Below are 288,358 nucleotides of genomic sequence, written 5' to 3'. Positions count from 1 at the left end.
ACATATACAGCAGTAATCAAGGGGAGCGTGACTATTACCAATAATATTTCCTCTTCACCTCCACTCAGGATAAACCCTGCATTAAAGTTTGAATTAAATGGAAACATCTTTATCTAACATTTTACTGAATTTGGTTCACCTGTTCTGTTCAAAGGGCAGTGAGAGTATCAAAGATGGGGGAAGAGGGAGATGATCTAATATTTAAAATGCTGAGATAAAGAAACTTGACTTGTGAGGAAAGTGAAGCCAGAAGGTAACTCAAAGTCATCCTTCTCTGAGATCCTGTCTAAACTCTGTTTTCTCATTTGTGGAATATGGAGGAGCGTATTTATCTAGGTGTCCCTAAGATTCCTTCTAATTCAAAAGTTCTATAACTAGCCACAGAATTCAACCATAGCATATGTGTAAGAACTCTGGTCAAACTCATCTGGATTAAAAAGCAAACTCTGAGACTTCCCAAGTGTTCAGATAACTACATCTGTGTCAGTGGCTGGAAATTTTGATCTAAGAGCTCATCCTCTGCACGGACTCTTTTATCTAAATAGGTACAGCTGGGGGAAATTCAATGCAGCACGCTTGCCAGGCCTACATTCTGTAACACCAACAAGTAATCAACGTATGTGGTTAATTCTGAATTGTTTCAGCCACTACGTAAACAGAAACAATCACAAAAAGTTCTCTCTGAAATCCTCTGGTCCCTTCAGGACTATGAATTGGAAGTGGTCGATTTCTCCCAAATATTATGATGTTTTTTTAATGGTGTGGGGAGTTAGCAAGGAATTTTTCAGGCCAAAGTGATACATTCCTTCTGCCCCTTGATAAATTTAGACAACTTGAAGCATTCAGAATAGGAGAAGGACTTTGGGACAATGAAGGAATGCAAACTGGCTCCCTAAGCTCTGGAACTGGGAAGCAAAATTCCGAGGACTGGAAACCCAAAGATGTGGTGGTCCACTGGGAAAGTGTAGCTCTGAAATGGAGGTGGCCAGATGAGAAACAATAATAAAAAACCTAATGAGTTTCCCAGGAATCAGAAATGCTAAGCAGTGAGTAGAATGTCAATAATTAAAAACTGGGTTGTATAGAAAATATATTTTATCTCTCTCTTTAAAAAATTACCTTTTGAAAGATCCAGGCTATCTGGGCCAAATGCTCAAATGATTATACCCTAGTGTTAGAAGTTCACTCATTCATTCTTAGTCCCAGATGAACTCGTCTCTGCCTTTACCCCATAAGCAATGAACCAAATGAGTCATGAAATGGGCTGGGTCCACTCAAACTGGCTGAGATAGTTTACCTTCCCCTTAGATTTTAGTTGGCTTTTAGGAGGAGACACATAAAAATTAGACTTCCTTCTCCAATCCATAAATTCAATTTTACTTCAATGTAAATAGGCCATGACATCAACTTCGGGTGCATTTCAACTGTGTTCCAGCTAGACTTGTAAAGTCATGGTAAGTGGGAGAGCAAAGGGCCCCGTTTCATGCTTACTAAATCAATTTCAGCTGACATAAAAAGGACATGTGTAAGGAAAGTATGGAAGACAGAAAATCGCACTATACCAATTATGTATGGATTTGGAAAGGAACATAGTGGTGGGGGTGGGCAGGAAAAATCTATTTGCCAGTTGTTTGAACAAGATGTCAAACTTTTTTCAAGACTTCAAAAATGGTCTTTGAGAACATTTGCCTGAAATGAGGGTAAACTCTTGTTTTCGATTTATAAGAGACTACTGTGACTAGTTCAAGCAATCTATAATCTACATATAAGGCAATCAATTATAGGGAGGCCCACCAACAACTCGTTTCTTACAAAAGCATGGAGAAGCCTCAGTCTGAGCTTCTAGAACTTCTGCAAAGAGGACTCAGTTCAGAATTTTTTTTCAAATGGAAGTATGAATTCCTTGGAAGCCAAGTTAGTACACTGTCCTGCATGCCTTGTATGAGGGCCACTATGTTCTACCATTACATTTCTCCTGCTTGACTGAAATTATATGTAGTGAGAAGAATTTATGGCAAAGACACTACAAAGGAATCCAATGAATTTACAAAAGGAAATTATGAAACGGTATAAAGAAAAATGGAAAACTCAGATTCAAAGTGAAACTCCATATTTCTGTCTACAAAGTTTCCAATAAAATGTGTGCCCTGAAAAACACCAAGAGGAAGTCTCCTAAGATCATAGGAAAAAGACAAAGTCCCTGCGGTACTCTAAGAAAACAGGAACTTTGTGAGGTCCTACTAAGCGTCAGCTACCTGACATATATTATAGGTAAGGTCTTCTTTGGTTCACTGTCCTCCCTATATATAACATTAAGACGTGTCATGCCCCATGGCACAGGTGAGGACATCAATGCTCAGAGAGGCCGAGCACTTGGTCCAAGGTCAATTCCCGCTGGGAAACCGAGCCAGAGTTGGAACACAAATTGGTCTGGCTCCAGAGTCTATGCTATTAAATCATGCTCCATGAGATAGCCTCTGTTTTTACAAACTAGAAAAAAATAATAATAACAATTAGCTCAGCAGTCTTCCTTTCCTTTCTATTTTTTCTCTAAGGAACCATCTCACCCTGAGCATAGAAACAATCCAAGTACAGATGTATTTAAATGAATTCCCATCTCCACAGACTAACATAAATTCTGCATCATTCACACATTGTTATAAGAAATCTAGTACATGGAAAGAAGCAGATATGCTCCAGATAATGCTAGATCTCCATTTGACTTAATACAGCCAATGGTATTCACGAAAGGGAGAAGGCATGTGACTCCTCGTGCTTCAGTTCTTACAAAAAATGCAGCTTCATTAACAATAACAGTTAACTATGCTTTTTAAAGCTTGCACACATGCCCCCACCAGAAGCTTTTCTTGCTTATTTTTTTATAAGGCTCCATGAGGTAGAACAGGTACTCATCCAAGGTATTTGAAGTATACTTAACATTTTATTAATTGCTATTAAATTATGAGTGTCACTGGGAAAATATTAACACTTAATTGGCACATTACCTGTTTGAATACAAGTGGATTATATGAAATACTTAAAATGGAATATTTTACATACAAGAGACTCTTGATTCACCATTTCCACTATGGGATAGCCACAGAGCCCAAGTGCATTGTTCTCTAAAAAATAACCCTCTTTTTTTGTTTTTCTCTCTTAAATTCATTTAAGGCTTTTTTTTCTTGAAAGTGCACTGAGTACAAGAAACAGTGCTAGACATCATAAATGCAACAAAAACAAAAAGATCCCCATGGATCAACAGTTTAACAAAGAAATAAATGCAGTACTTCTAAAATCATCTACCAAAATGTCACATTCATAGACATAAATCCTTAGATGCATGTAGAATCACTTGGTGAGGTTTAAAAAAGTCTGGGTCACAGCCACAGAGATTTTGATTTAATTGGCCCAGAAAGCAGCCTGGGTGTGGGAACCTTTAAGAGCTCCCCAGATGATTCCTTGTGTTCAGAGGCTGAGAAGCACAGCTGTGGGAGCACTGGGGAGGGAACACAGAGGCACAAGAACGACTCTGTGTGTTAGGTCTGTAGCTGATGGTACGTTGTAGGGATCACCTCCCTCCCTTCCCTTAAAGTAGATGAAGCATATATATTGGAACATGAAAAGTGGGGGGTTTTGAAGGCTTGGAGATGGAGGGAAAAGAAGGGGTGTCAGAGAAGAAGAAAATGCTATAAATCAAGGCAAGAATGTGAAAGGGACCAAGGAACATTTCAGGATTTTAAGTGTGAATGGAGCAGCCCTGTGGGAAATCTAGAGGAAGAATAGACTAGACACGTGGGCAGAGCCCAAGAGCAGAGGGACCCGAGGCGGTTAAGCTTGGAGCTAGTTTCTGAAGCAATGAGAAACCACTGAGCCAGAAAGTAATGTGAACAATGTAACTATAACTCTGCCACGGAGACTGAGGAAGATTCATCAAGAGAAACTGGATTGCAGGGGACAGCCTGGAGAGTGGAAGGCCAGCTGAGCCACTTAGGAAGTGATGGAGATGAGGGAGCCAAAGGTCAAAGGTGCTGAGTCTGGGCCATGGCAGTGGGAGGGCAAAGGACAGATTCCAGGCACACCATGATGGAGGAGGTGACAGGGCTTAATTGGATGACAGGAGACAAGGAGGGAAAGGGATCAAAGACGGCCGTAGGATTTTGCACTTGGTGACATCATTAAGAGACATGGGAATCAGGAGGAAGAAGCAGGTTTCAGAGGGCTGATGACAAAATCCATCTTATGTACTTTGGCCTCAGCTGTCATCGTGTCATCCACTAGGAAATGTCCAGTGACAAGCAGGAAACTAGGAATCAGAGCATAGTAGAGAATTAAGGCAGAATTCGAGATTTGGGTGCCATATTGTCATATCTGTGGGTCATGAGAGGTGACAAGTGAGTTTTCCGAGAGACACAAAGAAGGTGAGGGAGCACCTTTGGATATGTCTGAAGGGGCTTGTGAAGAACACAGCAAGCAGAGAAAGGGACAAAGTCACAAGACTCGTCGAGAAAAGGAGATTCTAAGAGCATGGGACAACCTATACTGTTAAATGTTACAGGAAAAAAATGACAAACAAAGCCAGAAAGAAATGTTTTAATTGGGTATGGCCAAGTACAGATCATGCTGACAAAAAGTTGCTGAAGTAGACACAGCATCCGTAGCATGCAGGGTAGGAGAGAGTTGGAAGGAGGACAAGAGTCAAGGAAGTGGGGACAGTAGGTAGAGTCCACTGATTCAAAGAGTTTGCAGCTGGAGGAAAGAGGGACCCACGCAGACAGCTGGCACATCAGCACTCGGGAATCAGGGCAGGAGCACCGAGAATGTGCGCATATGTAAGCACCAGAGTCAATGGGGAGATTTTAGATGCCAGAGAGCATGCAGTACTGGGGAGAGCGAGGGAGGGCATTAAGAAGCCAGAGGGGAAAAGGCGGGGGGGGGGGGGGGGGCCTAGGGGGAGGTGGGAAAAGTGGGAAGAATGGGGGCGGAAAGAGACTTTGCTTAGGGTGATGGACTCACAGCACAGTGTGCAGATGATGTTTTATTGAGTTGTACACCTGAGACTTGTATGGTTTTGTGAACCAATGTCACCCCAATAAATTCAATTAAAAAATAAAATCTAATAAATATTTTTATCAAAAAAAAAAAAAAAGAAAAGAAGAAGAAAAAGATAGGTCAAAATTCAGTCAATGGGGAGGATGGGGAGACCGCCCCAGAAGAGAAGGCTGGATCATCTGAGAAACAAAAGGCAGGGAAGGAGGAGATTCACAAAAGGACAGCTCAGCAGAGGTGAAAAGGAAACGAATGAGGGAGCCTACAAGCCTGATGACCGAGGTGGTTTTAGTGAAGCAGAAAACAAGGGCACCTTCCAAAGGTGGGGGAAGGAAGACAGCAGAAGGAGAGGAAGAAATGTTTGCAACAGGTGGGGACATGTCTGGAGTTCAAGTTATGTGCTCCCGACTCTATTACGGACTCATCATTGACTAGATAGACCCCCTGAAATAATCAAGGCACCCAGACAGCACCTGCCTCTAAATAATGTCTCTATAAAATGCTACCACCCAGAACTAATCTGAGTTTACAAGCTTCTCTCTGTGGCTTGACTTTCCCTTGAGGTCTTAAACCAGTAAGTCTTCCATTTAGGGTGTCAGGATTTCTTCAAAAGGCTGCAAGCCTCATCCTACCCCGGGGTGACCCACTCCTCCCAGTTCACCTTCACTGCTATTGTCTTCATTTGCAAATCTCCTATGGCCCAAGCAGGCAGATTCTTAGCTCAATGTGCGTCCTTGAACAAGCCGCGTATTGTCTGCCTTCTCAACTGGAAAATGAAGGGCGATGGGGGCCCTGCCTCCAGCACAAAGGGCTTGTGAAAATGAAATGACTGAGCAATTTGCAGTTAGGAAGCTATAGAAAAGCTTCGTGATCATCTCTGCCTGGCTAGGCACAGTGCAGGTCACCAGACACAAAGGCCACATTCAGACCTTCCCAGGTGCCAAAGGCCCACAGACGGCTGGCCAATGAAGCAGAAGCAGAAGACAAAAGAAAATCCCCCAACAAAACAAGGCAAGAGGAAAGAGGATATACAGAGGAAAGGGACTGGGAGGTTAGAGGGTCATGGGGTATGCCACCACTGAAATTCCTCTGGACAAAGAAATCATTTCACATTTCTCTTTGGGGCACAATATACGAGAGCATATATCGAAGACTACACATGGACCCCGGAGCCAGCTAGGAAATCTATCTGATGAGAAGAGAGAGCTCGCTGCTCTGCACCGGTTCCACTTCTTTCCCATAAAACAGGCTGTTGTACCATTTCCAGTCTTCTCCAGTGAATTCCACTTGGGGAGTACTTTCCTCCAGAAAAGAGGCAATACTCATAGCATTTAGGGTGGACTTCTTTTCTCTTTCCCACTCAGCCACGGACTTGCTCCATATTAACTTCTTCATGAATTTTAGAGATCTTAGTCTTGGATAATAGTCTGGCCAAAACTCTTTAAAAGCCTACTCAATGCAAAAAGGCACTAAACTTGTCCATTCTTATCAATATTCGATAGGGCTAACTAATGAGTATCCCAGTGGCATTCCAAAGAAATATCCTCCTTGGAGTGGGTCACGTTTGAATTTGTTGTGTAGCCCAGGGGTCACCAAGGCCCAGTCCAGCCTGGAGGCCCCAGAAAGGCAGAAAGGATGATAATCTAAGTACCTTCTGAGTGGAGCCACTGTGTTTGACTAGCCTGGCCCTGTGCTCCAGCTGCTTTCTCCATCACGCCATTCCGGGATTCCTGGGCTCCAGTGCTATCACTGTCTGCTTACGGAGGCCACTACTTCCTGTGCCAACCTGCTCTTGACCATGACTGTCCCAGACTTCCGCCTTCTCTCTCCTGCCAGCATCCGGCCTTCCTCCTGGTCTTTACCTTACCATTGCCACTGCTGGCTCTCTCCAAGGAAACAGCTCTCTTAACGTCCTCCTTGTTCAGAAGAGGGAAGGACACCCAGCTGCAGGGTCAGGGGATCGTGTAGCATGAGAATGTCGCTCCCTGTTCACAGGCAGCACTGTCTCTCACAGAACATGCAGGTTTGGAAGAAAGGACTACTGTGGTCCTTGGTCCCCTCTGCCCTCCTGACATCAGGCCTGACCCCCACCCCCCTTTCAAACTCCTTGTTCTGCCCTGGTGATTTTCTTCTAGGACCCTGCTTCTCATCTTCCCTGAACCAGGTGTCCAAAAGGCAAGGATGGGGGAACTGTTACAGAGATAGTCAGATATAACATTGTCAGGAGAGGCCTGAGCATCGGTGGTGAATGAGATTAAACTCTTAAGGAGTTTCTGGACCTCAGGCCTGAAGCTCATCCCCTTAGGAAGGTCCAAAAAAATGGCCCCTGGGAAATGGTGTTCTAGTCACTGTTTCCAGGGGTCACACAGGCCCCACTGCTGTCATCCCTTCCCCTTAGCCAGGAAGCTTCAAGAAAGCTCTCCCAGGGACCCACTCCAGTGCACCAAGCTGGGCCCAGGAATTTCCATGGTCCAGCAATCATCCAGATAGGAAGTGAAATGACAGACTCTCCTCCCTTAAAGGGTATTCCCAACCTCTGTGAGAAGTTTTCTTGAATTGCTACCACCCACCTCCTCCCTCCAAATATGTACATATATGCACACACACAAACACACATGCACAGAGATACTCTACCTCGTGGGCTGACACACTCTTTATCTTATTTTTAACTCCTTACTCTTTACCTTAATGGCTCTCTTCAACCCACCCTCCAAAGGTCTGATAGGCTGGAGTGAGGGTGACAGGTTACTAAGTTTCATGCCCGGCTCTGCTAGCCTCCTACGGAGTCCAGCAGGAATGTGTCTAGCTCCCTCTTTGAAAAGTGGGAGGTATTTATCGTTTTGTTCACATCTTTGGGGCAACAACTGACAATAAAACAACAGAATATCATCTCTTTACATGTGTGATTAGGTTATTGAGTACAAATTATTGATAGGAGTAACAGTTGTTGAAAGGCAAATGTTTCCTAACAGATTTTAATATAAATTATCCAGTATCATATCTGCTTCATGATGAAATACTTTCCAAAGTATACCTACAATTTCATGCAAGAAAACAGATATTATAAGATTGGCCTTAGCTTCAAAAGAATAAGAAAGAAATCCAACATGGCAGCATTTAATATTGATGATTTCACTTATTTGAGATCTAGTAACTCACTTTTGTTTGCCAGGCCTATTCTAGGCAGTAATATCTCTGGTTGCTCTAAGAGATCTAAAGCAATTGGAAATCTGGAAATTAGTTTTTAGAAGTATTTTTTGTTCTTCCATATTAAAGAAAAAATAAATTCACCCTGTATAAAGTCTAGTTATTAAGTTGAATTATCAAATTTTAATGGAATCCTCAATACCTGAGTTTACCCCACAAGTAAAAAAATCCAAATAAGTTAATATGCTTCCAAACCAAAGACAGTGTGTTCTTTCGCATCATCCAGAAATGGTCACACAAGATACAGCTGGCTTGACATTTAATCCCTGCTGTCATATTTTTGGCTTTCTCTGTATCATTGACCAATATATAAGCTTCTACTCTAAAGCTAGACACAGTAAATCAACTGTATCTTTTGTTTGGGATCTTTTTTGCAGAGTTGGCAAGTTCTGACACGGAAGGAATTAGGAGCTGAGGCGTCCCTGACAATCCCACAGTGGATGTATCCCTGCAGCTTTCCCCTCTAAAATGCAGAATGTTCACAGATGTTGCTGAATTACTGTTGACCAAAGAAGCAACCCAGGCAGCCTGTTCCACCTGCCATGGTTTTCATATACACACCTGCATCCCGCCCCAGAAACCACTGGTTCTCTCCAGCCGTGGCGTGTTCACCAACACTGCCCCAGGGAACAGCCTGCACATATAACCTGTCCTTCACATTCTCCCCTTTCCTGCTGCCCCCAATCCGTCATCCTGAGTGCATCACCCCCTAACAAAATAGGGAAAATCTGTCTTTGAATCACCCACCTCTTCCTTTCTGTCTTTCTTTGCCGTGTCATCTCCTGGTTGCCAGACCCCAAAGACATTAAAGTTTGTTTCCTCCTCCCACCAAAATACATTCTCAGGAAGAATTGGCCGACTCATTTCCACATTAAGATTGCATTTTTCCTTAATGATTTTCACAATCAACAAGTCCCTTGTTTGGCTTTGGCTGAAGCTCTGACTGTGGTAGACACTGGCCAGCCCCCCTCTGCAATAGACTCTCATTGTCATGCCTTTATAATACCTTCCCAATCTCAAGGTCTGACCCCAACACAGTGCCCCCCCATCCCATTTGCTTCTGAATGTCTAATAAGATTTACCTTTTATTCAACACCAGCTACTCTACTTGCCCCCTATACACACACACACACATGTGCACACACACACACACGCGCACACACATCGTCTCTCAACCCTAAGATTTTGCCTTACCTTCTCCCAGTAAATCAGACTCTCCACTCATTCCTTCAGCTTTAAAGCAAAATTGTTAAACTTTCTAGGAAATCTCTTGTCTATAACCCCTTACAAGAGAAAAGAGAAACTGTAGGTTCCCCAAAGTGAGTTTTCATTCCTCCATTACTAAAAAAAAAAAACAGTAAAGGAAAGAAGATAAAGTACCCGTCAATTATTGGTAAATTGAACTCAGGCAGTGTGTTTTCACAGGAGCCTTGAGCATAGGATAAAATTAGTTGGCCAAAGAATACCAGGTAGGATATATGAAGAGCTTTTAAAACTTGGTGATTTCCAGCAAAATGAAAGTTATATAAACAATATTTTAAAAGGAAATGCAATTGTTTACAAAAAGAGGGAAATCTCTCCCTCCCACATAAAACTTCAAAGAAATTCATGTAGAAATAAACATACACATTTTGAAAGCGAGACGGCTACAGGAGGCAATTTGATTGGAGAACCAGAGTAAAGACAGCTACAGCCCAAATATGGGCAGGATAAGACTGCATTGAGGGGAAAAAGGATCTTCCCAAAAGAAACCTAAAAACGATATCAAGGAGTATGAAAGACAGAGAAATGGAGCTGCAAACAAAGAATTGGATGGATATCTGTCAACAGAAAATCATACCCTGCTCACAGAGTAATATATCAGCCAGTGTTTACCTTCCAAGAGGAAAAAAATTGTTTCTGAAAACAGAAAAAAAAAGAAAAAGAAAAACAATAAGGCCCTAGGGGGTATGATCCAATGGAATGTCCTAAAATAGAGAAAATAAGAGAGTAGGAAATTATTAGAGAAATAATGATCAAATGTTCCCTGGCTGGAAGAAAGGGAGTCTCCTGACTGCAGGGCCCATGGAGCATGTTGTACAGAAAACGTGCGTGGACCTGCACAGGCCTGGTATCATAAAATTTCAGCGTGACACAGAGCAAAAGATGACCAATTCAGAGACAATGGAATTACCAAGGTGGCCGCCCACAGAGCCGAAAACCAAAAGGGACTGTTGTTGGAAGGGATGAGTTGGGTCTTTCTTTGTATTATAACTCATTCTACTTTGTGTTTTGTGTTTTCATGTATCACCCTGGTGTATTTTTTATTTCCGTATTTTGTATACAATATTATATTAGTTTAAGGTGTACAGCATGGTGATTCAACATTTATATACCTTTTACTGTAATAATCACACTAAGTCTAGTAATCATCTGTCATTGTGTGAACTTATCACATTATTGACTATATCCCTCTTCATCTTTTTCACCCATCCCCCCACTTACATGCATTTATATTTTAATCTGAAAACAAAATTAATGCCACCTACCGTATCTCTAATCAAACCCATATCTGCGAATTATGAAAAAAATGAGAAAAAATATCACCCTACCTTTACAAAAACTAGTTGCATAAGCAAATTGTGTCAGTTAACTTCAGAATAGGCACTTTCCCAAATTTCCATCATTGACCTTGGCCTCTGGTTCTCACTCTAGTGCACAGCAGTCATTGGCAGGAACAAGGATAAAATGCATATTTGTGTGGTCTGGCCACAGCGACACTCAGAGTCCAAATGGAAGTGATTTAAGTCAGCCATCATTTAAACCATCATCTTATTTTCCCTCTATTAATTAACTACTATTAATTGAGAGTTCAATATAATGTATTCATACTCTGCCACTTTTCAGGAGGGAAAGGCATTGGGAGTAACTTCTAGAACAATATCATAAAATTAAGCAAAATATGATTGAAAAGAAGGCAACACAATGGTAGAAAGAGGAAATCTAACAGGCCGGTCATAATACACGTGGCAACAGGACAGAGCGTAAACCGGCACCATGTTTCCTGACAACTGAGGCAAAATCCTCATCTCACAGAAGACAACACACCAGTTTCCTAGACAAAAACAAAGGTCTTTCTTAAACCAACTTGGAGAGAAATATACTGGCTGGAGCCTTGAGAACATTAAGAAACATTAGGGCAATGTTCTTCCAGCAGCTTCTCCGCAAACACAGCTAAAATGGCCCCTTTGACAATGTTATTTATCATCCACCTTCCTACCCGACACAAGACACCCCCTCACAAAATCCACCCCTTTTTAAAAGCTCATCCTGATTATACGAAGTGAGTGATTCCCAGACTTGCCTGTTCATAGCAATCAGTGGGTCGGCTGGTGAGAAATTGCAGTTCCTAGGCCCCTGCACTGGAGACTCTGACGTGATAAGTCTGCAGGAATCTCCATGGTTCCCACACTCCCCAGGTGAGCAGGCAAATCTGGGAAACAAGGTGATAGGTGATCGTCTACAGCTGCAAATGAGCTAGGTCTTTTTGCTTGTGATGCCCCTGCTCTTCGACCTCCCCGCTACCCTCTGGATGACAGCCTGCTCTGACATGCCTTTGCGGGAAAGCATTTGAGAAAGATAAGGAATGTAACATTTGTTCCTTGATGGTAATAACTCATAGCTCCTCCCTCCCTTCCTCCACAACACTCATTTCATCAGTCTGACCATGAGAATTCACCAGAGGCTCCACGTGAGATACATCATGCACACGATTTGATACAAACACATCTGCGCTGATGCGCACATCTTTTTATCATTACAGATGATATGTCAGCCTCTGCAGAACGTTTTGAAAGTCTTAAGATTGCATCTATTATTTCTGAAATGAGGGAAGAAAAAAATCTCCCTGGGAAAAGAGCTACGTACACTGGGGCACGAGACTCCCCTGCTGAATTAATTGCACTTCCAAAACATTCTTGCCTGAACCACGTTTCAAGAAGGCTCTCAGCTGCAGAGAACAAAACCTCCCTTCCATGCACATCAAAATCAGGAAATCAGAAGAGGCACCAGATCTCCCCCCACAGTGTCTTATTTCTTTCCTGGCATTCACGAGAAACCTGGTTCAAGATGTTGCATTGCAGGGAAATTGGAGATGAGACGGCCACAAAAGTAGAGAGATGTTTAGCCTAAGGACAGTTATATGTGTTCCAGAACAAAGTAAAAAAGGTCAAACCTAAGTCAAGGGAATGGCTCAGCTTTCTCTAAAACAAAGACAGAGAACTTTTCTCAGCTCAAAACCTAAGAGCACGAGAGGAAAGAGGTGCAAGCTTGATAGCATTCCTGACCGTCTTGACCAAATGTTCATTTGGATTGTGAAAATTTATGGTTAATCAAACTGGGTGTGAAGTTTAAAGGTGAAGTATGAGCTATAGATAAATAGAAAGATCCTTAATTGTGGGTTAGAAGCCAAGGGGCACCCAAAAATGCATTTCCCATGAACCCTGGAGTTTTAGGATACACTGAAAGTCACAGGTTCGTAAAGGCCTACTGGAGAGGTCAGACCTGCTACATGCATTCCAGACCAGCCTCGGCAGCCAAACCCTGGCCTTCTAAAGAAGGATTAAGGGTTCATTATCATTTCCATCCTCTGAAAGAAGATCTATATTTCTCTCTTAGACACAAAAGTCTCTGGAGAATGGTGCTTGCCAACACTCTGAAAAAATAATCTCTCAAAATTCTTGCAACCCACTGTGTTATGATTTCATCTCATGAAATACAACACCTTTACATTAAACCTCATAAAACTAAATCCCACTGGGGCTCTTCCAGACTCAGAGAATAAGCAGCTCTGTTGGTGATGCTTAGAAAAGTAAAACAGCCTCTTCTCACTGGGCTCGTTCCCACCACTGGGTCCATTTTGCAGGGAATAAATTTGCTTCACTTCTACCAAATATTTACATGTGATTAATCTCACACATAATAGATCTTGCAAATGCTTTGTGAATGAAATAATGCTTTCCAACATCACAGCATTAATGCCCCTAAAAAAGGTCATTTAAAATGAAATGTGCACAGATTAGTTCTGGTCTCTTTCAGTCTATGGACATTGTCTCTGGTTCTCCTGGATTTGCTTGTGGGTGGTCATAGTATGAATTATAAAGGTCAGGAAGGACAAAATAAAGGCTCTCTGGCCAAAGAGAAATTCTTTTAAATTTCCATTATATATTTTTTAATTGATTGATTTTATAGAGAAAGAGAGGGATGGAGAAGAAGGAAGAAACATCAATTTGTTGTTCCATTTATTTATGCATCATTTGGTTGCTTCTTGCTTGTGCACTTACTATGGATCAAACCTGCAACTTTCATGTATCAGGACAATGCTCTAACCAACTGAACTACCTGCCAGGGCTCTATTTTGTTCTTGACTCAAGAACAAGAAACAACTGCCTTGCTAAATAGAATGACAATATTCCCATGTAACATACACACACATTCACACAAAGCAAATCTTCCTATACTCTCATCAGTAGCTATATGTCTTCCTAATACTGTTAATTTTCAGCAACAAGGTTATCTCTTGATGATCAGTAACTCAAAGATTGATACCTCATGCATTCACATTATTATAATTAGAATCACTTCCCTCCAATCACTTTTATCTTCAGTCTTTCCATTTGTCTCAAAGGTGGGTCAAACATTATTGAGCAGTTCTCTCTATCAGCCCCATCAAGAATGTTCCAATGCACTTCCATGTGTCTCCTCACATGCCTTTTGATAGTATCCTCTTTTCTATCAGATGTAAAATTATAGGGTATAGACTATCCTCTGGTGTCATCATAGAAAATTTTCCAAGATCCCAACTACTTTTTTTGTCAGGAAACGTTTCACTAGGTGGACACTCATATGATAGAATGGAGTTACCTTTTTATTAAAAAAAAAAAAAAAAGTATTGAATGCCTTCACTGGTGATCCAAATAGCATCACTTGTTGGTAATAATTGTCCATCCCATGAAGAATCCATTCTCATAGCTAATGCATCTTCTAAAGAATATTAGTACAAATTTGACATCCATTTTTATATTGTCTTTGTAGATATATGTGTATTTTCAGGATTTAACTCATCAGCATTCTTGAGTGAAAATATAGGGTGAATTAGTCAGTGACATTTAACTGTGGCCTGGGAACCCCAATGTTCTGCAAGAGTTCCAGCTGGTCTCCTATAGCATCCAAGTTCATAATACACTCAAGTCTCTACTTAACTTCAGAAATATATTAATAATTTACCCACAGTAGGCTCTCAGACATATAAATTCCCTCTTTCCACCACCTCCAGATTAGTGAGGGTAAAGGTTTCTAGTTGTAAGAAAAGATGGGATTGAAGGGTCTATATTAATCTTTGTCCCATCAAATGGTTCTATAACCACAAAGCTAGAGAATCACTGGCCTAGGCTTCCTTTATTTCACTTGGATTGTCAATCATTTATACTATAAGTTAATACAGAGGAAGTATTTTATTCTTCAAAATACCACAATTCTTCTTCCATTTGATATATTTATCCACTAGACCTATAAAACTCCCTGCATTGATCCTCTCAGGCTGCCCCCTGGAATTCAAATTCAAGACAGTGCTAGTGTTACTAGAGGGCTGATAATGGGGTTATGAGCCATTATTGTAAATTCTAGTGAACTTTTCTCATTTAGGTATAAAAATGCTTATTCTCTGAACCAATAAAATACAAAGTAATCACATGGTTATTTATTCACTTAATATGCCATTAAAAATTTAATGATTTCCCCAAATCTGATGTATGAGCAAGAAATAACACAGGGCCCAAATTCTGTAATACAATGATCATGGGGCATGAGACCTTGGGATATTTAATTTCTTGGAGCTTCTTTGGTTTTCTTATCTACAAGATAGAAACAGTACCTTTTTACCAGTGTTTCTGTGGTTATTAAATGAGAGTAATGCCTATGAAAACCCTTTTAAACCAACATTAGTATTGTTATTATTAATAAGCCCAGATTGAACCTCCCAAAGCCACTCTTTCCTGAAACTGTTTATTTATTCTACAAATATGTGCTGAGCACCTATTAAGTTCAAAGCACTGCATAATTCAGTAATGCCCAAAACCAGCTACAGCTTCTGCCTCCACAGAGCTTAATGTGATCTGTCTAGTGAAAGAGAAAAACATGAATAATCACACTGAAGCACATAAAAAATTGTAACTGTAATAAATTCTTTGAAGGAACTGTACATAGTGTTATGAGACTTTATTGTGGAGGATTTTGACCACAAGGGGTAATTATGGTTCATTTATTTAACAGTATTAATTGGGCCTTCATTGTCTCACACCGTGAAGGTGTTAGAGAGTCAAAGACTGAAGCATGATGCCAACCCTCAATCAGCCCACCACGCAGAAAGTCACATGTATAAATAAGCAAGCACGGGATCATCATAAAAGGACGGCAAGGCACAAAGGAAGAGGTAACTCTATAAAGAAAGAAGGGAGGAGGCCATGGGAAAAGACTTCGTAAGAGGTGAGCCAAGTCTTAAAGGGTAACTAGAACCTTGTCAGGTGTTCACCCTGAGAAAGGACAATTCAGGAAGAAGCAGAGATGTGAAAAGGACACAGTAGTGAAAAGCATATTATGCTGGAGCAGTTCTCAAGGAGGGTCATTTCCCTACCGCAGGCCAGGGAACATCGGGCAATGTCTGAAGATATTTTTGATGGTCACAACCTGGGAGGAATGGGGAGGTCCTGCTGGCACCTAGTGAGTAGAGGCCACAGCTGCTGCTGAGCATCCTACAAAGCACAGACAGCCCCTGCCACAAAGAATTATAAAAACATCAGTAATGCTGAGGAGGGGAAACGCTGCAATAGAGGAAATAGGGTAGAAGAGCCTCCCCAGTTGTATATGTGCGTCAGGAAAGCAGAAACACTTTCAGTTCCATATGAGAATCAGACACCCTTCTTCGGCCGGGTGTTGCCCATGTCTCCCTGTAGGACACATCCAAAAGGTAAGGCGACACCTCAGCCTGGGGTTCAAGGGAAAGGTCTGCAATGGAAGTAGAGGTTTGGGGTGCATCGGTGAGGCGACCACTGAAGTCCTAGAAGAGACCACCCGGAAAGAAAGTGTGAAATGCTGAAAATATAAAAATGCCCAACCCAGAACCCTGGGAAATACCACCATTCTGAGGCTGGCGTCAGCACAGGGAAACATGAAGAGACAATCAAAGAGTTAGAGGGGAACCAGAGGAGAAGAGCCATGAGCATCAAGGAACAATCGACTATCAAAAGTAAGTGATAATTACCCAGAGGAGTTGAAAATGCATGTTTGCACACAAATGTTGGCAGCTGCTGTCTTCAGGACTGCCAACACGTGGAAGCAAAGCAACCACAGTGTCCTTCAACAGGCGAACAGATACACAAACTGTGGTACGTCCATACAGTGGAATATTACTCAGTGACAACAATAAGTGGGCTAGCATGCTACAAAAAAGACACAGAGGAATCTTAAGTGCACATTGCTAAATTAAAGAAACTAATCTGAAAGTGCTACATGCAAACAACAGAGATAGTAAAAAAACATTAGTGTTTGCCATAGTCTCAGGGGCAGGAAAGGAGGAATCAGTAGGGGGAGTATAGGAGATTTTCAGGGCAGTGAAACTATGCTGTATGAGGCTGTAACGGTAGATACCTGACATTATGCATTTATCAAAATCCATTTAATGGTACAACACAAGAGTGAACCCTAATGTAAACTATGGACTTCAGTTAAAAATGTTTATATCAGTATTGGTTCATCAACTGTAACAAATGTACTACACTGAAGCAAGACGTAAAAACAATAAGAGAGGAAAGAAGAGATACGGGAACTCCCTGCACTTTTGCTCAATTTTTCTGTAAGCCAAAAACTGCTCTAAAAAAATAAAATCTATTAATTAGTTTTTTTAAAGATTGGGTTCAGTAACATGTTCAATTAATAATCATGTTAATGAATAAAGGTTAATGTAGAAAAAGAAGCTAAACTTTACCCTAACAATTATAACATATAATTTAACTTCAAGAACCAACCCCCCTCAAAAAATTGAGTGATAAATTTTTAAATGCCATAGAGAAATCAAATAGGAAGGATCAAAACTGAATCTACTCAGCTTGGCAACTGGGACATCAAGGTGGCCTTTGACAAAAACAGTTAAGTGAAATGATCAAGGCAAGAACTGCAGTGGACTCATCGTGAGTCAGCGGTGAAGTCATGAAAAAATGAAGTGTAGAAGCTAATGCTAAATGGCAATCACGTTGCAATACATAAACATAACAAATCAACATGTACACCTTAACCTACATGATGTCATATGTCTAATATATTTCAAATTTTTAAACGCAAAAAAAAAAAAATATGTAGACAACTTCTTCAAGAAGCTAGGCTGTGAAAGAGTAAAAGGATAGTGAGAGATACAAAATAGAGATTTTTTTTCTTAATATAGGAGGGACTTGGATATTTTTTCAACAGCAGGGAATACCGGGCAGATCAAAAATACAGCAAAAAAAGATTGCTAAAAAACAAAGTCAAAAAAGAAGCTACAGCAGAAAATTGACTCGAGTCTTGGAGTGGGGAAAAAGTGGACATTTTTCTTTAGTATTTTAATAAAGAGATTTTTGAAAGACAAGGGTACTAAACAATTACCAAACAGAGGGGAGAATAGCAAGACCAGCTTTGTCTCCCTTACCATCCAGCCTGGTCCTTAGTCTCAAGTTCCTATAGAACAGCATAAGGAGCACTTGATGAGCTGACGTAGGCCAGCTTTGTAATATAAATTTGTGGACTTGAACCAGAAGTCAGAAATCCTAGGACTTGCTCTCATACCCCTACCTGACACCCGCAGCATCTCCGCACCACCATCAGCTTCATGCCCTAGTGATCTGGCTAAGTTGCCTGGTCCTCATGGGGCCACAGGTATATCACCTATAAAACAGTAGAAACACTCTCTTCCTAGCCTAGAACTGGTGCTGGATGAACTGCTCTTGAGATCCTTTCTCTGTACAGCCAGTGATACTGTAGATGGACCACCTCTTTCAGTAAAAAGTGAGCCATCCAGTCAGGGAGATTTTTCTTCTAACATCATGGAGAAGAAAAACAAGTCAACCAAGCAGTATTCTCCATGGAAAGTTCCAATATCTATTCTCCCCAAAGTCAAAGCAACCTCAAAAGATAAACTTGTGCTCTGAGGTCGATATGAACTTCAGCGGGAGCCAATTCTAATGTTAACCAACATTGGGATTCATTGAATTTTTTAAAATCTTTCTGTTTTTTATCAAGGAAAGCCACACTGAGGTAAGCACAGATGGACTAAGCAATCCCTGAAACAAACAAAAACACTTTAAATGACTTTACATGGTATAAGAATCTTTATCACAAACTTTTGATCTTGTAGGCATGGCATTTTTTAATCAAGAAGGGTAATGTTCAGCCCTGGCTGGTGCAGCTCAATGGATTGAGGGCCGGCCTGCTAACCAAAGGGTCGCTGGTTTGATTCCCAGTCAGGGTATACGCCTGGGGTGCGGGCCAGGTTCCCATTTGGGAGTGCACAAGCGGCAACCACACATTAATGTTTTTCTCCCTCTCTTTCTCCCTCCCTTCCCCTCTCACTAAAAATAAATGAAGAAAATCTATTTTTTAAAAAAGAAGGATAATGTTCAAAAAAAAGATAGGGAAAGACAAATAGATTAAAACCACGTCATCCCACATCGCGTTTCTATGAGCTAGAAATTAAAGCCTAAAGACTCAAAGCATCCTATTCCCATAGCTGAGCCAACCCAATCTAAGAGGTTCAGCAGAGTATCGAATGGAAATCTTAGCTGGAGGGTTTTCCAAGGGAAGACATTTCAATACCATGCTAATGAGTTGGAGAGCCTCCCCTAACCTTAATCCTGCACCCTGACACTTTCAATTGCTTCTTCTACAGTCTCAGCTCATGTCTGGTCAGAGTGAAAAAAAAAAAACTACATGCAATCAAAAAGATCAAACATTTCTGAGCCTCTGAAATGTGCAAACAAGAATTAGTTATCATGAGGAATACCAGGATGAGAAACAACAAGATCCCAGGAGTTTATACCCTAACTCTGACCCTTGGCTGTACATGTGCTTTTCTCTGCCTTCCACCTCTTGTGCACTGCCTGCCTGCACAGGACTGTGAAACGAAATGGCAGCAGGCTGCTCATATCTTTCAGGCACATCAATAAAATAAGAGACCATCCCGTGGCTATAACAGCGGGATTGGAATGCTTGTGTCTCTTGAATCAAATGCCTTAATGCTCCAAAGGAACTTTCTACGGATTGTTCTGTAGTAGGAAATATACCATTGGACATTTCACACTGCAAAAGAGCCCTGATGTCCTGATGTGACTTTAGGAGCACATGACATGCACCCTGACGGCCAAATGTTTGGTGCCCAAAGATGTCCATGTAGTGTCTGAGAGGCCACAATGAATTCCAGATGCTTGTAGATCACCTGATGAAAACTTAGGGCCAAATGTTAATGCGTGAGGTAGTTATTATAAACTGCCTCATAATTGTGGTCATATCTTATTGCTTGCTCCTATTATAAATTAAACTCCAGATACACAAGGAACATGTGCCATTTTCTCCCTTCCCTTCCTCTATTCAATCTTCTGTAACTTCACTAACATACACCCAACACTGTAAATGTTTTCAGTGATAAGCAATACTAAATGAATGAATGAATGAATGAGGAAGCAAAGCTGTGTCAGGTAGGCACGTGTTCAGCTATAAATGAATTTAAAAAATAAAATCTTTCACCTCAAGAGTTTACACAGAAATGGGTTTATTTTACCACTAACTACATGAAGTCTACAGGTAACAACACCCCAATGGCCGACAAGAGTAGCTCAGAATGTCACAGCCTCTGTCCTTAGGATCACAGATAGCTGCAGCACTTCCAGATCCCACATCCAAGTGCCAGGAAGGAAGAAAGTAAGTGGACTAAAGGTCTTATCCCCAGACAGCTTTGTCTTCTTGCATGGGAAGGAATGTACAATGATACATTTGCATCACTGGCCAGAGCTGAGCCACATGGACACCCCAGGCAGAAAGCATCTAAGAAAAGTGAGTATTTAGCATTTCAGACTCTTTAAAAGAGGAAGGCAAGGGAAAGGTCACATGGAAATGGCGCTGGGTAATTCAAGGTTTGTTGCTATCTAGACACAGTTCTTTTCCTAAGAATAAATGGTTTTCACATACCTTACTCCTCACTGATACTATTTTGTTCAATTTCTTTAGTCCAGGTTCTTGGGTTTGGTGTTATTAAGGGTCCTCTTTATTTTGTTCTAATATTTCCAGAATCCAGGGGAGAGCCTTATAAGCCAGCCCTTCCAACCATTTGAAATCGAACAGTTCACATTTCTATCCCAAATTTCTGTTCAACTAAATTCATTTCAATACCAGCTTCTTCAAATTGATTTATTTTCTTAATATTCTTTTTACCCTGTTTTGTTTATACATGAGAGTTGGAATTCAAACTCAGTCAGACCTGTATTCACCATCTTTAAGCTGCTCTGGAGTACCTGAGACTACAGGAAAACATGCACACACTTTGCCATTGAGAGGACATCCACAGCTTTTGCTCACTAATGTCTGTATAAATCTGCCTGGTATGTGATAACTACATAAAAAGAAAATAGAAAAATAATCATTTTTGGACTTGGAGAGTTGGCTGTCCTTTGGGAAAAAAATATTACAACCCTATCTCAGACCATGCATAAAAATCAATTCCAGGCCAATTAAATACTTAAATATGAAAAGCAAAATAGCTGGAAAAAATTGAGGATACTCTCTTTATGACATACGTTAAGAAAAGATGTATTAAATAAGTCATAAAAAACATAAACCATAAACAAAATAATCTATAATTTTGCCTAAATTAAAATTACTTCTGAATGAAATGAGACTATAATAAAAGTTTAAAAATAAGACCTGAAAGAAGTGAAATATTTGCAGTTTATTTCATTGACTTTTTAAAAACATGACAATTATAACATGGAATGAAAGTCTATAGTTCAGTAAGGAAATAGAAAAAAACAAAAAACAGAAAATAGGGAAAAACAGGCAATTTACTCAAGAGGAAATCTGAATGGCCTGTAAACATACCAAAAAAAAAAAAAAAAAAAATTTGAACATCACCCATAATCAGGGAACTAAAAAAATTATTGTGATGCTCATTCATACCATTCAAATTGGTAAAAATGTATGCCTGTGAATATTAAGTGTAAGGACATGGGAAAATAAGAGTCCTTCACATTGCTACTGAGAATTTCAGTCAGCACAGACATTTCGATAGCCATTTCAACTATCTAATGCATATCTCGTAACTCAGAAATATTATTCCCCAGGATATATCCTGAGAAAATTCTCTCAAATGTGCACAAGAAAACATACGCACAGATGATCACAGTAGCTTTGCTTGTGACAACCAAAAATTTGGAAGCAATCTAATCAACTATCACTAGGAGAATGGGTAAATATATATTCATCCAATGAAATACTATAAAAACATTCAAATGTCCAGGACAGAGCTCATGTGCCAGGATGGCTAAATCTCCAAAACATGGTGGAGTGGAAAGCTACCACCTTTAATCGTGCAGTGTGGGCCTGCCTTCCCTTCCCACCCTCCCTCTGTTTAAATTGCACCCCTCCTCCAAGGGCTTGCTCAAGTGCTAATCCTTCCAAAAACTTTCCCTGCTGCCTCCAACCTTGATCCTTCCCTCAGGGCCTTTGCTTTAGCTCTCTCTCAGGACACTCACTCCTACAGCAGAACAAGAAAATACCCTAGCATCAGAGCCTCATTAACACTCTTTTTTAAAATCTTGGATCATGTCATAGGGAAAATAAATCTCATTTTAATGTGCACTTATTGATTTCTCCTGAGGTTAAAATTTTTCATATGCTACTTCTTTATTTGTATTACTTCTATCTTTTTCACTTACAGCATCCTTGGCAGCCTTTTAACGTGGTTCCTAGCACTCATCAAAAACAGAAAACCACCTTTAAACTAAACTGAATTAAAAGCTAGAAATTCAAAGTGAATCAATAAAAACACTCAGACTGAAAAAAATTACTCTAACATAAATTATGTACTAAAACACAAAAGCATACCACTAATATTACAAACTAGCTTGCTGGGGCCCTTTCTTAATTAGGTAAATAGAACACATACCTTAATTGCTGACATGATGCCAGGTGTAGGGAACATCCATCCCTTACGGCTTAAATAGATTCTGCTGGTTTGAAGAACAAGCAGTGTTTGGTGCAGACAGAAAGAGCACAGGAGCCAAGAAGGTATGTGCCAGCAGCCAGTGTTCCTTACACAGACTCTAACTTGAGACAGATACCCCTCCCAATAAACCCTGAATTCTGCAAATATATGACCCTATTCCCTATGTTTAACGTATGTGTCTTTGGAAAGGTTTCTATTAACATTATGACTTCTGAGATTTATAGCTAATAAGCAGAATCATAATTGAAGTGATTACATAAATACAGAGAGTCACCTTTTCCCCCAGAAAACGCAAGCTATTTTTTCCCCAGCAGTTCACATGGCATTTAGAGGTCCCTGGTTTTTCTATTACATCTTTGTAGGATTCGAGAGATCCCAAAGATCATTTCCAGACAGCATAATTTTTGCTAACAGCTTTTAGTAACTTATTCTGTGATTCAAATTTAGAGGTTCAAATTTGGAATTGAATATCCAATATAGAAACGATCTATAGCTAAAAGTACAGTGATAGAACTGGAACTACCAAGATTATAACCAGTGTCCATCTCTGCAATAGTTTCTTCTCTCTTCGTTTATAAGTAATTTATCACTCCATCTGGACTTGGACATGTAACATCAGCTAACCCAGATTTTAAAGAAGGGCTTGGCTCCCATCATGCTGGTCAGCCAGAATCTCTTCCTTTGGGGGTAGGTTAGGACGTCAGGGTAGAGCTCCTTAGAAGATTTACTCCAGAATACCACTTACTCAGGATTTAATCTGTACTGAACTCAACTGAATCAGTATTATGTTTTATGGTTGTCAGGGGACACAAGAACAAGCAGAGAAAACAAATTTGTCATATTTCCATTACTTTATTCCCTTAGGGGTATATACTATAAAAAGGTAAAAACATTATTCAGTTAAAAAGGAAAACCAAGCAAAAGAGTTGTGGTTGCATTGCCCCAAAATATTATGCTTCCTCTGAATATTCCATCAGCTGATACACTATATTTTCATAAATATATATTTATATAGAATTTGATCTGTGTTATAAGCTATTGAAGAGATGTTTCTTCTTTTTTATTCATTTGGGTTGGTTTGTTTCTTTTTTTTTTGTATTGTTTTTCTTGTTAGTGTCATGTAAAATAAATAAGACTTTGTACTAAATCTGTAACTATTATGAGTAAATTCATTTCACAAAGTTAAAACAAAAAAATCAGCCCAAACCAGACTTTGGTTTATATTAAAAGGTTCCCTAGGGAACTGGGTTTTACATTTGAGCCCTGATTTAGCTAAAAGATTTATAAGGGCACATATAGAAATACAGGTCCCTTTTGGGTGATGAACCAGAGCTGAGACATAATTATGATTCTCTCTGCCCTCCATACCATTGGAAATGGCTCCCAGGAGCCCAGAGGTGAGTTGGTCGTCAAAGAAGAACATACACATTCTATGTACTGTGGCCACCTGAGTTACCTTTCCAGTCTCCAACACCAATCTAATGGACATTAGAAGATTATATTATACACAAATATTTTCAGATAGTAAGTTAATGGGAATATTTACTTCCCTTAGAAAGTTAGTGCCATTGATACGTTCTGTAGACCTTGAAGCCAAATTCGCTTGGATCCCTTTGTGCATTCTGCTCCAGGCTGTTGCTCAGTTCAGCCTGTCAGAGCGCAGTGGCAGCACTCATGAGCCTAAGTGAAAAATGATGTCGCCGAGTACCAAGTGGAAAACGGTCCAGGAATGGAAAGTTGAAATTTTCCTTGTAAAAATATTAAATTGCTTAATAACTTGCTGGAATTTCTCAGGAGTGAGGTCATGCACTGGGAGACCTGATCTTGGCAGCCTCCTCCTTTGAAAATGTCCCCAAATCATCACCTTATGGGACAGAATGGGGGGATCTATTCATCAGTTCACTGGGAGGGGGGAGGGGTGTCAGCGACATAAGTGTCTTACAAGCCTCAGGGGGCAGCAGTGTTGTCGCAGGTGTTTCGGTGGCCATTCTTGTTGCTGTTATTTAACTATCACAGCGAAGACCTGGCCCACCCAGAAAACTTCTCCCAGGAGCCTGGTAATCAACAGCCACTCTCGAGAGCACAAGGGCTGAATGTTTGTATTCAGTTATATAACAAAAACAGATGTAACAAGGAGACGACAAGAAGAGGCATCTGTTCTGTCTTTTTAATGACACCCACCATCCCACGCCAACCACATATCCCCAGGTCTGCTCACGGCTAAATGCAACAGGGTCCCAATCTTGCAAAACTGTGATAACCACCCTTCTTATATGAAAACCGTCATGTTATCAGTTCTCACTAACAAAAATATACACATTTGTACACAATATTTTTTGTGCACTAGAGTGGGTAAAGGTGCAAAACGTCAAAAACGTATAAATCTGAAAAAAAAAGATTAACAAGGTATTGTTCAGAGGGCTTTCTGGGAGTCTGACAGCCCAGGAAGTTTCATATAAAGAAGCAGTTTTAAAGTATTTTAACCCTATTTAGTTCTGTTGAATAAAACATTGGCCATTGTTAATTGTTTATTTCCTAAAGCAAGAGGACTTACATACTTTTCAAATATGTCTGTTGAGGATTTCCTATCCCTTTGACAAGAGGATTTCACTGTTGTAGGTTTACTAGCTTGCCACTATTTTTTCACAACTATTTCAGTTTCATAGTCAATGTGAGGTTTGTCTCACTTTTTTAATCTCATAAACTGTTTATGAAAATTAATGTTATTTTTTGAATAATCACCAACATCAAGCTTTCTTGGTATTAGAAGAAGTTTCACCTGCTAATTTGTGTAAGAATATGCCCATCAACCAAGGGCCTATGGGCCTTTAGCTTAGGTACTAAGCTAAACTATTCCCATGGCTACAGGTAATATTAAAGTGTGTCAATTTATTCATGCCTTATTTTCAGTCCTAAAGAATTACTTTCCTAGTGTTGGGTATGTGTTATTTGAAGGCCAAGGAGGATAACCATTATCCTTCGTATTCATTTAACTAGGTCCAAATGAAAAAAATTGGTAGTGAACATGAAAATAGTATATGCATTGGAATATTTATTTTATGGTGCTAGATGTATTTTTAACAATGGACCTTTCAAAATTAATAGCAACATGAAAAAGTAGAAGGGAACATCAGAACAAAAAAAAGAAGCAAATGGAGGAAATAGAAGTGTCCACCACATAAGAACATTTGTAACATTAGAAAGAAGTGTCCATAAGGAGAAACAGGGAAGCCAGATGCAAGCTCCACGCATTGAGCAATCAATGATGGATGAACCTGAATGATACATGGTTACTCAAGCAGGCTGAACCTTCTGCTGCTAACTAAGGATCTATTATAGCCAAGAGTTTGTAAATATCATTAAATGAAAAGGGAAAAGAGATAGTAATAATAAAAGGGCATGCTCCCTTGAATATAAGTCATCTAGAATATAATAACCTGCCCCCAAATCATAAATAAACAAAGGTAATATTTGTCTACACAGAATAGAAAGAGCAATTCATTGAACCATTTAAAGCAAACCTCTTGGTTTTATCAAATATCTGCAATTATCTGCCCCTGGCTGTTTGGAAGTGAGAAATCATCACATTTGCATTGCCACCTGTTTCCAGTATGAATGCCGTTCAATTACAATGAAAACTCATTGCTGGTAAGTATGAAATCTCAAAAGACAGTCACACACTTTAGACCTACCTGATATGTCCAGGCACTCTCCCAGGCTGTTCTCTCTCATTTTCCCAACCATTTTCATCCAATCCTGCCTTGGTTTCCAAGATGACAGTCCAAGGAATGAAGAGATGCATTTCAGTTCATTGGAGTACTGGGTGCTTACTGTGTGCTAAGTACCATGCTAGCCTCTGGGAGCCCAAGGTGGAGAAGGCAGGATTTCTGTTCTTCAGGGGTTCCTAGTCAAATGTGGCCTTTAAAGAAGTGATTAAATAAATGAAGATGTTAAGTGTAGTTTGATGAAATTGAAAAAGAACTCACGCAGTAGTTCCCCACCCCTGTGTGTGTCCAAGTAGAAATGGGAAGAATCCTTGTCAGGGACAGCACACTGGGTGCAAGAACAGACCGGCTGGTCTCCAGCATTTTTCCCAACACTTAGATTCTATCACATTTTCCCACAAACTTCAGTTTCTCTATGGAAGAGAATTATCACTTCCATTATCAAAATTTCATTCTCCTATCTAGAAATTAAAACAACAAGAAACACCTTTAAATTCTTTCATTTGACTGCCTCCGGGCCCTCCTTCATTTGGCTCCTTAATTTCTCAAACATGTGGTCTCTTAATGCTGCTGTCGTTTTTCCCCATTTGTTGAAGATGAGTATTTGAAATGGAACTTGAAGCATAAAAAAAATCTTACCAAGTGGAGAAAAAGATCTGGGCGTTGTCTTGCCAGATGAAGATTAAGAAGGTGATGTTCCCTTGTCTCTCTACCTCATGGTCACAAAGAGGTCAGGTGATTTCTGAATAGCTGCAGTTACCACAAGAAAGCAGTATTCCTGAATTTTCCACCAAACTCAAGAGTCAGCAGGTCTGCATCTACTCTTGCTGGTTGTAAAGTCAACTAAGCTTAAGGAATTGTGATCTGCATTAAGTTATAAGTCAGTGTGACCAATTCTGTTGAGAAAAAAGAATAGCAAGAATAATGGCTGTTTCTAACAGTGCAACATTTTTATTTTGGTCAATAAATCCTATTTCCTATGCCACCAAATCATTTTGCAAAGCTGTTGCTGAGAAAACGCACTAAATAATAAGGGTGTCCCTGCTTTTCTGTCCCCCCTTGGGTAAAAACGCTAATGAAAAGTGCACCCTCTAAAATGTGAATAGCACTTTGATTAAGGAGTTAACACGTGTACTTAATGCTACTGAACTATATGCTTTGAAGTGGTAAAAATAGTAAAATTTATGTCATATATGTTTTACCACAATTTTTAGAAAGTGACACAAAGTTTTAATCACATAATAAAGTAACACCTCTCAGCATATTAGCCTTCTAAGAAAGTAGGAAGGAAACCCATTAATAAAACCATGTTGGTCAGCACGGTGGGTGGGGCTAGGAGGAGAGTTGAGAACGACCTCATGTACACAGAGAGCCAAATGTGTTTATGCTGGGGGTAACACCCACTATGAACTTCTCTGCAAAACACAAGTCAGACTGTCCTAGTGGATTTTGCAAGGTTCTACTTTTACGCTGTTTAAATTTTCCAACAAGCACTATCTGCCTACTGTTTTTGATGGAGAAGGTCAAGGCCCAGGGTGGAGGGCCAGACTCCAGATGCTGTGGCTCACCCTGCCAGTACCAAATTCACTCTTCGCACTTGGATTGGCTCTCAACAATGGCATGTGACTAGAAACGAGAATGGCTCCATTCCAGGAAATCCTTCAGTTCTGTTTGCCTTAAGTGTATGATTTCATACTCAGCTCTCACTACAGAGTAGTAACAAACTACATCAATTATACACTTGCTGTATGTAAAACATACCACTTAGTCTCGGGGCTGTGGGAGTACAAAAAACATATATACTCATGCCATCATCAAGCTTAGAATCTGGATGGGTTGACAGAACATGTTTCTAATTAGTAATGGTTACCCCGAGGAGATTACCAGTGAAGATTAATTACAAGGGTTTTTCTTAGAATGCCAAGCCTGTTTCCCTCAGTTAATATTTCAACTACTTGTCAGCTATTTTGTAATACAATTTTTGACTTAAAATTCAAATTCCAACAACAGTAACAACATTTTTTAAATAATTAGATCTCTTTTCAGTTTAGTGAGCCTGATTTTCATTTTAATGTGCATAAAGTGTAAGTCAGATTTGTTTTCTCTTTCCTGGGATGACGGTGTGGAGTTCACAGCTGAGTGGCATTCCAACTCTCTGAGGGACTCGGGGCTTTATTTTCGACCTGGGTGAGTCGCTTAACACTTCATTACGTCCACGTGACAAGTTCCCAGAGGAAGCCTCTGTCAGTGGAGTTGGCTGACATGATGATGCACTAAGGACTGCTTGGTGGAAAAATAATAATAAATAGTAGTTACATAAAGTATTTACTCCATACTTCTAAGTACCATACCCCTTTAGTGCTCGCTAAGTACATTAGGATCCCATTTGACTGATGAAGAAACTGAGGCATGGAGAGTTTCAGTAACTTGCCCAGGGTCTCACAACTAGAAAGCAGTGACATCAGCTCTGAACCCAGTCTGAGCCTTACCATCAATCTGCCCCAGATATAAGCCTAGGAGAAGCTGATATTTCCCGGTACCAAATATACATCTCAAATTAAACCACAGGACTTGCTTTCTTGGGTTACAGCTATGCTGAAGAAGAGAATCTAAGAAAACGAAAACATCTGTAATCCTCATTTCTGACCTCGGGGACAAAAAGATTCTGACTCTCTCCCCTGAGGAATCTAGGCTTGTTCTTCTTCTTTTTGGCATTTCTTGTTCCATGGAAAACAAGAGAATCCAAATAGCTTGGAGGGTTCCTTTATCTTCCTTCCCTCAATCTACTGTCTTTATCTATTTCCTGGCAATTTACATTTCGTTGAACATATTTTCATAGCTGGATCACCTCAAAATGCCAAAAAAGGAAAAAAAAAAAATCTAATCCATGAAGACCAGTAAAGCATGTTATACAAAATAAATCATAAATATGTATTCCTAGCTATAGCCCCAACACATTTCAGTTTGCTCAAGGATTTTCTTTTGTTCAGAAACTCGTTTTCTTTCTTTAAGAGTTCTGCTCTCCCAGGTTACATTCTTGTAAATATTCTCTTTCTCTACCTCAATGCAAACACATTTTAAAGGCGTATTTCCTTTGGTATGTTCTCACAGTGATGCTCTTACTTCCTGTAGATGTTCCTATGGAAAACAGCTATAGAAGTTCATTGAAAGTGCCAATTAAAAATGTAAAACTTTAGTAGGACCCATCAGCTGACCTCTCAATTTCAGGGAGCAGCTCTATATTTCTCCAGCCCTCCTAACAGTGGTCTGTTTTTCTTTCTTCATGTTAGTCGACAGTGCCAGTTACAAATACAATGGAATCAGATCATAACTTTGTTTGCTATCATCTAGATTCTGCTCTGATACCAATCTAAGCATAACCTCAGACAAAGAAAGTTTCAGGCAATATTTCCCAGTTGTCAATTTTTTCACTAACCCCAACTTTACAGCATATCAGTCTATAAACCTTACCAGTGTTTACTCATCACGTGATCATTTTTGATCAGTAATAGTAGCTTAAGCTTAATACAAACCATAGAATTAGATAGGAAATAGGTACATAGATGTGGTAGGTGTTACTGCTACTCCCTAATATCCAACTCTTCTCCACAGGGCAGGACTGCATATCCCACCCCTCTAAAGTGAGGGGTGGGCTTCTTACTGATTTTGGCCAATGGAATGTGAGTGAAAGTGACATGCATCCCTTCCCAGTGGAAGTATTTCACTTCTAGTAATGGGTTGACCAGCTCTCTCTTTTCCTGTTAAGTGATTATGGGAGCATCTCTTGAGATGGAAGTGCCACAAAATAAAGCAGCTGGGAATGCTGAGCTGTGAAAATAGCTTCGCTGAAAGCCCCCCTGACTCACAACAAAGTTTTCATTAGTGAGAGACAAATTTTTATCCTTTGGTGATGACTGTTACAACAGTATAACCTAAACCCATCCTGACGAGTACAGTATTATATGCATGATTTGCATATGTGTAATTTCTGAATAAACTAGTTGCTCTGTCAATGACCAAACATCATTTTAACCCCTATCATCTTGAAAATGAGTACAAGAACCGGGAAAGGTAATTTGTGTAAATGAGTACACATAGTTTTTAATTCTTTAAAAGTAAGTGATGGCACACATCCTAATGATGAATATTCATTTCCAGTTATCTCATGCCAGTGTGAAAATTCTTATTAGACATCTTGTGGGTACAGACTATATAAAAAGGAAGACCACTCAGACGGGGGTGTCAGATGTTTTCTGACACTGTCCCCTTCCAAAACCATATCCGCCTGAGAATGAACACACTTTTCTCTCAGACAACGTAAACTCGTGAAGCAATAACCCTCAACTATGACTCAACCTTCCCCAACCTTCTCTGTCAAGCACCCTCGTGGTAGGTAGAATTGAGCCTTCCAAGTACGTTCTCCAAGAACCAGAAAGTTCTGTTTCCCAACGTACATTCTTCTGTACACAGAGGGATACTTGAAATACATGAACGGTAAAAATGGCTCAGAAAAATGGCTCAGCTAACCCTTCTCAAATGTTAACCATGCCATTTTTTAAGTTAACAGAAAAGTTCAATTGGCTTTTTTCCACTGAAAATCTAAAATCCCTCTTTTCAACCAAAATTGATATGGGAAATATCATGTAAAAAAAAAAAAAAAAAAAAAAAAAAAAACCCACTTCTGAGTTGTGGCCAATCTATCCAAGGGACTGAGATATTATAGTCAAACTTCTATACCAGGAGAAATCTGAACAATGAGGTGCTTACCCAGACCCATCTTAATCATGATATAGAAAAGCAGGGCCACTTATGAGCTGCTAAGAGACTGGAGAAGAAGCATCAATACATGGAATCCACTCATGAAATTGAATGTGGTTCGAATACTATATTCAAAGGTAATTTATCATGGCATAGCTGTCCATCTGTTGACTTATGAAAAGTTGTTATGAATATAAAATGCATCATTTGACTGCATTTTTATAAAGCTTTGTGAATAGTAATTTTCTCTTAAGTTAGAAGAATATAACTATTTTTTCACTTTTTTTGTAGATCCCCACAGTGGAATTAAAGAAATTTCCACTTTCCTCTTTATAATTTGTGTTGCCAAATTTTTTTACATGTATTACTTTTATAAACAACAAAAAGCATTTGGGGGGAAAGCAATTCATGAGTGAAAAATGAAAGTTTCATATTAACTTGATTTAATTTTCAGTTCATTTCCTTTAGTCTTCTGTCTAATTGTCTGCTGTTGATTTCAACACTGTAGGATAAATAATTTATATGGAGGTTAATGAGAATTCCCTATGTGCCTATTACATTTTAGAGTTATTAAACATTGAATATTCTTCTCTGAAAGTTAATTTATAAACTGGACAAATGGAATCTCCCTTTGTTAAAGTTGGTCTTCTGTGAGGGCAAGAAACAGATCTTTCAAGATTTTTACAGAAGGTTTTTCTGATCGTGTGGGTTCTAATAAGGCTTATGAATGTAAAAGACTATGTTCTATCCCAATTCGAAAAAATAACTAAAGTTCTCAGACATGACCTGCACATGGGTCGTTAGCCTCGGCCTTCTTATTCCTTTCTTCAGCATTGAATTTTCGCTCTATGAGGATTTCCATAGCCTTCCTAGCTCTTCATCCAAGTGCAATGGGAAAACGTCTTTATCCTCAGCAATAAGTGCCATCTTCACCTTTCAGCTAAATGCAGAGAAGTGGGAACTCTACTTTTACCTACAAATACTAAACCATAAACACTAAACATGGGGACCTTTGATTACCCTCATAGTACATATAGAGGCCAAAATAATCTTTTATTTTAAAGATTTTATTTATTTATTTATTTAGAGAGAGAGAGAGAGAAAGGGAGGGAGAAAGAGTGGGAGAGAAACATGGATCAGATGCCTCTTGCACGCCCCCAACCAGGACCAGGGCCGCAACCCAGGCATGAGCCCGGACCAGAATCGAGCCAGGGACCTCTTGCTTTGCCAGATGACGCCCAACCCATTGAGCCACACCAGCCATGTGGAGGCCCGATAATCTTTTGATTGGATGGATGGAACTAAACCCCAAGGAATTCACTCTTTAAGGTATTAGGATGCTAATTACATCACCTGTGGTTAAAGAGAAGAGCAGGACAGAATATGGGTCCTACCTGTGGTGACATGGAAAACATCCCAGGGGTTACCTGCCCAAGTCTTCCAGGTACCATGAGAATATCCTAGGGAAAAACACACTGTCACACACACATACAAATACAAAATGAAAGAAGTTTGGTGTTGAAGCCAGGTACAAGCAAGATTGACCCCTCTTTCCACCCCACCAAACCTAACTCCTCTGAATGGCACTATAACTAGCATAACAAGTAAAAGGTTTCAACTTGATGATACCAAAAAGAAGGGAGTTAAAGACACATTTTCAGTATTTATTCCAGGGAAGAAACTGATAATAGAAAACCTCAGATAATCTTCCTCATTTTGAAGCTCGAATCCAGACAAACTTGGACATGGGAAAGCATTTCTGAACCAGTACAAATAATAATAAATTAACTGTACTCATAAAAGCATTCTTTTTGTCGTTTTTTTTTCTTCCAAAGCAAAACTTCTTATGAATTTCTTTAATTAACTAAGATTTCAAGGAAACTAAGGAAAAACAGCAAAGCTTTGGACAAGATGACCACTAGACATTTCCCAGACTGGACATTACCAGAAATCCAATTAAACATTTGGAAAGTCATGTCTATGTAATAATTCACTTCCCATTGTACTACTGGAGATGTACAAACTATTAAGAATATTAGGCTTACTAATAAAATTTTGCTAATCTTTAGTGCTAATAAATTCAATCAGAGTGCTGAGTCTGAGTATCCTGGATACTATAGTTTGAAATTACAGGTCACACTATTAGCCCTAAATCAACCAAAAACAAAGTCTTTTTTTTCTAATTTACGGATTTATTTGTTGCTCTAAATACCTGTGACTTACTGAAGCTGAGTATGTCACAAAAGGATGAATCACTTTAATGAATATGACAAATTTCTTAGCTTGGGCAGCATAAAACTCCACCATTATGAAGAAAGACAGACACGTAGAATGGAATAGTGTCCCTAAAAATCAGTTCAGTAAGAATGATAAAGGGCTTTTTACTCCGGGATTTGTCTCTGAAAAGATTGTCCATGTGTGCAGAAACTTAGATTCTATCTGTTGCTTTAGAGCCAGCAGGCTTTACTGCATTGACTTTGTGCTCTTATCTGGTGGCAATAAATTCCCACGAGAGTGAAACACCAGCTTAGCCAGTGACCCCTGCTGTTCACATCAGACAATGGAGCAGGTCTTTCTTCCCAGGGACACTCTGTGGCTTCTGGACCGCCCTCTATGAATGGCTTTGGGATTCTGCTGTTTCCATTCAGGATTTCCTAATGTGAGCAATTAGGAGATGCTTCATTTCAAGAGTCTCATCAACAGTTGCAACACATTAGTGAGCAATAAACTACTGGAACCGAAGAGACAGGAAATTGGGAAGGGGCAGGGGAGAGAGGGGAAAAAAAGATATTCTGCAGAGCTCCTTGCATATAAGAGGCGCTCTGTAAATATTACTTTACTAGAGGGCAAAATAGATGAGGTGTATACAGATGACATGAATTTCAAAATTTTGAACCCAAAGACCAAGGAATGACAGCTGGTCCAGCAGATATGAAGCCCTGTGCCATGAACAAAAAGGTGGCTGGGGATGGTATGTGCAATCAACAGTATGAGCTTCCTTCCCTGAGGGGTCCATACCACTGAGCTGCCTTCCCCCCCCCCACACACACACCGGTGCTCTTGTTTGGTTGGGTTTTTTGGTTTGTTTTATTTTGTTTTAAGATTTATTTATTTATTTATTTATTTTTAGACAGAGGGGAAAGAAGAGAGAAAGAGAGGGAGAGAAATATCAGTGTGTGGTTGCATCCTGCACCCCCCCCCCCCCAATGGAGGACCTGGCCTGCAACTCAGGCATATGTCCTGACTGGGAGTCGAACCAGTGACACCACTGAATCCACTGAGCCACACCAGCCAGGGCTGTTTGTCTTTTGGAAGCAGAATCAGCCAGGGATGCAAGTGGGACAATGCCATACCCTAACCTCATTCTTTCTCCCAAAATGTCTAGGGCCAACAGACATCTTCAGGGAACAATAAAAGATACGGAACTGAGTCTCCTCGAAGGCACCAACCACAGACAGCCTTTGTGCTGCTCCCCTAGCCGGCCCTGAGAGTAACACAGTACTATGAAACAGCTTTGTCAGTCCATCCCAAGTCAGCTGTTGAGTAAAACACTCAGGCAGATAGGGAAGAGTGAAAATAATAATAATAATAATAATAATAATAATAATAATAATAATAATAATATGTTGCAGTATATTATCATTGTAGGTGTAATTTCTGTTTTTAGTCGTTCTACTGAGCTCCAAAAGTATCCATCCATTCATTGCCTTCAGGCCTTTCTTATAGAGCAAGTTCTGCACTTGGTACAAAGCCGTCTTGGCAGCTCACACAGCCCCTCACAGTTTCTTCTCTGCCCGCCAGGTGCCCGGGATGGCTCCTGCTTCGCCCCCAGGGAACCATTGTCCTGGGCCCTGCGCGGAGTGCCCAGGAGAATGCCGACCGCAGTCTCTCTCTCCGCAGCCCATCCCGCGAACTTCCTTGGCCAGCTTCCCCATCCTGAGGAAAAGGGGGCGCTGAGCCCCGCGTCGGCCTCAGCGAGGGCTGGAACTGGGGCACAGGTTCCAGGTCTCCCTCGGGGCTCCCGCCCCCTCCGAGTCAGAGCCTCCGTGGACCTTCCGTTTGCTTTCCCAACTTCGATCGGGGGCCCGCTGCCCCCCTGAAATCTTAAAGGAGATACGGGTTACAGCTCGGGTAGGCAGTTGGTAAACTGCTCGCCCTTAGACAAGGATCTTCTTTTCTTAAAATGCGAGGCAAAGGCTCTCCGATCGCAGGCCCGGACCTCGGTATCGCAAATCAGCGTCTGACCCCTCCGGGTCCGGGGCCCAGAGCGCACGACCAGGGAGCTGCGGACACCCGCGCCGCGTGCGTTTCCCCGGCAAGCTGCCCCTCCACAGTGACAGGCGTCCTCGCCGCGGGACGCGGGTGCAAGGAGGGCCAAAGGCGAAAGGATGAGGTAACCCACCCACCCCCGAAAAAAGGCCTGCGTCACGCCCAAAACGTAAAATGTAGTATCTCAGAGGCTCAACCGGGTAAAGGAAGCCGACTTGCAACCCTAGTAGGACCATCACTTCGGGAAATGGCGCCACCAGATGGCTGCAGAGAATCCCGCAGAGATACGCTCGCGCTGGCAGGCTACGCCGCCCCACAGGAGCAGGGAAGGCCGAAGACCACACTGTCCCGGGAGGTGAAGGGGACATCACCCACCCGGCCAGCCTGCCTGTGGATGAAAGCCAAGCAAAACACCCAATAGGTTAAGATGCGTACCTAAAGCCAGAACGTGTAACACCAGCAGCTGGACCACTCATGGTGTGACGCTGTTCCAGTAACTTAACCCCTCAGTGCCTCAGTTTCCTCGCGTCTACTTACGAATTTGCAAACTGACAATAGTCACACCCATCTGCCGAGTAGCAGTGAGGATTTCAGGAGACAGGGGGCCCACAGTCAGTCTTTTGGTGCATCCTCTTGGTGTGGGCTGGGGGGTTGCTGTTCACCAGGCTGCCCAGGCCATTCAGGGCCTGCCCTAGCTGACTGCATCCTTTTCCACTCAGGAGGTGCTTAAAGCCTCCGAGGGGGCTCTGCCCTTTAACAAGGAGCCGGTGTTAGCGAACTCAAGGGGTTTGCTGCGTGGGGTGTTCTGCTCCAGCAGAAGTGGTTGTCCATGGGTAGTTTTATTTACTTGCAGCAAGTAAAGGAGACAGGGGATTCCCATCTAAAGCTGCCTTCCCCACGAGCCATTGCTTATATACTCTATTGGGCTAATTACATGTTGATTTCTTCTCTGCAACTGGCTGAATTTACCCAGCTGAGTCTGTGTCAAGCTCATTTACAAAATACTATGCTACATTTTAACATGCAGCAAGAATAGCATTTAGTAAGGGGCCAGACCTTGAGATCCCTGTGCTGCCTAACAGGGAAACAAAGCTTTGTAACCGAAAGGGAGGGCAGGTCGGGGAGCAGCTATTTGGGGGCTGAGAAACTTGTTTCCAATTCGAGGTTGTCCCTCGGAAGCCAGTGCTGGATTTTGAGAATTAAGAAACCTGAATGTTACACTTGTTCTCCCCCTTCTTGCTTGCACTCCCTCTCAGGAGGTGTCTGTATGCCTTAACCTGACTTTTCGCGAGTGGAAGCGGGAGGCTGCGTTTCCCAGGCTCTCCGTGAGTGCAAAGCAGATGCAGGGGTCAGGGACCCCTCCAGCGCAGCAGAGTCTCCGAAAATGAGAGCCAGGATCCTGCCATCCCAGAAACTCTTGCACCTACCATAGCCGAATTGCTTTGTCAAGATGAGCGAGAAGTTTCTTTGTGCCTCGAGATTCTCCTGTGCCTGGACATCCGGATACACTAAAGCAAAGCAGCAGGGCCAAATCCGAAACACGGGATTGTCAAGCTCTTCTTCGGGCCTGCATCGTCTGGGTGGGATGTTGTTGCGTGATGAGACCAGGGTGGGAGGAAGAGTTCCCATCCCATCAACGGGGACCAATGCGCAGGCAGCCCCCTTTAAGTAGGCTGCCCGGAGAAGTGGACACCCACAACCACTTACCCTGGGTTTGGGTAAATAGTTTCCGGCCCTAAAACGGTCAAGTACTAAATGGACCAGGGGGTTAGAGATGGTAAGCATAGACTGTAGTAGCAAAAGCTGTCGGCAGTTTTCGATAAGTGGCAAGGATCTGCGAAGATCGGTAGGCCCCAGGGCCAACCTGGAGTGCAGCGGAGTCAGTGTGAATGAAGGCGCCCCGGCGCGGCTGCACCACGTGTGCGCGTCTCTTTGCGGTTGCACAGCGACCCCGGCTGGGGAGGCGTGCCGCGACAGTCACCAAGCCCTCGCTTTCGTGCGCTTTTCACAAGGTCCGCGCTCGTATCCCATCTTCAGTAGGAGGTTATTCTACCGTCTTCAATCAGCTTGTCCGGTAGGCGCGCCTGTCACGTGGGCTTGCGCTGGCCCGGGCGCGACCCAGCGGGGAAGGAAAGGGAGTGGGACATCACGCAGAGTGGGGAAAACGACACTGCCTATGCAGGGTGAAGTCAAGGCTGGATGGCGCGGGTGCGAGGAGGGCGGGGGCCCCGGAGCCAGGCAGGTCAGAGAGCGACAGGCGCGGCGGCCATGGAGACTCCTATGCGGCTCCCGACTCCCCCTGGCGGCTAGCGGGGCTGCGCGGGCTCCCCAAACAATGCCTTCGGCCGCGCGGACTCGCGTCGCTCCCGGGGATGCCCAGCCTCAAACAAGGCCAATGGGCTCGGGGCTTCCAGAGCCTCCCTCTAGGGGGAGTGAGGGGCCGAGGCGACCCCAAGAGAAGGCGTTGGGACTGGGATGGTGGAGGCGAGAGGGCCCTTATCCCACCTCCTGGCCCACGTCCCAGCCTCTCTCCCACTTCAGGCTTTAACTGTTTGATTAGGAATGTTTTCATTTTATTTGGGGTTTATTTTCAAAATAGTGTGTCTTGGGGAGCAGGGCTTTACGGCCTCTTGGGGCTTTAGTTGGAAATGAAAAGGCCCACGACCAATTCGGCAGAAGAGCGGCCTTTTGCTGCCCGACCCCACACCCCACCCGGGCTTTCCCCGATAGAGAACCCGTGTCAAAGGAGGAAAAAAATGGAAGCTTGGCTTTCAGGGACTCGGATGATTCTTGTTGTCCAGAAGATGCTCTCCCTCCAGATGGCGACTTTCCCGAGTAGATAACAGAATGGGCTTTCGCCACCCACACAGCAACTCCCTCCTCTAAGCAGTGGGACCACCGAGAGAGCAGAGCGACTTGGACATGGGAGGCTGCCCAGGTCAACACATCTTTCCTGGAGGAGCGAAACGGGGAAGCTGAGGACACAGCCTGTGGATGGCTCTGAGGGGCTGGGAAGTAATAATGCGCCCACCTTACACGTGGAAGAATTATGGCAGCTCATTCTTGACATGTCATCTCTTTAGATCTGCACCACCACCCTGCTTGGGAGGTTTCGAGACGACCTGCCCCTGGGGAAGACTTGGGGCGACTAGTGGAAAGAAGCCCCCCACCTAACACACCTTCCCTCTGCTGGCACCCCAGCCCCAGATTACAGCTGTGAACTTAGGGTTTGCACTAGACCCCCGGCTCCACGAAGGGAGAGGCCAGCCTGGTTGTTCACCTCTGCACCAGAGGCGCCCAGCACAGTGCCCGTTGGCATAGGTAGGATGACTGAACCAACTCTGCCAAGGCCACGACTAGCACTTGTGAATCTCTAGACACAGCTCCTTCCTCTGCCCATCATTCCTTCCCAGCCTGCCGCCTGGCTCATGTTCTGCCAGTCCCTTGGGCCACGCACTAGCCCTTCCGTGCCCTGAGGCCCATTACCCCGGCACTCCTGAGTGCCCAGCTGCAAGGCCTGTGTGTGTTGGGGCCGGTGATGCCTTTGAGCTTGAGGCAACCCATTCATTGAAGGAAGGAGGGCAGGTCTCCTCCCAAACCGGGAGATGGTGGGCAGCCGCGTATGATTCAGAGGAAACTGCAGAGGCGTTTCCACAACAGCAAAACCTAGACTTACCCCAACAAAATAACAACCCCAACGTGTTCTTTTCCATGTCAAAGTTTTGTTCCTACGACTTTATTGATAGTTCTGGTTTTTACAAGGATAGGGGGAAGCACACCGTACGAGGTGGGCCATGTTGGTAACTGTGGCTGGAAATTTGAGAGGAAACCTATCTGGCCGAGTCGGCCTGGGGCAGGCAGGTCCCAGGTGCAAGGCGAAAGCACAAAGACCCTGATGACCGCCGGCTGGCGCCGGGTGATGCAGTTCCACCGCGCAGCCCGGGGCCAGCAGAAACTGCAGGATGGGGTCAAACAAATCCTGGCCCGGGCCTCGCTGTGGGTACAGTGCGTTCCTGCCGGGACGTGGCGGCAAGGACGCCCTTCACGTCCCCGGGGTCCCCCGATCTCTCGCACTATCACTTGTAAGGGCGCAGCTGCCGAACTGATCTATTTGTTTGTTGTTTAGAGCAATTCCAGGGCGCGCGCTCGGCAGCATCTGAAAGCGGTTGTGGGGGACAGCCAGAATTTCTTCCAGGGAGCTCATGAGGGGCATTCTCAGAGGAAAGCCAGACCAAGTGAGTAGTGACCAACCCTGCTCAGATTACTTTCCACTGGCTCCTCCCTTGCTCCCCCCACCTCTAGATTTGCATTAAAAAGGCCAAGAAAACTCTGGCAGGGCCCCAGCAACCACTCACACTGCTCCCCCGGGTCGGAGACCCCCGGAGCTACGCGCAGGCTTGCAGCAAGAAGCAGAGCAGAGAGCTCCTCGCCCGCGCAGTCCTGCCCGTGCCAGGCCTCTCGGCGCTCCCGCCGCCCCGCCGCCCACTTTCCAGGCCCCCGAGCCAGCGCCAAGAGAGCGAGCGGGCCCCGGACGAGCTCCGGCCCCGGCCGCCTCGCGCTTCCCCGGCTCGGCTCCTTCCGCCCCCCAGGGGTCGCGCGCCCACCATGCCGCAGGGCCCCGGCTCGCTGCTGCTACTGGTCCTGGCCTCGCACTGCTGCTTGGGCTCCGCGCGCGGGCTGTTCTTCGGCCAGCCCGACTTCTCCTACAAGCGCAGCAATTGCAAGCCCATCCCGGCCAACCTGCAGCTATGCCACGGCATAGAGTACCAGAACATGCGGCTGCCCAACCTGCTGGGCCACGAGACCATGAAGGAGGTGCTGGAGCAGGCGGGCGCCTGGATCCCACTGGTCATGAAGCAGTGCCACCCGGACACCAAGAAGTTCCTGTGCTCGCTCTTCGCCCCGGTGTGCCTCGATGATCTGGACGAAATCATCCAGCCGTGCCACTCGCTCTGCGTACAGGTGAAGGACCGCTGCGCTCCAGTCATGTCCGCCTTCGGCTTTCCTTGGCCCGACATGCTCGAGTGCGACCGTTTCCCCCAGGACAACGACCTTTGCATCCCCCTCGCCAGCAGCGACCACCTCCTGCCAGCTACTGAAGAAGGTAAGCCTTCCCTTTTATTTGCCCCCTCCGAGCTCCGCTAGGACTTTCCAGGAGGGATCCCGAGGCCCCCGCTCTACATCCCGATGCGTCCCCTCCTGAGATGCCATTCCTGGTGGATCAGGCGCTCTCCTTGCCCTGACGTGTCTTCGTGACAAATTTGAGATATAGCTCACACACACACAAAACACACATACCCAAGCCTCTCAGTCCCTTCCCAGGTTATACCAGTTATACCTTTCTTAGAGACAGTTAAAAAGAAAACGAATGACCAAGAGGCATCTTTCCTTACATATATACAATTACTTATATACAATTTTGCTGCTACTACGGGGGCCTAAATTTTGAGAGCGTTGGAAGTGGCCCTGTGTGGAGGAGTCCGTGAGCATCTGGCCAGAGGCTTTTTGCTCAGCCTCATACGGCACGTTCTCACTGCTGGGTACGATTATAGCCACAGGAACACTCAGGTACAGACAGGCTAGCCAAAATCCACACACAACAGATAGTCTTTTAAGGTACTTGCTGTTCTTTGCCAACTTAGGTTTGGGGAATAAAAGCAGGACTGGCTCAGAGCGTGTTGAAAATTGAGCATTGGTTGTAACTGCTCAGGTGTCTAAGGACGAGGACATAAAGGGAATCTCCAGGAATCATTTTCCATCACAAGTCAGCTTTTATCTTAGGAGTGGTTTTAATTAACTGGAGAAAACCATGCAAAAAAGAGTTTCCCAGGTTTTTAGAAAACAGAGGGGGAGTTCCTGTGCAAAAACCATCAAAGCAATGAAAACCTCATGGGCTCTTGATACTCTTCCTGAAAGCAAAACATATACAATGTGTCTGAGCTGATTTAGGTCCCCCCTGGGATGGAAAGGGGGCTTCCTAATCCCTTTCAGGGCTCCAGCAGCATCTCCCTTTCAATCTCTAATTGTTTTCCTACAGCCATCATTAGTTAAAGAAAATGCAGAGTTGCTTAGCAATCTTTCCTGGCAGGCACCATGAGTATGCAATCATCTTATTGGTTAGATTTCTAATTTATTGCAAATGTTTGGCATATTTTAAACATTTGTCCAACATACACCACAGACCAACCAATACAGGTTAGTAACATTTTATATACATTCCTAGAGCTCCTAATTGGAAATGTTTCATTTTGTTTGAGTGAGGGGAGTTAAAGGCAGTTTTATGTATGTTGCTTTTGTTTTTATTTCTTTCCACTATCGGCACCAACATTATACATTACCTTTCTCCCAAAAGCCACTTTCTCCCTTCAAAATAAAAGTTCATGGTCTTCAAAATATGCTCTGCCATTTTTCTAATGTGATAAATAACTCTTCTATCATAAGTCACAAAGTTTTTTCTGTGAAAATTAAATTTCATATTAATGAAAATCAAATTTCACCCAAATTTTAAAGACAGAACATTTATAAATGTTCTGAAACATTTCTTTTCCCAAGCAATGTTTTAGAAGATTGGGTCAGACCCCAGAGACAGTTGGCTTCAAATTTGGTAAGCCTCAGAAAAAGCTTTGTTTGTTTGTTTTTGGTTGGTTGGCTGGTTTTGTTTTGTTTGTTTTTGAGAATTTGAAACAAACAAATAGGAGCATGAAGAACCTTCACGGGGGACAAAAATAAAAATGAAATAAATGCTGGTTAACTCAAGCACAAGGTGACTCGGGGCCGGTTAGAGCAGCCTGTTGCGCTTACTGGGGTGTTTCCAAAATAAGTGACCCTGAACACCACAGCCACCTTTCCCTGTGCAGATTTGAAAGTACCTTGAAATGACTGTCCTGAGACAGTACTCTGCTAAGGATCCCAGCAGAGACGCAGCTGCCCTGGTGTCTCGCAGCAGAGAAAGACAATCTTTTGGTTACATTTTCCAAAATCTCTCATGAGACTTCTGGTGCTTTATCCCCAGAGAAGTTTTGGGAACAACCTTTTCAGAGACAATTTGTCCCAGAGGTGGGGAGGAGGAGCTGAAAAGCCAAAACCTGTCCCAGTTAACTATAATTCCACCCACAGGCAGTGCACCAAATGCCCCTTTTCTTTGGGACTCATCCTTTACTAAACACTTCATATGAGCATTTTCGTCCATCAAAAAATGGGAGGCATAGAATACTTATTTAGGAATGACCAATCCTTCTTTTACAAAGGAGGCAGAAGCTGGGGTCTTCTGGGACAATTGCTACTCCTGCCTGCATAAGCCCCTCTGAGTTGTTTACAAATGCCACCTGCTGTTCTCTTTTAAGCAAACTTACTAATTTTTCACCTTCCTAGCTCCAAAGGTCTGTGAAGCCTGCAAAAATAAAAACGAGGATGACAACGACATAATGGAAACTCTTTGTAAAAATGATTTTGGTAAGTAATACACCACCACCAACAAAATATTTCACATTCAGAAGTTTTATTCACCAGGAAAACTGAAAGGTGCACATCGTGAAGATGTCACTAGATAAAGCTTAGGTAAAACACCGCCACCATTCACCTTTTCTAAAATCACCCAACGTGATCTATCCCAGTCCCCTCCCTGTGTAACTTTTTTATGTTGACTTGTATTTTCTTTAGGTGAGATGCATTTGTTCTGTTAAGCAATAATCAAATAATGAGAATTATTCAAATTATTAATTTTCAATGGCATTTCTTCATTTTACTTTGGCTTTTTCTTGCCAACAAGCCTCATCCTGGGCCACATTCTCTTTCTGAACCTGGACTGTAGGTTTACAAGCGGTATTCCATATTGCCTCTGTACTTTGGGGGAGTAATGGAAGGGTAGAAGGAACAAGGGTAGAAATTTGATATATTTAACACCACACTCTATTGACATGTGCACCAGGGATGGAAACATGTAAATATTAGCCCCAGCAAACATACTGAATGCATTAAGTTGGCTACAAATAGAAATTTAGTCCAGTGCCAATCTGAAATATTCTTACTTTATTCATAACCATTAGTGACTATATCCAAGATACTGGTCAATAATCGGAGGAGGGATTCCTTAAATTTCAAAAGAAGGAATAAAGCTTAGGAACTTACTTTGGCAAGTCACGTGAAAGACCCATGATAACATGGTGCTTGGGGACAATAAATAATGTGTGATATGTTACCCAAGTGCCATAGAGTGTAAGTCATTGCCCTTAAGAGAATATTATAAGGGGAAAGAGGGTTGGAGACCGTCCACACAGGACTCTTATCAGCACCTTATCTGCTGTCCTCAGGTCTCCAAGCTGAGGGAGGAGCCCAGCTAGACATAGGGTCAATGCCAAATTCAAAGTTGGGACTAGCCAAGAACTTCGTCCAGACTCTTGAGCTTTCTGGCTTTCATCCCATTCCCAAAGCAAGGACCTTTTGATGTGTTTAAGTGGTTGGTACCTCTAAGAAACTTTCATTCAGGCAGAAGGCTGAACTTACTGGTAAACAGATATGATCCCTGCTCAGTCAAACAATAGTAGACTCTAACAGATCTATGCCATGATCTCTACATCTTCAACAAAGTCCTTGAGACTGAGAGAAACCACTCCAACTCCCATTGCTGAGGAATGCCCTTCCAGAAATCCCAGGTCTGCTCAGGTCCCTGACACTCTGCAAATAATCCTAACACTGCTGACCCCAGATCTCTTCCAGAAGTGTCCTGGGTTTACCCTTAGCTGGTCCCAGAACAGCCAGAGCCACAGCTTTAGGAAAAGCTTCACACTGCCAAGGAAGGGGGGAAAAAGAGGAGGCAACTCTGTCCCAACCATTCCTGCCCCTCAGCAAGAGCCACAAATGGGACGAAGCATTTCATATGTCTATATAAAATATATACAACTCTCACGACCAAGCGTGTTAGCGACAGCAATCCCAGGGCCTTACCAAAGCACAGTTCCTAGCTTCCATGCTACCAGATGTGATGAAGGGCAAGAGAGAAAAATATAATTTTAACAAAATGTATATTAAAATTTACATAAAGTATCTTCTGACAGTTTATATCCATTGCACTAGATTTAATCCAGCTCTCTCTCCTGTCTTCCATGAAAAAGTTGGTTATATTATGGGGCTCCAAACAGTTGATTTAAGAGAGATGTGCACACACACATACACACATGTATTAACTGCTTGCTTTGTGGCTTACCTTACAGAAGACCTTCCTAAGGATGCTCTGTCAAGACTGGGCCAAAAAATGTGTGTGTGTGTGTGTGTGTGTGTGTGTGCGCGCGCGCGTGCGCGCGTTAGTGTTCTCTCTTCTTAGAGAAGAAAGCCTTTCAAAACAACATGGAGGTCATTGCAATCTACATATCACACATGTAGATTCCTCACAAGCTTTGTTTTTTATTGCCCCACATTCATTTTTGTCCCCAAAGGGCTAATGAATCTGGATTGTAGGTTTACAGCAGTATTCCATATTGCCTCTGTATTTTGGGGGAGTAATGGGATGGTAGAAGGAACAAGGGTAGAAATCTGATTATTTAACATCACACTCTTTTGCCATTGCACACCTGAAGCATGGGGAAAATGCAGACCAACTCTTTATTTCAGTGGTTTAAGTTCTGAAGAAATAAAAAGGCCCAAACCACTTGCTTATGTATTCAGTACAATCTATCGTTGGATCGGATGGTGTCATTACCTCTGATTACGCCATCCTGCATTCCCATTCACATCTTCCAGGGTAGAAAAAGCTATTCTGGGGCCTTCATTGCCTATATGTGGTCCCAGCTGAAAATCCAGGAAAGTAGTGCCTGGTGTTTTCCCACGGTAATCTTTTGCAATGCTGGTGAATTTAAAGCTAGAGAAATATGAGTAATAAATCTTTACCCCCCAGGTAAAAGTGATGATTTTTTAATGTTTGGAGTTTAAGAATGTTTAATTTGAACAAGTGAAATCTCATGTACATGCTCTATCTGTACCATAGACAAGGCTCCCAAGCAACATATAATCACTTCTCTCACTATATATTAGACCCACCCCAACATCTTACACCTTAAAGTCCATGACTGAGAACTCAGTAGCATGGTTCAGATGTGTATCAGACAAAATAATGGTTGGCTAGGTCACAGCATCCCTGACTTACCTGGTTGAGCTTTGGTCATTTCCCAGTTGACTAGAAAAGCCATTCTTCATCAAATTCTCTGAGAAAGAAAGAAACCATCAAAGCAGCTATACTCACACAAAATTCTTCCTCTATTACCATTACTAATCTAAGCAATGAGTTAAACACCCTCAAAGTCAGGAAGTTAGTCTTGTACCTATCTATGCAGAACAATTGTCAATAGCACCGAGAGTCTTGCAACACATTACAGTCAGGTGAGTTAATGCTCCAACCAGGACAAAACATTGGAATTGCCTATGAGACAATGTTGGTGCTATAGGAGGTGTAGGAACCGGTGTTCTGAGAAGTAGACTCAACCAGGACACTGCCTAACTGGGTGACCTTGTATAAGTCACTATAGTTTTCTGGGTTTCAGATTCCTCATGTGCCAACAAGAGATGTTTAACTGGATTATTTCTTCCAACCTTAAAATTCTATCCTTTCTCTGCCTTCATGGATTCTTGAAATGTAATTCCAGCATGTATGTTTGCAGGGTTTTCTTTCCTAAAGCATAATGTTTATGACTATAAGATGTGTCTTTTATATAAACCACTTACTTTTGGTCTTAGCATTCTAATGAGTCTAATATCCATTTTGGAAACAGTACATATATGATCTGTAAATGCCCAGGCCTTGGACAGGCAAATGTAGCACACGAAGATGAGATCTTCAGAAAAACATTGTTACAGCTAAACATGTGCTCTTAAAAAGAGTCTTGGATATTTTTCTCCTAGTTACTTTACCAAATCAAATGCAGCTGTAAGATCAATTCTCCTTCCCTATAGTTTGTTCTTTAGAAAACAATGATTGTGTGATATAATTTCCTTGCAGTTTTGTCCAAAAACCTATCAGACGTAATTAATTGAGTTTAAAGTTTACAGCCACAGAAGGATCATGTTTCACCTAAGAATCAGGCATTTCTTTTCATGCTGACGTTTCCAATAGGGGAAGTCATTTGTCGAGGAGACCAGAGCACAAACCACATGCGACCTACACACAAACACTAGGGCGGGCCGAAAGTTAATTGAGTCCTACAAAGGGAGTTTTGAAAGGATAGCTGATCTGAAACAAAGTGCCTGGCAAACCCTTTGAGGCTTTAGAAATGGAGCCACCTGCTGCCCCCAGTTCCCAACCCCCTTCGTGCAGCCCCTGAGGGTCCCTTAGCTCTACGCTCTTCTTCTGTCCCTGTCCCATCCCCGCAAGCCAGGCCACCCCAATATGCAATAGAATGGGATGAGGGGAGCTCCCAATCTGTACTGTCTTCTCTTCTTGTAACTGGAGTGATTCCATCCCCTCTTGGTAGCACTGAAAATAAAAGTGAAGGAGATAACCTACATCAACAGAGATACGAAAATCATCCTGGAGACCAAGAGCAAGACCATTTACAAACTGAACGGGGTGTCCGAAAGGGACCTGAAGAAGTCGGTGCTGTGGCTCAAAGACAGCTTGCAGTGCACCTGCGAGGAGATGAATGACATCAACGCGCCCTACCTGGTCATGGGACAGAAACTGGGTGGGGAGCTGGTGATCACCTCGGTGAAGCGGTGGCAGAAGGGGCAGAGAGAGTTCAAGCGCATCTCCCGCAGCATCCGCAAGCTGCAGTGCTAGTTCTGGTGGCCAGGCTGCTCCGACAGGCCGGCCCCAGGGCCTGGCTGACCACATCCGCCTGAGGCAGAGGCCTCCGCTCTCTCGTGTCCCAAGCACAGTCCCTGCAGCTCCGGCTCCAGCCTGGAGCAGCATCCCCTGCCTTTTGCACATTTGCACCCCCAGCATTTCCTGAGTTATAAGGCCTCAGGAATGGATACCTGTTTTCACATAAAGGAAAAACCCAGCCAAGTCTTGTAGAAATATTCAAACTAATAAAATCATGCATATTTTTATGAAATTTTCAAATAGCTCACTTTAAAGTTAGTTTTGAATAAGGTACAACCGTGACTTGGGTCTGATTTTTTTTTTCCTGTTTGGTTTGGGTCACCTGGTTTTCACTTTCTTCCAAGGATGCCATGACATCCAAATAGCTTCACTTTTGTATGTGGCCCAAACTACTGTGGGTCACAAACCTGGTTGAGATAAAGCTGGCTGTTATCTCAACATCTCTCAGCTCCAGCCTGAGACTCAGCACCTAAGTGTTATAACAATTACTTGTCATTTTACACCCTCGTTGGGACTTCACAACTGTAGCATGTATTGCATTTCCAGGTAGAGTACTTCCATTTATAAAAAGCACATTAACCATCATAGCATGACTTCATTAAATAAAGGACACAACAAATTTTGTAACTGACCTGAGTCCTTTAAGCTTTGTTTAAAACATTTTTTTCTTATTTTTGCAAATTAAACCATTGTAGCTTACCTGTAATATACATAGTAGTTGACCTTAAAAAGTTGTAAAAATATTGCTTTAACCAACATTGTAAATATTTCAGATAAACGTTATATTCTTGTATATAAACTTTACATCCTGTTTTACCTACTTGTCTTCTGTCTTTTCAGTAGAAGGAATCGGGAAGGGAACTGTGTAAAAGCTGTCACCTCCTTTTTCCTGAGGTCTGGCCCTCCAACAGTTTGAAGTGTCTGTTTCCTAAGTGACTCATAAAGTGTCCCCCCTCTATGCCACCAGGCTCCGGCCTTGTGCCTCACATCTCAGATTTTTACCTGGGGATCCTGCAGGGGGGCAGAGATTGGCAGGCCCTGAAAAGGACCTTCCTTCTTTTGTCCCTTCTCAGCGATTCAGTTGCAGCCATGTGGCAACCCTACTCTAACCCTGAAGTTCATGGCTTCTATGTTGTCCTTTTCATTTCCAGAAGTTTTCTCAATGAAAAGGAATAATCATTGAAAAATGTTAGTACCTTCCCCACTTAGACTCTAACCCACGATTTGAAGAGTGTACATTGGAAGGCAGGGAGTAAGAAGGGGATGGTGAAAAAACAACATTAAGAGAAAGACGGGTAGACAGACATCCATAAAATGTCCATGTAAATGCTTCATTATTTGGGAATAGAGAAATTCTATTAAACACATGTGGAGAAAGGCTCAGAGGAATTAGCATGGCTCAGAAAAGGCAGATCCAGAGCTGAGTCAGACCTTTCAAAGGACAAATTATATCTTCTATTCAACCTAGGAGTGGATTTTAGGAACATGGTGTAACTCACCTATTCAACAATTTATTGGGCATGTCCTATGGGCCTGGCCCTGTTCTAAATGCTGGGGAGACATACATTAGTCCTTGTTCTTATGGAGCTTTCATAAGGGAGTGAAAGAAAGTAAATAACCACAATTACAACTATATATTTGTAATTGGCAAGTTATGGAAGTATAAGTATAGATAATGCATGAGATCAAGAGTTATCTCCATCAAATCTAAAATTTTTGGTGGTGTTCATGGGAAGCCTTATCTGATGGCATTTTATTGATTTTCTTTAAAGCTTCCTGAACATACACATCCATAACCTCTCCACAGTACTTCAAGTTCTTTTGGCACCAAAAATCAGTGCTATAGTCCACAGCCTGGGCTCCATGATTTTATCATTCCCTTCCTTTTTTATCTGGGTTGCCACTTGACTCTTGGCTCTGAGTCTCATCTGAATCCACAAACTCAAGATACAACCCTCTTCCTACAAGGTACATATGGACCAGACTAGAAAGGGGGCATTCATGGATCAAGGCCGACTCTCATTTTCAACATTTGGAATGGGAAACTAGGTATCCTGGAAAAGGCAAAAAAGAGAAAGAGAATAAATTACAAAAATAAAAAATAAACAGTAAACCAAGGATTTGGAGATTAGAAGGAGAAAACGTGTTCAATGAATCAAAAACTAATGGAAAGATACAATTAGAGAGAAATGACCTATCTGAATGTTCATGTTCTAATCAAGCCAAAGTGACTGGCCCATATAACAGGATGCAAAACCTGCAGCTGTGGAGAGCAAGTTAATGCCAGACATAGCCTCCTTCCATCATAGTTTGAGGAGTTAGCAGCTGAGGAATCACTCCAATGTCTGCCTCCTGCCGTATGCGCCTTCCTATGGACTTTGCAGTCCATCTTTGACAAGGCTGTGGGACACTAAGACAAGCTTGGACAAGGCCACTAGGTTTTTAATTTTTCATTTTGTTTTATTGTTTTGTTTTGCATGATAATTCAATATAAAAGGCTCATTTATTCTTGAATTAATCATGATTTCATTCTTAATTATGTTTGCAAATCAGATTTCTTTTTGTAGGCAAATAAAAACCTGAATGTCATTCATTCCTGGAGAAAGAAAGCAAGTAATCAGGGACATTGGGTTTCTGAGTTTCCTAACATGAATCCTGACCTGTTCATAACTGCTAAAGTGCCCCCTATAGGGGTTCAACCTAAAAAAAAAAGTTAAAAGATATGAAAACTACAAATGCTCCAAAGGAAATAAAATAAAACACTTTGGTATACTATAAATCTAACAAAGCATGGATAGGTTCTATATGCTGAAAATTACAAAATGCTAATGAAGGACATCAGAGAATACCTAAATAATTGGAGAGAAATACCATGTTCATAGATTAAAAGATTCAACATAGTAAGGATGTTAAGTTTCTTCAAACTGATCTATAGTTTTATACAAGTCCTATCAAAATATCAGCAAGCTTTTTTGTAAGCATGTACAACCCTATTCTGAAATTTATATTGAAAAAGAAAGGCCTTAGAATAGCCAGAATAATTTTGAAATATAATGGGAGAAATAATTCTTACCAATGTTAAGACTTTCCATTTAATTACAGTAATCAAGACAGTGTGGTACTGGTGGAGGAACAGACACACAGATCAATGTCCACCGTAAATGCTTTACCATTTTATTTGTTAATTCTACCTCAATAAACCTCAAAAACAAAGACTGTGTTAGGAGAATGAAAAGACAAGTTATAGATTAAAGAAAATACTTGCAAAGCACATATTTGAAAAAGGACTTGAATCTAGAATATATAAATAACTCTTAAAACTCAACAGTAAAAATCCAAGCAATGCACTTAGATAAAGCTTGATGCAGATTTGTTGCTCTATTCACTCTGTCATTTTGAATGTGACGGCCACACAGTACACACGCTCACTCAACACATCTACCGCCCCCACTGACTAGTACAGTGAAGTCATCATTGTTCATGCATGTGCATTCCAGTCCACTCTCCTTAGCTGCCAGGTTACACTGATGTTGCACAAACCGTTCTCTTTATATTAACAATGGCTAGACTTCTTCCTGGCATACCCATATATAAATGTAAAACCTTGGTTCTTCAAGGCATAACATCAAAGAATGGGAGATAATATTTGCAAATCATGTATCTAACAAAAAACTGGTATCCAGAACATATTTAAGAAACTCTTAAAACGCAACAGTGAAAAGAACAATGACCCAGTTAAAAAAAATGGGCAAAGAATCTAGACATTTCTCCAAAGAATATGCACAAATGGTCAATAATCACATGAAAAGATGTTTGACATTACTAGTCATTAGGAAAATACAAATCCAAGTCACAATGAGATACCACTTCACACCCACTAGAATGGCTCGAATAAAAAAATCAGACAATGACAACTGTTCAGTGAGGGTGAGGAAATATCACAACCCTCACACACCGCTAGTGGGATTGCAAAATGATTCAGCTAATTTGAAAAACAGTTTGGCAGTTCCTCAAAATCTTTAGCATAGAGTTACCACATAACCAATCAATGTACTACTGGATATATACTTCAGAGAATTGAGAATATATATCCACAAAACACTTGTATATGAATTTTCATAGCAGCATTATTTGTAATAGCCAAAGAGTGGAAGCAACCCAGAAGTGCATCAACCGATGAGTAGATAGACAAAATGTGGTATAACCATATAATGAAATTTTACTTGGCCATAAAAAGAAATGAAATACTGATAAATGCTACAACATGGATGAACCTTAGAAACGTTATGCTAAGTGAAAGAAGCCAGACACAAAGGCCACATAGCATATGATTTCATTTATATGAAACATCCAGAAAATCTATACAGACAGAAAGTAGATTAGTGGTTGCTAGGGGATAGAGAAGGGAGGAAAGGAGGAGTGAGTACTAATGAACTGAGGTTTCTTTTGGGGATGATGAAAATGTTCTGAAACCAAACAGTGGTGATGGTTGCATGGTTCTGTGAATATACTAAAAGCCACTGAATCATACACTTTTAAAGGGTGAATTGTATGGTATGCAATGTATCTCAAGTCTGTTATCAGGGGGAAAAAATTCAGATTTCCAAGGTATAAGATCACACAGCAAGTGAGTGTGTTATAACTGAGATTTGCAGCCAAATTTGCTTGATTCTAAATCCTGTTGTCTGGTCTATCAACCAGATGCTGGACTTCCTCTTTTTCTGTCATATTACAGACTTTCTGGACAATGTTCTTCACTCCTAGAGTTCACTGCTATCAAACACCTAATCTCTACCTCTATCTCTAATTTTTCTCCTGAGCTTGGGTTCAGCTCTAACTGTGCACATCTCTGTCTCAAAATCAAACGTGCATTAACACAAATCTAACTTCACCTTCCACAACCTTGTCTTTCGTTTATGAATAGCTCTTATTGGTAGTTGTTGGCTGGTGTACTTTCCATTTCTCAGGCCATTCAGAAAGCAAAGGCAATTAACCCAATCCAAGTCCAATACATTTTGCATGTTCAGGTTACCAGCTCTGACCATTTTCTTGGGTGATTCTTCACCCAGATGACATATTACCAAGAGGTTTTTCATTCTCATTTCACTATTAATAATACCTTAAATATATATATATTTAGAATATGGACACAATAGCAACTATGGGTTAAAAATAGAGACCCTCTCAAAAAGCTCTAGAGAGTCCATAATAGAGGCAGGACGCAATTCGAGTGTTGCCATTCCCTTCTGCACATTTATAACAGGATAAAACTTCCTTTGAGTTCTTCATTTAAAGATGTCCCCAAAACTATGGCCCCTCTGACAGGTATTCAAAAGATCATCAGGAAAATCTTAAACTAGTAGTGTATAACTATTCCCTAAATTACCCACTGTCTTATCCAGGATGACTCCTAAAATTGCCCTTCCTTGGAGACACAGCAAAATGTGTTTACTATAAAAATTAAACACACATAAGTAGTTTTATGTCAAGATATTAACATTTTAAAAATAGTCATAATTTGATATACTTAGCACAAGTTTTTTGCTTATAACCATTTAGTAACTTAGAATAATTTAAATCATATCCTAAGAAAAGGTGAAATCAATAACAACCCAGAATGCTGATACTCCATTTCTCTGATCATCTAAAATAATATCAATATCTGTTTTACTATCCTCTGTGCACTATTCCAACTATTATATGATGTGCTAGGATCACTGCATTTATAGAGTAAATTACAAAAGCAACTGTATCTCCAGCACTCATGTGAACCACATATTTTCAGAATTATGTGGCTAAACACCAAAGTTGATGTTCATCCAATACAAGAATTAGGAGAACCGGTAGAATGGAACAGACTTAGGCCTTACTCTTTACACCGATTTCTTCTCCCGGCTCCATCTCAGCATCTCTAAGTGACAACAAAAATATGTCCCTGTGCTGATGAAAATTGCCATGTTGTAAAACAACAAGTAGTACATGCACATTCTGAACTGCATGAAAAAAATGTTAAGGGCACAATTTAGACCTCTTATTTTAAGTCCTGATGGATGTGCAGAGTTCTCAATGGTCCTGTAATGGGCAGTGGCCACAGAGACAAGAGCCCCCTCTCCATCCTGGGGGAACATCTGCAGGCCATGGGCTACGTAAGGCGAAGCAGCCATCTTCGCTCCCCCAGTGAGGCAGCACGAGGTCTGCAGAAGAAGCCCAATGACCTGAAAATGTGACCACACCATTGTTTCAAGTTGGCTCCAGGCCTGGCATTGCGCTACAGGCAGTGGTGGGACAGAGATGGCTAGAACAGGGTCTCTGATCTCCAAGCATTTGCAGTTGGTGGCTGACAGAAGTATCTCCACCGCACCTTGAACAGAAAGCTGTCTGGATTGGAGGCAAATGCAAAAGGGTTGAGAGAAATGCATTCCTACCGGGGATCTGGGAAAGCCTGGTGAGAGAACAGGGACTTGTGCAGATTAAAACGAGGAAAGGAGAGGATGCCATAAGCAGAGGAAATGGCCCAGAGTCCTTATTTGTCCTCAATTGGAAATGAGGATAATGACAGTACACCTCATGCATCAGGTGAGGATCACGTATATGTGAAGTGCCTGGCATTAGTAGGCATGATAACGAGTTTCAGCTATGACCATAGGTGGGGAGCACAGCAAGTGAGGCCAGAAGTATACACTAGAAGGCTTTGAAATTCAGGAAAAACTAACTATGTCCTCTTGTTGTTACTTCTACAACTGGTCTTGTTTCAAGCCCCCAAGTAGGACAAATATCTAAAGGCAAGAGAAAACAGAAACATTAGTATTTTTCTTTCATGAGATTGTGACTTCTGAGGAACAGAGGTGTAATGTGGTCTTCGCAATGAACCTGAGCTGTAGGGATGACAGTGGCCAGTCCTTGGTCTTACCAGGAAATGACAAATACAACTTCTGCAGCTGGACGGGGTTTCCGGGAGCCCGAGTGAAGCAGTGGGCCTCCCACACTACCCAGGGCTCAGGGAGCCATAGAGCTGCCATGCTTTCTTAGATTGAACTGGTTAACCTTTTCTAACGTAAACATTCTGTAAAATGTTGGATGGTGATACCTGTCACTGGGCGTCGTTTTGAGGATTAAATGATATCAGACACAAAAAGTGCTTAGCCTGGTGCCTGGCGCTATAGGAATTTAATAAATACTAACCCTCTGTATAGCTAGGACAGTAAAGATTGGCTTGCCTGGGACCGGCTGCCTAGCATAGTAGATGAGACTTCTTAGAGAAGGCACAGGGAAAGGAAAACAAGGAGAGGAGGGGAGGGGAAGGGGCCCCATGGAGGATTTAAATGTGGTTTTCCCTCCTGCTGAGAGGGCCTCTGCACTCAATAAACTAGAATGACCCTGGCTGAACTTCCAAGCTTGAAAGTATGTATAGTTGGTTTTTAAAAGCAGTTCTTCTCTTTCAAGATCAATTGTTCAACAGAACTGAAAAGCTTGCCCTCAGAAGAGACTCAGTCCTAAAAACTGCAGGGTGGCCCATGAAAGGTGGGAACCAGCCCTCTCTCTATGGGGAGCAGGGACCCCCATCCATGCTGTCCTCTGACGGCTGGGCTCTGCTGCTGCCTCCTCTATTCTCAAGTCACCGGAAACCTGAGAACCTGAAAGCTGAGCTCCAGCTCGCAAATTTAAATGAACTGGCTGTTACAGGAACCTTAAACCACATGTCCTTGGGTTGCGGGGCTGCCCTGGGCCAAGAGACATTAATACAGAGTTCCCAACTCACAAACGGATGGTGTTCTGAACGTGCATTTGGCAGGCTGTGGTTTGAAAGGCAGAATTCACTTTCCCAAAGAGGCAATGTTATAAACGGTCATTAGGGCCACACGCCAGCTCACAAAGCTCCAAGTAAACCATAAGAGAGCTAAACACTGCCCATTGTAGCCCCCCCCCAAAAAAAGAGTAGTAGTCAATAACCTTACAATACTAATAATTAAAGAACAAGATAAATAATAAAGTCAAGTAGCTTTAATTTGTCTTGAGAACTAGTACTTAAGCAAAGGCAGATTTAATTAAAGGACGATGGAAAGGTCTAGCCAGGGAAGCTGAGGGGCCAGGGGAAACCAGTCAAGAACTTTGGCAGCTGGAAATCAGACCAGCTTGCACAATCTGTCGATACTAAGAGGCTAGTGCCTGCACCTGAAAATCCAACCTCACCTCAAGAAAGGACTGAGGGGGTGGGGGTGGAGGATGTCTCAGAGGGAGCTAGCCTAATGATGTCTATGCAGCCATTTCATCAACCAAGGTAGAACCTGGCTTCAGGGCCGCTCTCCTTTCAAGAATGACTACCCATTAATCAGTCTGTCCCTGACCTCCAGCATCACTGATGTACAGAACTTTTGGTACCTCTCTCATACTGATCTCTGAGATCAGACAAGCTCTTGGATACACACATTGCCTGGATGGTTTGAATTTAACAGGCTCCCCACGACCCCCATTTAGATTGAATCTGTTACTGCCACCCCTTTGACAGAGCGAAGTCCCCACCAGTTGTCTGGACTCTCCCTCCACCACCCTACTCCACATGCCCGGCACTGCACCTGGTTGAAGATGTACTTAATCACCCATTTTAGTTGTAATGCTAAGGAGCAAAAGCAAATACACTTTTTATTTGTAAATATTAAAAAGATGTGAGAAAAGAGGAAAGGAGTAAATTGAAAAAAGAAAAGTTCTTGAAAAAGATCACGTGTAAAGCAATGAAGAGGACTGCTGCAAGATCTAACCATTAGGTGGCACCATCAGCCCAAGGCAGTTCAGTTGTCCTCAGAAGGGCAGTGAAGAAAGGGAGAAAATTAAAAGAGTGACAAGCAGGGAGTGGACAGGAAGTCTGCAGGGAGCCCCTCAGCAATAAATAATTTCACATATACAAGGCATTCTTGTGACAAGAGAATACAGAAGAATTCTGGGACATCCTGGGCTAGAGTACCCCATGAAGACAGACCAGAAGCCAGGCAGGGAGGCAGCCTATCCAAACGAACTCATCTTTGTTTCCCCAAATCAGCTGCTCTTTCAATATTCCCATTCTCAGGGATGGCAGCACCATGTGCCCAAATGCCCAGCTGCTCAAGCCATGTGCCTGGGCACCACCTCTGAGGATCAGTTAATTCTTGTAGATTTTTATCACCTACAACACTTGGCTCCATCCACATCTCTCCCTTTCCCCTCCACCCCATCCCTGCACATACTGACATATAGCAGCCACCAAGGTCACTGCCATTTTTCACTGGAACTACATCAATAGCTTTCTAACTGATCTTCCCGTCTTGGGCCATAGTTGAGCACCCTTCCCCACTCAGGAAATCAAAAGGCAAGTCTAGTTATGTCATTTCTTGCTGATCACTCTGTAATGACTTCCTATTCTCTTTAGGCCACAGTCCAGACTGTTTTAAAGTATTTGTACAGCCCTTCTTGAACTGGCCTCTGATGGGTTTTGCAGCCCCTTCCCTGAGTAGTTAAGAGCCCTGACCATGGAGTCAGTCTTGTCTGGGTTCAAATTCCTACTGCACCACCTACTAGCTTTGAAACTTGGACAAACTTCTGCACCTCTCTGTGCTTCGGTGTTCTCCTGGATACAATGGAGGTAATAACACCATCTACCTCGTGGGATTGTTATGGGGAAATGAACGAGTTAACACAGGTAAGGTACTTGGAGTAGGAAGCAGTTACCACAGTAAACTGTACTGACATTTGTCACTACACCCTGCTAGAATGGAAGTTCCAAATGGCAGGGAGTGTCCAATCTCCACCGGTAGCCACTGGAATGAAGTTAGCCGCATCTCGCTAAGTCAGGCTACCTAATTGTGTGTTCCCTCTTGGTCTACTGCCCTAAATCAAGATCCAAGTATTACTAAAGGCTTACCCAAGTGTTTCAGCTTGTTCCCAGCCATGAGTCCAGGCTTGGGCCTGAGGCCATGGGCAAGAATGTGGGTCATTTCCCAGGGTCAAGTGCATGGGACACAGTTCTCTGCCGACAGTGGAGGTTTGCTCCTTTGTCACCTTCGGAAAGGTCAAGTTTGCCTTAGCTGTTCCACTGGATTAAAACTGCAGACAATGAAGGGAAGAAGGGCAGTAGGCCCAGGGGAAGGAATGCGACCATGGATGCACAGAGGTTCCACCTCCCCGCGTTGGGACAACCGTCTGAATGCTTGTCTTCTGGGGAAAAGAGCTGAGAAGAAAATGATCTCTCTCTTCCTCGCTCCCTCTCTCTTCCTCGCTCCCTCTCTCATCTCCTTTTCTGTCCCCGAACTCCCCACATCTCTACCCACCGACCGCTGAGCCGTCCTTCAGTCCCTCAGCCCTGTCACCTGGTCACAACGCCGCTGGTTCCTGGGGGCCTGTGACGTTTCATTAGCGATGATGGCTGACAGCTGCTTCACTACAGAGGGCCCCTTGACCCTAACGGTCTCATCGGTCCTGCTGGTGGTGACGACCTTCAGCTCCCCTCCCCTGGAGGAAGCCAGAGTGCGAGCGGAGGGCGAAGGGGCAGGAGCGCGGAGAGGCTCGGCGCAGGGTACCGCACTGCCCGGGGTGGGGTCACCGGCTCGGCCGCCGCAGGCTCAGCTCCCACCGTGGCTCCTGCGTCCCAAGGGCGTCCCTCTGCGTACTCGCGGAGACCCTCCGAGCCGGCGCTGCAGGCAGAGGCATGGCCGCGGGGGCAGCGCGCAGGGCGGAGGCGCGGCTGGAGGAGTCGCTCCAGCATGAGCAGGTACCTGGCGCCGGGCACAGGCCAAGGGGACACCTAGTCAGGGTTCCCAGGATCACGCAGGGACCCAGCGGCCACACTGTCCTCCAAGCCCCCATCCCCACCTGAAAGATGCTGGTGGCTTTGCCTGACCCCGCCCCACCTCGGGGAAGACGAACTCCAATTCTCTCTTCCTCCCCTCTCTCTTCTTCCTCCTCCCCTCCCCGCCTTTCTTCCTTGGTCCTCCCCTCCCTCTCTCACCACCCAGGCCTTAACCCGCTCATCCCTACCCATTCCCTGCACCCCATACCTGTGCCCCTCTCTCTTCTCTCCCAGGGCACAAGCCCCAGAGCCCAGGTGAAGGCCAAGGGCATTGGAGGACATCTTGAGGATCGGCGGGGTGTGCATCAGGTTTGACTCTATGGTTCTCAAACTGGAGCGAGCACCAGAGTCCCTGGGAGAGCTAGTTGAAAGGCAGGCCACTGGGCTCTGCCCCCAGGCTTTCTAGTATCTCACCGGTTGGACAGGGCCTGATCCTTCCCAAGTCCAGTTCCCAGGAGGTGCCGATGCTAGGCTTTGAGAACCACTGGGCTAGTGGGTGGTGATTTCAAACCCAATCCTTATTTTTGCTTCCCAGGACAATTCTTAGGCCTTGACCAGGTGCCAGGAGCTGTGCTACATGTGGGGTTAAAGGGATGCAATTAGAGGTGGCCTTTCCTCTACGGGCTCGCATCTTGGAAGGAAAGTAAAACAAGGGCAAAAATAACTCAGGGTAGGAAGAGATGGCTGCCTCTAAAACAGGTTCAAAGAAGAAAGGGATTGCTCCTGGCAAGGGGGTAGGCCAAGCTGGGTGGGGGGAGCGTGACCTTTGAGCTGGGCCGTGGAGGATGGGTGGAATCTGGCCACCTGGTGATGAGGAGGAAGGAGAATTCTCGATGGAGGGGACAGCAGACCAGATTGCTTGGAAGTTAAAAAAAAAAAAAAAGTTGCGAAGAGATCATGAGGAAAGGCAGGGGCCGGTGATAGTCACTAAGGCCCTGGCAGACATCCAGGGTTTACAAGGATTTGTAGTGAAAGATAAGGGAGAGCTAGGTCACAGAAGGCCTTGTGGACCACACTTCACACTTGGGATTTAGTCTCTACAATGTAGAAGCCATGAGGAAACCCCATGGCTTTCTCACTGGTTTCAAACCCAGACCATCCAAAGGAGGTTACAGATGGAAAACTGTGCAACAGGAGTGGCAGGAAACTGGTAGTCGCTTTTGCAGCTGATGTTTGCTCTCCCTTGAGGCCCATAGGGATGCCTTGCCCTCTGCCCTCAGGACCCATGGCCCCCATGTTAACTCAGCCCCAGGAAGGACTCACAGCTTTTCCCTTAATCCCTGATAGCAAAGCTGTGTGACCCAGGGACCAACAGTCAACTGTCACCTGGGAGCCAATTAGAAATGCTGGGTCTCAGTCCCCACCCTAGACCTACTGAATTAAAATGTGCATTTTAACCACACCTCTGGGTGACTGCACAACAATTGGTTTTTAGCTTCCAAATGACCAAATAGAGCACCTTAGCAATGACCAAAGGCGGGCAGCAGGTGGGCACACTGCAAGTCGTCCACAAGCACTTCCGGCGGGGGGGGGGGGTGGTCTGGGTGCTCTCTGCTCCAGCTCAGTCTGCAAGGGCATGGCCAGGAACCCCTTTCCTGGGGCCTGGCTTTAGATGAAATTAGTGACAGGACATAAAAATGCTCCAAACAAATAGAGCCTCTGGTCAGATCTGTCTCTAAAACCTTGAATTTAGAGATGATATTTACTCATTGGCATTATTTGAGACACCAGCAAAACACGTATTTGGGGGCTTCTTGGATTTATACATCCTATCCCAGATGCCAAGTGGCACTGCCTAATGATGGGCCACTCTCTACAACCCTGACTGAATGGTGCCTCATCTGGTTCTCAGATATTTATTAGCAGTGACCTGATTACTGCTTTGTTTGGGGTGTGCACAGAAGTGTGTGTGTATGTGTGTTTTAATTCTATAAGCAAACATTTTATTAGGGCTTTCATCCTAAATTATTCTGGCTCTATTTATGTTTTTCAGATCTCTCACACAAAGTTTTCTGTGGACGATGAGTGGAAGTAAGTGACTTGTAAATTTTTTTATTGCCATTATACTAAAAATTAGATTTCCATCTTAACCGTTTGAAAAATTAAAGGAAGCCATCTTTTTATTTGTCTGTTTCCCGGGACAGGGAAGGTGAGTTAGCACAGCCACAGGTGCACAAAGGCAGTATAGACCAAAACCACGGTGTGCTCTGTGCGAGCCCCAGAGCTGGCTTTGGATGTCCTTCAAAATAAGACAGTGTCAACTTAGTGTTTATTTTAGGGACCAGATACATCTGGTTTATTTTATATGCTGTTTCCTCTGTGTTCTGGTACCTATCATGGCTCCCTGTGGGCAACTTACAAAATGAAATATCCCTCCTTTTTTTGCTTTATGGTAAATCAATCATGAATGTATTCCTAATTGAAATAGGAAATACTTATTACATTTGTATACCACATTATGCTTTCTGTCCTGCTTCCACATAGGTGAACTATTTGAGATGCATGTCCATTATATACACACAAAATAGATTAATGTCACAAAGCATATTTTGTTTTATATCTATGCAAGTGCTATTTACACTTATGAGAGATTGACTTTTCTAGGTATAGGGCCTAAATTGAAACTATATTCATTACACAGAATATTAAATAGTTATTTTGATTTGGGGCTGTGAAAACTTATAACTAAATTTTTATATGCTTTTATTTTTTTACACTTACCATCTCCTCAGAGAAATGAGTGTATCTTAATGAGCTTCTAGAAATCTTTCTTGTCTCCTAAACTCAGCTTCCAACACAGAAAGCCATATAAGTTTTCCTCAGGATGCTTACCTGAAATGGAGTTCAGCATCCATAAAGTGTTTCAGTACAACTTTGGTACCTTCCAGCACTAACATTCTAAGATTCCATTCCAAAGAAGCTGAACATAAGCAGGAATATTTACTAGGCTTTGGGGTTCATTTCTGCACATTCTCCAGCAGGGGTCACCCCTGGGATTTGGATGGGGCCCTTTTCTGAGACACTTCTTCAGTTCTTTTTAGTAGCTCTGTAGAAATGCTAGTAAAAGGAGAGAACCCCACCCACATATCCAGCAAGTGCCTTTAAAAGGTTGCTATCTTGTGGCTCAGAATATTTCCCTGCAGTATTTTCTGACTGGTACTCTAACTCAGAGCAACTGTAACCAGCAATAAGTGTTGGGGTGGGGGAACACAACTCAGCCAATAACCCCCAGAAATGGTGTTTTTAATTGCTATGGGCACTGGACTGATCATTTAATTCATTTCACTGATCTAGGTTATAGCTTGGGCACTGCAATTTTAAAAGCTCCCCATTGATTTTAACTTACGGTCAAGGTCAAGTGGCTTTGAAGAAAGCCACTTCTGCTATAGGAAGTTAAGCCACATGACACCATCTTAGTGGCTTTTTCTACCATTGTGCAAAACCAAGAGTCCAACTAAAAACGAACATTCAGCCATCGTCTAAATGTGTGTGCCTATCTAAGATAATATTTAGGCCTCTTCTTTCTCCTGATAATGAAAACAATTTATACAACTCACTGAGGAGTTTTCTGTAGCTCTATGGATAGCCTTCTCTCCACAGGTGCCATCAGCAGGATATCCCTTTACTTAAGAATATTAGAAATTACTTGAAATTACCAATATTTAAAATTTTATGACTTTCAAAAATGATTTCATATGATTCACTCTATTATTCCTCTAACTATTATTATTACTATTATGAACAAATAAAATAGCATAAGTGCTTCACAGAGGTACAGAGGGATCATTATTTTAAATTTTCAAATGAGGAAACTGAGGCATAGAGATTGTTAGTGACTTTTGAAAGGCCATATGGTGATAAACTGGCCAATCAAAGACCGGAACCCAAGTTTTTCCAGGACCCAGAAGTGATTTGGGGGCAGGAGGGGCATGGCGGCCCGTAAGTTGACTCAAAAGGACAAGGCTGAGGTCAAAACCACATGGGCTGGAAGGAGTTGGTTTTGCTGATAAACTCAGTCTCCTCCTCTCCACTGCCTCCTCCCCAAGCCTGGAAGAAAGGGAAGAAGAAAGAAAAACTTGGAAAACCTCACAGTCAAAGCCTAAAAACCCTTACATTTGAAATCCCCAATTGCTTCCTATGAGCCCAGCCTATATTTTTTTGCTAACTGCGCAAAGGTTGAGGCCTTTTGCAGATGACTTCCTTTGCCGGTTCCAGCCTGCAGGAGGAGCGGATGTACAGGATGCACTGGGGCCACGATTCCGTGCACGTGGAGATGATCTTGATCTTCCTCTCCACCCTGGTCATCGCCCAGGTTGTGCTGGTGCAGTGAAGACAGAGGCATGGCCGGTCCTACAACGTAAGTCTCCCTCGTGGCAGCTGGAAGCCCACTCCTCTTGCTGCCACCTCAGTCCTTCTTTTACCACTTCGAAGAAAGCGGTTTGAGTGATTCTCAACTGGGTGCACTTGTGGCCCCAGGAGACATTTGACCACATCTGGAAACATTTTTTTATCCTCCCGCCTTAGTGGGAGGAGCGGGGGGAAAGGAGTTGCTACTGGCATCTAGTGGGTAGAGGCCAGAGTGCTGCTGGGCATGCACGGGACAGCTCCTCATGACCAGGACTCCCGTGGTGCCAAGGCTGAGAGGCCCGGGCTTAAGCAAACCAGTTTTCCTTTTGTGCGCCAACACCTTCTGCCAATGACCCAGGAAAGGACTAGGAATGCCAGGAACAGAAGGTTGAGGCCATCTAGCTTCGTTGCCTTAGCAATGCACTGTGTTGGCACTGACGGTCCGCATATCCACGGAAGCCTGTGAATGCACACAGCGCACTGAACTCAGCCACTTTCTGCACCATCCCATTTTCACAGGCTAGCCCCACAAGCACGTCCGCTAGAACGCTGCCCTCTCTGGGCCTCAGGGACCCACTGGGCACTGCTGGGCCTGCAACCTTGCACTTGCAATGTTCAGAGCAGTGGTTCTCAAACCTTAGGATCTATCAGTATCACCTGGAGGGCTTGTTAAATCAGCTTCTCTGGTCCCTTCCCCAGGCTTTCCGAATCAATAGGTGCCTGATAATCTGTATGTCTAACAAGTTCCCAGACGGTCCTGGGACCATATTTAGATAATCAACGGTTTAGACTTGAGTATGGCCTAAATGGAGAAACATAACCCAGGAAGAGGCTCCTCAATTACTACTCCACATGGGCCAGGGGAGGGCACCAAAAAGAATCCTTCTCCTTCCCTTCAAATCATCAGAAGGTCTGATGACTACTTACACAGAACTGGGGTTTCAGACACCTTGTTAACTCGCCTCAACACACGGGCAGATCATTTACCATAGATTGAAACATTGTTCCACTTAAATCAAACTTCCTGCCCATTAATAGTTGTGAAACACTAGAACATAGTACAACCATACCAATAAAGTATTAAGTCTGTTCAACTCTTTAAAATGAGGCAAGGCACGAATTCATACATACTTACGTAACATTGCAGAATCTCCTTTAACAATTTAAATAGCAAAGTCAACAGCAGTCTGAACTGATTTGAAGATAGAAATCTGGACCAAGTGAATTCCTAAGAATCTTTCATATGCCACGATTCCATAATTATACCTGTTTGATTTATGTCCACACTTCCCTTCATTGCCTTTGTACCAATAGCACAATATTCCTTGGAGTCATTTACATACCTGAGGAGTTTCTGCTTCCCTCTAGCACACTCCCCTTCGCCCTCCTCCTCACCCACACAGATGCACACAGACACATGTACAAATGGTTGCAAACACACAGGAGTTTGGGATTTGCAGTGCAAAGGAAAGGAGTATCATGTATATACATAACTTCCCTCCCTCCCTTTCTTTCCTTCCTTTCTTCCTTCCTTCTCTATGGGTGACCCACTCATCATCTTGTACAAAAAGACAAGTGAAAAGATATCTCTGTTTTGTCTTAATTTGCAATTCTTTTCAGATTCCTTATGTACATGGTAAAAGAAAAAACATGGTACCATGGGCAGCATCTGATTTGTCAGGACATTGGTCCTGCCATGACATGTGGGCGGGGAGAATATGGGTGATGGGATCCAGATGCAGGGCTGCCCTTCCCCAGGCATGCAGATGTGTTTTGTACGTACATGCCCAGATGGTGACCCCTCTGGCATTATTAATGTGTCCCAGCTGCCAGGCTTCGTCTGTGCATGCGTGCACCTCAATTTCACATAGTTCATGTGTTTATTTATGAGGCACAACACTCCTACATTTCATATGTGGCAGTTACTTTTAAAAATGAAAAGCTTTAACTGCTCTAGAAATTGATAAAGCATCTTTTAAATTGCTATGAAATGTAGCCCTCATTTCAAAAGTACGTCTCTGTACAATTATTGAATTTATAATGCAAATTTCTGACCTTTCTCCTTGCATGTTGAGAAAATGTGCTGCCGAGTTTACACTTTAAAGATAGTTAAGAAATTAAATATTTGCATACAGAATACATTATAATGATTTCTTTTTTGTTGTTGTTTTTTTGCTTTCCTTTTATTTCTGATTTCCAAGGCCTATTTTTAAAAAGTTGCATATCTATAAGTTTGAACATTGTTATTCTCCGTTAATTAAATCCAGGCATCAATTAAGAGAAACTTGGGATCTTCTAGAAAATGGGTCGTATTTATAAATCCTCAGGGAGAGAACTAGCTTTATAAATATATAGTCCAATCATCACTTCAAACTATCATAGATTGGAACTCCACCGAATTAAGGAAGTGGATTAGTCTCATAAACTTTGGCTTATAACCAAAAGTATAAAATATAAGAGCATGGTAGTTGCACTGAATTAAAATGAACTTACTCTTAACTTTTTATTTAAAAACAAAAAACTTCAGCATGTTTATGGAGGAAATAAAAAGATGAATCAAATTCTTAAAACAGAAAGATGAGAAACATAATTGACAGGTGGAATTCATGTCCATTTCGTTCTTTGATATCAAAAGTAATGAACTAAAAAAAAAAAAAAATTCAAAACCTATAATATATCATGGATAACTATCTCCATTATAAGCAAAAAGGAAATGAATGACCAGAATACTGATGAGCTTTTTTAAGGAGCTGCACACTTTTATCTTTAACAGTAGATGGTCAGAGTTGCTCATGCTGAATACTAAAGGGAGCAAATCTTATCTGGGTTTGCTCGCATGTGCTTTCTGGACCTCATGAAAACTATTCTACTTCCTTAAGGAAACCCTGTTTTTCCTATTGGGATATCTGTATCTATCTAGTTATATCTATATCTATATATCTCAATTTCATAAATAAAGGTGCAAACCCATTCATTAGCTTTGACCATACCCACAAAGTAGGGTGGAAAATGAAAGCAATTATATGATTAATTCAGACACAAGCAAAGAATACGTACCCTGAAAGTACTGCCTGGGAGTCAAAATAAAAAAATAGGTTATAGCACATTTTTTTTCTGAACTCTTTAGATAGTTACCTCCATGTATATTTTTATTTGAATATATATGTATAATAACAACTGGGTACTGTTCCCTGAAAGATTTAGAGCGATTCTAAGATGTCAGATCCAGGTTGTTTGTACGGATGAAGCAATAAAAAGAGAATGAAAAGCCTAGGATATGTCTTCTTCTTTGACATTGAGAGAAGAATGGCTGTGACCTTGTCTTTTTCATTTACATCTTGAAGTCCTATCAAATAATTGTGGTTATTGACTTCTAGACTATTACAACCAAGATCTTATTAAAGCATTCAAAAATACATCCATAGACTCTTTTAAAAGCCACCTTCTTTTATCACAAATATGAAGAGAGTAAAGAAAACAAATAAATGACACCAGTCTTTTTTATACTCAGATGGCAAGAATACCCCAACAACTACGTCAACATCACTGGCAGATGTAATTAATCAATCATGATACTCTTTACCACAAAAGAACGATGCAGGCCCTTAGAATCCTCCTCAACAGAGCATTGCCAGGTGCAAATACCAACGAAAGTCTGCACCTGAGACCAAACCTTGCTGCCATTCCCCTTCACACTGGTGCTGAGAAAATAATAGGCAGTTAGTCTAGATGTGAAAAAACATGAAAGACCAAAGAGTATTGCTATTGTTTAAACCTATACGCTTTTTGCTAGAGAGGTGAATAGCTGGTATTAGGCCTGATCTAAAGAGTAGGAGTATCAGTCGCTGCGGTAACCGTATCAAGTCATTGACCCACAGTCCATCCGTGCAGCCCTACCTTCTGCCATGTGGGATTGAGGCCAGCCAACTTACAGAACCATCTAAAGTCTACTTGGATTCAGGTCATCAGTACAGACCACAGAGGGGTTACACACAGAGGAAAGGAAATGGTCTGACCCACATCTCAGGGTGGCCTGGAAAAGGCACCAGAAACCAAAGGGGAAAGAGAAGAAGCAAACGGTGGGCTGCAACTCTAATAGTCAGGGGTGAGGTACCCCTGAGTTAGGATGCCAGGGTTAATGCTGCAGAGTGTACCGTTACCGACAGCAGGCAGACGTGGTCCAGAAGCAGCTCTGACACCGCTTCCTCCTTTGAGATCACTGCATTTGCACATGAGCCCGCCTGTGACAGTAGCAGTAGCCCCTGAGCACCACACAGCACTGTCTGTAGAGCGCTTTCCTGGCCTCAGCCCAGCAAGCAGGGCAGGCATTGATATCTCCAATTTTACAACCAAAAGAGGGCTCGTTTGTCCAAAGTCATAGCTGTGGGTGCCTAAAGTTGCTTTCATCTGAAATAGCCAAAAGGAAGGAGGTGACAGAAGCTGGATAGTTTGGGTTATTTTCCATTCAGATCTTCAGACAACTGCACCCATCCGCTCCATAAATGCATGTTCAGAACAGTTTGTAGTTGGGTGGTGAGCCGGCTGAGTGCTACAGACAGGCTGGGCAAGGGGATTCCCCCACAGTAGCTCCTGCATCATTTAGTAACGGGCATGCCATTCTGGGCCTTCAGTCATTGAGATTTTCTGTTCATTTCTCTAACAGCTGGTGACCCTGTTGCAGATGTGGCTTGTCCCTTTGTATTTCACAATAAAACTTTATTGGTGGCGATTTTTGTCTATGTGGGGAATGTTCTCTGTTATTACCAGTTACATCCTCTTCAGAGCTACCCGAAAACCCCTCTCCAGGAGAACACAACGGTAGGTCGTCCATTCCTTTCTGCTCTGCCATCCCCTTTATTGTAAACACTAAAAAGAACAGTTAATTTCCATTTTCCTGGATGGGGGAGGGGGCTGCCTTGAGTAACAGAATTATTTGGAGATTAGCTATGAGGCTGTTAGTTCACATTCATTATTTAACGGTGATTCAGACATGCCTGTAAAATGTATTACTTTAGATATTCATGAAGTCTGCGAGAAAGAGAAGTGAAAGTACTGTTTAAGTTCTCTGGAGCACTATTTGCATGTTTATTTTTAATGTAGCATTTTGTTTTATTCTATTAGAAGTTGTCATGCACATTTTATAGTAGAGCAAGAGTTATTAGTCTGTATTTCTAACAACTGTGCATGAGGTTTACATATGATAAATCATAGGAAATGGACAACTTATTACTCTCATAACAAGTGAGGCTTTAATATTCCATTGATCGTTTTAATGACCATGTCAGCCTCTTAATATTTATATAATTCCATTATATTATTCACAAATCCTTCCAAAGTGTTCATAACATGCCCACAATTGCTCTCATGCTACCTGTTTTTTAGATAAGGTCTGAATCCAAATACAGATAAAACTGAAATGGGATAAAGAAGAAAATGCATAGTGTTTAAATGGTAGTAAGACAATGTCAAATTTTGGCATTTAAGTGCCTGTGAAATATTTTATGATTATTTAGCCATTCAGATGTTTGTTTTTATCTAAAAAAAGTGGCAATAACAAATTCAACTTGTTCTTCTAATATGGAGAAGGAAAAAATATACAGTGAAAGAAATCAGACGGATAAATGTAATGATAAAGATTGAAATTCAAATAAGTGAATTCAGGCTTATGGGTATTTTAATTTAGTCCCACATTGGGAAGCATTTAGGGCGGTGTTAGAGGACCTTCTAAACTGGCCAGTTTGAGGTCTTAGTCTTTGTAGGGCCTGGTTTCCCCATCAGCAGGCACCCCTCCTCCTCACAAAATGTTGTAAGTTATGTAAGACTTGTGAAGTGATCTAAGTTTTGGATGAATTGAAATTTACTTCTTTCCATCCTCTGGATATAATCTATATTATATTTCCATGAAAATGGATCTCTCTTCCTCTGTACAATGTATTACCCTAGCCGAACACAGGCTTTCAGTGCATAGCAGCTCATTCAATGCAGAGGAACTTCACTACAGGAAATACCCAAAATGCAGCCTCGTTACACCCATGGCCCATCTGTCCCAGATGGCTGGGATTCCCGAGCCCTCTGCTTCTCATGCCCACAGTGCCTCCATTTCGGCTTCTTCCTGCCTGCAAAGCTCTGAGCCCTGCAATAGTCTGAGAGCCAAGACACTACTCACATTATAAGCAGCCCCAGCTGCCATTTGAAGAGAGACAGCCGGAGAGGCTAATTAGGGCCCCTTTCCTTCTAGAAAAGCACTAAGGATAAAGCACTCTTATTGATGAGAGGCAGTGGCCCTAAGGATCTTTATGGATCTTTGCTTAATCATCATATTTTAGGTAAGTCACATCTCAGCAACTTTACATTTGGAAGCAGAGGACTTCATTACAGGCTAAGAACACTGGTCCAGTACATAAGCATGGCAGAAGGCAAGCCCACGAGGAATGGTCTCTGGCCCCAACTCGTATAAAAACCGGCTGTTTCTGCCCCAGAGCACACCAAGCCCTGGCTGAGGGACAGAGCAGCAGTTGAGGAGAAGTGGGTTTCCTCTCTATTCCAATCGGGTTGTCCATCAAGCGATGTTCAGGCTCAAAAACAGGCCACATGCAGCCACAAAGAGCTGGGCCTGATCACATCAGTTCCACCCAAGGCCAACGTTTCCTGTGTGGACACTGCTCTGAATCATGACCACAGTTTTCTTTCTGGCTTAGCTGTAATCAGATTAGCAAGGGGGTTCTGGACTCTGGGAACCTCTACTCCCCTGCCACCCCAGAAAGGAAGATTTGGAGGCAATATTTGGAACACCTAACACATCCATAACAATAATATGACATATTGAGCATTTAATGCACCAAGTCTTTTAAACATCAATGCTTTATCACAGACAATCTTCAGAACTATTTCAGGAGCTGGAGTTCTCATCCTCCCATTATAAGTGAGCACTCATAGGAAGAAATGCCGAGTAGGCTGGCCAGGGTCTCACAGGTAGTAAGTGGCGGAACCCAGGATCAAGCCAAGGACTACAGGAATGCCAAGCCCTGCTCCTGATAGCATGCTGTGGCCTAATTACACCAACAAACCACTCTGCACAGAGAAACCCCGCAATTAAACAAGCTGTTAGTCAGGACACCTCTAATGCTGGCACCACCTGCAGAGGGACCCTTTGCGTAGAGAGGGGGTACATGGAGCATGTGTGGCCCTCAAGGAATCCCACTCTGGTGCTGGCTGGTGCTTTGGGGTGAAGAGGGGGTCCTCTCAGAGTTGGCCACTCTCCCATCCCCACCCTTCTTAGCAACACAAACTTCCACCTTGATCTGGCTGTGCTGAGCAAAGATTCAAACTGTTTGGCCCTGGCCAATCAAAAGGACCAAGCCAATGGCCCACGGAGCCCTCTGCCTCCAAAGCCAGCTCTGGCCCCTGTAGAGATGACGCAGCCTCACAGTGATTTGAGCCACCTCCTGCGAGCTTCCGGCTCCATGTAACTCATTGCTGACACCTCCCCTGGGCGGGATTACACCCGGAGGCAGAGGTGCCCCCTCCCCACCCCCGCACCAGACAACCCTTGTATGTGTTGTTTGAAGCAGGGAAGGCACTTCCCCATAGAAATGATGTAAATGACAACTCATCTGTCCCGGTAGCCCACAACCCGCAGTTAAACCACGATGTTTCAGAAAGTCCCTTCTAACTGAAACTCAGTGAAGCGGGCATCTTTTCAAATAACATCAAAACATTATATCAGAAATATAGAACTTAAGCGTTTGGTGCAATGGCTCCACCAGGGAGGAAGCTGGGGAAGGTGAGAGGGTGGGGTCAGGTCTCTGCGGTGGGTCTCTCAGTGAAGTTCAGGGCAGAAGGCAGGGGGAGGGGTTTCGGGAGGATGGGGAAAGAAAGGACTGAGGGGCAGACTGGGTCTCCTGCCACTGGTTGCCCTTGAGAGCAATGGTCCAGCCACCCCCTTACTGTCTCTGGGCACCTAGGGTAGCTTCTCCTTCCACCACCTCCTCCTGTTCCCTGTTGTAGAAGGGGGTCTGTACTGTGGCCCCCCAAGAATGGACCTAGACTCCAGCCTCTTCCTCTATCCTCCCAGACATGAAGCAGCACATGGCCCTTCGCATAGCTTTTTCCAAAGGCTTTTACTGACAGGGATGAGGGAAGCGAACAAGGTACAGGGTTCCCTTCTAGAGCATCTCCACTCTCCCCTCCATCCCCATCCTTTCACTTGCCCACTGAGACCTGTGGGAAGAAGGGAAGGCCCTAAGGGGGTCATGGTCGGTGCATCCAAACAGCAGAAAACAACAAGGCTGAGTGAAGCCCTCATGCAAGTTCATCCTGGGGCTAGGTGAGGCATACTTTGATGGAGCGGGGAGAGGAGGAGGGCTGTGGTTATCTGCTCTGGGTCTGGGGGGGCGGGGGCAGCAGGAGCAGGAGAAAGAGAATCTTTGGCTTTGCTTGCCTCCAAGGTACTCCTGCCAAAACCACTCTTCTAAGCTAACCCTGGAGCCAAATGAGAAAAGGGCAGGAGGCAGGGAGGGTCCCAGGTACAGTAACCATCCCTGAAGGCCATCATTACATGAGGAACTTAGATAAATTACAATGAATATATATATAGATATATATATACACACACACACACAGAAACACACGCACATGATAGTACCATTTATACATTGCTTGTTGATAGTATATTAAAACTCTAAATGACTATTGAGTTTAGCTGATACAATATACTTATGTTTTTTATATTACATAATAAATAGAATTTTAGAAACTAAAAACTGACTTATGACAATGTTTGAAAAAGATAAAATACTTTATAATATATTATACTCTGTGTCTCTCCTCATTTTTCACTCCACAGTTTGGTCTACAAATGGTTTCTTCTAATCTACAAACTCAGCTATGCATTTGATGTTGTGGGTTATTTGGCTATCATGTTTACAATGAGTGGACTCCATTTATTTTTCAAGTAAGTATTTCCAGTGGAGACATTAATATCTCCAAGCACTTGCTTGTAACATTCACCTGGTCAAGTTCTCTGTATCTGGAAGCCGCATTTGGCCCTATAGTTTCCCATGCACCCATTGTTTATAGTACTCACTGCTATAGATGTCATTGGGGGAAACCAAAAGAAAAGTAAGAGAGAAAGAAGCCTACAGAATAAAAAATTTTTTAAGAAACTGAGCTTTAATGCAACAATGACTTTTTGGCAACATTTTTGAAAAATAGATTTTCCAATATATTTTTAGATTTGGGGGAAATTTTTCATTCCAGACTATATCTGCTCCGAATAAGAAATGTACATCATTTTAAACTCAGCTACAATGAATTCCAAAGTAAAGGTTCATTATCATCAATTACTTTGTCATTTGTTTATCATTTTCTCAAAAAACTAAGTTGGCAAATATGGTTATTAAATATGCTTTGAAAATGTAAACTAATTTCAAACAACTAATAGCAACTTTTCCCTTTTTTCCTAATTAAATATCAAAGACCTTAATAAATTCAATCAATTTCTTTCCTTTTGTTCAAAAAAGTGATTAATGTGTGTTAGTAAAATGACAGTCAAGCAAAAGAATAATTTCAGGGTAGTTACGGAGTTCCTCACATTTAAGGTTACTACAATAAGATGTTTCTTGTTTATTTGCTTTTTAACACCCCTCTTTACACTTGATCTGCAAATTTAAAAGATCTCCATTAAAAATAGGCCTGCATTTCCTTCCCACAGAAATCTGAAGCATCATTTTCTTCTATATATCTTCTTCCTTAAAACTTCTAGAACTGTGCTATCCAAGACAGTAGCTGCTGGCACATCTGACTATTGAGCACTTAAAATATGAAATAAGACATGCTGTAGTGTAAAATACACACTGGATTTCAAAGACAGCATGAAAAATAATTTTTGTATTAACTACATGTTAAAATGATAGCATTTTCATTTTATTGCTGAAATCATTTCATCCATTTCTTTTTACCTTTTTAATGGGGCTACTAGAAAGTTTTCAATGTTCTATGTATGCCCAATCTATATTTTCATTGGATAGTACTGCTCTAGAATTTTGTTTCTAGGACCCATGAAATCCCTTTTGCTGGGGACAGTTGGAAAAGGAGGAAACTACGTGCTTAGAAATTGAAAGAGATGTAAAGAGATAACAGAAAATCTTGAGAGGAAATCTTGGCCAAGGTGTGCTGTGGATGAGACCCTTGCAGTAGAGCTGAGGCTGAGTAATCAACCTGTGTTCTGGAAAGGGAATTTCAGATGTAACACGTAGCTATGGAAAGCAGCTCAAATGAAATGTCCCCAGAATACCTCTCATATCGAAGTTACTTTGAGACAATAATAGAAATAGAAAGGCAGAGATCAGCAACCCTCAACTCATAAAACAAAGAAGGCAATGGGAGACAGGGCCAGCCCTGGTAGAAAGGATTCTTCCTATGGCAAGAGAGCAGTTCAATTTATAAAGCATTTCATGAGCACCTACCATGCTTAGCAGGAAAGGAACAGAAAATAACTGCACAGAGCTATCATTGCTAGTTTAAGACATAGAAAGACACTGATTTTCTTTTTTTTCAGCACACTGTCCATATCACTTTCTTTTAGTCGAATGCAAGAATATTTGTAAGGACTTTCATTAAATAATTTGAAACTACAGTTGTCCCAACACTATTATCTCATGAGATTTTAAGATCCTTACCCATGACTTCCCCTACAATGAAGCATACCAACCCTTCAGATTGGGAAGGAATTATTTCTCCCTACTCAGTGCCATTGATCACCATTGCATGAAGATTCTCTTCTGTGGAGCCACGAGTTTGTTATTATACTTTTTATCAATATCTGCTCGCCGGGACTAGAAGAGAAGATAAGCTTCACACCCACCCCCTCAACCGCCCCCAGACACACACACACACTGCTTTAGTTCTCAAATATACCCAGGAAAACCTTGAAAGAATGAAGCTACCACCTGTGTTGGAATTCCCAGTTCACATCAATGAGGGATCTGTACCCTCTAAATCTACAAAGCTCTCTGCCTTCCCATTTCCTTCCCAAGTTAACAGAGCCTCAAAACACCTAGAAGAAGGTTCCAGAAACAGACTATCCAACTTCTCTCTACTCTCCACTCCCTTCCTGATTCAGTCAGACCCACCCATGCCCACTGCTAATATTTGAGACTATTGACAGATATAACAAAGCAAATATGCAATGATTAAGATTTAGAAATTAAATTAGAAGCTAATCATTCACTTTTTAAAGAGATCTTGGAGAGGTCATCTATAACAGTGTCAACAATTTTAAAGAAAAGAAAAAAGAGGGGACTATAATAAAGAATTCTATTATATTTGAAATATAATCCAACTTGCAAAAAAAAATATTTTTGCCTAATATATGACAACTATGGCATAGTAGCAAAAGACCTCAAAATTTGAGGATGATTCTTAGATCTATCTCAACTACTCTGGGGTAAGATAAGAAATATCAAATCATTCCATAAAATTTAAGGTCTAAAGAAGGGATTCCCAACCTGAGCCGTGTTATAGGGCCACCTAAGTAGCTCCTAAAAAGCACTGTTGTGCAGACCCCACCCCGGGCCAGTTAAATTAAGGCCCTTGAACATATCAGTTTAGTTTTAAATCTCCCCAGGTGATTCTACTCTCTATTTAGGGCTGAGAACTATTGCTCCTTTAAAGAGGTTTGGAATGTCACCTGCCTATTGGGATACCTGGGGTCTAGAGAGCTTCCAAAAATATTGCTACATGGGCCCCATGCCCAGAGAGTTTGATATCATTGGCCTTGGGTATGGCTGGAGGATGGAGACTTTTACGAGCTGTCCAGGTCTTCCTACCCAGCTTGACAACCATTGATTTGAATCAGCGTGTCTAAGGACTGAAGTCCCAAGAAGCATTTAAAGATTTTCTCAAGAATTACTTTGTCCACTTAGCACTGAGTGGAAAAATTTGAGGGAAATTTAGAGAATTTAAAATTCTTTCATGAACAAAAAGGAAAACTAAACAACTCAATGAAAAATTACCCCCAAGTTTCTATTAGACACTGTGGAAGGCAATATTCCCCTAGCTACAACCCTTCCTTGCCCCTCAAATGCCCCATTCTTATCTCCTTGCCCTGTTGTTTTCCATAGAATCAAGGCTAGAGACTCCATGGATTTTGGTGTTGTGTCTCTGTTCTATGGCCTCGACTATGGCATAATGGGGAGAGATTTTGCAGAGATCTGCTCGGAATACATGGCTTCTACTCTAGGAGTAAGTGTTGCTTTTCTTTTTTGTGCCCATTTATTCTTTGTGCATGGAGACATGGTTTCTCATCTTACACCATATTTACATCCATTTTCAGAAATCTAGAAATCTTTTTCAGTTCTCTCAGCCCAATTGCTCCTTGGATTCTCCTTGCACCAAAAAAATTGTCTGTGCTAATTAATTAAAAAATACATTTCTTATTGATATAAAGTGGTTAGGAAATAAGGCATTTTAAAAAAATAAAATGGACTATTTGGAAGTAACCACATCTAGCATGCTCCAGTCACCAACTTTTATAGAATTAGTAAAACTTCAATATTAACAAAACCCTTTATCTCTGCCTAATGAAAATAAATGTCATATTTGATGTACCCAAAACACTTTAGAATCAACCAGTGCCTCAGCATACTACTCGTCACAAGGATCCATTATGTTATGTAGCATTTGAAGAAGTAGAAGATATAAAATGTGTGCTAAATATATTCTGACTGCATATTGTTCCCTGAAATTTAAAAAAAAAAAAAAAGCCTAATAAATTTTTTTAAACTCCCTTAAAAATAAAACTCAGAATGGGCATCCTTTTTGGTTCTACAGATTTCAGATTCAGATACAAGGAGCGTTTATCTGTGTCTGATTCATGCACATCTCATCAACACAAACCAGAGCCTCCAGGGATGGCCGCTGGTCTCAGGAATTCTGCAGCTCCGTCCTCTATCGGTGCCTTGGTACAAAGCCAGATCTGAAGCGGCAAATCTAGTGTGAGAGGCAAGAGTGAACTTCTGGACTATTCTCCTCTCTCTCCATTTATGGGGCAGGACTGGGAGGACATTCCCTTGATTTCACCCTCACCCCATCTGCCCTTTCCCATCTCCACAAGCTCTATCTTGCCCTTTCCCTGGAGACTGGGATCCAACTTCTGTGGTGAAATGCCGGAACAAGATACCTATTGGAATTCCTCTGCCATGGGTCACCTCTGGGCCAGCAGCCTGTCTCATGAGGTGGAAGTGTTACAGAACCCCTGGGCTGTTCCACTTGAAAACAAACCCACGGGCTCTTTAGTTAGGGGTCCGATTGCCTGCCGCAGAATTACAACTCTGAATATTATAGTTGAGAGAAAAGAAAATTGTTTATTTAACAGTTACACATATCCTTGCCTCCCCCCTACCAAACCTAGCCAGTTCTAGGAAGGTCAGAAACACCGTTTCCCCACTTCCCACAGTTCAGCTTTACCAGCAGCTGCCAATCACTCAATCTCATTGGGGAGGTCCTTTCTGTGCTGTGGTGCCCTTCAGCTCTCAATGCAGGACCACCTGGATTCTCAGCCTCCTTGCAAACTGTCTTCTTTCTGTAAACCTCATGGATCTCCGCTCCTTCTCCAGAGCACCCCTGCGAACAGCCACCAGCGAGGGAGACAGCCCCAGAGCGTGCCCCCCCCTAAAGTGTTCGCAGCTGCCTATATATCCCTGACTGCGTCCTCTGACGCAGTGGGTGTTGCCAACAGTTCTGCCCATTCACAGACCCCCACGTAGGCTCTGTGTGCTTTCCTTACCATCACCTGGTTCAAGACTCCTCCCATCCACCTGAGGTCTTGGAAGCATCCAAGCAATTTTACATAATGAAAGACACCAGCCACCAGCCTCAGGCGTGTGGAGGCATTCTGAAAGCTGCCTCCTTCTCCCCATACCCCAGCCGCAAACTCCAGGGATTTTTGGACTCCTCTGTTTCTGTAACAGAAGGACAACAAAAGAGGGAGCGTTTTCACTCCCAGTTCCTCCAACAAAAACCAGAAACCATACTCCTTAAAAAATACCCAGGGCCTCTTGTGCTTGTTTATGGACAAGAGAGGAAGAGAAGATTGTATGTTCCCTCTTCTTCAGTGGGCCAGGAAGAAGAGATTTAACCTGGCAAGACATCCCAGTCTTTCAGCATCAACTTTCTGGAGATGTCTCATCTGATCCCACACATCTTCTGTCATGTTCATTCAACTACCAAATATATAAACACATTGCCTCAAGCCATTGGCACAGCCACCAGCAACTTAAATTGATGGTGTGTGTGTGTGTGCATACACTATAATCACACGGGAATTAAAAATATATAGATGCCTGGGCTTACTCCAGAGCTGTGAATCAGAATCTCCAGGAAATTAAAGAGAAGGGCCAGTCTCTGGCTGAGTAAGCTTAAACAGCTTCCTGTGAGATTCTGAGCTACGTCCCTGGGTAAAAACTGTTCCACCTGAAGGATTGCTTAGTCAGAAGATGAGATTTGAGGTTATATTTAGCCATGTAATTTTGGGTCCACCTGGGGGTGAGTGGGTTTTTGCCTGGAAACCTCACCCCTACTATAGCATCGATCTTATGGGAAAAACTGTTCCAAGTTCTAAACCAACTAAAAAGCAATAAGGACTCCATGCCCCGCAGCCGGCAGCGTCTTGCCTGGGTTGAAAGAAGGGTCTGTGCGCTCCTTTTCAGTGCTGCCCTGTGCATGTCCCCCAACAGTTCCACAGCGCCAGTGGGATGCCCACGCAGAGCTTGTCTGACAGTATCTGCGCCGTCTGTGGACAGAAGATCATCGTGGAGCTCAGTAAAGAAGGGCTCATTGAAGACACCTACCAGCTTTCCTGCAGTCACGTGTATCCTTTTCATGGGAGGCCATCTGGTCTTTAGGAAGCAATATCGGGGGTGGGGGGGGAGCAGATTTCAAATACCCTGTGTTGGGTACAGGCGATGGCAAGTCAGGGAAGACTGTCTCATGATGTTCCCTCCTTCCGATCCTCTTCCTCTTCCCTCCCCCTCTGCCTGGCTTAGTTCCCTGACCTTTGTCCCGCTGCCCATCCTTCTTTCTGAGACTTTCTGATCATCGCTGCTGCGTAATGAACTGCTAATTTAAGGTGAATCTCCTCCTCCAGTGGTTTCCTTCTAAAAAAGGAATCTTAATGCCACGAGGACTGGAAGCTGCAGCATCTGTACAGGTTGCTGGTTGGGAGAGCTGGTGAAGCCATAAGTGAACAGGCAGCCAAGAAGGACTAGGGAGCAGAAGGGGGTGAGAAAAGAGTAACAGTTCAGGTGCAAGGAGGAGCTCAGGACTATCTGGGTGGAGCCCCAGGTCTGAGTCGCCCAGGACCAAGCACAACAAAGTCTGTTTTGTCTGCAGATAATCCTGGGAACCTGCTTGTGACACCAGCGGTAATGGGGACAGACAGGATAATGCCACAGGAACCAAAATGTGGGCACCTGGTTCTTGGACCGTTTGGCTCCTCTGCCTATGAGCTCTGCTCCGAATACCCATCAGCTGGCTGAAGGATCTTTAGGTGTTAGGGGCCAGACAAGCCAAGCCTGGGAACCAGCACTCTGTGGGACCCCAATAACCACTGAGGAGAACCTCAGTATGTGGAAAGGCGCTGGGATCAAGAGCCCCGAGCAAGGCAGCATGTAACTCTGGATACCAAAGCTGGGTTTGGGCTGGCCAACAATTCTTTTTTGAATATAAGATACTTTATTTTATAGTGTAATATCAATTTTACAATATTACTCTACACTCAGTTCAAAGCTCTGGCATTATGAGGTGCTTAAACATTTGTCTCTTACCTCGAAGCCCACCTATTTCAGCCAGTAATACCCTAGATGTGTGGTGCTCATGATTCAATTCTGTTTATGATTCAATTCTATTAGTGAACAGATTCCACTTACTCAGTCCTGAGAGTAAAAAACTGGACCGAATGCACTTGAAATGTAACAGGAACCTTTACTCCAACTAGCCTTTACATGTTATGGTAAGAAGCAAAGATATCCCCTATGGAATTCTCTGGTGGTTTTTCAGTGTGATACCTTTCCCAGAAAACTATCATTCATAGTAGAAATTTTCCAGGTCTGGTCCTAGTTTTCACTATGACTTACTTTTCATGTGTTGGAACACAGCCCCTGCTGCCTTTTGCAAATGGAAATATTTCCTCTCTCCACCTTTAAAAGACCTTAGGGATGGTTGTACATGTGTGCTTATGTAATCCAAAATGTAGTTACCTCTAAATTTGCTTTGCAGGGAGTATTATTAATGGCCCATTTTAGTATGAGTCATATTAGCAAGAGGCAGGCAAACGTGAGTCACATTAACAAGGCAGGGCCAGAGATCTGAGTATTGCTCTGTAGCAAATCAGCATGGAGATTCTGAAGATGAAAGAGAATATTAAAGAGGAGGGGGATGATTCACTGCTGGCTCCAGCCCTTTTGAATGATGGGCCAAATGAGTTTTGGTTCAAAATCTTTGTTACAATACAACACTTTATGTCAACCTAAGCATATTACAAAAGCAGCCCCAATTCCAAGAACATAAAATAGTGGAAACTCTTAGTTGCACACTTATCAAATATTGAGGAATTATTCACATGGCCTTGACATGTCTACACCTCCACAATTCCTGCATGGGTTAAGGAGGGAGGGGCCTTCTACATCATGGCTGTTCACATGGGTTTATGACAGGCCAGTCAGAAAATCATGACATCTTGGTCCAGAAAGCCACATTAGGATTGATGACTATAGAAATAAATAGATGAATAGGACAGATCTCATTATAGTTCATCATTTTTCCCAAATCTACAATGTTGTGGCACCTGGGAGAATATATTTGCAAAAGTAATTGGCTTTGAGTAATTCATCCAAATATTCATTCAATGCATAGGCACTCAGGCACTGCCTAAGGTGCCGAGGACAGGGATGAATGAGACACAGCATGTGGTACAGGAGTGACACAGAATGGACAGAAAGTCATGATACAGTGTGGTACATGCTCTAATAAGCGTAAGTCCCCGGTGCTGTGGGAAACATAGAATTCACTCTCAACTTTGGAGGCGAAGGGCCAGACTCTCTAGATAAGGGGATGCATCCAAATGAACCTAGGCATGTGCCTAGGTTTATATTCTATTAAAAACAACTGGCTCCTTATCAGTAATAATAAAAAAAAGTTGAGGAAAAAACATAAGCTAATAGAAATATTTGTAAGTTTATGACCACAAATAATTTAAATTCATCTAAGAGCCTAAGACAAGTCTGATTACATAGTAGACACTGGTAATGCACAAAAGTAGAAAAGTGAGATGCTATGGGAAATGCATGAGAAATGCCCTATAAGCAAGGCAGAGAAATAAAACGATGTATTTATATAAGATATTACTGCAAAAAAGCACTTTCACATTCTTTATCTAACGTAATTTTTGCAAGAATAGTGAGGCAAGAACACCAAGTGAGGCCAAGAAGCTTGGTAAACTCCTCCGGGTGATGAGCTATTGCAGCTCTAACTCCAAGCTCATAGACCTTGGGGGCAGGGGGCCACTGTCCTCCAGAATCTCCCTAAAAAAGTGTTGCGCCCCATCAAGTCATGACTGCCAGCCATTCTCTCACCCTCCACTACCCCGCCCTACAGATGGGATCATTTCCATTGTGTCCTCCTGAAGCAAACCTTGCCTTTCACATCCAGAACCTTCCCTAACAAGATGCCAAAGCTTTCATGAATTCTGCATCCGAGGTTGGTGTATTGTTGGTAAAAAGCAGATTTGCCCTTACTGCAAAGAGAAGGTTGACCTGAAGAGGATGATTAGTAACCCGTATCCTTTTTAAAAAACAAGCTATAAAATATTATCTTAAATGTTTCTGGTGAAGAATTCTTGAGTCTAAACTTTCATTATCTTCATTGTAGTTACAGCAGGGAACTTTCTTGTTTCTCTAATTGCCTATTTCATCGAAACGACTTTTTGCTCCCCTGTGCCTGTTACTGTTGTGAGTAGGAACTTAAGTGCCAAAAAAGACATGTTCTACTCTTTATATTCCAAGTGTGAACTAAAGTATAGGAAGGTATTTTTAAGGTGCACCAAATTTTATTATTTCCATTCATGAGTAGACCTTCCCCACCCCTACCCTTTCATTTTGACTTTTTAAATTCCTTGCTCTGCCCTCACCTACTCTTAGACCAAAGCCTAGTGATAATAATATTGAAAGGAAGTAAAGACCCTACAGGCTTGGTCAGTTTATGGCAACAACTAGGATTTTTATAGACACCAGGATCCCTATCTGAATAGACCCAAATCTCATTAAGGCACAGGAAGGTACTGACCCCATTCAGAGTTGACTACAAAGACTGTCCTCAGCTCCACTGGCTCTAGACCATAATACATATATCTCTTCCAGAGTGGAAGGTAAGTGGGACTAAAATATATCCGAGAAGGGCATTGAGAGGTTGGCCTCAAGCTGCCAAGTATCCTCTCTTCTCCTGAGACAGCCTTTCTGTACTTTCCGAGTGTCAGTCCCCTGAAGGAGACGCCTCCCTTGGTTCCCCGCTCCTCACCAACCCTAAATGCAGTTTTAACAATGCCTCTTGGCATTGCCCTCCCCCCATCGCTGAGGTTTGCAAATGAAAGACAGACTTTCAAGTCGGGTGGCAGAGGAGGCATGTTAATAGGTCCTCGGGTCTTAGAGCCACGCTATAGCTAGAGAACAGCATCGCAGACACCAGCTTCATCTACAGGCCCTGCCTTTCCCAGGGAGTTCCCGCGACCGGGCACAACGAAGGCTAAAGGTGTATGACAGTCCTTCCTCCTTCTTTCTCATGCCCCCACCTTTGAATTTCCATTCTCTTATGAGGAGATAGAGCCCAGAACCATTTTTGGTGAATAACTTATAAAACCACAGTCCATAAATCTTTGTTATAAAGTTGGTCATAATGTGATCATAAATGTCACCTTTAATGATCATTTAAATAACAAAGAGCAATTGGTTTCTTTATATAGCCTTAAGAAGAAAATAAGCTTTTGAATGTTCCATGGGCTCTTGAGTAGAAGGAAAAGCTACATGCGAAAAACTGCCTTTATGTGTGTAACATTGCTACCAGAGATCCTATGTATTAAGTCCCGTTAGCACAATTTATCAAAGACACCAGGTAAAAGTATATCTTAGCTGTGAAGACATTTTTCTTTTTAATACACAATGAGTTTCCTCTGATGAGCTGAGTACAGGAAACCCAGAGCTGTTTTGCTCAGTTATGGCAGCTCCATTATTCTTGGCTTTCCAATATAGTCATTTCCCTCTTCCCCTTTCTCTTAGTATATGACCCTTCCTTGCTTTTTATTCTTGTTTTATAGCTTGGGATTTTAGTATAAACTTTTGTTTTTAGGAATTAGGTGCAGTATGAAGAAATATGATACCTAAATGCTATAAAAATCATGTAAGGGGCTTTTAATTGAGCACAGAGAATTAACAAGAAAGGAAATGCCCACTTATGACATTGCCAATTACATTTGCAAATGATATTTAGGATTATTTCCGCCCCTTGGCCGGATATAGGGCAACGTCCTTAACTGAGATGTAGCTGGGAACGCACACACATTTTATATGGACAAATCCTGGATTGGCTTCGTTATTTGGTGGCCTGGCAACCCATGGTAATAGGAATCGTTCAAGGCATTAACTATTCACTAGGCCTGGAATAATACAGCAGACTTACTCTGGAAGCAACGTTTTGCATGTTGAAATATTTTCAAATCCTTGATCCTACATTAACTATTGATATTCATTTTTTAATTTTAGAGATGATTCCAAGAGTTTAGAGAACTGAATAAAATTTGGTGGTCTACATAAGGCAATGTGGGAAGAATGTAAAGAACTGAACAACAGGATAAACAAATGAAACGTGCTTTGCATCTTTCTCGTTACACTTGTTTTCTAATCCATGCATGTGACACATTTATTACAAACCACCATGGATGGACACCTTGCTTCTAATTTGGCTGATATTGATGACATCTGTAAAGTGTTTCAGAAAGAGACTTTCAAAGTACTTCTCACATAGCACGCTTAGTGATAACTAATACCTTCTGATTAGTTCGTCTTCAAAGCACTTGGCAGAGTCGTTAAGTCATCTGTGTTTTAAGAATCTGGCAATTTTCTACTCTTTGTGCTTGGGGCCACGTGGCCACTTTGGCAACACAAAGCCCTTCCACAGAGACAGTATTCCTCCTGAAACCTCCAGCACTAGGTGCCATGGCCCACTTGGGGCCAGAGCCATGCCAGGTTTCCTGGGCTGCGAAATGCACCCGGCCCATCTAGGGGCGACACTGAGGTGGAGAAGGAAATCACTCCTTTCTCTTGTGCCACTCTGCACACACACACACACACACACACACACTCACTCACTCTATTGCTGTATGCTGCTTTTATTTTCTTCATAACACTCATCAATACCTGCAATCATATCAGAGGTGTATTTATTATTTATTGCTTATCTTTCCCGCCATGAAGACAGAGAATTTTATCTGTGTTTTTCCTCCTACTTCATCTGCAGCCCTTGGAGCAGTGACTGGTATAGGACACTCAATAAATATTTTTTGAAAGATGAAAAATAATCCTTTTGCAGAAGGGAAGAAAATTAACAGAATAGGAAAGACCAGTCAGAAAGACTTAACCTATGATTGATAAGTCAGACTCCCCCAGATTAATTCAGTTTAAAGCGCTGGTCATTTGTTAAACAGCCAACATGGTATACATAACATCAGACATCTATTCTGCAGCACAGCATTTAAAGGTATTACACACCCACTGCCAAAAGCACTGGCAACATACTTAATGCTATTCAAAGTTCCATCATGGTTTTCCTTCTTGAAACTGCCCAGTGCTTCAGTGTCGTGATTAGTTCACCACCCAGATCACTAGGAGATTTAACTCTGCTTTATTTTTCTACTCAGCAAACACACCAACAATTCAATACTCATCATGTACCAGGCATGTGCAAGGGTTAAGAAGATAAAACAAGATTCTTGATCTTGTGGTCTATTGACAAATGAAAGACCTCACAGCTGGATAAATATTAACTAAAAATTAGTTTTTCTTCTGGAAAAGAATGAGCCCTGAAACTTGTCTCTGATGTGTTTGCGTCTTATCTTCAGTGGACAGCTGGGCGAGGGTCGCTTTCACTATAAAACCTATTATTTATCTTATTTTTATTTTATTTTTAAGAGTGTAGCTATCTGACTTATTTTCTTTAAAAAAAATTTTAATGTACTGATTTCAGAGAAAGAGAGGAAGGGGACAGAGAGAGAGAGAGAGAGAGAGATGGAGAGAAATATTGATCTGTTATTCCACCCATCCACACACTCACTAGTTGATTCTTGTATGTGCCCTGACCAGGGATTGAACCTGCAACTTTGGCATATCGGGCATATTGGGACAACACTCTCTCTAATCAACTGAGCTACCTCGCCAGGGTGCTTTTAGAACCCTTTAGAACCCTGGGCAAGTAAGCCAGTATGAATTTGCTTGAAATTCTGAAGGACCCTTAGAGTTCAGAAATATGTTAGATAATAATAGCTAAACAATCCCAGAAAAAATAAAGGTACTATTTTTTTATGTGGTTTGAGTATGTAAAATTAAATCCCAGTTTTTTGAAGTAACATATATATCAAATGTTGGAGACCTACACAATATGCAGTTATCAGTGATTATCTGAAGGTGAAAGGATAAGAGCTGGTTCTTATTTTCTTTTTTGTAATCTTATCTCTTTTACAAAATTTCTACAGTGAACATGCTACACATTTGCAGTGAGAAACATAACGATTATTTTTAAAATATTACTTTAAATCTATCGATCAACTATGAAGTTATTTCTGTTGCTGTGTAAATGGTTGCAATTGAATCTAACAGATCAAGTCCATATTAAATGTGCCTAGTCCTCAGCACAATTAGCACTGCGCTTAATGTCAGAAATACAGAAGTAAAGCAAAAAGTCCATGATTGTGCTTGGTTTGTGCGGCACCCCCTCCAGTTGCCTCCTCCTGAACTCTTCCATGTCTTTTCTCAGGCTGGCTACTGTTTCCTCCCTAACCCTCTCCCAGGTGTTTGCATGAGCAAGAAGAAACATGATGAGAGTGTCCCAAGGACTAAAGCCTGTTATGCACATAATGAACTTATTTCTTTGGGATGTTTTTCTGCTAACGACAGGATCCCTTATATCCCTGCCAGTACCCATTACAGAAAAACACCCATTGGCAAATGATAATACATAAAGAGACTAATCACTTCTTGGTAACAGCTCACCTCTACCACAGGTAACCCTGTGCAAGCACCCCATGGTTCCCACCCTCACAGGCTTGGCCCCTTGCCCTCCTCCCCGCTCCAAAGGGAACAGTAAGTAGGGGCCATGTGCTTGGTAGTTTAGTTACATTACTGCACATTAGTATCTACATCATACCCTATGACCTCGATATCATTATCCCTATTTTAAGGGCAGGAAAATATTTTGGGTCAGGTTAAGTAATTCACCCAAAGATACGTCTCTACTAACCCAGGACTTTCTGACTCCAGAGCCCAGTTACACACACAGACCCAGTTCTGGCTGAGAACTGAGCAGGGTCGGAGGAAGTTCACTTCCTTTCACATGTGGTGCCCAGCTCAAGAAGAAAATCACACCAAGTCAGTAAATAGCATTAAATTTAACATATTATTAAATCTAGATTATAAAAATTAACATATGGAAGTCCAGTCTATATTTTATTGTGTATCAAATATTTTTTATCATTGTGAGGGGTCTCTAGGTTGATACTTGTTTAAAATTTTATTTAGCTCACAGGTACTATTTTTCAGAAGAAAAAAAAAAAAAGAGGAAGGCCTCTTTAGAATCAGAAGTAACACTTTTCAAAGAAGAAGAAAGCACCATGATGCAGGGCGACAGACTAGAAAACAGGGGCTGAGAGAGTAATTGATACAAATCAAAACTTCACATGTGGTTAAGGGCTGGAGGACGATGACTCAGGACTATCAACGGCTTCTTTCAAATTCTTCAAAACTCAGTGTTTTATTTACTTTATTAGTTTGATTTTCATTGAAAAACGTAATTTACTGTACTTTGTGTTATGTACCCTCACTCAAGTCATTCTGGTCCTTAAATACCCAGGCAGACAGACAGACCCAGTTCACAGAAAAACACACCCTTTTCTAGGCATTTTGTATCCTGTGAAGTTTGATGGGGACACACAACACTGTTTTCTAGGAATAGCAATACTGGGGCCGAGCGACCCAAATACTTGGCCTTTTTGATCACAAGAGCAGTCCCACAGACAGCAGACTGCTGGGTGGGACAGCCACGCCCTCTACGGACATGCACAAGTCTGCTAGCAGAGAGAGGATGACACCTGCCTCTGAAAGCTTCTGTTCATCTGTGCATTTCCTAATGAACTAAACCACTGGCTAAAGATAATGCACATATTCATAATGGACTTAGATCATGATTGTCTCCAGGATAAAGAAAAACCAGAAACCATTTTTTTTTTCCAGTCTGGTAGCACTTCGTATAAAACAGCACTCTAGATAAAACTTGTACAGTTTCAGTAGCTTTAGTAAGCAAGTCCTCGCGCAATTTACATATACTTGTGTCAGAATGGACTTGGTTATAACTAGTGATATGAAGACCGCCCCAAGACCAAGACTGGCCTTTCATGAAGGCTCCTAGGACTTGATTGCAGCCCTTAAATTTAACCAAAACCCTTCCTGCTGAGTTTCATCCGTGGGCCACTCCAGGTAGGTCCTGGTGTTCATTATCTTCCGCAGCTTACAGAAGCGCTGGGGGATGGCCTTCTTCTCGATGGGCTCCAGCAGAATCAGAATGGCAGCATCATTGTTCTCATCAAAGAGACGAAAATGGGAGAAGTCCAGCTCGTACTTGCACCACTCACTCTTCACGAAGTTTTCAGAAAGCACAAAGATGGTTTTGTGGCTCTTTTCAATGGAGTCAATGATATTGTCAATGATCCATTTGCCAGGAACAAAGTCCCGCTTATGAAGACACAACTTGAAGGGAGGGTTGAAGTGCTCCAGCTCCTGGACCAGTAGGTTCTCCACCCAGTGGGAATCCTGCTCACTGTAAGACACAAAGGCGTCGTAGCAGACGTCCCTCTGGGGGGCTCTCCGGGGCTTCCTTTTGGCCTGGAGCCAGGCCCACATCATCTTCATGTACCACAGTCCATGGAAATGGTGGCACACAGCCCCAGTGAGCAGGATCAGAAGGAAAAGGACACAGCACACGGCCGACACCAGAGCCACCCTGTGGCACTCGGAAACTGAGAGGGGCGCGTCCTGAACTCGCTGGCCCCGCACGTGGGATGGAGAATCACACAGGTAATTTTCTGGCCAGTCAGTCAGGATCTGGGCCAGTGCTTGATGCTCCTGAATGAAAGACAGGAATTCACAGGAACAAATGAAATTGTTGCCACCAGCTTCCAAAGTCTTCAGTTTTTGAAAAGAATCCAGTTGTTCCTTGGAGAAAGTATTTATCGCATTTCTGCTGATTCTCATGACGAGTATCATGGGTAAGAAGGAGGCATCTGGAAGAGCCTTCAACTTATTTCCAGAAGTATAAAGTTCTTTGAGTTGTGGCATAGTCAAAGAAAATGAGTTGAGATTGTTATTGCTAATATCTAAAATTTCCAGTGTCTGAGGAATGCATTCAGTTACGCTGTCTATTCTTGTGCCAGACAAGTTCAAATATTTCATCTTTGCTGGCCACTGACAAGTTTTAGATATAGGATGGAAATTATTCTTACTGATGTCAAGGTTAGTCAGATTTTTCAGAGTAAGCAAAGTTTCTCCAGTTTCTTCTAATGATATCAAATGATTTTGCCTTAAAATTAAGGTTTGCAGGGAGGGCCAGGCACCCTCACAGGCTGAGTTTTTCAATAAGTTTTCAACCATTAAATTCTCAGTAAGATCCAAATATTCTAATGATTTTAAATGTTGCGAAAGTGAACAAGGAACTAGAAAAACCTTACTATTTTCTATTGTGATTCTTTTAACCTTTTCTGTAAATGCATACACACTACTCAGATCATGAAATAGGTAAAACTGTGGAATATGCAGCCTCCGTATTATCAATGTCTCTACGTTACTTAGACCTTTAACTGTGCGCAGAACAGCTGTGTCAAATGCACCAACTCCTTTAAGGGTACAGTTATCAAACTCCACGTCTAACTTTCCAGAAACATAATACAACAGTTTCACCACTTCATGAAAACTTTTATCAGTGATTTCCACATTTCTAAGTGTAAACTGTTTCATTAATGACTTGGTTTCCTTGATGGACACATCTGAAAAACGGAAAGCGTTCAAATGAGTATCTATCAGTTCCAAATGTTCCAAGGAACTTAAAAGGTCCTCAAAAATCTCCAGCAGGAAATCAGGCTGCTTCGTATGAAAAACCAGATGACTGACGTTCTTCAAACTTTTTGGCGCGTATCTCTGGAGACTGGAAGTGCTGATCTCAAGTTCCTCAAGAAAAGGGAGCCCAGCAAAATCCTTCTCCTGAATTTCCATGAAGTTGTAAGTATTTCCTACTTTCAGGATTTGCAAACTGGTGAGATGAGAAAAAAGGGACGTTTTCCCAAGTGTTTTATAAGGATTTCCCAGTAAGTTTAAAAATTTCAAGGAAGCGAGGGGCCTGAACCAGGAGGGTGATAGCGCAGATAGGTGATTGCTGGATAAGTCCAAATGCTCGAGATTCCCCAGGGAGAAAAAGGCATCTTCCTCTATTGTGTTAATTTTATTGAATTGCAGTCTCAGAGCCTTGAGGTTCACACACAGCCGCAGGTCGCTGTTGCTGACCCAGGCAATCTTGTTGTTGGACAGGTCAAGGCTTTTCACAGTGGCAGTGAGCCCTGCGGGAATGGAGTTTAAAGATCTGGAGTGGCCATCACAGACACCAGTGGGGTCACAAGTCAGAGAAGAAGCCTGGTCAGGGGCCCCTTCTTGGAACAGGCTGATGATGGCCCCCAAGATCCCCACAGTCCACAAAGCACACGGCATCATCCCGTGATTCAACCTACAAAGAAAAGAAGCTCAAGTGAGTGAGTGTCTTTGACAGAATATTGTAATTCCAGTTCTCGAGAAATGTTCTGTAAGGTGTTAACACACACACGCACACGCATGTGCACACACAAGACAGAGCCATCGGGAAATAACCAAGAGGCAAATGGAATGAATAAAAACAATTTTAATAATTAATTAATTAATGCAAAGATGAAAAATGAATTCCCTGACAGATTCAGCAGCACTCACAGAAATATACCGCAACCCTGCAATGACTTAAAAGCGCAGTGCCCTCTGGGAGTACAGAGCAGGACTCCATCAACACAGATTGAAAGAATGAGTAAATGACTGAATGGAAGAATGAACAAGCAAGCAGCTTTGAAAAAGGGTCCAACTTGACCAGACCACTTTACAATCACCTGTTCCTGCACTTCAAACCTTCTTATACTTAAGTAAGCCTCTTCCCTGCCTGAGGTTCCCTATGAGTTCGAGACCTCAGAGCCAAACCACAGCTCCTACTGAACAACTATTCGCTGAATGCAGCTCTAGGAATACATGCTCTTTGACCAAAAGAAGAAAGGTCCCATTCTTTGGCAACCCTGTCTGGCAGCTACTCCAAGCAGGCAGGAGGGATGCTGGGAACACCAGTCAGAACGAAGTGGTTTGCTGCGCTGAGGAACAATCAGACGATTGGGACTTTCTCTTCCCACAGAGAATTAAGACAGAAAGCAGCGCTTGCATCTGGGTGGGCACTTGGGATGAATGTAGGGGAAACAAAGCTGCCTGCCCACTTTCCACCCGTGAAGCCGACACTTGCTCTCTGCTCACCTTCTGGGTCCTGTGTCCTCCTTAAGCTCTATTCAGCTCTCTCATTCCTTGCATCTATGCTCATTTGTCTGTGTTTGATCACTGAATTAACTGTACAAAAAATTTTTTTAACTCCAAGAACAAAACTTTGTATGGGTAAAATCAATTTCCCACCTTCCCAGGTTCCCAAAGGTCTAGGCTATATAACTTATGGGCACAGAGGATTAAAACACGAATAACGTTGATACAAACTTGATTTGGGAATGTAATTGCTGTTGCAGCCAGATTTTTTTATAGCCGTACCAGTGTCTCTGTTTTGCATCCCCTCCTACCTTTTTTAGGTAACTGGGGTCATACCATGCATATTTATTCTGGATTTTCATTTCTCATCTAAAAATAGAGCTTGATAACTATGTCAGTATATAAATGCATTTCTGATTTTTTTTCCAACGAATCACAACATTTTAAAGGATAAATAAACGATAATTTCATGATCGTCACTAGGCAATTCTGTCATTGTGCGAACATCACAGAGTGCACCTCGCAATCCTAGATGGTACAGCCTACTACACACCCTGGCTACATGGTACAGCCTGTTGCTCCTAGGCTACCAGTCTGTATAGCACGTCACTGTACAAAACAACACAAGATGAAATCATGCACCAGAGAAAATGGTGCAAGCCAGAGAGGAGGTAAACCTGAACTGTATGGGGCTGCTGCTGGCAGCAAACTTTTAAAATATAAATAGAAATCATCCACTCCAAAATAACAATAAAAAGTATAGTATAGTAAATACCAATACATAAACCAGGAACTTAGTCGTTTATGATTATCAAGTACTATGCATTATACATAATTCTACGTGCTATGTTTTTACGTGACTGGCAGCACAGTAGGTTGGTTTACACTGGCATCTCCACAAACACGTGGGTAATGTGTTGCACTGTGACATTACAACAGTTACGACATCACTAGGTGATAGGAATTTTTCAGCTCCCTTATTACTTTATGGGACCTCCATCGTATGTGGTCCATCATTGACTAAAATGTTATACGGCACAGGACTGTTATCGTTATTACAATTATTAAGTTATAGGGGCTCTGGAAGTGGAAGATAGATGTGTTTAAAATATCCTCTTCCACTCTGTGGTTTGCCTTTTCTCTTTCTTAGTGGAATCTTTTGATAAACATATGTTCTTAAATGTTCTATTCTGATTTTTAGTAGTGATTTTTGTGGTCTGTTTTAAAAACTTTCTTTTTCTTTCTTTAAAGATTTTATTTATTTATTTTTAGAGAGAGGGGAAGGGAGGGAGGAAGAGAGGGAGAGAAACATCAAGGTGTAGTTGCCTCTCGCGTGCCCCCAACTGGGGACCTGGCCCACAACCCAGGCATGTGCCCTGACTGGGAATTGAATCGGCAATGCTTTGGGTCGCAGGCCGGTGCTCAATCCACTGAGCCACACCAGCCTGGGCTAAAAATCTTTCTTACATTATCACAAAGATATTCATTGTTTTCTAAACTCTTTATTGCTTTGCCTTTCACTTTAAGGCCTATCATCTACCTGGAATTCATATTTGAGGAAAAAGACAGGATTAATTTATTTTTCCAATTGAGCCAGCACCATTTTTAAAAAGATCATTCCGGGAAAACAATCAACAATATCACCTCTGCCAACAGCCACATGTCCTTATAGGAGTGGGTCTGTTTCAGTCCTCTCTATTCTGATCCCATGCCTATTTGTCCTTGTACTGGTAACACACTATATTAAATATATCTTACTGTATAGGAGAGTAAGTCTTTCCTCCTTATCTTCTTCAAGTGAGTCCTGGTTAGTCTGGGCCCTTTGCATATTCTTCTAAATTGCAGAATCAGTTTATCAGTTTCAAAAGCAAAACCTACTTATTTCAATTGACAATGCCATGAATCTGTAGATCAATTTAGGAACTGTTGACATCATTACAATATTAAAGCTCCAAGTCCTCAAACATGATATATCTTTCCACTTATTTAAGACTTCCTTAATTTATCACAATAATATTTTATGGTTTTCTGCATAGAGGTCTTGGACATATTTTGTGAGATATATTCCTAAGCATTTGATACTGTTGAGATTTGAAAATAGTATTATGTATTTAAATGTGACATATACATCTATATGTATCAATTTCGTTAAATTTTATATATTTACCTTGCATTGAGAAACCTTGCTGAAATAACTTAGTAATTTCATAGTTTGTAGATTTTAAAAAAAATTTCTATGTATACAATCATATCACCCAGATGTAATGGTTCTATTTCTTTTTTCCAATCTTTGTATTTTTATTTCATTTTCTTGATTACTGAATGTTGCATTTATCAATTTCTTTTTTCCTTCCTGAATCTATTGAGATAATAACATGAATTTCCTCCTTTACCCTGTTAGTAAACACTGATGATTACATTAATCAGTTTTAATGTTAACACAATTTTATATTTTTATAATAAACTCCAATTAGTCTGTATACATTATCCTTTTTATGTACTGCTGGATTTTACTTACTAATAGTTTGTTTAGAATTTCTGCACCTATATTCAGAAGTTAATTTGCCCTATAAATCTTCTTTCCTTTGGTAGAATTCACAAATGCCACATTGTGAGCCTGCAGTTTTTGTTGTTATTGTTCTTTTCTTGTGAAACACATTAAATTTACCTATAAACAGCTATGCAATCATTCAAACTTTCTTTTTCTTGGCTAGTTTTTGTAAACTGTGTTTTTTCAAAAATTTATCGGGTTTTTAAAATTTTTTCAAAGTTACTGACACTGTTACTTATAATATCCTCTTATCACTTTAATGTCTGCAGGACCTATAGTAAATTGCCCTATATTATTCCTTAGATGAGTTATTTGTGCTTGCTATTTTGAATTATGTTGCAAGAGGTTTCCCACTTTACTTTCATTTTCAAAAAACAAAAACAAAAAACAACTTCTCACTTAATAGATCCTCTGTTTTTTCATTTCATTAATTTCTTTTTTATTTATTTTTATTTTTATAGAGAGCATTTTTCTCCTGCAACATCTCACTTAAACTTTTTTTTACAAGGTTACTTTATTGTATTTTTATTTTATTTTATTTATCTGTTTTTAGAGAGAGGGGAAAGGAGAAAGAAAGGGAGAGAAACATCACTGTGTGGTTGCCTCTCACCCGCCCCCAACAGGGGACCTGGCATGCAAACTAGTCATATGCCCTGACTGGGAATCAAACCAGCGACTCTTTGGTTCGCAGGCCGACGCTCAATCCACTTAGCCACAGCAGCCAGGGCTTCATTAATTTCTATTCTCATATTACTGTTTCTTTCCTTCTGCTTTTTCTAGATTTTACTCTTCTTATTCTAGTTTCTTGGGGTACATATTTGCTCATTAATTTTCAGCCATACTTTATTTCTAATATACCCATTTAAGGTAACAAATTTTCATCTATGCGCTAGTTTAGCTATATCCTCCAGGTCTCTTTTCTGTTCTTTCCATATTTTAATCTTTTTCAGGTTTTGGTCTAGGTATTTTCTTCTGAGATGCTTTATAGTTTATTGTTCCTTCTTCAACTGTGTTTAACTACTGTTAAATCCGTCCACCGCTTTTAACTTTTTTAGTTATTGCAATTATCACCTTTATCATTTGTATTTGGTCCTTTTTCACAACTGCTATGTTATTTTTTATAGTTTCTGATTCTCTGCCAAAATTTTCAATCTTGTCTTGTAACACCTTGAACACAGTAAGCATAGTCGGAAAGGCTGCAACACATTTGACAGCCATGAAGGACCGGAAATTATAGATTAAGGTCTGGGACAGTCATGGATGAGACAGGTAAAGCTGACCTAGAGAAAACAAATCCTGACGGAATTGCAGCACAGCTTTGATTTATCTGGATGGTTCAGACAGTCTTACTCTCTGAAAATGGATTAATATGGTTTCTGGAATGCTAGTGCTCATGGGTACCTGCAGAAGCAAAGGAAATTTTCCTCTAGAAGAAGATAACATTATCCTGGGCCTCAAATGTCTCTCTACAATTTTTCAAATAGAATGTTCAGTACAGAATAAAAAACAACCAGGTAATAAAGGGAGAAAGATAGTAAGTATGAGGAGAGTAGAAACAGGAGGTGATGGAAACTAACCCATAAAGACTATTGACGTAGTATTGTAGCTACCTCTAAAACCAACAGGATTAAGATGAGATGGTCATTACTGTTTGGTACTATATTTATTACATTGTCATTCTGGTTAATCAGTTATTGGGGAAAAAGCCCTCTGAGTATAACTGTACTGAGCAACCAAAATTATTTGATTTGTTTCCACTTTGTAATGCATAGCACAGATCTCAAGAAATATATACTAGTTTTTGGCTAAGATTTAAGGTCAAATACATCTCTCTTTTGCTAGACTTTTCTCTTTAAAATTAAATTTGTAAGAACATAGATTTTCAGATATTTCATACAAGTACTATATGGTACCTATAGCAAGTTTTCAACAATAATTATGGATGATACTAAAACGATAGTAAACAACTTGGCACTTCAGATCAGAATGAGTTCCCCTCTACAGTACAGCACTGGGACGGGAATTCCTCAATGGAAGACGCTGAGGAAGGGAACTGCATGGAATTGTATCTATTATAAGTGAGGGATGGGGTCTGCTTGAAGAATTCAGAAAGCAGACAGTGTAGCAAAGAATAATTTATCCAAGACTCAGGAAAGGATGGAAGTCTGAGAAGTAAGCCTGGTCTTGGAGGTGAATTATGCTGCAGACATCTGCTGATCCAGAACAGGAAGGAAGTTGGAACAATGTGTCCCACAGTGAAACCACAACCAGATAGCCACGTTAGGGCAAGGGCTGTAATGTCTGGGGGAAGCCGGAGTGGAGAAGAAACTCATGGCCCAGGGCATAGCGGGGAACTGAAAGTGGTATGTGCAGAAAAAAGGCTACATCTTGTGTGAACAGGGACCTAAAAACCGTCTGCACTCTGACTCAAGAGTCTCAACCTGGCTGGAAGCCAGCCTGCTAGAAATCTCCCGTAGGAAATCAGAACCCCATGCCTGCCATATATGCAGGTGTGGATCCACACATTAAGAGATATAATAACTAAAAATGTTTCAGAATTGAAGAAAAATCTCAGATTACAAATGTATATTGAATCCCAAGCACAAAAAAAGAAAGAGAATAGAAATTTCTCACCTGGACTGTAAATGATAAAAGAATACCTTCAAAGGGCTAAGAAAACATACCTGTGAATCTATTCCAGCGATTTTCAACCTTTTTCATTTCATAGCACACACAAACTAATCACTAACATTCTGTAGCACACTGAAAAAATTTTTTTGCTAATCTGACCAAAAAAAATTAGGTATAATTTTGATTCATTCGCATTGGACAGCTGTTGTTGTCTCTCTCTTTTTTTTTTTTTTTTTTGACAATCTAAGGGAAAGAGGTCAATGACCCTGACTAAGTAGTCATGTATTGCACGTCTTAAAAATTCTTGTGCACGGCCCTGGCTGCTGTGGCTCAGTGGACTGAGTGTTGGATTGTGAGCCAAGTGTCGCTGGTCCGATTCCCAGTCAGGGCACATGACTAGGTTGCACGTCAGGTCCCCAGTTGGGGTCACAAGTGAGAGGCAACCACACAGTGATGTTTCTCTCCCTCTCTTTCTCCTTTCCCCTCTCTCTAAAAACAAACAAACAAATTAATTAATTAATTTTTAAAAAATTCCTGTCCACACCAGTTGAAAATTGCTGATCTAAATGTCTACACCCATTAAAATAATCATTCAAGAGCAAAGGTAAGATACATATTTTCAGACATTCAAAAATTAAAAGCGAATTTTTATCCAGAGACTCTCATTGAAAGAAATGCCCCTAAACACATGTTCTTTAGCAATATGAAAAATTAACTTGGTAAGAAGAGGCCGCAAGAAGAAAACTTGAATTTTTAAAAAATGTACTCAGAAACTCAGATGTGGCTTTTCAGTATAAGGAAAAAGTAATTAAATTTTAAGTGATATTGTAGAAAAAAAATTTTTTTTTACAAATAAGCTTACTATTTGGAAGGAGTAATTTATATTTCTGAAAAGATCTTTATGAGGAGATCCTACCCAAGATGCCATATACAATAAATCATGCTCAATCATGCTAATCAAAACAAGATATTTAACCAGCCAAGACAAATTCTTTAAAAGAATGCAAAAATTAACCGACAGTTTAGAAACGTCTAAAACATGCTGTCAACTTTTGACATTATAACAAGTTTAAAGGTGCAAATGTTCTGTGCTTAAAACCGGAAGAAACTTAAAATATTAGTAAATATGTCATTTTCAAATAGTCACCGTGTTTGCCATTTCCCTTTTAGTGGCCTCAACTTTCCAGTCAGGGCACCCTACCTACCAGCTGCTTTCTGATAAAGATCTGAGTTAGTACGGTGCAGAAAAGACCTTCTGCAAGATTTGTATTATCTCTAATTTGAATCATGTCAGATTTGAATGCTCGCTCGCTCTCGCTCTCTCTTTCTCTTTCTCTCTCCCCCAGGAAAAACACTATCCTGGCTTGCACCCAAGTTCCAAACACAAGTTCTTATTTGCAGAAGTTGAAGATGTTAAAAGGAGAACGTCTAAACATTCTTATCGTAAAAACACATCTCTGTTTAATGCTCTCTGATATGTTCTAATCATAACTGATCAGAAATAATCATATCTGACATAACTCAGACATTCCAAGGATTGAAGGAACGGGGACGCGGGACCGGGGGGTGGGGTGAGGGGTGGGTCCCGAACTCGAAGACCACCCTGAAGCAGAGGCCAGGCTCAGGTTAAGGAGCAAGAATCCTGAGCCTTTCCTCCTTCTGAGCCCCCGTGACCAAAATCCAACCTTACGAAGTTTGGTCCTAGCGGTAACCAGTGAGCGCAGACACACACCCCAGCAGGACGCACAGGTGCAACCTCGAAAGCTTTTACCTGGTTGGCGTCACCCACTCGCCTGGAGTGAAGGGGGACGCGACCGCCCGCTGCCTGGAGCCAGAGGGAGCTCCCCTCAGCGACCCCCAGGTACCTCCACGACTGGAAGGGAGCTCGGCCAGAATCTCTCCCGTGCCCGGTCCCTTTCCGGGCGGCCTCTGCTTCTCCCGAGGGCCTCCCTTCGCCCGCCCTTCGCGAGTTCGCTGGCCCGCGCGGGACCGAGCAAACTGGGGCCGAGGAACGTCGAGGACCTCGGGGGCCAGGTGCGCTCCCCACCCGCCCCTTCCTGGACATGAGCCACCCGGCTGGGGTCCCGGGTGCGGCCGAGTGAGAAGCAGGGGACCCGCTCCCCTGGGCCTGTTTGGGGGCCGCGTCTCCCCTCCGCCCCTGCCCAGCGCCGCGAGAACCTCCCGACATACCTGGGAGACGCGGAGCCGCCTCCAGGGGCCTCCCGGCCCGGCCCGCCGGACCCAGGAAGAGACTGCGGAGAAAGCGCGCGCGGTGGGGCGTCCCCTGCTCCGGGGGCCACGGAACCGCTCGTCCCGCCCTGCGCGGAGGCGTGCCAACCTTGGCACCGGCGCCCGGAGGCTGTGCCCGGGGCCCGCCGCGCCCTTCCTTCCCCCCAGGCTCCGTCGGGTTGACCGTGACCGCAGTCCGCACCAGCCACAGGCGGGCCCGGGTCCACGCACGTGGGTCCTGTCCCGACCTCCAACCGGTGCGGAGCCGGGTCAGAGGAGGGCGCCGGGCGCTGGCTGGGGGTTGCGGAGAAGGAAAAACAACCGAGATGCTAGAAGCCCCTCGTGGGATTCCCCGAAGCACAGGGGCAGATTTCGCAACCCCAGAGAAGGCTGATTACCCAACCAGTCTTTATTTGAAACTTCGGTCATCCAAGCCTCCCATTACCCTGAAACACACCCCGCTTAAACGCCACTTCTCCATTCTTTTCCTCCCTTGGAAGCTGGAATTCAGGCTCCTGAATCCTATTTCTCCTTCTTTCCCAACTTTTCAACACTTATGTGGTCTCCAGGGCCCACTGTCACCTGCAAGTCTGTGCTCTGGAGATCAATACAGCGAGACTTTGCCTGAGGAGCAGGTAAGGACAGTCCCAGGTTTGGTTTTTTGTTTTTACTTTTTTTTTTTCCCTCCAGTCCTCTGGCAGTCCCTGGAGCTGCACTATGTCCAGCACCCGCATCCCATCCATAGTCTCCCCATAAGGAGACGAGGGGAGCCGCCGGCAGCCGAGATTTTGAACCTGGGCCCTGCTCTCCTTCCCGTGCTCCATTCCATCGCTGTTTCTCAAGGTAGTTGCAAGAACAGCCCTAGATTGGCTGTCTTGGCTGCCACAGAAACTTTGTCTCAGGCAGTGAGGAGTGCTCTTATAAGGGAAACAAACCAGTACCGTAAAACAAACAAACAAACAAAAAAAAATTAAACTGCCTTGATATGAATAAAGTACATTTGATTTTCATCATTACGTTTGATTTTCACAAATAGGGATCAGAGGCTGAGGAAGCATTCTGGCTCCTCTTTTACACACGGGGAACTAGATGTGAAACCAGAATGTTACCCCAAATCCAGGTTCTTCCTCTTTCCCTATTCCACATCCCTCTAATTCTCATTAAAGGTTCAAACCTCAGGCAAACAATCAATAGGCATGAATGTGAACTTGAGAGGGAGGAGTGATTTTCCACACAGTTTACTGATTAGGTGGATATTTCTCTCTATCCTTGACCCTCCAGGCTTTCAGCTGCCTGAAAAGACTGTGTTCTTATTAATTCAAAACCTCCACCTCTCTTCCTCATATGTACTTAAGAAAACTTCCTTCCAGCTCTCCCCCCTGAAACTAAAAACCTCTGTTCTTTCTCTCTCTCTATTTTCTCTAGTTGAACTGTATAGATTGACTTCAGTGTTATTGTAATTGTCACTGCTTTGTAATCCCAAAGTCAATTAGAATATTCTGGCAAAGTCAGGTTGAAATAATTTATCTACCTACAGGTGTCATCCAAATACAGTGAAGGTTATTCTACACTCTCAGCAAAATTATAAGCACATTCTCATGTTCTACTCGGGGACAGTCCTTCTTCAGTTCTTGATGTTTTCCAAGCACTTTCACATATATTTTTAAACACGTGAAATAGTTTTGACATAATAACATCTTCAGTTCATATGAAGAGCAGTGTTTTCTCACTTATAAACATTTTGGAAACTTGAAAGATCAACCAAACCTCTCAGAGCCAAATTGACTGCTTCATATATGGCCAAAAGTTACAAAACTTCCAATTATAAACAATTCTGGGAATGTAATGGAAAGCATGGAGACATAGTGAACAACGCTATATTGGATATTTGAAATCTGCTAAGGAAGTAGATCTTAAAAGTTCTCATCTAAAAAAAATTGTAACTATGTGAGGTGATAGATGTTAAATTATTGGGCTATTTCATAATATATACATATGTTAAACCATTATGTTATATAGCCTAAGTTAATATAGTGCTATATGTCAATTAAATCTTAATAAAACTGAGATGGCCCTACTCTAAGATATTTCTTGATGGCAAGAAAATTTTCTTAATTCAGGAAATCCAAACTATGTGAGTTTGAACCATAATGTCATAAAACCTTCTGATATTGTATTCGGATGGTTTGATCCCCTCTGGAAAACTCATTTACAACTTGCCATCTTCCCAATATCATTCCATGGCACTTGAGAGCAATTCACCACCCAATTTCCACAAAGTCCAGTTGAGGACTACACTCTAAATTCATCATACTATAATGATGTCAGAAATGAAGATGTTCTGGCAGAATGATGATCTCAATATTTATTCTGGGAGAGAGAGAGAGAGAGAGAGAGAGAGAAAGAGATTAACCAAAGCCTCTCAGAGTAAAATGGACTGTTTCATGTGTCAGCCCAAGTGATTTATCTTCTACATCAGTTTCAGGCATCTTGGGGATTTGAAGCATCAGTCAATCTTAATTCAGAAGAGAAATCCATAAAGTCTATTTTTAAAAAATGTATAGAATTTGTAAATACTTCAGGAATCTAAAATTTGGGAAAGTGGGAAAAGAAAAAAGAGACTTTTCCTCAAGTGCTTTGCTGGACTGTCTCAGAAGCAAAGGGCCAAACCATGAGGATGGTGTATGAGGTAAGTTCCGAATTCACAAGACTGTTATGGACAAGGCGATATTTTCCATCTGTTGCAAGAATTCTACTAGAAAATAGAAAGGGAACTTCCACATTTACACACACCTGCTGAATGTGGCTAGATGTAAATTTCACAAGGCCATGGGCTTTGTTCTCCATTTTGCAGGAATGTATCTCCGTTCTCTGAAACACTGTTGGCACCAACCAATGAATGCTTGCTGAGGGGTGAATTGACACATCTTTTTGGAATGTCAGTGAGGTCTGTGGGAACAAAGTATAAACATCTGACACGGCCATTGCAGACACACAGTGGGGCAGCAAGGGGGAGAAGTCTGACCAGTGGCCCCTTACCCTGACTTCCTGCCCTTGCCACACAATAGCTGACCTCAGTTAAACATGGGAATGAAGAAATAATTGTGCATGATTTCCAATCACGTAGTCAGACAAAACCATGAATGAACAAGTGGTATCATTTTAATATCCATAAGGATTGTGTGGCCTCATCAGGCAGAAGGAATAATGAAAAGAAGGCAGAATTTTATCAAGTTCAACATTCTTTGGAGCTCCTAGGAAAGTATATTGAAATATCTGAAGACTCAAATAACTGCTAAATCCAATTGTGCTGCATGGCAATGTGAATAGGGGTTGCCAACTTCTGTGTGGGTGGAAAAACTGAGGTCATAATATGACTCAAACCCAGGGACATGAGCTATGTGACCAGTGCCTTCTTTAGGTTCAGTTCCTGTTATAAAGTGTAACTAAGGTTCAGTGTGTACCATCTGGGGTCACAGAGAAGAATACTGCCACCTTCCTGACCTGTATTATTGGTCAACTAAGAAGGAGTTACCCTAATTTGTATGACGATGTAATAATGGTTTCCTATGTGTGAGTATCTTTTAAAGGCTGGAGGTGATGTCTTTTGGCAATTGTATGGACAAAAGTTTCTCGAACACTTAAAATTTAGTGTCTGTATTAATATTTTGTGTTAAGGAATCTGTGAATATTTGGTTTTTAAAGACCTGTCACATTTAAAAGAATTTTGCCTACTAGAGTCAAGGTCAGGTTTGTAATTTTGATTTAAAATGTATACTTTATACTTAGGATTTTAAATTGAAAGTTTCCTCTGTTTGTAGAAACATGTATTGAAATATTTGTTACATATTGAAACATTTAAGACAGCTTGAAGTTCACCATATTTATATGTGCATTAGTTATAAAAAGTTATGTAAGAACCCAGGAAAGTTTTGTTACATCAAATAACTGAGACACTTTAAGAGGATATCAAATACATTACATTTATAAGTGTAGCTTAAACTGTTTTAAAGTTTCATTAGCTATGTTTGTAAATAGGATCAAACATAAGCCAAAGTCCCCTTGAAAATGATGTTTAAATTTGATAGATTTATAAATAGCTGGTGGACCCTAAAAGCTTAAAAAAGACAAGGTTTTTAACTTTGCAAATTTTAGCAGTTTAGATATTAAGTTATAAAGCCAAAGCAAATCCTGCAGACATTTTTGAGAACATTAAAAAAAAAGCCAACATTGACAAAATAAAATCTGGGTTACCTAAGAAAGAAATTTCCAACTCCTCCCTTCCTCTCCATGTTAACTGCTGCTCTTCCTCTTCGGCTGCCCCTCAACCCCCTTCCTCCAGCCTCAGTCAGTCACAGCATGTCTCCTAGTCTGCTCCCGTGTGTCCTGCCAGCGGCCCCCACTTCCTTCAGCTAGGGCTCCCTTGAGCTTTCAGTCACTGGTAGAGACCCGACTGTGCATACACTGTTGACCAGGCAACAGTCCCGGCCCACTTTGATCACTAAGAGATGATTTGTGCTAAATCGCAGTTGCTATATCACGGGATGAATTCTCTTGTTCCATGTTGCTCCACAAAGGGCATCATCACCAGAGCCCGGAACCCCGCTGCCTGATCCAGTGTGAGAATCACTGACTGCTGCTTTCCTAATCTGCTGTAGAAAACCAGTTGCTCTGAGGCTCTGGGCTCACATCACGGCATTCGACCTCAGACCCTCCTATGTTTGTCACCATCCACTGACCTTCCTAGTCCCTTCCCCATATACTTAGTTTTCCTTTCCAACTCTTCTTTTCAAATGTATCCATCCCTACCCCGTTTCCCTAGGTCCTAGGCCACTCTTCCCTACTTTTTTCTTAAGGAATCTTGTTAATAACCATATATATGCCAATCAATACCTTTCACACTTAAGTCTCCTGCCCAGACATTTATTTTGAGCTCCACACCTACGTTGGCAACTTCCTACTTGAGACACATTTCCACTTGGGTGTCTCAGAGCATGTCCACGCAACACGTCCAAATCTTAGGTCATGGTTTTTCTTGCCAGTGCTGGTCCTCCGCTGGTGTTCTTTATTTCAACACGTGGCTCCACCACCCGCCCTCTGCTACAGCACTTAGTCCTGCTCATGCCACCTCTAACCCACCCAAGTCTTTTTGTTCTTACTACCATCATCCTAGTTCAGGCTCCCTTCACCTCTTGCCCAGACTACAAAAACAGTCTCCTGATTGATCTCATCTACTTTGCCTTCTGTGCAACTCCTTCTTCTTACTGCATCTAGAGCAGCCCCATCTAAGAAAAAAAGACAAAGGAAACCGCAAATGCAAGCTACTTGCATCATTTTAAATATCGTAGGAGCCACACTTAAAAAGGTTAGCAAGAAACAGGTCAAATGGATTTTAATTACATTTTATTGAACCCAAAATGTTATGATTTCAATATGTAATCAATACTTTAAAAATGAGAGTGTATATTTTTTCTTATTATTTGAAATCTAGTGTGTATTTCAGCCTTATAGCACATCTCAACTAAAACCAGCAGCACTGCAAGTGTTCAGTAGCCATTGATAGCTAGTAGCTGCCGTTATTGGACAGTGGGGATATGAATGAACTTTTTATAATGCACATCAGATCATCTGACCTCACCCCAAGTTTAAAATTCTTTTGTGGTTTCCACATTGTTCTTAGGATTAGGATCTAATTATTTAACAGTGTACAAGGCCCTGCAGGGTCAGTGGTGTGTGGCCGCTTGAACTTCTGGCCTCTCCTCTTTGCAACCTCACCATCTATGTGCCAGCCACATTAGACTTTCAGACACAGAGTTTCCACCCACCACAGGTCCTTTGCACATGCTGTTCCCCCTGTTGTCCATACCATCCTCTACAACCGTTCCCTCCATCATCACCAGGACCTTCTCCACCAACATCGCAGCCGGTATTATCACCACCACGAACCCCCACTTCACCATCACCTCTGTCAATACTCTCTCACCACCCCCATCACCACTACCTCCACCACTATCATCCCCTACTGTGGACACTCTCACTTCTCCTTCAAGTCTCTACTTACCTTCACTCCCCTTACTCTTTAGCCTATATATGCATTCTCTGCCTTCATAGCATTGAGTTCAGGTTGTAACTACAATCATCCCACTTGTTTGATTAATGCATGTCTCTCTCACTAGGCCATGAAGAGGATTGGTTGGTTTAGCTCACCATTGTATCCTCAGTGCTACCCAGTAATTTGTACATAGTAGATTTCAATATAAACTTTTGAATAAATAAATGAATAAATCAAGGTATGAGGAAAGAAAGAACTATAAAATGTGGCACATAATAGAGCTTGAAGGAGGAAGTCAAGGAACACTGTCAGGTTCAGCAAAGTGGGGAATGAGGTGTGGCAGGTGATATCTGTTGAGACAGTACTTTGTGCTAAGGTCTCTGTCTGTTGTTTTATGTATGTTTGTTTAATCCTGTAACAAGTGTTTGAGTCAGGTTTTATTTGAGTTTTAAATTCAAAGAGGCTCAGAAAGGTTCAGGAACTTGCCAGGTGACATACTTGGCATTAGAACTTCAATTTGTCTAATTTCAAAGCCTATGCACCATGCATTCCACTAGATCCTCACAGATAACTTCCCAAGCTTCATAGTCTTGCTAGATCTGTATTCAATGAGAATGAGGCTGAACACTCAAATAACAGAAAAGCTGAGTTGTTTAATGGTATGTACATGTATCTATGCATATGTGTACCCATTTTGTTGCTAGGTTTTTTTTAACACAAATATTGCCCAAAATGAATTGCACAATTCATAGGAGAATCTTAAGCAAAAACAACCTTGCCTGAAATCATGTCATTTCCTATAAGTATAAGAAGGAAGTAAAATGGTGATTGAATCAAAGCTGGAGGACAGGATACTCTCAAATACAGTTACTTTCCCTTCTTGTTTCCGTGAGGTTTTGCATATCCTGTGCCTAACAGAACACTTGGCATACAGGAGGAGCTCAATAATTGTAAGTTATTATTACCATTATCATTTTCATTCTTGGCTCACTGTAGCTTTTTATTTATTTCTTACAGACACACTAAAATATAGGTTCTTAAACATATACTATGCTGGCTCTACAGGCCACACTGAATCCCTGCCACAACTCAGCTCTGGATTGACACAGGGCAGCCATCAAGTGTGACCCGTGTACCACAGATTCAGAACTGAGATGACTGATTTCCAGGGCTCAGCACGACCCAGCAGTGCCCATCCGCCACATCATGATGGGAGCTGCAGAGCATGATTCATAAGAACAAGTGCTTTGCAGTCAGAGCGACGTGGTTCAAATCTTGCCTCTTCCACATGCTAGCTTTATGTCTGAGCAGATCATGAGACTTGGTTTTGACATCTCTTACATGGGGATGATAAGTCTTATCCAGAGTATAGCCCACAACCTGGTAACTGCTCGGTGTTTGCTATTATTTTTAAGAAAAACCTTATAATTGAAACTAGGGGACCTTAGTTCCATCTCTAGTTCGCTGTGGGACAAGCCAAGCTAATCAAATTGTCGATGGATGAGGGTGCAAATAATGAGAACATTGGTCCTGGGGAAAAGGAATATCACACAATCACTTGTTCTGTTCACAGTTGCCCTCTATTTCCTGATTCAAGCAGCCATGACCCCCTAAGCTCCAGAATCTGTTAAGATTAACAATGACATCCTCAGTAACTAGGGAACAGCAGAAATATCACCTTGGTAGCTAGGGAACAGCAGGAATATCACCTTGCCAACCATGAGTGTGCTATGGGTATGACGGGGTCTAGCCTTACCTTAACTGTTCATTTTTTCAGATGTCCAAACTGGCTTTTAGAGAGTTAGGATGCTATAACTTGTTCATTATGAGAAGTGATATCTTAAAAAGTGATTCAAAAGCATTTCTGACAACACGAAGCTAAATAGACAGGCAGTGTGTTACAGTGGTTACGAAGAGAGATTCTGGGCCCTCTTGCTAACTGGATGATCCTGACCAAGTTATCCTCATTGTAAAATGAACTTCACAGAGTAGCTGTGAAAATCAAGCAAGGTACCATGTGCAGTGCGCAAAGAATGCCTGGCATTTGTGAGTGCTAGGTATGAGTTAGCTTGTAAGTAGAGTCAACTGAAGAAATGTATTTACTTTAGAAAACCAAGTGGAGAAAGAGAGCTGCTTGTCCATGCGTGGGCCAAACCATAGGCACGTGAATAATAATAGTAGGTTGACAAAAATGTGTAAGAATGGGGTGAATGAGAATAGAAAGGGGAATTGCAGATCAGTGGACAGAGGAACTTTTAGACACATAAATTGCAGAGCTTCTTAGATTTTTACCCCAACTTTTTCCTAAAAAGCATTTGTTTCTCATCCTAAACCAGAAAAATGACCAGATTACAATCGGCACTTATACGATCAGCTCCCAAACCTGTCTTGTCTCTGGGCCACTGACAGTGCAACACCCAGTGGGTAAAGAGATGCAAACGGAATACAAAACCGCCAACCCTTCCCGTCGTTTTACTCTGGGAGAGGCAGACATCATGAAGAAAGAATTATTCCTTGAGGGACCTGGAAAGAACTAACTGGCCAAACATTCTCTATGGAAATTGTGCCACAGAAAATGTTCAACTGGATTAATAAACCCCTTCGATAAGACAAAAGTATAGTAAGTCCTCACTTAATGTCTTCGATAGATTCTTTAAAACTGCAACTTTAAGCAAAATGACATGTAACAAAAGCAATTTTACCACAGGCTGATTTAAGTTCCTATGGCATATTTCTGGTCACAAAAACATCCTCAAACTTCTAAAAAAAGACCCAAAACACTTCTATTATAAACCATTGAAATAAATATGAGCTAGACATACATTTTAAAAAGATGAATAAAAACAAGTAGAGAGCCCTGGCTGGATACTCAGTTGGTCAGAGCATCGTCCCGCTATGCCAAGGTTGTGGGTTCGATCCTGGTCAAGGCACATACAAGAATCAACCAATGAATGCATCAATAAGTGGAACAACAAATTGATGTTTCTCTCTCTTTCTCTTCCTTCTTGTCTCTCTAAAAGTAATAAATAAAGTTTTAAAAAGACAAGAGAATTATTTTCTAACCACTTATTCCAGTTCGGGGTTGCAGGTGGCTGGAGGCCCTCCTGGCAGCCCGGGGCACAAGGCAGAAACCGTTCACGATCTACTGCAGGGCACATCACACACACCCAGACCCAGACCCACATGGGGACAACGCAGACAGGCAATTCACCCCACGTGCACATCTTTGGGGTGTGGGGAAAAAACTGAATCCCTAGAGAATCCATGCAGACGTAGAGAGAACATATGCTCTGCACAGAATGGTCCCAGCTGGGAATCCACGTTTTTTCCTCATCAACATCCTAATAGAACAACGTTGAACAAAACAACGTTGTCTGAGCACCTGCTGTACCCCAAGGAATGTAAATATCATTGGGCTTCCCCTATTGGTATGAGTATTGTTTCTTTCTTACCAACCCGATGAGCTCAGTTTCTCTCAGAAAACGAGTGTTGATGGTATTGCTGCAGGTGCAGTTTCGGAGCAGAGGGGATTGCCTCATGCAGGTTCAGAGGCAGTGAAGGAAAAGGGTTTGGAAGAAGGGGGTCCCCTCTGAAGTAGGGAATAGAGTCCAGGTAAGTGGGAGTGGGGAGGAACCCTCTTAATGAAAATTTTATCTTTGGAAGCGTTTCTGCCTCTTTGTCAGGGGAGGGCCCCAGGCCTAATCTGCAGGCCCAACAACAACTTATTCAGAACTCTCCTGGAGGCCAGAGAGGCATGGTACTTGGCCTTGGGAAGGAAAGGAACCTTGCTGTCTATTGCAAGAATGAGGGACACAATTCTACTGCAAACAAGAATGAGGGACAATTCTACTACATTTCCCCTAGCTTTCACAGAAACACAAGAGCGCTTCTGTTTCTCAGCCTCAGGAACTTGCGTAACTGGGCAACACCAGCTATGCCAGGAACTGCTCAGGACGACACTGTCACACCCCGGGCCCTCCAGGGAGTGACCACATTAAGATTCCACTTTCACATGTGGTTTCAAGGAAATTCCAATGTTAAGAAACGAAAGTGACCTGTGGTATTGAAACTGCCCCGTGTCATCTGTCCAGAAGGCCAGTCAGCAAGGAGGGCGCTGACGAAGGAGGATGGGAAAAGAACAGTAACTGTCAAGCACCTACTAGGTACGAGGCTCAAGTTTTCAGTCAACAAATGTTTAATCAGCAGTTCCTTTGTCAGGCACGGTGCTAGTTGCCGGGGTGAAGAGCGCAAAAGTCATGGTCTCTGTCCTCAGGAAGCTCGCAGTCTTTTAAGGAAGAGATAAACTGAGCAAATAATTCCAAGAGGGACAATTATAAACAACATGACTCAGAAGTCTCTTAGCATCCTTATGGAAAACAATTATGACCCCATTTTGCAGATTGGCAACCTGAGGCTCAGAGAAATTAGAGAAGCTTGTAAGAAACATAGTCAGAATTTGAACTCCAGGCATCAAAATCCTTAGCCCATGCTCTTCTTCCTTTCTTTTTTTTTAATGTATTTATTTTATTTTTATGTTCAATATTATTTTGTATTAGTCTGGATAGCAGACGGGTTAGGCGATCATATACCTTACAAAGTGTTCCCTCCCCCCCAGTATTTCCAGTAGCCACGTGGCACCACACAGAGTTACCACAATATTGCTGACTGTATTCCCTGTGGGGTACTTTACATCCCCATGACTGTTCTGTAACTGCCAATCTGTACTTCTCCATCCCTTCACCATGTTCTTCTGGTCAGCTGGATTTCGTATCAACTATTTGCATGTTACCAGGGTGACAGCTTGAATAACAAATTTACTCTTTTCAAATTTATTCTTTGCCAAGAGTTCCATACTTTCAGACGGCGAAGAGCTGCATGAACACATTTTTCCCAAGTGAAATAGACTGAAAAGCCACAGGAAATCATGCCCACCCCACCCCCACCACTTGGTAGGGTGGTCTTGACTGTGTCATTCAATGTTTCTGGGCCTCAGTTTCTTGGGAATGTTACTTTTTTAAGGGGCTGTTAAGATTAAATTAGATGGTAGCGGTAAAAGGTAGTTTGCGAACTAAAACGACTCTATCCTTATGCTGACTGTTATTACTACTTTTCAGCATTGTAAGGCGACTCATGGCGGTTGGCTCAGCCTAGATTTAGTATCACATCAAAGAGCACAGTGGTCATGTTTCCACTTTAGGGTGGTGACCAACTACCCTGGTTTTCCAGGACTATCCTGGTGTCAGCTCTGAAAATCTTGTGGTCAAGGCAACGCCTCCATCCTGAGCCACTGGGGTGTCTGAGGACCCAATATCACCCCCTTCTACTGGATTCTGCAATGAACTACAAGGTACTGGTGTGGCAAAAACATGGGTTTTAGCATCACGTAGACTCAAGTTCAAGTGCTTGTATGTACTATGTCACTTCTAAGCTGTGTGATCTTAGCGAAGTTACTCATTATTTCAAAACATAGGTAATATTTGTGCCATATGACTTACTCTGAGGTTCTCACCTCAACACACACCCACTCCCCTCTCATTCACTGTGTTCCATGTTATGGGCCTCTGTTCTCCTCCTCAAACATGCGAAGCTCACTCCGCCACTTGGCACTTCCTTTTCCTTCTGTCTGGAAGGCCTGGATATTCCCAGAGGAGCTCTTCCTTGTCATTTAGGTCTCTGCTTACCTGTTACCTTCTCATGAGGTCTTCCCTGGCTATTCAGGAGCACCACCCCCAATACTCCCAGGTGCTCCTTGTTTTATTCCTATTTTATTTCCTTCCTAAAGCTAAATACAATCCAAAACTATCTTATTTATTGATGACTGGAGTAGGCAGCCTTCTATCCTGGCCCCCCCCCCCCACCAATCCCCACTTTCTCATATTCTAGGGATCTGCCACACAAAATATGGCAAAGTGATGCAATGTCACCCCTGAGACTATATTCTAAGAAACTGACTTCATCTCTCTCTCTGTCTCTTTTTCCCTCCCTCCCTCTCTCTCCTTGCCTCCTCTGTTGAAGTGAGCGCCCATGCTGTGAGACGCCCTAGTGGAGAGTTAGTTGCATGCGGCCAGGAAATGAGGGCAGCCAACAAAAAACTGGACCCCGCTAACACATGAATAAACTTGGAAGCAGATTCTGCCTCTGTGCAGCCTCGAACTGACTTCAGCCCCAGCTCGATGTGTGTGAAATATGGAGGCAGGAAGCCCATGCTAGGTCATGCCCTGATTCCGGACCCACAAACACTGTGACATAAGAAATGTTGTAATCTGTTATGTAGCAATCGATACACTGATGTCTTATCTCCTTCCTCTAGAATGTGAGAACTGTGGCAGAAGGGACCGTGCCTATCTTGTCCACTTTCAGATGCCCAGAGCAAAGCCTAAAGTCTGGCACATAATAGATGCTCAGTTTTATTGAGTGAGCAAACAGTGAGGGTACAGGCTACATGCAGGGCAGGTAAGGGCAGACAAAATAAATATCTGTTGAATGAACAAGTGATTCAGTGACCAGTTAAGTGTGAGGAGGGTTAGAAAGAGAGAGAGAGAGCACTGACTTATTAACTACCAAGTGCAGAGGCCCCTACTGTGGGCTCTGAAGATGTTGAATGAATAAGTGGTAAGTGAACAAATACAGGCACAGGTCTGAGTTAGAGTTTGATCTGATAAGCTTGGTGTTGACCCACTGAGTGTGAAATGCCAGTAAAGTGTCTAATGGGTACTCAGAAATAAGTCTAGCTTTTTGCAGAATTTTAAGTGAGAAAAGCAACTCCAGACTAACGTGTATAATCCCATTTTTGTGAATTCACAGCACAGACACACACGTCTGGAAGTAAACGTACCAAAATGGTAAGTGCTTCTTGTGGGTGGCAGGATTACATACATGGTTTCCTTTTTTTCTTTTGCCTATATATACGCTCTACAGCAGGTGGAACCAACAATAAAGGTATTTTCCCTTAAAAAGCAGAGACAGAGCCCACGATAGGTATGAGTCAGTCTCATAGTAGACACCGAAGATACAGGAGAGGAAGGAGGAGATAACCCAGGGAGAGGGAGGAGAGAGGACAGTGGTTGCCATGGGCACCATCCAGTGTCCTTCGTAAGCAACATTTCTGATTGGACAGGAGAAAAAGCCTCTGGGGTGGACTGTGAGGGCCATGGCCAAGCTCATTCTGCCTCGTCCTGATAGCTCCCTTTCCCTGAAACATTTCTCAACCTGCCTTTCAAGTCCGTTTCCTGCACCGCGCTGGCCTAGCCTTGATGTCTCTCACACCTGGGTGTCTATTTGCGTCCAGCCTTCCCGGCCCCTGGAGGCTGGTTCGATTAGAAGAATATTCCACTGTTGTTTTCAACATCTTTCCCATCTCAGCCAGTGTGTGAAATCATGAGTTTCAAGACTGCTTCGGCCTTTACTTCAACCCCCAACAGAAGTTGATTAGACTTTCACTTCCCATCAGCAAGCCAACATTTCACCTCCAGGGTAACCACTACCTATTTTCCAAAGTTCTGCTTCCGAAGCAATCCCACAGTGACCCCGAAAAGCCATGTCAGTTTCAGGCATACTAGTTACTCTACCAAACTGTTCTTTGCATAGCTGTTCAGCAGTTGACATGCATTTGTGCCTATGATCTTAAATTTTATTTTTCTGAAATAAGGCCACACAGGGAGCGCATACCATACTTGCTGAGCCAGGGTGGGACATAAACCCCAGCAGCTACTGTGTTCATCTAGTTCCCCCAGTAGATGGAAGCTGGAGGGCTGGGTTCCACAGGGAATCAGCCTTTGACTTTGAGGAACTCCCAGGGCACAGCCCAACTGGTGGAGTTTCACATCACCCTTCTGCAGGCATGCTAGGGCCTTTTCCCCAGATGGAGGCCCAAGTCCGACAGGCTGCCCTGGGGGTTAGGCACTAACCTCTTTCCAACTGGAGGAGAAATTAACTCTCCAATAATGTATATGTGTGGTTAAATATTAGTTGTGCTCAGCAATATCCTGCTCTCTTCTCCGTTTCCCCTTAAGTGGGACCACGTGGCTAGGTCCCGCCAAAGGGCTATGAGCAGAACTGATGTACATACCTCACTGCTGGCGTGAAGCATGGGGCAGCGGGCTGAGTCCTCCAAGCACCTTCTTCTGTAGTGGCAAAGAGGAGACCTCGTGTGGAGATGCCCAAGTCACAAGAGCAAAGTTGCCTGGATGGCTGAGTCACATCACAGGACAGCTGGAGGGGCATCTGGGCCTGTTTGGGGATCGATTTGTTACTGCAGCATAAACTAACCTATCCCAACTAATACAAAACCAATTCTGGATTTTGACATATCATTCTGATTTAATGAAAAAATAATAATTAAAGAAGGAAAGCAAATGAGTGGTTGATTTCTCTTCAGTAGCACTGTGGATCTAGAATACATGATGGATTAGGAACCTGGACTAACTCAGCACTGCTTGCTCCTTTTGTTGTAGGAATCGTTTTTAATGAGGAATTTGAACTAAGTGGTCATTTTCCACCCCAGTGTGGTAGCTTATCCAATCCCAGTGTCACAGTGCTTGGTCTGTTCCTTCAATTTTTAAAGGATTTTAAATCATTTCTACATCCACTGTGAATGAATAAACACTTCAGCCTGACAAAATGATAATGAAATAATACTGGGTAAACTTTTCTTTTTTAGTTTCTAAAGTAAGTTTTATAAACACTACATGCATTCTCCATACATAAACACTAAATACATTATCATTTACTGACATCTTATCTGGACTCCAGTAGGAGCACTAAATTGTTCACATGTCTGGGTCACACCAAAATAATTATTTTAAAATGTTCATTTAAGTTCGCATAAATATTGCAGTATATGTATTTTAACAAAGTTGTACTTTAAAGGTGACTTTTATACTACTTGTCCAGGATTCTGATTAATTGTAATCAGACCGCCTTGCATTTTGTCTGGTGGTTATGTGAGCATTTAAAGGCATTCTTATGTGTGTTTAATCCTAACCCAAGTAATTACTACATACCTCATTTTACAGGATTTTTATTAGGGAATGCTTAGTGAAAGTTTCACTTTGCCTTTGCCTTTAAATTAGGTCCTTTTATAGCATGATGAAAATTTTATGAGGACTTTAGCATTTGTTTTTAACATACTTACCTTTCCCCATTGTTAAATAAAATATACTTTCCCTTAAGATTTAATTAAAAGTCTTTGGGGGGAGGTGGAGTGATAGTAACGCATGCTTGTAATTGACAATACGAAAAGATACAAAAAATGAAAATCACTCTCAATCCCACCCACCAGACGGTGCATCAACCTCCCCACCCCCCCCATACTCAGTATGGGATCATTCTGTATATAACCATGTCCTGCTGTGTCATTGTCTATGCCACTTACAATGGGTTTTAGAGGTTGCCTGGTGCTCCAACATCTATCTGCAGGTACTGTAACTGGAACGTATTGCTACTGCAGAACAGGCATTTCCAACCCGTCACTGTTCTGAAGATTGTAATGAAGGTACTCGCATGTCATTTGTTCTAGGCAGAATAATGACCTTGCCGTTCACCTCCTAGACTTTTGTTGGCTCACTCCAGCTGAAATGGTTTGAGGACTCTAGTGACAGTCTTGGCAGACCCAGTGTCCACGCTCTCTCCTGGTCAGACTGGTCCCACAGCGTCTTACGCATCCACCACTCCACTTCTTGGCTTCCTCCGACCTTGTCCGCGGTTCTTCTGTCTGCTCTGCTGCCTCCTCTTCTGCTCCACTCCTAAACACGGGGGTCTCCAGGCTCAGTCCTCAAGATCCTTCTCCCCAAAAGGCCTTTTTCACTCCTGTTGACTTAATAAAATCAATAGGCTGGAGATAACCCTGTGGATCTCCAGCCCTAAACTTCACTCGGCTCCAAATTTGTAGACGCGACTGCTGTGTGACTTCTCCGCTTGGACATGACATGTCATTCACACTGTCCAACTCGGAACGCTTGATCTTGCCTCACTCAGACCCTCCCCAAATGCTCTTCATCTCATCAGCAGCCTCACCTTGACCAGCTCCCAAGGCCCAATCAGGGAGGGGTGTTCACCTTCCTACACCCCCTCAACCCCACCTCACCATCCAGCATGTTTGCATGTAACTGACCAATTCTCTGTCATCTCCACGGTAGCCACGGACTTCTAGCTGGTGTTACTGTTACTCCTATACTCGCTGTATCTGTTCTCCACTTAGCTGTCAGTGGTTTCTTTGAAACTCAAATCAGGTAACGTCCTTCCCTCTTAAAATGCTCCAATGGCTTCCCCTGCACTGAGTCAAACGCATCCTCTTTTTGGTGGCCTTTAAGGCCCTGTGGAGGTGGCCTCTGCCCACCTCTATGGCCTCACCGCTTTCCCCTGTGGTCCTTGCTCCCCAGGCCCCAGCCACTCTGGCCTCCTGCCCCAGAGCCTTTGCACCTGCCCTTTCCGCTGCGGCAGCGCGTTGCCCACTGATCTTGGCACAGCTGGCTCTTTGTTGTTGTTCATGTTTGACCTCTTCAGAGAGGCTTTCCCTGACCACCTGCTGCCACCTCCCCCTGGGTTGTCACATTACCATTTAATTGCCCTCACAGCATGCAGCAGTATCCAAAATTCTTTGAATCTTCTGCCTATTTCTTGCCTGTCCCTCTTTCTGGAATGTGCCAGAATAGCAGGACCTAGTCTGTCCTGTTCTCTGCTGTAGGGGCCCTGGGACAGGTCCTCATCCTAGAAGGTACTCAGTAAATATTTTATACAAATAAAAACTTACTTTGGTTTCTCATGCTTTCCTGATGAGGAATTGAGGGATCGGTGAAAGTAGGAAAGTAAATTAGATCAACCATGAAACTGAGCAGAACACCATCAAAGGTCTGACATGTTTACCAGTGGGAAAGTTTTGAATTTGACACTGAAAATGCTTTGGGGCTTTTCCATCACATAAATTACATTTTTGTGTGTGGTCAAACATACATCACACAAAGCTTACTGTTTTAACCATTATATGTACAACTTAGTGACATAAAGTATATTCACACTGTTGTGCGACAATCACCACCATCGATCCATGTCCGGAAGCTTTTTCAAATCTTCTCCAACTAAAACTATACCCGTTAAAGAATAACTCCCCGTTTCTCCCTGGGAACCACCATTCTACTTTTTGTCTCTTATGAAGCTGACCATACGAGGTATCTCATAGAAGTAGAATTATATGGCATTTGTCTTTTGACTGGCTTATTTCACTTGGCAGAATGTTTTCATGGTGTACACATGCTGTGGCACATATTAGATTTTCCTTCCTTTTTGAGGCTGCATAATACCCTCATTGTGTTTACCATGTTTCCTATATCCATCCCTCCATCAGTGCACCTTTAGGTTGCTTCCACCTTTTGGCGATTGTGCAGAATGCTGTTATGAACGGAGGCATACAAACTTTTGCTCACGTCCCTGTTTTCAATGCTTTGGGGTATATACCTGGAACCTAAATTATTTTTAACATTGTTCAGTATCGGGGAGTAGGCATATAATTCATCCAAATCGGGATTCTAACTAGGTAACCTAAGAAGTTTCTGGTAGCCCAGGCATGCTTGGTGGGGCTCCTTACAGAAGGGCAGTTGCGGGTTTGTAGTACGCTTGCCTCCCCTCACCCAGGACCCCCACGCAAGGCAAAGCAAAATAAACACAAAACAAGCAAACCTGGCATTCCTCTCAAAATCTCTCCTATTAGATTTCTAATAAAGATAAAACAAAGTGTAAAAATAAGACTTTTTTTTTTATTAAAAGTTAAAAATGTTTTCAAAGTCTATACAGGCCAGTAGAGAATTCCACCACCGAGTCACTGACAAGCAGAACACACCTGTCTGGCAAACGGACCTCAGCTACCCAACCGCCAAGTACTTGTATTGGGAGTAAGGCTGCTCACTCAGAGGGAAACCAGACACTAGACTGTCCCTGTGGCTGTTGCCCCCCGTGACTGGCTTGTTGGAGAGAACATTCATGCCAAAAACCGGCTAGGCTCCAGGCTTCACACCAGTGACCGCGACCACAAGGACCAGAGAGCACCGTCCATCCAGCGACTGCTGCTCAGCTGGGCTCTCCCAGACAGCCGCGCTCAGCGCCTGGCTGCGCATTACAATCAATGGAGAACTTGGAGAGAAAGATTCTGATGGCCCAAGCCGCTGGTCCAGGAAACCAGCATCTCTGGGAATGTCACCTGATGGACACTCCATTTAGTGCAAGCTCCCTGGGGATTCTGATGTGTCACTTCCTACCTCCCTAGAAGTCTCCCTTGCTCTAATTTAAAACAGTTGGCATGTCTGACATATGTCTTGAGTAATAAAGTTATGATGTATGAATGCTTAGTTTCTACCACTGATTTATGAACAGTTAAAAAAAAGTAACACTGGAAACAAGGAACAGACTGACAGTGACCAGAGGGGAGAAGGCGGGAAAGAAGAGGAAGGGTCTAGTCAAGGAACTAGTATAAATGACCCCTGGATATGGGCAACAGGGTGGGGATTGACTGTGGGGGTGGCGGGGGGTGGGGTGGGGAGCATTGCAGAGCAATGGGGGAAAAATTGGGACAACTGTAACTGCACAACAATAAAAAAAGAAATTAAAAAAAATAACAATGCACTGAGATTTCACTTAAAAAGTTTATTTTCATATAAAAGTGCCAAAATACTCACCAATGTTCATAACCTATCTCAAGAACCAGTTTACACTAGTCATCAAAACACAAGCTTCTTTATTCACATTGTTTAAAAAACCAAACTCCTCTCACACGTTGCCACAGTAACTCGAGTCCCTAGACAGTGGGAAATTTGCATTCCTGTTGGCTGTGCTAGTCCATATGTCCAGGTTCATATAGGCACGAAACGGGTTGAACCCTGGGTAGTACTCCTTGCACATGACCGCTGGGTTTTCCAGGTGAGCCGGGTGTTCCGTGGTGGGGCTGATGGGGCAGCAATTTTCATACACGTCGCTTTGTGGGGCCCAGATGGAACCAAAAAGTCCAGACATTGGAGATAAGCTTCGGGTGCTTGTGAGGTAGGGCTGAAGGGTAAATGAAGAGGGAAGAGAAAAAGATATGATCTTTCAAAAAAACAGAAGTCTTAGAAAGGCAATGTCAAGGTTAATGTAGATACCACAATGGTATCCATCCAAGTTGCTTCGATGTTATTGAGCTATTCTCAACCATCTGGGCTCTTCTAACTCCGTTTCCTCAAACAGAGGGTTGCGGGACCCTCAGCGCAAGGAAGCACCCACAGTTCACATGTCCCCTCTGCAAGAAACTGCTGAGTGGCTCTGAAGGGGGAAGGTGCTGGGCTTTTGAGCAAGGAGCTGCTCACGGGCAGGAAGCTCTCAGGGCCCAGCAGTCCCGAACATGGAGGGACCTTCCTGCAACTTTCACCTCATTTCTTATCACAGATGAAAAGGTCGGGGGTGGGGGTGGGGTGCTGCATAAACACAGCTGCATCACAGAGGGCTTCCAGGCAAGAGTCAATCTTGCCTACAAACTCTCACTGCTCAGTGTACTTTGGAAGTAGCTAGAATGCCAAGGTCAGCAAGCCCCCAACCATCTGATGTTGTGATAGGCTCCTTCAGAGGGTGGGCTTCAGCTGATCCAAACCCAACTCTAAGGCTGAGTGAGGCCACGATTGAAACCCCACCAGAAAGAAATCAGAGCTGCCCCAGGGTCCCAGCACAGGCTGAGCAGCACTGACCGGATTGCTGAGGAGACCGGCGTGGCCCCAGGCGGTTGGCACGTTGGGGGCAGTGTTCCAGGTCGACTGTGAGGGGTGATCCGTGAAGTCGGTCTGAATTTCAGCAGGACACGGGAAGCCGTTGGGGTAGTTCATGTTTTCTAAAGGAACGGGAGACGTCAACACAGGTAAATCTTTTTATGGCACGAACTGAATTCTCACCCTCAGCAAAAGAAACTTTCCCAATCTTCCTTCCTATTGCATTAACGGGCTAAAGATAGATGCGAAATACTTACTCGGTGGGAACCAGGACTCTCACTATCACTCTCAAGTTTAAAACTGTTTATGAGACACGTCACCTGGGACGCCCTCAGGGAGAAAGGTCTTCTTCTGGGTTTGTTGCTCTATACTCGATAATTTGATGGGTATCTTTCTAGTACACAGAATACACTATAAGGCAACTATAGATTTGAATAGAGTCAAAATTCTCCCCAGCCCTTAACATGGTCTTTTATTACCTGTCATGCCAATCTCAGCGGCCTGTATATATACCATATGGGCTGATAAAAGCAATACTAAATCAAGCACTTAGCTAAGAAGACAGTACACACAAGCCTCCTAAGCAGAGGAAGAAAGTTACCATAGCACCCCCTTGTGGTTAGCATGGAGCAATGCATGTATCCAAATCACATGAGTATAATATCTAATATATCGCTTATTCTGTCTCTGAAAAAGCTCTAGTATGAGAAATTAAGATCATACTGTACAACAAAAGCATTTTCCAGTTCATCAGGGAACTCTCATATCTCTTACTGTGTATTATGACAGGTGCTTGACCTAAGCATCAGTAATTTTCCGCAATTTCCCCTCCAAGCCCCTTCCCTTCCTCTGCAGCACCACGCAGGGGGCAGAAGAGTCAGGAGGTGCTGAGAAACAGCAGGTAGAGGTTTCTAGTTCACACGGACTCGCCTGCCTAAAAAGAACAGCCAACAACAAAAGCCCCAGCCTCCCTATGGATAATCCACCATGTTAGGTCCACGTAGATCCGAACGACCTAGTTCTCTTTGAAGGACTAAATAGATTAGGGTTATTTGGAGAAGCCCCCAGACACCCAGGTTTAACGGCTGTTCGAGGCCATCCAAAATTATATATGGCAGGTATGCATACCTAGACCCACACAAAGGCACTCAGCAGCCTCCTTCCTGTAAGGTCATTCTCAAAGGTCACTCACTGGTGAAGGCACATTCTTAACAACAATAAAACAAATAACCACACACACACACACACATATAAAATAAGCTCATGACTGTAATAACAGATTGGTGGGGGGTGGGGGGTAGGGCGTTGGGGAGTAGAATAAATGGGTGAAAGGGGCTAAAAAGTACAAATTTCCAGTTACAAAATAAGTCCTGGGGATGTCATGTACAGCACGGTGACTGTAGTTGCTAATATTGTATATTAAACATTGCTGAGCGTAAACCTTGGAAGTCCTTATCACAAGAACAAAAACTTAACTCTGCGCGGTGACGGATGTTACCTAGACTTACTGCGTGGTGATCATTTCTCAAAATACACAAATATCGAATCATGATGTTTCACACCCGAAACTAATATAACATGACATCATCTCTATCTAATTTCTTTTAAGGCACCATCTCCTGCAGTTAGTGCCCCAAAGCCCCACACTCCAGCCTTGACTTCCTGAGAACTGCAGAACGGCGCTGGGACGGTTCACACTGCTTTTACCTTCTGGAAAGGCGCTGTAATCGTTCACTTCCAGGGGACAGTACACACTGGGGAACTGGCCTTCGCAGGTGGCACTCCAGTCAATGAAACCGCTGCGAAAACAAGAGGTCTTGTTTCAGAAACAGGGTGTCCACAGAGCAGGCAGAGGAGGAGGAAAGCAGTTTTATTGCCCAGTATCCTAATCACTGCTAAATCCTCCATCTTGGATTAGTATCATGGAAAAATGGAAATCTATGCCCCTGTTGGGAGGTAGGAATTAGGAGTGATTGCTTTTTCAGTTTTGCCTCTAATATATTAATAGCTCATCTTTTCACTTTAAAAAAGGAAAGCAATGTCGTGGTTACCAACTATGTTATTTTTTACTTTTATTTTCTTTCAGGTTCCTCTCTCAATGCCCAATTTATTATTTTCTCAGACATCACAATGAAACTGCAAAAGGCAGACGGTCATGCCCGGCTAAGGGAGCTGGGGAGGGAAGCCTGGCCCTCAGTTCTGTGGGGACAACCTAACTGGTGGGTTTCAAGTTCCCACCACCAGCCCTCAGGCTAAGCAAGGCAACCCTCAGCCAAGAGGCCGGTACCTGTTATGAACCGGGGCCGGCCCCGGCATCACACCGGGCACGGTGCTCTCCAGAGCACAGTTGAAGCCGCTGGTCACACACATGGGCTGCGTGGGCCACAGGTCTCCAGGTGGATAAAGGCCTAAGGAAGAGAGCAAGGCCTCTCAGTCCCCCTTCTTCCCTCCGGAAAACACCCCTTACATCACCCCCAACACACTGACCACATCTGCTTTCCCGACTCCTTTTGGGACAGCCTTCCAGAATACAGTGGAATCAGAGCATACGGCTTTGCCCTTCCCTGCAGACAGGGTACGACTGTCTGCTGACCTGGATTACAAGCTACTTCTAATGGCTCTACAAGGACACGTGGGCCTGCTTCCTGCATGGCCCCGTTACAGACACCAACACGGCAGTACACGGGCTTACATGCCAGCGCGCAGACAGTAGAGCGTGGCCGAGGGTCTAAGGGCTACGATGACGGACACGGGCATTTTAAACAGAGCAGCTGAAGGCCTCACAGGGAAAGTATCTGATCCCTCCAAGATGTGCATGAGGTGAGACGCGAGCCAAGGAAGTGTGGGGGAGGCGGGCTCCAGGCACAGGGCATGGTGCTAACTGTGCTCAAGTGCGCCTTCCGAGTCCCAAACAGCAAGGATACCGAGTGGCCAGCAAGGACGGGGTGGGAGGTGAGCAGTGCGGGATGAGTCAGAGAGCTGACTGGGAGCCTGAGAGTGCAGAGCCTGGTGGGCCCCCTGAAGGACCTGGGCATTGACTCTGATCAGATGGGAAGCCACTGGAAGGTGCCGAGCAGGGGGGCTGCTGGGGATACATCTCCACAGACTTCTCACATTTCTGTACACTCTGCAAGCAGAGGCCCTGAACGCCTTTGTTCTGGACTGTTTCAGGATGTTTGCTAAACAAAAGCCTTGCAACATACACTGACTCCCTCTAGGGCAGAGGGAGTCATGCTTACTGCCTATTATAAAAGATACAGCCCTGGCTGCTGTGGCTCAGTGGACTGAGCGTCGGCCTGCAAGCCAAGTGTCGTTGGTTCGATTCCCAGTCAGGGCACATGACTAGGTTGCACGTCAGGTCCCCAGTTGGGGGCGCAAGTGAGAGGCAACCACACAGTGATGTTTCTCTCCCTCTCTTTCTCCTTTCCCCTCTCTCTAAAAATAAATAAATAAACAAAACAACAAACAAATAAATAATTAAAAAAAAAAAAGATACGGGTTCCCTAAGCTCCAGGTTCCTTCTGTAAGGCAACCCACACTGTATGTGAGCACCTGCGCCTGCTCAAGTCACCCCCACGTCACCTGGGACGAAGAGGGATTAATGCAAACGTGATGATGCTTGTGCGCTGGCTTGGCCCCAGCCATATCTCAGTTTTATCTTGCCGGAAAAAAAAGTTTCATATTTCCATTGCCAATTTGACAGCAAGTCCAAAACGTATCCAAAGAACAGCATAGAACCCTTCTACCTTCAAAGTAAAACTGCTCCCTGTGTAGAAATTTTTAAAATCAGTATAACTTGGATAAGCAGGAGCAAGTATGCACATGCGGGTGAGGGTCATTGCATTGGGCTTATCCTGCTGCGACCCCTGACCCTCACTGGGCAGGAAGGAGGCACCAGAAGGAAACCAGAGACAAGGGCAAAGGGAGGTCAAGAAGAAGAGAAAAGGAGAAAGAAAAAAAACAAAGGGGGACTGGAGTTAGTCCCCCACAGAGAGGCCCAGGTGGGAGTGGGGTTTCCTTCTGACCCACGCCCCTTTCCCAGCCCCCAGGCGCCGTCGTCCCCCAGCTAGAAGAGGCCTCAGGCCTGGTGCGGGAGCCAGGCTGGTCACCAAGGCTGCCGAGGCTGGTTAATGCCGCGTATAGCATGGGGAGGTGGGGAAGGAGGAGGAGGAGGGAGCAGAAAGGGCAGAAGAAGGCTAAGAGGCTTGAAGCTCACCCTGGGTATGCCCTCCAACCGGCCTCAGCCCTGGGAAAGGTGAACTACACACAGTGCTGGTCCCGCCCCATAACAGGGCCATGGGGCCCGGTTCTTTGGCTACAAGGAGGGAGCTCAGTGTCAACACAGAGCGGGCAGACAACGTCAGAGGTTCCTGACGATGCCGGTGCAGAAGGCAGGAGTCTTCCCAGTGACCCGCTGAGAGAAGAGGACACCCTGCCCCACCCAGCCGGCTAGTCTTCTCAAGCCCCTCAGCCCACAACAGAGCACCCAGCTGGCGTCTGGCGCAAGAGACAGGAGCCTCACCTTTATCTTCTTCGACGCCTGCAGGCCCGGCAGGAAAGCTGGGACAGGGAGGTTCCGCATATTGTGGGAGACTGTTCACGTCTCTGTGGGGAAAGCAAGACCAGGAAGATCACTGACTGGTTCTGTACAAGGAAATGCTGAATTTGTGTAACTAAGTCTTCCCCTCAGAAAAACAGATACTAGAGACATAACAGTACACAGCCAGAAAAGGGCTGAGGAATACTAAATGCCCAAGATCCAGCCAAGTCTTCCTTTAATAAACAATGAGACAACCTGACCTTAGGCCACTGCAGTCACCTACGGACACCTCTCTGCCTGCCAGCCGCTGGCAGCAAGCCGGGACCCCTAGCTCGCTCTCTTCCCTTTAAGAAAACTGTTCTTGCAGAGCCTTCCTTGTACCCGAGCTGAGCTTTTCCTTTTCTTTCACCAACTCACCAATTTAATTGTAATGGCATCCGATCCTCTCACAATGTGGCTGATGCCTTAAGAAAACCAATTCTGTTTCTCACTCTGGACCCCTCTGCTCCTGCACCCACCCCCTCAACGGAAGGTGCTTGTTGATTTTGTCCGATGCTCCCATGACCATCATTCGGAGGGACTGTAAACATGTCGTATCTACCAGGTTCCTGTAAAACTTCTGAAATCACTGACAACACTCTGTTTTATTTTAAGTCCCAGCAAAGGGGAGAGAGTGTCCATCCTTCCAATAACTGCAGTTTCTTGTTCGCACTTCCTGTCCCAGGAGAGGAAACTTTCTCACGTGGTCACATCACAGAAAGGACCAGCGATGCCACAGACACCCTGGCGTGAGCCGTGGGCACCTGGAAGGATCCTGCTTTTTCCTGAATTACGTGTACAATTGGATTTTACTCCCTCACATCCTTAAACCTCTTTCATACTTTAACCTGCAGAACCAAGTACAAGGAAGACACACGCTGACGGCAAGGCCGTACATGAACGTGCTGTGAAAACCAAAGGGGAAGACTTACGTGGGACTGCAGATGTTATGACAAAGATTCAAGGAGATGGGCGTTTCCGAAGGAAAGTCATTCTGCGAAACCCGGTCTCCTGCAGAAAAACAAAACAATCATCACGAGTTTTTACAACCACAATTCAACGGCATGATGTATTATAATGCAAATGGTTAATGTCATTAACCCCAAACGAGTGACTTATTTTTCACGTGAAACTGATATTCACACATTCAGTAACATAATTTTTTAAATGTTTTCTATAATTCATCTTTTCATTGAAAATGTAATAAACACTAACATTTACATTTATGGATTTTGGCTTAATAATGTTGTAGTTATGGAGAAAAAGCTGAAACCATTAATATTACGGAACTTTTTAATGGTGATTTTTTTTTTCTGAGAAAAGAAATTTTGCTACATAAATAGGCCCCTCCGGTTTATAAAAGCAACATGTTCATTGTAGGAAATCTATAAAAATAAAAGTATTTTTACAAAAGAAAAACATAAGACACGTATAATTATGTATCATTATCAACAGTTAGGGAGAGTTCTTACAACCTAATCATGTGTATGTATATGTATAAAACCAGGATCATAACTCACACATACTTGCCTTGTTGGTCTTTTATACCATTAATTATATTGGGGACATTTTCCTAGTATTACATAACCCTCAAATTTTTATCATCCTTCCGTCAGCCTCCCCTCCTAACAAAAGCTACACGTCTATTTTTTGTTACTGTTAAGCACTGAATTTTTAAAAAAACCTCGCATTGGTGTCATGAGGCAAATGTTGTCGTCAGCAGCGGATGGAGCTGTGCTGGGTGCCAGCTGCGAAAATCAAGCTTCCTCTGGCCAAGAAAACCCGCTGTGCCAGCGACAAAATGCAGAGCCACCCTCAGCCACGCCCCTGTGCTCCCCACACAGGTCCCCCACATGGCAAGGCTGGTGTGTTTCTTGGGGGCTGAGAAGACCTTATCCATCTGTGCACAGTACACAGTAATAGATTACAGTGAACCTGAGCAGCATTAACATTTTATGGAGATTATTAGGACAACAATAACTCCTAAGGCTCCTAGGGAAGGGAGGAACCCAGTAATTTTCTCTAAAGGCTGAGAAACATGGGCTGAAATCACACGTGGTGCCGTGTCTAAGTTGACATGGCTGGCGCCCTGGTCGCAGTGCCGGTAGGAGAGGCCGCGGCAGGCTGATCGTCAGGACTCACCGGCTGGCAGGAAGTGCTGAGGACCCGCCGCGGGCTTCTTGTCCCCGTCGGAGCTGCTGCTGCTGCTGCTCCAGCTGCCCCAGCTGCCCCGACTGGCACGCACGCTGCCCGAGGAGCTGCCGCAGTCCGAGCTGGAATCGGAGCACAACTTCTCCACACACTTCTTCCCAGGCTTCTGGAAGTAACCCTCTGTGGAAGGGAGGGAGGAGGAGAGCTGACCCCAGGTTTCCCTTAATTTTCAACCTGACGTCATTTCTGATCAAAGGGGAGAGATGAAATTATGGCGACAGCAAGTTCAACTGCAGGGCCAGCTCACACTGTTCCTTTAACGAGAAGGAAGACGAGAACCGAAACCAACGGTGGGACTTTGACAAACAGTGGGGCGAGCTATGCCTCCTCCGCCTGTGAGACGGGCAATTAAACTTGTTTGGGGCTTATTTGATCCATACCAGTGATGACCTTGATCTAAAAATGGTTCTGGGAATAACAAACACTTCCATCAACCATACTGAGGCCAGCCCTGGCCGGATAGCTCCGTTCGTTAAGAGCGTCATCCCCATACGCCAAGATTGCGGGTCTGATCCCCGGTCAGGGCACAGACAGGAAGCAACCGATGTGTGCATCAGTAAGTGGGACAGCAAATCTACGTTCTCCCTCTCATCAGTCAAATAAAAATATTTTTTAAAAAAGGAAAACCAAGAGTAGTCTATTGAATTGGTGATATATTTGTAGGTAATTTTCCCCTCCTTTTTTATTAAAAGATCTACTAAGAGCTTCAGAGCATTATTTATGCATGAATTGGAAGAACCTCCAATAAGACCAAAAAGCAACACACACGTCCAGGGAGTGAGTAAAAAACAAAGATAGAAACCCATTAACTCTGCCAGCCCGTGTGCACTGACATGTGTCTGGGAACGTGGGTGTTGGCTGATTACACCTTGCCGCACCCTGTACTCCACCTGTCCTGCCTACTCCAGTGGCTCTTTAGCCTCCAGCTCTGCCCTAACCTGGACCTAGCACTGGGGACCCCCTGCCTCCCACTCCCAGGGAAGCACCCAGCAGTCCTGGGGAGGCACAGTGGCCCGACTGCCAGAACCACCCGGCTCAGGTTTGTGAGAACAGCTCCTGTTCTAACCCGGCTGTTCCCCAGACAGACCACCACTGCTCCTTCAGCAGTCTGCATGACGACAGCTGAGAAGAGCCAGACTGCGGGCAGTGGGCAACACTACAGAGGCCTGTCCAGGCTCTAAAGAATCTTAGCTTTCCTAGTCTCACCCTGATGGGTTTCCATGCAGGCTTCAGGGAGCTCAGTTGCCTGGGAAGTGACAATCTCAGCAAGAGGCCATTTCGCTCACATTGGATACTTCCACGAGGACACAAAAATGCCACCCAAAGCAACACTGGTAGCTCAGCAGGGTTCCATACCTGCGTCCCTCTGTGCAGCAGGTGAGCTTCTTCCAATGCCAGCATCTGTTTTACACACTTCCCCAGGGCCTTCCTGTGGACACCAGTTTCTTACATCGATGGCACGGCTCAGCTCAGACCTTTCAAATTCACTGCACACAAGTTTCAGTTCACTCTGCTCAGAAGGCCTGGAAGAACTGCAAACAATCACATTCGTGTGTTATCATACATACATGCATACTGCTTTCCAGGAGAATTATTACAGGTGAAAAGATGAATCAGAACACCTTGAGACCGCTTTCCTTTGGGTCTGACGGGAGATGATGATGATAAAGAAAAGACAGCCGAAAGAAACAGGTTTTGCCACTTCAGAACTAGCATTAATCTGGAGGTCATTTAGTCTACTTTTGCATTTTACAGTAAGAAGAATGAAACTCCACAAGTACATGAGTCACTCAGGGCCAACTAGTAAGTGGCCAAGTCCAGGACCAGCATCCAAGACTTGGCTTGTCTTCCTTGGTTTTAGGGGAAAACATGATTCTTAATAAGAGGAATCTACTCCCTGGTGTCTGGGGGAGGCTGAGCATTTGTTTAACTTTTTTCTTAATCATTCATGTAGCAAACATCGGCTGACAACCATGTTGCCACGTTATTGTTAGAAAACACGTGGTGTCTGCAGAGGACCCGGTTCCTCCCCCAAGGAGTTCATGGTCCACTAATAACCTCTCTCCTACTACACCACGAACTCCTTGAGGGAAGGGCTGTCATGCAACTTTGTAAATGGCTACATGGAAACGTGCAGGGAACGCTACAGGACACCTAGGTAATCACTTCAACCGGTCCAATTTCAGTCCTCATGTTAGGTTTGAAGGATGCCGGGTAAGAAGAGCCAATGCATGAGATGTAGCACACAATTTCACTGCTTTCTCGCAGCTCAAGGTAAAGAGGATACAGAGAGAAGCAGGAGCCAAGGAAAGCAACAAGCCAACCACCCACGTCTTAAGTATCCTGTTCTTGAAACATCCTGATTAGCTACAAGCTACTTGAAAGCTCTATTTTTAAGAAGTTGTTTCTTCTGCATGTCAGAAATCTGCTTTCGAATATGTATCATAACATTTCATTGGTGAAATTCCACTCTACTTCCATATCTTTATCTGGGTTCATATCAGGAAAATATAAAACTTTAGTATAGCCATATTAGTCAACCAAAATTTTATAAAGACACACACAAAAGAATACAGGGTACAACTTTCCTTTCTATAGGATACTGCATTGCAGCTTTCAATTAATGTAGCCTAAACAGTTTCAGACTCTATCAGGATAATTAGCCATCAACAATTTAGTATTCAGTATTAACAGCAAACTGACAAAGAGTGTACTTCTTTTTTTCACATTTGCACTTTGCTGATTGCTTGATGTGAGCTGGGGCAGCGCGGAACTAGAGCTTGAAGACCCTTGGAGGTGCCTGATCTTTCTCAGCAGGATGCATCTGGGACTTGCTGGGGAGGGAGCATGTCACATGCTGGATCACAGATCTGAGCTCCAGATGCAACCTCCTGGGGACCCAGGGACAGACACCGGAACCGGCCCACTGCTTCCCATCGGCGGTTCTTGCCACAGTGCGGGTTGTCTGACCATAGTTCCCTTCCAGGAACAAGAGGAAACGCACCGAGGTGGAACCCCGACCCCATGCAAATCTAGAGCCACTAGAGAACAACTGGACAGAAACACATTCGAGGACCTAGCTGTGCTCACCACAGAGAGAAATCCCCAGATGGCAGGGCTCAGGAGGAGAAAGCCAGGGGTGAAGATGGAGGGATTATTTGGGAGGAAACAGGCTTAATGCCTAGGGCTAGGGTTCTAACACCCAGACAGTAGCATACAGGAGTCGGGGGGCTGGGGCTAAGTCTCCTAAATGGGGGCCCTGGGCCGGGACCCTGTCAGTGCCAGGCACATCTGAAAAATGGAGAGCCCCTCCACGACCCAGGGAGGGAGAGGCTGGGCAATGTCTCTGCTGGAGGCTCTCAACTCCTGCACGTGTTGAGAGTGAGAAATCAAAATGCAGAGACTAGCCCATGGAGTCAAGTGTACAAACTACTGACCTGCCAGGGGGGCGGGGGCGGGGAGGGGAGGAAACCTGAAGCTGGGAATGTACATAAAATTAGATTGAGAGAGAGATTGCCGGAAACACAGAAATCCAGGATTCCCAGGTAAACAGGTGCTTCATGCTACTGATAAGAAAAGAAAAGCTCAGGGAGATTAAGTGTCCAGAGGAAGCCCGGCTGCCACAGGACAGTGCCCAAGGGCCTGGCCCCGACACTGGCTCTGCCCCTACCAGCTCCGGGGCTTTCAGGGACCACGTACCCTGTCACTTCCCGCAGCTCCTGCAGGAGGGACCTGCGGCTGCCATGACCCCTGGCCATTCCCTTTCATGAGGAAGGTCCTACATGGAGCATGTCTTATGTTTCTTTTTTTTTCTCTCTAAAACCTCCCACAGCTTTTAGATTTTTTATAAAGTAAAAATCTGAAAAATCTGTTCACCTTGGAAGCACTCTGAACAAAATAAATGAAAACACAACCAGAAAATATTCATACATTAATTTTAAGAACATTTATCTCAAACATACATAAACATTCTTAAAATTAACTTGGATGAAAGAAGGTAAAATACACAGGCACCCATGACAGCGTGGTGACCGCTGGGGGGCAGGGGGTGAGGAGGTGGAAGAGGGCAAAGCGGGGAAAGCGGGGAAGGAAAGAGACTTTGCTTGGGAGGCGGGCACACCGATGTGTGCGGCTGATGTTTTGTCGGGTTGTGCACTTGAACCCTGCATGGTTCTGTGAACCCGTGTCACCCCCATGAACTTAATAAAGAAAAAGAACATTTATCTCGAAATGCAAACATCTACACTCTCACTATCTGTAGCCAACATAATGAAAATAAGCTTAAAAGATAATAGCTAAATGTAAAATCACACAGTGAAAAATAGATCAAAATCTTCAAGGAATTATAATAAAGTACAAACCTCGAGACCTGGGCAGCACCCCTTTTCTTATTTTTTCTACAAGTTCGATTTTTATTCCAATTTAAATTTTGTAAATTGCCTTCTTTTTTCTCCTGAAGCTTCTTCTTCCTATAAGGATCTTCTTGCTAAAGAGAAAATAAAAACTTTAGTTGAGGCTTAAACTGACTAAATATATTAATACATTTTTAAAAACTATGATTTTTTTTTGCCCTGGCCCGGTAGCTCAGTTGGTTGGAGCATTGTCCTGATGTGCTGGGGTTGCGGGTTCGGTCCCCAGTCAAGGCACATGCAGGAGTCAACCAATGAATGCCTAAATAAGTGGAAGAGCAAATTGATATTCTTCCCTCCCTCCCTTCCCCTCTCTCTAAAATCAATAAATTAAAAAAAAAAAATTTTTTTTTAAATATAAAATAAAAGAACTATGATTTTTAAAAGGATTTTTGCACAGAAAAATTTGGTCTGGTTAATCTGGAAAAGTAAGGGGGTCTATGATTTTTTTAAATAAACTTTTGAAGACCACTTCTATCAGAATTTCAGAATGTTCAAACACTGTGAAAACTGAGACACACATTTCCCAAACTCGAGTTTGTTTTCATTTTCCTTCTTTCTCTACCTCCCTCAACCTCCGCAAGAAGAAAAAAAAAATGTTGCTTATAAAATTCCTAAGGAGTGAAAAAGGAAAAACATCTGTTAGCAATTTATGGTCAGCCTGCCATTAACTTCAGCAGCAATAAACCCCCCAGCCCTCACCTGTTAATTTGGTATGTGCAGTTCACATGAATCCCCACTGAAGAGAAATCATGTAAAAGCCCAACTTCGGAGTAATATGTGTACTCACATTTTTATGTGTTTACAGATGCACTTTAGGAGAATAGCCAAATCGCCATAGAATGCTCCAAACTTGTTAAAGCTCTTTAAGTAAATAAGGCAAGAATAGGCTTGATGCTTTTTAAATGTGGTACTGAAAAACTTAATTTAGCATGAGATACACTACAGTAGACCCCTGAACAATGCAGGAGTTAGGGGTGCCAACTCACCACCCCCCCCGTGTAGCTGAAAATCCACATATAACTTTTTTTTAAGTATTCAGTATATTTATTTTACCTGGGTTTACAAAAAAGTAAGTTTATGTTATCTCTTGCAAAATTTGTTACACTAAAATAGCTTGGGATGATGACTGAATTAGATGTCTCATGCATATTTCATGGCTAATCTAAACATAATTGTTAAAACTTTTAACTCCCCCAAACTTAATTACTAATAGCCTGCTGTTGACTGGAAGCCTTACCAATAACATAAAGAGTTGATTGACACATTATTTTGTGTGTTATAGGCATTCTTACCAAAAAAAAAAAAAAAAAAAAAAAAAGAGCTAGAGAAAAGAAAATGTTATGAAGAAAAATCATAAGGAAAATAACATTTACAATGTTTATTGAAAGAAATCCATATATAAGTGGACCTGTGTAGTTCAAACCCAAGCTGTCAAGGATCAACTGTATATTATATATATATATATATATATATATATATATATATATATGCATGCAAAAGTTATATATATTGAATATATATATTTTTTTCATTTGGGCTTTTACCTCTTTTAAATGTTAGGCATAGTCTATTCATAGGCCCAGAGAAAGGGGGACTCCCTTGTCCTTTAAAACTTTAAAGTAACTCATGTCTTTACTGTCTTCTAACACTTAACTCTCTCTTCCTTCCATCACACTGTTCCCTGAAGCAAAGGCACAGCGGGGAGGGGCAGAGAGGGGCAGCTGGAGCTCACATATCGAGACCTTAGGGCTCTTAAGGAGGAAAGGGCCTTCTCACGGACCTCAGAGGCAAATGCCCTAGCTCAGAGAACCCTCTTCCTACTGACCCTCAGGATTCACATTTCACAAAGAGTGACAACTGGCTCGTTTTACCTTCTTTTTTCCGGAGATTGGTCCAGAAATCAGAGTGGGAATCCACGAGGTTCTAACATACACCTGGCTAACAGGCAAACGACTTGGAAGAAAAATAAAAGGTCGCCGATGCCTGCATGTTACATCTGGGCCTTCGAAAGCCGCATGTATCTATTAAAGCAATATGCCTACTACAATAAACTCTACAAATAAATGAGGTTGTAACTGTATATGTGGTGGGATTATGGGTTTTTTTTCTTCTTTACACTCCTTTATTTTCCCCCCAATAAATATGCATTTATTTTTTGTGATTCTGAAGGTATTTTTAAAATATGACAAGTTAAACACACGAAGCTCTCTTCTACAAGACCTTAGGCCAATAGCTTAAATTTAACGCTAAACAGACACATTGGAGACATCTCAGCATAGACAATCCAGAGCTCAGCATCCCAGATCTGCGCATCCATTGCTCCCTGTGCATTTCTAACTTTGGGGGTAGGCGGGGTTCTCCCCTGCCCTATGCTGTCCACTTAAAAGACCAAGAAAGGCTTCTCAAGCACTTGAGCTAGCCTCTCTGTCCCTCCAGTGTCATGAACAAATAAAGGATCAGATCAGTCTAAGTGGGGTCAGAGACAGTAGTCGCTCCTATACTCGGCTGCCATGTGCAAACCGGAGGGCATGTATTTTAGGACTATGAGGAGGAGGGGCTTGCGGTCAGAAGCATCATCGCCGTCTCTGAATATCGTGAAGTGGGACCATGAAGACAGTGCCGCACTGGCGGCTGCACACAGAAAGGAATGGAATGACCAGGAAGCAGCGTCCAGGAGCAAGCACAGGGCGGGCCAGGAAAAGCGTATGGATGAGAGTAACAAGAGAGAAGACATGTAGAGGCATGAAAAAATGAATGGCCTTTTTCTTTGGCCGTGTGTATGTAGGGGGTGGGAGTGGTGGGAGATGGGGGGAGAGAAAGGAACAGGCCTAGAAAGGAAGCAACAAACAGAACAGTTTGGGGAAAGCAAAGCAGAGAATCCAAGCAACAGACTTGTCAAGAAATGAGGGAAGAATAAAGACAATCTGGTGGTGGTGCTTTCAGGAGGTCACGCATGGGGGGGGCGGGACTAACCAGGAAAATAAACGAGGCCATGCAGGAGAGCAATTTAGATCAGGGTCTCGAGGCCCCACTGCCAGGCTTGAATGTCACTAGTGCTCTCCAGCTATGTGGTTGTGGGCAAGTTACTGAGCCACCCTTTGCCTCATTTCCTGAGTCTTCCTCAAAAGGCTGTTTTGAAGATTAAATTACCTGACACACAGTAAGCAGTTTATATAAGACTTAGCTATGACCATCATTATTATCGAGTTACATACTTGGTCTAGCTAAGTTCTCTGATCTCCCCAATAGAAGGGACAACTGAACTGATTGCTGGGCAGGGAAGTAAAGCTTCTTAAGTTTTAATAAAAGCAAAGGAAGAAATCAAAATGAAAAATCACATACTGACTGCACAAAGGGATTCTTAAAGCCACTGACTATAAATAAAAGCAAATAAAGAGGGAAAGGGCAAACTAAGAAAAAAGTGGAACACACTATCTGACAGACAAAGAATTAATAGCTTTACATATGTTCTTACAGAAAACAAGAAAAAAAATGCACATTCAATGAAAAAGTGGGCAAAGAACATGAAATGCAAATTCACGAAATAGAAAAAAGCAAAAAATGAAGCATTCATCAAAATATTTAATGATAAAGTATGCTTTTAGGAAAGGCAAATTTAGACCAGCTTACAGCTCACCTTTCCATTGTGGTTTCTAAATATCTCAAGTGTGTCTGCGCTACATGTTTACGCCTGCAAACGCCAGGCAAGGGCTGGGGTGGGGGCGGGGAGTCGGGCAGGATAGTGTTAATAGCATCTGTCTCTGAGCAGTGAACGTGGAACCAGGTTAGTTAGACATTTACTTCTTAGTTTATAAAAAAATATTTTAAAAATTTCACTGGCAGGACTCAGGAGGATTTTTTACACTCACCTATCACGCAAACCAAGATTTTGCCAAAAAACAAAAAGAAACAAACAGCACTGCTGAGAGCAGAATGGAGTGGCCACTCAGTGACCTCACGCGTCGTCCTGCACAGGAATGTAAATCACTACCACCTTCCCGGACAGCGACCTGTCTGCACACCAGGAGCTGTCATTGATACTTTTTCTTTCTAATGCTAGAAACTACCAGAAAGAGGTACCTGGTAATATAGGCAAGACTTAAGAACAAAATAGTTCATGATAGTGTTATTTATGAAAATAAAAAGTTGTGAACAACTTTAAGTCCCAAGGGCAGGGGAATGGTTTAGATTATAGCGTAGTAAAATGATGGAATGTTACGTAACCATGGAAAACAAAGCTCCCCATTCATTTCTAACATGAGAGTTTTTAGAATTACAACATTATAACAAAGCTATGTAAACACAATAATGATCCTGAGTTTTTACAAGTTTGCAAAGAAAAGGAGAATACAGAAAAATGTCAAAAGTGGTTCCTTTTGGATAGATCTTCTACTCCCGTCTTTATGTTTCTAGAATAATCATGAATTCCTTTACTAAGAAAAAAAAAATATGCTTAAAAGAAAATAAACAGCCAAGCGTAAAGTCAACATTTAGTCTGTGGCTCCCAAATCTGGGCTTCAACCTTCTTTGCCAATAAATCCAGAGGAATGTTCCCCATGTACTATACAGATTTATATAACTTTCTAAGCTGCAAAATTAGGCCCCAAGAATGTTCTAGAAAAACAAACATTGAGCAATGCGCTTGGGACTGTGTTTATTGAGAATGGTTTTCTCCAAACCAGCAATGAAATGGAAAGTACACTCAAGCACAGGGTTTTAAAGGTGAGTTCTATAAAGTGGGAGTGAGTCACAGGGCCAGCAAAGAAATGACAGGCGACGGCCCCATACTGCACCAGAAAATCCACCTTGGTTGGCTATGTGGACAGCCTTGAACCACAAAGCACAGCTCGAGTCCCCCAGATCCCAGACTTGCTGCATCCTGACTATCAAGCTGGCTGCCACCATTCATTCGGCGCAGGTGTCTGTCCTACACAGGCCCGTGGCCAGAAAAGAAAGGAGGAACACAGACAATGACTGGGACCCAGGGAGGGAGATAAAATGACAAAAGATAACTAACTTGAATAAATTAAGAAAATTGTAATAACCAAGGGCACAGTGCAGGGAGCTAGCCAGGCCCAGGAGCTGAGAGCTGAGTTTGGGGGGGTGGGGCGAGGGTGGGGAAGATGATGCCCACACAGGTGGCAGATGGGTGCCAGCAATAGCACCTCATGGCACTGTTCCTCTGGGCCATCCCTCCTTATGGCCCTCAAACTGCCGGGACCTGGAATGACTAGTTCCAACTGCTCCTCCAGCACATTGATTTCTTTCTCATTGCCGGGCAGCATCCAGGCTGCCAAAGCCCATTCCTAACGCCACGCACCCCTCCCATCCCCAAGCCCATGGCTGTCTCTGCTCCGGCAGGCATGCCCTGTCTCCGTTGCTTGGCCTCGCTCTGCCTGCAGCACCTGCCATACCTGCACCCTGAGGCTGGCCGCAACTGTGACACCGGCCCAGGCTCAGACTCGGGCCCTAGGTCTTCTCTCCGCACGCACCTCAGAGAACTCAGGGTCGTCCTTTGAGTCTAACCCTCACAGGGACAGCTCCCAAATCGTAAGCTCCAGGCCTGACAGCCACGAGAGCTCCAGGTCTCTATCTCCCTCTGTCTCCCACACTTTCTCACATCCAGGTCCAGCCGCCTGCATGTCAGTAACTATCAGTCACACCTCGTCAGTACTTGGTCACTACCTGCTGCTACGCTGAGCACTTAACACAGCCACTCATTTAATCCTCGCAACCCCATGAAGAAGGTATACTATTTAATATTATTATTATCATATTATTATTTTTCAAATAAGGAAAATGGGATGTTTAACTTGTTTCAATGTTATCAAGCAAATAAGTCACAAGCTGGATTCAAACCCAGGAAGTCCAGTTGCAAAGCCCATGCCCTTAACCACGAGGCATAAAAATTAACTCATTACATCAAAATTTCTCGTGTTCCAGTCGCCCAGACTTACAAACCTTGGAGTCATTTTTCCACATGGCTAGGTAAGAAAAGACGGCCCTGCTCCTGGATGGAATCAGGTGCTAAGAAGTCCTGTTGGTTTTTCTGCTACCTACTCTTCCTGTCCACTAACATCGGTCTTGATTACAACACACCTCCTAACAGAGTAACAGCCTCTAGTTGGTTAAAATGAAAGTGATAAAAAAAATTCATGTCTATTATAAAGTTTAAGCAAAAAAAAAAGGAGTATATAAAAGAAAAAAAGGAATCACCTCAAATCCCACTACTCGGAAATAATCAGGGCCTCCCACTGATTATCTGGCAAACCTATTTTTTACTATCTCTCTACAAATCTACGCACATGTAAGGATGGCAGGATAGATCATGGGAATCATTTATAACACTGGAACCATGTACTAGTTTTAAATAAAAATGTAAGGCTCAATTTTATTTGAATTTTACATAAGAAAGTGAAGTAGAACCAAAGGAACTTCCAACTTTGAAATATTTGTTTTTCCTCCACATGATATATTAATTCCTTAAGGACCTCCCTAAGGTTAAGAAAAAGTTTATAAAAGATAAGTTTCATAAATTTTCACCCTTTTAAACTACATGTTTCAGTTTTACACAGTTTTGACTCTATACCAAGAAAGATAAAATTAAAACTTATTTTTACCTACCTTCCTATTCCACCTCCCAATCTATTACTATTTCTGCTTGCTAACATTTTAATATTTGCAATCTGTTCTATAATTATAGCCAGCTGTTTAGTCTTCACTCTGGATATAAAATGGATAGAAACCTCAAACAACAGACTTTCAACATGGCTTCTTCAATCCTGGGTCTTTCTTTTTTTAGTTTTATCTTGTTTGGCTAAATGTCATTCACTCATTTATTTATATTCTTCAAGCATATGGTGCTTTACCTTTTACCGATCTTTCACATACATTCCATTTGACCCTCGCAACACCCTGTGAGGTAGGCAGCACAGATATTCTTCTTCTCACTTAACAAGTGAGGAAAGTGAATCTCAGAGCACTTAACTGATGTGCCCAAGGTTCTATCATTAGTAAACAGTTTGCATTAATATCAGTCTTTGACCTAAAAATTCGGCATCCCACCTCCCCTCATACTTGCCCTACCTACTTCACACGAATAATGAAGATAAAATGAATTCAAGGCTAGAAAAATACCTTTTTGAGAAAAAAAGCACTATATAATTATACCTGCAAACTATAATTTTTCATGATATGTGGCTCATTCCCCTTCTCCCAGCTTGTGCATGAACCCAGAATGCTTCTGTTCTGTGTTCAACTGAACAACTAAGAAGGCAGGGGAACAGTGTGATACTGTTGAAAGTTATACACGTATAACTTTAAAAATATTTAAAAAAAATTTCTTTTTCAAGGAAGGTTCATGAGTTCATTTGTGTCAAAGGATCTATTGGACCTTTCTGTTTCCCCCTAAAAGGTACAGGGCTGGGTTCTGCTTTCTAGACACCCTTCAGTAGCCTGCACTGGTCAGAAGGTAAAGAGCTAGCTGGACAGCGTGCAAACTTCGCTTTCTCTTCTGGCACGTGAACTAGAAAGGCATCCCTCCTCTGTGGATTCTGGCTTATGCTTCTAACTAAGTATGATGATGCCCTAAAAAGGGATGTTGGGTAGGTAACAAGTGGAGAGAAGGGATATGAGCTCTTGTGCTACTCTTCCATCTTTCCCCACAGTTAACCCATTTGCTTATGAACAGCTTTTCTTAAGAGTAAAAGCTATCTGACATCCCTACAATTATTTTAGTATCCTCTGTATGATTAGAAGAGAAATAAAACTTTCTGAATACATCCAACTCACTGATGACCAATGCTAACTATCTTCTTTCAAAAGTATGACACAGTTATTAACAGATATTTGTACTCTATGCACCCAAAATGGGTTTTGTTCTAATAGGCAAAAAAAAAGAAAGAAAAGGGAGTACACACCTCAACAGAAGGTACGTCCTGTTTCTCAGAACATATGTCTTCTTTAGCTGCTTTGTGAATCTTCTTTTCTGAAGAAGACTTTGTGTCAAGCTTTTTCAAAGTTTCACAATTGTCTACTTCATTCTTGACAGGCACTTGCTGGTTATTTCCTTGAATAAATAAAAATGATTCAATTTCTAGCTAATTATTTCCATGCATATTCCCCATAGTTAAGTCTCTTGCCTACACCAAACAGCCTCATTTAATGCGATTTAGACTTAAGGATTGGTTTTCAACTTCCACAATATTCTAGAAATGTATTTTGTTTACAAGTGAAAACACACTTATATTGAGCTCTACAGTTTTTAAAGGAGGTCAAAGGGAAAGAAGGGAGAGGCACACCATTACTCACAGTGGCAACATTCATAAAAGCCAAAAACTACAAACAACGCAAATGCCCATGGCCAGATAAATGGATGAACAAAATGTAGTGTATGTACAATGGAATACCATTCGGCCTTCAAAAGAAATGATTCCTTGCACAGCAATGGGAATATACTTAGCACTACTGAACTGCACACTCAAACATGGTTAAGGTGGAAGAGCGAAGGAATGAAATTCTGATACATGCCACACATGGATGAACCTTGAAGACATTATGCTAAGGGAGAAAAGCCTGGCATGAAGGACAAATATTGTATGATTCTCCTTGTTTGTGGGACCTAGCGTCAGCAAATCCACAGAGATAAACAGGAGAAAGCTGGCTACCAGGGGCTGCGGAGTAAAGTAAGGGCAATTTCTGTTTCATGGGTACAGAGTTTCTGTTTGGGACGATGAAAAAGTTCTGGCAACGGGTGAGGTGATGGTTGTACAAGATGAATGCTCTTAACCACACTGAGCATTAGCATTTAAAATGGTAAATTTTATGTTATGTGTATTTTACCACAGTTTTTTTTTAAAGCTGGGGGAAAAAAAGAGAGGGGTCAAGACTGGTTGAGTTCAGCCACTAATTAGTTTTATGATCAAGTCGCTCTCGTAAGCTGCCTGAGCTTCAGTTTCCTTATTAATAAAATGAAAATACCACCTTACCTGCCTACCCTAACTGACTGTTAAAAAGATAAAACCAGAGCAGATATAAATGGGCCACCATCAGAAGACACACGGGCTGTCCCAGGGCAGGTCCTTCCGCAGTGAATGCCTGCCTGCCCCGTGCGCAGCGGCCAGCTGCTGAGCTAAGAGCAGTAGATAAATCCTATGGCCAAGGATTGCTCTTGGTAGAAACCTCATCTGAAAACACGAGTTTTCCATTTTTCTTTCAAGTGACTTACGTAAATGCATTACCTCTCCTATTGCTTACTTCCAAAAAAAAAAAAAAAAAAAAAAGTCAAATCAACTTCAATTATACACTAACTGGCCTCAGTCTTGTAATATGAACCAAAGTATTTCAACACCTTCTTCTTTTTTCTTTCTCTGAGATTCTCTGATTCCTTTGCCACCTGAGACAGATTCTGATGTCCACAGTGCCAGTATGTCACAGCAAAGCAGGCTGCAGGCTCCGGGAGATGGACGCCTGACCAACATCACAGAGGCTGCCGTCTGGCCCTGCCGCAGGGCCTGGGCACAGCAAGGGTCTCTCCCACAACATGAAAGGGGCCGTCAATCCCCTCTGACTCTGAAATCCTTCTTTTTTTAACCTGATTCTGAAACTCTGAAGCTACAAGTTAAACTTGCTAAAAACAAGTTACATGCATTTATATAACACATTGAAGGTAAGCATACTTTTATTTTAACAAAAAGTTGTATAAATGTTACATAGCTATAAAAATGCTGGGAAGCATGAATTAATTCCTCCACAACACAACCTGGGTGTCAGACACCCACAGAGGAAAATAATGTATCCAGCTCAATGAAGGAGTAAAGGAAATAGCCAAGAGCAAAAGGGACAAGGTCCAGCACAGAAAAGAGTCATAAAGACATCATTTTGGATTCTGGGAGCCGTAAGTATGAGAGAGAATACAGATACTCTCTTCAAAGAAATGTGCCATGACTTTCCTTGAGTCTTAATTCATGAAAAAAGGATTTCCTTACATTTTCTTCAGGCCAAGAATAGCACTAAAATGTTAGTCATCAAAGTTTCTTAGGAAAGATCCAAATGTAATATTCAACACTAACCTACCCCCCGAAAGTGGTAAAGCAGAGACTTTTAGGAAATTAATGTGTTCCGTGGGGCCAAGACTCAGGACAATCAGATGAATTCTAAAGATGAGTTCTTCATTAATCCTCTGAAAAATTCTAACATGACAATACGCAAGAATTTAGAAATACCATGAGTGCACATTTCACTTGAAAAAATGGAGCCAGTCCACGTTATCCTATCCAGCATGCTTAATTAAAAAAAAAAGAAATTATTTGTTTGCTTGTTTATTTTTAGAGAGAGGGGAAAGGAGAAAGAGAGGGAGAGAAACATCACTCTGTGGTTGCCTCTCATGTGTGCCCCTAACTGGGGACCTGACATGCAACCTAGTCATCTGCCCTGACTGGCAATTGAACCAGCGACACTTGGCTCGAAGGCCGACGCTCAACAGCATGCTTACTTAAAGCATTACACGACTTTCTGACATTGATCTCACAGAGGAAGAGTGTTTGAGCCACAAAGATTTAAAAAAACAAACAAATAGAACAAAGAACAAGCAAACGCAACGAAATAACTGCTTAAAGCTTTCCTATATCAAATCTAAACATACAGTATATTTGGAGTAAATTGCTAGATTTTCATTTTAAGCTATTAGTATCTATAAGTAAATGAGACCTTTTTTTAAAAAAACCCACTACTGGTATTTCAGAAATTTTGAAGGCATCTATCTAATTCAGTGAAAATTTAATGTTAATTTCAAGGCTTAGGGCGTTATTGAATTTAAAAGTTTATTATACTTTACATTATTATAAGCAGAAAGAAATAAAATAACTTGCTAACTATTCCTCTTGCAGAATGCTGAGACCAGCAGCAGTTTATCCTTAATTCTAAGTCTGTGCTAGTTTGATCACACAATTAAAAAATAAAACTTATAAACATTTGAAAAGAGACTCAATTCAAAGATTATCTGCATTACACATAAAGCCCTACTATTATCAGATGGTCAAAAGATGCTGGAATAAGGAAGAAATGTTTGGAATATGTAACTGTTTCCCAGTTGTTTGACAAGTTGATGCCAAAAAAAAAGTGTGTGGAAACAGAGCTCTAGAGAATCTGTCAAGAGCCTTCATTTCTGTCAGGAATTTTATTTTCTGATTTACTGCAGGCCTCTCAGAAGGAAGCCAGAGAAAAAGCCGGAAAGGGATGACACACATTTTCTGTTATTCGGAAAAGATTTTTTCTCAACAACAAGCATGTAGCCAGAGCCATTAATACACACCTTGGAACACTTTGTTTTCCCACATAAGTTACTCATGGGAAAAAGAAAAAAGAAAAAGCCCATTAGGTGAAGTCACAATTTGTCAGGTGCCTCTGGGAGCTCTGATATGTTAAGAAAGGCACTTGAGGCCCTCTTAGGAGACATCACCGCCCCTTCTCCATTCCCAAAGGCAATCTACCTCTAGACCTGTTTCTAAGAATATGCCCACACTTAGGAGACATCACCGCCCCTTCTCCATTCCCAAAGGCAATCTACCTCTAGACCTGTTTCTAAGAATATGCCCACACTTTGGGAAAAATGGCTAGAACGCGGCAAACATACTAACTGGTTTCAAGTGACTGAAGGTCAGTTCCCAAAAGGATCCCCAACCATCAGGTAGGCTAAGCTCAGTGGGCAAGACTCAAGTAGTTTTCTCCAGATTCTAGAAAGGATGTTAATATGGAGACAGTAGTGCTGGCAGGTAGCTCAGTTGGTCAGAGCATTGTCCCTATACACCAAGGTTGTGGGTTCAGTCCGGTCAGGGCACATACACGAAGAGTCAACCAATGAATGCATAAATAAGTGGAACAACAAATAGATGTCTCTCTCTCTCTCTCTCTCTCTTTCTCTCTCTCATGAAAACAAATTGAAAATATTTTTTTAAATATTGGAAACAACTGCATGCTTTTCACACAGTAAAATACTTAAAAAAAAAACACAAAAAACTGATGTTCAATGTTGGAAGTGAAAACTTGGAAGGTTCTTAAATACATGGTTTCCTCATTTTCAAGCATTCTTTGCACATTATAGATAGATTCCCTCCTGATTATATGCCTGGTCACCATCTGCCACTTTATTACAATGTCTTCCTTTAAAAGTTGACAGAAGAACTCCAAACCTTTAATGTTACTAAAAATTTCTAAATCCTACCATCAAATGACAAGTTTTTTCCCCTAGATTTCTCAGTCCTTTCTTATTTTTAAAGTTTTCAATTCTTTAAAATGTTTACATTGTAAATCAATGACAGGCAATTTGTTTACTTTTCACCTGTTGGACATTTCCCTAGAATGGTGATGTGAACTGAAACAGAAGAAATGGATGGATTTCCCTGGGAGGAATCTCCTGCTCTCACATTAACTCTGGAGAGAAGCGCAGCACCCATGAATCTGTCGGTATGAATGTGGTGAGAAGCCAAACCTCTTTTCGTCAACTCTAATTTGACCTGATGAACAATCACCCTGATAACACTGAACACGCTGCTGATGCAGCACAAACACAGTTTAAAAAAACCTGTAGTGAGAGATATATTTTCATTTGAAACGTTATGAACATACCAGTTCTCTGCACAGGTAGGAAAGATTCTGGGCAGATTTGCCATCTGGAATAATAGGAGCAAACCTTTGTTGATAGACGGTCATATTAAATTTACTCTAACTGCTGAAGTGTTGTTACATTACCTGGTCGTCTAGGCTCAACCGTCAGCATTAACCATCAAGTTTTGGACGCACCAATTCAAATCCGCTGACCCACTCTGGCACTTCACTCTGGTCCACGCCTGTACATTTCGACCACCTCTAAGTACTGTGATGCAGCAGAAGGCCCCTCCCCATCTGTGTGTCCACAGTGCCACAGTGCATGCATTTCACAGGCACAGTCACCCAGACACCTGGTGGGCATGACAGACCACAGAAGAAGCACAATCCCTTCAAACTAGGATTTTGTAAAGTCAGAGCACCTCAAATAGGCTCAGGCCTAAATGACAGACAGAAAAGCCCAGCTGCACTCACCCCATATTTGTACCTTTCACAAGAGCCTTGTAGTCTGGGCCCCAGAGAATGTCTGGGACAGAAATGGGACCCTAGGCATCCCACCTGCCCCACTATAAAACACCGTCCAACAAGCTACACCATGACTTTGTTGAAAGATCTAGTGGTGTACGCTGTCCAGAGCTCACACGCCAGGTTGAGAGGATACAGGGGACAGTGCTGGCCCTACAACCAGAAGTCCACATCGAGCATGAGCACTGTTGCTGGGAAAATGGTACAAACAAGGATGGAACAAGGTGTACCCAGAACACAGGTGCCCAAACCACATCTCGCTTAGAGGACTCCAGTTTTCTTCTAAACGAGAGATGTCCATTTATGGAACACTTAAAATTCAGCTGGGTTTTTTTTTTTATGAAATGCATAAAGCTCATTAAAATTAGCCAACCCAGCCTTGACCAGAGTGGCTCAGTTGGTTGAGCATCATCCTGCAAAGCGAAAGGTTGCTGGTTCAATTCCCGGTCAGGGCACACGCCTGGGTTTGCAGGCCTGGTCCCAGCTGGGGTGCATGAGAGGCAACTGATCAATGCTTCTTCTCTCCGTGTCTCCCTCTCTTCCCCTCTCTCTAAAAATAAATAAAATCATTTTTTAAAAATGTAAAAAAAAAAAAAAAATTAGCCAATCCATAATACTTCTGTACCTTCTCCACAGTATGAAGGAGTGAAAAAGTTATTTATATGTAGATGTTTCAAATAAGATAAAAGGTAACTGATATTTCCAGATTAAAAAGTCAAAAATCTGACTGTCAAGAGATACAAAAACATGCATATTAAAATGGTCAGAATGGAGAAGAAAATAAGCACAGGCTTTCAGGCCAGAGGCCAAAGGAATCAGTGAAAGCTTAGTGACAATTTTATATGTAACTAGTCTTCCTAGTCTAGTTTTGCTTACATTTTCATTGACTATATTTGTTATGTGAGAACATCTGTCTTTTTTAAACCAAGGGACACAATGAGAGAGCCAGGGCCAAGGCCACGAGGTGGCAGCAGCTGTTAAATACAGAACGTTGGTAAGTTTTGTTCTCTCAGAAACATTTTATGGGATGATTGACTTCTGCAAACAGTCTGAAAAGCCAAGATAACAAATTAATTAGGAAAAGGTGTCCCTATCCTCCCAACAGTAAAGTATGATATTCACATCCCTCTAACTACATGTACTAACAAGTAAACTTCTTAGCCATGAGATTCTAAAAACTTGTGCCTTGTCCCACACTTTGCATCTAAGAAACTGTATTTTAACACTGATGCCTTTGCTAAAACTTTGCACATGAACTAAAAATTCAGCATTCACAAGTAAAACTCAAGTCACAGGTGAGAGAACAAATTCCATTTAACCCAGACCAGAGACAAATAGACAGGGAAATCATCAAAGAGGATGTAAAGTTTACCATGATTTTTTCTGGAAGTTTCTGGCAAGTCTGACTGGTACTGAGGTGAGTTTCTTGGCAAATGATTTTCAGGTAGTTTCTTAGAGGTCTTCAGAGGACCAAGCTCTCGCTCCTTGAGCTCTGCTATGTTTTCTGAAATTTTAATGTCCGTTTCCCTAGGAAACATACATGTCTGTATTCCCTCCTTCATATGACATTCCGAAGAAGTGTTATTGACTATAATTGTGTGTTTCAGTGTGTTTTCCCCTTTATTCAGTAAGTTTTTGGGAAAGGTTAAATTCTTTTGCAGGTTGACATTTATGCCACTTGTGTACTTGAGGTTTGTCCAGTTCTCAGCCATCGTATCGGTGCACACGCCCTCTTTAGGAGCAGACAGGGAGCTGGCCAGGGCCGAGGTCTGTTTGTCTTCAGAGGTCATGGTGGCACTGCTGGCGACCGCTGTGCTGGGTTTGTGTTTGCTGTAATAGACTGAGCACTTATGCTTCTTCTGAGAATGACCGTAGGTGGCTGGGCTCCTCTTGGCAGCATTTTGGATCCTGCTCGGTGGACTGTTCACCGCAAGGCAGCTTTTCCCTCTGCCTTTATCGGAGGGGCCATAGGTATCAAGAAAGTTCTTGCAATTGCTTCTGTATCAAAGAGAAAAAAAAAGAAGTTAACACAAAGCCACACTGAATAAAACTCAACCTCTCTGTTTTGAAATCCACGAGAAAGAGGGAGCAATCGGTACTGTGGGTATTGAGTTCTACCTTGCTTCTTCCAAAGTTCTGTGAGTTCAATAAACTAAGTCCTTACATGACGTCTACCTTATAATAAATGTTACAGCCGTCACACAATAAGGAAAATATTATGAAGCAAAGTTGGAAGCACATTTTATATTACCTTAAAATAAAATCAGAAATGAGTACTAGCAAAGGCTAGAGACACCCTCCCCCAACACACACAAGAATCCTTACTTGTGCGGGTGAGAGCTGATGACGTCCATCGAACCGTTGTTTTGCGGTGAGGAGGAGCTAGCGTTTTGCCTCTGTCTTGTTTTCATGAACTCCATAAGAATGTACTGTGCTTGCTGGAAGGCTATTAAAACCACACCTAACAGGGACAAACTGAGAAAAAAAGCAAGGAGGTTCATCACTGCATGGTTCTAACGAGCATTAAAAACACCAGCTTTATTATTAGAAGAGCAGTGACTGGTTAAAAGGCAATGTCTAAAGATATGGCATTAAAATTCCATAAGACATATGACATCATCATTTCTGAGGTTTCTTAAAGGTTTTTTAAAAACCCATTAAAAAAAAACTGCATATTTATAGGTCTGACATTTCAATCCAATATTTAATGATGCTTCCAGGATAAAATCGCTCTAAAAGGGTCGTTCTAGTCTTCTAATCTCAAACTTCTATTGCCACTGAGTTAATAAGAGTAACATTTATATTTTCCACCATGACTGCCAATGAACAAATATGGCGCACCACTGTCTTCTAGGTCCTATGAAACTCTTACAACTCATTTCCTATTATCTTAAAGCTTACCAGTTACTACTTTCTCTACTTCCTATGTCAGGGTTCTGAAAGGAATATAAATTCCTCTCAATTCATATGCTTTGATTGCCTCTAAGCAATGTCCACTTTCTTGCAATGTCTGGATGGCTTCTCCACTCAGTGAGAGGACAGTGAAGAAGGTTACCTGACAAAGAAGACCGTAAGCCTCCAAAATGAGTCCTCCCAGCTGGGTCCTGGGACGACATCTGCACACAAAGGCAACAGGTGATGAGGGAGGGTCACATTGAGGGTGAAGCGAAACTCTAGGTCAGCTGCAGTGACAAGGGTCAGCTCACGAATGACCCAGGAAGAGGTAAAGTCTGGCGTAAACCTGGCAACAAAAGAGTCATCTTCATGAACTTTAATTTTAGGCATGAGACATAATATTCATAACACCAAAATTTCTTACTTGTACAAGGTAAATACTTACATAAAAACAACTTAACATGTTTTACCAATGGAAAAAAGCTGCCCCCCACACAGTTAACATTAGAAACATCACAAAACTTAAACGAGGTTGAGGCTCTATGCTTACACGATGCTGATATCTCGCGATGTATTTGGGAGCAGGGAAAACTGGTGACAATCTAGCACCTCGAATCCATAACCTTGGCAGTTATACCCATTAATTTTCAGAGATGTGACAGTTATAGGAAGTGGTCCGATGTTCTCAACTTTAAAGTTCTTCGTAATAGACAAGATTTGCTTGCTGTCTTTCAGTTCTAGTGAGAATGAAAAAGGAAACTTAGTACCTATGAACTGCAAGATTAATTTTAAATAATTTATTGCATCAACAAACCATGTGCACACGATTAAAATGTTAAAAAAAAATTCAACTTAAGCTCAAAGCATATCTGTTTTCTGGAACAGTTACAGATTTTGTTATACTATCAGGACACAATAAAAGTAGTTAAGAGCTTTCTTAAGTTCAACAATCTACCTAGGTACCAAAAGTAATGAAAATCTCTTCTTTGTCCTTTTACTCATTAAAGGTTAGGGTTAAGTTTATTCTTCTCAGAAGCCAAATCACTGGATTCATCACTAGCCCCCTGCACCCTCTGTGCCAGAGATCCTCACTCACATTGAACAGGGACCAGTTAAGAGGGTGTGCACATGTGCTACTGACTAAGGCCATCACAGCTACTATAAACACAGTTCAAAGGCCCACTCCATTAAAAGGAAGTAATGAAATCCTTGCAAATCAATGAGAGCACATCTTATGTTTAAAAAAGGAAGCGTTATCTCAATTTAAAAAATATTCCTATAAATTTATAAACCACACACTAATTTTTATTTTTGGTCATATAAAGACTAATATTTTATCTGGTTCTATAGTTATTATATTACTCTAATTCTTTCTAGGTCAGCTCTAAAGGAATCAATACATGAATGAATGAACAGAAAAATGGTGAAGAATTTTTACTGCAAAATGGCGAATAATTTCTTTCAAAGTCAGTGTTCATTCAGCATAGTTTTCTAAATTAAAAAAAAATCCAATTAGGCATTAAAACAGTGCTACAAATTATCCAATAGTTTCACCAACCAGCTTGCTCCACAGAAAACACATTATTACACTAAAATGCTTTCAGTGTGTTCCTGAAATTAAAAATAATAGAAAAACAAGAATTTACCAGAAATACTTTACATCTCATCTGATTTTTATTTTAGTTCCTGAGAAAGTTCTTGAAACTAATATAAATAGTTTAAAAGCATTTAATTGAAATACATGCATAATTTAGACATTCATAATGGAACATTTAAGTACATTTGTAAATCTCACTGTCTGGTACAGTAGCCAATAAACACATATAGCTACTTAAATTTCAATTAAAGAACATTTTCACTATTGCAAAAAGTTCCATTGGGCTGCATGCCTTTAGTCTTCTCTCCACCATTTGTGATTTTCCAGATTAGGCAACTGAATGAAATTAACAGATTCATACTACTTATCTTATATATCTGACACTATGCCAGTAATTTAGCAATTACATTTTCCCCCCACTATATTTATTAAATATATTTACATTGGCTATTGTTCTAATGGAGTGATGACAGCCCATATAGGCTCAGAGGTTTGCCTGATTTAATTATTTGCATCAAAACAATAAATTTACTATAAACATCTTAAAAGACTTCTTATAGAACCCGTTTGCCCCTGGCTTTTAGCACCAAGCGGGCCTTGGCGGAGCACCACGCAGAGAACTCACGTCGACGGCAGTCCATCAGCGTGGACTCGGGCACCTTGAATCGGAGCGAACCTCCCGCGCCAGGAAGTCTCCCGCCCACTTTCAGTAACTCTCGGGCTCCAAATCCTTCCACGCCAATCATGTCCATAACGGTCAAGTTATTCCTTCAAGGAACGGAGGTATAAATAAAAAGGCATTACAAGAGAGTCCCAAGATACCATGCACTTGAATATAAATATTCCTAGTTACCAAGAACATTTTTAAAGTTTTGAAAAAGAAAATCAATTTAAATCGTGCGGCATCTCCAGCCATTTCCCAGGCAGTTGAGGCGGCCAAGCCCAGGAGAGTGAGAGCAAGCTGGATGCGCAAGGAGTGAACGGTTATGACCGCCCTTCAATCTCGACCCAAGAGTGGAAACCCATGTATTTCTAATAACCAACCGCCAGGGTGGCGATCCGACCTCCAAGAGGAAAAAACTGAAGGAATATATTGGGGACGGACCGACAGGGCAGCACAGAGAAACACTAACAAGTACAGACAGATTGATAAAAATTGTTACGGAGTTTTCGCAGTTAATTGTGACTGTAAGAAATTTTGCCTTAGGAATAATTCTAGAAGTACAATCTTACTATTTATTCTGAACTGAAGATTTAAAATATCATCCCACAAATAACATCTATCTACTCAAGTTCTTAATAGTCAGATAGTAATTCAGACGAGCTTTTGCCTTTTCATTAACTGAAGTCATGATTCCTGGGTTAAGAAAGCTAAGTGGAAATGTTTAAATGATTCAGACTGGACTGACAGCCAGTCATCATTAATGTAAACACTATAGAAGCAGAAAAAGAATGCATTTATAATTATGCAAAATGCTCAGATATGTTCACATCTTTATTAAATAACTAAAATCCTTTAAGTCATGTTAGATGATTGATATTGTTTACAGAAAAACGTTATGTAGCAAAACAGAAACCACCAAAAATAAATTAACTACTATAAAAAATTTAGGCCTTCTTTTTGAGTCTGGGATAGTTTAACCCGGGATAAAGCAAAGTGCACGCCTACATTTCCTACAACCTTAGTTCTTTAACAAAGAATGGGTTTAAAATGAAATATATCGTCATCAGAGCATTAGGCGTCTTAGTTAAAATGCTTCATAGAACTTTTAGTCCATTTTCTTTTTAGTGGCATTCACTCATACAATACACTAAAGGAAGTCCAGAATAAGAAAGCTGTTGCCAGCTGATCTAATAATACTAGAAAAGCTTAAAAAATAATTAAAATGTTACCTATTAAAAATTAAATGTGTTAAGACTTCTCACCAAGGCAGAGCTTCAACACAGATCTCTATTTACTGTAAAATTTGAAAGAAGACTTTCAACAAAGACTATTGAAAGAAAAAAAAAACTTAAGAATAAAAAAACCTTAACTGCTGAAATCAATTAGCAACATAACGCTCATTTAAAAGGAAGGAAAAGCAGCAAAGAGAGCCAATGGGCTCAACTGGGCACTTTTTCCATTGTCCTTGGGGGCTACAGAGAATTCCAGAAGCAAGACAGGCAGAAATGAGGGTGGTGTACATCCAATCACTGTGGACTGAAAAGTGTACAGCAGTGTTTTAATTATTTTTCTGAGCTAAGACAGGGAAGTAATGCATGTATCTGGGTGCATCTGGGTGTATTCGTGCGTGTGTTCTGCCCTCTGTGACAACAGCGGATGAGAGGCTGAGGGAAATGTACTGTGGCTCTTGGAAAGCTGGGCACACACTCCCTATTGTACGAGGGAGGAAACCGAGGCAGGGCTAAGTGCAGAGCGCCAGGCCACCTCTCTTCTCAGCCACTGCCTCTTGCCACCAAGCAACACAGCCTCATCTCTGAAGGCCTAAGCTGTAAATGTTCACTCTTGGCTAAAGAGATCATGGATTCTTGAGAGAAAAAACTTAAGACAGATGAGTCAGCGAGAAAGAAACAGACTCTGGGACGGGGCCACACCTACCGGATTAGTATGAGTGAGGTAACTTTCCCATAGTCAGCCGGCGTGAAAACTACACCGACCCTTTTCACTTCCAAAGGCTGCAAACGGAAGTGGAGGCTGCCAAACCTGGATTCCTCAGGACGCACACCCTGCAAAGTTAATAAGCGCAATTCAACAATTCCTGTAAAGCAAGCTTCTGTCTCCATTCCGTGTACTTTAGAGTATAAACATGATTGCTTTTCTTTTAATTTCCAGATGTGACCACCTTAATCAACCTGCTGAACTTGTTTATCCTGAGAGTTCACACCAATAAACAGTTCCCAAGCCACAGCTGAGAAGCACTGGGAGCGGCTGCTGGAAAGGGGATTTGTTTCCTGGCTTGGATGGGCGTTGGGGCTAGAAGCCTTCTATGCCAAGATGCTTGGAGTGGAAAACATCAATCAGACCCACCGGCCTCTACTTGAGCGCTGCAGGGATCTGACCAAACCACCTGTCTGCTACACAACCCCAAATTCTCTTTAATACTTAATTTAAGTTTATATAGAAACCATCTTTATTATACAATATTTAGTCTCACCACTCAGGAGAAAGATCTTCATTTATTCATATCCTCCTTTATTCTCTCTAAGATTTCTATCTTCCACTGAATAAATCTTGTGGTCTAAATTTAATATTCAAGATTTCGTTCTTTATCATTTTCCCTCTTTCCATGGGGTTTATTTTTAGTTCCTTCTCACTAAAAACAATTTATTGATTTCTTAGAGCAATAATCACATAATCTGCATGGTAATATTTCTCTTTTTAATCTTTTACATTTAAAAATTTTTCTTATCCTTCAATTGTTGCTAGGATTTCCCATGCTATCTAAAAGAAATAGTGATGGTATTTGATTCCTGAAGGGAGAAACCCTGCTTTATATGTACAATATGAATATCAAATAAAAAAACTGCTGAATTTTAGTGTTGAAACTATAACAACAGCACCATTTATTAAATGGCACTTAAATGACAGGCACTAAAATGTAATAAGCTATATAAAATGCTGAGCATTCCATAAACCTTACTGACTCTTCCAACATTATTAGGAGTGAGGAAGATGAGGCTTAGAGGTGAAGTAATTTGCCCAGGGTCACACAGCAGGAACATAGAAGATCTTACATTCAGAACTTTGAATATCCAATCCCACATGTTCTTAACCAAAGCAAACCAACACAATTAAAATATAGGGCCCTTTCTTTACATGACAAAGTGTTCTAATAAGAATTTTAACTTAAATTTTGAAGTGTCTCAAAGGCAATGGAAGTGTCCTGACTCTGCTTTTTGTCAATATAATAAATTCACAATGGCAATAATTTCCTTTATCACAAAAGGTATATATTTTGGGAGGAAATCTTGCATGAGAGATTTTAAAACTCTGCTCCAGTGAGTTACACCATTTGTTCAAATTCAAATAGAATATTTCTATGTAAAAGGAATTGGCATTATTTTTGGAATTTCAAAAGACTTATCATTCAATACTAGTGGGGCATAGCTGTCTCTTAGTATCTGTTCTGATGCACCTTGAAGAGACCTAGGAGACTGCTTGGGATAGAGCAGGGCAGGCTCACTAACCAAAACAAGACCACGCGGCCTGGACCACTTGCAAAGAGAAAAGAACGTTTGCTGTTAGTGTTTCCTCTTGTCAGTAAGTCTCTACCAAAAATCCACTTGAAAAACTCGCTTTGATTGGTTTCATTTTAACTTAGTTGGAGGTGATCTGCGGTCTCCCTCTTTCTGTTATTCAAGTTCATCTAGAGCTCACAGTATATCTTTGGAGGGTTATGTGAAGAGAAAGGAAAAAAATACCCAAGGCAGTTAAATATATGTGTGTATTAGAAATATAGGTATATACATACATGTGTTTACATGTGTATGTGTGTACTTTAACACAGGCTCCACTTTTGAATGGATGTACACACACGGAACACCCGTAAGAAAAAAACTCAGCTATCTGCAGAGAACCCCACAACTACGGAGTGAAACTAAAGAATGAGGCTGCCAAGTCCCCAGTCAAACCACATCCTCGCCACATGCCATGTTTATTCCTACTCCAAAGTATTTATGCGAGACCGCATGAGTGCCCGGAGGCTTGAGAATTTCAGAGAAATCCTTTTTCCTAGATGAGGTGACTATCACAGAAATTGGGTGACTTGCTAGAAACATGCAGCCAGTTCTGTAAGAGAAGATCTTTTTTTAATGTAGATTGTTTTTAATACCTTATCTTGCCCTAAAAAGAATTTGATGGGGGCCAAGGAATCTTAAGAGAATTATAAATCCCGGGGTTTCAAATTTTATGGTTTTCTACATAGCCCTGATTCAATTGTTATTTCTTCACTTACATGAATATAAATCATCAAATTAAAATGATTTGTAGGCGAACATGAACCATCGTTCCTGCTGCATTAGTTAACTGGAAAAATCTGCTCTCTCTCTCTCTCTATACACACACACACACACACACACACACACACACACACACACATATATAATGCCTGGAATATAAAAATAAGAGAGTCACATATATTACGTAAAGACCGTTGAAACATAAATCTGTGAGGCTCCTATGCTATGTGTCTAGTTTATAAGCCATTCTTTTTTCTGTTTAAAGACGACATCCTACCAGGTAAGGGCAAGCCTTGGTGAGCTGGAATTCACCAGTTGTGAAATTAATCATCTGCATATCGGTGCCAAACCTATAAAGAAAAAAAAAAAAGTTTAAAATAGCGTTCAAATCTCCAATCAAGAATAAAACATGCGTGTGCACATACATATTTTTATATGTGTTAGCCCACGTATTTGCACATAAACAACTGTCCCAGGCCTCGCGCTGTACCTGGCATATTGTAAGGGCTCAGTAAATGACTCTGGCAGCGCGAAGTGGGAATGTAAAGAAGCACACAGTGCCAGAAGCTCAGCACGTGAAGCAGTTTGTTTTCTCCAAATGGTTCATAGCTACGGAACCTACTAGGAAGTGACTCTCAACCAAGGGTAATTTCATCTCCCAGTTTAATGTCCAAAGGATCTTTGGCAAAAATCTAGAAAAATGTCTGGTTGTGACAGATGAGGAGGTTCTACTGGCATCTACTGGGGAGAAGTCAGAGAGGCTGCTAAACAGCTGAGGAAGCGCAGAGCAGCCCCTCCCCCTAACAGAGAATCATCTGGTCCAAAATGTCAATAGCGCTGAAGGCGAACAAGCCAAGGATAAGGGTAGATTCTGAGCCAAAAGGAGGAAACATTCTAAGCAAAACTGTGATGGTGCGAAAATAAGCTATGACATGAACTAATAGTATGATCGTCTTAGCTTGCCTAACAGCACTAGATTAAAATAGACTAAAACGTGGAACTCATTTCTTATGTGTGCTTAGAGATCACTGTGATCAGGGTTCCAAAATCTAAGAGTATTTGTGAAAAAGCATGACTGTAAAAGGATCCCTGAGCAAGAAAAGAATATTCTGGCAACTGGATGTGACACAGTGACCCTGAAAATGCCACATAACAAACAGAACTGGTAATTTCCAACAAGTTATATGTGCCAAGGAGCTGGGTGCCCAAGATGCACACAGGTTAATACCATGTGCATCCACACAGAGGGTCCTTTAAATAGTTGGAGTCTGAATGATGTTTCCCAGAACGCCCATCAGAAAGTCTCCACTGACTGGTGCTTTACCATTTGTTGAGCAGATGCATAGCAGCTTCAGGTTTCGGATACAGGGAGAGGGGAAGCAGCTGCACGGAGACTGGCAGAGAGGAAGGGTTCTTCACCACGAAGTACTGTACCTGGGAACGGGAAAGGAAAATCAATGCCCCAGGAAGGACACAGCGTCACCCCTGCAGTGTTCCTGCAAAACACCGTGTCACCTGAATAGAAACAGGAGGAGCCATCACACAGATCAAATTGAGGGACATTCTGGAAAATAAATGGCCTGCATGCTTTGAAAATGTCTACGTCGTGAAAGACAAAGGAAGATTAAGGACAAAAAAGACTCGACATCCTGAACCGGATCCTGCACCAAGAGTGGGTCTATCAGTGGGCTAATTGGAAAAATGTGCATAGAGACTGCAGATTAGACAATGTTACAATTAATGTTACATGTTCTCATTTTGATAAGTATACTCTGGTATATAAGACGCTCTTGTTCTTAGGACACTTACACTGAAGTGACCCGAGGTAAGGCATCATAATGTCTGACACACTCACTCACTGGCTCAAAAATATGTGAGTATGCGTGTGGACAGACAGAAGAAATGCTAAAGCAAGTGTGTCAAACATTAAAAATTGATTGAGTCTTTGTGAAAGGCAACTGGGCGTCATTGGTATTCTTCTTGAAACTTTTCTCTACATTAAAATTATTTCAACATGCAAAAAAAATTTTTAAGTAGTCTTAGAATGTCATTCCTAAGCAATCAATGAATGTCTAATGAAGTAAATCAGTACTCAGATCATATGTGAGATACGTTTTTGACAACGAGGCTTAGGAAACATAAACGGAAGTCCTCTGATATCATCGCTTTCCCTTTGCCCTTCTTGTCACCACCCTTGTCAAGGACAGAAGTCAACAGACTAAGGATGGAGCGTGGACAGAGGAAGCGCCTGGGTTTCCGATGGCATCACGGAGCCACTTCACCAGCTTTGGACTTCTCTCCCGCAAGCGTCTCACTGGGAAACAAGCTACCTCCTATTTAAGTCAGTGTTGGTCAAAACGTCCTGCTGTTTGCAGCTGAATAGTTTCTTAACTGAAAAATTTTGAGTTGGACACAAACTTCATAAAGTATACTTCTTCTATGCACTTTTGGTCTGTTTAGAGTTTTATTTCTTGTATTGTTCTTCCCATACCTCCCTACTAAGCACTGAATGGTGTATGTGTATCATTTAAAGTGAATTTAAATTAATTTTGGTTCTGCAACAATATTCTCAAGGTGGAAAGACTCCGGTAACGTAAAACCCAAGAGGTGGGGTGTCACTGACAAAGAAGTTAAAGGACGCAGGATCCTCACCACGCTGTTCCTAAGGGCAGTCGCGCTGAAGTTTAACACAAGGCCCGGCTCTGTGACCAAACGAGGCAGAAAGGAAGCAAACGATTCTGACTCCTTATATTTCTTCAAGTGGGCAAACCGAGTCATTCCCAAAACATTCCTCCTGTGTAATTCATAAAGAAAGAGATTATTATGAAAACTAATTTTGACACACACAAAGAGGAAATCACTAAGTATATCATTCCCACTCAAAGGACCAAAGAGTCTTGGAAAAGATGGCTTATTCTGGATCTGGGGAGGAGAAAGTACAAGATAATTTCGGAACATCCTGTGTTTTTAGAAAGCAAGGAAGTGCTCAGGAAATGATGGCAACGTGTCAAAGGGACCCACCCATAAGTTAGCCTGCAGGGGCTCCCATCAGCCAAATCTGGGTCAAATTAGCATCAAAAATAATAATGATAGTAATGGTGGTAATGACCAAAGAATCCATAGTGATGCTCAAAAAAAATGTAAAAGTAAAGAAAATAATTAGAAACATTACCATTTTGTAGCCATCAATCTAACAACTGATCAGGACAAGGATTATTAGTGGATTCTAAAATTATGGGTGAAATGTTCTTAAAAGAACAGGGAATTTATGTGATCTCAAATTATTATAGCTCTATTTATTCACTGCAAAAGCAAAAATGTATCTATAATGGAGAAAGAGCTGTCACACATACAATGGAGAGTCAAATGACTCAGCAATGTCAATATGGGACAAGATGACATTCATGTCCCTCCTGAGGTGATGCAATGATAAGGACACAAGACCAACCAAGTACTTTAGTACTCTTCCCTAAAATGTCTAACATGAATGTAAATTCAAGGAAGCAACAACAAAAAAAACCCAACTGCCAATATAAGACAACTGGCTAGGACTCTTTAAAATGTAAACATTGTGCAAGATGAAGAAAGGTGGAGACATTATTCTAAAGAAAACTAAGGAAACATGGCAACCAAATGCAATGCATAATCCCTGAATAGATCCTAAATTTTAAAAAAGGAAAAAGAAAAAGACAGCTGCAATGAATATTTTGGGGTGAACTAGGGAAACCTGAGTATAGACTGAATAGCAGATAGTAAGTTTGCTGGGTATAAAATAGTATGGTAGTTATATGTACCAGAATATTGACCTTAGGAGATAAGGTATTTCACAGTAAAGTGTTGAGGGTTGACAATATTGAGAGTGAAGTGTGCACACACACAGATATAGATGTAGAGAGAGAAATAAAGCAAATATAGGTATAAGAACTGGTGAATCCAAATGCAATATTTGAGTATTCATTGCACTATCCTTTCAGCTTTCCTGAGGTTTGACATTTGTCTAAAGAAAAAGCTAGAGAGAAGTATCAATTACTAAAAATTCAGTACTGCAATTTCAACAAAGTTTTATGTCATTGTGTCTCCTTGACGCTGAATACAAGAAACGAAGAAAGGTAGGGACCTACTTGCAGCCATCACCATTTTTAAGCTTCTTCCATCTTTCATACAATTTATTTGCACTTTCGAAATCCACATCCCAGGTAGACCGATCCAGAGAAAGGCTGCCTTCCCAATGAGGATTTTCTAAAAGGTAGATTAGATGTAAAATTTAAATTTACAGAAAGCACAGTTCCATTTGTAAAATACTGCCGAGGCTGACTGTTCAACTTTCAACCCGTGAGGAGCACAGAGGAATATACGCCCTCTCCACTCTGCTTTACTAGAAGTCCCTCTATCTCAATGGCAAATGATAGATCAAATCAAACAAACATGTGTGAAACAAAACTAAATCGAGTTATGTAAAGGTCGTAACGGAAAAGACACATGGCTCATGGTACCGCCTGAAAGAAGTTAATAACAATCACACTCAGAACATTTTTTACAGCTTTCAAGCTAAAAGGCTAAACCGCGTCCGTGTCAATGCTAGTCCTTTGGGCTACTGTGGCGAATGCTGATGGACAAACCCCCAAAAGAGGGCAGAGACCAGGGGCTCAGCCTAGAGGAGGTGTGTGTGTATATTTATAAACCGGCCTCCTGTTCAGCTGACCCTCTCTGCTTATCTGTTCTGCCTTGTCTGCGTGAAAGAGCGTATCAGGGTGAAAAAGTGGGAATCTCCCCAAAGAAGCCTCTGTCCTGTACTACTCTCCTTAGATTTAATATTTTAATAAATCAAAAAGTAGGAACAAAAGTAGAAACAGCTTCTACATCAACACTCTGGCCTCAGTCTCCACACAACTAGCACCCCTGTAAGAGGTTTATGCTCCTGTAACTAACGTCTTTAAACGCAAGTCCAAATTATTTTTAACAACTCTTTGTCAACCCTTTTTAGAAAGAATCAGAAGCGTCCAGTTTTTCCTGGTGGCAAGGTTGCTAGGATGATCAAATAATGTGTCTCAAAAAAAACCCTTCCAAAGTACAAGCTCCGTAAGGGGGACGCTATTTACACAAAGGCTGGAGCATGTTTTTGGAGGATTCTTAACAATTTCAAGTCATTTTGTTAAGGATCATGCTCTTTAAGAACAGAATATGATGCAATTATGTTCAAAGGACTAATTATCCCACCTACAAATGCTAATTTTCCTCACTATCTCCCACCCAACCCCCAACTAGAGTTCTACAGAAAGCCTCAGGGCAAAATACTTACCTGCTTTTGATTTTCCCATGAAATAATGCATGCCACAATGTGCTATCACTTCAAAACCCAGACTCCCTTCCTAGATTGAAAAGTAATATATGAATAACTTAAAACACAGCACTAAACATAAAAATCCTAATGCACTAAAATGCAAAGCAGACGTTGGCCTCCACCTCAGTGAACTTCCATTTAAACAGAAGCTAAACAACTAGAAAGCGATTTCTTGGCTTCCTTTATCCTTGAATGAGAGCTCTGAATCGGCTCGCACAGGAAGGACCACTAGGGTGGATTCGGTTCAATAATCCATATCCACAATGACAGCCTTTGGACCCCCAAGACACCAAGCTGCCTTCTGAATTAAAGATGAAATTAGTGTCGGGATAGTCTTAGTAGGTTTTCATTAAAAATCTATACTCGAATCCTCTGAGAAATAGTATACCAACCTATGGTAACTCCTAAACTACTCAGGACGTTCAAATGAATCTCCCATTTCCTACAGGTGAGGAAAGCACCCACTTGCTACTTCCACACATACCTGACACCTCCCAGTCACTCTCCTCGTAAACACCTCTTTATTAAAAAAAGAAAATTTCTATGAAACCTTTCCTGCTCAAAATATGCGCAAAAAATTAACCTAAAACATTATTGTTGTTTTCATAAGTCCTATCTTTGGGGTCACAGCTAAACATGAAGCATTTCTATCTATGAAACACCAATGCTAGTAAGTGAGAAAAATCATAAAGATGGTTGCATGAATGTCTCATAGTGAAAAATCAGAACCTAGCATTATACAGAATAGCTTGGATCAAAAAGAAGCAATAATAGCAACTAAATGAAAAGAAAGAAATATTAAGAAAAAAATGAGACATGTTTAAGATAAGATATAAATTAAATATCATTTACCCAGATTTTAGAAAGCATTTTCTCAATTGTGAACACTTTCAGACTTTAGACTTGGTCCACTAAAGAATTTCAAGGATTATGAGCAACTGAGAGTCACTTACCAGAAATCTACATAAAGCATCTAACCATCTCATTTACCTGAAGTCAGTATAAGTATGTACAAAGAGCTGTGTTTTCTATAGCAAACACACATTCCTTGCTCTACACGTTTTGGAAATAAATGAAAATGAAACTGATCTACTTGTCTTGCCTTATTTCATTCAAGAACCTCAAATTACTTTATGAAAAATAGTAACTCTTTCCAAATAAAGATTTCCACATGTAAACAACTCACCATCTACAACTGGCCTGGTAAGATCCTTAAAGGGAGCCTTAGAGAACATGAGCTTAAGTCAATAAAACCCAACCACTGTAAGTTAATAAAAAAAAAAAAAAAACAGTAATTGCAACAAAACTTATAATACATATATAGTTTTGTAAACAATACCTTGGTTGGTGCAGAGTAAATCTGTAGCGGTATTGCAAAAATGGCACCTATGTTTGTAGTCAAAAATACACTGGTGAATAAATCTACAGAAATGTCTTTAACAGCAAGTTTCAAAGAAAATATATTCCAACAGCCTGGAGGTAGAAATAAAGGGCCAGTGAAATTCAGAATCTAAAAAAAAAAAGAAGAAGCAAGATAAATTACTTTCCTAATACCAATTATGATTAAAGTCATTATAAAGTATGATAATAAAGTTCTTCTATATTTTGAGAAATATAATTTTATTCAATTATTTCCAGATCAAGAAATTGAAATATCTGTATCTAAATGACAGGCTTCAAATAATATTTAATATGCAACTGCTTGCAAATTTCAAAAAAGTAATCTTGTAATTTTCATAGGTGGTATTTTGCAAAAACTTACTCTGTGATCATGAACCAGGCTTATTTTTACTAAATACAATCCTTTTAGTATAAATTATATACTATAAAATTTTTAAATAATGGTAAGAGTAAATATCTCTAAAGGCTATATCCTGGTTCCTTTTGAGTTCCTTGAACAATACGTTAAAAAAAAACAGAGAGATCCTAAAGTAATTCTGAAAACATTAAAACTACTTGCTTTAAAATTGGTAAGTAAATATTAACTTTTGTAAATATTAATTTCATAGTATCTGACCATAAACAAAGCTTAAAATAGGCTAAAACTTGGATAAAAATATCATGGTACCTTCAAAAGGTGCTTGGCCTCCTTGGAAACAAATACATTGTTTAATACAACACTACGGTCCAAATGGTTGAGGTACCACATCATCCAAACTCCCGATGTGTTCTCATGGGTCTCGAGGTGGAACTGGGCTGCAGACAAGTCCACTCTGAAATACCTGTGAACACAGCATGTGCCGGTGTCAGCCCTGAGCGTGAGACACCGTCGGCACTCGCATGAGCCAGAGAATGACGCTAGCGCTGGGAATAACCTTACGGCTCACCGCCTCCAACCTTCCTTCCCACAGTGGGGCACTGAAGGCCAGAACCAGGACAGCTCAGAGAGGCCGCCAGGGCGAAACTGGGACCCAGACGGAAGTAACTGAGGAGCGCTCGGGGAGTAGCCTTTCTCCCACACCTGGCTGCCTGGCCCGGAACCTATTTCGTGAACTGAATCATTCAGCTTCCCCTTTCCCATTCTGCAAATAACCCTTTCTCTGGCTGCCAGCAGTGTTAATGCATGGAAGGCAAGCCCAGTTATATTGTTAAATTATTTACACACACACCACCACCACCACCACCACCACCACCACCCCCCCGATACGATTTCAGGGGAAGGGGAATAACCTACCCCTGAACCACCGGGACGGACAGGCACGCTTTCAGTGTTGGAGGGCTTTTCGTTTTCTTCACTTCTTTCATTTCACTGTCACACGATGTAGCTGTTTTGAGGTGTAAAGAAAAAAATGTGAAGTATCAGTATCTTTTCTTTCACTATGCCTAAACAAAAACAAGATAAAAGTGTTATTTATAACTTTTTAATTATTTCATTTGTTCTGTCTCCATTAAAATCATGCCTCGGATATAAATGGTAAAATCCCTTCTTTACTGGCTTGCTGCCAATGATCTAAAACAGGGTGTCTGCCACCCCACCCCCTGTTTATAAACCAACCTCTCACTTCTTGGGGGGAAAAAAGAGTCAATGCTTTGTGGCTTTTACTTTACAAAGCTCTGTAGTCACAGTAAGTCCTTAGGTCTGTAGGAGATGACAGAAATGATGAATGAAGCTCAGCCGGGTGGGGGAAGGAGGAGCACGCGGAGACATGAGTGAAATAAAAATATAAGCTCAATGACAAGAAGGAGCTCTGCAGTCAAGGTGGGAATGCACTGCAAAACACCACCGCTTGGTCAAAACAACAAGCTGTCCTTGAGCTAGGTCATAATATTAAACCACTGGTATTGAAGTCTTATCTCTAATACCAATATCCAACTCCTTTTTAAAAAGATTATTTGGTTATGTATTTCTAGAGAGAAGGGAAGGGAGAAAGAAAGAGAGGGAGAGAAACATCGATGTGTGGTTGCTTCTCACACATCGGGGACCGGGCCTGCAACCCGGGCATGGGCCCTGACCAGGAATCAAACCGGCAACCCTCTGGTTCACAGGCCGGCGCTCAGTCCACTGACCCACACCAGCCAGGACTCAACTCTCTTTTTCAAAGCTATATATATGTATGATAAGAAAAACTCTAATGTGAACACAATGTGTGAAAATAAAATCTATCTTTTACTGTTGCTTTCCCCATTATCTTAAGAGGAACAGCTGCTGATAAGATTCTTGAGCATTTTTCCAGTTTTCTATTTCATAAGCAAGTACACAGATGCCCTTAAAAAGACACAACTGCACACACGCTGCCTGTGTTACATGTGCACATACGCTTTCTAATAGCTGCGGAGTCTACCCCATAGATGAACTACCATTTAATCAGTCTCCTCTCAATGGATGTTCGGGCTCTTTCTGTTGTCACAAACAACGCACATTTCTGTAGGCAGAGCTTTGAATACGCATATATCTATAGATAAGTTGCTAGAAGTAGAACTAAGAATTGAAGAACCCAAATGGGCATTTTAAATTTTCACGGCTTGCCAATTCTCCCCCACCCCCAAAAAAATCTGTTATCAATTTATATTCTTGTCAAAGACACAAATGGTTTTTTTCTCCTAACCATTCTCATCATAGGTCATTAATAATTTTTTTTATTTTTATCCATCTAAGTAATAAATTATATCTCCCCTGTTGTTTTCAATTAAATTTTCTTTCAACATACGTGACATGTTTTCATGTTTAAAATCTCTTTGCATTTCTTTCCAGGAGTCTTTACTGCAAGTCAGAACCAAAAGGTAGGACTGAGTTTACACTCAGTAGGCCTTCTGCACCACGTTCTACACAAAGAATTGAAACAGGTGCAGCAACCACCTCTCTACCTGTGAAAGGAGTATCTCCAAACACATGTACATCCTGGTCTCTCAACTCATTCATTGAGTTACGCTTTAAACTCAAAATACAAGCGGCGGCAACGACCATTGCCCCCACCCTGCCCGCCCTGAGAATGAATGGTGGAGCCTGTGGTTTGGAGAGCAAGCCCTCAGAACCCCGCTGCACCTGGGGTTGGAAGTCACTTCACAGAAGGCACTGCCGTCAGTGACAGTAATAAAAAGACCGTCTGTGATATTTTAAAAATCTGTACCTGTGCAAGTGAAAGAGGCGATTTTCGTGAAGTTTGTTGTAGAAGAAGGGAGGAGTACCGGTTCAAACTGCAGAGACACCGCGTCTCTCTGAGAGAAATGATGCACATCCTGTAACAACAAAAAGTCTGCATCACCGACCTCGGCTGGGCAACTAGTTATCTCACTTGACTCAACTCTGTGAACATGACTAAGGGGCTCAGACCGGCAATCATACAGCAACCGCTCAGCACATGTGGCTACCACAGTAAGAAGAGGGTGCTGACAACCGTCATCCCAATATGAGTGCAAGCAGGGGAAAATGGGTTTAAATTAAAGCAAAAGAAAATAGAGACAAGAACTTCTGGATCCGCCCCTGAAAAATCCTCATGTTCTGCAATACAACACATACTTGACACTTGTAAGTTTAACATTCACTCGATCATAAGCATTTACCATTACCTGTATCCATATAAGGCTGTTTCCTGAATGTAATATATACATATTGACGGCCGAATCATCTGTGCAAAAGAAATCAGAGGGATGAGATTAAAACAAAAGCCACCTCATTCTCACATGTTACACATTTTCTCTAAAAAACGTAACCCGTTTGTCAACAGCGCAATTGAAACTGGGGCCTCTTTTCTGCAGGGGATTCTGTTAAGTCACAAGAAAAGGGATTCTGACCAAAAGACTGGCCTGCAGCACTGGCTCGCTAAGTGGTCAAGAACTACCAGCAGGGAAGTTCTGAGTTTAGGGTCAGACCGTTGCTCCTCTGAATGCAACCAACCACCTGGACAGCTTCAGATCAGGCGATTCTGTCCTGTTGACTAGAGAGCCCCTGGTTTCCTTATTTGGACAACCACACTTGGGAAAAATAAAACCCTGGGATCTTAGAACATAGCCTCCCTTCTAACCCTCACCAACAGAAGTGCCCCCTCGGGGACAGGAGTCTTCTCTACATTGATGTCCACCTGGCCACTCCGAAAACCACCAAAATCCCGAGGACAGGAAAGCTCTCCTGCTAAATTATTAATACCACAATCAATTCTGAGCACTGGCAACTGAATGATATTTGGTCAACAATTAAGACCGCCAATACAAAACTGTGTTTTTGTGCCATTTCTTTCTCTGAATATGTTCGCACATGTGTGTGTGTGTGTGCATATACACATACAAGAACAGTCTTGGCAACTAATGGATAACAGCAAATCCTACATTATAAATATCATGGATCACATAATATGTGTCTCCAACAAAAGTTCTTAGAGACTTAAAATTGATGAACAAGGTTATTTCTGGTAAGTAGGACACACATTTTCAAAAATAAAATTCACAGACCAAACACTGAAATTTATACGACTCTAACTTGTCAGGCATCCAGGAACAACCAGTATCCCAACAACTACGGAAAAAAAAAAAATACAAAACAGCAAGATTTGGTCAACTGAGCTTTTGAAAATCAGTAAAACTGGAACAAGAGATATAAGACTTCAAACACTTTGTGAAAATTTATACTAAGACTGTTGTGCCCATTTCATTGCTTGACTATCTCCAGAATGCCAGGAAAATCTATTCCCGAGGAAACTCAGAATAGTTTGCATTTGCCTCTTAATTTACTCCAAAAGTTTACTAGCAGCTGCAGATTGAGAACCAGTTGCTATTACAAACTCTTAACAATGAAAGCAGAGGCTCTCACGTTGGACTGCAATGATACAACCCATAAGTGAATGCTACCGAATGATGGTGCAGGTTAATCATAATATATTACCATGAAAACTTGCAACTCTCCCTCCTTACCTGAGGTCTCAGATTTATCTGTAGCTACATATATAATAGAAAGATGATCCAACAAATCTTGTGTGTTTTGTTCAAATTCTTTCGAGGAGTTTTCCATTGTTACAATGATGCCCATTTGCAGCCGTAAAACATCATCTGATTCCAGATAACAACTCTGAGATAGGAGGGGTGAAAAAAACACACGGAAAGAAAAGAAAAACTCAAAAAAAATTATCTGAACTTGGTGAGGCCAAATTTTAGATATAAAAAGCACTTCAGCTAAGTGCAAGTATACTTCTGAGAACAGAATGTGCTGCTTTATTTTTGATTTCTAAGTAAAGAGGCAGGAAGAAAGGAAGAAAGAAAACACTAAATTTTTCATTTTACCTTTAACCGCTGGCATACTTTATTATGTAAACTGCATTCCAGTTGCACCTGTAAGAAGCTGGTATTAGTGGTTTCTGCCTAAAAAAGAAAAAAGGGGGAAAACAACTTAAAGGAAAGCAAAAGGCACAATCTAACATGAATAGCAGGCAATCTATCATTTACTCAGATACTACATTTACTCATTCAACAAATATTTGAGTATCTGCTAAATGCTGGGTATTATTCTATTTACTGGAAATAGCACAGTGAATAAAACAGAAAAATCTGTTCTGTCACTAAGTTTACATTCTAATGGAAATCATAAACGCTCCCCTTGGGCAACATGAAAATTCCAACTATGGCAATAAACAGATAAATATGTTCTAAATATACACAGGAACACGGTAGTTTGGCATCTCATGCTACTTGAACACTTTGTTTCAACATAGAAGTCTACTTCTATTTTAAAGTAGGTTCACCCAGTAAAAGCCAATTAACTGTTACTTCTGCCTTCCATCGTAAAATGACCTTAAAAGCTATGACAAAACCTCCAAAATTCAACTGGCTATAATTTTTTTTACTTTTCAATTATAGTTTACATTTAGCATTATTTTGTATTAGTATCAGGTGTACAGCACAGTGGTTAGACAATCATATACAAAGTGTTCCCCTCAATAATTCCAGTCCCCACCTGGCACCATACAAAGTTACTACAATATTACTGACTATATTTCCTGTGCTGTACTTTTTTACATCCCCGTGACTATTTTTTAATCACCCATCTGTAGTTCTCAATCCCTCTACCTTTTTCACCCAGCCCTCATCCCCACCTACCCTTCCCCTCTGGCAATCATCAGTTTGTTCTCTGTATCAGTAAGTCTGTTCTGTTTTGTCTGTTCATTTTATTTTGTTCTCTAGAGTCCACACATAAGTGAAATCATATGATATCTGTCTTTGTCTGACTTATTCCACATAGCATAATGCCCTGTAGGTCCATCCATGCTACTGCAAATGGCAAGAATCCATTCTTTTTTATGGTCAAGTAATATTCCATTATATATATATATATATATATATATTGCCCTGGCTGGTTTAGCTCAGTGGATTGAGCGTCGGCCTGCGAGCTAAGTGTCGCTGGTTCGATCTTCCAGTCAGGGTACATCAGAGAAGGAAAACTCTGACTCCAAAAAACCTCCGCTGCCTTGCGGCATACCTCTTCAGGGGAAAGGCTAAGGGAGTAAACCCCGACAGAAAATCCGGAGCCGGAGTCCCTAAGGCGGTTTGACGTTGTAGTCAACACCGGCAACTCCTGCGGCGCACCTGAACCCAAGCTGTATCGACTCCGTCTCCGTCTTTCCCTTGGACCCTTCAGCTGCGAAGAGAGGGGGGGTCTGCTGCATGGGCAACAGCAGACCCTCCATATTACCCTGCCCAGGCTCTGTAGCTTCAGCGTCATCGCAAGATGTCGATTCAACATGGGAGGAGACAGATACCATGTCACTCCCGAGTCGGACTGCACAGCCATTCTTGGCGGTGCAGATAGACTCTGAAGAAGCTACACCATCGTCTCTCGAGACGGACGGCTGCCGACGACGACGATATATATATATATATATATACCACATCTTCCTTATCCACTCATCTATTAATGAACACCGAGGATGCTTCCATGTCTTGGCTACTGTAAATAATGTTGATTCCATGAACACTTGGAAAAGAATGTATATTCTGCTGCACTGGGGTGAAATGCTCGAAAAATATCAATTAAATTTATCTCATCTAATGTGTCACTTAAAGCTGCTGTTGGATGACAATAGGGTGTACAAGTCCCCTACTATGATATTACTGTTCATATTTTTAATACGTGGAAGAGCTATGAATAGAAGGAACAAAAGTTGACAAAATAGCGCAAAATTTCATCAAGTTCAAAGATCTTAACAGCCACGTGAGATGATATTGACCTATTATGAAGCAAGAAATGCAAAGTCCCATCCCGGGACACAGCCATTTGGGTGGGAGGGAGATGCCTGCAGACGCTGAATGTACAGAAAATTCAGGGGGGTGCAGTCTGTGACTCTAAAAGGCCTGGCTGTGAGCTTTCCTCTTCTGTTGCGTGTGATGTGTCTGGCACAGTTATTACCAAAAGGCATTCAGCTTGGCAGCCACCGTCAGAACACCAGAAAATCCCCACAAGGTAAGAAGGCATTCCTCAAATCCTTGGCTGACTTAATTTGGGGCAAGTATCTGTTTACTCCAGGAAGATTTAGTAAGAAGTAGAATCACCCTCATTATGTTTAATTTGTTAGGTTTATAAGAATCACCCAAGTGTATTATATAGAAACCCCTTTTGACTACTTCAATTGTCATTCAGGCAATTAAAGTACAGAAAAAAAATAAAACAGATTACATTTTAAAATGCAGTACAAATATTGAAGGAGTTTTTAACCAAGCTTGTAAATGGGACCAAACATTCACCAACGGCTCTTCTTAAAAAGTACAGTAATTACTAGTATTTGCTAGACTTAAACAGAAAAACACCACTTGTGAACAGAACCGAAAATCTTAAAGAAGAAAGAGATTTCTGAATGTGTCTTTCTGGGAACAAATCCCACTATCAAAGACGTAAATTTTTAAAAAGCTCACCACGTCTCCAAAATTGCTTTCGCCGAAGTTACAAATGACCTCCATATCCAAACCCAACAGAAACTTCTCTTTTGGCCCAAACCTTCTCCCCGACTTAACACTACCAACCATTTGTCCTATGGCTTTTCTCTGTGGCTCTTCCTCCTGGGACCATAACACATTGAAACCATTCTGGATTCTGTCTTTTGCCCTCTTCACTCTCTCCGGAGGCGGGGAGGCGGGTGGGTGGGCAGGGAGCTTTGGGACAAGCTGAAGTTTGTTTCTCCAGTTCCGACCTCTCTGCACATCCACACGTCCAATCAACGACGACAGGGCATCCTCCTGCCCCCTCCCTCATGCACACCAAGGCTGCGAGCCTTGCTCTGCGCCTCCTCTTAGCATCATTATTCACATATTTATTTAAGCCAGAAACCTGAAAACCAGCTTCACCTTCTCACTTACCCTCCTGAAACAGACCCCAAACCAGCTCACACTGATTGTACCTTCTCAGCAGCCCCTGAATCCATTCACTTATCTTTAAGACTGTGGGACACATCCAGCCCACTGCCTGCTCTTGTTGGCAAAGATTTATTGGAACACAGCCATACCCGTTCCTCGTGTATTGTCTACAGCTGATTTCATGCTACAATGGCGGAGTTGGGTACTTGCAAGAGGTCTACGGCCTGCAAAGGCGGTAAAAATAACTACTCTCTGGGCCTTTACAGAAAAAGTTTATGGACCCCTTGCCCTAGTTCGGAGGCAAGTGGGCTGCTGCACCAACCTTCTCCTAGCGCCCCTGGGTCCACCTCTGCCCTCTCCACTCCACTCTCCACATTGCACCAAGAGTGAGTTTACAGAAGAAGGTAGAGAGGGGATAAATGGTGATGGAAGGAGACTTGACCTGGGGTGGTGAACACACAATACAATGTTCAGATGCTGTATGATAAAACTGTACACCTGAAAGCTCTGTAATTTTATTAACCAATGTCAACCCAATAAATGCAATAAAAAAGCGGAAAAAGAGTTGCGTTTACAAGTATGCAAATCAGGTCAACCTACTATCTGCCTAAAACCCTTCAAAGACTTCCCGCTTGGCCCAAGTCCCAAATCCTGCACTGTAGCTACAGAACTCAGACACCTGCCTGTTCTCTACCTCCTTGTTTATGCTCCAGCCTCACGGGTTGACTTTCTGCTGTGTCTTTGCCTTCAATCTCTAAATTAGCTGATCCTTCGCTTTAAATCCACTTTTCCAACCCACCCTCCCCTCCACCTAGCTAAACCTAATTCATCCATGTCCCGGTTTAAACATCACCCAGGGAGGCTTTCCCTGACACCTCAGTTGTGGTAAGTGCCATTATTCACACCCCCAGCACCTTGCACCTGACCTTCCTTAACACTCCTCACGATAATGCAAGACCTCGTCCAAGGTCTGTCTTCCCCAGCAGACTGTAAGCACCTTGTCTGATGGTGTACCATGATGCCTACCACTTAATTGGCATTCCATATACAGCTGGTGAATAAAGAAAAGTGGGCACACAGCAACCTGCTTGTTTGAAAAAGGAAAGATGCTAAAAATAATAAGGATTGGCTATAAAAATAGAAGTATATCAAAACCTGAGATCTGGCACGTGCTTCTGACCTAAAACCTTCCATGAAAGTTTAAAGAAAAACCCATATCAACACACTTTCAACATATATGTTTATAATTAAGTTGGGTTTCTGCAAACTACAACAATTTAACCATTGATCTTAACCTGGCAAGGCAATTCTCTTCCCTAAAATATTTTTTTCAAATGTTGAAATAACATTAGAAGGTCAAAATTATGATTTTGAACATGATTAAAATCCTATTTGCACAGTAATCTGATGTGACTTAAATCCTAATATTTTGTCATACTTGCTAAATTTCTGGATCGATGAATTTATAATGTACCATTTTTAGTAAGATTTTTCTACTAGCTGGAAACAAAACAAAAATAAACCGCTTGCTTCATTTGCTGCGGAACATATTTCAGAATCCCACAAGGGGGAGTCCCAGAGCCTCCAAACTGTCCTCGAAGCATGTTAATTTTTCTCAAAGAGAAATTTAAACATTCATGTCTTCCTTTAAAACCAAAACCAAAAACTTTTGCAATCTTGACTCTAAAAAGAAAACTCTGACCAAAACATGAGCCAGCTGAGGCAACCACACACGCTGGGAATACAAATTCCCCCTGAAAGGACCCCAACTGAGTCCATTTGTCATGACAATGGGGCATCTCCTTGTCCAGGGTGTGCCTGAGCAGGTTATAGAAGAAAAACAAACAAAACCTATTTCTCTACCTCCCCCCCTACTTGCAAAAATGAGTTCATCAATTTCACAGCTAAAAGAAAAAATAATTCCTTAGCAGTTTTCACATTAAGTACACGGTATTATTCCCTTTTAGAAGACAGATGTTGGGGAGGAATATTTTGGGGGGATAAGTACTCATCAAAGGGCCCTCAAGTTAGTGGAAAAATGGAAAACAACAGCAGGTCTTCTAATACAAGGCAGTGCTTTTTCCAAGTAAATCAGAATAGACCAAGTCTCTCCCGCCTGGGTACTTAAAAGCCTAAAAATTCTTCAATGTGGAGACATTAGAACACCATACCGAGAAATCATGCAAAGGACAAGAAAACAGCAATGTAGAAGGTCCTTCTGTATGGCTTGTATTCCCTAGGTTTTATGGTGAAGGTATGAATCTAGGTAATTGGATCTAAGAGGGAGGAAAAAAATCACCTTCCTTATTTGCTAAGAAATTGATCTTTGTGGACTGGGCCAGGGGCTAAGTGTGATTTTGTGTGCAATTAAACAGGGAAAGAAAAAAAAGATAGACAGCTTACATGACTTTTATGTACAGGAGGAAACCATATCCTAACAAAAGTGTATGAGAACCTGCAACATATTGGTCCAGACAGAATGAGTAACTTACGCCAATCCCAGGGATGACCACACGTGAAATCCTTTCTTTTAAGGACTAAAACTCATGAAATACAACAGAATGACTTACATAAGTCCCAATCCTAGACTCTGTTTTCCTCAGTTTTCTCCACTGTTCACAATTTTGAATGCTAAATTGTAGCGGTCCTTCTACAGGCAGATCTTATGCCGAATGTGTGTATCATAGGAACATAGTTTCCCTATAAGCCATGTGACCATCCCGGCCGGTGGCCCACACACACAGTCTGGGTACAACAGTCTACACAGCACATGATTTTGGATAAAACGAGCACTTTCTTGGGTCCCGTCCACACAACACTCACGCTCCCTAACCCAACTCCTAATTTAGTGTTTCCTGCCTAACAGACAGACTCAACTGAGTCAACAGTAAGCACTGTTTGGTTGCCTTCACCACCACGACTACCGACCCTTCTAGTCCTAGATATTTAACCACTGAAAGAAAATTTACCTCTTGTTGCCAGACCTGCTCCCTAAAATATGTGTAAAGACCTAGGAACTGGCTGAAATGAGTTTGTTTGGTTTTGTTTGGTTTTGTTGTAAGGGGAAAGGGGGGTAAAGCAGATGTATAGCATTTTTCCTTTTCCACATCTTTGGAGAAAAGGCAGTGTGGCCACAAGCCTGCATTCAACATGCATTCAAGATGAAGCCCAGACATAAGACCTTGGGGACATTCCTGAGCTTTCCAAGATTCAGCTTCCTCTGCAATAAAACAGAACCCATGAACTCACACAGGCACGTGAAAAGCATTAAATGAGATACGCATGCCAACCACAGGGCATGCACGAGGCCCTCACGAAGGAGGATTATTATTTTTACTTATTCATTCACAGTGCATGCATTAAACTAGTAAAATTCCGTAACAAATCATTTAAATGCACCTGGGAAGCATTTTTCTCACATCCAGTTGGTTAGAGGGGAAACTCCTCCCCCCCATACCTCTGGTTTCTAAGAGAACCTCTGTTTTTTTTCCTTAAATACTTCAAATCCTTTTTGTCTTATTTCCCCCTCTGTTGAGAACCCAAGAAAAGGGAGATGTGTCACTTACTGCACATCACTTCCCAGCCCCCCCCCCCCCCTGTAATGTACCACTAACCCGGAAAGAGAAACACACAGCACTTTAGAGAACAAGTTCACACTTCGGTACTGAGACTTCTGATCACACCAAGTGGCAGCGGCCTGAACTTTTACACTTGGTGGCCCTGGCCTGTCCACTTGGGTGGCTGGCTTTTTACTGCTACCACCTGGGCTGGCACTTCCAAGAGAGCCATGTGGGATTTTCACCTTGGTGGGTCATGCAGCGTCCGGGGGTTCTGTCCAAAGGCTCGTGGCTATTTTTATCCAGTTGGACGCTACTGGGCCTTAAGCAAATGGCAGGTGGGTCCTGAAGACCTGGCTCAGCCCCTGAACCTGGGCCCAGGTTCGGCAAAAGTTCGGGTGTTAAGACGCAGGCTGCTGCAGCTTGACCTTGAGCAGCGCAGACACAGCGTTTACCTCGGTCAGCATGGTGGCGGGGAGGACGCTGCAATGAAGGAAGGGTGTGGCAGCAGAAATCAGTGTGGTGGTTCCTCAAAACTTAAACACCGAGCTGCACAAAAGTGATAGGTGGGACTCCAGCAGATACCTGTCCACGCATATTCATAGCATCATACACAGAAGTCAAAGGGTGGAAGCAACCCCAAATCCATCCACGGGTGCATGAATAACAACACACAGTACATACACATACAATGGGCCAGTTATTCAGTCTTAAAAGGGAAGGAAGTCCTGACACACGTTACAACATGGACAAACCTTGAAAACATTGCGCTAGGGGAGATAAGCCAGTCACAAAAGGATAACTACTGTGTGATTCCGCGTCTACCAGGAGACTAGAACCATCACATTCATGGAGACAGGAAAGAGAATAATGGCGACCAGGGGCGGAGAGGAGGTGGGAATGGGGAGTTAGTTTAATGGGCACAGAGTTTCAGTCTGAGACGATGAGAAAGTTCTAGAAATGGATGGTGGGGATGGCTGCACAACAACATGAATGTATTTAATGCCACTGAACTGGATGCTTAAAAATGCTGAAAATAGTACATCTGTGTTATGTATATTTTACCACAAGAAAATAAAAGAAAGAAAAAAAGGAAGGGGTAAGAAAGAAAAGGGAAAAGGAAAAGGAAAAGAAAAAGAAAAAGATATTCCCCAGTCAGGACTCTCCTCTAAACAGCTTCCAGAATACTATCTGCTACTTTGAAGAAACTATTGGGTCCACCTCCAGGCAGGTGGTACAGACAGGCTGCTCCGGATTCTGTTCCTCTTTTCTGCATTATCTTCGTGGCTAAGAGTCAGAACAGGGAAAGGGTGCAGCTTAAATTCAAGAAGTCGGTCCACTGACTCAACAGTGTCTCCCCAGCTCACTGGTGTTAAGGTTTATTAACCATGTAAAAGCTCACCACCACGTTAGAGTTTCAAGATCCCGAGTGATAGAGCCATAGAAGGATGACTGATTTTATAAAGGAAAAGCAATAGGGTTATTCTTACTAAGGAGATATACTGTCCCATTGGGCTGAGTCATGGCAGTCATCTGACAAAATTACTGCACGCACAAAGGAGACGACCACTGAGGTCTGTCCTTGGAACCATCAGGGTCACTCTGGAGATCAAAGAGGTGCTAGAAGGTTAGAGAAACACGCTGCAGTCTTCCTACTGGGACAAGAAGGACAAAAACTAAAAACCAAAAACCAAAAAACAAAACAAGGAAGGCAGATTGATGTTGCAGGAGGAAGAAAGGGCTGAAGAGCTAGAACAGAACAGGAGACCTTGAAGGCCCAGTTCCACAGACCTAAAATGAGAGGTGAGATAGCCTGGCATCTAACTGAAATAAGATGCATATCTTTGTCCTTGTTGGAGCTTCAAAAAAATAACTATGGAAGACAGGCAAGATCTCAGCAGACTGCAAATGCTCCCCCAAGAGGAACCAGGACTCAGTTCTAGGAATTATGGAGAAAAACACTCCTAAAAAGCCAGGTACCAAGTCCATGGGAAAAGCAATCGAGGACCCACACCTTCAAAGACTGAGACCAAGGGTCACATAAAGGGAGTCGGGGAGATCAGAGCAGACAGTGCAGAGCATTTCAGATGAATACCCAGTTACTGCTGTGCCCTGAGGGAATATGTTTGATGTCCATGGAATGAGGTTCCATCTAAGAGAGAGCACAGCACAGGGGAAACGCATTAATGGGGAACCAGGCAGGGCTAGGTAGACTGGCCCCAGCTCTGATTCAGGTGCTGGTCTAATGGGGGAGAGAGGTCTCCTCTGTAAGAGGATGCAATGCAGGGAAGAGACTTGCTTAAACAATAAATGCTTTCAGCAGACTCAGAACAGATTGATTTTATCTCTCTGGCTTTGGGAGAACTCTCACAAGAAAACATCTAGAGACTATCTAGAGGGAAAAACTAAATAAATCTAGGCCAAAAAGTAAAGCAAACAGTTAAAAAAAAAGAAGGCACGCACCAATTCCAGCAAACAGTAGCAGCTTACATGAGTCGGAGGAAAAAGGAGAACAGTAAAAGAAGCTGGTTAAACAGCTAGAACCTCAAAATGAGCCTCTGTCAAAGGAAGGGAGGCACCGGGGATAGCGAACACATCCTGGAGGCATGGCCAGACTGCCGAGACAGAAGGGCCCACTCACAACCTGGAGGGGACAGGGGGCTGACACACACCCCGGTCTAGCCCCACGAGACAGCTCCCCTCCAGGAATATGCTGAGAGTAATACTCCACTTGAACTAAGTGGAGTAACAAAGGAAAAACCTCCCGTAAGTAGTGGGTTCCAGAAGATTTGGTGAGTCCCCAGAAAGACTCAAAGGAAACCCCAGTGCGCACGGATCTCAGCGTGCGCGCCCACAGCCGCTGCCGCTGCTCTGTTCCTAAGAGAGGCCAATAGTTTTCAGCACACCAGCCGGCACAGGGGTGCCAGAAACAAGGGCTCCGTGCCAAAAGCCACACCTAGTGACCAGCCTGCTGCCACTGCAAAGTTCTAGCTCAGGGAAGACCAGAACAGCCCAGGGGCTGCTTCCTGAGAAGGGGGCAGCATGTTCTCCAAAATTGGTGGATGTTAGATTGACAATCTGATAACTTTGTGTGTCTTATGAAGATTCTAGACTCAAGTGAGGTTCAAGAGAGACTTAGTCTTGAACTACTGTAACTTCTAGACCTCTGAGGAAGTCTTGCACCAAGCCTAGGCTGTAGCAGCTACACACAGGCAGGAGGAAGCTCTCTGGCTAAGACCAAAAAAAAATTTTTTTTAATTTAAAAATAAGGGATTGGGGAGGACTTCAAATTCTTTGAATGTTAACTCACAGGCCAAGCTAATTTGATATTGGGACTATGGCCTTGAACTTTCATGCCTTGCCAAAGGACTGAATCTCTGAATTTTAAAATTCTCCAAGAGTTTTGTAATAGGAGAGCGTTTATGTTCAAACTTTTTAAAAAGTCAAGTGAGGAATGCATTTTAACTGTGTGCCAGGTACTGGTTCTAAGTGCTTTACATGTATCAGTTTATTCAATAACTAAATCAATCCTATGAGTTAGTGCTATTATTACCTACTTTATAGGTAAACTAAGAAATAACGAGGTTAGGTGATTTGGCCAAGGTCACTCAGGACCAAGATGGCTTGGTGGCCTGGCTTTAGAAGTCACCTTCTTACTTCGTCGCTGCACTGTGCTTGTCTCTGATGGGGCATCCTAATACGGCTGGCGTTTTTTATTGGAGCATTTTGACTGTGATTTGGTCCCACTGCAAAAGCTCTGATAAGCTATATTGGATAACACACTTGAAAAGAATTTGGGATGGGAAAGAGACAAGAACATGAACTTTCAACCTTGGGTATAATGTGGCTTTGGAGCAGATTATTAATGAATTATTATAATCCATCTCAGAGCTTTCTAGGGGCAAACTCAACAGTGTGCCCCAGCAGTCTGAGGGGGATCAGCAAAGAAACAGGGCGCTGTGGTGCTCCTGGGAGAAGGGAGAGGCTCAGGAAGGAGGATGCAGAGACACCAGGTATCAGATGGTCTCCTTGTCAGAAAAGGGAGGGGCTTAGGAACAGGTGAGCCCACTGGATCGGGAGTATAAAACTGAGCGTTTTAAGGCAAGGATTCTCTTCCCTTAAATAACCCGATAATATAAAGGTGGCATATTAGTTTTCTAACTCTTGATTGTTATAGGGCTACTAGTTCAGGACTTGGCCAGGAAGAGAGGGGCTAATTATTGAACATCTTCAAGTCTTCTAAAAAAATTTCTAGAATATTCTAATATAATGAATGTTTGAAAGACACAAGAAAAGATTCATGTCTTATAAACTCATAAATAGCTATGATTATAATTTCCTTCCTTTTAAAGGTCATTTACTCCATTATCACGCATTTATTTACTACTGGCGATATGGCCAGACTCTGCACTAGGTTATAAGAAAACAAATATTGACCAGAACATGATTCCTACTCTTAAGGAGCTTATAATCATAGTATAGAAAAACATATGCATAAAAACAAAAGCTTTTCAGTATTCCTCTTGCTAAGATAGTTTTTAGTAAGAAGTGAGTCAATTCTCCTGGAAGGCAAAAAAAAAAAAAAGGAACAAAGCCAACACTGAGTTTAAAGAGGGAACAGGAAGCTGTGTTCTAGCAGCCAGGAGCCTCCACCAGCCTGTAAAATGCAGAAGAGGGAAGAGAAATACCCACACCCACACCTCTTGGTATTTCTCTCTAGACTTCATCTGCTTCCTTTTTCCTCTACTCATCGACCCTCTACCTCTCCTCCTCCCGACCTCCCATTCCATTGACTCACTCTCACCTGTGGCTCTGATGAACAGAAGAAACCTTTTTAGATTCAGGCAATTTCCTTGCGTTTAGAAACTATATTCAGAGGTAGGTAGTAGAGGGAAATTAGGTAATGGCATATGCTTACCTAACATGCAGTCGTAACTTTCCAGAGTCTGACAGCCTATGATTTTGATGTACGGAAGATCAAACAACTTTTATCATGCCAAGGAATGGTCTTAAATACGTTAGGATGACACACAGACCTGCAAGGATTCTCAGTTGTTCCACCCAGAAATTCTGCTTTATTTCATTGAATGAACTATGTAATATGATCAGGAAAACATGGCAGCTACAGAGGCCTTTATCCTTCCCTTTTCTCTATTTTCCATCTCCGAATCCTACATCAGACTTTTGCAACTTATTTGTTTGTGAAAAATCCAAATATTTCCATTCCTCCTCTGTCAAACGGTGATGGAAAAAAGCGCTCCTTGCTCTCCTCCCAGACAACCAGACTTCCCTGATGGAGATCAGCATCTCCAGAGGCAAGGAGCTGGGGAGCAACCTGGGCCCCCTCCCAGGCAGCAGGCTCCACGCAGACCCAGGACCTCAGTCCTTGCCCAACACCTGTCTCAGGCAGGCGGGCACAGGGCCTGACTTCACCACTCCAAAAGCAAAGGCCATGCCAATCTTAAAAGGTTAGGAACTCCTGGTCTGAAATGTATTAGATATCACACTGAATACCCAGAAATAATCTCTCCTTTACGCAATCCAATGACATGACTGTGCTGGTGCGGAGGACATCCTTCATCTCATACACACATACACTCAGAAAAAAATACTGAAAGGAGATGACAAAAAATATATATATATTCACCCCAGTTACCTTTGTTGAATGTGACTGTGGTCTTGGGCATATTTCTAATTTTTCAGTTCTCTGAGTCCCTTGTTTTCTTTTAACTACATTATCCTTTCATATAACCAGATTCTTTTAGACAAGTCAATATGATAGCATGTTGGAACACACATACACACCCCTTTATTATGTTACCTCATAATTCTATATTTCACAATAAATGTTACTTTACAATGATTCCAATAACAGTAAGTTCTTTGAACTCTCTGAGATGAGCTTATTGCTTTAGCGACCCTATATGTCAGATTCTGAGACAGTGCCAATGTCAAATATTCTGTTTTGCACAAATAAATCTCTTAAACATTCCCTAAAACTCAGTGGCTTGGACCCAAAATAGTACTGAAGAAAACGTGAAAAAGTAGAATCTCTTGCTTTTCCATGAGCCTAATACAAACTGTATTTACATATTATATCCTATCATGTATTTTATAGTTACAATCATAGAGTATAGTCGAGCTTGTGGTCTACTAATCACTTGTCAGAGATTTCTACATAAGCCTCATAATTATAACTTGGAAGAATTACTTCATATTCTACTATGTTGACATACTCAAATTTATCAAATCCTTCTTTCCACTGTTGAGACTTTAAGCTGCTCCTAAGATTGTTTGCCATTTTAAATGCTGCAAAACAAGAAAACACATTTCATGTGCATTTATCTTTCCTGCAGCATGAATTACTAAGTCAAAAGACAGAAAAATCATTACAACACTTACTTATGTGGGTAAAAATTGAAAGCACACTGAACAGGAAGTGCCCATCCCGGCCCTGTTCTCAACCTCTACCACATAACTTAAACTCTAAATCCATCCTACAATTTCTAAAATAAGAATGATACCACCTGCCCTGGTAGTAAATCTGCTGAAGGTCAAACCGGTTAACGTGGCGAAAAGGTGAGGTGATGCAAACCTTAGATGATACGAGGGGCAGACGTGCTATTTGAGGACGTCAACTCAGATGCCCGTTGACTCATCCAGCTATTAAAAACTCTGGGGGCCTCAATGTACTAAACACAAAGTTGATGCTGAGATGATAAAAACAATAAAGAAATGGCCGCTGCCCCTCATGGAAGAGCAGGAGAGGGGACGACATGGGACAGTACCTGGGAAAGCAGGGATTTGAACCAAGTGCCATGGGGACTGGAGCACAGACCTGCCTGGGAACCTGGAGAGGTTTCAGGGGACATGGCGTCTGAACTGGGTCTTGAAAGATGGAAACCAAAGGACAACTGGCATTTGAATGGGAAAAAGCTTATGGAGGCGAGATGGTTTGTAAGAAGGGATACCATGCTCTGGCATCGATGAGAGGAAGGCCCTTGTACGCCAAGCGCAGGCGCTTAGACTTTATCCTGTAGACAATAGGGGACCCCGCTGGCACAGGGAGCAGGGAAATCATGAACAGCTTTGTTTAAGAAGCCACCACCAGCAGCAGGGTGGCTGGGGACTAGAACGGAGAGAGCCTGGCTCAGAGGAAGTCCAGGTGCCGGCGATGACAAGACTGCAACCCAAGCAGCAGAGGAGCCTCAGCTCCTCACTTAGACCCACTGCGACGTCTTGTCTGCTGGCAATTCTCACTTCCTAAAGGTCAAGACCAATGAAAGAGGGAACAAATGAGAAGGTTCCCGAAGAAAAAGGCAATCTTAATTCTTCACGTTTCTCTACTGTCTTCCCAAGAGCAGACCCACACGTGCAGCAGAGAGACCGAGATGGACACCCTCCATTGACTCAGTGATTGCTATGAAACGCCAGACTGGCAAGACTTTAGACAGAAGACGAATTACACAAACACTCTTGTTTTCAGCAGAAGAAAGCGAGCCATTTACTCCCACTCAATGGAGTAGGAAAAACGCAAAACTCAAGATATGAATGGGCAACAGACACAACCAAAAAGGGCTGAAAAGAGCCCACACTACAAAAATAATAAGATAATTACTTGCTCGCACCCTAGTTTATTTCCCAAGATGGAAAAATTTTTTGTTAGTCCAAAAAACAAACTAGGATCTTAACCGTAAGATTCATCTAAGAGAACAGAACCAATCACAGTCTATAGACATTACGGATATTGATACTGTTTTCCCCTATTCAGTGAAATAAGATAAAATAAAATGCACTTATTTTGTTTGAACATTTTTCCTAAATAATACTTTTATTAAAAGAAAAGACAAAATATCAAAAAATGCCCTTTTCAGAGTGCTTTCATGAAGTTATACTCTCTGACTGACTTCACTGAAACAGACTCAGAGATACAGAGACAGACTGACGGTTGCCGGAGGGGAGGGCGGTTGGGGAACGGGATGAAAAAGGTGAAGAAATTGAGAAGAACAGATCGGTGGTTACGGAACAGTCACGGGGACATACAGCACAGCACAAGGAACCAGCGCCCGGGGCTCTCACTCTGAACACTGAGGTCCTGGACGGGTCTACAGCTCCAGCCGCTAACCATCCTGGTCCGTGACCAGAACCTAGCTGAGCTCCTTTACACCTGAGTGATAGTGCAGGAACGTGCATTACATGTGACAAATCATATACATCGCAGCGCTGCCCAAAGGTATGCATTGGTTTTCTGGCTGTTTTCCATTTTCTTTCTCATAAAGGAACTGTGTTGGGTTGGCAGCGGCAAAATATCTGATGTCATCTGGGGTCATTCTGTCAACTCACACTCTGGGTTTTGAAACACAGAGCTATAGCCATCTTTAAAATGTCATCTGAACTGTGGCCTGAGTGCAGCCACATCAGGCACGCCTGCCATTTTCTGTTCTGATCCAGGCTCACCATTTTATGAAATATTTCTGCTCTTTTTCCGTCTCTCATCAGCATGTCACAGCTTGGAGGAGCCGAGCAGCATCTGCATGCTTGGGGCCTTTACTTTCAGACCATTTGTATTCAGGGATCTTTGGGTGCATGTCTTTTTTTTTTAACCCTTTTGCCCATGTTTCAGCCAGATCATTTAACAAAACTCCATAAATTATACCAAAATCCTATTCCATTTAGACCCCTAGGTATAGGTATAAAAGCTTTGAGTGCCAAAAAGTAGAAGCAGACTATAGCCAGTCCAGCGGAGAGACAGTGAGGGCGTGGAAACGGGAGAGGAAGGTGGGAACCACGCCAACAAACAGGATCTACCAGGAACAGTGAATAAACTGCACACTCTCATCAATCAAGGTCTTACTATGAGACCCTTAATGCCATGCATCCTTCAATTAACCCCACTAACTAAAGCACCCTGAACAGCCGGCTCTGCTTCAGGACTTGTGTTTCCACTAACACGACATCTGGCTCAGAAAGCTCCCAATCTCTGTCACCAGAGAAACCTGGATGTTCTCAGCTTGCCCCCCTTTGCTGAAGGACAGCCCTGAGATAAGGAGGAAAATGTTCATAGGAAAAAAACGACGCTGTCAGCATATGCCAGGGAAACCTGCTCTAGCCCTTTCAGGACCTCACAAAAATGCAGGTCAGGTCACATCAGTCTCCTACTTACCACCTTTCAATATGGCCCCACTAGTCTTAGGATCTACACCAAATCTGAATTAGCTAAGTAAAAGAAGTCTTCCTTAAAATCCTTGCAGGAGGGGCCACTCAACTTTATAAAAATAAAAATAATATTAGAATGCTTAATAATTTTGTATGTGTTGACAACACTCCCAGACATGACATTACAGGTGACTTCGTTTTGTCTGTCTCACCCACTGGCATGTAAGTGCCATGAAGACAGAAACACACAGGCGCAGGGACACTGCCAAATGGAGGACAGACCACGGAATGCTGTGACTGACAAAACTCCTAAATAACATTCTCTTTCCACTAAACAGAAAGGAAGGGTAGTCAGTAATATCATAACAACTTTGTATGGGGACAGCCAGGTCCAAGACTTATCATGACAATCACATCGTAGGAATACACACACTGAATCACTATGTTGTACACCTGAAACTAAAATATGATACTGTATGTCAACTACATTTTAACTTTTTAAAAAAGGGTAGGTAAGGTCCCTAATCTATTGATTCAAGAGTTTTTGTAATTTCTAAAGATATGCAGAGTTACAAGGAAATCTGGGTAATCGAAAGGAAAAAATGGCTGAACCTATATGCTATTAATGAAATGTATATTAAAAGAATGGGAGTGTATTATTATATTCCTCCTAAAACATCAAAAATATTTCTTTCCACTAAGCCACACATGGGCAGAACTGAAGCAGGGCAAGGGAAAGATAATAGTAAGACATTCCAGAAGGAATGTCATTACTGGTAACCATGGAGGTTCTATCTTCCTAAAAAGCAATGAGCAAGATTTAACAGGCTCTATAAAGAGGTTCATGGTCTTTATGAAACAAACCCCGAGGACACAGGTAATTCAAAGGGAACTAAGAAACTTATAAAATATGTATACGGCCTAATTATAACAATACTGAAAAAACTGGGAACATTTCTAATTACCAATAGGATTAAGCAAACTATGAAATGTCAACACCATGGACTACACAGCCATTAAAAAGAAATATACGGGGTGGGGGTGATAATGGATTCCACTGACACTTCATAGACATACATAATTTGTATAGATATCAGGATATTTTCAAAAAAGCAAAAACAAAGTAAGAACCTCATCTGACTATGTAAAAAAGGCTGTACATATTATGCAAGATACATAAATTTAGAGGGCTACAAAGTTTGGTGTTGACTAGCATTCAAAATACATCTACTATTAAAATTACCTGTGTTTGTGAAAGCTGAATGCTCTGGACCTGTGGAAGCAGAAAATAAGCATTTGGGAGCTGCTTTGCAGACCCTTCTGTAGAGATTCTGTGAGTACCAATTCCAGATACCTGCAGGGAAGAGAGAGAAAGAAAATTCTTCCTTTGTTAGTTTTGAAACACATTTGCCGTAATTTTAAAATACCTTTCCAAAGGACATTTATTTGCATACATCACCTTGGCCTTCAATACTCTATTTATCCCATTAGTATATTTATCATTGTCTACAAAAAAAAAAAAAAAGCAGCAAAAGTCGCTATATTTAAGCAGAATGTTCCTCATTGTAGCAAATCTTTTCACAAATAGTCAACTGTTCTGATAAGGAACCAGGTGTTTAATGGAATCCAGTAAGAATTAACCACAAAAATGGTTAGGTAGATCACGGCACTTAAATTAGTTTTGCCATGTCCTCTTAAAGATGTCACAGATACAACTTAAGATGAAGATTCCAAACTATTTTGGGGAACAACAACAAAAAGAAATTTCACTGTCCCTTCCTAGTGCCTTGATATTAAGAGTGAGCTCCCTGAGAATCGCCCACAAGTACATAATCCATTTTCCCTGATGGGAAATATTCCTGAACCCAGGTGGGAAGGAGGCCAAGTCTCTAGAAATTCCCCCAGTAGGTCCCACCCTCTGGACTGTTTGTGAGCTGCGGGCTGTGAGCTTTGAAAGCCTACTATATTTTATACTAGAAAACTGTGTGGTAGATTTCACCATTTTGTTCCAATTCCCTTCCAAAACCACAGTGAGCGCCAGGGCTCTGCACAGCCACCTGGGTGCGCCACGGGATGCAGAAGATGGGGAAGGCTGGGAAGTTGGCATCACGAACCGCCTTATAATATTAATGGCATAGGCCAGGTGGCGACATATGCAAGCATCTTTCTTAAACTATCCAAACCCCTTTGTTAAGTCAACAATCAAACTATGTGACAGAAGGGAGAAGTTAACTTACGTGATAGGAAAGGACCCCGTGTGAAGAGGTATTAATAAATAAAGAACTCTCGATGCTCCCTTCTTCAGTAGGTAAGAAAATAATTCTGAAGGAAGTTTTCCCCATTGCTGGAATTACCTGAAAGAGAGGAACCGAATTAGCCATTTGGGGAACCGAGTGGCCACCTGTGAAAAACTGTCTTTCACAGACCTTCTTTTTGACAATTTCTGTGATGCATATTTTACACATCCTTGATTTATAAGTAGCAGGAATCCCTAAGAATCCCCCAAACAGATCAACAATCACAATCTGAGAGAATATTTCAAAGAACATAGTGTGGGCCCTGGCTGGTGTGGCTCAGTGGGTTGGGTGTCATCCCTGAGACCAAAAAGTCGCCGGTTTGATTCCCAGTCAGGACACATGCCTGAGTGGTGGGCCAGGTCCCTGGTTGGGGGTGTGCAAGAAGCAACCTATCTATGTCTCTCTCCCTCTCTTTCTGCCTCCCATCCCTTCTTTCTAAAAATAAAATAAAATCTTAAAAGGAAAAAAGAACATCGCTTGGACTTATGGCAAGACAGTTGCCATGTCCTTTCAACGCAGGGTTGGAATCACATGTCTCCCGGCTTTCCTCTTCCCTCCTCTCCCACACCCACATGTTCCACACCTTGATCTAACACAGTTCCGGCTCCACTTAAAGAGAACCACCAATGTACAAGCGTGTTGACACTAAATAAAAGTCAGAGATAGCATTTATCTGGAGAGACTAATGTAAACAAAATACTGGGCTCCCTCTTACGCCATTTCCTTAGTCACAGTATTTTTTATAACAAATGCATCAGGTAGACAGAAGCAGGCAAAAATAAGTAAATAAAACTCACTGACATTTGGGATCTTCATTAAAAGTTAAAGACCACTGAAGATAAATCTACTAGACTAGGGTCTTGATCTCTGTGTTAATAGTGCAAACTAGCTTTTTAAGGACCTATTCACTGCCTCTTAGTTATACATTTAAAAGAAGTCCTACCCATCTTAGGAGGTTCACCAGGGGAAGAGATCACAACTATGAACTTGTATTAGTTACTGGATTCTTCAACACTGGTTGTCATTTCAAAACAAAAAATATTAAGTTTCTTTAATGATAAAAAGTCATATTCAATATACATCCATAACTATCTAATTTAGACTCTTAAACTTTTTTTCCCAAGGAGCTGTCAAAAGCCACCAAAATCATGAATATGAACAACCAAAAAAAATAAATGTGAACACAAACACACAGAAGGAAAGAGTTTGGGTAGCAGGAAAAGGGGAGACGGGGCAGAAAGTCAAAACTTCAGGCCAAAGAAAGCAAGGAAAGCTGGCAGCCTGCCACAGCATAGTTTCCAAGAGTACATCAACACTTACCCTGCAATGAACAGGAGGCACGTGAAAATGTCTAGCAGCTGTAAACACTGAATTCACCACGACTTCGCTATCCCTACTGGGGTTATAAGCATAGAAAATCTTCGCTGCAGGGTGTCCCAGGAACCTAGGAGGGGCAACCGGGGGAAAAACACAATATATCGTGTGGTTATAAATACAGCTATCCAACCACCCATATATATATATATATATATACACACACATACACATATACTTTAAACCCAAAAGCTGCTGATGCTCATTACAAAGTTAAAAGCAACAATTATCAAATCCTATGATTAATAAAACATTTCATCCACAACAGTACAAAAAAAAAATCCTTTCTTTTACAAGACTTATGCCTACCCACAGTTGCGCCCCATCGGACTTTTAGTTCGAAGTATTCAACCCACCTAGGCCATTACATGCTTGAACTTGGGACTCTAAATCAAATGAAAATATGTTGAGTTATGAAACTGTACTCATAGGAAAACCCAAGTTTCTTAGGGTTTGTTTCCTGAGTAATAAATTTAAAGAGGCTTTTTTGGGGAGATGGATTTCAACGGGCAAGTCTTATAAAAGGAAAACTTCACTGTCGCTAAAGACCATTCTTGTAAGAAAAATTAATACTCCGCATCACTTTCCAGCAATGGTTCTTATCCATTTAAATATCATGAGGCTTTCAGAACGCCCCCAACCTGGAGCTACCCGCAGTGTTCCCTCTAATCATTTTCCTCTGGCTCCTACTGCCCAGTGCCCCATCCGCTCTAGTTAAAGTAGCTGCAACACATAAGAGAGCCTGCACAAATTCACCGAAGTCATTTCTCCAGTTTCATTACCCTCAGTAGCAGAGACCCAAGTGTACCGTTTTCATTAGTAAGGCCCACAAAGGAAACTATATTCTAAATTCAGCAAAGAACTCATCTACATTATGCCTGTATTTCTCTTATTCTGATTTCTCCGACATTAGAAATGTGCGCTTTTCGAAACATGAAGTGAAGTTTGTTTCGCTTACACACAACGGGATTTGCAACATAGTGTATTATCACTATCAAATCCTTGGGATTTTTCTTCTAGCTTTTTCTCCTACTTTTAATCCTGGGTCTCTATTGGAAGTTTCATAAGTCCAATGAGCATTTTAAAAATTAATTCCTTTACAGTCAGTTGCAAGTCAAGTACACATCAGTGTGATTAAAACCTTGAATTTTCAGTGTTCTTAAATAATACAACTAAAATTTCTTCATACTACTGTAAGCATAAAGGGTCATCTTAGAAAGCCCTACCTCAAAAGTACTGGGTTCACGGGGAGGGATATGATTGCGGGAGAGGGGGTGGGTTGGGTGGGGGAGAGAAATTAGGGGAAAAGGGGACAACTGTAATTGAAAAACCAAAAAAAAAAAAAAAAAAAAAAAGTACTGGGTTCACATCTGCCTCTTTTCTCAATTAAATTAAATAAATAAGGACTTCCATGGTTTTACATAAATAGTAAGTATGAATGGTAAAGTTATTACTACTTGTCCTCAAAGCTTTATATCCCATTCACACAATAGGAACACAGATTTTTTGTTTTAAAGGACACAAATGTCTCCCAGAGGAATGTATTATAAAATATGACTGCAAAACTGTAATGCTGTCCTGGCTGGTGTGGCTCAGTGCATTGAGTGCCGGCCTAAGAACTGAAAGGTCGCCAGTTCGATTCCCAGTGAGGGCACATGTCTGGGTTGCGGGCCAGGTCCATCCTTGCAAATGTGAGAGAGGCAACCGATTGCTGTTTCTCTCACACATCATGTTTCTCTCCCTTTTTTCCTCCCTCCTTTATCCTCTCTCTAAAAATAAATAAATAAAATCTTAAAAAAACAAAACAAAACAAAACTGCAATGCCAGTGACTGCTTCCACCAGCAACTCATCAGACCTGACAGAGAAGGCTGACTGAAACCTAGTTACCACTGTGCTATTTTTATTCTATTTTTTAATTCTATTTTTAAAAGTGTTATGAGGATAAGCATTTCCTTCACTAGTGACAACTGGAAGATGCTCTATTAATTCAATACTACAAAAGTATGATTAAAATTTCTTATGAGTGATTAGCACTTTAAATCTCAGGACCAGCAAAATATTAACCCTTAAAATAAACCCTAAGAAATAGGCAGAGGGCAACTGAATAACATGATCCTGATTAAGCATCCTAGAGGGAAATCAAAGCTACAAAAAGCGATGACACTTGCCCAAGGACAGTGTCAAAATAAACAACAGCAAAAGCCGAACTAGGACAGGGAGGATATCAGGAGGAGAACTCTGGCTAAAGTTTTACTCTAATGCCTATAAATTATGACATTTGTCAGGAGTAAAGCAAATGGCTAATGTTTTAAGTGTTCTACTTTAAACTCTGGTTTGTTCTTACTGAGATTTTAAAAACCTCAGCAAAAACAATTTATTCCCACAAGTATATCTTTGATAGATCTTGCTTACAAGAAAAATAGCAATGGTGTGTGCTGGCTTACAAACCAGAAGATTTATTCTGTCACTTCTAGTGAAATGACCTTGGCCAAACTGTGTCACTTCTCTGCAATAAATGTAAGAGCACATTTTAATGCATGGTCAAATATAGACATTGGAAAATCACACACACACACACACACACGTGTGCGCATGCACAGATAATACCTATCCTTCCAGGATTAACATAAGATTCAAATGACAAGAGACAAGATTGTAGTTGGAAAACTATAAAAGTACTACATAAATGTAACTAAATCATCCAAAGGTGATTCGGGTCTAAAAATTAACAACCTTTTCAAATCAAAGTATTCAAACACTTTTTTTCAGCATGCTTTCACCATCGGGACCAGCAAGTGACCTATATAGCTAATTAATATACACAGATAACATGTACATGCATCTATGGGCACTGATTACAAGATTTTTATATTACTGAAGAATAAATACATCATACACAGCCAGCATCCCATGACCTGGATGTGTTATCCTAATCTAACTGTACTTACTACTTCTCCACCTTATTCTATCTACCAAACTGTATTGGACACTCTTGAAAGCATATCCTGCATTAAATTTATTTTTACAATGAAGACCTTCCATAAAAGCAAAGTGCTGTCTCAGATTTTGAAATCAGTGAGGTTTTATTATAAATTTAGCGCCCAATAAAGTTTCTTGACCTAAGAATAAAAAACATAAAAATTCATAAACGAAAAAGCAGGCACCTGGAGTCATAAAGTTAGCAATCTCCCTTCACACTTTTATCTCTTCTTCCTTTAACGGAATCTCCCTAGAAAGCTCAACCAGGTTCTTTAAGTTGCGAATTCATTCCCCCTCACTGCAGCTCTGACCTTTTGATGATCAGAAGGAAAAGGAAAGGAAGACACCCAGATGAACAGAGGAGGGCACATCGGGAGACCACCACTAACTCGCCCCAGCTGTCACCTAACGCCACAGTTATTTCACTCACATAACTTTTCTTATAACTCAGAAAAGCTCTTCGTAAACTGGAAGTGATGTTCCAGGCGGCTAAAGCAAGCAGAGTTTTACACCTGAAACCGTCTTTTCCCTCCAGCCTTGAAACTCTACTAATTTGAAATTCTATCTATTCATTGCAGCAATATTCTGCATCCAGGGAGCTTAACACTTTAAGGTTCAAACTTCGTCACAGCCAACAGGAGTCCTTGAGTTCCTCCCGTTCTGCAGGGCTTCACCCTCCGCCTCCTTCATTAGTCTCTGAGATCCCAGGTTAGTCCCTCACCCGCCACTCATCACATTCCCTTCACCTCAGGGTGCTTAGCACGCTGTGCTGTGAGTGATTACGGCTTATACGCTGGCTTCCCCACTTAGCTCGCTCCCAAAGTCCTAACCATAATACTAATGTCATACAATGTTATTTTGAGTCCTGAAGCATCGTGAGCAGTAAAAATGAGTCGGAAAATGAATCTAATTAAAAGAATTCAGAAATTATCAGTATTTAAAGTTTTTCATTATAATCTGATTTGTTTTAGAAGAACAAGAACTTTCTATTGACTTCCAATTAAATTCCAACCACTATAAATTATTGTAAGGTACATCTATTAAAAAAACTAAAGAAAGGGCTAAAACAATTTTTGTTTTTTAAGATTCCATTTATTTACTTTTAGACAGAGGAGAAGGGAAAAAGAAAGAGAAGGAAAGAAACTAGTGTGTGGTTGCCTCTCGTGTGCCCCCAGCTGGGGACCTGGCCTGCAACCCAGGCATATGCCCTGACTGGGAATTGAACCAGCAACCCTTTGGTTTGAAAGTCAGCACTCAAGCCACTGAGCCAAACCAGCCAGGCCTAAAACAATTCTTATACTTTCCTTTGCGCACAAAATATTCCCTTTAACAACTCCCAGGATTAATTTCCACTGATAGTCTGAATATATTTTTAAAGTATTTATATCATACACATATAAAATATCCTGAAAGCAAATAATACAAATAAAGTAAGTTATTAAAAATTATAAAGAAAAGATACTTACTGAATTCCAAAATCTAGGACTGATGGTTGAAAATGTAAACCCGTTCCACTAAATAGTTTGTCTGAGAAGCTAAAAAAGAAAAGAAAAGAAAAGAGAGGTTAACTTTTATTGTAGTTTTAAAAGCTGAATGCTAAATTAAGAGAATACACTTAAGGCCAACAGTTCTCATGAGATACAATTTTACTCCTTTATAGATGAGTCTGGACTTTAAATGCTGAAATTGAATTATTAAAAGTCAAATATAATTCTACAGTTGCAAAAATCTAAGATACTTTTAAATTATGGTTCATACAACATCATATCTAATACAAAGTTCTGTAAGCATTCAGACAAAATTGGGAGGAATGTAATTTTTAATAGGCTTTATTTCTGAATGAATTCAGATAACATGACTATTTTCATAAACCCAAATTCAAGAAATGATAGTCAACTAAGGTAGGTGAGTGGGGGGTTGGGATGGGGGTGGGGGCTGCAGAGAGAGGGAGCTCTGGCCTTTAGATCTGTTAGACTACTTTTAACAAGGAAAGGATGGGGCTCAGAGCCGGGGTTGCTCCTGAAGGCTGAAACCGGCACCAGATCTGCATTTTTAAGGAAAACAACCATATAAAATCTCACGTGGCAGCTCACATTTTTCTGTAGTTATTAATCGTTATGATGATTTAAATTTCTTGCAGAGTCAAAAGCCACAAATTAACATACGAAAAAGTGTATAAAGAAAACACATAAAAGAAAAAAGCAAAAGCTATAACAATCTATAGACATACTTAAAGACACAAATACAAAATATATAAAGTATATAAAATACAAAGCATATGTGTATATATTATGTGTGTATATATATGAACGTATGTGTATATGTATGTATATGACCTTTAAAAAGCCATGTAATCCAAAAAAATTTAACTGAGAAGCTCCTAAATGTAACCTGTATGACTGTTTCCAAAGACTCAAGCAAGCTTTCCGAAATACAATCTTCCCCTTTTCTCCTCCCACCAAGGAGCCCTCCACCGAGCAGGGTCCCGAGGCTAGTCCAGGAGTGGACATCTGAGTTTCCGACCTGCTTGCCAACAACAGAAGCTCTGTGACCTTCAGCAAGTCTCTCTCCCATTTTCCTTGAAGGTGCAAACAATATGGACAGCAGAGGATCCCTTCCAAATCCCTCATCTCCTAGGGAGAGTCCTGGCTGCCATCTCTTCTTCCTCCCTCCATTTTCCTGCCTCCATCCTCTCTCCTAAGACTCCTTTTTCCTGTCTCTGTTCTCATCTCCCCATGTCTCCCTTATTCTATCTCTTACATCAGCCACATTAATTTTAAAGGTGACATCTCAAGTCTCTATCTGCTTAACTCCTGCCAACCTTTCCTCTTGTGTTGAGCTTAGCAGAGAAGAGGCATGCTATTTACTGGGTCCCCCTCAAACCCCAAAAGGCCAGGACTAACTCCATGACTTGCTTTAAAAAATAAAATAAAAAGCCATTAACACACCCAGGAGCCTCCAGAATATTTTCCAAAGTCACAGGAGGCAACGGACATAAAGAGGTTCCAACAGCAGATGCACCACGCCCTCCCCACTCCAGGCCGAGCTGGCCAGAGCTCAGCCTTCCCCAAGAAAAAGAGAACTTCACATGCCAAAAACTATCTGAGAAGAGTCAAGCTGCTGTATAAATAATAAGTGAAATAATTAATGACAGTCTCCTTCCTGCTGTGTGTCCCAAAAGGAGATTTTTCTTCAGATTTCACACCTAACCTCGGCATCAGAAAGGTTTGTAGGATGACAGTAAGTTACCCAAGATCACACAGCTGCTAAGAGGTAGAGCCAAAATTCCAACGCGGATCTGTCCAGGTCAAAATACGAACCCAGTATGGCGTTTAGGTCCATCTAAGGTCATGAGACCCACAAGGAACCCAGGCGGCCTCACCGGCTGAGTGAGGGCTTGGGCTTCAGAGTCCAGACAAACCTGGATTCCAGGTCCAAGGCCATCACCTTCCAGTCCTGAGTGGGTCAGCTGTTAACTACTCTCAAGTCCCCTTTATCTGCAAAGTGAAGATGACAACCCTGTCTACACCTTGCAGTCCTCCTGAGTCTAATTTTAAAATGTGATAATAATGCCTTTACTTCCTGACTGGCACACAATTAAATGCAATAAATACAAGATCGTGTTACTAAGAGGATGATTCTCACCTAACAAGAAAAGCAATGAGGGCAGATGAGGAGGCCAGTTGAGCTTGTAGTCAGAGCTGAGTCTGGATTTAAAAGTCCCAAATGGGATAGGAGTAATTACCTCTGAATGGAACAAATGAATGTAAGCCTGAGCCATCTCATATCGTAACAGATATTAAGTCCCACAATCAGGAAGTTTTACATACCCAACAAAAATTAGACATTTAAGGTCCAAATCAAAGCAATAAGGTAGAAAGAGCCAGAATGTCTCCAAATTAAAACACACACACACACACACACACACATTCTATTTTGATCTCACAGTGGAGAAATAAAATTATGTCAATGTTTTTTCTTCCTAAATGTCATAGAGCAAATTCATCTTTCTCACTGGTTAGTTTCAGCTTTGGCTTTACAATTCGGAAACTATAACAAGCGACAAGGAGATTTAACATCACTCAGTAAATTTAAAAGTTACGTCTCACAGGTAAAACCATTTTAGACGCAGGTATTGACCTGAAAAGTACTCACCCACAGACACATGTCCTCAAGTATTTGATAAAGACTGAAGGGGAGAAAAGCTGCAAACCACCAAAATTGAGTCAACAGCAGACAGCAGCGATTACCCTCAAGTAGCAACGCTAGCTATGAAATTACACTGTGTTAGAAGAGCCAACGTTTTCATTTATGAATTGACAGCTTCAAAAAAATATATTAAGCTTCAAGAGCAATCACAATAAAAGATCATTTCCTCCCTTCGCCCTTCTCTCAAAAGTTGGCATAAAGCATTTCACACTCGCACCCTTAATAATATAGATGATTCTTTGATGTCGAAGGTCACCTGACCTCTTCCACTCTTAGGGATACCCTTATCTGGCATAAAATAAAGCATGACTCTTGTAAAACTAAATTATAAACTGATGACACATATTTCCCATATTCGCCCTTCCCCCATCCACAAGACAACTAGAAGGAAAAGTCCTTTATTAAAAGAGAAAAATAAAAGAGGGGCCATTTTGCCTCTATACCAGGAGCAAGGCATAGGGATAAGAACTAGGAGTGACAGGAACCTGGGGTCAATGGGCTCTTGTTTTTATGGACACCATCCCATACACTGTCTTAGCCCTTATTCTAGACACCCACCTTCTGCAAAGATCTGAGGCTCCCCTCAGCAGCAGGACACGTGGGCAAGGAAGCCCACAATGTTATTCTGAAAGAATACCTTGACCTTAAATTACCTAACATGTTTTCTTTAACATTCTTTTCTCCTTTTATTTCATTTGTTTTTAAATGTTGGCCACCTTTTTTCCCCTGCATATAAAACAAACAGTTCAAAAAGTGGCTGGTACAAGAGAAGAGAAATTTCAGTGGAAATGAGCAGGCCTTGGGTCAGGTCCCAGCTATGTTATGAGCTCCCAGGTGACACAGGCTTCAGTTTCCTCTTTGGCAAATTGAGGGAGCTGGACCAGGTGACTCAGAGATCCTTAGAAAAGTGGAGGGATGCCCAGACGCCTCATTCCCAGGAAAATTACATCTATCTGCTGATCTTCAGAAAAGTTCAGTCCAGGAACAGAGATCTGGAAATGAATTCATGATAGCCAATTGTTCGGGCCATTCACAAATGTTATTTGACCAAAACCCATGCCTGTAGATGCCACACACACACCTCTCCAGAATGAGCACCAAACGGGGCCCAAGGGCTCTGGAACCAGCCTCAGATCTCTTGGCAATTTGGTAAGTTCAGGCTGGCTGCCCTGGGGCCCCGGGCCAGCTTAAGGAAGATTCCCTCCTCGAGGTTATAATCCTGGAAGCCAAACAAGGCTCGTCCAAGCTAGACAAGCAAAACTCAAAGAGCAAGAGTGTACAAAGAGAGAAAAAGAGGACCCTACCTAAAAAAGAAGTCAGGGGAGGCTTCAAAGCGGGAACGGTCCTCAGTGAACATCTACCCTAAATGGCAACTGGATGGCGGGCACTTCCAGTACGGCCCCACAGCAGGAGGGAAGAGGCCCAGGCCCCATTTCGAGTACCATCTGAGCAAGGGAACCACACTGGGACATTAGCCTGCTGTGGGCTTTGAGCCGTAGGGTGCAGAGCAGAAATCAAGGAGGCGAGTGTGAGCGATGAGAGAAGGAGAGAACAGATGTGAGGGCGGCCCTGAGACAGTAGAGCTGCTAACAAAGGCTTCACTGGACTCAAACTGTGGACAGCGGGCAAGTCAGGTGCTTGCCGTCACATGCTGGGAAACACATCTTGTGTACCCTGGCTCTGTGACGGACCTTACCCCTCAAGGCGACGCTGCAATGGTTCAGAAGAGGGCCTGCAGAAGCTGCTCCAAGCAGGTGACCAATAACTCTCTGCCTTCCGACAGGGATTTGAGAAACAACCCTGGCCACCTACAGGGAGGGTGGAACTGTCTGATTGTCCATGTTCCTAAATGGACTGGCTTTCATCTGTCTCTACAAGGCTCACCATCTACAGCTAGCTGCCTTTCAGATGTAACCTCTTTCAATACTTGGAGAAAACAGCACACGTTTAAAAAAAAATTTTTTTTTAAGGCCATGACAAGGGCTTTAACCACAGGATGAGGGTAATAAGGTCATACGAACAAGAGAAAAGGTCTGACAAACACTGAGGAAGACAACAATTTAGACCATGCAAAAATAATGCTATTGTCTACACTCTATGAAGTTTTCAAGGCAGGACCTGTTATGCTAATAAACTGGGCAGTTCTTAAGAGTCAGGAGACTCTGTTGCCCATTCAGGTCCCACTGCTGGGACTCTGGTAAGGCAGGGACAGCTGCACTGTTCATCTCCTTGGATGCTGAGCAGGACACAGATATTTCTAGGACTCTGCTGCTATTCCCGGGGACCTTGGAGAAACTGGGTACTCGGTCTCGGTTCCCATGCCATCCCCCCTACCCCCGCCTGCTTGCAGCTGCCTAGGAGTTTCCCATGATAGTGGGGTGCGTCAACCGAGCTCCATTTGGCCTTGATCAGCCCTCGGACTCACAGCTGCAAGATAAACAACTGAATTCAATAGTTTTTTTTTTCTTCCCCGTATAAAACAGCCCCCTCCTTCCTTAGGAGGCCGAAGTTGGGCCATTCGCGGCACGGCTTCCTCCCCGCTCGCTAATTTCCTCAATAAACTTCTTTTTTCTGCTCGCTGCCTCTTAATGCTTCTCTGAGCAACTCTGTTCTTACAGGTACTTTTCGGTTGTGCAATAAACCTGGAATTGACCCCAGCACAGATATAAGAAGCATCAGCGTGGGGCAGCCATTCCTGGTGCTTGTCTAGTCCAGGGCAAAGTGCCCAGGTTCCCACCGACAGGGAGCACAGACACTGCCTGAGGCACTTCTGTGATCTCCCGGGGAGTCCTCAGCTGTAGGGCCTTGGGGGAAAACAAATGGCCCGAACCGTGTGATTTCCAAAATTGTTAGAGTGGGGGTCCCCCCAAATCCCCAGAGCCTGCAGGTTGGAGGACCAGGAAAAGGGAACAGCTTTTAAGATGTCTTTGCATAATTATGGCTAGTAGCTAGTGTTTATGCAAATGGCTTTGGTTCTTCCAAGGCCCAAAGGAGATGGGAGGGGTTTTGACCAGAATGGTGCAGAAAGAGCATAGAGAGCCTGCGCAAGGTTCTGTGAATGGTCAGAACTGGTTACCCTGCCCACTACGTCACAGGCCATGGTCAGGGATTTAAAAATAAGGCGGCACCCATTTTAGAGGGAAGAGAGGAGACCACACGGTTTGCAAGGAGGAAGAGGAGATCCACGCAGTTTACAAGGAGGGCAGAAGAAACTCCATGCAGCTTTGAAAGGGCAAAGAGAGAACGATGCGTGATCCAGTGCAACATGGCACATGTTTTCCTGCACTGTTATATGTAGGCTGATGACATCCTACCCCAGATCCTGAAGGAGAGAGCTGACAGATAAGGGGGGGACTTCTGGGCATGTTTTTGGCTTCTAGCCTTTTGGGGAGCAAGGGAAGTGCTGAGTCCCATGGGAGAACAGGGCTCTGAGCTTAAGTGCTCACTGCCCTCCCCAGATTGGAATATTATAAATAAAGACCTGTTTTCCTCAACACTAGTTATTGGGTTTTACACCAAGGCTCCATGTGAAAGAACCCCCTTTTGCTCTGTAACAAAATGAGTTCTGTAACTACATGAGTTATAAAATTCTACACCGTAATCGCAGTGCTACAATTTGTTTTCTGCTTTTACTTTTCATTTTCTAAAAATTCTTCTCCCCAGAAGTTCAAGAGGGAAAATAGGGAACACTCAAGCACTGCTATTCTTCCTGCTAAATTAATGACTTGTAAAGAACCACTTAACAGTGGAGGCAGACGCCAGTATTTCTCCCCCATTAAATTCCCACGGCAAGGGTGGCTGGGGAGTCACTTAGTAGAATGTGATTTTCCTCCTTTGTTCTCAGAAAGCCTTGGGCTCCAAGTTCAAAGTGGAAAGAAAAGCCCTTGGAGCAATACCAGCAGTGATCTATCGGAGGCGCTCTTGCTGACAACCGGATATCTGGGGCTTTAAGCCACCCTGGCATGTTGATGGTCAATCCTTCCCAAGGCCAAGACAAAAGTCCTCCATGCTGGTCTGTCCCTTCAGTTACTGACAATCTTCTCCATATTCATACCGCCCATGGGAGAAGTGTCCCTTCTCTTGAAGATTAAGCCCTCCCACCCTTCACTGGGTGGGTCCTAGACTGATTCCAGGGCCTGTCTCACCCCCATCCTGACCTCACCAGAACTGGCACCCTGCTCTGTCCCTCCTGCGTTCCATGAGACTCATGCCCCTCCCACTGGAAAAGACCCTCCTGGTGTCCCCACCTGCTGCAAGCCCTCTTCTTCCCTTCACAGCCAAACTGCTGGCAAAAGCAACAATGACAGCAAGTACATTTATTGAGCACTTACAGTATAGCAGACGCTGTGCCCAGCACTTTATTATCCCACACAATCCCAAGGTGTGGATATTGATAGGACGCCATTGCCACACATAAGGAAACGGATGCTTTGAGAAAACAACTCACCAAAGCCCGCTCCACCATGGAGTGCTGGAGTGGGGTCTGGGCCCCTGCACCGCACCGCCCGCCTTCCTGTTCCTCTCTGGCGCCCTGCTCCCTGTCTGAGCTCCCACTGGGGTCATCAGTGATTGTGAACTGTGAACTCAAGGCCTGAGCTCCTTAGTCTCTCCACTGGCTCCTGTCTCCTGAAGTGGCCTCCCGTGGTTCCCAGGAAATCTTGCCCAGTCTTCCTCCTTTCCTTCTTCCCTCTAGGGCCGCTTCTTCTCATCTCATTGTCTCTCTCTCTCTCTCTCTCTCTCTCTCTCCATTCTTCCTCAATTCTCACCCTCTAGGTTCACTTACTGCCCACTGGGTGACGTTTCCTCAGACATCTGTCACTCTGTGGACTGGCCAGCGGCTAAGGTTCCTCACTACATTCCTAGATTCCCCACTGTCACCCCTCTGGATTGTGAAAGGCCACTTATTGGTTTTACTAGCCCTGTTGCAGCTAGGTGCTGGCAACTGTCCTAGACTTGGCCAGGGTCAGATGCCCACGGCGGGTACCAGGGGCCAATGCCACAACACAGGAAGGTGGAGAACGGTTCTGAGGGTGACCACAGCGGCCGTGTGGCGGGGCAACTGGCAGAGGAGCAGTGTCCTCAGCAGTCTACTTGCGTGACACGTCTTGGCTGTGGTTCTGGCTGCTAAGTCCCCTTCTGGCTTGTTTGTTTTCTGAGCCTAGTTCTAAAGCCTTCCTAGAGATTCTGTAAGCTGCCCAACAGCTTTTCAATAAATTCCTTTTCTGCTTAAATCAGCCAGAGCTGGTTTCTGTGGTTTGACTGATTCATTTCCCAAGCCTGTGTATCTGCGGCCTGGGCTCCCCGGCTGAGCCCCTGACTCACGTTTCCATCTGAACCAGGCGCCTTCCTGCCGACGGTCCACAGGCACGTCCAAAAGGAATCGAAGGTGGATTCCTTAGATTCACCTCCCGCCTAGTCCCCCCATCGGTTCGCAGTGCTGCGTTACCGTCCTGGTGAGTGATGGCTACCTGCCCAGCCGGGCAGCCTGGATGAGACCTGCCCCCCACCCTGTGCCTTTCTTTCTGCCTCGTCCTGCTAAGGGCCTTCGGGGAACTGGACACACTTGTACCACTCGACCCTCTCCCCTCCTTGCAGGCTCACCAGTAGGACCTTTCGTTCAAAAGGCACTACATTGGCATCTTATTTAAAGAATTTTACAATAGATTATTATATTTATATATTTAACCCTTTGGGTGCCATGCATAATTTGAAATTTGGATCATCATGAGAAAAAATTATATCAATATATATAACCTGAGGTACAAAAAAAAGAACAAAACATAAAATATGAATTATTCCATTGTTATTTACATTTATAGCCATCAAAAAAAGTTACTGGGAGCAATGCCAGAACTTTTGGGAAAATCTGTCAGCGTCGCTCACAGCGACGTTGGGACTCAAAGGGTTAAACATAGTTAAACATAGCTCATGTGCTATAAAAGACTCTTCTAGCTAAATGATTAAATAACTTTACAAAAATGGATCAAAGAAAAGACCAGTGATTAAGCACCTGTTTCCGAAGTTCTGTCCCGACTTTCTCCTTACTGTACCATATGGCTTCTCGTCTATGGCCTCAAGATTTAACGTCTTTCCCTAGATTCTCCTATAGGTTAAAATTATTAAATGTGATTTTTAAATCTGCAAGATACAAAACACATTTTTGCTACCTTTCAGCTCAAGGATAACAAGTTAGCATGAAAAAACAATTCAGTATTAGACGTCTCTAGCAGTCATAGAGTTGGGCAGATGCTAGTCTGGCAGGAAGCCAAAGCAGAAATTCCCACCTATGATAAGGGAATGGGGAGCGAGGGATGATGGGCTTTTCCTCCTCAAAAACAGGCAGACAGTGTACATTCGTGCAATCCTGTAGCTCTTTCTAGAAAACCAACCTGGAGTTCCCCAAGTGTCCAGAGAACTTTAGATTCAGTTCTCTGAACGTGAACCAGCTCTCTCTAACACTTTAAGCAAATCAGGAGCTAAAATGTACTCATTATAAAAGCATCAACGCCTGATCCCACAGACATTCACTTCTCACTCCACCTGCACTAAGAGAACGTCACAGCCAAGGCAGTTTGACCCAAATCCAAAGATGAATCAGCGGTTGCCTCACCTTCACAGCTCAGTCTCACATACAACACAAGGTAGAGAGCACAGTCCACAGAGGAAAACACAAGAACATTCCGGAGGGGGGCATTTGAGCAGGGCCTAGAAGGCTGGCTATAACTGTCTCCCAGAGAGAATGGAGGAAGAGGTCCAGGCGAGAGGAAAGATGCAAGGAGGCATACGGGCTGCAGAAAGGTCGGTAAGATAAAAACTGAAGTATGTAAGGCAATTTCTGAGAGTTCCTTGGTATGATAAAAATATATATATATATTCCTATATAACTTCACATCACAGAATAATATTTTAATTCAAACACAATGAACTGATTTTTTAAAATCCCAATGTGAGCAAATGTAGCAAAACAATCTTCAGGCGATTGTGCGGACTATTAGCGATAGTGTTGGAAAAAATCTAATGAAAATATCCTAAGCTTTGTAACCGTCTCTTGAAGGGCCAGCCTCATAACCATCTTGGCCCCAGTGAGGGAAAGAGAACCATAGCTTTAGTTTACTGGGAAGAAAACGGCGCATGTTAGTGTGGCTAACTCGTGTTCCTGTTTCTCAGAACACCTGGAAACACTATTCCACAAGTTCAAGTCTTCTACCTTTAAAACAAGGAAAAACTATGGACCTTCTCAATATAATTTTTTTTAAAAGGTATGTAGAAGTTCTTTTAATTGTTGTCCACTAACACACTAGCGTATACCACACACTTGCCCACAGAGTGAACCTTACTACTGCCTAGTTCACCTGTGTGATATAATCCCACTGTCAGATGGCCTGAAGGCTGATTTTTCTCATGTGAAATCTAAGGAACATGGACTCTGGAGAGACCAGTACAGAATGTGCCCAGAAAAACAAATACTCCTTAACACAAATCAGAGTGGCTGGGGGCTTTTCCTGGGGATGGGGGAAAGGGGAGGTAGTGACTTGAAAATGTGTTATGTCAAAAGCAATTTTTCCTTGAGAAACGATACTCATGGTTTCGTGGTCATTTCCAGGGTTCCATGACCGAGGTTGTTCTTTGTCCCTTAATATCCCTCTCTTCTTCCCTAATTTTTAGCTGGCCCCATTTCCCAGGCTCCCTTGCAGCTCTGTATGGCCACGGGACCCAGTACCAGCAAATGGAATATTAGTTGAAGTATATTGTATGGCAGCTTCCAGAAATCCTTTGGCCGTTTGCTCCCATCTGCTGCTGTGAACACAAAAGTCTCCCCCACTGCAACCCAAGTCCCTAGTACCCAGGGAGTGAAGTGCTCTGGGGGGAGGGGCGTCCCTGGAGACTTCCTGGAGCCAGAGGCTGCCCAGCTCTAGACTCTCACAGGAGAGAGAATATGCTATCTTGTTTTTTTGTTTTGTTTTGTTTTTTTTTGGAGGTGATATAATTTATTTAACCAATCCCCTATTTTTGAAGTCACTCTTTAATTAATATATTTTGATTTTTAAACTGCATTAAAAGACTTGCATGTGGGTACTGGAAACACGGCGGGGGGGGGGTGCACTTTGTAAAGTACATGATTGTCTAACTACTAAGCTATATATCTGAAACCAATACAAAATAATATGGGGGGGGGTGCTATCTTGTTTTAAACGACTTATATTTTGGAATTCTGTTACCTTGCTATTTAATTCTAACTGAAACAGCTTCTCACCCATTTCAAACACCAGAAGCTGCCAGTGGCCACTCTGCTCAACAGAACTGTCTCTATGCAACTGGCTTTGGGCTCCAGGCTCCACAGGCCCGGGGGAGGCAGGCCCCAGCAGCCAGCCTTTCATGTGGTTCAGAACCAGAGCCTCCCAATAAATCAGAAGCTAAATGGCTAAAGCAATAAAAGTAACCCAAACATAACCCAAACCGGATGGTGAAACAAAGAAAATTCTAAATAAAGAAAGGATGGATCCTGCGGCCTTTCATTGGGAACAGCCGTTGACGGTGGTGGTGGCCTCTGGTGGCTTTGGTCACATGCGGGTGTCCACTAAGAAATGCCATATATGAACTGCATTTGAGACTGAACACTCAGAAGTGACCTTCTAATTCTGAACCTTTCATTCTGCCTCAGACGTCACGCGCATGCAGGGACACGCGCTGTGAGACACTTCAGGGAACCCAGACTGGGGCAACCACACCAGACATAAAAGAGGGGCAGTAAGGAATACACAGGTGATGTCCCCACCTGGCCTTCTAGGAACACAAGGGGTCTTGCTGTTAAGACCCAAGACAGTTGACACTGCCGTGAAGGCAACGAGTAAAAATGACTCTTTTTTTTTTTTTTTCTTTAAAGACTGCTTGAAACTTCCTCCATTGTTGGGATACATGGCCTCCTTTCCCCAGGTCGCTGGCAGGAACCCTACAATGGAATAAGACTACCTCGCTGATCTACTCAGTGCTTTGACATGGTGTCAAGAGGCAGAGCTCTTGCAAAACCAGAAGAGAAAAACTGGGGCAAGACAGGGTTCTGTTTCCTGGCCAGTGTTGGGAGAAAGGGATAAGAAGGTTAAAACAGTGGAAACATTTGCTCAGGTCCCGGGGCCTACTCACAAACGCGAATTAGCTAGAAAGATGAATACAAGAGATCCTCCAATGTTCTTGGGATCAGAATTTCAGCTCCCACTACTATAAAATTAAAGTAACATCCCTAGGCTCCCCGGGGGAGGGTTCAATCAAACCTGTATGTAAAGAGCTTTGCAAATTGCCCAGCAGAGTGCCGTCAACAGAAAAGCAAAACAGTTTCACACTGAGTTCCAGCAAATCAGTTTCAAACAAGGCTAAAAGGTGTGCATTTCCGAAGTTCCTGCAGGAGGTGGGGTGGGGGTGGGCAGACCGCCTCCTAACTTAATTCTATTATAGGAACTGACAGCTCCGGGCTGCCCTCCTTCAGCCCAGCAGCCAAGTAGCAGGAGCCTCCCTCTCGATTCAGCCCAGGGAATTTAATTGTTCCTAATTATACAGACGCCACTCATATGCAAATAGTGCATGAAGGGTTTTCCTTTTAAATTGAAATTTTCCTTTCAGACTCTTGAGGCACTGAAGTGTTATTGCTGAAGATGTCACTGCAGAAAGAATGGCCCCGCAGTCACTCCGGGTAGAAGAGAGGCCCCTCTTCACCAGCCCGCCCCTCCTTTGTCCGGCCCTGCAGGCTGTTACTCTCCCACTGCCAGGCTGGCCTCAGGCTGGCTCTCAGGTCCCCTCTGCAGCTCAGTTCTGCTCTAACAACTTCGCCTCTCTTTCCAGCACTCCCCATCTCTAGACAAAGCACAGCATGGACCCAGCAGCAGAGAAGAGAGGGGAAAGCAAAGATCAGCTGGCCCAAATGTTGTTTTATCCATTCAATCCCTCCATCAATGGACACCAACTCCAAAAGAAGTACAGCTTGCTGAGAAAAGTTGTTTTTGAAGATAATAATAGCAACGGGGGAAAAAAAGCTGTCATGTTCAACATGATTACAACCAAAAAATACAGAGAGGCAGATGAGAAGGCAACGAGCAGAACATTAAACACAGCAAGGTTAGCGTGAGTGGGATTCGGGTAACATTTCCCTTTCCCCCAGTTTTCCAAAATTGTTAAGTGGTTTGATAGCTTTGAGAATATTACACATTTTTGGAGTCATGTTGCTGTGAAAAAACTCAAGAGCAATAGGAAGACACATTTTTCTTAAGTACAAGTTGTAGTTATTTGTATCATTCCAATAACATATTTCCACACTGATTAAGTTAATTAAAAGACAACAAAAGCTTTAATTCTGAAATCCTTGTTACTGTGCTCCACACATCCCTAACTCACTGGCTACTTTCCAGACTCTGCAGGCTCTCCCCTCTGCCCCCACCTTTTCACCAAATCTTCCCTTTGTCATCGACAGTCATTTATTTGATGATCTGATCCAGTATCCAGGCTCCAAACATCTCCCGACTCACATCCACCCAGCCCTCTCTCCAACCCCAGAACTCTGGGTGCCAGAACACAGCTTTACTGGGAAGTCGAAAACATTTTTTAAAAAGGTCTAAACCAACACTCACGACTTTTCCCCAACCCACTCCGTCCATAGGCATCTTGGCTCAGTTGTTCAAGCCAAGAATTTTGGAATCGCCTTGACTGTTTGCCGCCTTCCACCCCTCATCAACCTACTGGAAATCTTGTGAGCTCTGCTTTCAAAACACACCCGGAACCTCCCGGCCTTTACCACCTCCACCCTGGTCCAAACACCGTCTTCTCTCTAGAGCTCTTGATTACTGATTGCAATGGCCTCAGCTGCTCTCCCTGGAGTCTAGGCTTAACACCAGCCACGCAGTCTTTTAAAACCTAACTCTGATCATGTCACTGCTCTGCTCCAAACCTCATGAGAATTTCCCATTTCAAACCTCATGAGAATTCCCCATTTCCAAGGTCTCACATGAACTGAGTGCCACACTCTCTCCCCAGCGACCTCTCCACCTTCAATCCCTCCTCGGTGCATGTCCTGCTCTAGCCACAGGTTTTCTGGCTGCTCTGTGAACACTCCAGGCCTGTGTTCCCACCGTAAAGGCCTTTGCACTGCCCATTCTATCTGCAATATTCACCAGTGAGCTCCAGGGTGAACTCCCTCCTCTCCTCCAGGTCTTTGTGAAATCTCACCCCTTTAGGAAGTCCCCAAACTATGTTCATAACAACAGCCCCACCCTATGATCCTCGTCCGTTTTTCCTTGCTCCATGTTTTCCAACTTTCTCCATACCATATATCACCTTCAAACACCCATAAAATTCAGTTGTTTATTACATTAGATTTGCTCTCTCTTTCCCACACCCTACTACATAGCAAGTTCTACTAGAGGAGGGATTTTGGTCAGTCTTACGTGCCAGTGTGTCCTAAGCACTGTTCCCCAGTTGACCGATAAGATTTGTTAAGTTAAAAAAACAAAACAAAAAACTTTTCAACTAGTGTCATGAAATTATAAAATCACAATTCAGGCCTCAAAGTATCTTCTTAATATTCAGTATACAGTTAGCCTCATTTCAATTTAAACCTTCACCAAATCTAACTGGAAGGAAGGACGGGAGGGAGGAAGGAAGAACAGTTTTATAAACCAATGTCAGTAAATTATTTTTTATTCACCTTAAAAAAAGTCAGGTCTAGTCATGTCAAGGGTATAAATCAGAGTGCCTTACTAGATTACAAATGCTATAATTGTTAATAAAATTCAGGAACAACTAAGAAATTAAAAAACAGAGAGGATATTGAACCTGTTGTGAAAAACATGGCATTGAATCAGACACTGAAACAATGTGGAACAGATTAAGCTAGAACCATAAGAAGAGACCCAGTTTGCTAGCCCTTGGCTAGGGAGAACCTTGGAAGGCAGCATCTGGGGCCTGGGTCTGGTTCGAATCCTTGGACTAACCACCTGAATCAGCACCAGTCACTGCAACATGCCTGCGGTCCCACTGCTTAAATGACTGGATCTGCAAGCCCACTCATTCAAAACCTATAGTATTTATAAACACCAGTTACACAAAAACAAGAGGCAAGCTGAGCTGAGGCCTGGTTCCTCACTTCTGTAGTTGCATCCCTGGTTCAAGAACCAATGGGGAAAAGATGTGTACCCCATGTCTAGCCCCGCAGCTGGACAGGGGCAAATGTGGCCAACATGGAGATAAAAACATCTGAGAGATGGAGAGAAGACCCCTGGATTCACCTAGTCCTAAAACCAACAACCCTCCTGCTTCCAGGTTATAAAAGCTAATATATTCCTTTTAACACTCAAGCTAAATGACTAAAATCTATCTAACTTGTAGTTACAGGAACCCAGTAACTCAAATGTAATTCATGAGGTTGGGTCCAGGAAAGCAGGTAACCTTTGGAACATTAAAACACACTTTATGACTATTTATGAAAACAAATGCTTTCTGAGAAATAGGATAATTCTGCAAAAGGCCTATGGCAATCTGTATCCCCACCAAAAAGTGTGGGGGGGGGGGAATAATGCTTCTTAAAAGCATAAACTACCTCTTCTTTATAAAAGAACCAATAGCTTGTTTTAGGAGAGAGAGAAATGTTTTCAAAGTACATTGTGGTGATGGCCGCGCAACCCTGCAGATACACGAAAACAACATGCCAGCCTCCAGCTTCAAGCGTTCGGTCCCGATTCGATGTAGGCAAGGGAAGATGAGGCCCTTTCTGCATCTTCTCAAACATGCACCCATGCCATCCCTACCAGCTCATTTCCTTTCTGTGCACACAGACGCCTCTTAGGCACAGTGAAAATGCCATATGCAGATGCCTTTGATTAGCGCCGGCCACATTTCCCATCATTATGCAGCACTTCGTACGCTGCAGTTAATTCCTGCCTGGTATCCAAGTGCAAGATCAACCTGCCTCATTTCAGGCAGCCTGGCAGCTGCAGAGAAAGAACCACGTTGCCCCTCTGAGGAGGTTCATTTGACATATAACCCCTGCTGCTACAAGGACTCCACTCCTCACAGGCTAATCAATTTCAATCAAGTAGGCACTAGGAGACCTGAGAGGAAGGTGACTTCCTTCTTCACCCGTGAGTGTGTACCTTCAAAAGCCAGCACAAGAAGGTGAGGAGAAGGACAGACACCAAGACCGGGGATTTTTTTTTTTGGGGGGGGGGGTGCGGGGATGATGAAGAAATCAAATAAGAGCAGACCAAGTGCTTACACCATGACATGCTCTCCCCGCTGCTAGCACCATCTCCACGTGCGCCCTTGACCTTGGACCACCTGGCCGCCAGAGCTCAACGAGTTCCAATACTACTGAATTATTCTGAATTCACCAGTTCTCCAAAGAAACTTTGACCTCTCTTGGAGGAGGCATTTCCCTAGTTTAAATAGCTTCCATTGTGGTTTTCCTTTAACTATAAACAGAGATAAGAAAACACATTAACAGTACTCACTACAGTGAAATAGGGTATTATACTGCAGAATGCCATATTTATTCAATAAACTACTGCACTAAAGTAGTTAAAATTTTTAACTCTCATTACAAACAACTCAATTTTTATTGCGTATTCAGTGATACTTTCGAAATATATTTCTTTCCTCTAGTAATAACTAAAGAGGGAAATCCTGTACGCCCTACGCTAGAAAGACTGCCACATTCTGGCTCCAGTTTCAGAATTAATCCCTTTAAATTCAAGAAAAGGTAAATCCCCTGCAGGGAAATCTTTTAAAATGTGTAGCTCCTGAACATTTCCTCTCTTAAAAAAAAAAAAAAAAAAAAAAGCATGAGCACCAACTCAGGGAGTCAAGAAATCCGGGCCACTCGTACCCAATTTGGCACCTCTCAGAGATAACCAGGGACAGCTTTCAAAAGAAAATATAGACCCCGAGGCTCCACTAGCTCTCTGAAAACAGAGCCTGGAAGTCTGGATTTGGGGAACAGCTCCCCTCAGAAATTCCACTGTCCCTGCTCCCACTGGAAAGCAGGAGAAGCATTTGGGAACCACAGACCCATCAGTCTGCTGCTCATTCCAGAATCCTTCCAGTGATGCCTCTGTTTCTAATGCGGCTCATTTCCACTAGAAAATTCTTCGGTCTCAGGGGAAGCCAGGTTGCAGGAAACACGCCAGCTATTTTAAGCAGAAAGGGATGTTCATACAGGGAATTTGGTACTTGCGTGATTGTTGAAAGGTTCCAGGAAGCAGGCTCTAGGCTGGCTCCCAGGAAGGACTCCCAAACCACGGGGAACTGGCCCCCAAAGGCAATGGTGTCTCCGCACCTGGGGAAGGTGGGGCCCCTCGGGAGCTACCCTGGAACCACTGAGTCAGGAAGATCGCCAGCTGTGATCCCGGGACCTGGGAGCTGCCTCTGCCACCATCCGTGGTCCCGCGTCAATGTGCACCAAGTCAAACTGTGGGAAGAATCACTCAGTCTCTGCTACACTCCAGAGGTTGAACTTGCGTTAATTACATGTGTTTCCCGTGCTACTGTGTTGAAGAGTAGTCACCAGGACTGAGTTCAGCTTGCCAGCCTACCCTGACCAGAGGACCCCATCTCTAACGCAGACCAGTAGTACATCATTCACTTTCAAGCAGTTTCTAACACCCCCAAGTCTTTCTCACCTACATTACTTCCTCTGGTCTTTTTCTCTCCATTTCTCTTTCCTGTGGGGACAACTGTTAATCCAGATCCCAGTACTGTGCCTAATGACACCTTCTGAACTTCTTCTTTCATTTAGCTTATAATGTAGCCAGTCTAGTTTTATTTTTTGGCTTCTGATTTTTATCATCCAATAAAAACTGGCTGTTGGCCCCCAAATCTTGTCATTCACCAAACTAATGGCATGTGAACTAAACAGATAGGATTAATACAAAGTATACTAACACCACCTTCACTGAAAAATTCTAATAATCACATTATCAAGATCTGCCCAAAAGCAAGCATCATTTTTGACACGGCATTTTCTGGACGGTATGCCCAATAGCATTAGATGCTATGAATGCATAAAAGCCCAGACCACAAGGACTTGGTATTCTCAGACAAGTAGCAGAGATCTAAGAAAATAGAACAGTAGAGACGGTAAGAATGTTAGATGCCACAAATAGAATATTTGATAACAATATGAACTATAAGCTACTCAGATTTGAAATGATAGCTGTCCTTTTTTTGAAGCATGTATGAGTCTCATAAAATGAACATATGGTAACGTCTTATGTAACAGACCACAGAGTCCGTTTTTGCAATCAGATCTTACTTAATACAATACACTGTGTGGCTTCAAAACATGGGCATATGTCAAATATGGAAAATCTCCCACAGTTACCTGGACAGGGTAGGGCCTGAAAGGAGATCTTGAAAGCAAACAAACCCATTTCCAACACAGGAGTCAGGCCAGAGAACACACCCCAGGTGTGATAAAAGAGGTGCATGGATCCTTTATTTCTGAACTTATTTTCTCCTGTGAGTAAACTATTTGTACTTCTAGATTTAACTTGTATCATATGTATGACTGCACTAAGATCCCCCAACCCGAGGATTCAGCTTTCTCTCCTCACTGGTTTTTCATCTTTTTCAACCCACTCCCCCCAAAAGCAGCACCATCTGTATATTACTTTACATATTCACTTTTAGTAAGTGGAAACACACACTTTGAGTTTCTCTTCAAGTTAGGCAGAAGGTGGAAGAGGCACCCACAAAAGCTTGCTCATTTGTTTCAAGTGGAAAAAACTTTACTTTCATTTCTTTTGTAAAAGGATTCCACCTCACCTACGACACTTCAGAAGCATGCCGTGTATAATTACCTTACATAGGAAATTCAAAATAATTGATCATTTCTTTTACTACTGCAATTACAACCCAGTCTATTTGGAACAGAACATTTCCACCTTCTAGAGATGAAAGGCAAACGTTCACAGACATCAGATTAAGTGTCATTTCCCATAAGCAGCAAGATAACATTAATCACGAAAGATCCTGGCAATCACCGAAGATCATGGCGCAGAGAAGGCTGGTGAGGGGACTCTGGAGCCCCCAGGGACAGCAATGGAAGGATATTCTTCATCTCACAGGACCTCACCTCCTTAATCCAGAGGATATAATCCTCCCAGACCAGACTAAATTAATACACAGTTGTCCTACAGAAAGGAAGCAAAAAAATGAAAGACCAGGTGTGACCTACAACCTATCAGATAAGAGCAGTAAGGGTGCACTGGCTGAACGCTCCTCTTGAGTTTCAAAGTCTACCTTCTCTCTCCCCTACACTCTCTGAGGGAGGGGCTGGTGCCCCAATTCCAACCAAATCCCTTGCTCCCATCCTGTTTCCTAGTCTTGGAAACTCTACAACTGCAACTGCTTTGCCAGGACAGCAACTTTGATACAAACACATTATGAGACAGGCCTGGGAAGAAGGAAACCTACAAGAGAGACCAGGATTTTCAAGAAAGTAAGAACACAGAAGAAAATGGAAGTGAGAAAGTTCTTTCCTCCATACGTTCTAAAGTTAGTCTTTTTCTCCTCTACTTGCTTTTAAACTGACACTTGTTCTCACTTTGATTTTAATTATTTTGTTTTAAAACCGAGAGGTTCCCCCCCAAATTTACATAGGTGGATGAGTTTTTCTGCATTTCTGCATCCCGACAGTACACTCTATTTTAAACCCGGTCGTCTTCTGTCAGTATTTTAAAACATACCACAATTGTTTTCCCCCGTCGCTGGAAAAGAATACAGTAAATATAAAACGTATGTTTTTTGACCCACACAAATCTATCAACACGAACTGCTAGGAGCTCAAATACAGTCTTACTCTGTTCTGTTTTCATGTCCTAGGTTCTCCCTATCAATAAATTTCCATTTTTACAACTAAATAACCCACTCTTTGAAGAGGCGAGTTGTAACCTGTTTTATATTACCTAATGCCAAAATCTGGAAGTATGTTGGGGCTACAATATTTCACTCCCAGTTCTAAAACGCCATACATACCCAGACTGCTCTCCATTTCAGAGACGGCAGACCTCTGTGAACGGCGGCTCATCCAGGGCCTAGCCTGCGGACGTCTTTCAGCATGCCAAGGAAGTTCCAAGGAAATTCAGCCCAGACCAAGGGAAAAAAGCAGCTGCGTAGGTGAACACTATGGCTAGCCAGCACTCAAAAACACACGGGCCCAAAAAAATCAAAGAAGCCTCTAAAACTATGGTACCAAAAAGATGAAACTGAAGAGAAATGAATTCCAGGTGGTCCACCAAGGCAGGAAAAATTAACATGAGGACAGTGAAAGGGCACCTGTCAAAATACTTGGGACAGTGGGCCGTTGAGCACACTTAGTGTCGCTAAGGACGCGTCTCTATCCAAACGGCATGGCCTTAAAAAGGGGGCCATCCAATGGCGTTTCGTGCACAGGGACAGTCTCCCCTTCACCTCCACAGCACATTCCTAGAAACCATAACACAGATAAGGTCAATCCTATTTTCCTATGGGAACTGCTTTAAATTGAAGGGTTACATCCTGGCCAAAAGCACCAAGTAAATCACAGCAATGACAATGTTGCCCAAAATCTACGACACAGCTACGAACACTCTAAATACTAGAGAGCGATAAAATCAAGCCATAACATTGGGATCTGATGTGAGATGGGACCTTACAGACCACAGGGTCTAAATCTCCCCTCCAGGCCAGGAATCCCAGAGGACCATTTGCCCAAGATCAGGGATCTGGTGAAAAGCCGACTGAGAAACAGAACCGGGCCTCCTATTAAACAGTCCATGAGCTAATAGACAAAAGTCCCTTAAAACAGACAAAAACCCTCCATTTATTACAGAAGCTGCTTCCAAAATGAGACATACAGAAAGCAAATAAAAATGACCATATAACACATTTTACCCACAAACAGTGTCAACCATTAAAAATTCTATATGGGTGCTTGTTATCAGCAACCATTTTTCTTTTGGACCTTTTGAAAAATTTACAAAGCACTGTGGGAGAAACTTGGACAGCCCATTCAGTTGGAGACGCAGCCTTCCAGGCCACCAGGACCTGCATGTGACCCAGAGCATCTGCACCCAAGCCCCTGCCAGGACCACACGCGTTGAAGGGAATCCTTGGGGTGCGAAGCTCTGAGAAGGGCAATCTAGCACAGCCAGTGGCCAAATTCCCCACCAGCTTTCTGCGGCAGGCGCGGCAAAAGACAAGCAGAGGTGAAATGTGGCGGAGACAACCAACCTGGCGATACCCACAGCGAGAGGTGCTGGTAACGCAGTCTTAGACAGTGGGATAATGACGATTTTCATCCTCTTTGTTCTATCATGAATGACCTAATCTGGCTGCAACAAATATGAATTTGGTAATGAGGAATGTAATGAGAAAAGTGTCATGAAGGAAGGGCAGGGCTGATATTCAGCTCGAAGGGACTCCCTCCACGGAGGCCTCTGCTGAGTGGGTGGATCCTTGGGTATCACCCTGAGCTTGGCCTAAAAAACCATAAAACTTTCCATATAACCCATAAGGTTGACTGCAGGGATGAGGGTGATAGCTTCTTTTCTGGGGGTGGCCCTGATTTGGGCATACATTTTAATTTTCTATTAATTCTAGCTAACTGGAAACCTTTCCCCACAATCCCATCAATAACAATATGTTCACTGTTAGTCACCAGGAAGCCTGAGGCTGATAAGAAGCATCCAACCCCCTCCTGCGACTTCACTCCTCCACACACCCTTCAAGACCGTTGGCCAACCACCTCTGCAAACTTCGGTCTTTGCATCTCTAAAACCTTTAGTCCTCTTCCTCAAAGACTTCCTCTTCTTTTTACCTCAAGTCTTACCTTCAGGCTTGCATCAGCTTTGGCTTCCTGCTACACAAGGCTGGGCTGTTTCCCTTCAGGTCTTCCATATTTTTTTGTTCATTATGTTTCTCTCCCCTCTCCATTTCCATTCCTAAGACAACTGTCCCCTTCTCTAGCTTTAGGCAAACTGCCTGATCCCACGTCTTCTAGAAGGAATTTCATTCAACAGACAGCAACACAAACCAACAGAGGAAATTCCTCAATTTCACAAACACTTCTCGTGAAAAAAGCAACATAATTCTGGCTGTTTTAATGAACATGGTTTTGCCAATGCCTGACATAATATTTGGGATTTATGGTCACAGGAAACTATTTCGAGTCTTATTCTGACATCAGATGCTAAAGGCACAACAAATGCTAAAGGCAACAAAATACAGACAGGCACTCCTACAGTCCCATGGTCTTCAGGTATTTTTTTAGACCAAAGAAATCACAGTACCACAGAAACACTGCATGATGGTTAAGTGAACAGCTGAAGCCACAGAAACCTACTCGATCCTGAAGCCCGGCAGAGGAGAAGCTAACCACCACGCGCCGGCGTGGGCGCCAGGAAGCCCAGCAGCTCCGTGGCCCTGCAGCGACCGGGGCATTGCCTCTGCCCTAACTCAGCTGTAAAGGCAGCCGAGGCAGGGCCTCCGGCAAACCCAGGGTGGAACGGGGTCTGTGGGGTCCGTGCGGTGGGCAGACGGGGAGGTCCGGGGGGGTGGCGGCAGCAGGAACAGAAAGACAGAGGCAGATGGGAGAACTGAGTGAGAACCAACATGGATATGGCCGAGAATGAGACATGGAGAATCTGGGCAGATTCTCCATTCCCTCAAGGAAACATTTATTAAAGAACGTCTGGGGCTAAGGCACCCAGCTAAGTGCCGGCGATTCAACATTACAAAATAACAGGAGGCTCTTTCTCTGAAAAGACTCCATCTCGCTGGGTAAAGATGAACAAGAGACTAGAGAATTAGGCAGACAGAGCACAGAATGTTCTGGCAGAAGGAACAGGGTGCTGGGGAGGGGTCGGCTTCCTGGAAGCTACACCCCACCCGGCTGAGTCTGGGGGACCAGAGAGCGGGGTCCTCTTAGCACCGCATTTACCTTCACTTCCATCCTGCCCCCCCCAACCCCTTCCCCAGGTGCTCAGCCTAAAGCAGCCCAGCAACCCACCCACCCTGGAAAGAGAGGGACTCTCCCTGTGAGGTCGCCCAATATTAGCACATCATGAAAGCCAGGACACCTATTTACGACAAACTAATGAACTTAGAAAGTTGAAATTAAAGGGCACAAAACAGGAACTCAAAACCCACAAGCACGAGCTTCAAAGGTGAGAATGTCCCATTTCATAAAAGGCGGTTGAGGGGTTCCCACTTCACTGTTCCCGTGTATTCTCCACCCCCCACGCACTCCTCCACCACAGCCCCAAACAGCCTCACACTTGATTTCCCACCATCTTCAAAACTTACACGCAATGGCTTCCCCTGCATCCAAAGAGAAGGCAAAAGGCCCCAGGGTATGTGGGATTTTACTCCCAGCCAGTCTGCTTTAAGATGCAGCCTCAGTTGAGGCACATACACCAGAATGGCAAGAATTATGTTGGGCTGGAGAATTATGGGATGTTTTCATTCTTCTCTATATGGTTGAAAGACTTAAAAAAACATGTATTTCCTCTACAATAAGGCCAAGAAAAAGAACACAAAGAACACATGCTGCATCATGGCCTAACCTCGAAGATATAATGCTGAGTGTCATAAGTCAGTCCCCAAAGGTCAAAGACTGTGTGATTCCACTTATAGGAGGGACCTAGAGCAAATTCATGGAGACAGAAGGTAGGACGGTGGTGCTGAGGGGCCCGGGGAGTGCAGAGCGCTTGTTTAAAAAGTACAGTTGCAGCTTTGCAAGATGAAGAGTTCTGGGGATGGATGACGACAATGGCCGCCCAACAACGTGAATATACTCATGTCTCTGTAATGTATACTTAGAACGAATTAAAATGGTAAATTTCATATTATACATATTTTATCACAATTAAAATGAGTAAAGTTTTTGCCCTGGCTGGATAGCTCAGTTGGTTAGAGCATCGTCCCAATACATCAAGGTGGCAGGTTCTATCCTCAGTCAGGGAACATACAAGAATCAACCAATAAATGCTTGAATAAGAAGAGCAACAAACCTTAATCTCTCTCCCTCTCAAATCAAGAAGTAAAAACTTTTTTAAATTAATAACTTTTTAAAAGAACAGTCTTCAGGAATTTCTTTTATCTAAACTAGGGTCCACCTGTATTTAACAACACAATTTTCTCAAGTAAATGCACAATTGTTCTGGCAATTATAATGGAGACTAGTTGATTCTCAGCTAAACACCAAGGGTGGACACATGTACTGAGAGTGTCCTGCCTAGGAGGCCAGGGCCCAGAATTTTCCCTTCAGAAATAGCCACCTTCTTCCCCACAAGGACATTAGAACCATTATCCTCAACATAGCGACCGCCACCATTAACTGATCCTAACACATGCACCGAAGACTCATCACCTCCAGCCTCATGACCACCTTGAAGAAAGGGTATCATCCCCACTCTAGACATGAAAGAAGACCCAAGACTACATAGATAACAATAGCTCAAGTTTGTGCATCACCTCCCTGTGGGCAGTACTGCTCCCCGATGTGGGCTCTTTCCCCGCTAAGCTTCCTGGGTGAGTTAAGTGCAAGTCACTTCAGCCACTGGTTCCTTCAGCACATATACACCTGGGACACCAGCTCTGTGACTTCAGGGCATGGTTTTCATGATTTTAAATTTATTTATTTACTGATTAGAGAGAGAGAGAGAATCAATTTATGCATTCAATGGCTGATTCTTGTACATGTCCTGACCGGGGATCGAACTCACAACCTTGGCATATCAAGACAACACTCTAACCAACTAAGCCACCTGGCCAGGGCTCAAGACACTGTTTTCAGTGCTGGATCCAAAGACCTCAAATGAAAAAGCAGAAGCCACCATCACCCCCATGAAAAGCCCCACAGTGCTTCTCATTAACTAACTCCAAGGAAAATGTCTTTTGAGTAGTGCTCTCATTGTTTACACTGAATGATTAATCCCCCTCAGTCATGAAGCCATGGCACCCTTGCCTGCCTCTATCATGCACAGAGAGTGGCTCGCCATTAAACCTGTTCAGTCTTTAGGGAAGTGACAGGAAAACGCCTTGGGCTGGCCTTTCCTAATCTCTCATCACTGCTCCTCCAACTTCCCCCTGAAACTCCCCAGACAAGAGAATCTACTTCTCCAGAATCCAGGGCCTTCCCAGTATCCTACCTAAAGTGTGAAAAATACTTAAAGGCTAGTTGTCTGTTTTTAAGATGGATGACAACCGAGCATTTTACTTTTGGGTTTACTTCAATATAAAAATCTCCCTTCCAAAGTCTTAAGTAAAACTGGCACCAAGAGAGAGGGGGGGCCATGTACATTCAAAGCCTCCAGAAACCTCCCGCCCGCACAGTCAGCTTAGATGAGGAAGCAGGTCTGGTTGTCCCGAAACGCAGAGGTCCTCATGGCCGGTCCCCAGATGAGTTTCTGGCAAGATCTTCCCGGAGCAAATGACGCTTGGCATTTATGCACTGGGCTTTACCCTGGTGGTTTTATTTTCAAGTGCATACATGTGTAAACTCCCTGTGCACAAGGACGGTCACACTTCCCTTTTCGTCTACAGCACTGATTCCCATTTCTTATGCACAAGAGACACTTGGTACAGCAGGTTCTTCGAAAAGTCCTTGTGTAAAGCGTAAGTGTGAGAGGAGCTGCCGGGCCTGCCAGGCAGTCTTTCTACAGACTCCTAGTGAAGTTCTGTCTCCAAGCCTGATGGGGACAGCAGCAATTTATCCTCCTGCCTCCAGGGGCCATTTTCCCATTGTCTCTGCCACTAAAATTGGCCAAATTATATTAAGTGCTAAATGTATGTATTTGCAAATGTCATTTTAAACATTTGTCTGTTGTTCTCTTCCTATGTCAACCCAAGTATTAAAGTTTAAAACTGCTCATTCTGCCCTGGACGGGTGGTAAAGTTGTTGGACCATCATTCCGTACACCGAAAGGTTATGCGTTCAATCCCCAGTTGGGGCACGTACGAGAGGCAACCGATTAATGTTGCTTTCTGACATTGATGTTTCTCTCCCTTCCTCTCTCTCTAAAAGAAAAATCAGTAAACATATCCTTCAGTGAGAATTTTTTAAAAATAAAATAAAATAGCTCATTCTCCACATTCTGTATGTGTTGACTAATAAACTCAGACAGGTAAATATGTTCAAACTCCTTTCATAGCAATTTCAAATCTCTCCATACTTTTATCCCAGTTTTTCTCCTTCAATGGTGTTCACTGTTCATGTCACCGAATGTCAGAGTAAAACTTCATCTCTGAAGCAAGAATAAAAAGTAGAAGGTCTATTCACTTATTAACATGGTCAATAGTTTCTGTGACTTTAAGCAAAATGATGTAAAACAAAACCAGCTTTACCCTAGGCTAATGAGAGAAACAAGAATTTTAAGTTCCTATGCCATATCATCGGCATTATAACGAAAGGACATTGAATGAAATGACGTTATTCGAGGACCTGCTGGACCAAGTCTTAGACTTCAAAACTATATATGCTAGGCCACTAAATAATTTTCTATCACAGCTTTTGTCACCTCAGCAACTTTCACTGAAAGCTTGGCCCCAAGCAAGCAACTGCAAAAGACAATATTTACACATGACATCAGACAGCTGCTGTTGAAATCCCAGAGGACTTTTTCTACCAGATCTCTAGGCCAAGAACAAAAGGTACCCCACACAGATGCCACATCTCTCCAGCTCACGTTCTGCCGGCTCACTGCTGGCTCACTGCTACCTCTCGTTTTTCCTAAGGCCGCTAGATCACAACACCAATTTAACAAGTTCTTGACATACAGACTCCACCCCGCCCACCCCGCCCCCCATCCCCGCCAAGGAGGGTGGGGAGGAAAGTATTCCAAAAAAAGTCTAGAACTGGTCACAGGAAATGCAAGAAAGGTGTTCAGAAGTTTAAAATACAGCAAGTAAACCGCAGGTTAAAGTCACTCAATGTCTGTAGGGCCACAACCAGGACTTCCAGGTGGCTGCCCGTGCAAGGAATAAACTGGAAAGCCAGGGGGCTCCAACAGTAAACAGCGACGGGGGTCCCCGGCAGTCGCAGATTCCAGCAAAAAGCTGAAAACTCGCTCTGCTCTAGCCTAGGGCGGCTGCAGTGTCTGAGCACCACGTGAGGCTATCAATTTTTATAGTCAACCTGTACCAACATATACTAAAGATTGCCTTTGTTTTTTGAAACTGTCACTCATGATCTTAATCAGTGGGAAATTTCTCAATAACTTACCCAATTTTCCCTTTCTGCAGGGCAGACTAGAGTCCCACTGGTCTCACCAGCCTGCAACACACACACCTTGCATTTGTCACGTATATTTCCTCTCGAGGAAAAGCTAAGGCTGAGATGAATATGAATTTCCTCACTATGTTTTCAAGCTTTTCTATCCCATTAACAGTAGTTTCTCAGCTGCTGACGTCTGCTTCTTCATTTCATGGTCCTCACTCGACCCAGGACTCAGTGTCTTCTGATTCTATTTTCTCTTTGCACTGGCTCTTGGAAGTGACCAGACTCATCTCTGGCTGCCACAGCTTTTTATTATACCGCAAACACCACGTTTTGAAATACCCGGCAGCATCCTGCAGTACTATCCAAAGGTGCTCAGGAAACGAGGAGACATTTTTATGTTCAAGTATTCAATCCTACAATAACAGGGCCCAGGACGCTCCAGGGAACCTGTGAGAAGGCGGCACCTGCTGCCTGACCTCGGGTCTGAACACGAACCTGGCTGAGTCACATTGAAGCCCTGCGTGTTCATCCTGATGCTGCAAGTCTCGGCTCCCACTAAAAACAAGTCAGAAGCGTTCTGTTCAACAAAAAGTATATTGGATTTTTTTTTCCACCCGGTTATTAAACACACACTTCGAGTAAGTTTAGGAACTAGGGAAAACTGGGAAAGTCAACAAATCACTTCAAAACCCCATCACTCAAGCTGGGCAAATTTTCAAGACATAAAAAGTTGGGTTCCAGAAGACTCCTCCTCGGTGTACGGGCTCGGAAAGACGTGAGCCACAGAGCGAGTTAGGGCCGAGGCTCTCGGGACACTGAGCAATTCGACTGGGTTTATCACAGGAAATCAGGAATGCACTGAAATAGGTTTTCGACTTCTGGGTAAAAGGTTTGGGATCACTGATTGTATAAACACACATAGTGCGCACAAAATTTATCTTCAGTGTTAAAAACCTTCCAAGAGCATTTCTTTCACTACTACTACATTTTTCATGAGCCGACCAGGAACCTAACCTCAGAGGAACAAAAAGGCTCCTTGCCTAAATGCTAAGAAAGCACTAAACTTCATGTGTTCCACTCAATTCAACTCCGTATCGAACACCTAATAAGTCCCAGGCAGGGGCTGATCCAGCTGTTGTAGGGCTTGAAACCTACTGTGAGTGTACGGGGGTGTTTGAGGGGGGAAAATACGTAATATATCTTACTTTCAAAGATTTAATAGAAAACATAACCTTGTGAATGCATTTCTAGAATCCCTCCCAGGGCCTCCCAAATGCCCCTGTGCAAGTCAGGAAGAAAGAGAAGTGCTTGAGCCTGTGAATGTGGGGGTGGGGCAGGAGAGGCTTCCCAGATCAAGGACGCCCATCCAGGTAGAGATCTACCAGGAGGAAGCCCAGGAGGAAGTCTCCAGGCTCGGGAAGCTAGTCCATGGTGGGACGGGACGCAAAGAAGAGACTTCAACTAACTTCATTAGTCCATGAATGAGCATGAAAAGAAGTCTACCAGTATTAGCATGGCTGGACTTTTTCCGGACAGACCTCGTGTTATTAAGTTTGAAAACCAAGTTACTGTTCATTTCAGCGTTGTTTACAGTCACCAAACTATGGAAGCAGCCCAAGTGCCCATCACTGGACGAGTGGATAAAAAAGCTGTGTTCACTGACACAATGGAATTACTACTCTCGGTCGTAAAGAAGAAAACCTTACCCTTGGTGACAGCATGGATGGACCTGGAGAGTTTATGCTAAGTGAAATGAGCCCGTCAGAAAAAGACAAGTACTACATGACTTCACTCATATGTGGTATCTAATGAACAAACTGAACTGACAGACAAAACAGAGACAGACTCAAGGACAGAGAACAGACTGATGGATACCTGTCAGAGGGAAGGTGGGTGGCAGGGCTTAGGTGAAAAAGGTGAAGGATTAAAAAAAAAAAACAAAGAAACCTCGTAGACACAGACAACTGTATGGTGATTAACAGAGGAGAAAGGGGTGGTAGCGGCAGGTAGAAGAGGGTAAGGGGGGATAAATGGTGATGCAAGGAGACTTGACTTGGGGCGATGAATACACAATGTAATATACAGATGATGTAGTATAGAATTGTACACTTGAAACTTGTATAATTTAATTAACCATTGTGATCCCAATAAAATCAATCAATAAATAAGTGTATACTTAATTATATTAAAGCCCAAATAAGTTATCTTAACTCAAAATGATATCTGCACCCCCATGTTCATGGAGGAATTATTTACAATAACCAAGACATGGAAACAACCTAAGTGTTCATCAACAGATCAATGGATCAACAAAAGAAACCAGTCACGAGACTGCATGTTGTATGATTTCATTTATACAAAATATTCTGAATAGGCAAATCTAGAGACAGAGAAAGTAGATTATAGTGGCTGCCAGGGACTGAAGAGGAGGGGTGGGGGGTGACTGCTAATGGGTATGAGGTTTCTTTGGGGGTGATGAAAATGTGCTAAAATTAGATAGTGGTGAAGGTTGTATAATAGCTAACATACTAAAAACCAACAAATTATACATCTTCACAGGATGCATTTAGGTGGGTTTGTGTGAAGTTTATCTCAATAAAGCTGCTATTCAATAGTAGTAGTTATGATGGGACCAATGAGAAGAATACTGTGTTACTCCTGGGGTAGTCCTGCCACCTAGGCACACCAGAATCTCCTGAAGGATCAGAGAAACCCAAACTGAGGGGCAGTCTACAGAATAACTGCTCCCACCTTTTCAAAATATCAAAGCTGAGGACAAAGAAAAACTCAGGCTGATCCAGATGAAGAAAGGCTACAGAGATGTGATAACTAAAATGCAAGAGGTGACCTGGGACTGGACCCGGGACATGAAAAATTCGTACAATCGAGGACAAGTGGGACAGTGGGTGACATCTGAATAAAGTCTGTGGGTCGGATAACAACAGAGACCACACATTAATTAATTAGTAAAAAATATAGCCGTTATCTCTGTACCTAGAGTGGCTTTAATTTTCTCCTTTGTATTTTATAGTATTTTCTAAGAAAAAAAAATTTAACAACAAGCATTAGTTACACTTATCAATTGGACACACTTTACAAAATGGGGACAGTAATGGTACCCTTCTTAACAGTATCTAGCTCATAGTTTTATTCGAAGGATTAAATGATTCCCTTTGCACAGGGCTTTAAAGAGCATCTAGCATAAAGCAAGCACTCGAAAATGAGCTATAATGGTTATAAACTTTAAAATAAACAAGACTTTCCATTTTGAAAACGGAAACATGACCTCCAAGTTACATCACTACACATTCTTGACCCATTTGTCATCACTTAAGAAGCAATTCTCCTCTCAGCTGAGATGAATGCCAAGTGCAAAGCAACTGAGATGCAAGAGTAAAGTGGCAAAGAATGAATGACGATGGCCGCCTCTGGCCCAGCTGTGGGGCACTGGCCATTGTGCAGGCCCCTGACCCCAAGCTTCCTGGGCCCTCTGCCATGAAACCTTCTCAACAGCACTCCGGGATAAGTAACATTAGTCTTGTTTTACAGAGGAGGAAATCAAAATTCGCACAGATTTATTTGGCCAAGGTTGCCCAGGACAAGGGGCTGAGCCAGGACTCAAACTCAGACTTATGCGTCCAAAGCTTGTGCTAACACCATACCCGAGGAAAAAGTGGTACCTCAAAAAAAAAGGTCCTCAAAAGACTCCACTTAACATCCACAATAGTGAGAGAGAAAAAAGAGAGCGTTATCTGGGACTTAACATGAGTTATAAAAATAAGCATTTTGTATTTAATAAAGTTTGTTACAATCCCAACCATGCCGTAAGTCTTTGTGGGAACAAAGGATGAGTCAAGAGTCGAGCATTTTTATCGTAATTCCTGACAAATACCAGCATGACAGGACATAGAGGGGATCACAGAAAGGTAATTTTTGCTAAAATATATAAGGGCCCTATTCATTTTCACAAGGGCATCTCTTAGTATTTTGACATTTGAACCACCCTCTTTTGAAACATCAAATACATCATCTCTGTCAATTTTCTTTTTTTTCAATTGCTAACACTGACACAGACCAGATGGGACATGCGCGGAACAGGAGCCAGTGTGGAGCAGAAGACATGTCTCAATGCTGGCCAATTTTACACATGTTACATTTATTATTACATATCTTTATGTTATGACAGCTTCAGCCTTCCTATGAAAGAAACCTTGGCCCTGGAACTCTGAGAATAAGAAAACAAGAATACATACACTGTTTCCCTGATACCTAAACTGCTCGTGAAATGTGCAAAGCAATCGGAATGCCTTCTGCCCTACTTCATTCTTCAGTTTACTCATTTGATAGTTATCTTTTGATTCTATCTCTTCAAAACTGTCCCCTCAAAAATGACAGAGTAGCACTCTTGCCCTACCCAAGAGGGACCTGGAACCAAGAGAAATAAGCTGTGCCTAGTCAAGTCTCACAGTTTTCTCTAATAAGAACAAACTGTGCTTTGGGACAGGCAACAAGAGAGGCACAAACACCAATCCCCTTCCCCTGCTCGGGTTAACATGACAGCCTGTAAATTCAAACAGCTTGCTAGCAATAATGCCCGAAGGAAACCACAGACTACCCAGACTCGTTCTCGGTCCTCCAACCCTTCTTTCGGCATTCCCAATCTCTCTAAGCGCCTTTGTAACTAAAACCCGCAGGTGAAAAATGAAAATTTGCAAAAGATGGAGGCATACCTGAGTGCGACAGACCGTGGCGTTAAAACCCCACTGCCGTCCACTGACAATGCAAATGTCCGCATCACTGAAATAACACGGTGAAAAAGAAGAGATGCTTGAGCAGGTGGGAGGCAGAGGACACGGAGACCTCAGGAATGACAGCGATGAAGGCTCAGTGAAGGAGAACGGTCCTGGAAAAGCTAGGTGGTCTTGAAAGCAAGAGTGCGTTTTTAGACGCCCTATTAAAGGCTGGCAACTATCCATTTTTTGTTGTTGTTAACATACTGCTGAAAGACTTAAAAATATCCAATTATACCATCGTTCCAGGTATTTTAATTAATTAAATGAATACATAAATGCTGCAGCCTTCCTCGTCATCCTTGCCCTCATGATAGGCCCTACTGCCCTGGGTTCTTGACATTTTTATTTGCATAATCGCAGAAAGGACTGGCGGTGGGGGGAGACGATGTACTTCACACATTTTTAAGCTAACATTCAAATTTTCACACTGTAATTTTAAATGGCTGCAAAAAATATCGTCGGCGGCGGCGGCGGCAGCCGTCCGTCTCGAGAGACGATGGTGTAGCTTCTTAAGAGTCTATCTGCACCGCCGAGAATGGCTGTGCAGTCCGACTCGGGAGTGACACGGTATCTGTCTCCTCCCGTGTTGAATCGACATCTTGCGATGACGCTGGAGTGTCCTCTCCAGTGAAGCTGAAGCTACAGAGCCTGGGCAGGGTGATATGGAGGATCTGCTGTTGCCCATGCAGCAGACCCCCCCTCTCTTCGCAGCTGAAGGGTCCAAGGGAAAGACGAAGTCAATACAGCTTGGCTTCAGGTGCGCCGCAGGAGTTGCCGGTATTGACTACAACGTCAAACCGCCTTAGGGACTCCGGCTCCGGATTTTCTGTCAGGGTTTACTCCCTTAGCCTTTCCCCTGAAGAGGTATGCCGCAAGGCAGCGGAGGTTTTTTGGAGTCAGAGTTTTCCTTCTCTGTGCAAAAAATATAATTTCTGGCATATTGTAACAAAGTTTTAAATAAAACCATTACATCACTTTTAAATGCGTCTATTCTGGTCTCTATCCATCACCATTTCCCACATACCAACATCCATTAAAAAAAATAATGAATAAACTCTTTAAGAGTTGGAAATTGTACATCATTTCCCTTTCTCCTTGCTCTCATCATTCCATTCCACTTTCCCTAAAGCAGTCTATCCTACTCTACTTAAAAACTGAAAGTCTATCATACCTCTGCAAGAAAAGTGTGTACGTAAATTGAGTTATGTGTTTAGCCATACAAGTCAGTTAAGCTTCTCCTAAATTGAGTTAAATGCAATTATCACTGTAAAGACAAAACTGACCAAAAGAAATATTACAAATTATTCACTATAAGTAAAATTTTATTGGTAATGTGTTTCTTAAAGACATGGATGGGACTTTCCCTCGCATGAGTTCATTCTTTGTAGATTATTATTGAAATAAGACAAGATTCCACATGAATTCTATTTTTAGGTTTAGTTCTTACAGATGTAAACACCAAGAAAACGTGTTCTCAGAAATAGGTAGATAAAAGGATTTTTCTAACAATGAATAATAATAGCCATCCATAGGTGTAATAGTCAATAATCTATCAGCTGATCACTCAATTACGTTTTCTATTTTACTGAAAAGAAAGGGAAATTTGTTTGCAAAATAATCCTTTATCTAGTGTTTAGAGTCATTCATTTTCTCAGAAGCCACATCAATATTTTAATTATCCCTCTGCTTGGCACCCTCATGATTAGGGGCAGGTGAGAGGTGGACCTTCCCTTTCAAGAAGGGTAATTCTGAAAGGCCAAGTATGAAAGCAGAACCAGCAGGCCACCAGGGCCACAGGCATTTTCTCAGGCAAGTCAATTTTAGGACTAATTACACTCAAGATCTAAGAATCTGAAATCGATTCCCTTAAATTGTAGGTGTTTGCGTACCCCCCAGGTGTGCCTCCTCTTGGATCTAAAGGTCCTTGCTCTAAAACTCGGGCATGGATTGCCTGAAGTTCAAAGGCAGATGGGGATGAAAGGGAAGCCCAGGATAAAGATTTAAAAAAAATTATCACAAGCCTGATTCTAATTTGGGCTGTTTCATACAGATATTCCTCAACAAATGAGTCAGGAATCAAAATCTTCACATAAAGATGAGTGTTTTCATCCCTCTCTCACATCATCAGGTGGGCTTTCATTTTAAAATGAAAATTTAGCCTTCCACAAAACGCACACAGTCATCCCCTCCCTGACAGATCACATTCCAGTTAGCAAGAGCAAAACAAGGGCACCATAAAAGCAGCGGCGGGTCTATTACAAAAGCAATTTCCATGAAGCAATTTCAACCCTGGCTGCCCATATTCTCATTCATTGCCATAGGGCGAGGCCGGTAGCATCAGTATTCTCATTTTTCAAATAAACTCTTGTGGAGGAATCTGTGAAGAGGATGGACTTTCTTTAACCAAGAAATGACCGGGGACAACTCCTGCAAAGGGACTGAGTCTGGGCATTTTATATTTTGTTTGCAGATCTGAGACTAAAACGCAGGAAGGGTCAAGGATGGGAGGAATAAAACCTTCCCTGTAACTGACATTGGAAGCTCTTGGAGCTGGTTTTCTGTGGGTTCTTAGAAGTGGATGCTGACACAGAGTTTGGTGTACAGGATATTTATGAAGGATTAACGCCTGTGGAAGGGAGGGGGCAGCACCAGGACGGGGCAGAGAGAGAAACTGCAATATAGGTTTGCAAAGCCTTGGCCGACAGCACACAGAGCTTTGGCGTATTGATGGCACGTCAAGGTTGTCCAGTCTTGGGCGGAAATGACTGGGTTTTATACCCCTGTCTTCCTCAGTCACTGGTGTGGACTGCCTTTCAAGGGGCATGTTTTGAGGTAGGTGGCTGTCTGTCCACAGCTAGCTGCATAGCACCGCTCCAGGTCCACCACACTTGCTTTTTTTCCTTTAGTAGAAGACCATGGTCAAAGGGCTGATTTAGAGAGAGGAGCACTTTCTCCTTGCTGTAGACCTCTGTTATTTAGTGATCTCCCAGAATCTTTTGAACACCCTCTACACATTTGGATAGTTCTCTATATTGTAAATCCTGACTTTCCAACAGAGAACACACAACAGAAAACAAAAACATAAGAACCCATCGACCTGTGTCATTACCCAGCCTCTCTTGTTCGGGAGCAGACTGAAATTCTGCCTGTCTGAGATCTCTTATCAAGACTTGGACTGGGCAGTGAAATGTGGCTTAACAGGCAAGGCTTGTTCTGTGCATTCTGATGGCTTTGGTGGCCCTGGAGGCAGCCTCCTGATCCTAGCCCAGCTGGGATGGCTCTATTGATGGTAGCTGCTCCCTTACCAGCCCAGTTCTGCAATGTGTTGCAGCCTAGATCCTGAGACAGGATATAACCTAGAGCTCTGTTGCAACAAATGCCATCCAAGCACACAGAATCGATTCTGTGATTGGCAATGAAGCACATGACACAGGCAGAGAGTGGATTGTGGGGGAAATAGCTTGGAGGCAGGGAAATCCGTTCAAGGACCACAGAGTCCAGGTGGGAACTGGTGAAGCCTTAACGAGGATGGAGTTAAGAAAAGTATAAAAAAGGAACGAATCACATTTAATGATCGTTAGAATAAGAAAATGATGGGGGGGGTGAAATCAGACGTTCAGTACTGCCTCGGGGCAATGGATTTGGGTGTGACTTGGGATGGATGTTTGGGTATACGTGAATAATAGGGACGGAGACATAATTTTCTATTTATGCCCCCCTATACATTGTTTACTATATGCTTACAGTGGTTTCATAACTTTAAAAAAGAGAGCCAAGGTTTGAGTCAGGATGATTAGAAAACTTGCAGGGTCCAAATATTGAATTTTGGTTTGTGTCTGATACCCGTGTTTGAACATGTTATTTGACCGACTGATTGATTTTGATCTGAGAAGTCACAGGAAGTCAAATGAGAAAGGCTATGAAAACTGGCATTATAAAGTTAAAACTTATGTAAATGTTCTTCTGTATCCTAAGTTCAGAACTTATAAAGCTTCATTACTGAGTTTCTGATGTGCACCAAGCAGGGTGCCAGAGTCCTTGACTATGTTCTCATTTAATGCATTTCTCAGCTGTGTTGTAGGTAATGTCACCCACTGAAGATTCCCAACACCAGCTGATTAATGATGTATATCTCATAGGTTTCCTTGTATGAGAGGAGCCTTTCATTATTAAAACTTCGCTTCTAGTCTCAGCTGTGACTCTACCATAACACAACCTTACATTTCAGGACCCCCGATCACTTTCAAAACACTTTCATAACCAGCATCTTATTACATTCTTGCAAGGAGGCTGGCAAGGCAGACATCAGCCTTATTTTGCTTGTGGTAAAACAAACTCAGAAGTCAAATGAGTTGCCCCCGATCACACCACTAGGAAGCTGTGGGACCCAGGTTCTCTGGCTCCTTGTCCTGGCTCTGGTCATGAAACTGAAAAAAGCATTAATTTAATACATATCCAATTTTTTTTAACTATTAGTATTTCAGTTTATCCAACAGTATATCCTAACAGATTTTCCAAAGCTATATCCTAGTAGTTGCTATAAATAGAATCGAGTATATATAATGTTTAAATTTTAAAATAACTCACAGACACGATCTACTCATTTTGCTATATTTTAAACACCTTTTCATTCATGCCACTTAACTTTACCCCATTCTCTCCTACTTAATATGGTTAATACCATCCTAGTTTATGTTTAAAGCTATGTTATGCTCCAAAGGGAAGTGAAGGAATAATAATCAAATCCTTGAAATGGGAAAATCCCTTTGCATTCTAAAAATGGATAAGAAAAAAAGTGAACTAAACAAGAAAGTTATAGCAATGGAAAACATCATATGAATACTTTCTAAGTATCAAGGTTCTTGAGAAATGTCCTAAGTGAGAAGCACTCTCCAAGTTAAGTGTGGGAAACTGAAATTATGCCTTTGTTTGTTTAAATGTACAGTTTATAGACTTTAACATTAACCTTTGGGTATCTCTGAATTTTTCCGCTAAAAATAAATCTCAAGTATTTGGATCAGCAGAAATAAACATGGTCAGGAAGACTAGGGGGGGAAGGTCATACAATAAGATGAGGCTTTGCAGTAACTGGCTTTCTAGAAATTTCATATCTAAGAACAGGATCACAGACCCTCCAGTTATGCTCCTAACGGAAGCGAATAAAGTGAAAAATCAAAGCTATAGATTTCCCCGGAGTTATAATAGAGCATTATAACACTTCCAGGGCAGAAAGATCAGGTAACAGGAACTTATGAACACCAAATGCCGTGAGCATCCTCGAACAGTCAAAGCAATCTGTACAAACCATCTCCGTACCAAAGAATAACGTATGACTAATACCAGCCTCACAAGATGGCCTCAGTCACTTCCAGTTTTCTCCTTATCTGACGATGGTTTCAAAAGTCACGTTAAGCTGAACCTTTTCAGCAGAGGCCATTTAAGTGTGTTTCAGCCATAGAAAAAGCTTCTGTGGTTTTAATGCCTCATTTAACACATAATAATTCATGTCAACCAAAGTAGAAGGAAACATGTAATGGACATTTGTGTTAATTCTCAAAGAGTGAAACAAACCTTATACTCCAGAAGTTTAAGATCTACATGGATTGATAAGTAAAGGATGACTGTGACAAAGAGAATGCTAGCTGCCTACCCCAGTAGCTTCCTCCTTAGAAGAGATTCTTTTTTTTTTTTTAATTTTGGTTTTTCAATTACAGTTGTCCCCTTTTCCCCTAATTTCTCTCCCCCACCCAACCCACCCCCTCTCCCGCAATCATATCCCTCCCCGTTGTCCATGTCCATGAGTCATTTATATGGGTTCTTTGACTAAACCCTTCCCTTACTTATCCCCCTTCTCCCCCTCTCCCCTCCCCCCTATTGACTGCTATTCTGCTCTTTGTTCTATTTAGTTCCTTTGTTTGTGTTGTTCTTTAGTTTCCTGTATTTAGAAGAGATTCTTAATTAGGCACATGGCTGCAGAATAGACTTCTTTTCCCAGCCGACCTTGCAACTGAGATGCAATCACATGACTCAATTCTAGAAATGAGATGTATATTGAAATTCAGGGCCTACTTCCAGGATGTGAGCTGGAAGGGTAAGCAGGTAAGCAGTCATCTTAGACTAGGAGCCCCAACTTGGATGATCCTGGAACCGCCACACCAGCTCTGGCCGGCCCCTTGCTCTCTCAGGCAAGCAGTCTAGAGGTTAGCTTCTTTCCTGTTCACTCCACTTACATCTTGTCAACGCCACTGGGCTTTCTGTCTCCTGAGGGTGATCCTAAATCCTAAATGATACACGTCTTCACCGTCACATTAGTAGCAGTGATGATAAGAACAGCAGTAACACCTGCAAACACACCCTGAGAGTTCTTACCATGTGCCAGAAGACGCATTAGGGGCTTTCATACATTATTAAATACTTGCACCATATCCTCAGTTAGGCATCCAGTATGGCCAGTCAGAAGTCCCGGAACTGTGATGTCTTCATTAGTGGCCTATTCCCTGACAAACCCTGCCCACCATTCCCTGCAAATACCTTTGAGACTCTTTCTTTTATCCTTGTCATGCTGAAATTTCAAAGTGTGCTTGGTGGACCCTCTTAATCTTTCCTGGTGTAGGCTTTTCTGTCTCCATCAGTTACCATCGCATTCATTTTCAATCCTCCAGAACTCTTTGTGAAATTTCTTATCAATTGAGAGCCCCTTTCCCAAACATTTCTTCATAATGGGCTTTTTCTACCTTTTAAATTCCTGTCCTGTCATAATACATGAGGTCTTAGGAGAAAGAGGAGACAAAGTCATGTGGTCATTGTGGAATCAATTCTCACAATTAGAAAAACAGTGTTCATGCACGTGTATGTATTTCTTTGCTCTCAACAGGCTAAAAAGTAGGTTCAAATCAAAAGACGAAACCTTAATAAGACCAAATGTAAATACGTAAACTCAATGTTTTAAATTTTTTCCTTAAAAAAAAAAAAAAGGCAATTAACTACTTAAGTGTATATTGAGAAAAAGAACTTAACAGTTCCTTGTAAAAAGAAGAAAAGGAAAAGAGAAAAGGAGAGGAGGTAAGGGGTTTTCTGTTTTTGCTCTTGTTTGGCCATCAAACCAACATGGTCTAAGCAGGAAGTAACTGATATAATTGCTAATGAAATCTTAGGCTTTGTTAAAATAAGCAGAGTCCAAAGAAAGAAAGAAGGAAGGAGAGAAGGAAGGAAGGAAGGAAGGAAGGAAGGAAGGAAGGAAGGAAGGAAGGAAGGAAGGGAAAAATTAATTTACCGCATATGGCACCATTCAGACTGCAACTGAATCATTTTATCCAGTTCTAGCTGAACTTAATTTTAAGCTAAAAAAGAGTTCTAACCAAGTCAACATTAAAACTGAAGGAAAAAAAAAAAGGACCGTTTAGCCTGGAAAAGTTGAAAAAACTTTTATTAGGTATAATCAACCTGGAAATGGAATTTCATAATGTCTCTGGATCTGTGACGGTCTGTCCTATGGCTGACAGCGGACTTGCTCCATGTGGCTTCAGGAGGCAGACAGGGATTGCTTGGTAGAAAGGCCTCAGACAGCAAATGGGCGCTCATCATCATCACTGCGAGAGCATCTTCACAATGACAGAGGCTCAACACGGCAAGTCAGTTGCAGAGATGGGGAACTCCCCATCATCTGAAGTGTTCCAGCTAAAGCTGAGTAATCAATCAAGATGCCTGGATGTACTTCTTCATTGGCACCAAGTCAGGCAATGCCTGTCAAGGCTGATACACCAGTGGAGAACATACCCCAGCCTTGCCTAGCCACAGGCAGGTGAGTGCTGGGCAACTTCCAAACGTCCCAAGGACTATTCCAAGATCTGGCACCTGAGCTCTGAGCATCCCTAACTGTGGGAAAGGGACTGCCAGGGACCAGTGCCCATAACACTGTAAGGCGAGGTCCTGGAGCCATGAAACTGTGAGGTCAGGTCTGACTCACCCCCACATACCAAGAGGAGAAAGAAAAATGAGTTGTGCCTAGAATAAGCCAGATGACGGTTTTGGAAAATGACAGGCAGCCCAGGTTCTGGATGTACGACTGCCCTCAGAGAACAGGACAACGAAACCAGCCCGGGCTTCCGTAGCACATGCGGACGCACTACAAACGCAGAACTGGCCACGCTGTGCCCCACTGCCAGGCTTCTCTCAACTCTGGCAAGGTTTTTTTCCCAAGAAAGGTTGGCCAAAGCTGGAAGCCCGAGATGGTTTGAAAACAGACTTCGTCCTGCATTATGTTCCATAAACTTCTAAGTGGCAACTTCGCCAGTTCCAGCATCCAACAACAAGTATCCAAAGTGACCAACACAGAACAAGATGAGGGCAACTGCGAAGCACAGCCTTGCCTGGAAGGGCCGAGTGGGAAGCTCCGAAGGACTCGGAGAGCCTCGGAAGCTCAGCCCCTCAGTGTTTCCACTCTGCATAGACACTAAGGGGGAAAACGTGGCAGCGTGTGAACAGAGCTTAAAAAACAACTGAATTTATCCTCTACCTCCCTACCCACCTCCAAAAACATACTCTCTCTCCCTCTCGCATTCACGCCGTGCAGTTATCCATGGAGGCTCTACCAAAGAATGTGCAGCCTCTCTTCCAGAATCCTGCAAAAAACATTTTTATGAACCAACTCACTAAAACACATGTTCCAGGATTTCAAATTAAACAGCAAACCGGAAATGAGTGGGAGAGCAGGCGAAGCTGGCCTCAGCCCTTCTTGGCTCCGCTGCTCCCTCCGGGCTTCTCAGCCCAAAGCGGACTTTTAGGAAAAGTTCCCAGCGCTGGGAGGGCCCCTCCCAGTCTCTTCATCCTCTTAGAGGGCAAAAACATGTAAAGAAAGGCCTGCCGGGACAGGGCTTCCTGCACAGGGTGCCTCAAAACCCTCAGTTCTGTCCAGGACCCACTGAGCAACGTCTGTGAATAAGTGAAATGCTCATTTTCCACGCTCCATCTTCTCCCACCCGTCTCCTGCAACTTACATCAACCCAGAGAACAGCAGGCGAACAGAAAAGGAGCTGCACCTTCAATCTGACAACATACAGTGACCCAGAAGGCAACAGAGCGGTTTTCTTTATTGAGCTGAAAGCTTCAAAATGCCGCAACCCTGGCCTCTGCTATCGAAAGCCTTGAGGATGTCAAAAGAAGCTGAATCCAGGAGGTGCATATCTGTATATCCGTAGCGATCTTTCAAGTTATCTTTATTTTTGAAATTTTCGTGAGAAAAAACATTTCACTACATATTTCGGTATTTTGTGTTATGTCTTTGTGAGCACGGGTAAGAGCACAGAGTGGAAAAGAGTACAGTCTGTGGTAAAAGAGCCAGGCACTCAGATTTGTCATCACGTTCTAATCTCAAGTTTGCGAGTTCAGCACATAAACAACCTTCTTTGCAGAACAGGGCAACACGGTACCAAATACCAACGGACACGGCCCGTGCTGTACCTGAGGGGCATGCTTCAAAAAAATATGCCTTGGAAAGTAGAAATAACATACAATATAAGGCCCAACTGAATCAAATTAACTCTCCAAGTAGATGGATCCATGAGCAAAAAGTGTTGGACTGGGTTAGGGAGGCACAGGTTTCTGGCAGGTTCCCCTCAGGGGCCAATGGACAGGCGCCTAACGGCACAGGTGGAACAGGATGTTTGCAGCTTCAAGCAGCATGAGGCCGAACTCAGACCAGGGTCAGGAAGAGCATTTCTCTCCCTGGGCTGGCAGAACCCGAAGCCTTGAGCAGACCGTTCCCTGGCAGGCCGATTGCAGCAGCTCAACGAGTTAGGGGAGTGGTCCCCAACCTTTTTGGCACCAGGGGCTAGTTTTGTGGAAGACAATATTTCCACGGACGGTGGCAGGGCGGGGCGGGGAGGTGTGTGCAGGGGGGTGGTTTCAGCATGATCACATGCAAGTTCACCTCTTGCTGTGTGGCTTAGTTCCTAACAGGCCCAGACCAGTACCAGTCCATGGCCTTGACTTAGGGAATCTTCCCACTTCGCCAGTACCTCAGCATCATGTCCTCACTGATGTTCTTTGGAGGTAAGAAACTTTCACCGAAGTCCTCAGAGAACATTCCCTTCCAAACTGCCTTCATAAACATCCCAGTCTCCCTCATCTACCGGCAATACTGAGGGGAGCACCATGACATTGTTACCGTCCCACCACACACACATCTGTGTGAAGGGCACTGACTTAGGCTCCTTGAGATCTGTTTCTGGGGCTGGTCTTCGCTGCCATGCATGGCCACCCCAGCTGAAAGACAAGATGGAGGTGGGGGGGCATAAATATCCCTTTGCCTTGGTGGGCCTCCCATGCCAGTGTGATAAAGCAGCCTGTGTTTATCTTTTGTCCACCAGACTTCTACAGAAAATACTGTTTGAATACAGTGCTCAGTGATGGAAAATGTTTGTTTTGTTTTCTGAAGCTGCAGTTTAGGCCAGGCTTCTGGAGTGATGCCCAGGCAAGACTATTTGACACCTTTCTAAAGAATTCCTATCCATTAAGCCCACAGCCTAATCTGTTTTGATACTCTGACTCTGAATGGGATTCTCTTCCACCAACCACCTTCCTGATTTTCAGCTGCACCAGCCTGGAGGGAGGTTGCCTGGGCATTCAAAGGCCTTGCTGGCGCCCTAGGAATTCATCTGGAGACTCCTTTTCTGGCCAGGGCTGAAACCCACTCTCTTAAAGCCCAGGTACAGCCACATCCTTGTCAACAGGCTGAACAATTTCTGGTGAAGAGCTACTAACCCTCCCCCAGGAGCCCCTCACGCCTCCCCAGCACTGAGCGACTAAAGCGGAAACACTGGCAGAGCAGCTCCCCACCCCCACTCCTGCTCCCCCCCCCCAATCTTGGGGCCAGTGTTTAGAGAATCACCCTAATCAGCCCTCCAGAGTCAGCTCCATGAGAACTCTTCCGACAGCTCAACAATCCCAACTTCCAGCAACTAAAGAGCTCTTCTCACTTTACCCTTCCCTACAGCATCAGAGTCAGTCCTCGTTTGCAAGAAGACAACTTCCCATTCTTCAGGTGAGACAGCCGGAAGCCAAGCATGCAAGTGGGTGCAGAAGGGGCTGTCCCTGCGCCCAGCACCCAGACTGCGTCAGGTATGATTGTTGGCTCTTTCCCAGTTTCCCTAAGTCAAGATATCTTATTTTTTAATGCACCTTATGGCATAAATGAGCAATAAATAAATAAACAAATAAATAACATTTTGCTACCAAGTGAAAACACTTGACATTTTCAAGTGTCTTCCTCCAGATGGCACGACTTTGTGCATCTGCACAGTGTCATACTGGTAGTTTGTGTTTTCAACAGCAGCCCTGGGAGCAGTTGTAAGGACAAAACAAAGCAATTTACGGAAACCTGGCACGGACACTGTCCTCTCCGCCCACCAGTCAACATTCACACTGTCCTTCAAGATAAATAGTTTTTTAGGGAGGTATAATTTTTTTACTTAAAACATCATACTACTTTCAGGTGTGCAACAGGACTGGCGATTTGTATAAACTGTAAAATGGCCACCACAGTAAGGCTCGTTAACGTCTGTCTGCAACTATTTTCCATAAAAAATTCAGTATCAGGGACATCTTTCTCTTTTAAATATTTTCCTGCAACATAACCTACATGGATGTAGTGTTGTACATTAGGTTATCTCTCATTTTTCCCAATATAAACAGACATTGTAAACTCATCCTACTATTTCCTTAAGGAACTCTTAAAAGTGTAATTTCTTCAAAGCAATCCCACACTTGCATGTGCTGCCAAACTGCATATTCCACTCTGAAGAATTTCTTTCACATGAACTCCTTTAATCCTCACACACTCTTGGGAGGTACGATTATTTGTCCCAGTTTTACAGGTGAGAAAATCATGGCTCCAGATCACACAGCTAGTAAACCACAGAGACAGGATTCAAACTCTGAGCCTGGGGCCTTCCCTGCACTAGTTCTGGCTTCTCAAATGCCACAGTTCCTTCAAAAAAAAAAAAAAAAAAGGATTCCCACCTGAAAGCCATGAAAGGGCACAGGCCAGACCAGACCAGGGCCCCTTGATGTCACCCGGCAGCCACAGCTAAAACAGGCACAGCCTTCTCAGTCTCGCAGCGGGTAAGGCTGGGGCCCTTACGTGCATGTTCCAAACACCTCACCTGTATTCACTTAATTCTTACAACACACTTGGCGGGTGGTACTACCCCTAACACCCATATTTGAGAGAAGGGGGAACTCAAGCACAGAAAGTTTGGGAGACTTGCCAAAAGTCACCGGCTATTGAGTAGGAAGTCAAATTCACACCCGGATGGTGGGCTTGCAGGGGTTGCAAGCATATCCCTTAGCCACTGAGCAACCACCCTAACCTGAGACTGGAAAAAAAACACCTGGCCTCCTGTCATCATGACCACAGCCACCTGTGTGTCACCAGCTTCTTCACAGCCTGCTCCCAACCACCTCAGGTTCCAGGCGGACCGTCCTGCCCCCGGCTCACGAACCTCCTTGCCCCTTCCCCTCCTTACCAGCTGTCTCCTTCATCCTTGACTCTGCCGGCTACTCTCCCTCCCACCCCTGCTCCCCAACCCACCCAGCTCTGTCCCGCTTCCTGCTCAGTTCTTCCCACCCCACCCCTGGCCCTAACCCAACATTATAAGAAGCCAGAAGAAATTTAAGTAAAAAGAACTAAATGAAAAACTAAGCTCATAAACACACAATACTTCACGGGTAGCCAAAGTCATGCGCTCCTTCTCTTAAAACGGCATACATTCCTTGAGAGCACAGCCTGTGTTTATAACCTACTGGTCTACCCAGTATGCTTCGGGCTTTCTAATAACCATACAACGTCTGTGTCCTGGTACCAGAAGATTGTCTTTTAACCATTGATTACAACACTATATTTGTTTCCCCAGGTCCAATTTGCTACATTTGAGGTATTATATGCATACTTTTGAGACTCAGTCAATGATTTAAATGAAATTTTGTTCCTATTTATTAATGTAATACAGATTCAAAATAGTTTCTGAAAATCTCTCCAACTGAAGCATCATTAATCTGGAAAATGTAATCATTTGGAAAAGGGTGAGCAAAAATTCAAAATTTCAACTAGCTCCCTCTACTTTTAATCCAGAGTGAACTCAAGAGGAAAATAGTTTAATACTAAGCATTTAATCATAAGAATAAACTACACTCAAACCAATATATTAATTATAAGTCACCATCATAATGGATGTTTTGCTCAAACCCCTTGAGCTAAATATGTACTTTTTTAAAATTGTTTTTTATTTAGCCCTGACCAGTGTGGCTCAGTTGGTCAGGCATTGTTCCTCAAAGCCAAAGGGCATAGGCTTGATTCCTCGTCAGGGCACGCGCCTGGGTTGCAGGCCAGGTTCCAGGTCTGGGCGCACGGGAGAGGCGACTGATTCATGTTTCTTTCTCACATTGATGTTTCTCTCCCTCTCTTTCTCTCTCCCTTCCCCTCTCTCTAACAATAAATAAATAAAATATTTATTTTTTTTAAAATGTTCTTTTAAATAATCTTCAGGCCAAAGTTCACATAACTCAAAATTGCATTTTCCCAGCTTACATGAATTAACATCATATCAATATATATAAATGAACAATACTATTCCATCTCATTTTCTTGGGCTAGTCCTCTTAGAATAGAGGGACACTAGAGACAGAATTCTCTAGTCATTTCAATGGACATCGTGTCTGTAAACAAACGCGAGACATGCAAAGTCTGGAGGCCTGATATCTGGACTCCAGCCTCAGCTCTAACACTTCTCCGTTGTAACAGGAGCTAAAAGGCGACAGGCAGAAGTTTCAACAGTCACAGCAAAGTGAGGCTAAGACTATTTTCTCTCGGGAGGTTCTAGGAATAAATAAGCAAATACTTATTTTTAAAAAAACAACAAAAAACGGAAATGCTGAATGTTTGATAAATGTTAGTTCTCTACAACCAGAATCTTGGCTTTGCGACCCCTGTGGGCCAGATGAGATCTGCTCGTATGGTTATGTGGATCAAATAAGAATACACAGCCCTGTGCTTTAAACTAAAAAGTGTGGTTTGTGAGCAGCTGTGCAGAAAAGCCAGTATGCTTACGCATTCTTCGTTTTAAAAATTAACATTTAATTTAATTTCTAAATAAAATGTTTAGGCTACAAAAGGAATACAGGCTCAGTGTAATAACAACTGTAGCAAGCAGAGTCAAGTTCAGGACTTGCCCACACGGTGTTTTTGTACAAGTCTGAGTAAGAGGCCCCTCTGAGAGGACAGAGCAGCGCCAAGGGCACAGGGCGGTCGCGGGCCTGGGTGCAAGCCCACGAGGTAAGATGCTCAAATCAGCCCGACCCCTCTCCCTGAAGGCAGAACAGACTCAACGTTTCAGGGCTTCTATTTCCATGAAAACATCAGGGCTTCAATTTTTATAATAAGATGTATGCAAAAGCTTCATAAGCAGGTTCCTATTTTATAGCAGAAACATGTGCTGAATGCTGCCAGATATGTCCAAAACTAGCCATTATAAGACAACTACTCCAAAGCTATATAAGTTTAGAAAACTAACATAGTAGGGTAGCCTAAATAACTTTCAGAAACCAAAAGCCTTTCTCTGGGGAAACAAAAGAAACCTTTAAAAAAAGAAAAAGGAGTCTATCAAAAAAAAAAAAAAAAATAGTAGTAGCACTCAAAAGTACTACAAAAAAGTAACCTGGAGATTTTAACTATATAGGGTGGAGCAAAAGTAGGTTCACAGTTGTCCAAATGGAAAATAATACAGTAATTAATATTTCGAATACAAGAATAAACTGTTTCATATAGTCACAACTGTACATCTACTTTTGCCCCACCCTGTATTGAATGCACACAGCAGGCTTTTACTATAATGTTACAAAATAAATGCATACACCATACAGAATATTTAAAGTTGTCCCTAAACAGACTTATAAGGATAAAAAATGATTTTTACTAATCACCTAATTACAGAGGAAGAGAACACAGACATGGATCACTGAGAAAACAGTAATACAAAAGACTAGTGATTTAATTTTGTATGGTTAATACCCATAGTCACCATTTACCTGATTAAAATAATCTAGGGACATGTAGGGGGAAAAAAAAAAAAAAAAAAAAAGGCCTGCAACCCAGGCTGTCTAGGAGATGTTCTTTCCTCTTCTTCCTTTCTTTACTGGTTTCCCACTCCTGCCTATTCTCCCTTCTCTCCTTCTTAGTAAATGGTACAGGTGCATGTCTCCGGGAACCCCTCCCCTTCTCCAGTTTCCCCTTTTAGCCCCAATTCTAAAGCAGAAATAAAATATAACTTGTGTGTGTGTAAATGACACAAGCCTTTTAACTCAGCAACAGGCCAGGTTACCTGATATCTGTGTCCATAGCCCTATTCCATCGGCCAAATATATTTCTGAAGTCCCAAGGCCAATACCCAAGACCCACCTCTGAATGGGCGCTGTTTTTGCCATGCTTGTTTTATTTGGTCTTAGGCTCCTTTTTTTAACCTAGAATTTCGTTTTCCAATGAGAAGCAACACAACTTGAATGAACCCTTACTGCACCCCACAATAACTTTAATGGGTTTAGGGGATTCGTGATAACCTTCCTCCCTTAATTATGGTGAATGTGAATTAAGCAACCCCTTCCCAACTACCTAAACATACTTCCAAATTAAAACGAAGCCTGAATTTACAACCCAGGTTAAATGGATTAAACGATTAAGGACTAGAGGGCGAGTACTTTCCCCACCTCACTCTCACATTTCAACCTCAAATTACCTTAGCCCTCTAATGACTAAAATAGTCACTGTGAAGGCGCCTAATTACCATGAATTACACCAACCGTAACCAATTTCAAGATCACAGATCAGATTTTCCCAAAACATGAATCTGCTAATTAACTTACATGAAAGTCAAAGTAACAGGCAATTTGGACGTGACATTTATCCACCTGAAAGTAGACTTAGAAATGAAGTATTAAAATTCACAGCAGCTAGTCCTATGGTTAGCACTATTATAGACCTGGATAATTGCACTGAAAATACTGTATGTGGAAGCAGAAAGAGACTAATCTTGACTCAAGCGTTTCCAGGAAACACCAAAGGATTCTCCCGCCAAACCAATAAATGGCTCCCAGGACTGGCTTCAGCATGTGAGTCAACCCCCAGGTCTTTGCTCAGCTTACGGTGAGAATGATACAGGTTTTAAGGCACTCACGCGGACAGAACACAGCATGCAGAGCCTGGCACCTGTTTCGGGAGCTGTGTGTCTCTGAATTCTAATCAAAGGGAGGTGGTTGGATTTCAAGGCTTTGCCTGTTTGCTAGGCTTCAGTACACATCAAAATATTCCTCCATCTTCCTGCTTATTTCCCACAAGAAAATAATAAATCACAAAAGAAAAAAAAAACAACAACAAAAAACAGTGGTCCCAGAGCTCACACTTTTGTATAAATAAAATGAAGAACCTACCTTGGATATACTCTTACAGACAGGCAAAGAAATAAAAGAAACGAAAGTCATTAGACCAAAAGGCCAAGTTCAAGGAATTGGTAAGAAAACCTGTGGGGCTGGCAGCTGCCCCTTGAACTCTGGCAATCCAAAGAAGCGGCCTAAGCATAGGTCTCAATGAACATTCACAGCCAGTCACTGAGCGCACAGGCCCAATACCAAAGTTATTTCCTAGGAGCCCCAGAGTTGGTGGAAGGCAGGGAAAGGAGGTTAGGGGATCCTCACAAAGGCTTACAAACGAATCTCTGTACGTTATAGGCTGCATTGTGTTCCCTTAAAATGATACACTGACATCCTAACCCCTAGTCTCTCAGAATGTGGCGTTATTTGGAAATAGCGCCATTGCAGACATAATTAGTTAAGATCAGGCCGCATGGGTGTGGGGTGGGCCCGTAACCTGACTGGTGGCCTCTTGATAAGATAGCCAGGTGCAGGGACATGATGACAAAGACAGACTGAAGTGAGGAGCAGAGGCCAGGAAGAGGCAGGGAAGGGTTCCCCGCAGGATTCAGAGGGAATGCGGTCCTGCCCACTCCTGCTTTCAGACTTCCAGCCTCCAGAACTGAGACAGAATACTCCTATGCTGTGCTAAGCCACCCAGTTTGTGATACTTTGTTTCAGCAGCCCTAGGAAACTAACACCCCACACTTGAACTTGGGTTTCTGCCTTTTGCCCTCCCTCATCCTGCCCCCTCAATGGGCAAATGCTCCCTCCCACTGCACCAAGAAAGAGCCGCAGGGAATCCCCAGGCTGTGGTTTGGCTGGGGAGGCCTTGCGTCCCCAAAGAGACACAGGACAGGCTCCGCCATCCCAGGCCCCGTTCTAATTTTATGCCGTCCCTCCAGCCCCCGCCCTGCCCAGGGCAGCATCGCTGCTCCTCCTGGGGGTGGGGAGAGCCAGACAGGATGTGGAAGTTCCCTTCAGTGTGGGCAGTGCCCACCCCTGTTTCTCACATAAGTTTTAGAACACTTCTTTCAGTTATTAACTTCAGTAACATCCTTCTTCATGCCCCAACAACCCCCCTACAGTCTCTCTCTCTCTCACACACACACACACTCAGCCACGTGCCCAGAGGGAGCTGGGCCAGGAGACAGATCTGAGTACACACACCACACTGTACCATGAGTGGCCACTCCCATACAGTAACTGAGACTTTTTGTTAGTGGGCCAAGGTATTTGACCAGACTCACTTCCCTTATAATGAATGAATTATCCCTGAGAAAGTTCCTCAGTTCTCCCCCTGGAAGCTGACCTGTGATGGTCTACAGCACCTGTTCCCCAAGTGTGCCAGGGCACGGTGGACCCCAACGGGTGGACACAAAAGCTCAACCTGGAACCCTACCTCCATCCCCATAACTATGCCAGAACTGACTTTAGAAAAATGGGATCAGCCGGCTGAAATGTGATAACATGAAAAGAAACCTGTTTTCTAGGTTTGCTAAACTCCAGGGCCCGTGAGCATTGTTTTACCTACAACACCATTTCTGCCTCTCATTATTTAACCTTCAACCAAAAGTGTATTTTGAAATGTGCGTCCCTAGCTGCCTTCCCCTGGGACCAATGGTTCGCAACAACCCCAGCAGGCATCAGAATCACCTGGAGGGCTTGTTAAAACAGATCGCAGGCCCCTCCCCTAGAGCTTCTGATTCAGTGGCCCTTGGGTGGGGCCTGAGAACTGGCCTAACAGGTTCCCAGGTGGAGCCGATTCTGCTGATTCTGGGACTTGGAGAAACAATGCCCTAGACTTCTTGCTCCTCGCTCAACACAACCCACAAGCTCCACAGCGGGACCACTGCTGGCCTGCACCCCGGTCCACCCCCCTCTCCCACAGGGACTCAGTCCTGGTGGGTTCAGTGAGCACCACTCCCCGATAACTGGGTCAACCCTGCCACAAAGCAAATCCCAGGGGTCTCAACACTCCCTAGGCCAGGGAGTAGTTCAAGGTGAGCACAGACCCATTGTTTGACCTGTGATAGCTGCCTTTGTGTGTTCAAGATGGAGGATTCAAGACTGTGAGGCCTGTAGTCTGCCCGCAGCCCTGAGCGCAGCTGGGCAGCACACTGAGCCAGCGGAACAGACAGGTGGGAAGAACCTGGCTGCCCCAAGCTGATGCTCACCTGCTGAGTAAACCAACCTGGAGCCACCCTGCCTCCTGGCTTCTTGTTAAATGACATAATGCATTCCTTATTGTTTGAGCTAGTTGAGTCACGACTTTCTATTACTTGAAGCCGACAATATCTAATCACAAAGCAAAGCAAGCTAACAGGATCACACATCCGCCCTAAGACTAATGACAGCCTCTCAGCACACATTACAATGCTATGTGACTCATAAGAAACATCTTTTTTAAAAAATCTAAAATTTCCAGATCCTCTTAAAAGCTATGCAACTGCATGACAGTGGACGAGCAACACCTAGAAATAGTGTAAAATTAAAAACCTATTTAGCGCACAGCAAAGGATTGTTGAAGACCCAACTCGGGGTCTTTCTTACAAGAGGCATGCTCATGATCTTCAGGGGTTTGCTAGAACCATATAATATCAGGGCTTATTAAAGGACTCATTTGCTTCCAGATATCAATCTGAGACTGAGTCTCCTACAAAGAGCAGACGATCAGCATATGTGACTGGGAAAATGGTCTTTCCAACCTACTTCAGTTTAGATACAAGGTGGCAGACAGGCATATCAGAGAGAAGACACCTCGGATTACATGCCTGTTGTGCACTTCATAGCTCTGTCATCCTAAATTGTTTTACGCTTACGACCTTGTTTCCCCATCTACAAAATGGGAATGCAGACCTGGTTACCTAAGGAGAATGCATGGGAAAGTACTTTGTAAAGCATAAAATACAATACAAGGGCAATTACTTAAATCCAATTTTAATGGGCTAACCTGATTAGCATGGCCTGAGTTTAACAGGTAAAGATTAATATGATCCCAGAATGACTTCACCAAAATATTACATACATCTGCCACAACTATTAACTGGAACACTGTCTGGGTGGTTATTCAAAGTGGACTCCACCTATCATCAATCATTTAGTGGCAGCGAGAGGAATCAATATCCACAGGAGGCACAGCCCCAAAGTCAACATTGGACAAGGCATGCCATCCATATGAAGTATTGACTAAGCACATTTGCACAGCGGTCAACGTGGGAGGCCACATGCGTGCAATGTCTGTGCTTTTCCTGCAGCTAGTCTCTAGGAACTACCTCCAAATGCACCTGGTTTCTCTGGACATTTCACAGGTGGAAAATCATCCTTCTACAGAAGTTTAGTATGAGGCCAACAGCCACATGTCCTTCAGAGCCATGTTTTCTGAAAGAAATACTTGAACGAGCTGGGTAAAAACAATAGGAATGGCATTAAACCCAGGTTTCTCAAACTGGTGTGTGTATCTGTATAGTATAGAAAATAACACCATGAGGCAGATATGGCCATCTTCCTGAAACATGAATTTTACTAAAAGATTTCTGGAGAAGGAAAAAAAACAAAGAAACAACCAGTGAGTAATTATTAAATGATGGAAATTTCTCAATAAATTATGAATTATTTTTAATTTCAAAAAATTTTCATGTCGCCCCAACTGGTGTGGCTCGGTTGGTTGAGTGTTGTCCCACAAATCGAAAGGTCACAGGTTTGATTCCCGGTCAGGGTACATGCCTGGATTGAGGGTTCGGTCAGGGTACGTAAGAGAGGCAACCAACCGGCTGATGCTCTCTCCCTCCCTTTTCCTTTCTCTGAATATAAATAAACAAAATCTTTTTTAAAAAGCCTTTTCATGTTCATAGCAGACTTTTTAATACTACATTCCTACTACTTTGGGGGAAATCGTACAATACACTAATAAGTCTTTTTCCTGTATTCTTTATAAATTAGTTGCAAAGGCAACCCTAAAACAATGGTTTCAGGAGTGCCTTTATCGAGCACAACACCTGTGAAATACTGTCTAGACTACTACAGTAATTATTTGTGAATTGGCATCCTTCTTTTGTATACTTATTTAGGGGGGGCTCACTATTACTTTTGAGTCCCATTTCATGTGTGGAAGACTGTAACAACAAACTAATAATCTGATGACAATTCATTTAAAACTAAAATAACAAGCTCCCAGGAGACACCATTATCTTTTCTTTTTTTTTAAGATTTTATTAATTTATTTTTAGAGAGAAGGGCAGGGAGGAAGAGAGGGAGAGAAATATCAATGTGTGGCCGCCTCCCGTGCACCCCCAACTGGAGACCCGCCAGCAACCCAGGCATGTGCCCCAACTGGGAATCGAACAAGTGACCCCTAGGTTCACAGGCCCAGCGCTCAATCCACTGAGCCACACCAGCCAGGACAAGACCCCATTATCTTAATACAGGTGTTCTTAGACAGAGGATACTGCCTTGAGGAATTCTGTTTCTCCTCTGAACCTTGAAATCCCACGCCCTGCCACCTTCTTAAGCAATATGAAGCTGGAGTCACATGTCCAGACCACCTTTACAGAACTAATCCGTGTTGCTGCCAATATATCAGGATCCATCCCAAAAGTACTTTTCTCACTGCCCCACCATGATGAGTAAAGAGCAAACCAAAGCATAATGCTCACCACATCCAAGAAGCACCAAAATGTCAGCTCATCTGACTACCGAGCTCTAAGCTTTCCTGAAGATAGTTGTTCCCAATGACAAAACACCCATTCTCTCTCTCACTCTCATGGTGGTACCTTCACCCATCTGAAATAAACTTCCCACACATCTTTCATACACTATTTAATGACCAGGTTGTCATTTCCACAGGCAGGTGTCTCAGGCTGCTGAATCTGCCTAGCTCTTTCTTCAGCAAACACACCTGAATGACTGGGGTTCCACAGAGTCACTTTACTGTTACATATACTGTGACAAGTAGCAATGACCAATCAAGCCACCAAGGGCAGAGGAAGGAGGCCCTGGGAGTGCAGCCCCTCCTCCTAAAGGCACTCCCTACTCTATGAGCATCGAGGGTCTGCACTGGACATACCACTCCTCTCTGGACTTCAATCCCACTTTTTTGGTTCAGGATTGTCAAGATGACTGAAGTGTTTTGCCCATTTTTATTCTGGATGAACCCTCCAAAATACACCTGGAATTATTAAAGTTGGTTCCATTATCTTTTTCAATTTGAAGACACAAATTAGCACAAGTCTAATCACTCCAGAGTCTATAAAAAAGAAACTTAAGGAAAAGAAAAAATTTCAGTGAAAATCAGAATTAGAATTCTGATCCTATTATACTATTTTTCTAATCAGTTCCAACTGAGGGCTGAACAACTACATAAATGTCAAAAGCTTTGCTAAAGCCCTGACTGGGGTGGCTCAGTTGGTGAGGTGTTGTCCCAGAAACCAAAGGGTCACCAGTTTGATTCCTGGTCGGGGCACATGCCTGGGTTGCGGGTTCGGTCCCAGTCGGGGTGCACACGAGAGGCAGCATATCAATGTTTCTCTCCCTCTGTTTTTCCCTCCTTCCCCCTTTCTCTAAAAATGAATGCACAAAATCTAAAAGAAGAAAGGAAAAAAAAAAAGCTTTGCTAAAAATTTCACAACCTAAAAAACCCACCAAGGTTTTTGTGGTTTGAAAAGAATTTTTAATATATACCAAGAACCCTGTTGCAAAGCTTGTATTCTAAGAAGAACAGCTAAATGATGAGATCTATTACAGCTGAAGAAAATTCCCGTTACCCCATTATGGCCGTGAAGCCCGTGACTGAATGTATTCATGGGCAGACCCCGGGGGCCACACGCCTGGCAGAAGGGGGGGAGGGGTCACATGCAGAGAGAGCTACAACCCATTCTCTTTTAAAACAGACCAACTGCAAAAGCCCAATTTAAAAACCACAGCCCCTCACACTAATATCAGTACTGTGGTTTCGATAGCAAATATGGTTTGTGAGCTCGGATATGAAGAACATGTGAAACATGACAAGGAATTGACTTATAAGATTTAAATATAAAATGAGGAGCTTGCATTCAACCATTGGCAGCTCTTCAGCTAGGTGTTAGGTACTAGGGTACGTGCTGGGGGAATCAGCTGACTGAGGCTCCGACACTGGAGCTTGGGTACCCTGGCAAAGATGACTTCAAAACGGAAGGTAAGTACCCTGTACAGGGAGACACACATGCGTGGCGGGGGACAGGGGAGAGTGGAACAGGCCGAGGAGGGAGTCAGGTGGGGGGGCTGAGCAGGTAAAAAAACGAGCACTTGGGGTGATCCCTGTGAATGGGGGGAAGTGAGAAGCAGGAGGAGGCAGGCGGAAAGAGGGGAGCAGGGCCCACATCACAAAAGGCCTTCTGTGCCACGCTCAGGCCTCTGCACTTGATCCAGCAGGTAAGGAGCTCCACAAAAGGCTGCTTGTAGGGGAATGGCAGGACGGGATGCACGGATTCCGTACACACATTACTGGGGGAGGAATGCGGACAACAGGCGGGAGGAGCTACATAACATGCAGTCAGGGGAAGACGATCCAGCCACACCTGAGGATCCACTGGGTTTGGGGAGTATGGAGGGAGTGGGGGTGGAAATCCTGACTTCTGGCTTATGCAAATGAACGCTCTTCGCTGCTATTCACTAAGAGGGCTCGGCCAGAGCAGGAGCAGGGGAAGGGCTGAGAAGGGGGAAGGGCAGTGGTGGGGGAGGGCTGGGAGGGGGAGGGGCTGCGATGGGGGAGGGCTGAGAGGTCCGGAGCCCAACAGCTCAGTTCAGGACACACTAACACTCTAATTGAGCAGCACCTGAAGGCTTAAGGGAGGCCTCTGTGGGCAACTGACCCGGCGAGACCCCAGAAGCTACAATCCTAGTTTTAAGTCCCTCCTGTCAAGGACATAAAAACCTGAGAGAATGGTGAGATCACCTAGGGAAATGACAGACGGGAAAACTGTCCACAGTGGAATCCTGGGAAGGCAGGTTGAGGTTCGAAATGTAAAATCCTACCAACAGGTCAAGGACTCAGGGTTGTGCTGAAAACACAGCTTTAATTTATGAAGGAGAACAAAGAAAAGTCAAAAGCAGTTCCAGTCGCTGAGAGGACCCTGAGGTCCCTCCCACAGGCAACAGGACATTTCCCTAAAATTGAAGTCATTTTTGTCAGCCAGTGTATCTTTCAGTATGTTGCTGAAAAGTCAGCAAGATTTTCTTCACATTCTGACTGTCAGGATCTGCCTTTAACAGAGAGAGACGGTTTTAGAAAAGCACATGTTGCTGCTGTTACTAATCAGATAAAGGCACAGTAAACAAACCAACCAACACATCAAAAACCAAAACAGGAACAAAACAAAAACCTTCCACAGACACTGTACCTAGCCCATCAGTATTTATGTTTATATAACCATTTTTAAACGCTGAACTAATACATTTATCATACCATGCCAATGCTTAAACTTTGCATATTCTAACAAATAGACCCCAAAAAGGCTTATCAGAGATACGCCCAGAGAGCCAGCCAGGTTTCCCAAAGAGGGTTCGATTCTGGTAAGAGCTGAAGTCGGCTTTCAGTTGCTCTAGTCGCCAAATCCCAACAGCGGTCTTTTTTTCTCAGCAAAGCAGTAGATCACTGCTGATATCCGAGAACCCCCAGGAGGGAAACAGGGGTGGACAGGAAACAGGGAAGAAAGTTTTTCAAATATTGCTCTTCTGGCTTTCAACCAAATACAATTATACAGCATTAGCAGAAGATGAAATCAAGATACTATAAACAAAATCTTCAATGAGGCCAATTATCCCGAAAGCTTTCCCAAACTTGTGTCTGAGCTCCTAGGCTAGCCAGTCTAGAACCTTCCACCCGGTGGTCTGCTTCTGGCCCTATCTTGGGCAGTCTGAGCAGTGAAGCAGAGAGCTTCTTCACTCCCTAGACTCTCTCCAGCAACAGATGCCGGCGTCGCCGACACTTTTCTTGGGACACACTGAGACTCTGTTCTACGGTCAAACCCATTTCTCGAGTTCCCGGGGGCAGGTGCTCCTCTCTGTGGGTTCTCTCAGAGGCAATGCACTTGTTTTGCGGAGTTCCTGAGTGCTGGCCCTACTGACTGCAAGTCCATCTCAACATCAGTAAGAGTTGTCACTGCAGGGTAGTAATTAAAATGAAAATCAGAAAACTGTTTGAAAAATGTGTAAGGAGATACTAATAACGTCATAAATGTAAGATTAAGGATAAATAGCATTAAAATAGCAGGACAAATTAAGTGCTGGATTATAACCCAAAGTATAAAAGAAATATCCATCAGTTTATAGCAATATAAATGACCAAAAAAAAAAAAAAGAAAAGTGAAGGAGAATAGACAAATCTCCATACAAAAGGAAGCTAAACTGTTTATGCAGGTGGAGCTTAATTCCACTTAATGACTTGCCTCCAAAGAGTGCAGCATGGAAGGAGGTGGAGGAACAGTAACTGTACAGAAGAAAAACCTGACAAGCAGCATCCGCCAGGTGACCAAGGTCAACATCCGAGTGAGATGTCACATTGACAGTAGGTATACGATATGCAATGAGAATGGCAGTCTACATCTGTGGTCTTCCTTGCCCAAACCCAGACCCCCAACTGACCACGAAGGAAGACATGAGACAACCCCAGACTGAGAGATATTTTGTAAAACCCCTGACCAGTCCTCCTCAAAACTGTCAGGGTTTCAAAAACAAGTCTGACAAACTGACAATCAAGAGGATCCTCGGGGGACAGGAAAACTAAAAGTAAGGTGGCAGGAAAGGGACACTAGGGAAAAACCATGGAAGCCCAATAAAGTGCAGGGTTTGGTGCATAGTCATGTATCGATGTTGGTATCTCAGCTGTGACAAATGTACCACCGTCATGTAAGACATTAACATCAAGGTCAACTGTGTGTGGGGTACAGGGGTACCTCTTACCATCTTTACAGCTGTCTGTAAACCTAAATCTATTCTAAAGCAAAAGGTTTATTTTAAAAGTAGCAAGACATTATATGAGCTTTGGGGGTATTCAACTTTTCATTAAAAGGAAAAATTCCCACCTATACAGCAAAGGTAAATAAGCAGTAAGTACTCAGGTGACGAATTTGCCCACCACAGGACATCACTCTTACAGAGATCCTTCTCTGGAGAGAACTCCAGACTCTACATTTTCAGAAAACGAACACAAAGAGGGTTTTCTAATGGCAGCATCCGACCCGTGTCATGATCTTGTCTTTCCATATAAGGAACAAATCTCAGCCAAAAAAAAAAAAGCCAAAACAAGGAAAGCAACTAGGGATAAGATAATAGCAAAATACTGATATTTTTAATATCAGGAAGATTAAAATACTGTATACATCAGGGCTGATCTAACTGTGAATCATAATCAAAGAGTTTTAAAATTAGTCCAGCAGTGGTAACCAGCATTTTTTTTTTTTTAATGAAATAGAAAGTTCCCAGGGATGGAGTGTAGTCATGATTGCACAACATTGTGAATACACTCAATGCCACAGAACTGTACACTTAAAAATGATTAAAGAATAAATGTTATATATTTTACCACCAAAAAAAAAAAACAAAAAACAGAAAACAGAATATATATCACAGTTAGGAAGGGTATGCACTATTGTATAAATAAATCAGCAAGCATATACATACACATACACATATAGGCCTGCGGGTAAGAAAGTAATCATGATGTGAAATGTGTCCCTTACCATGAGTCACTGACAGAGAGTCTGGAGGCCACTCTTTTAATTCCCTGACAATTCTCCCTCACCCCACACCTCCGCTCTGATCATCTCACACTGTGTCAAAAGACCAGTGAGGATCAAGTCTACTAGTACTTTTAAGCAGGACAGAAACTTGGTGAAAAGAAAAGAAACGAGTTCTAATTAATTAAAAAGGAGAGAACCGCATTTGCAAACAAGGCCAACCAACTCCAAAGCACCCGCCACAAGGCTCTCTGCAGGCCGGGCACACCCACCCCCGGAGATGCAGCCCAGGCCTTCTTCGCTCCACACGCACATCATCACCTGCCTACCTGCCAGCTCCGCTTGGACATGTCATATCAAGCCTGAGATTCCTGGGAGACGACCAACCAGACTTCCTGATCTCCCTCCCAGTAAATCCTTTCCCACCCGTCATCCTCTCACCAGATGCTCAAGCCAAATGCCAGAGGGCCCTCCGTGACTTCTCTCCCTTTCCACACGGACTCACTAAGAAATGAATCTGTTCAACTCCCCAAATTGAGCCCAGGACGTGGCACATCCCTGCATCCCCACTGGGGCCAGCCTAGCCCGACACAGCATCCTCATTCCCACTTGGCTCTCCCTGCTCCCACTGACACAAACAGGAGCATGCGGGACCCTGAGCTCTGCCCCAAGTACCTAAGTTTCCTCCCGTTTAAAATGTCACGCTGAGTTTAAATGGTCGGTAGGAAGTTAATACTGTAAATATTGGCATTTTTAATAAAACTCACAACCACTTTTTAAAATACCTTCAATGGAATCTAAATATCACCGCCCATCATCATCCATTTTTAAAAAATACACAAATAGGCTTTCCAATATTGCTGGATATTCCCATAAAGAATTTCAGCCTATTATACCTTTATGTTAAAAGACTTTTGCCACAAAACTGTGGGTATAAATAGGAATTTCAGGGTTTTAAAATTTTTTCTGTGACCATAAGATCTAAGTGTTAAAATTTTTCTTCTGAATTAGTATTATGATTTTTATTAGTATGGAATTGATCAAATGAGCATTTTACCAGTGTTTTATTTTTTTACAAATTTTGATAGGTAATTAAACATAAGTCAAATTTTATTGAAAATATATCCTTTACTGAGATGGATGGAACAGTCTTCTCCCCCCGGATTACTTCATGTGACTATTACCACTGCAAGATGAGACAGATTAGTTAGCATCAATTTATCCTTATTTTCCTTGTCTTTTTTTAAAATATAAGCACTGAAAAAGCTTGTTTACCGAAATAGATATGACAGAAGGAGCTTTGTGATAGCATCATCTCTAGTTATTCTAAACTCCCTCAATGTTTCATCCAAAAATCACAGAGATCTATCATTAAAAATAACGTTGATGACCTAGTAACTGCCAGTTTGATTGGGTCCTCCTCCAATTTTGTTGAAAGTAAGATTTGTAAACCACCAGAGTTACAGATGAATCCGTCATCCAATCAGAGCGAAGAGCCTTTTCCTAACCTATACTGCTATTTCAAATTGCCTCTTTGTTTGTCCAAGATGAAGCACATGGTAGGATCGGAGCTGAGTAAGAGGTCTGCTTTTCTTTTGTGAAGTGGCGAAGGATAACTTGCAACCTCAGATGAATCAATTTTATGAGAATATGTAGATGCTGAGGATCCAGGATCTGCTTCCCTGAAAGTTATCCCTGGGCCCAGGTACCACTGAGTCTTGAAATATCTCCAAAGGATCAACTATCCCAGTTTGACAACTGACCAAGACTGCCCCATGACAAACATATTCTCTTAAAACTGTAGTTGACATCTTTCAATTTGCTGGCCCTTGCTTAAAATCCTTTTAACAACTCACACAACAAAACTAAATTTATTTTATTAAAAAAAATAAAATTCAAACTCCTTACTGTGACCTCTGAGAAGGTCCCACCAAAGCTCACTATCACATGAACAACACTGGCCGTCTCTGAGTTCCTGGACTGCTGCCAGGGCTTCCTACCTCAGGCCCTTTGCACCTGCTTACCCCTCTAGGCAGAGCACGCTCCCTTTGCCTGCTGCATGCTCCTGCTCCTGCACACCCTCCAGACCTCAGCTCAAATGTCCCCTCCTAACCTCATCTGACCACCCCATCCACCTTATTATTCTCCATCACAAGAATCTAATTCTTCAGAGTTCTTTTAAAAGCATAATTATTTTGTTTTGCTTACAGTAATGCCTGACTCCCCCACTATATGCAACACAGCTCTTGTTTTGCATTTTATGTACCACACCAGAGGCGGATTTAACAGCAGGCACACTGGGCGTGGGGTGTGGGCCCCAACTTCTGAAGGGCCCCGCAAAACCCCAAGTTTACAATTTTTTCTAACGACACCAAGTTTGGTTTCTTATATGCAATTATAATTACGTACACGTTTGCAATCGGCGGCAAAACCTGATAGTATGTTTATATTCACTTATTTTCATTATTTCATTACTACGCTGCATACTATACACATACTATGCTGCATAGGCCCCGTGCGGCTGTGCTACCGCTCATCGGAGCAATAGAATCATATTTGCTACTTCGTACTTACAAAGGTCCTCCTGCCGTGCAGACTTACGTACGATGTACGCAAATACGCAGGGATGTAAATTAGTTTCTGGATACGTACTTGTTTCATTTACGGTTTTAAAAATAGTTTTCTGTGCGCATAAATAAATATTTTTATTTTCCCCATCTCTCTCTCTCTTTTTTTTTAAGGGGCCCAATGTTTTCTTCTGTGCCGGGGGCCTCATCTGACCTTAATCTGCCTCTGCACAGCACCCAGGACAGTGCTTGATGCTCAGCGGATGTTTGTGAACAAGGTGGAGGCTGTAAGCACGCCGTGGGAAAAATCAAGTTGGTGGAGGGGGGTGTGTTTTAACAAGTTTCTGTACAACTTTATATTCAACAAAGTCATATTACAGAGAGTACAGATACCCCAAATCCAATGATAAAGGTACATTACAGGTAATATTAAATACATAAGCAGAGACTCATACAAGACTTCAGATAGCCTCCAAGTGGGCAGGGAAATTTAGCAGGTATTTGCTCCCATTTTTTTTCTTACCTCTGTTCTTGAGAATGCTCCTCCATATCCTCTTCAGAATCACCCTATTGAAAAAGAAGATGCTTTAACACTTGTTTCAAAGGAATACAAAATCTCCAAAAGAAAAAGTTCTTCAAACCTCACAGGGGTGATGGGTTTGTAATAAATGTCTAAAATCATGCCTGATACACAGCAGGCATTCAGTAAATATTTACTGAGAAGGAAACATACTAGTAATGATACCACTACATTGTCAGTGGTTCCTTAGATACTCATTGTGAGTTTTCTACCTGTTTAAAATCACGACCTAAACATAATCTCAAAATTAGCTGACATCACTTCTCTTGAAGAGCATTTTTAAATGTTTAAGTTCAATCACACAGATAAAGTTTAATAATAATTAAAATTCCCAAATGTAGAAAATATACTGTTTCACTCAGAACACCTGATAACATTCCTTCACACCATCCTGGGCATCACTGTGAGACCAACCTTCCTCCACATCAGTCACTTCCCCACCCACACGGCATGGACCCAGCATTCAACATCACTATGCTGCTGTCTACTCAAGAACCTGCCATGGCTCCCCAACTGCTAGTCAGATACATTCCAAGCTCCTTAACCTGGAAGCTAGCGATTGTCAATTGACCTTGACACACCCGTGGCAATCTCTACAACTGGGCTCAGCAGGGGCTCTGGGCTCCAGGTTGTAACTTCAGCATAAAAACACTGAACCTTCAGACCTGGCTGGTGTGGCTCAGCGGATTGAGCGCTGGCTTGCAAACTGAAAGGTCACAGAGGTTTGATTCTCAGCCAGGGCACATGCCTGGGTTGTGGCTGTAGGCGAGGCCCCATCACACGTCTGCTAATGTAGATCTCTCCAATACACTCTGCTCCTCCATGCTCCTCTCTCCTACATTTCAGCACTTGATTGTTATCTCAGGGTATTACCAGTCTTATCTCCCCAACAACACCAAGCTCTCAACAGGCAGGGGCCAAATCCTGTAATCCACCCCCTCTACCAGCAGCAGGGGTGTAACTGGGCTAAATGGGTGAAGGTAGTCAAAAATTACAAACTTCTAGTTATAGAATAAATAAATCATGAGGCTATAATGTACAGCACGGTGACTGTATTTATTAATACTATCTGCACATTTGAAAGCTGCTAAGAATAAATCTTCAGAAGTTCTTAGTTTTTCAGGTACCATGACAGATGGTAACAAGATTTACTGTGGTGATCATTTTGCAATATATACAAATATCAAATTATTATGTTTTATACCTAAAGTTAATATAATGTTATATGTCAATTATACCTCAATGAAAGTGTTTTAAGGGAGATAACTTAAAAATACTAGTGAGTACGACTATTTCTGAAAATTTCATTAAGAAGGTTTTTCTAAATCAAACCAGAACTTGAAAAGCATTTCCCTTAGACCCAGGAATTTTAACCCCACAAGGCTGTTTTTCTGGCCAGACAGTGCTAAAATTCTTACAATAGTGTAGTGGCCAAAAGCATGGGCTCTGGAACTAAACACCTCCTTGGTTCAAATCCCACCACAGCCACTTTCTTAAACCTTGAGCAAGTTATATGATGACTCAGGGCCTAATTTCCTCATCTGTATAAAATCAGGTCTTCCTACTTCATACTTGTTAGCATAGTAACATGAGATAATCCTCATAAAGTGCTTCAACAATGCCGGCGAGTATTCAACCCATGTTACTTATTTTTCTTTTTATGTTGATAGTGGAAGTAGATTAAACCAAAAATAAATCTCTCTGACAAAAAGATTTCCAAATCCTCATTAATGATTTGCTGACTGGAGCACGATGTCATTACATAACCCAGCACCTGCGATAATAAAGAATTCTCATAGTCAGTGAGCCATTTCCTGTTTCACTTTCTGTCAATTTCCGTTATCTACTCTTGGGTGTAAGCGGGTAGATTTAATAAGACGGGAGAGTTTCCCAGGGGTCTCAGTGGGCTAGACCCGTCCCCCGCCAGGAGGAACAGACGAGACCAGTACAGCAGGGTGCCCACCATCCCTGAGCACCAACACCAGGTGCCACCAGCGGCTCCTACTGGGCACCCATGTCTGGGTCCCCAGTTGAACCTGCGCCATCAGGAGTGAGGCTTCTCCTCTCAGCAAAGTCTAAAGGGATTAAAAGAACAAGTTCTAGATTGGCCTTCCTACTGCTAGAACTGACACAAAAATGTGATTATTCAAGAATAACAGGAAACCAATGCCTAAGGCATTCGGCTGTCATCTTCAGAACTGAATAACCTACACAGTACACAGGGGAACCAGATAACACACAAGACAACTGCCTCTCCTCCCCCAGGAAGAACTCATGACTGTGACGGAATGCCTCCTGCCTACAGACAAAGGCTGTGGCCACAATAGCAGCCACCAAGCTTAGAAGCCCAGACCCTCTTAAAGGGAACCAAGTTAGGGCAATAAGACAAAGCAAAAAACTCACACAAGAAACTCAAAGAGGGGGAAATGACAGTGCCACTGCCAAATTAGGAAGGACTCCCCTCCCCCTCATGCAAAGAGCACAGCAATAGCACCCATTCTTTCATTCAACAGACACATATGTGGCCTGCTCAGCCAAGAGTGAGGCTGGAGTAAGCGTCCCAGACATTTACAGGGAAGCAGTCGAGGTCAATACAGAAGATCCTCAGGGCTAGCGCAGGTCAAGTGGAAGGCAGGGAACCACAGAAGGTTTTTGACTTTAAAGGCAAACTAAGAAGTGCCCAAAGCAGTGTCTTGCACACATGCAATTGCTTCTGGACAGTAAGCTAATGAAAACGCTCATTTCGTTTCTATGCTCGTCACTACTTTGGCTTCAGTGTGACGAAGTGTGGTCACATGAAGCAAAGTCAAAGGAAAGTAAAAACTCTGTAAATCTAATACAAACCATATGTTTTTCTTCTTCCTACTCATTGTCACCATGGATAGTTTTTATGTTCCTACACCAAGCTACTAAGCAACATAGAAAAGCATGTAACAAAAAGGTATGAATAACACTTTATCTGTACAATTGGAGGGTACATTATAATCTCAAGTCATCTGCACTGGTTCAGCTCTTACATGGTCTCCAATGACCAAATCATTGGGATACAGTTGGATACCACCCAGATCAGATATTAAGTGCTTACTAAATTCAGGGTACTTATTTCTCTGAGATCAGCACCATTACCCGCATTCTGCAGAAGAAACTGAGGTCAGAGGTGAAAAGGGATGGAGCAGGGAATCAAATCCTGGAAGGCTGGCCAGAGGGTCTGGCAGTTTAAAACAATTCAATTGTTATATTTTGTTTTACTAATGATGCATCTTGATCACTCAGATCCATTGAGGGGTGGGGGAAGGGAAGATCAAATCAATAGAAAACATTTCCGAAATAAGTAATTAGTGTTGGCGAATGTTAATATTCAATTTTTTAATGTCACATTTTCTGATGCTTCTATTTCAACTATAATGGAAAAAGCTTAGCTTCTGAAGCTATCTTTAGGTCTTCCTGAATGAAAGGAATCCAACCCACTAGCTAATTAAGCTGAAAACCCTCAAATTTAAATAACAACTATATTCTCTTTCCAACTGACTCCATGACACACATGGGAAAAACTTTCCCGAAAAAAATTCATAATACTTTGAAAAGAATTCCCTAAAAAGAACTTTCTTCAGAACTCTGCAGTTTTTACATATATGTAATATATAGATGCAGTTTAGATAGCTATATACGTATGCATACATATAGTATGCAGTTTAGATACATAGCCATAGATAGAGCTACCCTATCCTCACCCCACCCAGGCATATGCAGAATAACAGTCTATAAAAAAATACTCATATAGGTAGAGATGAAGTACTTAGGAAATTACTTTGAATACCAAGTTCACTTTCATTACAGCTTTGATTAAAATAGCTTAGCTATAAATGCTTTTATAATGAGTATTCCAGAAAGACAGCTTCTAAATTCTGACATTTTTACCAAAACAAACCACATTATATGTATAAACAAAACTAGAAATGAAGAATTTCACAAAATAATATCCGAGCCTATAATAGAATCATATCATAGGCCTGACATTTCCATCTTTGAGCAGAGTGACTACATCTTCAACAAATGCTGTAATAAATCAGTCTATAATTTACTTTCCTTCAGCTTGGGTTGGCTTCCAACACTAACCAGTCAGAGAGAGGGGCTACAACTGAGTACAAATGCAAATACATATAGATCTACACCGGGGCTTCTCAACTGGGCTGATTTTGCTCCCCAGGGACATTTGGCACTGCCTGGAGACATTTTTTAACTGTCACAGCTGAGGAGAAGAGAGGGAGAAGTGAGCGCCACTGGCATCTAGTGGGTAGAGGCAGAGATGCTCTGGCTGATGGACGACCTACAGGGCCCAGGGCAGCCCCTAGGACAGCACCCCACAACACAGAGTTCTCCGGCCCAAAAGGTGGCTAAGGCTGCTCCTGAACAACTCTGATATAGACAAATATAACTATTTTTTAACTGTAAATCCTTCAAGCGTTAGATGTGGTTCTCTCAGTAGGATTGTGAACAATTTCTGTTTTGTTCGTTTTATCTTTCTGTATGTTCTAAACCTTTAATGATACACATCTGTTATTTATCATCAGGGGAAAACTCCATTTGGGAATAAACTTTTAAGAGAAGGGCAGACTATTTGCTTCCCATCCTGCTGGGGCCTTTTTCTCAAAGGACTGGTCTTATTCAGCCTGCTGGCCTTAGGGAAGGTCCAGGAAAATTTTCCTCTAAAAAGTCACCTCTCCGCCTTGAAGCTGTTATTCATTAGCCCTGGTTAAAATGAATATTCCAAATATCTCAAAACCAGCACTCTAAATGCTTCACATAGGAGGGAGAAAATGGAAATGTAAAATTGCTTGGCCCCTCTGGTGAAGTTATAGCTAGACATCCTGTTTTTTCTAAACAACCACAAGAGAAAGCATAGAATTAAGTATTGCCACCGATGTGGCAGTAATGAACATCTTAAAAATTATGACCCACTAGCTGAATATTGCCTTAGAATTCAAACCACTTCTCCCCAGGGTGAAAACATGCATTTGGAGTCACTATTGTCAATGCTGGAAAACAATCAACAGTATTTTATTTAAATGCGTACGACTGCAGTCAATGAGAATTTCTCCTAAAAGTTAAACCTTAAACACAAAAGCTTTGCAGTACTGTGTCTATAGCAGCAATAAACCCTGTATGATGCCACAGATTCCAATAAAATGCTAGTAATTATTTTTCCAAATGCAATCATTGTATCATGGGGGAGGGGGGGACCCAAACAGGAAATTGAAGTTCTTTAGAGGGTGTATTTTAACGCGAATTTAAGGCACTTGGAAAAAATCCCAGATTACAATTCTTTAAAGTCACATCTTCATCCCAAAGCTATTTAACGCTAATGGCAAGTACCACTCACACTAACATTTCTGAAATCAGTACTCCTGCCGTCCTCAGGCACACAGCACCGGCTAGCTCACTTACAGAACAGGGCACGTGTCTGTCGCCCCCCAAGACCACAGCTGGCCTAGGGGCCCGCCCTTCCCCTCCCCACAGCAGTCGCTGGCCAAGGCCCTGCTGAGGTGGCCTCAGCTCCCACCTCCTGAACTTGGGGCAGGCGTGACTCACGCCCTGTCACATGGCGCGGGAGGAGGCCGGGAAGGCCACCGTTGCCAGGTGTTCAGGCTTGGCCCGGCCGTTTATTTGCCTTGCAAAGTCGCCCGAGTGCCTGTGCCACTGGGGGACCAGCGACCTCCGGTCTCTCCACGTTCGCACACCCACCCACACCCTCCCTGTCACTTGGTCGTCCTCACCTGAGTGGGCAAGAGGAGTTCCCCTTCTTCTGCCTGCCACAGCTCCACCACGTTGGGCAAGGGCTCAATCGCTGCACGAACACCAAAAAAAAAAATACACCGCGTTTTTAATGCACGGAAAATAAACGCTTCCTGTTTCCCTATCGTCTCCAATGCACCCGCCTCACCAAAACAAGTCCCCCTTTCCTTCTAGAACCCAGGCCATCCTAAGAGCGAGCCGAGGATAGGAACACAATGGGCGGGGTGTAAGCCGACGGCCCCAGTGACATAGAGGCGAGAGCATGCAGGGTCGTGGGTTCTCGTGCTGGGGGATTAATCGTAAGAGGCCACCCCGCGGGCCGCCCTGCGCTCGCATCCCGTAGCATCTGGGGCGGGCATCTGCAGGATGGGTCCTGGGCGGCCAGGCTTGGGGAACAAAGCTGCAGGAAGCCGGGCCGCGGCGGGGCCCTAGCGCGCGCCACACAAAGCGGGGGCTGCGCTTGGGGGTGTCAGGGGGCCGCTCACAAAGGCTCCGGGGCGCGCGCAGCTAGCGGTTCGCGCCGCAGTCCCCGAGTCCCGCGACTTCCCAGCTTTCAGTTTGCATGGGGGCGGGGGGCGCGAGAGGGGACGCTGCGGTTAGAAAATGTTATCAGCCGAGAATTGCAACCGCTTTCCTCCCTTCCCCTGCCCCTTTCCCTTTCCTCCCCTCGCCCTGTAATAGATTTCAGCAGTTCCCTAAAAGAAAGAGGCGGGGGTGGGGGGCAGGGTGGAGAGGGAAAGCCAGCGAGAGACGCAAGGCTGACCTTGTCCCTGAGCCCCTCCCGGGCGACAGCAGGGCAGGAGGACCTGGAAGACGCCTAGCAGGAGGTTCACGGCCGCGGCAGTGCGGCTGTAGCAGCCCGGCTGCGGGCGTCGGAGCCCCGCCATGCTGCTGCTCGCGCTCCTCTCGGTGCTCGCCGCGCTAGCCTCTCGCTCGCTGGCGCCCGGGCTGCTTCGCCCCGGGCCCGCCCCCGCCGCCTGCCAGGGCCCGCCCCACTGTCCCCGCCCCGCCCCCGCCGCAGCAGCTGCTCCTGCAGCTCCGGGCCCGGGCGCGCCGCTCGCCCTGCGCGCGTGTGTGCCACAGATAGGGGGGGACCGAACGCCGCGGGGTGCGGGGAACGTGGACAATGAGAACGCCTCGGCTGCTGGCGCCCCACCCCTGCACGAAGCACAGGGCTGCGAGTCTGCCCAAATCTACCGGGTGCAAGCAGTTTAAGCGGCTGTGACTTAGAGCTGTCGGGAGGGACTACCAAACCACCGTGGCCAAGTGCGATTTCAACAACTTTCGGAGGAGGGTGGCCGTCCGCTTTGTTTGGGCACTGGGGCACAGTCGGATTGTTACCCATCTGCAGGGGAGCGGGGGTGGGTGGTGGGAGTGAGGAGTCGCCCAGCGAGAGGCCTGAGACAGGATATTAGTGGAAATAATGCAGTGGTTGTCAGGAAACGCGAGTGCAGCCACATGGCTACTGCCAGTTCTGCAGCGAGGATATCCGGTGGCTGCAAAGTCTGTAATTTAGAATAAAAAGAGCTCTCCCCAGACCGGAGAGGCTGACCTCAGCGCCGCGTGGCGGTGGTGCGCCCGGAGCCCTCCGTGGAGTCGGTCCAGGTTGTGACAGGTGGGGAAGCCTCTTCCTAGGGGAGTATAGCTTCAAAGATCTTGCAAATACTCCCCTTCGATTCATGTTGCAAAATTCAGCCAGCCTCTTCTGAAACATGGTGGGGGTCGAGGACGTGGTAAGTTGCCTGTTTCTAACCTTAACAGGATAATAGAAAACAACACTTGGAAATATGTTTCCTAGCCTCTTTATTTTTTTTTTTCTGCTTAGAACCTAAAACTACATGTAAGATCTGAGATCTCTTTTCAGTGAATATCATGCAAGGGTTTATTCAGGAATCGATTTGCATCACCTGGAAGTACTGACAATCTTCAGATTTTTTTTTTTTCATTAATTTGCTCTTTCCAGGGTAGCTTGTATGAAAATCAGAGAACCTGAGCAGTTTAGAATAAAAAGGAGAAGTGACGGGGGCACACCTGTCTGCTTGCATTGATCCCCTACTTAATTGCTTCTGGTGCCTTCCAGTCTAGACAATGGAAAAGCGGTGGTGGAATAGCAGGACAGATGCCCGAGGACTAAATCAATTACGAATCCTCTCTCTCCTAAGGACATACAGTACTGTAAGCCCAGTCTCACGCTGCGTCTGAACAAAACTCTGAACAACGTTAAATAGCCTAATTGCTTGCCCAGAACTTAACATTTAAGGAGATTAGCAGAAATAGAAGTCCTCGGTGTGAAAAAATAAAAAGCACTGCGTTATCCAACTTGTGCACTTTCAGTATTCTCTCTGGTCCTTGCCTTTTTCCTATGTTCCCTGCCCAATATGTCCCTTTTTTTTCTCTTTCTGTCACTTCTCTAGGTTTGTATTTGCCCTTGGGCTCTGAAGGTTCTCCACGGTGTTAAGGAGGGGCCTGTTATGACAAGAATGCTCGCACAGCCCAATTAGGCAGTAACTGCAGTTTGTTTTTAAATGAAAGTTCTCTCATTTGCCTAGTTTTTTACAATATGTATTTTTAAATCCTCTTATGACTGTACTACTTAGAAAGGAGAGCAAGCAAAAACTGATAGCCTAAGAGGTATAAAGTCATGGCACACATTTTTTTATACCAACTTTTAAACGACTTTACTTTTTTACTACAAGTCTTTCTCACACGAATCAGTATCATAGAATCAATGGAGATGAGGTAAAGACAGAAAAATAGCTGTGGACCATATATAAATATAGCTCTATTTTGTTCTACTGAAGCCTTTAAGAAGCCAGCTTGATTTTTCAAGTTGCGGTCTTATGAACTTTACAAAGTGGGTAATGCTATTTGACTGTTGTTCAAAAAGCCCAAAACATGTATCTACAGTGCCAAGGGGTTGGAGAGGGATACAGAATTACACAGCTGTCTTCTTAGATAAATCTGACCTACTGAGCTGTCTCTGGAGGTATTTTTCATGCTGACTCATGAACAACAGGAAAGTTATGGTCCATTAAGTAGCATCCATGTTTTAAAGTAAACTTGTTCTCCGAAGAAGACTCCTGTGTCATTTGTTCTATATTTCCATTATTCCCCTGGAGACAGCCGCTATTTTGTTGTCATGAGATATTAGAGCTGGAAAAAATTTGGCTGTTAAATAATAGCCCAAATGCCTCACTTTACAGAAGAAACTGATGCCCAGAAAACATGAGTAATATCAAGTTATTGTGGCAGAATTATGGAAAAGTATATATGAAATAATGTTAACTGAAAAAAATTAATATAAATATGAATGAACTTTATATGCAAATTATACACACAAGAGTAAAGCAAGGAAGAGAGAGGCACTACACTATATCAATTTTAAAGTAGATCCATGTAAGTTTAAATGTTTTTTAAAAATGCACTTGAAATTGATTATTTTGAAATATACAAGATGAGGACTATGCTTTTGACTTCCTTATTCTTTTTTTCTTAATGAGTACAGATGAAAACCAGCAATCTATACATGTGAGTTACATCTTAACACATCCTGCATAAAATTGACAGTGAAGTGTCAAGCCCAAATCACCTATCTCTAATCCAGAGAAGATTCAACATACCAGGTCACACGTGGTTGATTAAATGAGATATGTATGGTAAGCACCTGGTGTAGGTGCTCAATAAATGCTAGTAATAGAATTATCACATATTCACATTGTGGGGCCATGCCAGACCTTGCGTTAATATGGTAACTTTGATGCTGATAATTATTACTTCAATTCCCTTATTATCATTCATAATCATATCATTTATCACTCAGACATGCTGGAAATAGAAATGGTTAATGAAAATTACATGTAACAGCTGTTTGCTGGCTTATCTATCCTTCCATTTTGAATCTCATCCCAATCGCGGCAACAAAACCTTGTATTTTGTCCAACCACCCCCACCATAGTGCTGGGGTCCAAGTCTTATCCTCGCTGGGAAGGAAATGCCCAAAGGGAACAGTTTTTGAGCTGAGTTAAAACCTAATGGTTATAGTCCATTACTCTTGAGATGTAAACTGTCCCTTGATTCAGGGGACCCTTCTTTCTCTATCTTTATTCCATTTCATCTCGTCTCACAAAGCCTCGATTAGATGCATTGGATAAGGATTCTTTTCTTTCTCAAACTGCTCTGTCATGTTAAACAATTGTCCTTTTCCACTATGGAACATCGAGCAATTCAGGGAAGCATCGGAATTCACAGTTAAAATTAGTGACCTTTCTCTATTTTTTTTCCAAAACTCAGAAAACTGTACATTGAAAAGGGTAGATGTTACCATGTGTCAATTAAAATTAGGTTGTTTAAACTAAAATTTTTAAGGAAATAACTTTTTTAAAAGTTAAAGACAAAATTTTTTAAAGGGAAGTTAGAATATGACGTATACAGAATACCTCAAGTCCTGCTAAATGTCTAAACATAATTAAATGAATGACGCAAGAATAAAGAAACAGTCACCTCATTTTCCTTTGCAACTTGACATGGCTATTTGGCCTAGTTCTGGTCAAAGAGATATAAGCAGACTTTGATGGACATGGCTTCAAGGAAAGCTACTGTTTTCCTAATGAAAAAGAATAGATTCAGCTAGGACAGGTCTTCTCTGTGGCCTTTCTGCTGGAATAGAGAAGTGATGTCCACAGATTTGCAGCTATCAGGCTGGTCTGAGGGAAAAAGCTATGCATTGAGGAGGGTGGATTAAAAAGGCAGAATAAGTCTGGGTTCTGGATGGAGTTATGGAATTGTCTGACTTTAGATATCTTGTTTTGTCAGCAAAAGTAAGCCCTTCTTACTGCAGTCAGGTTTTCTGTTATACACAGCCAAAACAATCCCCAGTGAAAGGAAGAAAAAAGTCAACCAAAACAAAAATGAAATTAAACAATCATCCTTAACAATAACCAGCCTCAAAGATATTAACAGAATGTGCATATAACAAGGGAAAACTGGCAAACTAGTACTTGGTTTATTTATAAGTGCAAATAACTATTGTGTATCATTTTATATAATATTAACAAAATAGGTAAAAACAACAAAAGTAAATACTGAATAGACAACTGCAGAGAAATAGTGCTTTATTACTTAGCAAATTAGTTAATTCTCCAAAGGACAGTGCTGTCACCAGGGCCATCACCTCTAGGCTAGGTAGTGGCACACCTGGCATACATGACATACAGCTCTGGGTACCATCTATGAGCTTTCCCCCTATCTTCTCAATTTGCTTTGCAGCCTCTTCCTCCTATGCCCAACCTCTAAAAGGAAGAGCACCACAGGGCTTGGGCCTGGCTACTCTATACTTTCTCTCTCTAAATGAACTCATCCAGACCCATGGCTTTAAATATCAATAATATTATAAGCTGATGAGCTCCAAGTTATAATTTTAGCCTTGACCTGAAGTTCCACACTCATATATCGAACTGCCTACTTGCCACCTCCACTTGAATATCTAATAAGAATCTCAAACCTAACATATCTAAAACCCTTGACTCCACCTATCAACACCTACACATCCCTAACTTCCGGTCCATGGCAGTACTATCTACCCAGGCACTCAAGCCAAAAACCTAGGAGTCATATTTAATACCTCCTCTCTTTACACCCTTTAAATCTATCAAAAAGTTCTGTGGCGCTCACCACCAGTATATTTCCCAGACCTCTACTTTTTCCATCACTCCCCTGGTAGAAGCACCTCGTCTTCAGGTAGGCTCCTACAATTGCCATTTCCTAGTCTCTCTGCATCCACTTTCATGCCTTACATCCTGCTTGAATAATGACCAGAATGCTCTTTTAAAAATAGAATTCAGATCATGTAGAAAATCCTTCAGTGGACTCCTAGACAGTTAGGATACGATGCAATCTCCGATCCTTGTCCTGCATGGAACTGTAAAATCTGGCCCCTGCTCGCGCCTCCAAACACAGCTTCTAGCAGTCTTCCCCTTGCTAACTGTTCTTCAACCCACGGCCTTGGTGTCCCCTAAGCCCACCAGGCTGGACCCCCATCTTGGGGCCTTTGCACTTGCTGTTTTCTTTACCTGGAAAGCTCTCTGTCCTGATTGTCGCCTCTGGCCCCTGCTTATCATTTACACAGGACTGCCACGTATGGTTATGAATGGGTCTCCCAAGGAGTAGAGATTGCCCTCCAGCTCTCTGATGCACTAAGCCAGCCCTGGCTCAAGGATGCCTGGAGTGAGAAGAGACTTCTATTGATCCCACCCTGACCAATGGCCAAACCATATGCCTGGGACCCTGTGTCCTCCCAGAAGAGGCACCTCTTTCAAAACAAAATATGATTTCTTGTGCCTAAGGAGAAAGGAGAACTAACAAGTCACTGGGTACCCACTTCACATGCACATCTTATGTAAAAACACAACAGGACTAGTCTTATCATCCTTATTTCACAGGTTAGAAACTGAGGCTGAGAGGAATAGTTAATCTTGCGTTAAAACTGGACTGTAATTCTACTGCACCGTACTGTCTCTAAAGAAGAAGAAGCAAGAGCTCACTTGGGAACTTCCATTTTTTCCATGTTTTAATTCTACTTATTTTAGAATGTTCACAGGAAGGTTAGAAAAAAAAAAGTCTGTGAAAATTCAAGCAATAGCTATGAAAAATAAGTTAGTACTGTTACACAGAGCTGCAAAACAAACCTTACCTAGACACACTCCCAGGTGATGAATTAAGGTCAGTATAAAACCTAGTAAAGTCTGTCATTTTTCTTTTGAGTCTCCACACTTTTGGACCAGCATATCTTGACCTTCTCCTGACTATTGAAAATACTAGCTTATAGTGTATGTGGGAAAGCTATCTGTGTAAACCTCTACGTTAGTGGCTGCATTAACTTGTTTGTACTTCGTAAAATTTCCTACTTGGGAATGCAAAATGCAGACTAAGGAGTAGAATTTATTTTTCTCTTCCTCGCTGGCTTGCTTTCTTACTTGCTTTTGGAAAAGATACAGAAGTAGACTTCAGAAGGTTGGCAAGGATTGAAGTTCTGTAAATTGAGTCAATTTCTTGGTAAATGATCTTGGAAAAGCTGTGTTTTTGTTTTTTTTTAAGGTCCCACTCAAGCTATAAAACAAGGCCTATGCTTCATCTGGGAAGCAGAAATCTTAAGTACTTTTTCAGCTCCATAAAACTCTGAAGTGATTCCATTGTAATTCAGCTTCCTCTTCTAGAAATAGTGACAGATAACCCTCCGACTGGCACTTATGACATGCCAAGCTATATTCTAAGTGTTCTGCCTAGAGTTAAGTCATTTAATCCTTCCAACAACCCTAAGGGATATAGGTACTATTTGTATCCCTATTTTACAGATGGGGAAGTTGAGGCACAGATAGGTAAGCTATAACTTCCCAAGGTCAAAAACCAGTAAGGTACAGAGCTGGGATTCACACCCAGGCTCTTGACACCAGGGCAATACTGCCTTCCTACCCTCAAATGAATGGAAGAGTAAGGCTGACCACTGTTGGGACTGTGATCATTAGAAATGTATGCACAGCACACTGAAATTGGAAACGCTTAGGTAAAAGCCATCATGGCACCAAGAAAACGAATTGTTTTTAAGAGGATGTCAGTACTGCAAAACCAACTTCTAGTCCCTGAATGCGTCATGGTTCCAGAAACAAGGGTGTGCCCAGTAGTAGAAACGAGTCTGTCTAGGTGGGGTAACCTCGTTCTATTATATGAATTAAGGCATTCGATCCCAGGTTACTGTAGGAGCTTGCCAAACTAATACTATACGTCAATTTCCATTATTAGGATCCCAATGCTAGTATTTCAATGACACTTACCTGACTTACCCATCTAAACACGCTAAATGCTGTTTTTGGAAAATATGTTTCATGAGCTTGAATAAAGCATTTCACCTTTCTGGGCCTTTTTCTTGCCTGTAAAATGAAACCATACACTGATATGACCTCTAAGGTCCTTTCCGTGTCTAATGTTGAATGATTTTCTGCCCAGACCTGATAGCTTGAAAGCAGGAAGCCTGAACTTTTTTTATTCATCATTTCTTCCTACTTCAGAATCCACTGAGTAAAGCAACTTTACAGCTTCCTGAATCGGCGTACTTTCAGATTACAGTCATGTTAAGTTTGGCACTTGACGTTCAAATAAAAAACTGCCAGGTCAGCAGCAGGGAGCCAGATGTTACAGAGAAGAAATGATAACGGGGAATGTGTTCTTCCCTCAGGTGAGACCTGGGCTGCCAACCTGAGGCCACTTGGCCAAGTGCACAGTTGGTAGAATCTTGTGTCCCATCTGTGGGGCCTCGGGCAAGTTACTTAACCTCTCTGGGCCTAGTTTCTCACCTGTAAAATGGAGATAATAATAGTCTGCCTCATAAGTTGTGCCAGATAGTAAATGCTGCCAGGCACACAGTAAGTGCTTCCTAACGGTGTTTGTTACTCTTGCTGTTTCCTATATTAAGAAAATCAAACTAAGAAGCTGAAGAAGGTAAACTCTAAGACTAGGAGCACAGGAAGGCAGCACAGGTGAGGGCCCATAAAATGCTTCTACCAGTCAATTTGTGCCAGGCCAATGTCCCCACCTTGTGAAATGCCCCCATTTCAGTCCCTCCGTTTAAACACATTCAGACTCCAGGCTCCTGGGGTCCATATCTGGCTTCCTTACTTTTCCTCCAACTGCAAAAAAAACAGACGACCAATTGAGAAAGGCAGATCTCAGGTGAGACCTGATCTGTTTCTCCTCCTATAATCTCCCTCCCTTTTCTAGGAGTAACCATAAAGGAGCAAGCACTTATATAGATAGAGGCTAAGTAACTTTCCAAGGTCATGGAGCTCAGTGGTGGAGCCAGAATTCAGCCATGGGCAGTCTGGCTCCAGAGTGTGCGCTCCTGGGTAGGCGACCACAACGTTTTGCTCCAAACAGACTGTATTCAATGTGTGTGTGTGTTTGAGAGTGCAGCAGGCATGACATCTGACTCTGTGTCACACTAAAAACATCAGCCTGCTATACACCTCCCTCAGGAAGGAAGCTGCAGGCATGTGATCAAGGCAGGGTGCCTTCACCAGCATGATTAGTTCCATGCATCTGACAAGCGTCCTGGCGCCTGGGCCACAGCAGCCATGCGGGGCAGCAGTTCTATTGCTCAGGAAGGCAGACAAGACATGAAACACAGCCTGAGGCGAGGCAGCTGCCAACCATAGCAGGGAGGTAACAGCAGGACCATCCACACTGGAGCAGGGCTATGAGGCCGAGGACTCTGCGCTGGTGGCAGGCAAAGGGACAGAATCACAGACAACAGCAGGTGTGTGACCCTCCACGGTAGCCGCTGCTCCTGCAGCCAGTAGGGAAAGCTCCCAACATCCGCCAGCGCTCTTCTGAGATCTGGATTCCCAGCAAGTAGTGAGAGGTGTGAGATGGAGGAGCAAGAGCACCATGTAGTTAGTACTCGGGAGTCCTGGGGGCCTCCTGGCCGCTGTGCGCCCTTGTCCACCTCCCGTTTCCTGCGTGAGCACATTAAACTGGAAGTAGAGACTCTGGTAATCACCTGTGTGTGAGGAAAGATCTAGACTAGAGCAGTGGCAGCAATTTTGAGAGCAATCAAGACACACACATCCCCACCACCAGCATGGCTAGGCAAACTCTTCGCAAACTCTTCTGAGTCAGCCCCATAGATGTGAAGAAATTACCCATCCCGCTCCCCTTGGAAATTGCCTTGGCTGAATGTTAAAGAGTACCTCAGTCCTGAAACTTTATGTTGGTAGATCAGCCCACTTAGAAGTGCAAATCAATAGACTTCCAGCCAAGATGGAGGCATAGACATACATGCTGCATCTCCCTCCACAACTAAGAAGGAACACAACTACTCAGAACTAGAAACAACCAGAAGTTCCAGAAAATCAAAGTGCATGGAAGTCCAACAAACAAAGATATGAAGAAGAAATACTCACCCAGACAGGTAGGAGGGGCGGAGCCGGGGCGGAGAGGACACTGTGTGGTGGCGGCGGCAGCAGCAGCAGCAGCAGGCCAGCGGAAAGTGCAGTTACACATTTTAAAAAGTCAGGAGGGACACCTGGGGAGCATTCCCAGCTCCTCACCAGAGCAGCTCATTGTCCCAGCTCCAGGGAAAATCAAGCCTCATTGCTTCTGACTGTGCAAACCAGTGGGGGTTGGGACGGAGGCAGAAACTGCCAGTCTCTCAGCAGAGTCCGCTTGTATAAAGGGCCCCCACAGACCTAGAACATCCGCAGAGCCACCCACTCTGGGAATGACAGCCAGGGCAACAGCTAGAGAGGCGCCAGTCCGGTGCAGGAGTGGGAGAAGTGCCTGGAAAAGGGGCGAGTGCTGGGCAAGTGGCATTGTTCCTTCTCAGACCCCTCCCCTGCATACAGCGCCACAACGTGGTGAAACAGGTCGCCCATTACAGACGAATCCCTAAGGCTCCGCCCTTACAATGTAGTAGGAGCAACAGCTCTCCCTGGGACATGGAAGTAAACAAACACAGGAGACTTCTGGCCAAGATGGAGGCCTAGACCGGTACACTCTGTCACCCTCCACAACTAAGAAGGAATACAAGTACTGCAAACCCAGCAATAACCAGAAGTTCCAGAAGATAAATGGAAGTCCAACGTATGAAGTTATAAAGAAGTGGTGCTCGTCCAGACAGGTAGGAGGGGCGAAGCCGGGGAGGAGAGGTCAAGCTGTACTGTTTCGCAGCAGCAGCAGTGATGGCAGCAGGACAGCGGTAAGCACAGACACGCGTATTTAAGGGGAGGCGAGAAGCGCCTGGAGAGCACCCCTGGCTGCAGACCAGACCCGTCAGCTTGCGATTCCAAAGCCAGGGAAGGCAGACCCCCATTACCTTGGACTGTGAGGCCTGGTGGGGGTGGGGACAGAGGAGGAGGCTCCCAGTCTCTCAGCGGAGATTGAATGGCAGGAATCCATCTTGGACCCCCACCCCCGCAGAAAACGCCGGGTTGTGACGAGTGCATAGGCCTCCCTCCCCTATAGAGTAGGAGGTGTGACAGCCCTGCCGAGGAAGCAAAGGTAAACACAAAACTGTTCAGCATGGCACGGATCATGATAGAGATCCCACTGATGCAGCTGACCAGACAACAAATTTCCAGTCTAACGAAGCAGCAGATAGGAAATCTTTCTGAGGCACAGTTCAGAGCTTTGCTTATAACAGTGTTTATAGAACTAACAGCAGATCTTAAACAAGACAGGGAAGGAATGAAGGCTAGTCCTGCTGAAATGAACAAAAACACATACGAAACTAGTGGTGAGGGAAAGAAAACCAGGGATCAAATCAACAAATCAGAACATAGGGAAGGAACAAACAGTCAACCAGTGCAGAAAGAGGAAAAGAGAAGTGTGGAAAATGAGGAGAGGCTCAGAAACTTATTGGACAGCTATAAGCAGGCCAACACCTGAATCATAGGGTTGCCAGAAGGTAAAGAAGAAGAACTAGAAATGGAAAAATTATGTGAAAAAATAATGAAGCAGAACATCCCTAACTTGGGAAAGGAAATAGACTTACAGGTCCAGGAAGCACAGAGAGTTCCAAAACAACTGGACCCAGGGGGAACCACACCAAGACACATTATCAAAATGTCACAAATTAAGGATGAAGAGAGAATCTTAAAAGCAACGAGAGAAAAAGAGAATTACGTACAAAGGGGTCCCAATAAGACTATCAGCTGATTTCTCAAAAGAAACTCTGCAGGCAAGAAGGGACTGGCAAGAAATATTCAAAGTAATGAAGAGCAAAAACCTACAACCACGATTACTCTATCCAGTGAAGCTGTCATTCAGAATAGAAGGGCAGAGAAAGTGCTTCCAGGACAAAGTAAAACTGAAGGAGTTCATCAGATCCAAACCACTGTTATATGAGATGTTAAAGGGACTTGTTTAGGAGAAAGAAGATCAAAACTATGAACATTAAAATGAAAACTGTATCACAACAACCAACAATAGAAGTGAGGGAACCCAAACAAAGGCAAACGAAGTAGGCAACGAGAGGGTAAAAAGAATTATAGGTACGGGGAACATATTGGGGGGAGGGGAAAAGGGGGCAAAGGGAGGGAGATGGTACAGGAATTAAGAAGCATAGTAGGAGGGAGTGGAGCAGACAGGAAGATGTTGAGAAGAACTATATGCACAACCAATGGGCATGGACTAAGGTGGGAGGGACAACTGGTGGGAGGGGGTCACTGGGTGAAGGGGAACAAAGGGATAAGAAATTGGGACAACTGTAACAGCATAATCAATAAAGCATATTAAAAAAATAAAATATAAATAAAATAAAATTAAAAATAAAAAGATAATTCAACAGTATCATTTTATAGTGATTAACAGCAACAACAAAATTATTATAAAACGCAGCACTGGGAAAGATTCAAAGTTGCCCACTTTCATAGTGTCAAGGCCAGAACGAGTCAATACTTTTTTTTGAGGGCAACCTGAATACAGAATAAGAGCCATAAAAATGACCAGACCTTTGACACATTAATAGTCTTTGAAATTTATTTTCAGAAAATAATTTTAATTAAAAGATATATTTAAAAAGATACGCATATTTATGGCAGTGTCATCTACAATGGCTCAACTGGCTATAGCCCAAATAAATCCACTAACATGGAAATGGCAAAGATAACTATGACAGATTTGGTGGAAAGCTGCTCAGTACAATGACAAATAAATATAAAGGGGTTTTAAAGTGCTATAAAGAGAAAAAAAAGTACGTGCATGGGTTGGAGCAGAAGGGATTGCTAGGCAATAAAATGGAGAAAGGGTGGAGGCGAGTGTTTCCCTTGGGAAAAACATGGGTTCGTGAAAGAGAAAGGGGTGTGAGCACCAGGAGGAACGTGGAAGAAGTATGTCAAACCAAGACCAAAAAACCTGGGAAGCCATAGTCATTAACAATTACTTTGTGCATTTTTCTACCAAATGAAATTTCCAATTGCAAGGGGAAAACTTGTACATGGTTCAGCTTTACTAGGACACTAACTAGGTGACTGTAGGGTGGGTCATCAAAGGGCAGGTGAGCGAGGAGCAGAGTTGGCTCTCCAAATGGGAAAAGGTGTCAATGATTGGACTTCCCCCGGTGCTCTTCAAGTGAGCAAATAACTGAAGACATCTCTGAAGCAGGAAGCTGGTGCACAGGCCAGGGGCTCAAATAGAGCAGGGCCCTGAGCAGGAAATGGCTAAGACAGTCTTTCTAGTTGTCAGAGGAAATTGAAGACTTTGGGAAAATGTCGTTCAATTATTCAGCTCGCCTCTGAAGAAGCCTAGATGGTATCTTCAAACAAAAAGGTGAGAGGTTGAGAGGAGGAGATAAAATAATGTATGTAGAAGCACTCTGCCAGTTGAGAAATGCTTTATAAATACTTGCCCTGGAGACCAGAGCTTCACTCTAAAAAGGAAAGTTAGCTAGTGTGTTCTTTTATTATAATCCTAAACGAATAGATGGTTTTATAAATTCTTACAGTTCTAATTCTGAACAAGTGATGGTAAAATCACAATTCTTTTCTATTTGAAGCTATGATTTTACCTAGACCACTTAACCATGTTGGCTGTTTTCAGTAGATATTTGGTGATATATAAGCCAGCCGTAATTAAATGATCATGTTGTGAACTAGTGAAATGGTCCCAAAACACCAAAACAACCACAATTGGCTCAATGATTTTGGTAGTCTGAATACTTTAAATCACATGGCCATTCATTCATTCATTCATTCTACTCGCAAGCACTGTGTCTATCTAAGTAGGATGAAGGAGAATGGTACAGAACACTATAGACTTTAACAAAAGAGAAATATAAAAGTAGGGCTATGCTATGTAAGTCATTCTTTCTGCTGAGCTCAATGAGCAAATAATTTACATCTTTGCAAAGAACAACATTTGATCTTTCTTGCCTAAGCTCAGTATTTGGCTTCCTGAAGCCTACGGAATTATGCTAGCTACATGCTTGCACTTACACGCGCTTACACGTTTCCTTAATGTTTAGCTTGCGAGAGCCAAGAGTAGGCTTCTACCTTCTGCCTCAGGGCTATCGAGTTTCAACTCCAGTTGTGTGAGTCTTGTATACCCCACCTCATGCCTTATTAAAATGAACACTTTCCATTTGATTTTCTTCTCCCAACCAAAGGGTCTAGGATTGTTTTCTTTCTCTGCTGTTGGTAAACATCACCTGTATCATTAGTCCCAGGTGAAGGTAGATAGCAGCACTTCTAGCTGAGAAAGGTCGTCATCTTGACTAGATACTAGTTTATCCGTGTGATAGAAGTTTATTTCTGGTGGTTTTCATTTAGTTCATTTAGCATTTATCCCTGGGGCTGGGTTTTGTGTTGCCTTTATAAACACACACACACACACACAGCGCTTGGTTCTTTTTAGGCACTTCTCCAGCTGTGAGTTTAGCAAGGCTTCTTGCTAATGGGGAGACAGACAGAATTACAGCTCCAAACATTCCCCTGCCACGGATCCAGAACATGTGTTATCATATCACACGCTGTAAATTGACTCCAACTCCCTGCCAACGGGGCACAGGCTGCATTCCAAACATCTGAGGCCTGGGACTTCGGTTGTAAAAAAGAAATACGCCATGCTTCCCCCTTTCATTTGGTGTAAGCACAAATGCGTTTGCTAAATATTTTTTGTTCTTAGAAAGTGTTTTGTTCTGAAAACACAGGACAGTCCACAAAAAGCTCAATACTTTGGTGACAATAGACTTATCTTGAAGATCCCCAGTCCTCTCCATTGTGAATGTCACTTCCAATCTCCTGTTGAAGGCTGGTTAACAGGAAATAGAGTAAGATGGAGGGGAACTCACATTTAAGATAATAAAGTGACTCCCATTCAGCTGATGAGAGACATAAACAGTCTGACTATTATAGTCTCACGGGAGTAGAAGTCTAGAATTTCAAATGCTATATAAACATTTGCGAAATCTCTGCCGTTACTCTAGAAATGAATTCCCAGCACAGAAGGCAATGTAAGGAATAGACATACATTTTCAGTTCTGTGCTATTGCATGTCGATACCTGAGTCACTTATCGATTTATTCCTCAATCGAAACAAGTGTGTAGAGTAGAGAACTTGTGTTTATTTTTGTGACTATTAAGGACTGGGAGTGAGAATGGGGAGAGAAAAGTGTCACTAGCAAATGGGCACTGGGAACATTATGGAGATAAACAGGGAGGGTGGTGAAGTCTCCTCAGAAGTCCCCAGCCCCACAGTGTCTGAAGAGCCCCATCTTGGTTACTGTGGTGATAACATTTCTTTCCAATAATTACACCTGACAAGGTCTCCATTATCTCCTTGATCTTGGACATTAGCCTAGCCCACAATTCTTTGATCCAACACTTCCTCATTACATCCTAAGAAACAGCCACATATGCACCCATAGGAACAGCGAGTTAATGCTTTGTGACAAGTGGGCAAATGCCAGAAGGTACATTGCCAGGGCAAGTACTCAAGTTTTATAGAAGAGGGTTCTGCACATTTTCAAATTAAATCTAATTATTCAGGTTAGTGCAAAAGTAATGTCTGAGTTTTTTAAAAGAAAGTTTTAGATAGTATTTATTAAATTTGTGCCTCATAATTTTTTGATGCCACAGTGACAATTTATACATTATTTTTTCAGATTATCAAAGTATTGTTCATAATCATCTGCAATATTTGCACCCATGTTCGTCCCATCTAAAGACCACATTAGAAACGTTTTACTCTATGAGTTCCATAAAGGTGCCAATGCAAGGACAGCAGCAAAGTCCATTCAGAGCGCTTATGGGGACAATGCAGTGACTGAAAGAAGTTGCAGGAGGTGGTTTTCCCGTTTCCAAAGTGGGGATTTCAGTTTGAAAAACGAGCCAAAAGAGGGTCATCAAAAAAAACTTGATTCCAAAGTGTGGGAGCTGTTGTCACAGAAAACCCCACCGTTACCTCTAGGGAACTTGCAGAGCAATGTAACGTAGCCCATACAACAGTGCTACACCAACTGGAAAGGATCGGAAAGGTTTCAGTAGTTGGAAAATGGGTCGCACACGAACTCTCTCCAGAGAATCTGCAATAACATGTTGCTTGTTGTGAATCACTGCTTTCGCAACACCGTCAGGCACCATTTTTAGGTCGGCTTGTTACAGGTGCTGAGAAGTGGATCCTTTACCATAACGTTAAACACCACCAATCGTGGATCAGTCGAGGAGGAAGAAGAGTTCAACAACCAAGAGGGAGCCTTCATCCAAAGAAGATCATGTTGAGTGTATGGTGAGATATGGAAGGAATTGTCCATTCGGAACTGTTAGACAACAATCAAACAATTACTGCTCATCTTTACTGTGAACAACTTTGGCGTCTGAAAGCAGCTTTGAACCAAAAGCGACCCTCCTTAGTCAACAGAAAGGGTGTCATCTTCCATCACGATAATGCTCATCCTCACACAGCTTGACTCACCAAAAATTTCTCGAAAGAGCTTGGTTAGGAAATATTGCTTCATCCTCCATATTCTCCTGACCTTGCTCCTTCTGATTATCACTTGTTTCGGGGACTACAGAACCATTTTGATGGTCTTATGCTGACATCAAGAGAAGAGGTTGAAAATGAGCTGGATTCATATTTTGCTTCAAAACCTAAAGAATTTTACAAGCGTGGCATTTATAAGCTAGTTGACAGATGGAATGAGGTTCTAGAAAGCAAAGGAGGTTATGTTAATGAACAAATATTTTCATAATCATGGGCTTTTTTATTTTCAAAATAGACCTCGAAATCAGACATTATTTTTGCACCAACCTTATTATATATATGGAAGAGAGCTACTGTAAAAGTGGTGTGGCCTGGTTTTCCCCAAATGTATTAGACAGTGCTTACTAATAAATAAAATTGCATTATTACTCCAGATTATTTTCAAGTTGGTCTGGGATAATGAAGGCATTATTCCAGGAGACTTACAGTCAATCAGCTAAGCGACTTACACCCTCTAGTTCTCTGCTCCTTTAACAGCAAAAGGGAGGAGATGGGCTGGTGCTGCATCCCGAAGGTCTCTCATAGGTCTCCAGTCCTGTCACTCATTTCTTATTGGTCCTTTATTGTCTGGGCTGTCATTTTACTATACATTTCTGAGTTGATTTGCTTGATCTTGCTAATTAAAAACCTTTGAGGAAAAAAACAATAATGTTTGAAGGAGGAAAGAATGTTTTCAAAATAAAGGAATTCTAACCTTTATATAATTTTTAAAAAGGTGTAATTATGTCTATTTGGGAGAGGCAATGTACAGGATTATAAGAGGTAAGAAGACTTCAGGTCTAAGTATAACAGGTGTTTTCATTTCCTGAAAAGCCAAACTATGCACAATGGCTTTCAAACTAGATTTAAATTTTATAACAATAAAAGTGGATTCTTCTGAAATATCCAGACCTAAGTCTGCGTATTAAAAATCGCTCTTGAGTAACATTCTCCTATGTTTGTTTCTGCTTGTTCTATTACAACAGATATCAAGGGCAGCACTTGGCTGTAAAAGCCACTGACTACAAGCACTTGGATTCATTGACCTAAGTCCCAGGCTAGAAATTGAAACTCTCTGGAAGGAGGGAGGTCTGCTCTAGTTGGTTGTGAGAAGAGAGTATTTAAGAACCACGGGTAGACGGGCTGGGGAAGTTTCTCCTGCCTAACTTCTAGGAGGGGGTGGGTGGTGCATGCGGCCAACGGGAACGGGAGCATTTTAAACAGGGCAGTGAAGGCGGGTCTCGCTGGGAAGAGGGCAGGAGCCAGCCCTGTGGCTCGCTCTTCAGGGAAGGAGCATTCCAGACAGAGTACAGCAAAGCCCTGTGGCGAGAGCGCCCACAACAGGCCAGTGTGGCCACATTAGTGCAAGAGGGAGACAGAGAGCAGCCTGAGTGTAAGGCAGATTGTACAGCACCTCCTGGGCCACGGTCCATGCTTGGAAATGCACTTGTACTTCACAAGAAGATGGGGAGTCACGAGGGGTTTTAAGCATTTCAGGGGGAGCTCTTTGGCTGCAGTGTTGAGAGTAGACGGCATTAGGATAAGGATGAACCAGCCCAGTTTGGAAGCTAATGTGGTAACCTAGTCTAGAAACCACAGCAGTTTATGCCAGACGTTAGCAGTGGTGGGACTAAGATGTGTTTTCTTGACAGAGATCAGATGTGAGGTGTGAAACAAAATTTGAAAAGGAACTAGAAGGACCCCAAGGTTTTGGCCTGAGCAACCAGAGTGGAACTGCCATCAACTGAGATGGTAATAAAATGAAATTGCCAACTCATGCACAAATCTGTTTTTTCTTGTTTTATAAAAATGATGAACTTGCTAAAATAGCCACTATGTCATTCCAGTTGTCACTCCAGTTTACACACAAGCTGGTTCTTTTGTGCTCACATCATTCTCCCTGCTGGTAATAATCCACCTCTCTCCTCCCTCTGCCCAGCACTAAAGTTGTATTATATATATCTCCCGAAAGTCTACCCTAATCACATCCCCAGCAAAAGTCTTCCGCTATTGTCTTTAATGTGCTATTATTAAAAACTTTAATGACTTTCCGTAATCAAATGTTATTATTCATGGGACGACTGTTGAGTTTGTTCCCTGAATAACTGTTTCCTAAAGTTCTTACATTCTTCAATTTCCTTCTCTAGTTTTATCGATATGATTGAGGTACAACATATTAACTTCAGCTATACAACCTAATGATTTCATATTTGTATATATTGTGAAATGATCACCATAATAAGTCTAGTTAACATCCATCACCACACGTACTTACAGATTCTTTTCTTGGGATGAGAACTTCTAAGAGCTCCTCTCTTAGCAACTTGCCAATATACAATATGGGGGCATTAACTACAGTGCCCGCACCATGCATTACAGCCCCAGGACGTATTCATCTCATAACTGGAAGGCTGTGACTTTGCCCACCGTCACCCACTGCCCACCCCCGCCTCTGGCCAACTACCAATCTGTTATCTGGACATTCTTCCACTTCTATTCTTTTTACTCATCTTTTTCACCAAGAATGCACTCAAAAATGACACCCCAACCTGAATCACCGCTGTCGTATTCCAGGCCTCTCTTGTGCCTCCGGACCCTACTCATTCACGCTGCCTGGGGTTCCCTTCCTTTGTTCACCACCAGAAACTGCTTAGACTGCTCCTCATCGCCAAGTCTTCAGACATTTCAAGACAGTTCACAATGAAAGGATTCCGAAAACTCCATTGTTCTGACGCTCTGACTCAGGCTTTTCCTTCTGTATCCGGCTGGCTCCTGCCCCTGGGTTTCGTGTACAGACACTTCACGAGCTGTCGGTACACCCCTGGGCGCGCTGACTCCACAAAGTGCTTGCATGACCGAAAAGCGCACAGCAGCCAAGTCCCAGAGAAGCACTCCTGAAACTGGAAGTGCCCACTCACCTCCTCCAGTGCTAGAAGTTCAAGAACTTCTAGGGGAAAAAATATAGTGTCATTTCCACTTACTTAGGCCTGATGTTGGTTTTTAGACATTTTATAACAGGGAGAAGGTCATTACACTTTTAAAAAGGGGGAAGAGAACCTTCATTCCCCTGGGTCTCCTTGTTTCTCTTCTCTCTCCATGTGAACTGGGTTTCTCTTTCAATTAAATGACTGCAACTTCCACACCCCAAACTATACCTCTGGCCCCAACTTCTCTTCTGGGCTTGACATTACTGACTGCATACACAAACACTCACCCTGGAAATGGGCAGGCTCCTCAGACTCCAAATATTCAAAATTGAATTAATCATCCCCCTTCCCTGTTTCTCTTCTCATATTTCTTATCTTGGTTTCTTGCACTGTGCTCAAACCAAACAAGAACCTTGATGTCGCCCTGGCTGGTGTGGCTCAGTGGATTGAGCGTCAGCCTGCAAACCAAAGGCTCGCTGGTTTGATTCTCGGTCAGGGCACACGCCTGGGTTGCAGGCCAGGTCCCCAAATGGGGATGGGCAGGAGGCAACCGCACACTGATGTTTCTCTCCCTCTCCTCCTCCCTCCCTTCCTTTCTCTCTAAAAATAAATAAAATCTTTAAAAATAAAGGTGGAAAATGAATAAATACATTAAAAAAAAAAGAACCTTGATGTCATCTTCAACTCTTTCTATTCTCTTAATAACAGTGCCTGAATTTTCTCTTAAGTCTGCCTGCCCCTCCGTTCTCCACTCACAAAAGAACAGGTGGTTATCTCTAACCTCCCTTCACTCCAGTTGGTCTCTGTGTTGCTGCTGTGATCCCTCTAAAACACAGATTTGATTGAATTGTTTCCCTGCTTTAAAACTTTGAATGGGTTCCTGGTGCCTACGGAACTAGGTCCAAAATCTTTGCAGAGCGTACAAAGCCTGCCACGCTTTGATCCCTGGCCACCCTTCCAGCATTCCTTTATTACTGTCCTTCGCCCCACGTCACCCCAAGCTCCGGGAATGAACTACCTGCACTCCCTGAAAACCCCACTCAACCTCCCAGTCCCACGCTTCTGTGATGCTGCTCTCTCTTCACGTGCAGGACCTTGCCCTTGTCTTTGTATTACTGCTCATCTCGTAAGAGCAAACACAGTTTCAATTTATTCTTTCAAAAATAACTACAGCAATGGTCACTCTACACTAAGGAGTCTAGGAAGCCACCCTAAAATACGCCACCGGCAATCCCTGCCCTCAAGGAGCATTAGAGTGGGAAAACCAGATTGACAGCCAGCAGATTTTATCATTACTGGGCCCTGATGAGGAGGGCTGAGACCCGGCCATTTTTAGTTAGCACAGCCTTCTCCAGCGCTCTCAGGTAGAGTTGATGGCCTTCTTGTCTGTATTCCCCCAGACAGAGTTGGTCACCCTCTGGCCTGTGTGACCCTCAGGTAGACGTGATCATCCCCTTTTTGATCTCACTGGTCTGTATCCCCAGCACCTGGTAAGTACGTGGCACGTGTCTCAGAACCAGGTTGCACTCCTCAGGGGTACTGGGCTCAGAGCCGACCCTGGGCTCAGTCTGAACGGCAATGAGCACCAGGAAGAACAGCAGAAGAAATCACTTCCTAGAGAGCTCGTATAACTCTACTATAGACATCACTTCTCTAATAAACTTTCCAGAATCTATGATGGTTTCCTGTAGATGGTATGAGGAACGTAAGTGGGAAACCAAGCTGCCGACTTCTCTGTTTCCAGCCTGGTGGTGGAGAGAGAAGAACGGTGATCAGAACCCAGAAGAATCCCAACTCCCTCCATCAATTAGATTCACTTAAATTAATGAGACTCTTCTGAAACACAGATGTTCCTCCGGGGACTGAAGCCTCGCAGTCATTCACACTTAGAATACAGTATTCTAACCAAGCAATTTGCAACATGTAGTAAAATACTCTGTGACTATGGCTTAAATAAGCATATGACAGAGTAATCTGAGGGTTTTCCAATTCTGAGAAACTGGAAACTTCACTTAAAGTGCATAGCTAAAAGGGATACTTTTAGGGCAAAGTGTACTTTGAAGGAAGACAGACTTGTTCTGGGTGTGACTATATCAGAGGACAGTGCTGCTGGGGACCTTAGCAGGACACTGAACTATTAGGATCATGTCCATATGGGGTCACAAGCATGCAGAAAGGCAGGTAGGAGCAGACAAAAGAGGATAATTTTTCTTTTCTATTTTTCCTTCCTTTTACTTAATTTTTGCTTAGGGTTCTGATGATATGCCTTCTTTACAAGCCATCTGTAAATCATCTGGGGTTGTCACAGCCTGGATAATATGGTCACATTCAAACTCAAACAGACTTCCCTCTGCCCTGCTTGGTCTACACCCTCACCTTAGGTCAAAAGTCACTTATCATACCCTTCTGCTTCCACTTTTGGATTACGAAAGGGGACCCCGAAACAAACAGGAACTTAGTTATTAAAAATTGTGTATTTATTCTTACATGTTTAAAGTGCTCTCCATTTCATGCAATACATCTGTCGAGATATTTTTCCACTGCTCAAAGCAGTTTGCCTTTTAGTACTTTTGCCGTTTTTTTGTTTCACCTCTTTCCCTTTGAAGACTTTTTTCATCGGGGGGCAAAAAATAAGTTTCTCGGGGAGAGGTCAGGTGAATAGGGAGGGTGGAACACTACTGCTGTTTTTGGCCAAAAGCTGCTGAACACGCAGCAGTGTCGGCAGGTGCGCTTGTAAATCACTCATGAAATGGGCAAATGCATTGGAAGAGTCTTCAGAAAACAGTTCACTGAAGCCAGACGCAGCCTCTCACAAGACCACCAGCTGGTGCACTGATACAGGTGGGTTCCTGGAACACTCCCGAAAAGGAAGCCTTCACAACAAGGGGCCTGCCCTCCATTAGATAATTCCAGTTTTTTCATAGGGGGGTCGGTGCCCCTGTGTATTCTGCTTACTAGGAGCTAGAATGTCACCTCTAAAACCTACCCATCCCTCACTCATTTATCTAGTCAACAACTGCTCACTAAAGACCCACATTTACAGGACCATGCTGGGATGGGGCGCAAGCGCCAGTGAGCCCCAAAATGGCCTTCACACTAACCTTGTTCTCCTCCAGGTGCCTCTTCCTCCATTAAGCCTTTATTAATAGTCTGACCAACACATTCTGAACAAAAAAGCAAATCAACCACCTGACATGAGACAGGACCACAGCTGAGGACCCAGGAAATCAGTCTGCTCTGGAAAACGCAGTTTAATACCCCCACTTGCGTGCCACGCTGTCTCCTACTGCTTCAAGAGTAAGGAGTTAAACCAGTGGTTTTCTTAGTCTGGGCTGTTAAGATAAGGCTAGACCTGAGGTGGCAGAGGGGGACAGTGGCTGAGAGTGAGAAAGTCATGGGGACGGAAGGGTGAACTCAACAGCTCTACCAGAGCAGTGATTCCTTCTCACGCTAGGAATTCTAATCCAGAAACACAGTCTGTAAACTCTTGGTGGCTTTTATTTTTATTTTAAGTTGAGTTTACAGACGCTCTACTACAAGATTTCAAAACTAAAGTGATATAAATAACCTTGGACAGGGTTCAGAAAAGAACCACTGTGAGAACCACCATGACTAAAGTGTGGGCGAAGGCATCTATTAATAGACAAAGAAACTGAAATCACTTAGCTTAAGGGAGAGAAAGTTTTGGACCTAATAGTGATCTTTGCTAGATACAAGGTCACGGAAGAGCAATGGACTAAGTACATAGTTTTTGATCTGGCCCATATTAGAATCTCTATTTTTTAAAAGGGGTGATAAAATTACTCATATTTTTTTAAAATTTAAAATGAAGAGAAATGAAAGGTTTCTAAATACTACCTGCAGTGGTTTATACAAAAAGCAGGAAGGAACCTGTGTATTGAGGGTGATAAAGGTTTTAAATTTTGCACATAAAATGTACTTAATGCTGCTTAACTGTACACGCAAAAATGGTCAAAATGGTAAATTTTTTTGTAATTTATATTTTAAATACACACACACACACACACACACACACACAAATCCATGAAAGAAAGCTAGACCTAATATGCTTCCAATTGCTAAATAATATCACTTTTAGGAAAATTCCTATTTCATAAGCACCTCAAAGAACTTGCCTGTTTTTCTAACACGCTGCTAATATCCTTAGTTTTCCTGAGAAAGCAAGAGGCTCTTAAAAGAAGAAAGAGAAACTGTTAAAAAGATTGACTTCTGACTTGAATCCAGAGGCAGAGTGAGAGGATGTGGTGGCTGATCATTGTCATTTTGCTCCTATCTAAAATTTCAATCAAGGCCGGGGGGCAGTATGCCAGAAGAGTTTGTTGGGTGGGGTGGTGCTTCTCTACCTCAGGCAGACATGTCCCTAAGAACATGAATTCATATTCTAATTTTCCACTTCCAGACCCTCATTCCTATCTTAACTCCCAGAGTGAGATCTCCTTCCCGCTTCACTCCTGAAACAATCAGTGGGCAACTCACTCACAAACTGAAATTACAGGGTGCTATACACGTTCTTCCCTCAACTATCTTGAAGAGAAGAGGAAATACTGACTTTTCTTGCCTTGCTTGAAAATAGAGGTCTTTACTAGTTTCAATCATCTGGAAAATTATTATTTTTTATTAAAACAACTCATGATGACTTGTAAGAAACAGGAAAGGTTTCCCTCAAAAGAAAATATAGCAAAAAACAAACAAAAAAAAACTTTAGGAAATTAAAAAGGTTTAAAAATGACACTTCCTTTTTGTAATTTTCTTTAAGTTATTTCCATGGGAATCATATCCGTGTACTGGCTGTAAGTAGACACTCATGTTTTCTTCGGCTTCCTCTCTGGGCATGACTAGATGGGCCGATGGGTGACTGCTATTCCAGCTGCAGCGCAGGTACTGCGTGTTTAACAGAAATGTCAGAGCCCAGTGAGTTTCGGAGGTTATTTTCAGGACCAGTTTGGTCACTTCACAATGCAAGGTAAGGGAGATCACGCCCGGCATCTGCCATTAGAGCAGGAATTTCTTTTTTCTCAAAGGGACATTTTGCTTCTGGGGAAATAAGGTCAACACCACCCTACGGCAGTTTTCGAGCTGAAAAGGAGAATCTTATTTCAGTAAAGTGCATAGACTTTTGAAATTATGGTAAGAGCTGAAAGGAAAAAAAGTTATTTTCTTCAATTCACTTTATCTAGATCCAGAACCCAGCACAACACTGAGAATAAAAGTATCCACAATTTGGGGCCAGGAAAGGTAGTCCCTGAATAAGAAATTGGACTTGAAAGAGCAGAATTTTCCTCCTAATTTTGCTCCCATTGATGCTACCCAGAACACTGTTCCAGGAGTTGGGGGACAGAGAGAAGGGGAGGGGAAGCAGACGTGAAAGGGACTGGGGATTAGCTAAATGCTCAGCCTCATCCACTCATGGAGAGAAATGTCTGGCTTTGGTCTCTTCTCCATGAGATTCAAAAGAACCCATCCCAGAAACTCAGAGGACCTTGAACAATGTTACCTAGAAGTCCAGTTCCAGCCTCTCTTTGCAACTTAATAAATGCTAAAACACTTATTCACTTCAGTGGCAGTTTTTAACAAGTGATATGAATACAGACACTTTTTTTCTTTTTAGAAAAAGAAGATTCTTTGCATCATGCCTCCCACTTAAAAAAGTATACATCCATTCAGCTTTAAAAAGGAAGAAATTCTCACACATGCTACAAGACAGAGGAACATTATACTCAGTTAAATAAGGCAGTCACCAAAGGGCGCTTACATGAGGCACCTAGAGTAGTCAATTCACAGACACAGAGAGGAGAGTGGGGTGGTCAGGGGGTCCGGGAGGGGAGATGGGAGTTAGTTTGACAGGCTCAGAGTCTGTTTAAAGTCCTGAAAATGCAAGGTAGTGATGGCTGCACAATAATGCGAATGTACTTCATGCTACGGCACCTTACAAATGAGAATGGCTAATGGCAAATTTGGTAAATTTGATGTTTTGTGTATTTTACCACAATTTAAAACTTTTTTTTTTTTTTTTTTAGGTGCAGGCCCTCACCTGGTGACTATTCTCCATGCTGGCTCTTTTCTAGATGTTTTCACATGGTGCAATCTATGTCTGTTCCCCAAGACATAGTGCAAGACGCGTAAATTTGGTTTAGTTCAAACTTGACAGTGACTTTCTTGAGCCACCTGCAGATTGTAAGCTGCCTGCTACCAGAAGTGCACAATGTCTTTTGACAATTAGCTGTGAGCAAGAATTGATTAAACACTTGATAAAATAACACCTTGGAAGATAGTACTAGCCCCCTGCTCTCCCACCCTCTTTCCCTCCCCAACAAACAACACTTAAAAAGGGAGTTTGTCATTTCTTTCTTTTTTTTTTTTTTAAGTATTAGCATCAAAGTTGGATGGAAGTGTCAATCCTCTTCCAAATGCAAACAGGCCTCATTCCGCCCTGGGAATGCCCCTCATTGCGTCCCAGCCAAGGCAATAGCCTGTTACAGAGCTGGCGTCTTCTCCAAACACAAAGTCGGGGGCTAAGGTGCAAAAGGTCATTTCTGGCATCTCTTCCCCTAATAAGGTTGCTTCTGGGGCTGTGGGCGGGGGGAGGGGGCGCGGGCGAAGGGGGAGAAGCAGGAGAGCACCTAGGAAATAAAGCTGGCAGTCCCCAAGTTCCTCTTTCTATTTCGGTCGTTCTCACTTCCTCTCCCATCAGAAAACCCCATGTGGCAACAATGCTTTCTCCTCTCCCTTCCCTGTCATTTCCGCTTCATTTCTCCACAGACACCACTGCTGGGCTCGTCCCCATCTTCCTGCCCCTGCTACTTGCTCTGTCTTCACATCTTGAGTTCCATTTCCCCCAAGGTGTTGGCAGTCTGCTTCTCTAACCAAACGCAACTCCCCACTTTCAGGAGTACCCTTCCTATTTGCAGTCCGGATCACTGTCCCCCCACCTTCTCACATGGCCGACAGCAGGTAGGGGAATCAGGTCACGTCTGCCTCTGGCTGCTTTCCTTTGGAAGCTACCACCAGACAACCGATGGAAAGTGAACATCTCTGGTGCTCTGTGGCTAGTCAAAGAGGAATTGCATAGGAAAGGTTTTGGAAAAATAGAAATAAAATTGAGTTTTGCTGCGTAAGCTGCCTCTGAAGACTAAAATCTCATCAGGACCTTCGCTGCCTGTCAAAAACTCCAATCCCATACAAGCTTTTAGATCCTATCTCAGTTGACTGTGTCAATGACTCCAACTTGGCACTGAGAACCCCTTCTGTGTCTTTTCATTTTAGGGTGCCAGTAAGGCTAACCCTCCCTCTTTCATATCCTACTATTCTGGAATGTACACAATTGCCTGGACATGCTAAACTGAAGTATATTTCTGCACTTGATACAAAAAAGAGCTTGTGCTTTGTAGTGGTTATAAATCTCTGCCCTCAAACTCATGTTTGCAAGAAACAGAATTTTATTGTCTACATTAATGTATTTTCCATTTCAAGCCCTTTTTGAGGCTCTTCCCTCCCATTTCCAAAGCTCTGAGGTCTCACATAGTTTCAAGGGCATGTGCTTCTGGTCCTCTGTTCATAAGATGTGACCTGCAGCAAAGATGTCTACTCAGGCCGGCACCTCTTGGCTGCTTCAGGGCCATGTTTGGGACGTGGGGATCCTTGCCCAACTACATACTTCATAGCCAGTTCTTTCTGGGGTCTTGCCTTTTCCTTAGCAGTACAGCTAGGAAGCAGAGCACAAGTCCCCTCAACTCTCAGGGCCCCCAATTTTCCCTCTATTTCCTCTTCCTCCCAGCATGGAGGAAGTTCTTCCGAATAGCAGGGAAATCTTCCATTCATGTTTGCAGCTGAGATGTTTCAACTGCGCCCATTGATCCTTCCTGTAGCCCTCTGCCTTTAAACCAACAGTTTACCTGTAACCAGGAACTGACTACCCTTTTTAGGGCTCAGACCATTGGGAAAGAAAGCTGGGATTTCTGCTTTCTGGGGCTGCAACACAAACAGCAAGCACAAGGCACCCCTGGAAAGGAAGATCAAGAAGATCCTGACTAAAACTTTAGGTCATGTTCTCAGCAGCAGTTCATGAACACAAACAATGACCTTGAGAATTAGAAATAATTTTTATGTATCTAACTGGTTAAAGAAAACCTTTCTCTCTCCACAGTTGTCAAGTATACATAAAGTTGTATTTCTTTGAAATTAGTTCAAGAGTTATTCACTCTCTTCTCTGGAGAGAACTAGCAAGGCCTTTCTAAGTTTATAGATAACATCCCTTCTATACTTTAAGCCCACCGAACAGGCTCAAATCGATGGCTTGCTTACTAATCTTTAAAACTAAGAAAGTGAAGCAAAGTAATTACAAATATCTAAAAAAACTATTTTTTAAATTTTATTTTTAAACCACCACAACTTTTTTATCTACTCGTCTGTTAGTGGGCACTTGGGTTCCTTCCATATCTTACTTATTGCAAATAATACTGCAGTGAACATATCTTTCGAATTGGTGTTTTGGGTTCCTTTAGATACACACCTAGAAGTGGCATGGCTGGGTCATAAGGCAGTTCCGTTTTTAATTTTTTGAGGAACTTCTATACTGTAAGCATCTAAGAGAATCATATGCTTCCATCCTAAATATCATTCCAAACCCAAAAGCATTCAAGCAGACTTTTAATTACAGCAGAGGGTTGTGGCTATGACAGCTTCTTACATTTCAGTTATTGATTTATCCCATTGCTAAAGAACTTGCTCCTTCAGGAGCACTTTAAAGTACTTTGTTTTAAAGGTATTAGTGAACATTCATAAGTGAACTTACAGTTTACAGAATGGTCTATATCTATTATCTTTTTGGGTCCTCATAATCTAAGTAGCTGTGGCTTTTTAACAGGAGCTGCAGCTGACACTTGTCTACAGGTGAGCGTGGAGCCAAGGGCTTCCTGAGCAAGGGGATTTCCTGCTTGTCCTCTGAGCAGTGCCAAAGCTGCCTGCCAACTACGTATGAGATTAACCACAACGCCTCCATTTTTTAATTTTTAATTTAATTTAATTTTGAGAGTACATTTATTAAAGCTGGGGACGATGAAACAAGGACAAGCTTAGGTAGAAGAAGCACCAGAAGAAAACTTAGGCGGGGCTGCCTTGGCTTGCTGAGAAGTCAGAGAAAAGGGGCCTTGGAGACAGGTGCCAGGGTTGGCCGGGGATGAGCTGCCGCTGCTCACTGCTCCCCTGGTTGCAAGTCTCATGGGGACCCTTAGAGTTTAGGGGATGCACGCCTGAGAGGGAAGAAAGGGTGGGCATGCTCCCAGAAGGGAAGGCCCCCTCAATTTTCTAAATTTTTGTGGGAATCTGTGAATAGCATTACTTGCAGTGTATGGCATGCTGAGAAACAGACAAGTGGTTCTCAAATGTCCTGTCATAAAACGGATCGGGGGGAAAAAGGAACTCATACTTTATATACACATAAAATACACATGCACGCATGCATGCATGCTCTTCCTTCCTTTTTCTTCCAAAATCTAAATCGCAGACCTCTTTATTTAACTGCATTTAAAGGGCAAGTTGACACCATCGTTTGAGAAGTTACACCAGAATCTAGCGGTTCCCTTTAACACTGCCCTCCTTCCTCTGCCCCTACTCCCACCTCCGTCCCATCCAGCCAATCATCAACTCCTCTCTGTTCAACCTGAAAAATGAATAAAATCTGTCTCCCTCTCCCCTTCCTTGCCCTAATCCAAGCCTTCCACCACTTCCTACCTGTATTATTACCGTAAACATAACCATGTTCCCACCCCCAGTCTTGCTGCTCCCCCACGCCCCACCCAGTAGCCTCCCAAATGGGACCTGCACCTGCAGATCGCACAGGACAGGCTGATGGGCGTGGGAAGAAAATCTCAGGACTTCTGTGTATCTCATCCTTTAAAATGACTCTTTTTCTGTATTTTGTATAATATGTATACTATTATTTAATAACAGACATTGGCATGCAGGTTTAAAATGTTTTGTTGGGAGACATACAGGTTTTAAAAGCTTTGTGATCACTACACTACACAGTGGTCAGATTTTTAAAAAATACAAATCTGATCATGTTATTTCTTTTGCTTACACCACCCAGTGGCTTCCTGTCGTCCACAGCATCCCAAATCTGTAACTGTCCCTACAAACCTTGAAGGATCCATCTACTTCTCTGGTCCCCTTACAACCTACCCCCTTTCCTGGGCGTGGGGCTCTGCCTGACTCTCCCCTCAGCCTTTGAAGCCATGCTTCTCCCCTGAGAAATCTTCACGCGTGGTTCCTTCTGCCTCGACAAAGCTTTAGGTCTTACTTATTTTTTAAATTTTTTTTTTCTATTGCTTTTAGAGAGACAGGAAGGGATAGAAACATAAATGCAAGAGAGAAGCCTCAATTGGTTGCCTCCCAGGGACCATAAGTGTCTGGATGGGGGGCGGGTTGCACACCCCTAGAACAGGGATCGAACCTGCAACCCAGGTATGTGTCCTGACTGGGAATCGAACTGGCAACCTTTTGGTTACAGGACTACGCTCCAACCAACTGAGCCAAACCAGCCAGGGCTAGGTCTTTTGAATGTTGTTTTCTTCCCTGACACCTGCACACCAACACACCATCCCACTCCAACCCAAAAGGTCCCTTGATTAAACTCTTCCAGCACGCTGCATTCTTTGTCATGGTACCTGGTACAATTACTACTATAGACATATAGTGTTTTGTTCGATGTCTTCCATACTAAGCCATAATCTTCATAAGAACTTGTTTACCACAGTAACCCTTTGGACGTAGTAAGTACTCAATAAATATTTGTTGAATGCAAGAGTAAATTAAGGCACCAACGTTCACCCCCTCAGCTACTTGCTAAGAGTTAGGAAGCCTGGGAGAACCTCAGGTGATCACCTCGCAGAACTGCTGGCCTTTCTTGTGCCCAGCTGCCCTGCCTCCAGAACACCTTATCTTTAAGGACCAGCCCCAATTAACCAGCTGTTTCGCTGTGAGGTCTTTTGAACCATCCCCGGACAGTCGCTCATTTACTTGGACGCCTAGCACCCTCTGAAAAACTTCATTACAACACTTATTGATATTTAAGTATCTATTTCCATTTCTGTTTGTGCACCAAGATTTATTATCTTCAGGACTTGACCCTTGTTATTGATCTTTGTGAATGGTGTAAAGGAGCCATTTCATAAGTGACTGGAGATCTCTGGTGTCCCAAGATTTTTTTTTTTTTTAGAAAAGTTTCAGCTTGCTGAATTTTCATTATTCTTAAACAGTTACAACTATCCCTTTGAACAAGGCAGACCCTTTGGGGGACGTATCTTCAGAAGCCTTATTGAGATGTATTAAATGCTGCTATCCTATTCTCCTTGAGAATTGGCTTTGTCAAGGGGATGGAAAGAGAGAATTAACAGTCTGCCTAGTTCTGCTTTTTTCATCTCCAGCTTAGAGAAACTATTTTAAAAGAGAGCATGACTAACTCAGGGACTGGGTGTAAACATGTAATAAATAGCAAAGAATACAATAGAAATTGCTTTTGTCTACATACACACAAAGACATTTAAAAAAAAAAAAAAAAGAGGAGAAAAAGGAAAGAAAAGACATACCTGCTACTCTTTTTGGTAATTATACAAAATGGAAATGTGAGAGGATTTAATAAGGCTTTCTTAGGAGTCGTATCAGGATGAATTTAAAACAGGGCAATTGACTTTTTTTTTTGTTAGCACACCAACCTCATACAGATCATTTATATCCATATCTCTTGCTCCCTGAATACCTGTCCCAAACCCAGGGTAATTGATCCATACAGCAACTACCAGATTCTATAAACAGATTCTTAAGCCCCAGAGCTGTTTGACTTTGAGGCCTGGATCCTAATAAGGGTTCGACTTGCTCACATCAGTACCAAGAACTGCTGTGGAACAGTTACCATACATGGGCAGAGAAGCGTGCAAGGAGGGCAGGGGGGAGGGAGTGCCGTGCTTCGGCACAGCAGTTATATAACCACAAGGGGAGCACTGCAGAAGGAAAGGCTCCTTCTGCTTTCCTTAGAAATATTAAGTTCTAAAAATGTCTACAAAACACCTAACAGGCACATCTAAGTTGCTGGAGTTGGTAGCTCTATATAATTAGACCCAGAATATCAGTTCAGTCTGCTGGGTTTATGTGGCTGCTATTTTCAATAACTTGAGAGAGTTGGTCTCCTCAAGAACAGTTGCAGAAATGTGCAGTAGGCTTCAATCATAACAGAATAAATGTCATGTCCTTTTTCACTGACCATGAGTTATGAAGGCTGACCTACAGGCAGTTCCCAACACGTTACATTCCAATAGTTCATTTCTAAGTCAGTTGTTAGGCACTTGGAACATAGTTTCCCATAGAAACAATTTTTGAGGCAGTGGTTCAGACTTACAGATATGGCCGAAGAAGCCTAAGTAATTTTACTGAAGACCCTACCCACCATATATAACAATGCTTTTCTGTAAGAATGAGGGCCAGCGGAGGCCAGGCCCCGGGAGGCAGAGCAGCTGTGACAGTGACCTCTTATCATTGTATTTGCACTGAAGAGTACTTTTATTTTCTTCCCAGCAAGAACCTGCTAAATGTTCAGAATGATAGAAATGCCTTCCATTGAGCACATTCTCTGAGCTAGAACAGTGTTAATCATGGTATCTACAGTATTTCAATGAATTCTCCCAACAAAGTCAATACTTGTGAGGTCAGTTGTTTTACCTGCACTTAGGAAGGAGCGCATGAGGACTCAGGGATATTAGTAACTTGCCTAAACCCATGCAGTTAGAGCCAGCACTTGAACGCAGGCTCTTTTAACTCCAAATCCACCATTCCATACTGTTTCCCAGGACTCATGGCACAGTCCCAACAGCTTATTGTTTAGTTTTCCATTTGAGATTTTTTAATCAAGACAGTCATTCTCCCCCTCGGCGAATGGACTGGATCAACTGATTCAAGAACCATTAAGTGCTTTCTGTGTACATGATGCAAGGAGGCGTGTGCTGGAAATCTAGTGGCCACAACAAGACATCCAAACACGGACATTCAGATAACTTTACAGAGCAGGAGGTGACCGGTGCCACGTGATCTAACGTACCCTGTTACATAGCGCATCTGCTTACAGCTCACTGTGAGTTGGCTTTATCACCGAGGGCCTCATCCAGGAGGCTGGACTCGAGCTGGACCTGGAAGAAATGGGTTTAGATAAAGGCTCAGATGAGCAAAATTTGCATGCTAATGATTCTCTAATTAAGAGACCAGGCTAGCTTGATTTGTTTCACGTTACAGAGAAATGGAAAATAAGATCGGAAAAGTTGGGGCCAGATGGTACAGAGACCGCTAGCAGTTCTAACCACAGTTAATAAGTTTCCTGTGCATTCTTTCAATTTTTTTGTGTGCATTTACAAGCAATTATAAATGTATATATTCTTATTTTCCCCCTTTATTAAAAGATAGCATGTGGCAATAGAAATTTTGAATAGTAATAATTTATACATGTATTTTCATAATTTAAAATAATTATGTTTACTTATTAAAATATAATCGTGTTTCCCAGCATGGATTTATTAAACAAACATTAAGAATTGGAATTCAAAATAGAAACAGTAATTTCCAGAAGTGAATTCTCCCAGCATCATCTATGCATTTAAACCCTAGAAACTCCAGGTACACTCCCCCCCTTTGCTTTCTTCATAGCTTTATAATTACCTGTTTGTGTGGCTGCCTCATTTACTTATTTGCAATTGTTTCAGGTAAGAACTGTAGAACTCATTTGTCTTTCTAATATAATGCCCAGCAAATACGAGATTAATCAATGAAAGTTCAAGTGATTTAATGAATAGAGGACAAGGTATGGTGCATGAAAGTGAAAAACATGTTCTAAGGAATGACCCGAACAACTCAGCTGAACCCTAGGGCATCAGAATATATATTAAAAAGAAAAAGGAATGGTAGTTCATTATCTCTGGTAAATGTAGTTTGACAAAATGCTGTAAAGATGTGTTAAGATCAGGCAATAAATAGAAAGAGTGAAGACATTGGGAGAAGGGGAAGAGAAGCAAAATGAAGCAAAGGTCTTGGAGCACCCAAGAGGGAGTTAGATTACGGGCAACACAGAGAGGTTGGCTTAACCAGGAAGCGTGGGCATGAAATTAATTGTAGGTAGGGGGGTTAGGGAGGTAAGCTTATGCTTGAAGGGCACAAATTCACAAAAGGAAAAACATTTTTTTTAACATATAAAATTAATAAAAGTGGGGTTGAGTAGAGAAGCCTGGATGGCAAATGTTTAAAATACTTGTAGAGACTGAGAGGAAAAGCTGATTGAAAGTAACCGCTGCCTTAGAGCTTTTCTGGAAAAAGGCCAACTATAACTTGAAGTAAAAGCCTTGATAAGCAAATGCTGAGAGTCTATTTGAGGCAAGAGATTATGAAGTTGTAATTATTTTGTGTCAAATACTATGTGAGGTGCTCTGGACCTACATAGATGAAAAATCAACACACCCTCACAAGGAGCTTTTGTCCAGTAGGGAGAAAGTCATCCGACCCTTCAAAATATATTTAGTTCCAGTATTAACCACCTCACTCTTAAAATGGTCTTATAACAACATAATTAACATTGCGATATAATGTGGCTGTCACTGACTCTAAACGCACTGTTCATATATGAGAAAAGTTAAACAGCTTCTTAGATACTTTCAGTTATGGTCACACAAAATAATTTTGATATCCAGGTACTTTATTCCCTAAAGCTGTGCTATATCAAATGTTGACACCGTCCCCAAAAGGAAGTTATCTCTGTGGATCCACTAAGGGAACTGTTGTTATTATTACAAGTATATTTTGACCTATTAAATAACAAACAAACAGGCCATTTCAATTCCTGTAGATATAAACTGATTTTATTTGGGTATCTAAAGGCGAAATATTTGTTCCAGTTGACCTAAGAATCAAACCAAATCTGCTCGGATGGAAACTTGCTAAGCAAGTTAAACTCAGTCATGTATGGGTCCCCAAGCTCACAGAACACAGAAAACACATGTGAGCAAGAAGTACATTTACTTAAACACAGTAACAGCCACAACTGGACAGAAAAAAGTCACGCATCTGTTCAGTATAAATGTGTAAAAAGTTCTCATAGTTACTTTTCAAAATGGTATGAGAAATATTATGCCTCCAAGTTCAGGCTTGCAAAATACTGTAACCCACCCTTTCTGCCGCAGATCTAGTCTGCAGATCGGTAAGGGATATTTTAGAGAAGCTTCTCAGAAAGCATTTGGACTTTAACTTTTGAAAGCCAGTCTTTAACCTAATGACAACTGAACATTAATTATATATTTTTTTCATTAATAAATGCCAGCTAAAAGGCAGTATTTTTTACAAATCTGTTTTTAATAATAGATTTCCAGTTCATTTTATACAACTCTTTTTAATAAAAAATTACTTAAGAGTCCTTTCTAAAAATCCATGGAAAAAGCAATTTAAAAAGTCCTCAAAGCTATTACCCTTCATCTGCTTTTCTATAAAATTCAGCTGCCATATTTTTCATATATTTTTTAGAGAATCAGTTCTTCATAAATAGGGATTTCTTTGGGAGGGGTCAAGGAATTCATTCTCAGAACTCCCAGTGTGCAAACAAATATGTTCGGAAATGTTCTTTGAAAATTTGTTTGAAATAGCATGAAACTGAAAACAAACCAAATGTCCATCATCCTTGTATATCTTTATGAAGAACTAGTACATGGCAAGTAAAACAATCTTTCTGAATAAAACAAACTTTTCGAACTGTTAAATTAAAAACAAAATAGTATTGATTCATGTGCATAAAGTGATCTACTTTCTGTTTTGTTTTTTGAAATTATATTTTAGTATCTTTAGAGACCAGATAGTCCCAACACTACATAAACTGTTTCAGAGCAAAGAATGAAAATCTTTAGTATCTTTTTAAAGAAGGAAGTATAATATCGATACCCAAGTCTG

The 288,358-nt window shown here is 42.7% G+C and overlaps 4 protein-coding genes across 4 annotated transcripts; 2 read left to right on the top strand and 2 right to left on the bottom strand.

Moving 5' to 3' along the window:
- Positions 1 to 39,502: 39,502 nt before the first annotated feature.
- Positions 39,503 to 47,908, top strand: SFRP2 (secreted frizzled related protein 2). The gene is made up of 3 exons (XM_090288362.1): positions 39,503 to 40,387; positions 42,655 to 42,735; positions 46,743 to 47,908. The coding sequence occupies exons 1-3, from the start codon at positions 39,889 to 39,891 to the stop codon at positions 47,045 to 47,047; spliced, it is 885 nt and encodes a 294-aa protein (XP_090144488.1). The 5' UTR covers positions 39,503 to 39,888; the 3' UTR covers positions 47,048 to 47,908.
- Positions 47,909 to 57,707: 9,799 nt separating this feature from the next.
- RNF175 (ring finger protein 175) lies at positions 57,708 to 81,980 on the top strand. The gene is given in 9 exon segments (XM_090288463.1): positions 57,708 to 57,830; positions 59,902 to 59,939; positions 62,124 to 62,265; positions 66,919 to 67,073; positions 71,101 to 71,208; positions 74,378 to 74,498; positions 76,991 to 77,124; positions 79,987 to 80,088; positions 81,846 to 81,980. Coding segments are annotated over 9 exon segments (984 nt in total). The 5' UTR covers positions 57,708 to 57,767; the 3' UTR covers positions 81,967 to 81,980.
- A 3,334-nt stretch (positions 81,981 to 85,314) lies between these two features.
- On the bottom strand, positions 85,315 to 96,838 carry TLR2 (toll like receptor 2). The gene is made up of 2 exons (XM_090288828.1): positions 96,525 to 96,838; positions 85,315 to 88,337 (listed from the first exon to the last, which is right to left on the bottom strand). Exon 2 carries the CDS (start codon positions 88,322 to 88,324, stop codon positions 85,973 to 85,975), a length of 2,352 nt encoding a protein of 783 aa, XP_090144954.1. The 5' UTR covers positions 88,325 to 88,337; positions 96,525 to 96,838; the 3' UTR covers positions 85,315 to 85,972.
- Positions 96,839 to 115,228: 18,390 nt separating this feature from the next.
- TMEM131L (transmembrane 131 like) lies at positions 115,229 to 253,857 on the bottom strand. The gene is made up of 35 exons (XM_090288506.1): positions 253,705 to 253,857; positions 252,923 to 252,993; positions 247,092 to 247,135; positions 186,060 to 186,128; positions 181,560 to 181,683; positions 180,180 to 180,296; positions 179,186 to 179,296; positions 162,170 to 162,247; positions 161,804 to 161,957; positions 160,466 to 160,524; positions 160,027 to 160,135; positions 158,133 to 158,223; positions 157,527 to 157,680; positions 156,798 to 156,968; positions 155,417 to 155,486; positions 154,239 to 154,356; positions 152,770 to 152,911; positions 151,442 to 151,551; positions 150,395 to 150,467; positions 147,758 to 147,885; positions 145,784 to 145,926; positions 144,112 to 144,298; positions 143,722 to 143,907; positions 142,992 to 143,141; positions 142,039 to 142,664; positions 135,458 to 135,606; positions 127,488 to 127,612; positions 124,483 to 124,658; positions 123,058 to 123,246; positions 121,848 to 121,926; positions 120,859 to 120,941; positions 118,624 to 118,744; positions 118,044 to 118,135; positions 116,319 to 116,458; positions 115,229 to 115,647 (listed from the first exon to the last, which is right to left on the bottom strand). The coding sequence occupies exons 1-35, from the start codon at positions 253,826 to 253,828 to the stop codon at positions 115,372 to 115,374; spliced, it is 4,839 nt and encodes a 1,612-aa protein (XP_090144632.1). The 5' UTR covers positions 253,829 to 253,857; the 3' UTR covers positions 115,229 to 115,371.
- Between the last annotated feature and the right edge of the window lie 34,501 nt (positions 253,858 to 288,358).

This window comes from Furipterus horrens, unplaced genomic scaffold (genome assembly GCF_987537825.1).
Source record: "Furipterus horrens unplaced genomic scaffold, mFurHor1.1.pri manual_scaffold_10, whole genome shotgun sequence".
Classification (NCBI taxonomy): Eukaryota; Metazoa; Chordata; class Mammalia; order Chiroptera; family Furipteridae; genus Furipterus; species Furipterus horrens.
This window is presented reverse-complemented; position numbering and strand designations above follow the sequence as displayed.

Coding starts and splice junctions, on each gene's coding strand:
- SFRP2 (XM_090288362.1), top strand. CDS start 39,889: ATGCCGCAGGGCCCCGGCTCGCTGCTGCTACTGGTCCTGGCCTCGCAC. Junction 40,388..42,654: donor CCTGCCAGCTACTGAAGAAG/GTAAGCCTTCCC, acceptor TCACCTTCCTAG/CTCCAAAGGTCTGTGAAGCC. Junction 42,736..46,742: donor TCTTTGTAAAAATGATTTTG/GTAAGTAATACA, acceptor CCCTCTTGGTAG/CACTGAAAATAAAAGTGAAG.
- TLR2 (XM_090288828.1), bottom strand. CDS start 88,324: ATGATGCCGTGTGCTTTGTGGACTGTGGGGATCTTGGGGGCCATCATC.
- TMEM131L (XM_090288506.1), bottom strand. CDS start 253,828: ATGGCGGGGCTCCGACGCCCGCAGCCGGGCTGCTACAGCCGCACTGCC. Junction 179,297..180,179: donor ACGGGGTCCTTTCCTATCAC/GTAAGTTAACTT, acceptor TCTTCCCTGCAG/GTATCTGGAATTGGTACTCA. Junction 118,745..120,858: donor AGGCGTCGAAGAAGATAAAG/GTGAGGCTCCTG, acceptor TCTCTTCCTTAG/GCCTTTATCCACCTGGAGAC.